This window comes from Callithrix jacchus, chromosome 8, assembly GCF_049354715.1.
Source record: "Callithrix jacchus isolate 240 chromosome 8, calJac240_pri, whole genome shotgun sequence".
Lineage (NCBI taxonomy): Eukaryota > Metazoa > Chordata > Mammalia > Primates > Cebidae > Callithrix > Callithrix jacchus.
The window spans coordinates 105,812,201-106,100,558 of NC_133509.1; the positions used below are offsets into that span (position 1 = coordinate 105,812,201).

General features: G+C 39.1%; 2 protein-coding genes, 1 non-coding gene and 2 pseudogenes across 11 annotated transcripts; 2 read left to right on the top strand and 3 right to left on the bottom strand.

The window, feature by feature from the left end:
• The first annotated feature begins 8,814 nt into the window (after nt 1–8,814).
• LOC100398753 (transgelin pseudogene) lies at nt 8,815–9,842 on the top strand (annotated as a pseudogene).
• A 585-nt stretch (nt 9,843–10,427) lies between these two features.
• Nucleotides 10,428–10,568, bottom strand: LOC118145196 (U4 spliceosomal RNA). The gene has a single exon (XR_004730327.1). It is a non-coding gene; the product is annotated as a U4 spliceosomal RNA (small nuclear RNA).
• A 20,245-nt stretch (nt 10,569–30,813) lies between these two features.
• Nucleotides 30,814–32,559, bottom strand: LOC144577436 (uncharacterized). The gene is made up of 2 exons (XM_078335277.1): nt 32,315–32,559; nt 30,814–31,315 (listed from the first exon to the last, which is right to left on the bottom strand). The coding sequence occupies exons 1-2, from the start codon at nt 32,538–32,540 to the stop codon at nt 31,236–31,238; spliced, it is 306 nt and encodes a 101-aa protein (XP_078191403.1). The 5' UTR covers nt 32,541–32,559; the 3' UTR covers nt 30,814–31,235.
• Nucleotides 31,587–233,398, top strand: PCNX1 (pecanex 1). Of its 8 annotated transcripts, none has more exons than XM_002754063.6 (36): nt 31,587–32,169; nt 63,133–63,341; nt 81,334–81,439; nt 85,796–85,841; nt 86,607–86,696; nt 94,551–96,257; nt 111,311–111,443; nt 117,940–118,124; nt 131,296–131,386; nt 133,121–133,178; nt 134,638–134,855; nt 140,887–141,040; nt 149,090–149,122; nt 151,963–152,134; nt 152,620–152,730; nt 154,540–154,631; nt 159,623–159,732; nt 160,126–160,231; nt 162,469–162,561; nt 168,969–169,119; nt 171,066–171,207; nt 171,906–172,083; nt 175,214–175,322; nt 176,436–176,565; nt 180,267–180,325; nt 182,298–182,513; nt 191,233–191,486; nt 193,908–194,138; nt 206,003–206,103; nt 207,181–207,331; nt 219,022–219,252; nt 220,442–220,716; nt 224,120–224,325; nt 226,614–227,056; nt 227,471–227,611; nt 227,810–233,398. In XM_002754063.6, exons 1-36 carry the CDS (start codon nt 32,017–32,019, stop codon nt 227,948–227,950), a joined length of 7,026 nt encoding a protein of 2,341 aa, XP_002754109.1. In that variant the 5' UTR covers nt 31,587–32,016; the 3' UTR covers nt 227,951–233,398. The 8 variants fall into 8 exon arrangements, with proteins under 8 accessions (XP_002754109.1, XP_078191401.1, XP_009004514.1 ...); XM_078335275.1 differs by having other exon boundaries at nt 134,653–134,855; XM_009006266.4 differs by having other exon boundaries at nt 111,314–111,443.
• A 48,690-nt stretch (nt 233,399–282,088) lies between these two features.
• LOC100399472 (short transient receptor potential channel 4-associated protein pseudogene) lies at nt 282,089–285,589 on the bottom strand (annotated as a pseudogene). The gene has a single exon (XR_623466.4). The product of XR_623466.4 is annotated as a short transient receptor potential channel 4-associated protein pseudogene (transcript).
• Nucleotides 285,590–288,358: the final 2,769 nt, after the last annotated feature.

The window sequence follows — 288,358 nt, forward strand, 5'->3', positions numbered from 1 at the left end:
CACCCCCATATATATGCCATGTGAGGACACAGGGGAGAGCCCTCACAAGAACCTGACCATGCTGGCACCTTGATCTCATACTCCCAGCCTCCAGACATGTCAGAACATAATTTTTTGTTGTTTAAGCCACTCAATCCATAACATAGACTGGGTATCATGGCACCCAGTGCCATAACATGTTATGTTACAGCAGTCCAAGCTGACTTAGTAACCAACATAATATGACAGAAAAGGAGCACAGTAAAGAGAGCACATAACTCTAGAAGGGGTGGGGGTTGGAGAGGAATTCAGTTGAGGAGAACCAGATGTCAGGAAAATCTTCCCGTATGAGATACTTCCAGCAATTGAGTCTAGTCTACAGGAACAGAAAGTTATTGTCCAAATGGTGTCTAAGGAGAGCTGCGGGCGTTAAAAACAAGCGATGTAGCAGTAATCTTTTTTATAGGCTGTCAATTGCTGTGGAACCTATGGCTTCAAACCTCTCGGTTTTCCATGAACTTTATAATGATGTCTTGGTCTGTGCCTTTTTCACGTACAAACATCACAACGAACCCACCCCCATGATAGTATGTACTTTTTGTTGTCGAGTTGTTTCCTAGTAAGGTGATCCATTTGCATTGTTTCAACCACATCCCTCTGATTGGTCATCTTCTGAACAATGGATGCATTTACAGATGGCTGGCCAGGTTCAGGAGAGCAGGCTGTAGCCATCAAATAGATGAAGTAGGCTCACCACTTTCTGGAATTGAAACCTTGATCTTGGTTACATCAGAAGGTGCTCTAACCAGTTGAATAAACTAGGCCTCTATGAAGCTGGAACTGTCAGCTGGGGGATGCTTGCGCAGAACAGAACATTCATGCTTCTGCTTCCATATGTATCACATATGTGTTCCTCTCAACTGCTTTTGTACATTTCCATCTTTGCCTTAAATGTATTCATATAGCACTCTTTAAATTCTCGAATTATAATGAAGAAAAGAGAAGGAACTGAAATGTTTCCATTCCATTTCTCACTAGGAAGTTGATTCTGTGCACTCTATTTCTGAATATTTTCGATCAGCCTATCACTGTGGGATGTAGGAGGGAGGAAGAGGACACAAAATGTGACACAATTAAAAAAGAATAAAGAAGAAAATTAAATACTTGGGTGGGAGACTGCCTGGGAATACCAGGTGCTGTAGGCTTTTTAAAAAACAAAATAAATAAATAAATAAAAAGAAAAGTAAAATCATTAACCATTATTAATCATTTTTAATGTGCTTCCTTTTCTAAATTCCAGAATAACCCAGGGAAGGTAGGCATAATTTTTAGGTATGAATTACCAGTGAAAAATAGAAGCTTAGAGAAATGAAGTAATGGCTGGAAAGTCACAGCTAGAACTCAAAGTGAAAATTCCCATCCAAGAAATCTGACTCCAGGTTCTACATTCCTAATCTCTGCTATGTTGCTTTCCTGAAATGAGGAAAGAATAAGAAAGGGGTAAATTAGTGACAAGAAAGGGAGAACCGAATGAGAGGGACAAAGAAAGGAGGAAGGACATCAAGCAGTTTCTACACTCTGGAAAATAATAGGGCAGAATTAACAAAAGAGGAGTACTTTCCTCAATGCTCTCTCAACTGTTAAAAAATAAGCCAGGCAGTACAGCACATGCCTGTAATCCCAGTGATTAAGGAGACTGATGTAGGAGAATTGCTTGAGCCCAGGAGTTTGAGGCCAACCTGGGCAACATAGCAAGACTGTGTCTCTAAAAAAAATATATTTTTAAGTGACTACACTGTCTTGTTTTTCTAACTTTGTACAGTGTTTAGAACAACACTATCGAAACAGCATGTGTTCCGTAAACCGTGTTGACTAACCAATGGATTTGCACAAGAAGTACCAAAAGACTCTCAGGCCAGCAGATATATTGTAAGATTCGTGACAATGAGATCTCTTGGATGACACTTTTTCCATTGCTTACTGCTTGTCTAAAGTGAGAAGGTCATCAGAGCCAACCTTTCATTGAAGTGGCCCCCATAAAACTGTCTCCTGTGTAAGGGGTGTTGTAGTGACTCTCCTTCACAGGTTCTACTGCAGCTCCAGGGTGGCGCCTGAGTGATCTGAACCCCACCCTAACCCCCTTGCTAGTAAATGGGTCTGGAGTAGGCAGACCAAGGTCAATTGGGACCAATGAGTCATAAAGAGGAGTTTTCTAAGCACTTCTGGAAAATAAGCTTTCTTACCCTTCAGAAAGAGTCACAGGAAGTTAGCAGGAGGTGAAAAGGGAAGCAATTAACCCAGCAACTACTAGAAGCCTTCCAAACCTCAGGTATCTTTCCCCAGAATGAAGTCAGCATTGGGGATAGCACAGCAGAGAGCCTGCAAGACCCACTAGATCCACCAGTCCTGAATCCCACCCAACTTTTTACATCCTGTGTTGAAGCCAATGCATTTCTTATGATAAAAGCTAGTTTGAAGTTGAGTTGGGATTTCTGTCCCACATTTTAAAGCATCCTGCTGATGCAGCCTGGTAAACATAAAACATGGTAAACACACGTGGCCTGATTTTACCCGCAGTGTGATTAACTGATTCAGTTAACCTATTGGTGATTACGATCATATGCTCACCTGAAGGTGAAGCCTTTCTCCTGTCATGGCTACCTGGCTGAAAAAGCTCAGCCAAAGTTTTCCATTCCTATAATTTCTTCCCATCCATCAGATGGATTAACAAGTTTTTATCAAGCTCTTACTGTGAACAAGACATTTTGCTAGGCACTGTAAAGCCACCAAAAAGAAAAAATATCAGAGGCTCGTTGTGCTCAGAGACCTTATACTATAAAAGGGGAGAAAAAAATCTGTACATAATTAACAATGGCAAAATGTAGAAAATTGTTAAGTGTCACTAAATACAGTGCCACAGTAGATCAATGAAAGGAAGAGACCGTTTCCAGCTGGGAGCATTAGGGCCATTTTTGTAAAGAAGATGGATTTTATGCTAGATCTTGGATGATCCTGAATTAGCACAGAGGAAATGAGCATTCCTGGTATTGAAGAGTAGGAGAAAAGGCCTAGCAGAAAATCACAGAGAAAGGATGGGAAACAATTGGCTGGAAAATAACGTTGAAACTTGAAAGGGTCAGTGAGGCTACATAGTGAAAAGATAAAATTCCAGGTCGAGGTCTTACTCTATGGGCATTAGGTTGGGTTTTGAGTCAGGTATGAGCTGGGCATGAGAATGTGGTTTTGAAAGAAAAGGAGAGTATTCAAGACAGAGCACAGCAGGAGCAGATAGAAGAACCTGGGTGGGCTGGTTTCTCTGACACAGGCAGGAAACAGTCTTTTGCAATGGTGAGCCAGACTGGATATATGGGAGACTCTACTTGTGAGGCAGGAAGGTCTAGAATAAGGGGCAGTTACCCAGAGTCTGGGAGCATCAGGTCACCCCTTCATCAGTCAGGCCCAGGAAGCACGCTTATGAGTAGTCAGATTAGAAAACCTGTGGGCAGAACCATGTGGACTGACAAGAAATAGGTGTGCACCATATGTTTCCAGGGGCCAGATCTGAGCATCTGAGCATCTGAGCAAAGACAGAAGCCAAAGCAGTGCAAACCTGGGAAGGACAGGAGCAAGGCAGCTCAGGAGCTGACTGGAAAGTAGGATCCAAGGCCCAGATACAGTGTCCAGGCAAAGGGCCAAGAGCCCAGTCAAGGACGACAGCTGTGTCGTAGAGACAAAGTGAAGAGAGCACAGGTTTCGGAGTCAAGCAGACTCAGGTTTGAATCCAAGACTATCTTATGTGCTGTGTAAACTTGGGCAAGCCACTTAACCTCTCTGAGGCTTCTGTTTCCTTGGCTAAAAAGGAATATAATAATGACTACCTCAAAGAGTTGTTATAAGGAGTATAAATAATATATGAAGAGTGACTAGTGTTTGGAGCACTCAATAAATGAGAGCTATTGTTATTATCACTGTTACCTTCATTATTTATATTGAACTATAGAGATTGCTTTGGCTCAGGCTGAGAAATAAAGCAAGTGAGAGGCTTTGCCAAGAACAGAGAAACCACCAGGAGGGGGAGTGGGCCTCTGCAGAATTGATCACAAATGCTCTCTCGCTTATGTATTAGTCAGTTGTCACTGTTGATTTATGCATTTGTTCTTATATTCAGTGATACCAACACCATTGTCACCATTGCCATCACTCCCTCCAACGAAAATAAGAAGAACCTTAGATTTCTGTTAAAACAGCTAACAGGCTGTGTTCTGCCTCTGGGATAACTCTTCATCCTTTCTGTGGAGCGAGCTGCCATAGGTATTCAGGGCTACCACCCGCCCCTAGTTGCTGACAACCATCTCTATGGTTTGGTTTCCGGCCAGATCTCATTAGCTAAGTGAGGTCAAGCCCAGTGAGGTTAAATGCTGATGGGGAGAGGGTGTGAGGGATACACAGATGATTACAGGAGTTGGGATGGCATGGCTGACCCAGCCTAGTATTAGGTAGAAAACCAAGGTCACAACCTTTTGCAGTCTCTAGGAGCCATGTGACAGCATATTTCATCAGCTGAGGATGCCGGCCACAGTGATCCTACATGTTTCCACCTGATACGATTTACCTACTCCCTCTACATTCAATTCATGCTATTAGCGCCCAATCCAACAATAACCAACAATTTATTAAGCCCTTATTGTTTGCCAGGCTGATGACAGGCCAAAATGTAAGGCTAAAGTCCTTTACATACTGCCCCATTTAATCCTCACCACAACTCTATACACTCAGTACTATTGTCTTCTCCACTCTACCTATTAATAGAAGTTCAGAGAGGTTAAGCAACCTGTCTAAATCCACATAGCTAGTAAAACCGTAAAGCCAGGTTGGGAGCATGGGTTTTGCTGATTCCGGATCTCCAGCTCTGAATTAAAAGGCTAACTGGAATTTCTCACACTTTATTGCATACAAGTCACCAGGTGATTTGTTAAAATGAAGGTTTTGATTCCGTAGATCCAGATGGGGCCCGAGACGCTGCATTTCTTAGATTACATGTATGCTGTCGGACCATGGGTCATACTTTGAGTCACAAGAGGCTTGTCTGATAGATTGGGTTCACAGTGGTTGGTAGGTTTCTCTTTAAAGGAGGTCAGGTTTTGGTCTTAGGGTTAGGCTAAGAAGCTTTGTAACCATTCAGGAAGCATGGACTTTAGTTCTATGCTGCATACCAAATTATCACAAATTTATCCCCTGAAAACAACTCCCCATGTGTTGCTTTAAAGCTTTTCCCCCAAAACTGGAAAGGGCATGATTCCACTCATCTTCTCACAGAGCTAAATCAAGATGTCAGCTGGGGCCAGGCATGGTGGCTCACACCTGTAATACAAGCACTTTGGAGGCCAAGAAGGGCGGATCACCTGAGGTCGGGAGTTCAAGACCAGCCTGACCAACATGGTGGAACCCTGTTTTTATTAAAAAGAGAAAAAAAAAAAAAAGATGTCAGCTGGGCAGTGTTCTTATCTGGAGCTCAAGGGCCTTGTCGAAGCACATTTTGGTTGTCACAGCTTCAGTTTCTTGCGGTTAGGGGACTGAGGCCCCTGTTTCCTGGCTGCCTGTCAGCCAGGGGCCACTTTCAGTTCTAGAAACTGCCACATTTCTTACCACCTGCTCCTTTTATCTTCAAAGCCAGCAGTGGAGAATCTCCCTTTTGTTGAATTCTTCTCATGCTTCAGACCTCTTTGACTTTTTCTGTCTTTGACCTCCAGACTCAGATTTAAAGGGCTCGCTTGATTAGATCAAGCCCATCCGGACAATCTCCCTATCTTGGTACCTTAATTACATCTGCAAAATCCCTTCACAGCAGAACCCAGGTTAGTGTTTGATTGAGTAAGTGGGAGAAGGCTCACAGATTGCAGGGGCAGGAAACCTTAGGGGCCAACTTAGAATTCTGCCTACCACAAAGCGTTTTGGTTTTCCTGGATGAGCTGTGTTGTTGATTGATCAATGTTTTTAGAGTCGTGGAAATTGAGACTATATAAGCTTTCTAATTTCTGCTTTCATTTCTGCTCTCTTGCTGTAAGCCTCTCCTTTGGTACAAAATTTACCAGCAATGATTTCAAAATAAAAATGGATTGCCTTAAAGTTGACAGAAAAAAAAAAAAAAGGATTGTCAACTTCCAGCAAATCGAGCTTAGCTCTTTTCTCATTTATTGTATAAACTGAAAGTGTAAAACAGAAATTGATACGTAGATCATTTGGGGTTTTTCACTGACTCATTAGGAATGTCCAGAAATAAGTCTCCAGAAGCTGAGATGTTTATAGAAGGCAGTACTTTTTACTCAAGGAACTCTAAGTGTCCATGGATGACGTGAGCTGACGAACAGTGCCCGCACTTTGAAGAAGGAGAGTTTGTGATATCTTGATGTCGAAGATCTGACTGAGATCACAGGAATCAAGCCCATCTTTTCTGATTTCTAGTCTATTTTCTTCCATGGCACTGCCCTAAGGTTGTATATCTTAGAAAATGTTTACCCAGTATTGTTTTCCTTACTTGCATGTGAGAGAAGAGAAGTTAAAGTCGAAAGCAAGCAGCTGGAAACCTCCAGGCAGAGAGGATTCCCAGGGGTTCTCTATAGAGGGGAGAGTTCTTTTCTCCCCAAGCAAAGTAGGGAGAGAAGCAGCACACATACCCTGTGGATTCTGGGTTTGGAAAGTGTGGCTGTGTTGTTCATTTGGGCTGCCATAACAGAATAACATACACTGAATTACTTATAAACCACAGAAATGTATTTCTCACAGTTCTGGTGGCTGGGAAGTCCAAAACCAAAATGCCAGCAGATTTTGTGTCTAGTGAGAGCATTTCCTGGTTCATAGATGGCTGTCTTCATGTGGCAGAAGGGTCAAAGGACCTCTCTGAGATCTCTTTTATAAGGGCGCTAATCCCATACATAAGGGCTATATCTCATCACCTCCCAAAAGTTTCACCTCCAAATACATTCATGTGGAGAATTAGGTTTCAATATATAAGTTTTATAGGACAGACATTCAGTCTATTGCAGGAGCCAACAACAGCCCCTCATAAAGAGATGGAGCTAGGGAGGCAATAAAGTTGACCCTCTATATCCACAGGTTCTGCATCCACAGACTCAGCCAACTGAGTATCAAAAACACTCAAAAGTCTGGGTGTGGTGGCTCATGCCTGTAATCCAAGCACTTTGGAGGCCAAGGCGGGTGGATCACCTGAGGTTGGGAGTTTAAGACCAGCCTGACCAACATGGTGAAACCCCGTCTTTAAAAAAAATAAAAAGAATTAATTAGAAATGTTTAAATATATATATTTTAAATAAAAATAAAAATAGGCTGGGCGCGGTGGCTCACGCCTATAATTCCAGCACTTTGGGAGGCCAAGGCGGGTAGATCACGAGGTCAAGACCAGGTGATAAAGCAAGTCAGATCACGAGGTCAAGATCGAGACCATCCTGGTCAACTAGGTGAAACCCTATCTCTACTAAAAATACAAAAATTAGCTGGGCATGGTGGTGCGTGCCTGTAATCCCAGCTACTCAGGAGGCTGAGGTAGGAGAATTGCTTGAACCCAGGAGGCGGAGGTTGCAGTGAGCCGAGATTGTGCCATTGCACTCCAGTCTGGGTAATAAGAGCGAAACTCCATTTCAAAATAAATAAAATAAATAAATAAATAAAAATTAAAGAACACAAAAAATAATAAAAGTAATACAGTGTAACAAATGTTTACATAGCATTTACATTGTATTAGTATAAATAATCTAAAGATGATTTAAAGTATGGGAGGATGTGCATAGGTTATATGCAAGTACTACACCATTTTATATCAAGGACTTGAGCATCTCCTAGATTTTGGTATCCAGGGGTCCTGGAAAGAATCTCTCCCCACTTCGCCCCCAACCAGGGCTGAAGGATGACTGTCCTCATGATTCTGTTTCTTTGAAATTCTTCTTAGTACCTCCAAAGCTCTAGCAAGATCATCACACAGGAAATAACGTCATTTTCTTAGCCCACTCACAGCATAGAGAACAATGAAGTGATGGCTGTAGGAAAATCCAAATGTCTATTGCAACCTCAGGGTGAGGAGGGAAAATTGGTAGTGGTTTTGCTTCCTTTAGAGCTTAAAAGGTACAACTGAGGTCACTGCCCTTCACTCCATTTTTGCTAGCACATAATAAGCTCTGCTTTGCATTTTTGGTCCCACGGCATCATTTTTGACATATAAATCATAAAAGCAGTGCACTTCTGCTATGCCTGCTGAGACTTGCTTTATCACCTTCCTATTTCAGCATCAATAAAATGATGCTGTCATTCCAGCTGGGAGGTATTTTGATTGTTCCAGACAGAGAGCTGGCTGATCACATTGACAGAGAGAGAGAGAGAGAGAGAGAGAGAGAGAGAGAGAGAGAGAGAGAGAGAGAGAGAGAGCACGCCTCCCTTCTGGAGCTGAGAAGGAAATTGTCTTACCTTAATAATAGAAAAATGTATTTTGATGGTAACTGATTACTAAGTTGAGACTTTCTTTCGTTCTTTTTTTTTTTTTTTGCTCATACCTGATGAGAATCCTTTGTAATGTAAGCTGGGATTTTCTATAAAATCTTCTAGGATCATGGTAATTTACTAACAGACAAAGAGACCTTCTTGATAAAGGCATCATTAGCAAAAATCCTGTGCCATTAGCTTCCAAATAGAGTAGTAGAGACTAGGAGGAAAAAAAGAAGGTTGGAGTAAATGACCACTAAGGCCCATTTTTATTTAAAGAAAATTCCCCTTTATTTAAAATAAAATAAAGAAAAATCTTTTATTTGAAGACAGCCTTGTCCTGTCTGTCCAAGCCTAGGCACAAGTCTTCACTCTTTCCTGCGAGCCCCAAGGAAGTCCTCTCTCCCCAGACATGGCCAACAAGGGTCCTTCCTATGGCATGAGCCTCAAAGCGCAGTCCAAAATTGAGAATAACTACGACGAGGAGCCAGAGGAGCAGCTGGTGGAGTGGATCATAGTGCAGCGTGGCCTTGATGTGGGCCGCCCAGACCATGGGCGCCTGGGCTTCCAGGTTTGGCTAAAGAATGGCGTGATTCTGAGCAAGCTGGTGAATAGCCTGTACCCTGATGGCTCCAAGTCTGTGAAGGTGCCTGAGAATCTGCCCTCCAGGATCTTCAAGCAGATGGAACAGGTGGCCCAGTTCCTGAAGGCAGCTGAGAGCTATGGGGTCACCAAGACTAACATGTTCCAGACTGTTGATCTCTTTGAAGGCAAAGACATGGCAGCAGTGCAGAAGACCCTGAAGGCTTTGGGCAGCTTGGTAGTAACCAAGAATGATGGACACTACTGTGGAGATCCCAATTGATTTATGAAGAAAGCACAGGAGCATAAGAGATAATTCACAGAGAGCCAGCTGCAGGAGGGAAAGTATGTCATTGGCCTTCAGATGGGCAGCAACAGAGGGGCCTCCCAGGCAGGCATGACAGGCTACGGACAACCTTGGCAGAACATCGGTTAGATGGGAGAGGGTCAGCCCCAAGCCCTGCCCTCCTCCAGCTTCTTGGCTGCAGCCATCCCACTTAGCCTGCCTCACCCACACCCATGTGGTATCTTCAGCCCTTGCCAAGCTCTAAGGCTCTGCCACTGAGCAATGGTAACTGTACATGGGCAGCTCCTTCCCCTTCCCCTAGCTCAACTTCTTGTCCCAAAGCATCACTGCCCTGGCCCCTCCCTCCCAGCTGCCTCCCTCCCACCCCTACTGTCTCACCCCTGAGCAAAGGAGGGGAGAAGTGGGCTGGGGGTATCCTGGATGTGAGTCAAGTCCACTGTCCTCCTTGGCAGCAAAAGCCTGTTGAAGAAGAACCAGCCCAGCCTCCCCCTATCTTTTCCTGGAATATTTTTGGGGGTTGAAACTCAAAAAGGAAAAAAAAATACATCAATCTTTTCTCAAAAGAAAAGAAAATTCCAAGCATAACATTGGAAGACCTAGAGACGATGATAAATGCCTGAAAAGGGAGAATATTAATTTAGGAAGGTAGTAGAAATTTTCTCAGTGATAAAGGAACTTGTGAGTATGGGTATTTGTATGTGCATTTGTCTGCTGTGTCTTTAATATTGAGGGGAATTTTTTATTAAATCTCAGAATGATGGCTCAGTTGATGGCAAAATGGAAAGGATGCAGAGACCAGCCAGGAGCCCAGGAGCAAGGCAGGCGTTTCCAGAAGATCTTGGCAGAAAGAGTCAGAACAAAGAAGCAGACTGGCCAACCAGTGCCAGGGAGGGTGTGAAATTAACTACATCTGGGTGGAGCACAACTCACACACTACAGAGGTCTGGGCAGTCATGAAATCCAACTGGGCTGCTCAGGATAGTGGGTGGCAGGGACTGTACCTCAGAGGGCGAGGTTCAGAGGCAAGATTTGGATTTTTATTTTATTTTTTCTTTTTGGTTTAATTCAGTCCCTGTAGAGACTGCCAAAAATTGCCAATGCCGACTATATTTCAAGCTGTCATGGTGGGGTATTGGGAAAAGTTTTCAATTAGCAATAATTGCGCCTCGGGTAAACCTCATTGGCTACGATACTGCCACTGCACAAAGCTGATTTGGTTTTCTTTTTTAAAGGATTAGCAAAAGAAACAGCACAATCTAGAGGAAATGGAATATCAACAAGGTCACTGAAAAGAGACCTAGGGACAGGCTGTTAGGGACTTGATGTTCAGGAATAAGGCTGGCTACTAGAATCGAGAAAAGTTTTGTGTAGGTCCAACAGCAGGGCTGATTTGATGCTATCACATTAAGAAACTCATACTCTACTTTGCATTTTTGCATTTTTAGTACCTCCAAAGCTGTTTACATTTTCCCAGACTATAGAGATACTCTAGGACCTAAGTTGGTCCCAGCTGGGCCAATCACCAAATCACAGCATTTGGCAGGTGATTTCAAGCGTAAAATGTGGCTCCCATCCTCAAGGTGTTTATAATCTATTTGGAAAGAAAAAGTTGGCACACATGAGAAAGAAATATGTCTACTGTGTCCATTTACTGTGTTATGTATAAGTTGTAGGTATTAAGGAAAAGAAAAATTAGTATGTGCTGGAGAGGTCAAGGAGGGCTTCACAGAAGAGGGATGATTTGAAGTTTTCGATTTTTATTTTCTTTTTAATTTTTGAGACAGGGTTTCACTTCATCACCCAAACTAGTGCAGTGGGTGATCACGGCTCACTGCAGGCTTGACCTGAAGAGATCAGTTGATCCTCCCACCTCAGCCTCCTGAGTGTCTGAGACTGCAGATGTACACCACCATGCCCAGTTCATTTTTTGTCTTTTTTGTAGAGATGGGGTTTTGCCATGTTGCCCAGCCTGGTCTCCAACTCCTGGGACCAAGGGTTCTGCCCACCTGAACCTCTCAAAATGTTAGGATTACAGGCGTTAGCCACTGCACCCAAACTGGTCCGAAGTTTTTTTAAGTGAAGAAAAGCAGAACTGAGGCCCTGGGAGTGGGAGATGTTCATAGGGGTGGAGAGAGGAGAGTAAGAAATATCCTGAGATATTTTTCTTACCATTTCTACCCAAACAGGAATAGTTGAGCCTCTGCAAGGGTAATGGAGCCACTAGTGAGCACTTAGAAAGTAGAAAAATAGAGGCCAGGTGTGGTGGCTTACCCCTGTAATTCCAGCACTTTGGGAGGCTGAGGTGGGTGGATCACCTGAGGTCGGGAGTTCGTGATCAGCCTGACAAACATGGAGAAACCCCATCTCTACTAAAAATACAAAATTAGCCAGGTGTGGTGGCATATGCCTGTAATTCCACCTACTCAGGAGGCTGAAGCAGGTGAATCGCTTGAACACAGGAGGTGGAAGTTGCATAGAGCCGAGACCTCACCATTGCAGTAGACTCTGGGCAAGAAGAGCAAAACTCTGTCTCAAAAAAAAAAAAAAATCCACAGTAGACGATAAAGAAAGGAAGTGGAGTTTGCTTGATAAGAGAAGAACATTATTAGAATGGTTATGTTGGTAGCTCCCAGCCTCTTTCTCTATGGCTGTCTGTTCCAGTCCCCTAGCTAATCTGGCCCTGACGTATTAGTGCCAACTTCAAGCCTTCAGGGCATTTTCTACAAGCTTCCTGTCTAAAGCTTCCCACTCTTATCATTCCCTCCCCTTGTTTTCCTTCCCTTTAGTGACTACTATTGAATCAAATTTTCCTATTAATTAAAACCCTTGGGTTCTTGGAAACTTAGTCAACTTCCCCCTCATATATGACATAATGATGTACATTATGTTTTAATGGCTCTGGATGCCACTGCTGATAGAATAGGTCACCTGGTTAGCATTGTCAGGATGAATGTCACCATCAAGATGACTACTCTGTATTGAAGAGTATTAGTCAACTCAGTATATTCATCTATCTTTGTGACATTTTCTTTTCTTTTAAGAGTTTTAATGTATTCCTTAGGTACTGGCAGTTGCTTTTCCCAGTCTGCTGCTGCTTAAGAAATTTCTAATGGTTAATGTCAGATCCCAGGATGCCAGGATAATTCTAAGAAAGGAAATAGTCTCAGAGAATCTTGTTTTTTAGCCCCTTTTTTACTCTGCAGGAGCAGAGAGAAATAGGAGCAAGGATAATTTCTTTCCTTTACCAGCTGCTGAAGTAGACCTGATATTTGGGTTGGAAAAGTGTATCAACTCACCTCAATTTAGAGAAATTATTTTTTAACCTCAAGAAAATAACATATGCATTGCATCACTGAGGAGGCTCCTCTGTGGGCTTATAGCAGGAAAAATCCAGACACTCGATAGGGCTATGCTACAGACATGGTGGCCCATGCAAGGAACTGGCAGTTGTGGGAGACAATGACAATGATTGACACTTGTCTGGCAATTTACAGCATACTGTTTCAAACCTCATTTAATTCTCTCAGTAAGCCTGAGACAAAGGGGTTATTTTATGCACTCCACAGATGAGGAAATAGACTTGCTTTCTTAAGCAACAGGCAGTGAGTTACAATCCAGAAATGAACACAGTCTCTCTGAATCCCAATCCTATACCCTTCCCAGTAAACAGGTTCTATTTCACTGTATGGCAATCAGTTGTGAGATGTTTCACACAAGAATTCATCATTAAAAAAAGAATTATATTTGATAGTGATAATTTAGAATCATAAATCAGAGTCTCTCATTTTCTTGTATTGAAGTGCTTTTATTTATTTATTTTTTTTTTTTGAGACAGATTTTCACTCTTGCCCAGGCTGGAGTGCAGTGGCATGATTTAGGCTCACTGCAACCTCTGCCTTTCAGGTTCAAGCGATCCTCCTGCCTCAGCCCCACTAGTAGCTAGGATTACAGGCAGGCACCACCATGCCAGGCTAATTTTTGTATTTTTAATAGAGACAGAGTTTTGCCATCTTGGCCAGGTTGGTCTCAAACTCCTGACCTCAGGTAATCCACCTGCCTCGACCTCCCAAAGTGCTGGGATAAGAGGCATGAGTCACTGCCCCCAGCCTGAAGTGAATTTTTTGAGCAGAAAGAGTAGGTCAAATTGCAATAAGCTATCTGGGGAATCACACACATCAGTTATATCTGTGCAATAGTACTAACAGACCATGGCTGGTGGAGATAAAAATAGTTGGCATGATTGTAAGTTATTGCCTTGCTTTCTTCCCTGGAAAACACCAGATTTCACCGAAGTTTGAATCTGAGTTCTCCTATGACTGTGTGCCTGCTTGTGTGAATATCATCCATTTTGAATATTTCTGAAAGACATCAGTGGAGAATGACTGTGGCTCATCATGCAGCCTTCCTGATCTGACTGTGGTAGTACACATACTACCTTTCAGCCCTGCTATGCATCAAAGTTGGGTATACATCCCTAACACACATCCTTTGCTTATAATCAAACTTCTAATGGACTGTTGCTGATAGGGAAAGCTTGTATAACCAACTCTCAATTCTTATTTTTATATAAGATCAAAACTGCCTGTTCTGTTAATGGCGATACTACTACAATGTCTGTAGATACAAGCAATAGAAAACTGTAACATTCTTACAACACAAATACAATGTAAACATTTTGAAAAACTGGGAATTTGCTGCAGCATCACTCCTGGCCCCTCCCCAGAAATTCAGAGGTTGGACAACCTAGTGTGATAATAGAAACACTCGAAATGTTTGGGAGCCTTTTTTTTTTTGTGAGACGAAGTCTCGCTCTTATCACTCAGGCTTGGAGTGCAGTGGTGTGATCTTGGCTCAGGGCAACCTCCGCTTCCCGGGTTCAAGCAATTCTCCTGCCTCAGCCTCCTGAGTAGCTGGGATTACAGGCACCAGCCACCACGCCCAGCTAATTTTTGGACCTTTAGTAGAGACAGGGTTTCACCATGTTGGCCAGACTGGTGGGAGCCATTTCTATGCAAACTTGTGATGTTGTGCTGTTTCTTTTCTTTAAGGTTAAAAAAGGCATGTTTTGATGCAAGAACACAGGATATGAGTGTGCACTAAATGAAGATCTACATATATGTAACAGGTTCTCATTGGCAGGAAGAAGAGATTTTTATCTTTCAGGAGATACTCAGCAGCATCCAGAGACCTTCTTGATTTTCCCAGATTAGGACTGCAGTGTTTAAGCTATTGGCATCTAGTGTGTAGAGGCCAGAGATGCTGTTGCTCGTAAACATCCTGCAATGCCCAGCCTTTATTCCTGCAGTGAAGAATTATTCACCCCTGGCCGGGTGCGGTGGCTCACGCCTATAATCCCAGCACTTTGGGAGGCCGAGGCCGAGGCCGGTGGATCACGAGGTCAAGAGATCAACACCATCCTGGTCAAAAAGGTGAAACCCTGTCTCCACTAAAAATACAAAAAATTAGCTGGGCATGGTGGTGCGTGCCTGTAGCCCCAGCTACTCGGGAGGCTGAGGCAGGAGAATTGCCTGAACCCAGGAGGCGGAGGTTGCGATGAGCCGAGATTGTGCCATTGCACTCCAGTCTGGGTAGCAACAGCGAAACTCCGTCTCAAAAAAAAAAAAAAAAAAAAAGAATTATTCACCCCAAAATGTTAACGGGGCTGAGGTGAACAAAGCCCTAATCTACACTGACACTAAAATAAAAATTGTTATCTGATGCAGCTGAGCAAACTGCAATGCGGTTCAATTATAGAAGGGAAAAAAAGAGTGTTATTATAAGCAGATATTAAGCAAAAATTAAAATAAATAAATAAAAAAAAGCAGGAGTCGCAATTCTCGCTTCTGATAAAATAGATTTTAAAAGCAACAAAGATCAAAAGAGGACATAATGGTAAAAGGATCAATGCAACATGAAAAGCTGACGATCCTAAATATATACGCACCCAATACAGGATACATAAGTCTTATAAAGAGACTTAGACTCCCACACAATAATAGTGGGAGACTTCAACATCAATATTAGATAGATCAATGAGACAGAAAATTAATAAGGATATCCAGGACTTGAACTCAGATCTGGAACAAGTAAACTTAATAAACATTTATAGAACTCTCCACTTTAAATACACAAAATATACACTCTTATCAGTACCATATCACACCTACTCACAGGTTTAAATGAAATATTGGTTGGCCATTATTAAGCACAATTATTGGCATAAAAGAGGTTTTCAATACCCATTTTTAGACTGCATTCTAGCCTGGGCAATAAAGCAACACTCCCGTTCTCTCTCCCTCCTCCTTCTTCCTTTCTTCATTCCTTTTTTCTTTCTTTCTCTCTTTCTTTCTTTTTTTTTCTTTCTAAAAAATTTTTTCTTTCTAAAAAAAAAAGAAAGAAAGAAAACCAGAACAAAAGAAAATTCACGATTAAAAAAAGACAAAATATTATACGGTTGAAAGATCTACTAATCTGTCTATATACTGCAAGAATTAATAGGTTCAAACAAAATTATTCTGGGGATAATTTTCATATTATCACATAATTTCGCTTGACCATTCAGCACTTACTTCTAGAAAACATGTGGGTACTATGGGTGAGCTCTAGACATCTACAACAGGAAATAACACTTACTTGGAATGTGCTTTATTGATTAAGAAAACTTCAAACGTTCTTTACAAAGCCCTTAACCAAAATATGGTTTCACAGTGCACAATCGACATATAGACGTAGAACATTAGAAATTTAATTCCTTGATTTTTTTAATCAACAAGCTATTTAAATATTCTTTCTCAAAATATGTTTTTCTTTCATCTCTTCCTTCATTAATTTATATATTAAGGCTGTATTGAGCACACTCTTAGTTAGAGTTTTTGTTTTATTTTTTTTTGAGACAGTCTTGCTCCGTTGCCAGGCACCAGGCTGGAGTGCTGTGGCATGATCTTGTCTCACTGCAACCTCCCCCTCCCGGGTTCAAGCAATTCTCCTGCCTCAGCCTCCTGAGTAGCTGGGACTACAAGTGCGCCCCACCACGCCCAGCTAATTTTTGTATTTTTAGTAGAGACGGGGTTTTGCCATGTTGGCCAGCATGGTCTCAATCCCTTGACCTTGTGATCCGCCTGCCTCGGCCTCCCAAAGTAGAGTTTCTTTTAATAACTGATAAAGATAACAAATGATGATGGCTTTGACCGAGGTAGTGACAGTGGTGGTTGTGATCAGCGGTTATATTCCAGATATACAGTATTTTGAAGGTAGGGTCAATAAGATTTGCTCACTGAGCAGATATAGAATATAAAAAAATAGAATAGATTACTAGATTTTTGGTCTGAGCAATAAAGAGCAGCAATCAGTATACTTTTTCTGTAAAGGGCCTCATAGTAAATATACTCAGATTTGCAGGTGTTAAAAAAAAAAAGCAGATATTGCCATGTCCTCAGATTTTGGGAGACAGTTTTTTTGGTTTGTTTGTTTTTGTTGTTGTTGGTTTCTTTTTTTTTTTGAGATGGGGCCTCACTCTGTCACCCAGGCTGGCATGCAGCAGCATGATCTTGGCTCATTGCAACCTCCGCCTCCTGGGTTCAAGCAATTCTCCTATCTCTGCCTCCCCAGTAGCTGGAATTACAGGCACACATCACCACACCTGGCTAATTTTTGTATTTTTAGTAGAGATGGGGTTTCATCATGTTGGTTAGCCAGGCTGGTCTTGAACTCCTGACCTCAGGTGATCCACTGGCCTCAGCCTCCCAAAGTTCTAGGTTACAGGCATAAGCCACTGTGCCTGGCCTGGAGACAGTTTTGTTCAAGCCCCCCAGCCCATGGTGGAAAGTTACTTACAATATTTCCTGTAGGTTTATGGGTGACTGTTTTAGTTGTGGGCTGAGAGACGCTGCTTGATTCACTGCTACTGCCTGTTCCAAACTGCTGCTTTCAGCCCCTGCCTCTGCTGCCCTCCCTCTGACTCCCAGGACGATTCTGTTTCACTTTGGGTATGATTTTTCTTTCTTCCTCCCTGAAAAATCCCTCTTACGTATGCTTATTGTGGGTTGCAAACCATTGCTGATAGGTCAGGGTTGTTTTTGAATTCCTCAAGTCTTCCTCACCAAAGGAAATTTCATGCTGCCCTTGAACTTGTGTAGGATTTAGCTGGCCCATGCTTGGCCAGAGTTCTCCACCCTCTCATGTCTCAATCTTTTTTTTCAGATCCTTAGGCTGTCTCTCTGAGTAGCCAGCTAAAACCCCACAAATTCCTATTTCTTTCTCATACAAACTAATTTAGCCTTCTTTGTTTCACTCTCTTCTTCCCCTGCCCTGGGTGGAGTGGGAGTGGGATTACTGAAATAGGAACATCAAAGCATTTTTTCTAACAAACAACAGCAATCACAAAAACAAGCCAGGAGATAAATTATGCCGCTCTTCTAGAAGGCAAAATGTAAGTACTTGTTTTACATAGGATTTATTTTCTTCCCAACACACTGGAGAGAAACAATGTAGTATAGCTGTTGTGAGCAGCAGGCACTGGAGTGAGACCACTTGGGGTTTGAGTCTTGGCTCTATCACCTATTATCTGCATGACCTTGGGTAAGTTACTTGACCTATCTGTTGTCCCTTAGTTCCCTCACTGTTACAATGGGAAAAATAGAAGTACCTACCCCAGAGAACTACTGTGAGAATTTTTAAAAGGTAGTGCATGTGAAGTGCCTTCATTCAGTGGCTGACACATGGTAACTGCTCAACAGCGAGTACTAAAGAGTGGGATGCGAAGGCAGACTGCCCACATAGAGAAAGAGCATGCAATGAGCACATTCCAACAGACAGGGGTGAGTGTACTAAGCTATAGGGGTTCAAAGAAGACAAAGAGCTTCTGCCCTTAAAGAAATCCCAGGCTCCTGGGAAAGACAGAAAAGTAAACAAATAACTATAAAGCAATGTGACAGTGCTACAGCCGAGGTCTATTTGTACTTGTCAAAAGATTTCTACTCAGCAGTGACCATGACATCCTGTTGTTGTAGATAGATATTAGTTTCTATCCACTAGAGAATCACAATGCATATTGCATTCTTCTTGCAGTGAAAGGCAGTTGAGTATTCATGAGTGTTTGGATTTGGCCAGTCCCACTGCCAAAATTCACAGCTTAAGGAACAGAGAGTTGTCTCTGTTTGTCTTTGCTGCTGCTGGGCTCCCCTATCCCGTACGGTCGTAAAGGGGGCTTTATTCCCCATGGTGGGCTGCTTCTTGATTAAGACTTTGGGGCTTCCTAGGTATTATGGCTCATGCCTGCAATCTCGGCACTTTGGGAGGCTGACACGGGCAGATCATGTGAGGCCAGGAGTTCGAGACTAGCCTGGCTAACATGGCAAAACCCCACCTCTACTAAAAATACAAAAATTAGTCAGGCATGGTGATGCATGTCCATAATCCCAGCTACTTGGGAGGCTGAGCCAGGAGAATCTCTTGAACCTGGGAGGTGGAGGTTGCAGTGAGTTGAGATTGCACCATGCACTCCAGCTTGACCTAAAGATCAGGACTCTGTCTCCAACAACAACAAACGACTTTGGGGCTCAGCAGAGTCTTAGAATGCAACCAAGAACACACTACCTCCCACAATCCTATAGGAGAGTTAAAAAGATTCATCATCCCACATCTAAAAAGAGCCTAAGTTGGTAAGTAGAACTTTTAATGGGCCAATTTTAAGTAACTTAAATCACTGAACCATACTTTATTGTTTTTAATAATTTTTATAGTGAGTAAAGGACCTGAGTAAGTACATTTCCAAATAGCAATGATTATTAAAATGCAACAAGCATTATTCTTTATATTATTTCAAGACATTTTTACCCTATCCCCTCCCAAACCTCTAAAATATATCACGACCTACAGTAACTTACAGAAACTTTGTGAGTTACTGTTTTGCTAAGTAAAGTCAATGAATACTTAGATGTTTAAAACAACTGTAGAGAATAATGGCACAAAGCAAGAAGCAGCCATCATCAGGGAACAGTATAAAATGAAAGTCAATCAAATGAGAAAAATACCAAAGTTGAATTTATTCCTTATACCTGACCTGGATAAATTCCAAATGGATAGTAATATTTAAATTCCTAAAATGATACCATTATGGTATTAGAAAAAACCAAAAGAGGGTTCTTCACCTTAAAGTGGAAAAGGCATTTCTAATGATGACATTAAATCCAGAATTACAAAAGAAAAGATTAATACATTCAATCTTTCGACATCAAAATTTTCAGCATAGAAAAAGCCCTAAACATAGTCAAAAAAAGACAAGCTCCTAAAATATGTCCAGCTCTATTACAGACCAAAGACTGATTTTCCTAACATATAATGAGCTCCTGCAAATCAGAAAGCAAAAGACCAACAATGCAATAGAAAAATGGGGAAAGACACCAACAGTGACTAGATAAAGAAAATGTGCTGTGTATGGGAGGGGGAGGTAGGGAGGGATAGCCTGAGGAGAAATGCCAAATGTGGGTGAAGGGAAGAAGGAAAGAAAAGCACACTGCCATGTGTGTTCCTACGCAACTGTCTTGCATGCTCTGCTCATGTACCCCAAAACCTAAAATCCAATAAAAAATTAAAAAAAAAAAAAAAAGAAAAGAAAAGGTGCTGTGTATACACTAGGGAATACTACATAGCCATAAAAAAGAATGAAATCAAGACCTTTCAAGGAACATGAATACAGCTGCCAACTAATACAGAAACAGAAAACCAAATACCACATGTTCTCACTTAGAGGTGGAAGCTAAACATTGGGTACATATGGGCATAAGGACGAGAATGATAGACACTGGGGACTACAAGGCGAGGAAGGCAGAAGGCGGACAAGGGTTGAAAAACCATCTACTGGGTACTATGCTCACTACCTGAGTGACAGGCTCAATCGTACACCAAACTGCAGTAACAGGCAATATATTCTTGTAACAAACCTGCACATGTACCCCTTGACTCCAAAATAAGAGTTAAAATTTTAAAAAAGAAAAATGGGCAAAGAATATGAACAGGCAGGACCTGAGGAGAAAAAGTACACATGGCTCCTAAGCACATGCAAATGACTCAGCCTCACTCACAATAAAGAAATTCGAATTAAAGCTACACTGAGATATCATTTTTCAATTACCAAATTACCAAAGATCCAAAAATCTGACAACATGAGCTGTTGATGAGGGTGTTCTGAAACAGGCACTCAGTTTCTATTCCTCCTCTCTGATTCCTAACACAATCCAGTTTTATGTAGGCATTTATCCCTCCCAGCATATCCCCTACACCTCAGTTCACATCTGGGACTGACTTGTGTAAGGGTAATTCCATTCCCCTGCGCAGTAATTAGTTCAGGAACCCAGGCCAGAATGAGTCAGTGTATGGTAGTGGCCTGAGGACAGGGGTTGATCCAAGAATAGGCAGTAGGTGCAGTGGCTTACATCTGTAATCCCAGCACTTTGGGAGGCCAAGGCAGGTGGATCATGAGGTCAGGAGTTAGAGACCAGCCTGGCTGACATGGTGAAACCCTGTCTCTACTAAAAATACAAAAATTAGCAAGGCATGGTGGTGGGCTCCTCTAATCCCAGCTATCAGGAGGCTGAGGTTGGAGAATCGCTTGAACCTGGGAAGCAGAGGTTGCAGTGAGCCGAGATCACATCACTGCACTCCAGCCTGGATGACAGAACAAGGAAGAGGAGACATGTAACTAAATGTATACTGGAAGTTCCTGGAGGGAAATTTCCTTGCTCTTATGTGAACTTCTAATTGATGGCATCACTATGTGAAATCTGTAATGACTCTAGCCATTTTGACTCCATGAGGGAAGCCCCCTAAGGCTGAAGCCAACACACATAAGAGGTCATCACAGGGCACTGCAGAGAGAGAGATCCAGAGCCACTAAATTTAGCTGCTCCTGAAGCCTGCCTGCCTCCTGGACTTCCAGTTGTATTAAGCAATCATTTTCCTTATTGTTGATGTGAGTTTGAATAGAATTTTCTGTTACTTGAAGCTGCAGGCTAGTAGCCATGTAGCACAGAGAATGTTTCCAAGAAGCTAAGTGAAACACATGGGTAAGTCAGAAGGAAAAAATGTCTCTGAAGTTTCTCAGACTTAGCAAACTGCCAAAGCACATGGCATGTGTTGATATAAAAACTTTCCAAATCAAGCTCTGAACTCCCATTAGAATAGAGTACAGCAGCAGAGGGGAGAAGGGCTGCAGGGACCAGGGCAAACGTTATCGCACATTAACACTGGTCGAGATTGGGTAGTGGGCCTATTAACTAAGCTTTCTCTCTCTTTCCTATATTTTATCGGATAAAAATACCATGAATGTGTTACTTTTAGGATGAAAAACTAAATACGAAGGACCAATTGGATGAAAAATGGTAGAGAGCCGGACCCGAGCAAACTCTCAATAAGTTGTCAGGTTTTCAAAATGCAACTCCAAAGGAAGAATGGATAGATAAATAAATAAATGTTTATAAAACCTCTACATAAATTAGAGATTAGGAAGTTTAAGAATCCCAGTAAATTTGAGGCTATCAGGACTGAGGGATTTGAAGCAAAACCCAAAAAGCAAATTTAGAATTCAGCTGTCATGATTAAAGCAGAGCTCATTTTTCTGTTCTTCAGACAATGATTTTTTTTTTTTTTTTTTTTTTTTTTTTTGAGACGGTGTTTCGCTCTTGTTACCCAGGCTGGAGTGCAATGGCACTATCTTGGCTCACTGCAACCTGGGTTCAGCCTGGGTTCAGGCAATTCTCCTGCCTCAGCCTCCTGAGTAGCTGGGATTACAGGCACACGCCACCATGCCCAGCTAATTTTTTGTATTTTTAGTAGAAACGGGGTTTCACCATGTTGACCAGGATGGTCTCGATCTCTTGACCTCATGATCCACCCTCCTTGGCCTCCCAAAGTGCTGGGATTACAGGTTTGAGCCACTGCGCCCGGCCCAGACAATGATTTTTACAAATATTTTTGAGGTGTCATATTTCTAATCACCCCTCATAAGGAATTTGTTTTCATTTCCTAGTCATTCCACAGGCTGAGAGCCACTACATAATTCAGGTTGGGAGGCTGTTGCAGCATCTTCTGGATCAAAAAGAATCCTGAAATGGATGATGGATTTTTTTCCCCCTTATTTATCTTCTGACAACTCTGAGAAGTAGAAGGAAGATGAGTATTCCATAAACGAGACTCAAGTCTAGGGTAATTAGAGAGGAGGAAGCCAGGAAGAGTGAGTAGTGACCTGGAAGCAAAGAGATTAAATAAGCCGGAGACTGAAAAATGCCTGCTGGATTTGGCAACTAGGAAATCGTTGATGACGTGGGCACAAGCAGTGATGAGAGTGAAGGTCAAGGCAGGTGAAGGGCACTGTTTTAAGAAAGTTGGCTTCAAGGGAGAGGAGGAAGTAGCCCTGAGGATAAGAGTGCCTGTTTGTGGGCTGGAGGAAAGTGCCAGTAGAAAGGGAAAGCTGGTGGTACATGAAGGACCAAGGTTAACAAACCCAGTAGGGTTTAGGTGGTGGGGTAGAGAGCATAGGTGAAGCCATTTTCTTAGACAAGAACAACACCTCAAAAGGAAAAAAAGAAAACACAGGATGACTATATATTGAATTGGAAAACTGTGAGATCTACCATGGATGAGGAAATGAGGGGAGGAGAAGAGGTGGTGGTGGTGATGGTAGGAAGCTCAGAGGAAATAAAAGAAGAAAGAAATGTTTAAAAAGGAAAGGCCAAGGACAGTGCTTCTCAATACCAGCTTGCAGAAGAATAAAGAAGCTCCTTTAAAATGCATGTCTCCAGCCGGGAGCGGTGACTCACGCCTATAATCCCAGCACTTTGGGAGGCTGAGGCGGGTGGATCACGAGGTCAAGAGATTGAGACCATCCTGGTCAATAAGGTAAAACCCCGTCTCTACTAAAAATACAAAAATTAGCTGGGCATGGTGGTGTGTGCCTGTATTCCCAGCTACTCGGGAGGCTGAGGCAGGAGAATTGCTTGAACCCAGAAGGCGGAGGTTGCAGTGAGCCAAGATCATGCCATTGCACTCCAGTCTGGGTAAAAACAGCGAAACTCCATCTCAAAAAAAATAAGTAAGTAAAAATAAAAAATAAATAAATAAATAAGTGCATGTCTCTGGGCTTCGTGTGATTTTGATTTAGCAAGTCTTGGGTACAATGTAGGAATTGGCTCCCCCCCTCCCTGGCCCAAGTTATTATTTATTTATTTATGTTTGGTTATTACTTTTTAAAAATGGGTAATACGGGCCAGGTGCAGTGGCTCCGGTCTGTAATCCCAGCACTTTAGGAGGCCAAGGCAGGGGATCACTTGAGGTCAGGAGTTCAAGACCAGGCTGGCCAACATGATGAAACCCTGACTACTAAAATTAGCCATGTGTGGTGGTGCTCACTTGTAACCTCAGCTACCTGGGAGGCTGAAGCACGAGAATGGCTTGAACCCAGGAGGCAGAGGCTGTAGTGAGCTGAGATTGTGTCACTGCACTCCAGCTTGGGTGACAGGGTGAGACTCTGTCTCAAAAAAAAAAAAAAAAAAAAGAAAGCAAAAGAAAAGGGATAACATATGTATGATGTAAAACTCATTAAGAAAAAAGATATACAATCAAAAGTAAAGTCTCTCACCCCTGTGGCAATTCCTGCTGCCCATTTTCTCACATGTTCTGCTAGGGACATTCAGTACACATATAATCACATACAATATATTCTTTTCTCTTTACACAAATACGTGTATATGACACATACTGTTCTATACTTTTTTTCACTTACATATATATATATTTTTTATTTTTATTTTTGAAACAGGGTCTCATTTTGTCACTCAGGTGGTTGGGCGCAGTGGCATGATCTCAGCTCGCTGCAGCCTTGACATCCTGGGCTCACATGATCCTTGCACCTCAGCCCCTCCCCCCAAGTAGCTGGGACTACAGACATGCACCTTGACACCCAACTAATTTTTTGTATTTTTTTTTTTTTCTGGTAGGGATGCGGTTTCACCTTGTTGCCCAGGCTGGTCTTGAACTCCTGAGCTCAAGTGATCTGGCCGTCTCAGCCTCCCAAAGTGCTAGGATTACAGGCATGAGCCACAGCACCCAGCCACTTCACCATATATTTTAAAGATCAATCCTTATTAGTTCATTAAAAGATACTTCAATGTTCTATTGGATGCTTGGAACTCTATCTTTTAATACCAAAAGATAGAAAACAATAGGTGTTTATATTAATTATTTATTTCAGGGATACCTAAACACTGAGGAAGTTTTTCAGTACCCTATGTAGAAAGCACCATAACTTAGATTATATGTTTGTTTGTTTGTTTGTTTTTAGAGATGTGGTCTCACCATGTTGCCTCAGCTACTCTCAGCTCCCTGGCTCAAGTGATCATGCCATCTCAGCCTTTCAAGCAGCTGGCATTACCAGCATGCACCATGGCACCTGGCTCTAGAAGTTTGGTGTTTTGTTTTTAAGAGACGGGGTCTCACTATGTTGCCCAGGCTGGAGTGCAGTGACTATTCACAGGTACTACTGATCCCACTACTGATCAGCATGGGAGTTTCGACCTGCTCGATTTCTGACCTGGGCTGGTTCACCCCTTCTTAGGCGACTTGGTGGTCCCCCACTCCTGGGAGGTCACCATATTGATGCTGAACTTAGTGTGGACACCCGATCGGTATAGTGCACTACAACCCAGAACTCCGGGACTCGAGCAATCCTCCAGCCTCAGCTTCCTAAGTAGCTGGGACTGCAGGCACGCGCCACCGTGCCTTGCTAGAAGTCTGTTTTTAACAGAAGATTTTGACTTGGGGTCATCCATGGACTACATACACATTGAGAAACACTTGTCATAGGACTTAAGAATATAATGAGTTTACGGGAAGGAAATAGAGAAAGGGAGCAAGAAAACTGCAAGAACAGGGAGGTTTTACTTTGTGTCATGATCTTTTCTGATTTGAGAGATTTTATATTGCTACATATCACCCTCCTATGCTGTATATACAAAATATATTATTTGTACATAATTAGAAAATAGTTGTGTATATTAACAGCTGCTGAATCCTGGTGATAGTAGGTGAGGCAAAACCAAACCAAACCCTGCTGAAAATCAAAAACCCTGAACAAATGAATAACAACAAAAAAAACTAATAAGAAATATGTTCCCAGGGACTGTCAAGGTTTCCATAAAGAAAGCAGTGAAAAAATCTCCATGGGAAAGATCTTTTTATGACGTCATTGAAATGTTCATTTTTGTCATTAGAAAAAAGCTCCAGCCATCAAAATGAAATGCAATGAGTTTGCAACCTTGAATTCCCCAGGACTCTTCAATTCTGCTTGGATTCCTTGACTTGGGTCTAGGACTAATTTAGAAAGTAGCAGAAGGTGGATTAAAACACAGGTTCATCTGATTCCAGTCCTCAGGCTCTTTCCATTATGAACATCACCTTCCCACCAAGGAATGTTCCCGGTGCTCCTTGCCAGAGGAGCCGGACATCTGGCCTCCAAAGGTGACGACTCTCATTTCTACTTAACTACAGGAAGGTGCTTTGGATGACACTGGTAGCTACTAATACATGGGGTGAACTCTTCAGAGAATCATCCAGCCACATCAGTTGGCCTAGTAGGTCCTGCTGGAATTCTGCTACCTTAGCTGAAATAGAAAGATAAACAAGGCTGGGTGGAGTGGCTCACGCATATAATCCCACCACCTTGAGAGGCTGAGGCAGGCAGATCACTTGAGGTCAGGAGTTTGAGACCAGCCTGGCCAACATGGTGAAACCCTGTCTCCACAAAAAATACAAAAATTAGCTGGATGTAGTGGTGCTCATCTGTAGTCCCAGCTACTCAGGAGGCTGAGGAACAAGAATCACTTGAACCCTGGAGGCCAAGGTTACAGAGTTGAGATCATGCCACTATACTTCAGTCTGGGCGACAGAGTGAGAACCTGTCTCAAAAAAAAAAAAAGATAAATAAGCTCTGTCATACGATATAGTTAAGCACATTAGACATCAAACTGACATAGAAGAATCTTTTAATGTCAAAAGATGAAAAACAATGCATGTGTATATTATTTTTAATTTAGGGATTCACAATATTTGGGGAGTTTTGCAATATCTTGTATGCTTCCCCTTTCCTTTCATTGCCCTGCTCCCAAAATGTGTTAAGTTTAAGAAAAGTGAATTTGTTTTTGAGACATAACAGAAGACACTCTCAGGGTGACACAAAACCACAACAAGAATTACTAAACTAGTCGGTGTCACTAAAAACGTATTTTAAATTACTCATATGGAGTTGACATTTAAAAAAAAAAAAAGAGAGAGATTGGGTTGAGATTTCCAAGAAGAATCATCTCCTAGTTAGTAAGAAAGTCTTTTATTTTCACTTGTTTAGATCCATATCCAGATGATGGTATGTTATAATTATATTATGTGAGATTTGGGAAGTTTCCATTTGATATTTATTTTCCTGATGTGATATAAAGCAGTACCCAGCAAATGGCAAAAAAGAGATCTAGGAAAGAATTCTAAGGTACTTCTCTTATTGTTTGTTTCTTCCCTTTTTTTCATTTCATTTCTTGCTTTCTTTTTCTTTTTCTTTTTTTTTTGTGACAGGGTCGAATTCTGTCACTGAAGCTGGAGTGTGCAATCACAGCTCACTGCATTCTTGACTTTCCAGGCTCAGGTGATCCTCCACTTCTGCATCCTGCGTTGCTGAGACCACAGGCACGTGCCACCATGCCCAGCTTATTTTTGTATTTTTTGTAGAGATAAGGTTTCACCCATGTTGCCCAGTCTAATCTCAAACTCCTGGGCTCAAGAGATCCTTCCAGCTAGGCCTCCCAAGATGTTGGGATTATAGGTGTGAGCCACCATGCCCAGCATTCTCTTCCAAATTCTTTTTACCTTCATTTCATACTATTTTTTCCTTCCTTGAACTGCTTTTCTAAGCTTGTAAAATGCTTTGAAATGTTGAAGAGTTATCAAATGAATGACACAAACAGATTAAAATCTCTAATTGGAAAGCTATTGGTTTCTGTGCTTTATTTCATCAATGTATATGAACTGAGTGTTAATTGATGCTAACAGCTTTCTCTGGTAGACCCTGTGGGACATGCTGAGAAATGCCTTGCCCTCAAGGAATGTACAGTTTGGATGGAGGGATATGAAGTAGCACACAATTAAGTGCTAAATGAGTGGAACATGTGAGTGCTCTAGGCTGTTCAAAAAGTAGAAGAATGGGTTTGGAGTAGTCATAGTGGATTTTAGTAGGTAGGTGAAGGGATAACGCTTTCTAAGTAAGGCAAATGGTGTCAGTAAAAGCACAGAGGCAGAAATTAATAACTGATTGGGCTGATAAACATACATAGTTATACTGATATTCACCAATAAAAAGGGTTTGTGCTGGGAAATGGCAGCAGTTAAGTTGCAGAATATAGTGATTCAGGTTGCTGGGGACTTTGCCCGGCTAAGGAGTATCCCTTTAGTCCTGAAGGGAATTAAAGGTTTTTAAGAAAAGTGGATTAGGGAGATTATTTGTTGGTGGAAGGTAGAATGGCTTAGAAGAGGAGACATTGGTGGCAATAAGAGACTGCTGGATATGAGTTGATCTTACGTTGCCAGATCAACAGAATGGTTGATCTGGCAACCTAAAGGAAGGGATGAGCAGGAGAGACTGTGGAGGATAGACAATGGGAAGGATGTATGAGGTTCCAAGTCTGAGTGAGCTGGAAATGTTTTCACTAAGAGAAAGAAAAGGGGTCAGTCTGGGGGAAGACATGGATACTTACTGCATTGGGATCATTGGCAGGACATGTGGCCCATATGTCTAAAGTAGATAACTGACACACAAAATTGATCAGAGCTGCAGTTTGCACGACTCTGCTCCAAGGTGGGCTTGGGTGGGGTTATTAGATATTGTACATTCAGCTTTGTCCTTTTCAGGCAGGAGAGAGCATCTGCTGTCAACTACTCTCAGTCCCCAGGAGGCCTATGAGCTAGTCAGAAAATATGATTTTAATAGGATTAGCTGAAGATGAGCAAATGTCAAATGGTGATTTGGTAGTATGTCATGGCTGCTAACTTTGACATGCTAAGCGTAACATTATTAATGGCTTCTATGCATGGCTAAGAGGGTTAACACTTAGCAAAATTAGTTCCCTGGATTTTTGTCCTGCTCTTTATGGGCATGATAGAGTATGCTACCTTGGACAAACCATTTGACCTCTCTGTGCCTTAGCTTCTAGTTTATAAAATACGAAGTTTGTTGTGGCAGCATTCACAAACATTTTGAGAACTACGGAGAGCACTGTAGGATTGCTTCTCTCCCCCTCACCCCAGTGACTGAGTCAGTCATTTGGAAAGGTCAGCTTTTTCACTGGATATTTTCAACTGCTACTCTCTAAGTCAGTTAATTAGCATTTTTTCTAATATGTTCCTACCAGTCCAGAGCTGAAAGATGTAGTCTCTAGGGCCGGGTGTGGTGGCTCACGCCTGTAATCCCGGCACTTTGGGAGGCCGAGGCGGGTGGATCATGAGGTCAAGAGATCGAGACCATCCTGGTCAACATGGTGAAACCCCGTCTCTACTAAAAAATACAAAAAAAAAAAAAAAATTAGCTGGGCACGGTGGTGCGTTCCCCTAATCCCAGCTACTCAGGAGGCTGAGGGAGGAGAATTGCCTGAACCCAGGAGGCTGAGTTGCGCCGTGAGCCGAGATCATGCCATTGCACTCCAGCTTGGGTAACAAGAGCAAAACTCCGTCTCAAAAAAAAAAAAAAAAGATGTGTCTCTAACTGCCTTTTCCACTCTCTGGGCCTGTCAATTCTGCTAACCCCTTTCACCCACTGGCTACTGCCATGTGACTCCCACCTCTAGGTTCTGGGATCGATCCCAGTCATTTTGGAGGGTAGAGTTTTATATTAACACTTTGGGGTGTCAGAATAACGCAACCACAGTCAGTGTGAAATTCGGTCGTAGTTCTAGGTATCAAGCTCCCGCCTTGTTTGTAAGTCTCACTCTGTCCCCCCAGATCCAGCCTTTGGATATTTGTTCTGTTGGGTCCCCAAACTTGCCTAGTAGCTCTAAGATCTGAATTCTATTTATTTTCATCAGTTCCCTGAAGAAACTAGAGGGCAGACCTAGAAAACCCCAGCGTTGAAGCTGGAGCCTTGCTATAAGCGACACATTTTCTCAAGGCTTGCCATGATTTCCCAATTTTTGCCCACTCCTGGATTTTCCAAGACTGTGTGTTCCAGCTGTCCATTGGCTTACAGCACCCACATTCTCTGTTTAACAGGCCTGATGCCGGCTGCCTTCCTGGCCTGCTGCCGGTTCCATATCCTCCAGATACCGCATTCTGGCTGAACGTTTAACACGCCAGCTGGGTTGGCCTCCAATTGCATGCATGTATCTGGTTCTAGTTTCCCTTTTTCCCCATCCACCTCACCCTCATTACAGTTAATCCTTTTATATTAAACCACAGCAGATCGTTGCTGGTGTGGAAACTGATGTGGTATTGGAATTTTATCCTTGTTTACATCTTCCTTTGTGTTAGAAAGGTTGGGATTACTTCCAAAACCTTCTCAGAGAGCTTTCCTGTCTCCTTTAAGGGGAAACAAATGAAAACTTGGCAATAGCTGGTATCCATGACACCAGCTTCAAGGCCACTATTTTAATTGTAAAATTGCATTATTTAATCATAATTTTGCTTTTAGATATACAAATACACTTTAAAGTATATTTTGTCTGGTGTTTACTCGCATCTCTCAATTTCAAGATATCTTATTGGAACTCAGTGGCTTTGTGATTATGAGATAAATCAAGGCTAGGGATGGTGTGGTGTTTTACAGTGATAGCTTCAACCTTTAAGGTACATTAGAATCCTCCAAAGGGCTTGTTAAAACAGATTGCTGGGTCACACCCCATAGAGTTTCTATGGAGCACTGCCCTAAGAATTTGCCCTTTGATGACAACTGCTCATATATTTAAGCTAGTCACAGATAACCAGAAGGTGCTGAGCAGTTCTTAATCAGTTCAGACTTTTACCTGAAATGGATAAGGTGGAGAGCCTAGAGAAATGAACTTCCAAAGTTCAGTTCATGCAGTTATGGTGACTGCTGGTTTTAGAGTTCTCAACCACTTTTTGCTTATGAGCAATAAGTGGCCATAAGCACTTGACCAATCACTTACTTGAGTTTAGGTTTTCTCATCCATAAAATAACAACAGCTGCTATGCTGCCCTCAAAGGATTGTCCTGAAGTTCTGAATGAAATGCGTGTGATAGTGTTTGATCAGCTATAAAGTGGTATGGCACTGGGAGGTATTGTGATGGTTTTTCATTACTCTTCTTAAAATATTACTAGTTTCCTTTGGCTCTCGTTTCCCTCATTAATTACAGCAACTTTAATCTGGGAATACAAAGTACTTTTATTACCATAAAAGTCAAACTTCAAACTCTTTTTAAGAAAATTTTATTCAATGAGATCAGACACGCCTTATAAACATTCTACAGAGCCAAGAATGATTCCGTTTTTACAGCTATAAAAAGAGACCTGCAAGACGCTATTGTCGTTTGAGGTAGAGTCACAGTTAATCTTTTTCAACCCTGTTTAGATTGGCCCATTGATAAAAATGGCTACCAGTTACAGCACATTTAAAAATACAATCACCGAGTACAAATGATAACCTGTCCACTCTGTACTTTCAGGTCTCGTGCCACTTCTATTAACTTCCTTTGGAAGTAGTAAATTCTCCCAATCTGGACATGGCTATTTTTTCACACACGGGCCAACACAGTTCTTGCTCAACTTGGGTGCGTTTGTGAATTTTCAACAGTGTCATCTGCCGTACCCAATTCTTCCAGGCCTTCAGTGAGTATCTCAGATGTCAGCTTCAGTTGGTCTTAGGTCTTTGATAAATATCATAAATGACAGCCAGGACACTTTTCTGGAGTCAATATCTGTTAGTTTAGGAGTAGGAAAGACCCCGTTTAGAGACTGGTAGGTGAGCTTGCCAGCGGGCCTACGGCGGCAGAATGGGGTCCCCTGTACCCCCCAGCCGCGTCTTCGCCACCTCCGCAGCGCCCCCCCGGCCTGACCCCGGGCCGCATCGGCGCGCGCTTCTCTGGGACGTCGGCAGGAGGCGCCCGCGGCGGCCCAGGCGCTGCAAGCACCGGCCGGGAGCCGGCCCAGGGGGCGGGGGAAGCGGAGAGGAGGAGCTGGAGGGGGCGCGGCTTCCTCCCCGTCGCTCCCGGGCGTCGGGCCTCCTTCTCCGCCTGGCCCAGGACTGGCGGCCGGCGGGGGTCGCGGCGGCGGCAGCGGCGGCGGGGGCGCTGGCGGGCCGCGGGTGGCGGGGGCCTGGCCGCGGCTCTGGGTGTTAGGAGACAAGATGGCGGCGGCGTTCAGGAGGCCGGTCTCCTCCTCTCCGCCGTCCTCCTCCCCGCCGCTCGCCGCCTCCTCCTCCCGGGTCTCCTCCTCCTCTTTCGCTGCCTCCTCCTCCTCCTGCAGCAGCACCAGCGACCGCCGAGGCGCCGGCTCGCCCTCCCGGAGCTCCGGAGGGGGATAGACGGGGCAGCTGCAGGCTCCGGCGACCGAGGCCGAGCTGGGGCCGGGGCGGGGACGGCGGCGGCGGCGGAGGCGGCGGCGGCGGCGCCGGGTGGGGATGGGGTCGCAGACGCTGCAGATCCTCCGACAGGGGGTGTGGGCCGCGCTCAGCGGGGGCTGGTATTACGACCCGCACCAGGCCACCTTCGTGAACGCGCTGCACCTCTACCTGTGGCTGTTTCTGCTGGGCCTGCCCTTCACCCTCTACATGGTGAGTGTGGGGGCGGGGAGCGGGTGGCTCCTTCCCCCCGGGCCGGCGGGGCGGCGCTGGGGTCGCGCCCTCTTCCTCTTTTTCCCGGGTCTCTCGTCCCCTCGGGGCCGCCACCCGCTTGGCGTGAGCACCCCAGCGCCCACACCTCCGTTCGGGGAGTGCTCCCCACTCCTCTCTTCGGGGCTTCCCGGGTTTCGGCGATGAAGCAAGCAACGAGCCCACGGCAGCCCCCGCCCGCTCACTGGGAAACGGCAGCGTCCTAGGCTCCTCCTCGTGGGGTCCCTCACGAGGCCACCCGGCGGGGCCCCCCGCCCGTGGGGCTGTGTGGCAGGCGCCGAGCGTTCTGCGCGTTTAGGGGACGCCGCTTCCATCCTTGGCACGCTAGGTCCCGGGAGCGCCCAGCACTGCCCGCCCCCGCCGCGGCCCTAGCCCCGGGCTCCCCAGACACCCCGGAGAGGCCGCCCGCGGTCTCGCCGCTAATCCGCGTGCGGAGCCCCGGGAGCGCGGGGGACCGTGCGGCTCTGCTTTGAGTGTGTGTGTGGAGGGGGTCGTCCGGGCTCGTTCTTGGTCCTGGGTGGTGGTGGAAAACCCGGCTTGGAACCTTCCTGCCTCTACAAAACCGTTGTGCTTCGTCCCCAGCGGTTCTTTTTTTTTGTTCAGTCCCGTCTCCGGTGGCCGTGGTGCTTCCTGGTCTCCCTGGGGGAGGGAGCGGGGAGATACGGGGAATCTGGCTGGCATTTCAGCGGATTTGTTTGGGTTGGTTCAAGGTCTTCGGCGGATAGGAGTAGGGATAGTACTGCCTGTTGCTGAATTCGGTGCGATCAGCTCCTCTGAATCATCTGTGTTTTTAAAGCGACATTGAAAGTTGTTAATTGCAGTTTTTAAACCGTTTTAGGTTAGGTGGGGCGTTAGGGAAACTCATGTGGACAGAAATGATACTTAAAGCTTTATATAAAATTTTAAAGTAATCGTAGGGGTGGAAAGGATCTGAACTTTTTATTTTAGGAGAATTCCTTTGAATATATTTCTGCTAACTTTGGGGTTCTTCGTGGAGCTAGACACTGGGTGTTGAGTTGGAAAATTCAGGAATACCACTATGAGAAGTGCAAAAGGTGAGGACACCCAATTCTTTCCTAAGCAACGCTTAGTTTCACTAATTGGCAGGAAAGGTGTCTGCTTGGGGGAAGATGTGCTGCATTTCACATTCTCAAACAGATTCACATTTTTCATTGAAATTGTTTTGAAGGGACTTATTGTTTGAGGTTTAAAAAAAGCCATTAAGAAATGCTGATGTCTTGTGGCTTATTTTATTAGGGGGACTTGTTCAGTCTTGTTGCATTCTGAAAATGTATGGTGAAGTGTTATAATTTTCAATTAATTCTGGCCTAGGGAGTTCCATTTGCACTACTATACCTTCCAGGAATACGACATCATTAGTGAACAGGTTAATTACTTTGGGTGTAAGAATCCTCAGGCTGTCACAAAACTTTCAAAATGGATTTCTTTTATGTCCAGAAGAATCGTAGATTTAAATCTGAAAATGACTTTTGAGAGGTAAGGATTAGTTGCTGGGTCCAGTATAGGATTTCTTTGTTAACACTCACAGTAAACTGTATGGTCGTGGTTAAGTCTCTTTGTGTAACTAGCAAATGTTACTCAAAGAATATTAGAGCAAATAGAAACCAATACATTGAGATTACTTGCTTTATTTTGGGAGTTAAGTTAAACTGAATTCTCATATATTTGAGTGTCTACTATGTACTAGACACTTTCTGAGATTGCTTCTGACTTCCTTATCCTAATGGGAATCCCACGCTTCCCAAACCTTTTAAAAACCTCTCATTGATTCTTTTCTTTCTCTTTCTTCACATACAGTTCATCAGCAAATGTTGTGGGCTCTATCTTCAAAACCTAACCAGACTCCAGCTGCTGCTGCTGCTGCTGCTGCTGCTGCTGCTGCTGCTGCTGCTGCTGCTGCTGCTCCTCCTCCTCCTCCTCCTCCTCCTCCTCCTCCTCTTCCTCCTTCTCCACCTCCTTCTTCATCACCACCACTACCACCGTCATCATCACTGCCATCATCATTCTCTTGGTTCGTCATCACTCTCTCTCCTGGATTACTGCAGTGCTCTAATGAGGCACACTGCTTTTGTTCTTTATTCTTCACACAGAAGCCTCTGTGATGCTTTCAGATCATGTCATTCTTCTGCTCTCAGAGCCTGCCCTCTCATGGGTCTCTGTCCTCAGAACCACACACACATTTGCCTAAAACTCTTCTTGCCACACAAGAAGTATGTTCCCGCCTCATCGCCTTTGCGCTTGCTTTTCCCTCTGTCTGGATGACTCCTCTCTTCCAGATACCTGTGTGGCTGCTCCACTTATTGCAGGTTCTAATATACGTGAGGCTTTCTCTATGTAAAATAGCAACTTGTCCAGCTTTCACAAGACTCGGTAACCCACCTACTCCCCTTTTAAAATAGTATGGCATTTATTCCTAACTGATATCTATTTATTTGTTTTTCTGTCTGTCTTATCTTATTCGAGTATAAGCTCTGAGAGGGCAGGAACTTGGTTTTGTTCACTGCTGTATTCCTAGGACCTAGATTAGTGTAAAGCACATGGTAGTACTCAGATGAATGAATGAGAATTTTTTTTTTTGAGACCGAGTTTCGCTCCGGTTACCCAGGCTGGAATGCAATGGTACGATCTCGGCTCACCGCAACCTCTGCCTCCTGGGTTCAGGCAATTCTTCTGCCTCAGCCTCCTGAGTAGCTGGGATTACAGGCACGCGCCACCATGCCCAGCTAATTTTTTGTATATATATATTTTTAGTAGAGACGGGGTTTCCCCATGTTGACCAGGATGGTCTCGATCTCTTGATCTTGTGATCCACCCGCCTCAGCCTCCAAAGTGCTGGGATTACAGGTTTGAGCCACCGTGCCCGGCCTGAATGAATGAGAATTGAACGAGACACAGCTTCTGCTTTCAAGGAACTTAACCCCCACCCCCGGGGTAACGAGTTGTTACAAGCTTTAGAACTGTTAGGAAAGGGTAAGTAAAGAGGACTCTGATCTTGTAGTTGAGGGATGAATTCTAGACCAGGGGTGGTCAGCAAAGAGGATTCGTAAACATTGTAGGAAACACACTAGTAGCACAGTATTAAGGTAGATAGTTTGAAGTATATACCTAAAATAAAGCAAAATCCAACATTTTGTGTTAAAATCTCAGACAGCCATAGGTTACTATTTGCATGCTCTTACAATAACTGTAAGTGATAATGACTATTTTAAAAGTATATGTATAGGTCTTTAACCTCGTGTCCTCACAAATTTTTGCTGTTAGTGGGCGGATTGTGAGCTGGGGCCTACACAGAGCTTTCTGAAGCCAAAGTCACTGTACAGGCTCCCTTTTATTTATATCCTCGAAAAGTGCCTAAATATGTGGAGAGATTGTACAGTGAATTAGGAAACAGTCCACGACTTTTTGTATATGATTCAAACACTTATGCTGTCTATTTAGGAGCGTTTGTGGATGAGTGGTGGAGTATATAGTTTCTGCAGTTAAAAAAGTTTTAAGTAGTGGAAATGAAGAAATAATTTTTGCTTAATTCTGATTGTCCTGTTTCCCTTAAGGTACTCCTTTTTTTTTTTTTTGAGACAGTCTTGCTCTGTCGCTAGGCGCCAGGCTGGAGTGCAGTGGTGTGATCACCGCTCACTGCAACCTCCGCCTCCCAGGTTCAAGCAATTCTCCTGCCTCAGCCTCCCAAATAGCTGGGACTGTAGACTCTCAGTAGCACGCCCGGCTAATTTTTGTATTTTAGTAGAGATGGGGTTTCACCAAGTTGGCCAGGATGGTCTCTATCTCTTGACCTTGTGATCCGCTCACCTCAGACTTCCAAAGTGCTGGAATTACGGGCGTGAGCCACTGCGCCCGGCCTCATTCTTTTTTTATCTAGTTAAAATTATTTTTGTACGTGTCACAGATGATGAACTTTTTGGGGATGGGTGGCATTTTTGTATGGTGGAAAGCAGATTGGAATTAGGGTCTTGATTTTTGAATCTTGGCTTTGTTATTGATTGTGTGTACTTTGGACAAGACTCCACCTTTCTGAACCTTGATGTACTAATTTGTAAGATATTTCATGGGTGTTTTGCAAGAAAATATTTGTAAAATAGAAGAAATTATTCACCTTCAGAATGGCCTTCAGTAAACGTCATTTGAAAAAATGGCTAATTAGAAGTGTTTCCTCTATAATATTGTATGACTGGAGGAGCCTAAATAGCTCTGGGATTATTAAGTCAAATCATTTTCATAATATATTGCTCAATATATTGCTTTCCTTTATAAAGTGGTATATCCCTAGGTGATGAAATAGAACATTAAAATTTATTACATAAGTGGTTCCCAGACCCCAGTTGACATCAGAATCACTTGACAATGTTAATGATGTGCAAACCCTTTCTTATTCAGTAGATCTAGAGTGTGGCCTATTGATTTATATTTTATAAACACTTTAGGTAAGTTTAAATAACTTGGTCAGTATTTCTAACTTCCAGCCCCTGACTTACATCCAGCTGCTACTCAGCATAACTCTTGGCTGTCTCACAGGCATCTCAAAGGTATCATGCCTAAAAGCTTCTGAATTCCCCTCTAAATACTGCCACAAAACGTTTTTCCTCACTCTGTCATGTTAGTTAATGTTAGTCTTGTATTAGTTGCTTATCCCCCACCCCTCTCTTTTGAGCAAATCTTAACAGTTTTTGCTCAAAGTAAAAGACATAAATCTGTTTGTGTCATTCTTTTTTTTTCTTTTTTACTTTTTTTCCCTAAAAGCCAGTCAAATTTAGCAGTGGGGGGTTGTATACCAACTTTAGTGACACCAATGTTAATAAGTTCTGATGACCCACTACCGTCGGACCAGCCGTCATTCTTTTAAATATTCTTTAAAGATTTTCTTCTGAAATCCAGCATCTCTATTAATCCCTCTCCAAAACTTACTCTGCCTTTGTTTACAGTTAGTGCAGTTTTCCCACTGTGCTGCAGTCATGCTGGCCTTCTTTATGTTACTTTAGCCCACTGAGCATTTTCCTCTTGTGAGAACCTTTGCACATGTTGTGCCTGCTGAAAGGGTATTTTCCCTCTTGCTCTTTGCGAGGCTGGTTGCTACTTCATTTTGAGGGCTGGACTTCAGTATTATCTCCTCACAGAGGCCGAGCCTGATAATCATAAATAGGTTCCCTTTGTGATTTCATAATTCCATCCCATAACTTTCTTCCATAGCACTTGCCACAAGCATATATATATTTTGTGTTTACTTGTTTACCCTCTCTAACACCCTTCACTGCCATACCTTGTGAGTTCCATGAGGGCAGGGGCCAGGTCTGATTTACTCAGCAGTGTATATCAAGTGTCTGCATTACTGTTTAGCTCATATTAGGCTCTGAATAAGTACTTGTTGAATGAATTTTTTATTATACATGTGAAGCTCTTTTAGATTTGTCAACTGGTACAGAACAACTGGAGGTGGAGGGAGTATTTTGGTAGGCTGTATTATATGGTAGAGCTACTTACTTAGGGGTTAGGTTCAGTGTCAGTCTCTCAGACAAAAACAAATATAAAATTACCGAAAAATGCAAAATGACCCTTGAAAAACACTTAAATCACTACAAGTGCAGCACATATGGCTTTTTGTGCATGCAGCTGTGCAGTTATACGTACATACATGATATGTACAGTGTTATATACCATTTAAATCTGTGGAGAGATTATATTCAGACTAAATCATGAACTAAATTTATAAAGGTTTCAACTTTTTCTTCCTGGTTATCTTCTTTGTTTTCTGTAACTGATCTTTATCATCTTTAGAATGATACATCTTTTATTATCTTTATCATCTTTGGAATGATACATTTTTTATTAGTGAGGATTACTCTAAAGCCCTCAGGTCATTTTCTTTCCCCCAATTTAAAAGTATTTAAAGATCATTTTAAACAAGATTTAGTAAACAGGAATTTTCGTATTTTAAAATTTATATTTCTCTAAAAGCTTAAATCAAGCTAGAAAAGTTATGGTACTATAAATTAGCCATTGTACATATGATTTTTAAGTATTAGAGTATTTTCTGCATCCTAGGGAAAGGTTAATGGGTAGTGGATGGCCTGTTTAGATCTATAGCCTGTGCCTTTTACCAGTGTTTTCAATATTTAGGGTCAAGGTGAATCTAATTATTTCCATAATTCATCATGGCACAGATAATAGCTCTTATCTATTATATTACCTATGATAAATTAAGAGTACACTGTCCAAAGATAGTTAACAAAGAAAACCATATACCACATGTTCTCCCTTATAAGTGGGAGTTAAACATTTGGGTACCCACAGACACAAAGAAGGCACCAATAAATACTGGGGGATTCTAAAAGTGGATGGGGAGCAAGGGCTCAAAAACTGTTGTCTACTGTGTTCACTACTTGGGTGACAGTATCATTAGAAACCAAACCTCAGCATCACTTAATATGCCTGTGTGACAACCTGCACATATACCTGCTGAATCTCAAAGAAAAAAGACAAATGAGGTCTCCAAGAAAGCTGCCATATTTGTCAATTTGTAGAAAAGTGTATTAATTTACAAAAAAAACCACGCAGTTGATTTCTAAAATGTTCTACTGTCTTTTGTTACATAAAGGTGGAGTGTTTTCTGCCACTAGAAAATTACTCCAAATCATTTGGTAATTGGAAAACTAGGAACGTTTCGATTTTTTTTTTTCCAGCCTTTGAATACACAGATTCAATTAGGTAGTTTGCTTTCTCTAACTGACCTTACTGAGAGTTAAAATTTTTAATATTTTATTAAAGAACTTTCAAACATAAAGGAAAGTTGAGAAAATTGTACCTACCACCTGGATTCTGTGTTTTTAAATATTATGTCTCCATATGTTTTATCCCTCTATCTGTCCACCCTTTTTTAGGGAGATGCATGTAAAGTAAGTTACACATCTATATGAATCACCCTTACACTCTTGCAGGTTCATTGTCAGGTAGAGTTTTAAAGGCATGGATCTTAAGCGAATTATTTGATAAGTTTTGATAAATGCACACATAAAAAAAAAAGATAAATGCACACATCTGTGTAGTGTAAACTCAGCGTGTGTAGAATATCAGCATCACTCCAGATAGTTTCTGCTTGCCCTTGTGAGTCAGTCCTCATCCTTGTTCTGACTTTTTTTCATCATAAATTGGTTTATCCTGTTCTAGAGTTTCATGTAAGTGGAATCATGTAGCATGTGCTTTGTGTAATTCGCCTTCACTCAGCATAATGTGGTTGAGATTAATCCATGGTGTTGTACTGGTAGCTTTGTTCGTTTTTATTGCTGAGTAATATTCCTTTGTATGTCTGTACTACAGTTTGCTCACCTTTATCCATTCTTGTGTAGATAAGCAGCTAGGCTTTTCCCAGTTTTTGGCTAGCATATATAAAGATGTCAACATGAGGATAGATTTTATCAGAACTCAAAGGCATTGGAAAACCACTGAATCTCAAAACTCTTTTCTCTTTCCAAATAAGACCATGTTTTAATGAAAAATATTTTTGTTCAACTTTTCTGGTTTATTTGTCTACATCAGAAATTATAGATAAGTAAAAAGAAGAAAATAAAACTATTGGTAATTCCATCACCCCTGTCTGTAGAACATTTTTGTAACCAAAAAGATATTTGGAGCTTTAAATACTTATTTGCTTACAAAAATGGGCTCATAGAATTCATACTGTTTACACGTCTCCTATTTTCACTTTAAATTGTTAATGTTTCCATGGGGGCAGGGGAAGTGGCTTTTTAATAGATCATAGTAGGGATGTGTTACAGTTTAATCATTTCCCACTAACTGGTTGTGTAAGTCATTTCCAGGTTTTAGCTATTTAGAAAATAGTAGGGTGAATATTCTTGTAGTTTAATCTTTGTACTGGTATTTTGTATAAATTCCTAAAAACAGACTTGTTGGATTAAAGGTTATGCATATGTTCTTTGATAAATACTCATTTTACAAATATTGAGTGAATCTTTATATTGAGAGAGAATATAAATGAGAGAATGAGAAATTGCTAGGTAACTCAGGTTCCTAAGAACACAAAATAGGATTGTGGTCCATAAAGCACATTTGGTAAAGGATTAACCTCAAAAGAGGATGGAGGGAGGCAAGGATGAATGCTCATGGAGGAAGGGATAAACAGTCCGTGATAAAAGTTGAGGTTCGTCTTTTGTGATTTAGGTAATCTCCTTAAAGGACAAAGTGAGTGTGTTCTGTTGAGAGTGAAGTAGGAGGTGAGGAGGATATTTAAGGTTTGAGGAAGATCCCCCAAGTGTAACATGCTGTTCTTACTTTTGGTGAGTGGGAAAGTGAACTATCGAGGGATGGTAGGATTGTTGAACAGTTTTGAAGGTATTTTTGACATTGGAGAGCATTAGTTCAGAGTGTCAAAGAGGAATTTTCAGGAGAGAAATTTGGGGTAAAAGTTACTTGGAAGTTATCAGCATATAGATAAGATCTTCTGGGAAGAAAGTATAACTCATTAAAAAAAAATGGCCTTGGAGAGAATTCAAAGGCCTAAATAGCATTTAGAAATCAGCAAAGGAGAAAGAGTTGTAAAATGAAGATGAAGATGAAAAAAGAACCAGGGAATGAGCATTCAGGCATACCTTGGAGATATTGCAAGTTTGGTTTCAGTTCACTGCAATAATGCATATATTGCGTAAAATGAGTCACAAATTTTGTGGTTTTCCAGTGCATATAAAAATTATAGTTAGACTATGCTATTGACTCTTAAATGTGCGGTACCATTGTGTCTGAAAAAGCAAGGTATAAACCTTAATTTAAAAATACATTATTGCTTAAAAATATGCTGAAGATCATCTAAACTTTAAGTGAGTTGTCATCTTTTTGCCAGTGAAGGGTCTTGCCGAAGTGTTGCTGACTGATGGGGGTAACTGTTGAAGGTTGCAGTGGCTGTGGCAATTTCTTAAAATAAGACAACAATGAAGTTTGCTACATCAATTGACTCTTCATGAAAGATTTCTCTGTACATGTAATGCTTCTTGATACCATTTTACCCACAGTAAAACTTCTTTCAAAATTGGAGTCAACCCTCTCAATTCCTGTCACTGCTTTATCAGCTAAGTGGATGTAATATTCTAGATCTTTTATTGTCATTTCAACAGTGTTCACAGTATGTTCACTAGGAGCAAGTTGCATTTCAGGAAATCACTTTCTCTGCTTATCCATAAGAAGCAACTCCTCATCCGTTCAAGTTGTATCATGAGGTTACAGCAATTCAGTCACATCTTTAGGCTCTACTTCCAATTCTAGTTCTCTTTATATTTTCACCACATCTGTGGGACTTCCTCCACTGAAGTCTTAAAAGTCATCCATGAGGGTTGGAATAAAATTCTTTCAGACACCTTGTCAGTGTTGACATTTTGACCTCTCAGGAATCATAAATGTTCTTAATGGCATGTAGAATGGTGAATCCTTTCCAGAAGGTTCTTAATTTACTTCATTCAGATCCATCAGAGTAATCACTGTCTGACAGCTATAGCCTTATGAAATGTATTTCTTAAATACTAAGACTTGATAGTCAAAATTATTCCTTAATCTATGGGGCTGGAGAATAGTTGTGTTAGCAGCCATGAAAACAACATTAATTTTCTTATATATCTCTATGAGAGCTCTTAGGTAACTAGGTACCTTGTCAAGGAGCCACAGTATTTTGAAAGGAATCTTTTTCAGACCAGTAGGTCTCAAAGGTGGCGTTAAAATATTCAGTAAGCCATGCTGTAAACAGATGTGCTGTTTTCTGGGCTTTATTCCATGTATAGAACACAGATAGAGTAAATTTGGAATAATTCTTAAGGGGTCTTGGATTTTTGGAATGGCCAATGAGCACTGACTTTAACTTACAGTCGCCAGTTAGTTGCATTAGACCCTAACAAAAGAGTCAGCCTGTCCTTTGAAGCTTTAAGCGAGATACTGACTTTTCTTCTCTAGCTATGAAAATCCTAGATGGCATCTTCTTCCAGAAGGCTGCTTTATCTACACCAAAAACCTGTTGTCTGGTGTAGTCACCTTCATCAGTGATCTTTGCTAGATCTGGATAACTTGTTGCAGCTTCTACATCAGCACTTGCTGCCTCATGTAAACTTTTATGTTACGGCGACAATTTTCGTTAACCTCATGAACCAACTTCTTCTAGTGTCAAACTTTTCTTCTTCAGCTTCCTCACCTCTTAGCCTTCATAGAATTGAAGAGAATTAGGGCTTTGCTGTGGATTAGACCTTTGGAGTGAGGGAATATTGTGGCTGGTTTGATCTTCTAGTCAGACCACTTAAACTTTCTCTGTATCAGCAGCAAGGCTGTTTTGCTTTGTTATTTATTTGTGTGTTCACTGGAGTAGAACTTGTAAACTTCTTCAATAACTTTTCCTTTGCATTCAGAACTTGACTGTTTGGTGCACGAGGCTTAGCTTTCTACCTGTCTTGGCTTTTGATGTGCCTTTCTCACTAAGTTTAATCATTTCCAGCTTTTGATTTAAAGTGAGAGACATGTGACTTCCTTTCACCTGAACACTCTTTACCATCGTCTGTAGGCAAGGTTGATGGTTCCTCCATCAACAAATCTTTGATTTCACTATTTTATTTTAGAATTTATACTATTTTCATTCTAAAATAAAATAGTAAAATCAAAGTTTACTGATTACAGATCACCATAACAGATATGATGAAAAAGTATGAAATACTGAGAGAGTTACCAGAATGTGACACAGAGACAAAATGAGCACATGCTGTTGGAAAAATGTTGCTGATAGAGACATACTCCACAGAGTTGTCACAACTTTCCAATTTGTACAAAATGCTGTATCTGTGAAGCACCATAAAGCAAAGCACAACAAAATGAGATCTGCCTGCATTTTGCAAAGAGGAGAATCGTTAAAAATGCCAAATAGCCTTCTAGGAAGGTAATGCTAATTTGTATCTCTGTCAACAGTATTGAGAGTACTTGTTTTCCCACTTTCACATAACACTTTTCCAAAACAGGGTTTTATTGTTGTCAATTTCTTATTCAATGTAGTGTTTGTTTTTTGGTAGTCTTTTTTTTGTTTGTTTTGTTTTGTTTTGAGACAAAGTCTTGTTCATTGCCCAGACTGGAGTACGGTGGTGTCATCTTAACTCACTTCAGCTTCAAACTCCTAGGCTCAGTGGATCCTCCTATCTTAGTTTCCTGAGTAGCTGGGATTACAGGCAGGTGCCACCATACCCAGCTATGTTTTTAAAATTTTTTGTTGAGGCTGGGGTTCTTGGTATGTTACCCAGGCTGGTCTCAAACTCATGGCCTTAAGTGATCATTCTGCCTCAGCCTCCAGAGTCACTGGGATTACAGGCATGAGCCACTGCACCCGACTCAATGGACTATTTGATAAAACATTCAGTAATAAGTATCAGTAATATTTGTCCTTGACAGTAGACCAAGTTTTTCTTAAAGTATTTTTAAAATTTCAACTTTTTTAGTCCAAATTAAGGATATTTACTTCACTAACATATATTGCATAAGAAATTTGATCTGATTTTTTTCTATTCTTTGGAATTAATTTTCACAGCAAGCCACTGACAAGCAGAAATGTTTCTTTGAGAGAGACCGAGTGCCTCCTTCTGTTACTTAATCTGAGTTAAATCAAATGATTTTCCTGTGTCTCTGAGGAAAGCTGGAGGGGGTAAGAATTTTTTGGCAGGTGAGTTGAGAGTAGTAATGCTAGAATAGCACAGACTAATTATATGGAAAAGAGAAGATTACAAAGAACATTCTATAGAGTTGATTGCTGTTGACTTCTTTAGCATATAGATGAACTTTACTAAATCACAGTGAAATAAGTAGCTACTGATTCTGGTTCCTCTGGCTTCTCTGCTTGTCCCCCCAAATAGCAGATGCTTCATTTGGTAGAATTGTCAAACAGTTCCAAGTTCTACTTTTATCATTGGAACCTGAGCAGTTGCATCTTTTATAACTTGCACTGTCAGGGCTAGTTGCTTTGTGTTACAAGAAAGAAAAGAAAACCTAGGTAAAAGCAAGTCATTTCCTTTGAGGTTTTAAGGGGGAAAAAAGTTGCATTCTAAAGAGCTTAGAACAAGCCAAATAGAACCCCGAGCGCCAACTGCCCTGAGAACAGGCAGGAAGATTAGTCACATATTTGAGAAGCTTGAATCACTTATCTGGATGTTTTCCTTTTCCTACCCCTCCTCCTTGCTTGAGTGTTGTCGACATATACTGAACAGATCTGATTATCGCAGTTGTGATCTTTAAAACTTTATCTTTTTTTATAACTTTAGAGTTATATGCAAGTTGCAAAGAAAGTAGAGTTCCTGTTTACTATTTTACCCTTCACCCAGTGTCCTCTAATATTAAAATGTTACATAATCATGGTTTCAAAAATCAGAAATTAACATTAGTGCAGTACTATTAGTGGACTACAGACTTTATTTGGATTTCATTGGTTGTACTTTTTCTGTTTCAAGATCCAATCCAGGATATTGTGTTACATTTATTCTCATCTTTACTATGGTTTTCTTCTTTTCCCTAAACAGGCTGGGATTTTGTTAATTGAGGATTTATACAGTGTATAACAATTTGTCAGATGTATCTTATGAGAAAAATTTGTAAAAGGTTTTACATCTGTGGTAGATACATTTTAGATGGACAAAAGAGGGAGAGTATTCTGAATATTTTTGAATAACCTTATATAGGTTAAACATTAACCTATATTAGGCTATTTTTCAACTGAGGTTATTTCATATATGACAAATTTCATAAAATGAAATAATTCTAAGATGAAAAAGACTAAACCTCATTTGTAGCAGTATGGTCACCTGTCTCTTGGCTCCCTGTATCATGCCGTTTTTCCTAATTTATGTATTGAGGGTATGAGACAAGTACACAGCCATATTGTAAGGTAGAATATGACTAATCTCTTATGTGTCATAAAGTGCTCAGGAATTGGAAGGAGGATGTAATTATTTCCTAGAATGCTTTATGCAGAGAATATTCATATGTTCAGAACCTTTACTGTGTGCCGGGCATTGTGGTAGGTCTTATGGTAGAACCTTTATGAGATTATTTGTGCTGGAATAGCGTTTCCATAATTTTCCCACTGGGCAAATGAATCTTTGTTCTAGGGAAAAGATTGTTAGAAGAATGGGATGTAGCGTTTTGCTTTGCTATCAAATATTTTATTCTAATTTGTTTAACACATTAAGGGTTTCTCAGTGAATTATTTTTTAACTTCTGGGAATACTACTTATAACATCATTCCTGGTATGTATCTGGAATGATTAAAAGAAAGGATGTGAAAAGAATTCAGAAAACCTGAATAAACCAATTTCATTTTCACTCACTCAGCAGCATTTTTTTTGTACATTACACATAATTTCCACAAGCATCACAGACCCTTATGACAAAACTGAAATGAACTTGGATGGGGAATAAAGTGGAATTTTGGTTTGTGGCATTTTAGTACCGAAATCCTCAATTTCATCTTTATTTGATTTATATATCAAGTGATCCTACCATCTTAGCCTCCTGAGTAGCTAGAACTACAGGTGTGAGCCAACATGCCTGGCTAATTTTTGAATTTTTGTAGAGACAGGATCTGCCTATGTTACCCTGGCTGCTAAAGATATTTTTAAAGTGAGAATAAAGATAGCTAATCTTAACAAAATATGCTTTATTATAAAAAAAAAACCTTATTTTAGTCCCTTCATGTCACAGGAATATTGAAGAATACCAGGATGTGTTATTGAAAAATACCCTTAAAATACTTAAAAATACACTTGAAGTGATCTTTTTTCAATTTGTGGATATGATGATTTTCAAATATACAAGAAAATAGAATGCTCCACCTAGATTCCACTATTATGAACCTTTTTGAAAAAGCCCATTTGTTTCAACTATATACAGATGTATATTATTTATCTGTACATACTCTGTCTCTCCCACACACGTATCTTGACTCAGTTGACAGTATGTTACAAACATTATGAAACATCACCCCTAAACGCCTCGGGCAATATTTATAATTTGTCTCTTGGTACATTTGGAGCAGGAGTAGTTTTTCGAAATACAGGTTGGAATAGGTGATTCTCATGGCTATTCCAAGTTAACGGTCACTGTGCTGGGAGGTCTGTTATTTGTGAATACCTGAAAACACCGTTTTTCCTACTTAGATTCTGGTTTAACTTGTCTCCTTTTTTCAGTAGTGAAGCAATTGCTGAGTAACTTGAATCTTGGAATAATGTATACTTTTATGATAATAGTACAACTTATATAGTGCTTTTTACCAGTATAGTATATTTCTTGGGCATTTCACCTGTAAGTTAAAAATCCTTGTTAGGTTTTGTTAGTGGTAGAAATTGTTCCAGACAGTAGTCAATTATATATACGTCAAAATTAAAGTCCCCTATTCTGTATCCTTCACTCCTCAGAGATAATGGTTGTTACCTCTTGGTGGTGTATGTATACAAACATATATTCATATATGTATGTACTCGAAATAGCCATTGGGAGTGTATTGTGTTGCAGGTTCCACTGAAGTACATGCAACTCTTCATTTTTTGAACCATTTGTAGAGTAACCCATGTGTAAATGTATTATAACTTATTAGTTCCCTAGTGGGGACATTTAGATTGTTACTTAAACATTTTTTTTTTATTTGCTAGTGCAAACAATGCCTTGGCAATACATTAGTGACATAAGACTTGTGGGATTGATTTGTAGCATTAGCTTCTAAAAATTACTGTGTCAAAGAGTATTCACATTTAAAATCAAACTAGATGTTGCCAAATAATAGCTCAAAAAAATCTGCCAATTTATATTCTCTCTAATATGTGAAAGGATCTGTTTCCTTTTGTTTGTACCAACATTGGTTATTATGAATCTTTCTCAATGCGATAGTGAAAAATGGCATCTTGTTTTAATCTGTTTCCTTAATCATGAATTCTTTCAGTATCTTTTCATATGCTTAGTAGACATACATGCATCTGTATATATGTCTTTTTTCTTTTAACTGTCTTTTGTATATTTTGTCTTTTTTGGAAACATGTTGTTTCTCTAAGTGATTTGTGAGCGTTCTTTGTATATATGAAGATTAGTTATTTGTGGTTTATTAAAGATTTCCCCATTTGTCTTTTAATTTTATGATAGAGTTTTTTGAGTATATAACCTTAAAATACATAGTATTCACATTTACCAGGCTTTTCCCATGCTATAAAATTCTTCCCTATTAAAGATTTGTAAAAAAAATTCATGTTTTCGTCTAACACCTATTAAAGGTTTGTAAGAAAATATTCATGTTTTTGTCTAATATCTATTAAAGATTGTTTTAAACAAAATTCATGTTTACTTCCAATACTTTTAAAATATAGTAATTCATTTGCATGATTAAAAAAACAACAAAACTTCAAAAGATGGGGAAAGGTTGCCCTTCTCTACCTGCCTGTTGTCTACTTGTGTACCACTTCCCACAAGAAACCACTATGAACAGTTTCTTGTGAATCCCACTATAGCATAAAGATGAAAATTCAGAGATATCTGTCTCTCTTCCCTACCACACTAGTGTATATACTGCTTCCCCCACCCTCAACTTAATATTCCTTAAACATCAACCTGTTGGTAGCTAAGGGCTTCTTATTTTAATACTGAATAGTATTTCATTGCCTTGATGTATTATTTAACCTGTCACCAGCTGACACCCTTTTTTTTTTTTTAACAGCCTTTTGATAACACAAAACATGCTGCAGTAAATAATTTGCACAAAGTCATTTCACATGTGTCCAGGTACATTATTAAGATAAATTCCTATAAATAGTATTGCTCTGTCAAAGGTTTAATGCTGTTTCAGTTTTGAAAAATACTGCCTAGTGCTGTGGCTCATGCTTGTCATCACTTTGGGAGGCTGAGGCAGGCAGATTGCTTGAGTCCAGGTGTTTGAGACTAGCCTGGGCACTATGGGGAAATCCTGTCTCTAAATAAAATTACCTGGGCATGTTGGTGTGTGCCTGTAGTCCCAGCTATGTGGGAGGCTGAGGTGGTAGGATCAATTTGAGCCTGGGAGGTCAAGACTACAGTGAGCCAAGATTGTGCCACTGCACTCCAACCTGGGTGACAGAGTGTCTCAGAAACAAAAACTACCATATTGCCCTCCAGATATTTAGAAATAAACCTTATTTTAGAGTGCATAGAAAAATCTCAAAGATAGTGCAGAGAGATCCCATGTACATTGCATCCAGTTTCTTCTCTCGTTAACATCTTAGATTACTGTGGTGTATTTGTCACAACCAGTGAGCCAATACTGATATATCATTAACTTAAAGCCATACTTTATTCAGATTTCTTTGGTTTTCACTTATTAATATCCTTTTTCTGTTAGGTTGCAGCTAAAACTATTGATTTTAGTTTATTAATTTTGAACTAGTCACCTTATATAACTAGGTTATTCCTTTTTATTTTTTATTTTTTAGGCACAGCGTCTAATTCTCTCACCCAGGCTGGAGTGCAGTGGCATGATCATGGTTCACCACAGCCTCTGCTTTCCCAGGCTCACGTGACCCTCCCACCTCAACCTCCTGAGTAGCTGGGCTGTAGGCACACACCACCACACCTGGATAATTTTTGTATTTTTTGTAAAGACAGGGTTTTGCTATGTTGCCCAGGCTGGTCTTGAGCCCCTGGGCTTAAGCAGTCCACCTACGTCAGCCTCCCAAACTGCTTGCTGGGATTACAGGCATGAGCCACTACACCTGGCCTGAGCTAGCTTATTCTTACATTGTTATGTTGATTTTAAAGAGATTTTCAGATATGCAATTGTATTTGTAAATAGCAGTTTTCACTTGTTTGTGCTTATTTATTTATTTATTTTTTAAATTGAGACAGAGTCTCACTCTGCTGTCCAGGCAGGAGTGCAGTGGTGCAATCTCAGCTCACTGCAACCTGTGCTTCCCCGCTTCAAGTGATTCTCCTGCCTCAGCCACCTGAGTAGCTGGGATTACAGGCGTGTGCCACAATGCCCAGCTAATTTTTGTATTTTTAGTAGAAATGAGGTTTTGCTATGTTGGCCAGGCTGGTCTTGAACTCCTGACCTCAAGTGATCTGCCTGCGGCCTCTCAAAGGGCTGGGATTACAAGTGTGAGCCACCAAGCCCAGCCTGCTTTTTTATGTTATGTATTTGCTCTGCATGGTACTTTTACATCTTTATGTCTGTATTAAATAATGTTGAAAACGTTAACAGCCTTGTCTAGTTCCTTACTTTAATGGAAATTCTAGTGTTTTACTGTCAAGCATACTATTTTTTTTGGGAAAATAGATTCCTTTTTTCTTTCCCATTTTACAGAAAGATTTCTCTATTAATTTTCCAGTGACTTCTGATCATTCACTATCAGACATCTCTGTGTATTCTGAGGGCTCAGTAAATCTCACCTACCTCATCTTTTTTTTTTTTTTTTTTAAATGTAGCTCATCTTTGGTTGCTCTGAACTGTATCTGCTCAGGTCTTTATTTGCTTGTTTTAATCTCGTCAATACAGTTTAAACATTATTAATATATCAGATATTGTGCTGTCCTATACCCATGCATTATATGCTTTCAAACGTTCTTATTTAATCCTCTTCATAGCCTTGTGAGATGAGGCTGTTAATTCCCTTTTACAGATGAGGAAACAGAGCCTCCTGGAGGTTAAATCACCGGCTTACGTTTACACAGATTGCCCTGCCATTTTTTCCCTTGGACCTCAGGACTACTGCCATAGTCATTCTATCACCCGCCACCATCATACAAATGCTTCTTTCTGATTAGTCTGCATTTGAAAGCCTACCTGTGATTGATTTGAGATGAACTGAGCATCTCCTTATCATTTTCTTTCTTTTGTTTTTTCCTATTTGTGTTTTCTCCTGATCGTTTTCAATGTGTTTTGGATCCAAAACTCTCAGAGCTGTCCTTCCCATCTCCGTGTCATTATAGCCTTAATCTTGGCTCTCCTTCTTGACCAACATATTATGTGAATATAGTGGAACCCCATTTAGTACAGTGTTCTCCCAGGGATTTAGTTAAGGTTCTCACATATACTTAAAGTGAGATAATTTGTCTCACTGATAATTTGGGGCCAGGGTTAGCCTTGTTCTATGGTATGCACTGTAAATGGATTTCATTAAACTTCCATGTGCTTTCATTTACTGGTCTAATGTGGGGTTCTTTCCCTGCTTTGCTTATATCAGATACTCTCTTGCCATTGCTCCTGCTATCATACGTGCTCCTTCACTCTTGCTACAGAGATGCAGCATTTACAGTCTGTGTATTATCTTGTCCATTCCAGTTCATTATGAGCAAAATCTGTACTATAGTCCTTATGAATATGTAAATGGCAAGAGAAGCAATTGCTGCCACTCAGCTGCATGTTTCAAGGAATGTAAACCTCTTTTGGGAGATTTTAACCTAGCCTCGAAACAGCAATGCTGTGGGCTTCTGGTGGGTAGAAACCAAGGGTGGTGTTAAACCTCCTACAATGCACTTGACAGTCCCGCATATCAAAAGATTGTCTGGCTTAAAGTGTCAACTGTGCCCACAGCGAGGAACATTGCCCCAGAGTTTACATTCTCGGTGTGGTGTTACCCTCAGGTGGACAAAAATTAGCTCTTGAGGGATGCATGTGTGAAAAAAAAAAATCTTACTCTTTTTACAGATAAAGTACAGATGTACATGGGCACATACAAGTAAGTAGTGTATCTGTTAAAATTTCACAGCATGATTAGGAAAAGAATGTCTAAAAAGGCAACTGAGGGGTACTAATTAAAAAAATGGGTGAGAAACCCTGCATTGGAAGGAGACAGTACAGTGTAGTGCTTAAAAATACAGGCTATGGAGTCAGACTGGGTATCGCTTCACTTTCTGCCATTTACCAGCTGTGGGCATATGACTTTATAGCCTCAGTTTTCTCATCTTTAAAATTTGAGATAACAATACTTTTCTTCAAAGGAAATTGTTGCAGTATAACCCAGTGTATGTAGTACTTGGAAAAACACTAAATTTGTCTTTTTCCTGAGTAGCTCAGAGAGAGGATCATGTTTATTGCTGTATTATCATTTCTTAGAAAAATATCTGGGACTTAATAGGTGTTCAGTAAATTGTTACATGAATGGATCAAGCTCTGTTCTTTAAGTGTGTCTTACTTAGTTGCCTTTATGGTGGCAGGATACACTTTTCTACATTTTTAAATTTTTTTCTATTAGGCATCTTTCACATTTGCTTCACGCTAAATATAGTGTGTTAAACCTGCCTAATTGTAGTGCTTTCCTTTAAAGTTAGAAATGGATTATACACCATGTAATACCATCATTCTGTTTCAAGCAAATTGTGATGGAAGTGATCTATCGGTTCTGGTAATGCTCTTATGAGAGCTAATATACTTTTTAAAGTTTATGTATCTTACTGATTTTCATTCTTTTTTTTTTTTTTTAAGATAGCATCTCACTCTGTCACCCAGGCTGGAGTGCAGTGGTGTGATCTTGGCTCACTGCAACCTCTGCCTCCTGGGTTCAAGCAGTTCTCCTGCCTTAGCCTCCTGAGTAGTTGGGATTACAAGCATGCATCACCAAGTCTCACTAATTTTTGTAGTTGTAATAGAGACAGGGTTCCACCACATTGGCCAGGCTGGTCTCAAACTCCTAATCTCAAGTGATCTGCCCATGTTGGCCTCCTAAAGTGCTGGGATTATAGGCGTGAGCCACCATGCCCAGCCTGATTTTAATTCTTGTGTTAGGAATTCAGCTTGCTGTTTATTCCAATAAATGTTAGTGAAACAGAAAAGAATATAAGCCAAATTTTTGATCTAATTTTTGTGTGTATTAAATTTTATTTTAATATATTTATTTTTACTTAATCCTCACAGTTTGACTCTTCGAATGTGAGGATTGGCCTAATGCTTTTGTTATTAAATTATTTTGATTCTTTTTTTTTTTTTCGAGATGGCCTTTTGCTGTGTTGCCCAGGCTAGAGTGCAATGGCATGATCTCAGTTCACTGCAACCTCCACCTCCTGGGTTCAAGTGATTCTCCTGCCTCAGCCTCAGGCTGAAGTGCATTGGCTGTTCACAGGCACAGTCATAGGACACTGCAGCCTTGAACTCTTGCTTAAGCAGTCCTCCCACCTCTGCCTTCCAAAGAGCTGGAACTACAGGTCACTACCTGGCTTCATATGGATCAAACTGCTCATCTCTAGCTTTTGGTATAGTGACTAATGCCCCGAGTAATAGAGTCAATACCTGTTGACGATGAGTTGCATGTACTATATTATTTTAGTCCTTTTCCAGCTGTGTGATGTGGCATAAATTTTGACTGTTACCTCCCTAAGAAGAGCATTCTGTTGTAGCTTAAAATATTAATGCAACTGTAGGTTATGAAGTAACAAACAAATTTTAAAAAAAGATGTCTATTATTTTAAATTATTTTATTTGGTTAAAATATGTAGCAGACATTTGCAGAAATATGGATAGGCTCAAGTTCCAATAGCTCATTTGTAAACCAGTTGGCTTTGGCGAAAATGCACTGTGAGTTTGTTACACAGGTTCCCAGCTGGCCCTTTGAAATTAGTTTGGCCCTGTGTAGTTAGCTCAATAGAATATCACGTTGGTTTTTTCTTCCTGTGGGACAGTATGCCTGCATTTCAACATTGAGAGTACTTTTCTCCTTTTCCTCTGCAGCTCCATTTCCTGAAAGGAGACTTCTAGCTGGAATGCTTTACCTCAGTCCCCAAAGTAGAGTGTGGCAAGAGGGCTAACTCATTAGGGCCATGGCTGTTGCTATCAGGGCCTTTTTTGAGTGCTTTGGGGGCAGCTTGTATATGGAAAACTGTAAGCCTTACTAAAAACCTTCACTTTCTTTCTGATCCTGCTTAATTAACATTTTCTAAATTTATAGGCAATATTTGAATACTAAGCCCTTCTTTCTCCCTTCTCCCCAACATTTCTCTCCATCCACCAAAAATGAAAGGTGGGACAGCTATGGAACTGAATCACAAACATTGCAGGAATTCACTTAACCATTTTATCTGGGAAAAAGCCAAAGGTTTTTTTTCTGTCATGCTAAAACTTGAGGCCAATTGGCCATCTCAGAGCTTGTTTGACAAAATAATGTTTAATTCTTTTTCCCATTAGTCATTTGCCCACGGTGTAAACAGCCATAGGATGAACTGATTTTTGAGCAGACAGTAGAAAGAAGGCAGCACTCTTGTTATAAATGTTTAGTTTTCATCTCCTGAAAGAATGTTAAGAAAAATTAGGCCAGATATATTGGTGGATGGAACTTAAACTAGTGTGGGTGTGGGAGTGCAAGCGCGCATGTGCGTGCATGTCCCCATCCCCCCCCCTTGGTCTAGGGTATAAGGCATACTGCTTTCAGATTCTACTAATTTTGGTTTTCATCTGCCAGATTTTTTTGTTATTACTTAATTTTTAGTTCCTTTTCTACAAGAGATTAGCAGAACAGACAGGCCTTTTTTTTTTTTTTTTTTTTTTTTTTTTAAAGAGATGGGTTTTCGGCCGGGCGCCAGCACTTTGGGGGACTGAGGTGGGTGGATCACGAGGTCAAGAGATCTAGACCATCCTGGTCAACAAGGTGAAACCCCGTCTCTACTAAAAATACAAAAATTAGCTGGGCATGGTGGCGCACGCCTGTAATCCCAGCTACTCGGAAGGCTGAGGGAGGAGAATTGCTTGAACCCAGGAGGCGGAGGTTGCGGTGAGCCGAGATCGCGCCATTGCACTCCAGCCTGGGTAACAACAGCGAAACTCCATCTCAAAAAAAAAAAAGAAAAATGTGATGGGTCTTCACCATGTTGGTCAGGCTGGTCTGGAACTCCTCACCTCGTGATCTACCTGCCTTGGTCTCCCAGAGTGCTGGGATTACAGGCGTGAGTCACCGCGGCTGGCCCAGACAGAACTTTAAAGCTAAAAAGTTTAAGTTTTTCTCTCTAAATATACTAGTGATTGTTTCTGTCATAGCTCACTAGGAGCACCATTTTCTCACTTTGGTAGTTGGGAACATTCAGAGATTCCAAACCACACAAAGAGAAACATGGACTTAAGAATAATCTAAATAAATTTAGTGTTTTCAATTTGGAAAGAAAACTTATTCAACCTTTTCTAACAGTTGGGTGTGAAACTATAGTGTATTATAAGGCAGTACAACTTCTGGGGAGGAAGAATTATTTATTTGTTATAAATTTATAGTTAAACATTTTGAGGAAAAACATCTAGTATAAGGAGATGTGAAGAAATGTAAACTTTGGGGTATCTTTGTATTTTCAAAGGGTGACTTAGATTGTTCTATTTTAGCTTTCTATGATTTTTCCTACAATTAATCTATCTTTTTAGAGAGACAGTAAGACACAGGTTTTATGTTTGTATCTTTTTTGTTTTTGTTTTTGAGACAGAGTCTCACTTGGCCACCAGGCTGGAGTATAGTGGTGTGATCTCAGGTCGTTGCAGCCTCTGCCTCCTGGGTTCAAGTGATTCTCCTGCCTCAGCCTCCCAAGTAACTGGAACTACAGGCGTGCGCCACCATGCCCAGCTAATTTTTGTGTTTTTAGTAGAGATGTGGATTCACCATGTTGGCCAGGATGGTCTCAATCTCCTGACCTCGTGATCTGCCCTCCTTGGCCTCCCAAAGTGCTGGGATTACAATTTTTCCTTTTTTGTGCTGACAGTCTCTCTGTTCCTGCTCCCTAGTCAGTTATCTTTTATGTTAAACAGTAACATGTCTGTTGAAGTTTTTTTTATGGTTCTAGGGATTTTTATGGAACCAACTATATTTTTTACAATAATCCTGAATAGTGTTTTGTAGTGTAAACTGATAACATTTTCTCACTGAGGGAAGACACCAAAAAAACATACAGGTATGATCCAAAATTGTAAAACACTTTAAAAAATTAATTATAATTATTTTGCTTGGAGAGCAAGCTAGGGGAACTGTTTTCAGAATTTTGTTACTAAGTGTCACTGTTTAATGTGCCTTGATTTAGTACATTATGAAAGAGCAATTACTGGCTTGTGTTTATTAGCAGCTATTTTGCTTTACTGTTGGAAGAAACTGGTGTTGGAGGTGATAGATTTGTACATGGCGTGTATGAGGGAGAAGAGCTTGATGACCTTTTGTTTGGGTTATTGGTTAGAGAAGAAAATAATTTTTCATTTAGAGTAGATCTCAGCAAACTATGGCCCTAGGTTTTTGTATGCCCCATGAGCTAAGAATGATTTTTACATTTTTAATGCTTGAAAAAAAATCGAAGTAATATTTTGTGATGTGTGAGAATTATATGAAAATCAGATCTCTGTCTATAAGGTTTCATTGGAACATAGCATGTTCATTTGTTTATATATCTATGACTTCTTTTACGCTGTAACAGCACAGTTGAGTAGTTACAATAGATTGTCTACAAACTGAAATATATGTTGTTTGTCCCTAAGAAAAAAGTTTGCTGACTCCTGTTAGCCAAAGTGCCCTCTAATGTCTCATTTTATGCCTTAGTTTCCCTATCTTGAAAATGGGAAGAATAATAGAGTCATGAGGTGATTGAATCCTAAATGAGTTAGTATATTTAAAGCACTTAAAAATGTGCCTTGCATATCATAATCACTAAGTATTAGAAGCTAGTTGGCATTTAAGTATTAGATTTAGTTGATAATCACTTTGTTACATAGACTGGAAAAGATGCATTGAAATCCATTCTGATGGAGAACAGGTACAAGTATATTAAGAAGACAATCTCTGGCTACAGTGTACTTCCAGATCATGGTGAAGGAGATAGTGAAAATTATGAATCCAAAACAAAGCCATTACATTGCTGCAGGAGGAAAGTAGTGTTATGTAAAAGGTTGCATTTTTACCATGCAGAGTGCTAGTCATCGGGAGAAATTACTCACTTGAGTTTATATATTTTTTATTTTTTATATTTATTTTTATTTATATGTTTTTTGAGATGGAGTTTTGCTCTTGTTACCCAGGCTGGAGTGCAGTGGCGTGATCTCGGCTCACCACAACCTCCGCCTCCTGGGTTCAGGCCATTCTCCTGCCTCAGCCTCCTGAGTAGCTGGGACTACAGGCATGTGCCACCATGCCCAGCTAATTTTTTGTATTTTTAGTAGAGATGGGGTTTCACCATGTTGACCAGGATGGTCTTGATCTCTTGACCTCGTGATCCACCCACCTCAGCCTCCCAAAGTGCTGGGATTACAGGCGTGAGCCACCACGGCTGGCCTTCACTTGAGTTTTTAAATGAAATAATAAGGTTACCTCATGACTGTGATAATTCTTATATGACCATTTCCATGATGCCAAGTGACCTTTTTCAAGAGTCCTATTAGAATTGTATTTGGTGTCTTGAATAGCTTGAACCTATCACTCCTGGATGAAATTGCACAATCTTTAGTGTTAAGGATGAGCTGTCAGAATTTAAGATGACTAAACTGTGGAGTAAATGGCTCGGTCTCCCAGCTTGTTTCTCAACATTATGTTTTCTTTCCTTATTGGAGAGAAAACAAAGTGAAATATTTATCCATCCAGCTTTAAAAAAAAATTGTGGCAAAAACATATAACATAAAGTTTACCTTAATCATTAAAAAAAATTTTTTTTTTTTCAGAGACAGGGTCTCACTATGTTGCCTAGGCTGGACTTGAACTCCTGGGCTTAATTGATTCTCCCCCCTCAGCCTCCTGAATAGCTGGGATTACAGTCATACCCACTGGGTACAGCCATCTTAACCATTTTTAAGTGTACTTTTCAGTAATGTCAGTATTAAGAATATTCACATTGAAATTATACAAGTCTCTAGGAAGTTCCAAACTTTATCACATCTTCCTGCTTCCTCGGACTTGAAAAAGAAAAACAACAACATTAAAGTAGTCATATTTATAGAAACACAAAATAAGTGGTGGTTGCTGGGGTATAGGAGAAAGGAAGTTGTTTAATAGATACAGAGTTCAATTTTGCACAATGAAAAAGTTCTGCAGATACGTTGCATGACAGTGTGAATCACAACTACAGGAAGGCTTTATTATCCATTATTATATGCTGGTAATACTGTCTGCTGCTCTGGAGTCAGTTGTTAGCCCGCTGAAGTAATGCAAGTAGAGTAGAGAATAAGTTTAAGTCACCAGACAGACCAGTGTGTCTATGCACTTTTATCCCCTTTAGGAAAAGTAAAACTTACAGCACAGTTGTCCTTTGTCACCCAGAAACCTCAAGAGTAACCACTGATAGGGCTTTTGCATTTAAATCAGATAGTAGAAAATAAATGGGTAACTTTTGTAATTTGAATAGAAAATACAAGTATTATTCATCAGGTATTGGTTTCTAGTATGTAATCGTCACTTAAATTTTTATTTTAAGTCTTTTTACTGTTCACTGCTCTTAAAAAAGAAATTTGGGCTGAGCATAGTGTCAAATGCCTGTAATCCCAGCACTTTGTGAGGTTGAGGTAGGAGAATCACTTGAGGCCAAGAGTTTGGGAACAGCCTGGGCAGCATCGACACTGTCCCTATTTTTAAAAGAACGTTCTTTACTTAATATGTAAATCTTGCACATTTCAGTGTGTTTTTGGCATCCAGTTGGCCACTGCTCTTAGTAATATAATAGTAGGGGGGAGAGAGTTTATTTAGATCTGTTTTAAGCATTCCCAATCTTTGACTCTTTCTGTAGAGGCAGATCCTATAAACCATTCACTGTTTTATCTTTTCCCATTTGGAAGAGCCATTCATATTTTCAATGAATTTGTCTAACACTCAGTAATAATGTTGGGGTTGTTGCCTTTCTGTCCACTTAATATCAATATATTTTATCTTAATGTGGACTACAGTGAATTACAATGGAACTCGTATATTTCATTGACATTTTACATTTGAAAATGGCATTGGCAATGTGGTACATAGCAAAATGGGCACTGAAATAGGCATAAGAAACCTCATTTAATATTGGTATTAAATGGGTGATCTTGGCTAAGTCATTCAAATTTCTGTCTGGAAATGAGGGTATTAAACTAAATAATTTCCAAGAATTCTGGTTTTTATGGCACATATTTCAGATGGAAGCCGGTGTCACACAGAATTTTTGTAAATCCTCTGAGATGTGTATGTGTTTATATGTATGAAAACAATTTGTGTTGTGTGTTTGGGAGTGGCCATTTTGCTTAGAAAAGGTTATTCAGAGCACTTTTGTTTTTCATAATGAATATTAGATTTCTTGAATTTTAAACTCAACTCTTTACATATCTAACATAGTTTAACAATAATTTAAAAGGTTTTTTTTTTTAGTAGCTTAAGACCCCATCAAATTTCATTTGTAAATTTAGTATTCATTTTTAAGGATTTAAATTATCTGACAAATGTTTGCAAGTTTAGAGGCTACAGAAAAAACAAACTGAGTTCTCCTACTGTACTATCACAGCACGGAATACTTCTGACAGCAGATGTGTGGGGGTGTCCTTAAACACTAAGCAGTCAACCACTTCTACTCAGCAGACACCAGCTGGGTATCCTTCAATTCAATTCTGACACTGTCTACCTGGAGTTATTATTAATACAAAGGATACAAATGCAAAATTGAATGAGGCAAGGCATGTGGGAAGGGCCCTGGAGCATGGGCTTACCACACTCCAGAAACCTCCATATGTTAGGTATCAAGAAGCTCCTGAACCCAAGCCTTTTGTTTTTTATAGAAACTTCATTATGTAGTCATGATTGATTATATAATTTCTTGACTATTGGTGATTGATATGATTTGATTTTGTGTCCCCACCCAAATCTCACCTTGAATTGTGATAATCCCCACATGTCAACTGCAGGACCAGGTGGAGATAATTGAATCATGGGGGTGGTCTCCCCCATGCTGTTCTTGAGATAGTGAGTTCTCACCAGATCTGATGGTTTTATAAGGGGCTTCCCCCTTCACTGGGTACTCATTTCTCTCTCCTGCTGCCCTGTGAAGAGGTGCCTTTCACCATGATTGTAAGTTTCCTGAGGCCTCCCTCTTAGGCAGAACTGTGAGCCAATTAAACCTCTTTTCTTTATAAATTACCCAGTCTCAGGTATTTTTCATAGCAGCATGAGAACGGACTAATACAGTAAATTGGTACCAGGTCGCTGCTGTCAAGATACACTAAAATGTGGAAGTGACTCTGAAACTGGGTGACAGGCAGAGGTTGGAACAGTTTGGAGGGCTCCGAAGAAGACAGGAAGATATGGAAAAGTTTAGAACTTCCTAGAGACTTGTTGAATGGCTTTGACCAAACTGCTTGGTAGTGATATGGACAATAAAGGCTAGGCTGAGGTGGTCTTAGATGGACATGAGGGATTTGTTAGGTACTGGAATAAAGGTGACTTTTGCTATGCTTTATTAGCAAAGAGACTGGTGGCATTTTGCCCTTGCCCTAGTGATCTGTGGAACTTTGAACTTGAGAAAGATGATGTAGAGTATCTGGTGGAAGAAATTTCTAAGCAGCAGACTGTTCAAGAGGTTACACTGTGTAAAAGTTTGGAAATTTTACATCTTGATGATGCAATAGAAAACCCCCATTTTCTGGGGAAGAATTAAAGAAGGCTGCAGAAATTTGCCTAAGTAACAAGGAGCCAAATGTTAATCACCAAGACAATGAAGAAAATGTCTCCAGGGCATAACAGAGGTCTTCATCACAAGCCCAGAAGCCTAGGAGGAAAAACTGGTTTCTTGGGTGGGGCCCAGCACCTTGCTACTTTGTGTAGTCTCTAGACTGGGTACCCTGCATCCCAGCTGTGGTCATAAGGGTCCAATGTACAGCTCAGGCTGTTGCTTCAAAGGATGCAAGCATCAAGCCTTGGTGTTGGGGTGTTGGGCCTGTGGATGTACAGAAGTCAAGAATTGAGGTTTCGGAACCTTTGCCTAGATTTCAGAGAATGTATGGAAATGCCTGGATGTCCAGGCAGAAGTCTGCTGCAGTGGTGTAGCCCTCATGGAGAACCTGTGCTAGGGTACTGTGGAAGGGAAATGTGGGGTTGGACACCCCTTCCCCTGCAGAGTCCCCATTGGGCACTGCCTAATGGAGCTGTGAGAAGAGGGCCACTGTCCTCCAGACCCCAGAATGGTAACTCTGATAGCTTGCACTGTGCCTGGAAAAGCCACAGACACTCAATGCCAGTTAATGAACCAGGCAGGAGGGGAGCAGTACCCTGCAAAGCCACGGGGCGGAGCTACCCAAGGCCGTGGGAGCCCATCTATTTGCATCAGTGACCTGGATGTGAGACATAGAGTCAAAGAGATCATTTTGGAGCTTTAAAATTTGACTGCCCTGCTGGATTTTGGACTTATATGGGGCCTGTAGTCCCTTCGTTTTGGCCAATTTCTCCCATTTGGAATGGGTGTATTTACCCAATGCCTTTACCCGCATTGTAGCTAGGAAGTAACTAACTTGCTTTTGATTTTACAGGGTCATAGGTGGAAGGAACTTGCCTTGTCTCAGATGAGACTTTGGACTTAGACTTTTGAGTTAATGCTGGAATGGGTTAAGACTTTGGGGAACTGTTTGAAGGGCATGATTGTGTTTTGAAATGTGAGGACATGAGATTTGGGAGGGGCCAGGATGGAATGAAGTGGCTTGGCTCTGTGTTCCCACCCAAATCTCACCTTGAATTGTGATAATCCCCATGTGTCCAGGTTAGGACCAGGTGGAGATAATTGAATCATGGGGCATTTCTCCCATTCAGTTCTTGTGATAATCAGTGAGTTCTCATGAGCTCTGATGGTTTTATAAGGGGGTTCCCCCTTCACTTGGTATTCATTTCTCTTCCCTGCTGCCCTGTGAAAGAGGTACCTTCTGCCATGATTGTAAGTTTCCTCAGGCCTCCCCAGCCATGTGGAACTGTGAGTCAGTTAGACCTCTTTATAAATTACCCAGTCTTGGGTATTTCTTCATAGCAGCATGAGAAAGGACTAATACAGTGATCAACTCATCCTATAGCCCATTTTCCCTTCCTGGAGGTTGAGGGTTGGCTCCCCTGGAAACCAGTCCTGCTCCTCAGGCTATCCAGGAGCCTCCAGGCACCAAACAACCTAATATTGAACAAAAATTGCCAGTTTGGAGATTCCAGGGATTTTAAGAGTATTATGCCAGAAAACTGGGATGAAGACCAAATATATATTACACAGTATCATACAAGTACTCAACTCTTCCAAATCTGATAATTATGGATTTTGTAAACTTATAAATATATTTCTCAACTTAAAATTTTAAGCCCAAACCAGTTATTCAGTAATATTTTAAATTGGAATCACAAGTTTAGTTTTTTTTAGATACGTTAATATGCAGGACTTCTTAATCCAAGTATTTGAAAATATCAGATATTTAATATATATCTATTATACCCACACTCAACACAGAAGTATTAATTTGTGGATTGTATGTTTTCTCCTCTCAGTTACAACTCACCATCTTTCTGTCTCAAGAACTTTTTTTTTCTTTTTTTAAAGAAACTTAGATCATATCTGTATTCTAAACCTGCCTGGCTCAACAAGATCTTTTTATTTTTATCTCACGTGATTTGAGGTTACTCCTTTTTTTTGAGACAGAGTCTCACTGTGTCACCTAGGCTGGAGTAGAGTGGCACGATCTGGGCTCACTAGAATCTTCACCTCCCAGGTTCAGGCAATTCTCAGGTTCAAGTGGTTCTTCTACCTCAGCCTCCCGAGTAGCTGGGATTACAGGTGTCTGCTACCATGCCCAGCCAGAAGTTACTTTTTTAAAGCCAATTTGGAGTCATGTTCTCAGATAACTGAAATTGAATCTTATGAAAACATGTGGGGGCTAGCGCTATAGGTGTCAGGGTGATTTTCCTAATGAAAGTGGGATAAGTTGAGCCTAGTTGTATTACCTCTGCTAACAGTGACTCTAGGCCTTGCCTTCCCAGTGAGCTGGTCTCCAAGCTTGCCACCCATGGACTCAAGTTCCCCATCACCGAATTGAAAGCCACTGTATGATTGGCTTTCAGTCCCACACCCAGGATGTTTGGCTGACTTATTTTATTTGTTACTTGATTCTGTTCTGTGTTCTTTTATTCTTTTTGTTTGACAGGCTACAATTTTTAAGTATTTAAATGTTTGTTTTAAAATAAAACCCACTTTGATTTCGCATGTCTTCCATATCTTACTTGGTTTTATGGTCACAGTTCTAAGGCCATTCTCATGACAGTTTTAACTTCCAAGTTTCTGGTATACAAAGAATGTATCCTAAAAATTGGTTACACAGAGCCCATAAACAGGGATTATATTTGGATCACAATGTTGATTTTTGTCACATATACTGTAATGTGATACCTTTGTTCTCCAGTTGTATGATAAGGCTTTTGGTATGGACTGTATACCCATGCTTTCCAGTGGAAATGTAATGCAGGCAAGCCACATAAATAATTTAACATTTTCTAGTAGCCACATTTTTTTTTTAACCTGGCAACTTTCATTTAACCTAGTAGCCACATTAAGTAAAAAGAAGCATGTGAAATTAATTTTAATAATGTTTTATTTGACCCAACATAATCTAAGTGTTATTTCAACATGTAATCAACATAAAATTGAGATATTTGACATTCTATTTTAAAATATTGAATCTTTGAAATGCAGTGTTAGTTTAGTCTCACTTCATATCTCAGTGCAGTCTAGCCATATTTGTAGTACTCAGTAGCCACACGTAGCTAATGTCTTTTGCATTGGGTAGCGCAGTTATATAAGTACTTGTGTAGCTTAGTGCTAGTAACATAGTTGTTGCTTTATGTGTAAATGTGTTTATTATTTTAGATACAGATTTCTCTAATTGAATACAATAGAAAATATTTTAAAATGTATTTCCTTATTTTCTTTCTTTTAAAGGCCCTTCCTTCTTCCATGATTATAGTAGCAGTTTATTGTCCTGTGATAGCTGCTGTTTTCGTTGTTCTGAAGATGGTCAACTATCGACTACACAGAGCACTTGATGCTGGAGAAATTGTAGATAGGACTGCAAATGAGTTCACGGATCAGCGAGCCAAAGCTGAACAAGGCAACTGTTCTAGCAGGAGAAAAGACAGCAATGGACCGAGGTAAGGAAACCTGTATCACTCAGATTGTAATGATTTAGATCATGGTATCTGTATAATGATGTGATTATTATGTTGTACTTTTTTTTTTTTAATATGGTTTTAAGTCAGTGTTAAATCTTAACACTGTGGATACAATGACGGGTACAGACTGTAATAGAACAGAGCTAAGCTAACTGGCATTTTCGGGTGATTAAATCAATACAATATTTTTGGCCTCATTGCTAGACAGGTTAGAACAATACACTACTATATGATAGTTCACACTGAAGACCAAAACCAACAGCCTAAAGAAATTATTGAGCATGGATAATAAATATCAGTATTTATTTATGCATATAAATAAAAGTATGTGTGTATATACATATACACACATATCTTAAGCAGATTGTGATATTTTATTTGACATTTGTAAGTTGTGTGCTTAATTTATTGTAAATTTCTTTCAATTATATATTCTTACCTTAGAAACTTAGCTCTTTCTCTCCTAGATCTTTGCAAGACTGACTTCTTTAGGATTCAACTGTGATTAGATGTCAACTCCTCCTGGTGGCTTTCCTTTTCCATCCCAGCTGAAGTGATCCCTGTTGCTCACTCACATTCTGTAGCATGACCTTGGCCTTGCCACTTTCCACTTTCTCTTTTTGACAGAAGTATGTGCTTTATTCATAGTCAAAAGTTTGTGACCTTACACAAATAATAGGTACCCCTAATATAACTCTAGAAAAAGTTTTTTGGTGAACACTTGATATACCTCAAAACAATTGTAGCAGGTAGATGCTGTTACATCCCTGATTTACAAATGTGGAAACCAAGGTGAGAAAGAGCATTAATCTAAGTAGTTGTTTCCACTGAGCATAATAAGAAATAGTTCAGATATCAAGGCATAAATAATATAACAAAAAGTGGGCACTCCTCTGTTAAAATAGGTAGTATCCAGGGCATTGAAAGCCTTTGTTTATTCTTTTTCAATCATATTTTTTCCCTTATTCTTAACATGAGTACCCTGTTTGTTAATTACACACATATTTTACCCTTGTAATTTTTGTTTATTGCCTAAATCACTCTCTGAAAGTATCTTAACATTTATTTGCATTTATAAAACTTCTTGAACCAAGGACCTTGTTTTTCTTATAAACTATTATATTCCCAGGTCCAAAATCAGTGTCTGGCACTGATAGGTACTCAGCAAATATTTGAAGTAGTGAAAACAATTATTCTGTGATATTACGTTTAATGATGCACAGTATCTCATTGTGTGGATGTATTATAATTTATCCCATTTTTAATTATAGCAGTTATTTTGGAATTTTAATATTAGATAACTGTGATATTTAAATATTAAATGATTCAATTTTTTTTTTTTTTTTTTTTTTTGAGACAGAGCCTTGCTCTGTCATCCAGACTGGAGTGGAGTGGCCCAGTACCCCAGGTTTATGCAATTCTCTGCCTTAGCCTCCCAAATAGCTGGGATTACAGGTTTGTGCTACCACACCCGGCTGATTTTTGGTATTTTTACTGGAGATGGGGTTTCACCATCTAGGCCAGGCTGGTTTTGAACTCCTGACCTCATGATCCATCCCCCTCTTGACCTCCCAAAATTCCGGGATTACAAGCGTGAGCCACCACTCCTGGCCTGAATGTTTTACCATAGTTTTTCAGAGGTAGAATTATTAGAAATGCCATACACATTTTGAAGTTTTCGAATATTTATTGCCAAATTCCCAAGATTTTACCATTTAATGACTATGACCAGAAATTCAGCTGCCCCTTTTTTTTGCACTTTTGACAACTCAAGTATTTAGTATTCTGAAAAACTTTGATGTCTTATTGTTTAATATTAACGTTTAAACAATTAAGTTATTGTTTAATATTTCCATTTTTGAAATACTAGTGAAATGGAGGTATTTTTCTTGTTATTGCCATTTATATTTGTTCTGTTAATTGCATATTATTCTGCTGGTGGATTTTTGTTTTTGCCATTGACGTTGGGATTTTTTTTTAAACAAAGGATATTAGCCCTTTTGTGTCAAATACTGTTCCTCGGCTTATAGGATTTTATTTGTCAGTCTCTTTATATCCTGTAATTTATTTTTCTGCAGTCCAATTTTGTGTTTTATTATTTCTGCTTTTGATAACATCTTTTTTAAGATTTTCCTTCCCTCAAATTATATAAATAAACAATAAATTAATATCTTTGTATCTATATTCGGTATTTTTATCATTTTATTTTTTACTCTTAAATTGAAGTCAGTTTGATGACTCTTAAATTGAAGTCAGTTTGATGACAAGAACAGAAAATGACATACTGCATGTTCTCACTCATAGGCAGGTGTTGAACAATGAGAACACATGGACACTGGGAGGGGAGTACTACACACGGGGGCCAGTTGGGGGGAATTAGGGAGGGACAGCAGGGGATGGGGTGTTGGGGACAGATAGCATGGGGAGAAATGCCAGATATAGGTGAAGGGGAGGAAGGCAGCAAATCACACTGCCATGTGTGTACCTATGCAACTATCTTGCATGTTCTTCACATGTACCCCAAAACCTAAAATGCAATTAAAAAAAAAAATTGAAGTCAGTTTGAAAACATTAAACGTAGTTTGTTTAGGTTTGTTTGTCCCAACACCATTCATTATGATTTTTTTCCCTGTAAATTTAAATGCTTTCTTTTTTATGTGGTATATTGTGTATACATATGCTAGTTTCTGAACTTGGTTTTCTGCTTCATCTTTCTGCCTGTTTTTGTTTATACCATGTTGTTTTTATCATAGTAGCTTTATAATATGCTTAATACTTAGCACTGTGAGTGACTACAGTATTTTTCTTTTCTGTTATTATTTTGGATTTTTTTTGTGTTTTTTTGAGACAGAGTCTTGCTCTGTCAACCAGACTGAGTGCAGTGGTATAATCTCAGCTCACTGCAACCTCCACCTCCTGGGTTCCAGCAATTCTTCTGCCTCAGCCTCCAGAGTAGCTGGGATTACAGGCATGCACTACCATGCCTGGCTAACCTTTGTATTTTTAGTAGAGATGGGGTTTCATCATGTTCACCAGCCTGGTCTTGAACTCCTGATCTCAGGTAATCCACCGGCCTCAGTCCCCTGAAGTGCTAGGTTTACAGGCATGAGCCACCACACCTGACTCTTTTTGTTATTAATTTGATTATTCTCATGCATATACTTACTTTTGTGAGATATCTTCATGTGTGTTCATCCTCCAAAAAATTCCATTAGAATTTTATTTTATTTTTTTCTTAAATATATATATATATATTTTATTGCATTTTAGGTTCTGGGGTACATGTAAAGAACATGCAGGATTGTTGCATAGGTACATACATGGCAATGTGGTTTGCTGCCTCCATCCCCATCACCTATATCTGGCATTTCTCCCCATGTTATCCCTCCCTAACTCCCTACCCACCCGCACTGTCCCTCCCTTAGTCCCCCGCCACAGACTTCAGTGTGTGATGCTCCCCTCCCTGTGTCCATGTGTTCTCATTGTTCAACACCTACCTATGAATGAGAACATGTGGTGTTTGGTTTTCTGTTCTTGTGTCAATTTGCTGAGAATGATGGTCTCCAGGTTCATCCATGTCCCTACAAAGGACATGAATTCATCGTTTTTTGTGGCTGAATAGTATTCCATGGTGTATATGTGCCACATTTTCCCTATCCAGTCTATCATCAATGGGCATTTGGGTTGGTTCCAAGTCTTTGCTATTGTAAACAGTGCTACAATGAACATACGTGTGCATGTGTATAATCCTTTGGATATATACCCAGTAATGGGATTGCTGGGTCAAATGGAATTTCTATTTCTAGGTCCTTGAGGAATCGCCACACTGTCTTCCATAATGGTTGAACTAATTTACACTCCCACCAAGAGTGAAAAAGTGTTCCTATTTCTCCACATCCTCTCCAGTGTCTGTTGTCTCCAGATTTTTTAATGATCGCCATTCTAACTGGCATGAGATGGTATCTCAGTGGGGTTTTGATTTGCGTTTCTTTAATGACCAGTGATGATTAGCATTTTTTTATATGTTTTTTGGCCTCATAGATGTCTTCTTTTGAAATGTGTCTGTTCATATCCTTTGCCGACTTTTAAATGGGTTTGTTTGTTTGTTTTTCTTGTAAATCTGTTTTAGTTCTTTGTAGATTTTGGATATCAGTCCTTTGTCAGATGAGTAGATTGCAAAACTTTTCCCATTCTGTTGGTTGCTGGTTCACTCTAATGATTTTTTCTTTTGCTATGCAGAAGCTCTGGAGTTTAATTATATCCCATTTGTCTATTTTGGCTTTTGTTGCCAATGCTTTTGGTGTTTTAGTGATGAAGTCCTTGCCTATGTCTGTGTCCAGAATGCTTTTGCCTAGGTTTTCTTCTAGGGTTTTTATGGTGTTAGGTCTTATGTTTAACTCTTTAATCCATCTGGAGTTAATTTTAGTGTAAGATGTCAGGAAGGGGTCCAGTTTCTGCTTTCCACACATGGCTAGCCATTTTTCCCAGCACCATTTATTAAACAGAGAAATCCTTTCCCCATTGCTTGTTTTTATGAGGTTTGTCAAAGATCAGATGCTTGTAGATGTGTGGCATTGCCTCTGAGGCCTCTGTTCTGTTCCATTGGTCTATATCTCTGTTTTGGTACCAGTACCATGCTGTTTTGGTTATTGTAGCCTTGTAGAATAGTTTGAAGTCAGGTAGTGTGATGCCTCCAGCTTTGTTCTTTTTGCTTAGGATTGTCTTGGTTATGCGCGTTCTCTTTTGGTTTCATATGAAGTTTAAGGTAGTTTTTTTCCAGTTCTGTGAAGAAGGTCATTGGTAGCTTGTTGGAGATAGTGTTGAATCTATAAATTACTTTGGGCAGTATGGCCATTTTTGCGATATTGATTCTTCCTAACCATGAGCATGGAATCTTTCTCCATTTGTTTGTTTCCTCTCTTATTTTGTTGAGCAGTGGTTTGTAGTTCTCCTTGAAGAGGTCTTTTACATTTTTTGTTAGTTGTACTCCTAGGTATTATCTTTGTAGCAGTTGTGAATGGCAGTTCGTTCGTGATTTGGCTCTCTGTAGCTCTGTTATTGGTGTATAGGAATGCTTGTGATTTTTGCACATTGATTTTGTATCCTGAGACTTTGCTGAAGTTGCATATCAGTTTCAGGAGATTTTGGGCTGAGATGATGGGGTCTTCTAGATATACTATCATGTTGTCTGCAAATAGAGACAATTTGAGTTCCTCCTTTCCTATTTGAATACCCTTTATTTCTTTTTCTTGCCTGACTGCTCTGGCTAGAAATTGCAATACTATATTGAATAGGAGTGGGGAGAGAGGGCATCCTTGTCTAGTGTCAGATTTCAAAGGGGATGCTTCCAGTTTTTGCCCATTCAGTATGATATTGGCTGTGGGTTTGTTGTAAATAGCTTTTATTATCTTGAGATACGTTCCTTCTATACCTAGATTATTGAGGGTTTTTAGCATAAAGGGTTGTTGAATTTTGTTGAAGGCCTTCTCGGCATCTATTGAGATAACCATGTGGTTTTTGTCTTTGGTTCAGTTTATGTGGTGAATTACGTTTATAGACTTGCGTATGTTGAACCAACCTTGCATCCCTGGGATGAAGCCTACTTAATCGTCATGGATAAGCTTTTTGATGTGCTGTTGCCATCAGTTTGCCAGTATTTTATTGAAGACTTGCATCTATGTTCATCATGGATATTGGCCTGAAATTTTCTTGTTGAGTCTCTGCTGGGTTTTGGTATCAGGATGATGTTGGTCTCATAAAATGATTTGGGGAGGATTCCCTCTTTTTGGATTGTTTGGAATAGTTTCGGAAGGAGTGGCACCAGTTGCTTTTTGTATGTCTGGTAGAACTTGGCTGTGAATCCATATGGACCTGGGCTTTTTTTGGTTGGTAAGCTATTAATTGCTGCCTCAACTTCAGCCCTTGTTATTAGTTCATTCAGAGTTTCGACTTCTTCCTGGTTTAGCTTTGGGAGGGTGCAAGTGTCCAGGAATTTATCCATTTCTTCCAGGTTTACTAATTTATGTGCATAGAGTTGTTTGTAGTATTCGCTGATGGTGGTTTGTATTTCTGTGGACTCTGTGGTGATATCCCCTTTATCTTTTTTTATTGCACCTATTTGATTCTTCTCTCTTTTGTTTTTGATTAATCTGTCTAGTGGTCTATTTCTTGATCTTTTCAAACAACCAGCTTCTGGATTTATTGATTTTTTTTGAAGGTTTTTTTTTTTGTATCTCTATCTTCTTCGGTTCTGCTCTGATCTTATTTATTTGTCTTCTTCTAGTCTTTGAGTTTTTTTTTTTTTTATCTTGCTCCTCCAGCTCTTTCAATTTTGATATAGGGTGTCGATTTTAGATCTTTCCTTTCTTGTCAAGTGGACATTTATTGCTACAAATTTTCCTCTAGACACTGCTTTAAATGTGTCCCAGAGATTCTGGTGCATTGTGTCTTCATTCTCGTTGGTTTTGAAAAACATCTTTATTTTTGCCTTCATTTCATTGTTTATCCAGTCAACATTCAAGAGCCAGTGGTTCAGTTTCCATGAAGCTACGCAGTTCTGAGTTAATTTCTGAATTCTGAGTTATAATTTAATTGCACCGTGGTCTGAGAGACTGTTATGATTTCCGTTCTTTTGCATTTGCTGAGGAGTGATTTACTTCAAACTATGTGGTCAATTTTAGACTAGGTGTGATGTGGTGCCGAGAAGAATGTATATTCTGTGGATTTAGGGTGGAGAGTTCTGTAGATGTCTATCAGGTTTGCTTGGTCCAGTTCTGAGTTCAAGTCCTGGATATCCTTGTTAATTTTCTGTCTTGTTGATCTGTCTATTATTGACAATGGAGTGTTAAAGTCTCCCACTATTACTGTGTGGTGGTCTAGTCTCTTTGTAGGTCATTAAGAACTTGCTTTATGTATCTGGGTGCTCCTGTATTGGGCACACATATACTTAGGATCGTTAGCTCTTCTTGTTGCGTTGATCCTTTTACCATTATGTAATGCCCTTCTTTGTCTCTTTTGATCTTTGTTGGTTTAAAGTCTATTTGATCAGAGACTAGGATTGCAACTCCTGCTTTTTTTTGCTCTCCATTTGCTTGGTAGATTTTCCTCCATCCCTTTATTTTGAGCCTGTGTGTATTCTTGCATGTGAAATGGGTTTCCTGGATACAGCACACCAATGGGTTTTGACTTTTTATCCAATTTGCCAGTCTAGTTCTTTTAACTGGGGCATTTAGCCCATTTACATTTAAGGTTAATATTGTCATGTGTGAATTTGATCCTGCCATTTTTTTAGCCATGCTAGCTGTTTGTTTTGCCCATTAGTTGATGCAGTTTCTTCATTTTGTCAATGCTCTTTACCATTTGGTATGTTTTTGGAGTGGTTGGTACTGATTGTTCCTTTCTGTGTTTAGTGCTTCTTTCAGGAGCTCTTGTAAAGCAGGCCTGGGGGAGATGAAATCGCTGAGCAATTCCTTGTTCATAAAGGATTTTTGTTGTTGTTGTTGTTGTTTTGAGACGGAGTTTCGCTCTTGTTACCCAGGCTGGAGTGCAATGGTGTGATCTCAGCTCACCACAACCTCTGCCTCCTGGGTTCAGGCAATTCTCCTGCCCCCTGAGAATCTCCTGAGTAGCTGGGATTACAGGCATGCACCACCATGCCTAGCTAATTTTTTTTTTTTTTGTATTTTTAGTAGAGACAGGGTTTCACCATGTTGACCAAGATGGTCTTGATCTCTTGACCTCGTGGTCCGCCCGCCTCAGCCTCCCAAAGTGCTGGGATTACAGGCGTGAGCCACCGTGCCTGGCCTCATAAAGGATTTTATTTCTCCTTCTCTTATGAAGCTCAGTTTGGCTGGATATGAAATTCTAGGTTGAAAGTTCTTTTCTTTAAGGATGTTCAATATTGGCCCCCACGCTCTTCTGGCTTGTAGGGTTTCTGTTGAGAGATCAGCTGTGAGTCTGATGGACTTCCCTTTGTGGGTAACCTGACCTTGCTCTCTGGCTGCCCTTAGTGTTTTCTCCTTCATTTCAACCCTGGTGAATGTGATGATTATGTGCCTTGGGGTTGCTTTTCTGGAGGAATATCTTTTTGGTCTTCTCTGTATTTCCTGGAGTTGAATATTGGCCTGCCTTGCTAGGTTGGGGAAGTTCTCCTGGATAATATCCTGAAGAGTGTTTTAGAACATGATTTTTTAGCTAGAGAGGTTTGTTATTACCCACCTTCTGAAGCCTGTTTCTCTCAATTCATCAGACTCTTTCTCCATCCAGCCTTGCTCCCTTGCTGGTGAGGAGTTTAATCCCTTGGAGGAGGAGTGATGTTCTGATTTTGAGTATTTTCATCCTTTTTGTTCTGGTTTTTTCCCATCTTTGTGGATTTATGTACCTGTGGTCTTTGTGGTTGGTGACTTTCAGATGGGGTCTCTGAGTGGACATCCTTTTTGTTGCTGATGAAGTTATTTCTTTCTGTTTTTCAGTTTTCCTTCTAACAGTCAGGCACCCCTGCTGTAGGACTACTGGAGGTCCACTCCAGACCCTGCTTGCCTGGGGATTTCCTGCAGCAGCTGCAGAACAGTAAGGGTTGCTGCCAGTTTCTTCTTCTGTTACATTTGTCCCAGAAGGATACCTGCCAGATGTCAGCTTGAGCTCTCCTTTTTGAGGTGTCTCTTTGGTTATACAGGGGTTGGTGAGCTGCTTGAGGAGACAGTCTGTTCCTTATAGGAGCTCAAGTGCTGAGCTGTGAGCTTTGTTGTTCTGTTCAGAGCTGCTGGGCGGGTATGTTTAAGTCTGCTGCAGCGGAACTGATAACTTCCTTTTATCCCAGGTGCTCTGTCCCAGGAAGGTGTGGTTTTATTTATAAGTTCCTGTCATTCTGCTGCCTTTTTTCAGAGATGCCCTGCCCAGTGAGGAGGTATCCTAGTCACAGTCTGTCAGCAGAGGTGTTGCTGAGCTGCCGTGGGCTCTACCCAGCTGCTGTGTGAACTTCCTTGCAGTTTTGTATATAGGGGTATAGTTAGAACTGCCTCGGTAATGCGGATTGCCTCGGTAATGCGGATTGCCTCGGTAATGGCGGACTGCCTCAGCCATTACAGCCTGCCTTGGTAGTTGTGGACCGCCTCGGTAATGGTGTCGCCTTTCCTCCCACAGAGCTGGACTGCCCTGGGTCCAGCTGTGCTTGCTGTGAAACTCTCAATCCAGACTATTTCAGATTGCTGGTCTTTGTGGAGGTGGGACCTGCCAGGCAAATCACCTGGCTCCCTGTTTCAGCCCCCTTTTTTTCAGTTGAACAGGTGACTCTGTCTCCCAGGTGTTCCAGCCACCAGTTGAATCGGCACCTGGATTTGTATGAGTTTTTGTGTGGAGACCCACTATGCTAGCTGAAAGAGCTGCGTTGGAGACTCATGGCGCTTTTCTGCCTTGGAATCTCCTGGTCTGTGGGCAGTAAAAATTCGTTTGGAAATGCGGTGATCTCTCACCCTCTGCATTTTCACTGGGAACTGCAATCCAGAGCTGTTCCTATTTGGCCATCCTCTATTTATTTATTTATTTATTTATTGGAGGCAGAGTCTCACTCTGTCACCCAGGCTGGCATGATCTTGGCTCACTGCAATCTCCACCTCCTGGGTTCATGTAATTAATTCTCCTGCCTCAGCCTCCCAAGTAGCTGGGACTACAGGCATGTGCCACCATGCTCGGCTATTGTTTTCATTTTAGAGACAGAATCTCACCCTGTCACCCCGGCTGGAGTGCAGTAGCAAGATCACAGCTCATTGCCTCCATTAGAATTTTTATGACAATTCTATTACATTCGTAGAAACTCAATTTTTAAAATAGGGATATAGATGAGATTTCCATTTTTTCATATGGTTTTATTTATCCTCTCTTTTTTGATGTATCTTTTATGTTTTATAACATTTCAGATTTTTAAAATGGTTTTTGTATATTCCTTAAGCCTATTCGATTTCTGTTAAGAAATGCATACTCTTGGCCAGGTGTGGTGGCTCACGCCTGTAATCCCAGCACTTTGGGAGGCCGAGGCGGGTGGATCACAAGGTCAAAAGATCGAGACCATCCTGGTCAACATGGTGAAACCCCGTCTCTACTAAAAATACAAAAAATTAGCTGGGCATGGTGGCATGTGCCTGTAATCCCAGCTACTCAGGAGGCGGAGGCAGGAGAATTGCCTGAACCCAGGAGGCGGAGGTTGTGGTGAGCCAAGAACGCGCCATTGCACTTCAGCCTGGGTAACTAGCGAAACTCCGTCTCAAAAAAAAAAAAAAAGAAATGCATCCTCTTACATTGTGGATAAGCAAACAGAATGTAGACTTCGCACTCAGTCAGCCAAGGCTTCTTAATGGTAGGACATGGGAGAAGTTACTTAAGCTTTTTATGCGTTGGCTTTCTTGTTGGAATGATGAGGGAAATAATGGAACTATCTCATAGGATTGTTACAATGAATAAATGAAATAATATATATATATAAAGCTCTTAGAATAATTCTTGACACATAGTAATGACTTGATAATTTTTCTAATTTTTTTAGATATTAGATATTAGATTTAGATATTAGATTTGGATATTATTTGTATTTGTCATTGCTTCTGAATTGTTTTTTTCATTTTCTTTTAGTTAAAAATTTTTTTATTGTGAAATGTATATTCCAAACACTGTGTTAGTAATAATCAAGTGAATACTTCATTACCTACCACAGCGTAAGAAATAAAATACTGTACAAATACCATAAAAGTTTCATGACATTCCTCTCCCATTTGATTCCACTTTTCCCTCTAGGAGTAACCATTATGTTGAATTTCTTGCTTTTCTTTATTGTTACACACTCTTTGAAGATATCCCTGAATATATTTATTATTATTTTTTGTCTGCTTTAGGACAGTCTAAGAGAATCATACTATATGCATTTCTCGGTGAGAGATTTTGTTTTTGCACCGTATATCATATTTTCTTGACTCACTCATGCTGATGTTTGTAGCTAGAGTTTATTCATATTCACTGACATGTAGTGTGCCACTTTAAGAACAGACTAGAATCTATTCATTCTTCTATTTATAGCCATTCACGTTATTTCTAGTTTTTTTTGTCTTATGGTACATGTGTATATCTTGTTTATGTAAGCTGGTTTATAAGGCATTTTCATGGTCACTTTTAGGCAATTCCAAGGTGTATGCCAAAATGACTTTACCAATTTATGTTCTCACCGGTAGTGTATGAAAGTCCTTATTGTTCCAATCCTCATCAACATGTGATATTGGTAAACTTTGAAAATTTGTCGCTCACTTAGCTATTGATTGGGGTTAAAAAGAAACAAACAAACAGAAAATTGGCTGGGCACTGTGGCTTCTGCCTGTAATCCCAACACTTTGGGAAGCAGAGATGGGAGGACAGCTTGAAGCCAGGAGTTTTAGATCATTTTGGGCAACATAGTGAAATCTTGTCTCTACAAAAATTGAAAAACTCTAGCTGGGCATGGTGGTGCTAGATACTTGGGAGTGTCGGGAGGGAGGATCACTTGAGCCCAGGAATTCAGGAGTTCAGTGAGCTTTGATCGCATCACTGCACTCTAGCCTGGGTGACAGAACAAGACCCTGTCTTGAAAAAATTTGCCATTCATGAAGTATAAAATGCATCTCATTGTGACTTTCAGTTAATCTTTCTGATTACTAATGAGGTTTAGCATCTTATGTTTTTATATATGGTCCATTTAGGTTTTTTCTTTTCTCCAATGCTCATTTATGTTTTGTTTCATTTTTCCTTGGAGTTGTCTTTTTCTTAATGATTACTAGGAACTTTTTAAAATATATTCATGCTTCTCCTTTATTAGTTATGTATATATTCCAGTCATCTCCCAGGTGTGGCTTGCCATTTTGCTTTCCTTGAAGGTTTTTATGATTATCATGTATTCTTAAATTTAGAACAATGAAATTTACCACTTTTTAGTAATTAGGTTTGTTTGTTTGTTTTTTGAGGCGGGAGTTTTGCTCTTGTTGCCCAGTGGAGGGCAGTGGCGCAATCTCAGCTCACTGCAACCTCTGCCTCCCAGGTTGAAACAATTCTCTCACCTTGCTAATTTTGTAATTAGCACTACACCCTGCTAATTTTGTATTTTTAGTAGAGACAGGGTCTTACCGTGTTGGCTGGGCTGGTCTCAAACTGGGCTGGATGTTAGGTGATCCACCTGCATCAGCTTCCCAAAGTATTGGGATTACAGGCATGAGCCACGTGCCTGGCTAGCATTTTTGTGTCTTAATTATTTTCTACACAAGGATCAGAAAGGTATTCTGTATTGTCTTTTTTAAGTTTCATGTTTCTTTTGTTTTCACATTTCATTTCTACCCAAAGTTATTTTAGTCTGTAGTCTCAGGTGGGTTCTTAAGCCTTATTACTATTTTTTTAAATTAATCTCTGATTTACACAGTATTTGTTAAATGGAGTATCTTTTCCTTAGTAATTTGCAGCACTCTGACTGGCAAAAGCTAAATTTTCATTTCTGGTGGCGTATCTCTGGGTTGTCTGTTCTGATCTGTTGATCTACTTGCCTATGCCATTACCACACTATTCTTATCAGCTTTAAACCATGACTCTTGATAGCTAGTGGGGTAGACCTCCCACCATATTCTTTTTAGAAGAGACTTTGCTATTCTTTGCTCTTGGACTTTGGATGTAAACTTTAAAGTCTGCAGGAACTTGGTATTTTTATTGGAGTTTCACTGAATTTGTAGATCCTGCTGCTGAGAATTTGTGTCTTTACAATATTGAATTTCTCCATTTATTTAGTCTTTTTAAATGTCTTTCAGTAATGGTTTTTCATTTTCTCCATTAAAAGGAAATTTATTTTATAGTGTTTATGCTATTATAAAATTTTTTATAATTTTGTTTTCCCCCTAAAATGTAGCAGTATTTTGTGTCTAGCAATGTTATTAAACTCCCTTATTAATGATGTTCCTTTGTCTATATGATCACAATTTTGTTTATTTCTTTCTAGTCCTTATACTTCTTGTGTAATTTTTTTTCCCTGGCTATGATTTCTAGCACATGGTTAGTTCAAAATATTATTTTTGTCTTTTTTTATTACCTTTAAAGAGAACGTTTTTAAGTTTCACTATTAAGATCTTTGTTGTAGGTTTTTGTTTTTGACATCTCCTTTCCTCACCCTCCCACTTATGAATCTTATCTTCTGTTCGGAGGAAAAGAAATGAATAGGAAAATAAATACTTGTATCTCTAGAGCCTATCATGGTGTGTGGTACGTTGTGCCTCTCAATTTATTGTGTAAATGAATAAGTATAACAGAACTACTTAAGCTTTATGATTTTCATTAGTATTATTCATACTAATAATCAACAAATTAGTTTGTGAAGACTTCTCTGTAATTCAGATTAGATCCCTTCTGCTTTTCTGCCTGTCCCAGGTTTATTTTTTTTCTTAACAGATGGGGAAGTTAAGGCATAAAGGTAGATAGTACCTGAATTTGGTGTATTGCTTACTGCAGTAGACCACTTTGCTTCTGTGGGAGTTATAAACTACTGTGCTTTCCAGGTATGTGCTGAAATCTCTGCAAACCTGCAAGTCTTGCCAATAAAGAAAACTCTTACTCAGTTATTTTATATGTTTATATTTAGAACACCTACAGCTTGGCTAGGAGTTTTACTTCTGAATTTATAGAGAAGAAAGAAGTGCAGAAATATTACTAGAGGGTTTTTAAATAAAAGTAGCTGTCCATTTTTTCCTTCATCTTTCTTGTTCCTTTGATGTCTCCTTTCTTCCCATGCAATATTGATCTTTGACCATTAGTTCTAAATCATTTCTCAGTGGGGCGGGGGGTGGGTAGTGGTGGTGAGTGGGTAATTTTGCCCCCACCCCCACCCCCCAGGGACATTTAGCAATGTCTGGAGCTTTTTTTTTTGGTTGTCACACTGAGGGGGTTGCTACTGGCATCTAGTGGGTAAAGGCCAGAGATGCTACTAGCCATCCTACAATGCAGTCAAGAATTATGTGACCTGAAAATGTCAACAGTACTGAGTTTAAAAATCCCTGCTCTAAATAGTGGTGTTTATTTTCGGTTTTGAACTGGAAAGAGAACTTCAGTGCCTATTTGGTGTAAGGCAGTATGCTTTCTTGGAAAGAATGAGGGCCGCGCACAGTGGCTCACACCTGTAGTCCCAGCATTTTGGGAGGCCAAGGTGGGAGGATCCCTTGAGGCCAGGATTTTGAGAGCAGCCTGGGTAATACAGTGAGACTCTGTCTCTACAAAAAATAAAAAATTAGCCGGGTGTGGCGTCATGTGCATGTAGTCCCAGCTATTCAGGAGACTGAGGTGGGAGGATCACTTGAGCCCAGCAGTTTGAGGCTGCAATGAGCTATGATTGCACCACCGCACCCCAGCCGGGGTGACAGAGCGAGACCCTGTCTCTTAAAAACAACAGCAACAAAAAGTGAGAATGTGGGCTTTAGAGTTTCACAGACCTGGTTTTTGAGCCTTATCTTAGGCCATGCTGGTTATGAGTACCTATATTCAAGTGTGTGGGAAATAAAGAAAGAACAGATATGATAACTTTTTTGTAGAGTGCTGAGGAGGTATTATTTCTGTCCTTCACTTTCACCTGAACTCCATTTACCAGTGACTTGTTTATGTTTCATTCCTCCTCTGAGACCTTGGGCAAGTTTCATCAGAAAATACAAATAAAGCACATACTCCTATGACTGGAATATAGTAAGTACTTGGTAAATATTTATTATTATTATTATTTTGAGACAGTGTCTTGCTGTATTGCCCAGGCTAGAATATAGTGGTGCAATCACAGCTTACTGCAGCCTTGACCTCCCAGGCCAAATCTGTCTGCCCACCTCAGCTTCTTGAGTTGCTGGGAGAACAGGCACATACCACCACGTCTGGATAATTTTTGTTGTAGAGATGGGGTTCTGTCATGTTGCCCAGTGTGATTTCAAACTCCTGGGCTCAAATGATCTGCCTGCCTTGGCCTCCCAAAGTGCTGGGATTAAAGGCATGAACCACACACCCAGCCTGTTTTTATTTATTATTAATAATAACTGTATCTTCAGATTGCAATAATTTGGACTTGCTGTCGGAAGTGATGTATAAAACTAGGCAAGATTATCCATCCGTTGATGGCTGGATAAACAAATAGGTTTATCCATACAGTGGAATATTATTTGGCTATAAAAAGGAATGAAATACATGATTCATGTTACAGCATGGATGAACCCTGTAAACTTGCTAAGCGAAACAAGCCAGACACAAAAGATAAAATATAATTCCATTTATATAGAATGTCCAGAACAGGCAAATCTATAGAGACAGAATGTAGATTAATGGTTGTCTAGGGCTAAGGAGGATGGAAAGGAAGGGTAGTAATGGTTAAAGGGGTTTGAGGGTTTTATGTTTTGATAACATAAAAATGCTCTAAAATTGGCTTTGGTGGTGGTTTCATAATTTAATGATAGGCTAAAAACCATTGAATTATACAGCTTAAAAGGGTGAATTGTGTGATATGTGAATCATATTTCAATAAAGTTGATGCATATATGTATCTGTATTATATAATACGTATATATGTTTGTGTGTGTGTGTGTGTGTGTGTGTGTGTGTGTGTGTGTGTATAGACTAGGCAAGATGAGGGCTCTCTCTCCTTTCTGTGTTGTTGAGTATTTTATTTCTTAATCTGTACCTTGCTTTCCATCTTCTGATTTCTTTGGATCTCACTTAGTGGATGCATTCTAGTGGAGAAACAGTAATATTGCTGAATATTCATTACTAATGCAGTGTGGTGATAGTGCCTCTATATACACACTTAAGGTTTTTCCAGTTTAGAAAAATTTCTACTTTTGGCTTACATAGCTTATATAAGTTAATACCAGACAGCTTATAAACTTGAGCTATGTTCTACATTTCTCTCACATGAGTGTTTGTATACTGAACTGACCATTACATGTGTTCCTGAGTTCTAATCTATTTTATTTTCATAAACGGATAGTAAGTTAGGAAGCTAGCTTCCTTTATTGAATCTTAGTTAGCTGACTGTAGTCAATGGCTTAGAGTTAGGAACCTGTTAAGCAAACAGGGACATTTTAATTGTGAGATCATAGATAATAAAAACACTAGAATTCAAACTACTAAATGTTAAATACTTATTAAATGGAAAATTATATTTTGCTTATATCTTTTGATTGTAGCTGTCAGAATACTATACCCAAAAAGGCTTAAGGGAATTTACTGCTCACATGACTGAAAAATCTGCATGTGAGGGATGTCTTCAGATGTGTCAGGATGCAATGTTTCAAACTGTCACTTCATGTCCCCGCCTCTCTTCTTCTAGCCAGACTCTGTTCTTTTCCATTAGTTGGCTTCTTAGAACAGGCTCTTCCTTATGGTTGTAAGATGGCTGCAGCAGCTCCAGGCCTGAAGTGTCAACATTAAGAGTAGTAGATACAGAGAAATTTCCTCTCACCTGGATTGTTTCCTGTGCTTATTATAGAGCTAATTTCAATGACCAGAAGAATGGGATATGCTTATGACTTTGGACAGTAGAGCCTACTCCCAAACCTGAGGGTGGGGTCAACATTACCCAAAAGCCTATGAGAGTTTGGGATAAGGTGGTTTACCTGAAGAATTTGGGGTTGCTTTTTTTCTTTTTTTTTGCTAATCAGGAGGTTGAATTGGATGCCAGATAGCAAGGTATTTCCTCTGTAATATTCAACACATGTACTGTAACTTTTATCCTGATAATAACAGCTAAAAACTTACGGCATACTTACTCTGTTTATACCAGGTAGAATGAGAAAAACTCTGGGCAACAAGTAGGATTTATTTTATTTTTTTAAATTAAATTTAATTAATTAATTTATTTGAGATGGAGTCTTGCACTGTCACCCAGGCTGTAGTGCAGTGGTGCGATCTCAGCTCACTGCAGTCTCTGCCTCCTGGGTTCTAGCAATTCTCCTGCCTCAGCCTCCTGAGTAGTTGGGACTACAGGCGTATGCCACCACGCCCACCTAAGTTTTTTGTATTTTTAGTAGAGACAGGGTTTCGCCATGTCGGCCAGGATGGTCTTGATTTCCTGACCTCGTGATCTGCCTGCCCCGGCCTCCCAAAGTTCTGGGATTACAGGCCTGAGCCACTGCGCACAGCAAAAAGTAGGATTATAACTTAGGTTCTAAGAGTTGTCTCCCTGAGGAGACATGTAGCATTTCCTAAGTTTTGTGAAATTTGGTTTGTGGTTTTTTTCCTGGAAGTCTGGGTTCTTGTTATCTTTACATACTGTGTTTGTGCTTCTCCAGTGCTTTGATTTTACTACTTTTCTCTTTTGTCTTTCTACGTTGTTACTACAGAGTATCACTTACCTTTTTTAACTTTGGCCTTCTGAACACGTACATATCTAAAATCTTAGGCTTCCAGTTCTATAAAACAAGTTAGTATTCTAGATACATTCTGTTTACTGAAAAAATACAGATACAAATAGCTTTTGGCCAGGGTGACTGTTCTCTTGTGTGTACATCACTGTATCGTGCAGCTCATTCGGACTGATCTCACGGGGATTCGTTAATATAGTATCTGATTACATTCTGTGTTTACAATTGAACAATTTCTCTTTGCTCTTGGGAAGCAAAAGGCAATCATTTCTTTGTACGAGTGGTTTGATGGCACATATCATAACATTTAGTTTGCTATGATTGTAATTAAGGCCTATTTCTAATGTTGGATTGGATGTAGAGACCATTTGGAATAAGAAAGTTTTACATATTTTCAAATAGTGATGTTATTATAAAATAGTTCCAATTATCAGACTTATAAATGAAGAATGATCATTGTTTACCTTTTCTGCTGTTTGCTTGATTAAAAATCAGAACCTCTTAGTTTTACAGGAAAAAAGTATAACTTAAAAAATTAACAAAAGAAAAGCAAAATAGTGACAGTTCTCTTTTTCTCATTTTTATCTCCACAGTGATCCTGGTGGAGGGATTGAGATGTCTGAGTTCATCCGAGAGGCCACACCCCCAGTTGGTTGCAGTTCCAGAAACTCTTATGCTGGTCTAGATCCTAGCAACCAGGTAGGAACCTGTACTGTTTTATTTTGCCTTTTTTCCCTCCTCCTGATGGTGGTCTCAGTTATTCTCATGTCTTTAAATCAGCCGATATTTTGTCTTATCTTTCTGATTATTAATTTTTAATTGTTTATTAATAATGTATTTTATTGATGTTCTTTTAAAGTTACTTTTCACATTAGTTAATTACATACTCATTAAGCATTACCACAGACTCAACTTTGGGTATATAGTTTTGATCATGACAGTTGTGAGTACCCTTAGGAAATTGAGCTTTTGGCTTGCACTGTCTTATCTACCTTCACGTCATCTGTATTGGAGAGATGTAGAAGTCTGTGGTTACCTCTGGTTTAAATGTGACCAAAAAATAAAAACAAATGCCAAACAAATGCTGAAAATCTCTCAGTGTTCAAGATGTTTAATGGTAAGGCTAAAAGTAAAATACAAATATGCTTTTACTAATTTTAATGTCTTTCTACAGTGTAACTTTAAATTAAAATGGTAACCCTTAAAGTATTATTTCAGAACTTAGCTGGACCTTTGCTGCTCTAGTTCTCTTATTCATCCTAAATACCTGTTCGCTAATCAAAGTCCCAGTTATTCCTGGGACTATATATCTGCTGTCCTTCTCAGCAGATTATTTCACTGCATAGAGTGAAATTCTATGAACTTTGTGAGAAACATTCATGGTCTTCTCATAGCAGACCTTTACATAACTATAGGTTTTAGTGGTCATTATGTAAGTCCTTTCATTATCCAGAAGAAGAAATAGCTGATTTATATCATGGTCTAGACTAGACCTTACTTCCCACTCTAGTCTTCCTGTTACCGTACGACACTGCTTGTGGATTGAAACCATTCTTCTCTTCTCTCTCCTTTCTGTTCTAGAGAGAGACTTAGTCCTCCTTATTTTCTGGTCTAACTAAACTCTTCTTGTAACTATCCTACATCTCTCAAGATTTTCAAACGCCATATGGTTTTGACCCTTTCTCTTGCAGATGGAGTGCTTATTTATGTGGCAGTTTATAAGGCTCTACAGAGTAGATTTCTTTTTTTCTTCTGTTTTATATACTGCCTTGTGTACAGTTGACTTTAATGATTGCTAATTATCTTTATGTGTCTAGATAACAAAACATTACAGGTAGATCAGAACTAGCTTCTCATTTAACAAATGAATAAATAGCAGACATAACTCTGCCGACTCTGTCCTGTAGTATTCTACTCTTCTGCATTGGTAGCCCTAAGAACAATGTTATGAAAAACACTGTATGAATCAAATCTTGAAAAGGGTCTTGTTTTCTAATATATTTTGATAGAAGATTTGCCGCTATTTGAATAGCATGTTCATGATTTAAAGTAAAAGTGAATGACTTTTGGTTGTGATTTATTATAGTACAGAACATGTAGGTTCTTAAATTTGTCTTCCTTCCATAACAGCTGATGGAATGGGAGGTGTGAAGAGTATTTTTGTTTGTTTGTTTAAAGAATGTAAAAAGAGCTATGACATATTAATTAGATTAATACTTTTTTTTTCTGAGCTAGAACCTTGCTCTGTCATCCAGGCTGGAGTGCACTGCTGCAATCTTGCCTCACTGCAACGTCCGCCTCCTGGGTTCAAGCCATTCTCATGCCTCAGACTCCCGAGTAGCTGGGATTACAGGTGCCTGCCACCACGCCTGGCTAATTTATTTGTATTTTTAGTAGAGACAGGGTTCACAGTGTTGGCCAGGCTGGCCTTGAAATCCTGACCTCAGGTGATCTTGTCCGTCTCAGCCTCCCAAAGTCCAGGGATTACAGATACCAGCCACCATGCCCAGCCTTAGATGGATACTTTTTAAGTTTCAAATTTTACAATGCCTGTTTGAAGACAGGCATTGGGTTACTATCCTCGATCCTGTTCTTTTTACGGCCTTGGGCTTCTCTCAGTCTCTTTTTATAGAATGAAATAATTCAATTTTTTTTTTTTTTGAGACAGAGTCTCACTCTGTCACCAAGGCTGGAGTTTAGTGGCGTGATCTCAGCTCACTGCAACCTCCACCTTCCAGGTTCAAGCAATTGTCCTGCCTCAGCCTCCCGAGTAGCTGGGATTATAAGGATGCACCACCATGCCCAACTAATTTTTGTATTTTAGTAGAGACAGGGTTTCACCATGTTAGTCAGCCTGGCCTCAAACTCCTGACCTCATGATCTGCCAGCGTTGGCCTCCCAAAGTGCTGGGATTACAGGCGTGAGCCACCATGCCCATCCTCAATTCTTGAATATGGCTGTGTGTTTTGTATTCTTAATTAACCCTGGGCTTTCTTCTTGACAAATGTAGGTAGTATCACACCCTCAGAGAGTAAGCCTACATTTCTCCAGTTGTCTTTTGGAGACCTTTTTTCCTTTTTGCAGAGGAGAATACTACATAATGTCATAATTGGTTGTATCATGAGCATTAATAACATTAAGTGTTTTTCTGCAGTGACACTTCGGGGAATGCATCACATTTGGGTGTACTATAGTTTATATTCTGGATGCCATGTTATTTCACATGTAAATAGTCATAATTCTTAGATATTTTGAGGGGAGGCATAATACAGAAAAGTATAAAGAATAAAAATAACCACTCTGTTATATCTGTTAAGAAGGTTTTTGTCAGCAGGTAATAGAATACTCAACTAGTAGTGACTTAAAGAAATAGGAGGTGGGCCAGGCGTGGTGGCTCACGCCTGTAATCCTAGCACTGTGGGAGGCCAACGCAGGCGGATCACAAGGTCAAGAGATTGAGACCATCCTGGTCAACATGATGAAACCCCATCTCTATAAAAAGAAGGAAAAAAAGAGAGAGAGAGAAAAAAGAAATAGGAGTTGTTTTTCACCTAAATCTGGAGGTGATAGTGTTCGGGAGTGGGCATACTTCTCATAGATCAGAAGGTGTATGACCGATTTTGGAACAAAATAAGGAGATTGTTAAGAAAGGAGAAAGGGAATACTTTGAGCTTCTGAGCAAATGACTGCTATATACATACTAATTTTTTTTTAAAGTTTAAATTCCTAGAATGATATGCATAAAATGACGTTTTTGTTTTCTTGTTTTTAAATTTCTGTCTAGGAAGTTATGTTTAATTCTAGTAGAAAAAGAGCATTTGTTAATTTTATAACTTATGTAACAGGTGTTGTAAGAATGAAACTTTCTTCTGCAATGAAATGCTTTTTGTTTTTTTTCTTCCTGGCAAATTGTAATGTCTTTTGTAGCTAATTGAAAGCAGAAATTAGGAAAAACTAGAAGAACCAAGCTTAATAAAATAGTTCAAAATTATTACAAAGCTTATTTTTTATTGGCTATCTCAAGAGTTTATTTGTATTTTCAACCTATATATGTATGCTTATTTTTATTTACTTTTTCACTGGCATATAACTGGTACAGCATGGTGCACACCTTACGTGTACAGCTAAGTGAATTTTTACATCTGTGTGCACCCATTCCGTTGCCATCCAGATGAAGAAAGGCCCTCATGCCCCTTCAAAGTCAACATTAACCTATATTTTGAGTGTATTTCTTTTGATATACACCCGCTAAATCAAATCAATGAAGAGGAAGACTGTGTAAAATATAAAGTATTATATGAATGTTCTTAATTTTATTTTACAGTGTTAACTTTGCTTGACTGTTTTCTTCTTTGAATCCATGAAAACAAGTTATAGGAAGAATTGCTAAGACTTGTTGATTTAGTAACTGTTATGTTATCTTTGGTTTTCTTAATGTGTTTGTGAAATTTGTGGTATTTATTTATATGATTTTCATGGTAGTATAATGAATAATGGCTGTGAAATTTTTGGGAAGTGTTAAACTGTCTTGAACATAAGCTCTAAAAGCTCAACAGGTTTTAGTTCTCTATTTATAGTTTGTGCTAAAAATTCATTTTTCATGGATGCCTTAGACTTTTATTGATTTATTTTTTCAAGTTCTATAAAGAAGTACTTACTTTTTGCCTGTAACTAAAGAAGGTACATAATGATACACTAACGATTTGATGGTATAACTTGTGTTGCACTTTGTAGCATATGTTAATACATTTGTCCTGCAAACCTTCCTTTTATACCCTAAGAAGTCTAAATTTATTTCAGATAGACATAATGCCTGGTTTTGCTTTTGTTTATACCATGAGCATGTCATGATGCAGTATAAAAAACGACGATAATTGTGTGATGTGAGTTGTTTGAGATTGGAGGATCTGGCCGTGGGTGGGCCGCATGAGTCCTGAGCACACAGAGGGATTGGGTAAATCAGTAAGACATGCACAGCGTGTGCCACAGCAGACAGGTTGCATGGCTCCAGTAGAACTTGTCCAACAAGTACCTTACTTCATGTCATGTTTTCAGATCGGATCTGGTTCCTCGCGTCTCGGAACAGCAGCAACTATTAAAGGTAGGTGTGATCTAAATTGAAAGTTGCCCCGGACTTTCCCTTTCATTTTGGTTGTAATGAAGATAACAGTACTGTACATTCAAATGTAATGAAAAAAATCATTCTTGAAATTATTTTATAGATAAAAGTATTTATCTTATTAAAGGTTGCTTGACTTACATCATGTTCTCTTTCATCATCCAAATTTCACAAAAGTGTTTGACCACTTACATTACCTTGCATGAATTATATAAGTTTTGATTTATAAGAAATTTCCTTGCCTTTGAGGGAAAACACTTCCGTGGATTTTAGTGGAGTTCATGGCAAACTAAGTAATTTGATGTGAACCGTTGAATATGGGCAACAAGGAGACACAAAAAAGAGCGAGTTATTTTCTGCTATTTGTTCTATTCAGATAATTTCATATTGTTTCTACCCTACAGTTTTTTAGGTTACTAATTTTCCCTGGGAAGGAAATTCATGTTGGTTCAAGTTGTTATATAATTTGCATTCCTTTTAAAAATCCACTTGTTTTTAAAGAAATAGTTTTATTAGTTTACACTTTGAAGCTTTCCATATTGTTTGGGTTTTAGTTCTGTGAGAATAATTAAGTGCTCTTATAGTCCATGATACTTCCTGTTAGTTCAGTGCATCTTCCATTATTGTAAACTTTGATACACAAAACTGCTTTAGTTGATAGACACCAGTACTCCTTGCTGTATTAATACTTCCTGCACACTGCAGCCTTGCTGTTAATATAATGTCCTCATTTGTTTCTCTCTGTAGGAGATACTGACACTGCTAAGACTTCTGATGATATCAGTTTAAGTCTGGGCCAAAGTTCTAGTCTTTGTAAGGAAGGAAGTGAAGAACAAGGTAAGAACATTATTCTTTACCATGATGTCATATACTGTGGTGATCAGAGTGAATTTGTAGAATATGCTGCGTAGAATTTGGCAGAAGTTTGTAACAATTTAATATGGTTTTTAAGGAAACAAACATAAAATGTTACTGGAATGGTAGTTATACAGAGTTATATATGCTTTTAGCTTACTGGAACTCAGTTATACATATTCTGTCAGATAAACATGGACAGAGAAGTTCTGTGAGCATGTGCCCCAGAGTGAATATGAGATGGGAGATAAGAATCTGCTATTACTTTAGTTGGTCAGACCAACTAGCCCAGCTTAGGGATAACCTAGTATGTGAAACTATTATTTTCCATGCAGTATGATCTCTAAATGCCAGCTGCTTCATCTCTTGCCAACTGCAAAAACAGTAATAAGTTTTGACATAGTGTCTTAGTCCATGTGCATTGCTATAAAGAAATACCTCAGACTGGGTGACTTATAAAGAAAGGAGGTATAATTGGCTCATGGTTCAGGCTGTACAAGAAGCATGGTGCCAGCATCTGCTTCTGGTGAGAACCTCAGGAAGCTTCCAATCATGATGGAAAGGGAAGAGGAACTGGTGCGTCACATGGTGAAAGAGAAAGAGAGAGAGAGGAGAGGGGTGCCATATATGCTCTCTTTAACAGCCAGCTCTTGTGTGAACTAACAGACTGAGAATTCACTCCTTACTGCAGAGATGGCACCAAGCCATTCATTAAGGATCCACCTTTGTGACTCAAACCTCTCCCACCAGGTCCCATGTCTAACACTGAGGATCAACATGAAATTTGGAGGGAGACCAATACCTAAACCATATCATAGAGAAATAACTTGCTGTTGGACTTACTGAGAAACTGTGCATCTGTTACCAGCATGGATGTTGTAGATTGTTAATAGAAATTTTGGCTATTTGTGATTTTTTTTTTCTTCTTCAACTCCGTTGTAAATCATATTTTGAATTTTACTGATTGATTTTAACTACCACATTTTCATGTTTGATTTCTAATTTTCAAAAATACAGCAACAGATATGTCATCCTCATTTTCGAATGGAGATTATCCAAGGTTCTATAATTAACGAGCCAGAAATAGATTAGAAACCTGTCTCACTATTGCCACCCTGTTATAACCCTGTTATTTTCATTAACCTATAGGTGATGTTTGGTGGGCAGACAGGCTGACAAATTTTTTATTTTTAATTATGAAACTTGTTTATGAGGCTACAAACAGATAACTAAATTGGGACATTTGCCCATTAATATTTTACCCAAGTTCATTTCTTACAAGCATATTTTGTTACTGTTAGTTGGAATTTTAAGTTTATTATTGTAACTCTCTGCTTCTTTGGAATTACAGTACCCTGTCATTCTTTCCTTGCTTCTGTGGACTGCCCTATTTAACCCTATACCCCATTCCTAAAACTGAAGAGACCTTTAAATGTACTGTGTGGGCTGGGCACAGTGGCTCATGCCTGTAATCCCAGTACTTTGGGAGACTGAGGTGGGTGGATCACTTGAGGCCAGATGAGACCAGCCTGGCAACATGGTGAAACCTTTTCTCTCCTAAAAACACAAAAATTATCCAGGGTGGTGATCCACGCCTGTAATCCTGGCTACTCAGGAGTTGAGACATGAGAATCACTTGAACCTGGGAGGCGTAGGTCGTAGTGAGCCGAGATTGCGTGACTACAGTTCTTCCTGAACAGAGTGAGACTCTGTCTCAAATAAATAAATAAATAATAAATAAATGTATGTGTGTACGTATGTATGTAATGTACTTTGTGTTATGGAAACTTTTAAAAACATCCAGCATGGGTAACATAGTAAGATGCCTATCTCCACAAAAAATAATAAAAAACATTATCCAGGCATGATGGTGTGTGCCTATAGTCTCAGCTGTGTGGGAGGCTGAGAGGTGAGAGGATTACATGAGTCCAGGATGTTGAGGTAGCACTAAGCTGTGATAGTGCCACTGCATGTGATAGTGCCACTGCACTCCAGCCTGGGCAACAGAGGGAGACCCTTTCTCTCTCTCTCTCTCTCTCTCTCTCTCTCTCTCTCTCTCTCTCTCTCAAGCAATCAGTATCAATTTCTTTGAGAATACCAATATCCGTTTCTACAATATGAGACCATCACAGTGTCTCAACAACTAGATAATAACCTTAGAGGGGTTGGTGCCCTTGTGTTTAGGGATTCTATGTCTTATTTTATAATCTGGAAAGTACCATATGTAAATAAGATTTTTATAGTCTGGCAGGTTGGGAATTATATACACACAAATCTACCCTTGCAGCTATGCATTAACATAGACAATGATGTCTACCATTCACTGGGTGCTTACTGTTGGCCAAGTTTGGGGTCAGGATACTTTTCTGTAAAGGACCAAATAGCTTGGTGTAGGACATGTGGTTTCTCTTGCTACTCAGCTGCTCAACTCTGCTATTGTAAAGTGAAAAAAGTCATAAACAATACAAAAATAGTGGGCATGGCTGTGCTCTCCTAAAATTTGGTTTACAAAAACAAGTTTGAGGGCTGGATTTGGCTTCATTGGCCTTAAGTTTGTCAACCCTTGGTTTAAGTCCTCTTCTAAGCATTTTATGTGCATTCATCCAGTTATTCTTCACTATAAACATTTGAAGTTGGTACTGTTATTATTCTCACTTTACAGATGAGCATGTTATTGCTTAGAGAGAAGCTATAAGAAACTTGTTCAAAGTCATACAGCTACAGAGTGGCAGTCCTGTAATTCAAATCTAGTTTTGAATTATGCTTTTTAAAATTTATAATACTTTCATTTAGTTTTAAAACTTGCTTTTATCATGTAACATTTTTCCATATGTTTAACATTTAACAAATATTGTCGAGTACTCTTGGCACTCTTTTAAGTACTGGAAATAAATCAGTGAATAAAAGGACAAAATGTTCCACCCTCATGTGGCTTCCATACTATTAATATGGAATCATACTGGTATAAATCAACATATATGTAGTAAGTAGAGACAGAAGATAGGGATTGGTGGGGACTGGGGAAATTTTAATTTTAAGTAGAGTAGTTGAAGGCAAACCTTTCTGAGAGCTAAGACCTGAAGAAGGAGTGAGCGCTCAGGATATCTGAGGGGAGGGCCCTCCTCCACACAGAGGAAACAGCAAGGACAAAGCCCTACACCACGAGTGTGCCTGTCAGGTTTGAGAAATATTGTGGCTGGCTCAAAGTAAGTGAAGGGCCAAACCGTATGGAGTTTTGTAAGCCATTTTAAAGGTGCATTTTAATTCAGAGTGAGATAAGGAACTGCTAAAGGATTGTATTTCATTTCATTGGAATCACTCTGGCATCTATTTTGAGGACTATATTAAAAGGGGCAAAAGTTGAAGCAGAGAGCTCACTTAGCAGATTAGTGCAGCAATCCAGAGCACAGATCAGAGTAATGAGAAGTAGTTTGACTGTATAGAAGATACTAAGAAGATAGGTTATGGATTTGGATATACTCTGTGAGAGAAGTATTGGTCATGGATGACTTAAAGGCTTTTGAGTTAAGCATTAGGGAGGACAAGGCCCCGCTAACTGAAAGGAGGAAGACTAAGAAGTAGATTCGAGGTGGAGAGAGCGTGGGGGGTTCAGTTCAAGGCATATCAGTGCTGTACGCAGCAATGAGCAGATAGAGAGGTCCAGATTTCAGGTAAGAGGTTGGGGGTTTGAGATTCAGTAGTTGTCAGTGAATAAATAACAACAACACAGGTGGCATACATGTGGCCCAGCTACTTGTGAGGCTGAGGCAGGAAGATTGCTTGAGCCTGGGAGATCCAGGCTGCAGTGAGCCATGTTTGCACCACTACACTCCATCTTAAATCTGCTCCTCCTCAGTCAACAAAATCAGTCATGTCAGTTAAGGGGTTGGGTATTATGAAGTTGATAAACTATCAGGGCAAGCCTTCTGGTTAGCTGCTTGGGGTTTATGTGGCCTGACTTCTTGATTCAAATCCCTTTTCCTGGCTAGGGTTTGGCGCCACCTAGTGGCAAATGTTCATACTGGCTTAAATATCATTTGGGACTCTTGCCATTCTCCTCTGGTTTGGATTTACAGGATTTACAGGACAATGATTTTTAGTTAGTTTGTTAATAGTTGATTAGTTGGCATTTTGTCACATCATTCAGGATGACTGGGAGAAAACAGGATATTGGGGTGTATCCTCAACTTTTTCACTTCTAAGATAATCTAGTTTCCTTACCTCTCACTCTTGTCTTCCCTATCCAAGATCAGAACTTCAGACCATCCCCATATGAGTATGAGGACTGGGTAGAAAACGGAGGAACTAGTTACAAATATTTCTGAATTTTAGTTTGTCAGGGGGATAGAAAACTGGAGGAGATTTACAAAGAGGGAGTATAGGTAGAAAAATGAAAAGTTCTAGCCAGGTGTGGTGGCTTACACCTGTAATACTAGCACTTTAAGAGGCCAAGGTGGGAGGATTGCTTGAGACCAGGAGTTTAATACCAGCCTGGGCAACATGGTGAAACCTTGTCTCTAAGAAAAATACAAAAAATTATCTGGGTGTGGTGGCATACACCTGTGGCCCGGCTACTTGTGAGGCTGAGGCAGGAAGATTGCTTGAGCCTGGGAGAGCAAGGCTGCAGTGAGCTATTATTGCACTACTGTGCTCCAGCCTGAATGACAGCAAGACAAAGTAAAAAGTTTTAAGATCTGAATTCTGAGCCTCTTTAGTTTAAGAAGTCCAGGAGACTGAGTAGGAACAACTGGTGAGATCAAAGGAAAACCAAGACTGTTATATGCCTGTATTCAAGGAGAACGGATTGACCAGCTTTGTCAAGTGCTGCTGACAGGTCAGGTGACACAAAGACTGAGACTTGACCATTGGATTGAACAAGGTAGAGGATGGTGGTGACCTTGATAAACAGAGTCTTAGGGGAGTTAAACTGGAATCCAAAGAGAGAATTTGAGGAGAATAATCAAAGTGAATATAGACCACTTTTTTCGTGAATTTTTTAAAGGTGATAGTGAGCAGGGGAAGTAAAGATAAGGAGGGATTTTGATTTTGTAAGATGTTTTAAGAGAAATAACAGCATGTTTCTATAATTGATTACTATCCATAATCAATTGATGAGGGAGATCAGAAGAGAGAAAGTGTGATTTACACTTCTGCCACTGAGAAACTAATTTTTCTTGGCATATTTTTTTATTTTTATATAGTTCAGTGGTTTTTAGAATATTGTGCATCCATCACCACAGTCTAAATCAAGAGCATTTTCATGACCCCAGAAAGAAATCTGCACCTATTACACTCCCCATTTCTTCTTCAAGCAGCTCCTGACAACCTCTAGTTTACTTTCTGTTTCTATAAATTTGCCTATTCTGGACATTTCCTATAAATGCAATCATATGTGTTTTTTTAATGTGCCTGGCTTCTTTCACTTACCTTATTCTGGCATGTATTAGGATGTTGTTTCTTCTTATGACTATCTGTGGCATATCACTTTTTACATTTATAAAAATATACACATATATGCCATTAGCATTCGTTTAAACTTACAGAACTGGAATTATACTTTTTATATAGTGCCACCTTTTTCACTTAAGTATTTTCTCATGTTATTACATAGTCTTTGAAAATGTTTTTAGTACTTGTATGAAATTATTAGTAAACTTCATAACTTATTTAGCCATTATTTATAGGACATTGTTATACTTCTGTTCTTTAAGAACTTTTATAATAATGTGACATAAACAATTTTGTGCTAAAAACCTTGTACACATATTTGACTCTTGTCTTTTAGCAAGTTTCCTACCTTGAAGGTAAGAATACCTTTTCAAGTTTCTTGGCCTTATTGCCAGATTGCTTTACAGAAGGTTATACCAGTTGGTACCACTATGAGCAGTATGCCTTTCTTATTCTAAATGCCACTAATAACAATTACGAAAAACAAAAAAAAGTTTGAGTTAATGAAAAATAGTATCTCTTTGTGTTGATTTGGGCCTCTTAAACTTTGATATAATCTTTTTTCATATGGGTAACAGTAAGAAAAAATGTATTTACTTGAAAATTTCCTGAAACTACCTAAATTCTTTCTGACAAAATTAAACCTTTTATGGTATATTTGTTTAGCAGTATAGAAAAAAAGTGCATGTATTAAAGTAAGTTTGGCTGTGTCTTTTAAAATGAAATACTTTCATTTCTGTTTTATTAATTTCCCAGAAGGAAGTTGGTTTTGATCATTAGCATTTAAAAAAATCTTTTGTTATCTTAGATTTAGGGATTTTCAGTTACTTGCTCAGAGTCGTTAAGTTTTCTGTAAAATTCATATCCTTGAAATGTGTGAATATCACACCAACCCATAATTGCTTATTCGAGATACAGAGTTTTTAAAAAATAACTATGATTTAGTACTACAAAAAGTACAAAGCTAACTTTTAAATTTTGATATTTAGAAGGTATAAGAACCCAACTACAGTAGCAGCTGTGGTAGTAAAATAATAAAGAACATGGGTTTTACTTATCTTGAAAACTTTAAAATGTAAGAAAGAGTATGATTGGACATTTATAAGCTACAATTTTATGGTATACTCCAGAGGTTATCTGTGAGTTTTTAATTAATTAATCATAGCTAAATCTACGTTTAGATTTTTTAAAAGTCTATAAACATTTTTTTTAATTGCATTTTAGGTTTTGGGGTACATGTGAAGAACATGCAAGATTGTTGCATAGGTACACACATGGCAGCATGATTTATGTATATAAACATTTTTAGTAACTCATGTATTTTAATTTTAGGGGGAAATGTCTGCTTTGATCATTGAGATTCTACTAGGAATACTCAGACTTACTATAGAATCTGTTATTGTACTTTGTCTATGCAGCTATGACAAATAAGCCAATAATTTTTCTTCTTATTGAACTAATAGCAGGTTCAAATCTCCTTGTCTGTCAAAACGTATATTAAAAAATCAGCTGTTGTGCAGCTTGGTTGTCAAGCTATATTCCAAGACAATGTAGGTAGGTAGGTGTAGATGCATTTATTTATATCTATATTTTCATTTATATATATAGTATGTATGATAAGTTACTAATCACTGGTCTAGAGGGAGGGTTACAGCAGTGATCTTAGAGATACAAGAGAAGTATTTTTTTCATGAAGTATTTTATAATCGCTATACCAATAATGAAAGATAAAATGCAGTATTTTGCTCTGTAATTATTGCTGTTTTAACCATTCTGGACAGCAAGATGTCTTATATCATTATATCTTGTTTGGGCAATGGTCAGCCTGTTTTTGTTTGTTTCTGATTAGGTTTTCTTGATTTGTAAAATAATCGCATTAGCTTTTTGAAAGGACTTTAGTATTATGTTAGTAAGGTAAAATAATGACAGCTACCTTTGATGGTGACGGCATGGTGTCAAGCAGTATATGTCATTAACTCAGTTATTCCTTGCTTGTGACTCAGTGAAGTTGGTGTCACGTTTTACAGATGAGGAAATAGAGACTTAGAGGGGTAACCCAGAGTTACCTAGTTAGTAAGTTGGAGACAGAGCTTGCATAGCCAGGCCTGTTTTAACTATAATCCTTTGTTGCCTCTTATTTTATTGTTGATAGTCTATAGAACTCTTTCTGGGCCCAACTGAAGACCCAAAGATTTGGAAGTTCAGTTCATTTCAAGAGTAGAATGCTTTCTTTGTGCAGCTGTGAAACAGAAGCCAGCTCTTTGGCGAACTACTTGAGAAATTGTTTATACTTTATTTACTGTATGCAGTGAATTCTTTCCATTGTTAAACAGTAGAAAAGCAGATCATACATTTATTTTAACGTTTCCAAATATGTGTTTGAAACAGATTTGGCAACTGATCGGAAGCTCTTTCGTCTTGTTTCCAATGACTCCTTCATCTCCATTCAGCCTTCCTTATCCTCTTGTGGACAGGACTTACCAAGAGACTTCAGTGACAAAGTGAGCCTGCCAAGTCATAGCCACCACCACCATGTTGATCAGTCTCTGTCCAGTGCCTGTGACACAGAAGTAGCTTCTCTTGTACCTTTACACTCACACTCTTATAGAAAAGACCACCGGCCGCGAGGTGTACCACGGACTTCTAGCTCTGCTGTGGCTTTTCCAGACACGTCACTGAATGATTTTCCCCTTTATCAGCAAAGACGTGGGTTAGATCCAGTTAGTGAGTTAGAATCTTCCAAGCCTCTTTCTGGATCCAAAGAATCCTTGGTGGAAAATTCTGGTTTATCTGGGGAAGTTCAGCTGGCTGGTGACTTGAAAATCAATACTTCTCAGCCACCCACAAAAAGTGGGAAGAGCAAACCTTTGAAAGCAGACAAAAGCATGGACAGCTTGAGGAGCCTGAGCACACGGAGTAGTGGGTCAACTGAGAGCTACTGCAGTGGAACAGACCGGGACACTAACAGTACTGTCAGCAGCTATAAAAGCGAGCATACCAGCTCAACTCACATAGAGAGCATTTTGTCAGAGCATGAGGAATCTCCTAAAGCAGGAACAAAAAGTGGGAGGAAAAAAGAGTGCTGTGCAGGCCTAGAGGAAAAGAGTAGCTATGCTGGTGTCAAAAGGACTAGCAGTGAAAAGATTGCCATGGAAGCGAGTACTAACGGTGGGGTTCACGAGGCCAAGGACTCTACCCCCTCTGATGAGATGCACAACCAGAGAGGTCTCAGCACCTCTGCATCTGAAGAAGCCAATAAAAATCCCCATGCAAATGAATTTACTTCCCAAGGGGACAGACCACCTGGGAACACTGCAGAAAACAAAGAAGAGCAGAGTGATAAGTCAGCTGTTTCTGTGGATTCCAAAGTGTGTAAAGATGTTGGTGGAAAGCAAAAGGAAGAGGATGTTCGACCGAAATCTTCTAGCGTAATCCATCGGACAGGTTCTGCCCACAAGTCGGGCAGGAGGCGGACAGGAAAAAAACGGGCTAGCAGTTTTGATTCAAGTCGGCATAGGGACTATGTTTGCTTTCGAGGTGTTTCTGGTACCAAGCCACGCAGTGCTATATTTTGTCATGACGAGGACTCTAGCGATCAAAGCGACTTGAGTAGAGCATCAAGTGTTCAGTCTGCTCACCAGTTCAGCAGTGATAGCTCGTCTAGCACCACTTCTCATTCCTGTCAGTCTCCTGAAGGTAGATACAGTGCTCTAAAGACAAAACACACTCATAAAGAAAGGGGCACAGACTCTGAACATACACACAAAGCTCATTTGGGTCCTGAAGGAACTGGCAAAAAGCGTGCAACACGACGGACTTCTAGCACAAATAGTGCCAAGACTCGTGCCCGAGTGTTGAGCCTGGACAGTGGCACAGTAGCATGTTTGAATGACTCAAACAGGTTAATGGCACCTGAAAGTATAAAGCCCTTAACCACTTCAAAATCAGATCTTGAGGCCAAAGAGGGAGAGGTGCTAGATGAGCTGTCTTTATTAGGACGGGCTTCCCAGTTAGAGACAGTCACTCGATCTAGGAATAGCTTGCCAAACCAGGTTGCATTTCCTGAAGGGGAAGAGCAAGATGCAGTCAGCGGAGGTAAGTAAACTGTAAGAAGAGATTTCTCTAAGAGTCACTGCCTTTTCTTACTGTTAATTGGAGTAGTACTTACTAAAATATGCTTCTATTAATATTTCTCCTTCCACTGTGTTATTAAAATGTCCTTTCTTGAATGGAGAGGTAGGTTAGAAAAGGTTTTGGTATGAACATGAAGAAAATATTTTTTTGGTTGCAATATTTGAGTATGTCGATTTGTTCTTGATGGTGTCAAAAACACATTTCTTTTTTTTTTTTGTTTAAGATGCGGTCTCACCATGATGGCCAGGCTGGTCTTGAACTCCTGACCTCAGGTGATCCACCCACCTCGGCCTCCCAAAGTACTAGGATTACAGGCGTGAGCCACCGCGCCCGGCCAAAAACACCAGTTTCTAAGCCAGTTTCCACCTGTAAATGTTTTGCCAGAAATAACAAAAATTAGCCCCCTTCTTTTTTCTAACAGTAGCAACAGTAAAATATATAATTATGTAAGGGCACCAAACCAGTTTTAGTCATCTCTTATACAGTATATGACACTAACCTTTCAGAATTAGATCAGTCTGTTATATAAGAGTTTTCCAAATATTACTTTGACTCTATGTACTTTGAAAACTATGACTCTTTTTAAAAATCTGTATCATTGGTCTTATTTCTTGCTTACTCAAGTTTTCAGGCATTACAAAAATATTATTTTTTTCTATAATTTCACATTATTCTTAAAGTTTATTATCGAGATTTGTAGGTTATATTGACATTTGGTGTCCATTAATTGATGTAAGATGCCCCCATAATAACAGTGATGGTGTTCCAGTTAAAGTCATAGTTTATTTCAGGTTTATGGAGAATTGTGCAAAATTGGATATTCTGTCAGTGTGTGTTGGCCTCTTTATTTCAGAGTTGTTATTTCTCGCTATTTTCTTCTGCCCAAGATCGTTTGTTTATTTGGTTCTGGTAATTATGGAATCTGCTTCAGAATCAGAAGAATCAGGTCTTTTGTTGTTAGTACCTTAGCTCTTTTAGCCTCTACCGCAATTCCCTTTATTTGTGCTTATATCTTTAGTTTTAAAGTTTATAGTCTGTTTAATATAGTAGTGTTCAGTCACTTACTAAAAGTTAAGCTGGATTTTGTTTGTACAAACATTCTGAAACATATGAATATATGCTTTTTCTCTCAAAGATGTTAATTTCATCTGGAGTATTTAAAAAGTCTATATTGTGGTAAACATTTTCTTAGATTTTTTTTTTGGGGGGGGGTGAAGTTTTTAGCCAGCTTAATTTCTAATGGGAATGTAAAGAAATTATCTCGTACCTAAAGAAGAATGTAGTTGATCAAACCTAAATATTGACAGCTAATTATATCTGAAGTGGTTATAACCATTTGGTGACAATGGAGTAATTAAATTCCCTTGAGTCTTTGACCTGGATATAGTTCTCTTTTTTTGTAAACAATCTGAAATGCTTGTAGTGATTTCTCACACAAATCATATCAAGTATGTTCACGGTATGCAAGAAGCCATTAGATTTTAAAATATAGCTTAATTTTTAAAATTATCAAAATGAATTTTAAGTAAACATGCTATAATAGAAAAATATTGCTATTCTGAATATTGTTGAAATGTCAATACTGCAAAAATATGTACAAAAGTATGTAGTAAATTCAGGTCTTTATATTTAATATGTCATTTCCTTTTCACGGGGAGTGTGGGGTGTTCTGTTTTTTAAGAAAATTTACTTGAAAGACGTTATTTGCCTCTTGATGCTGTTCTTTCAGTTACAGTAGTCCTCATTTTTTCCAGGCCCTAGATTTTGTTTTCTTTGTTTGTACTCTTTTTTAAAAAAAACTCCATTAAATGTTAAGAAAAAATGAAATAAAAATTTCTATCTACTTTGCTGGAAGAAATGTAATAGTCTGTGGGCTGTTTAAAGACATTTTTTGGGGCCGGGCACGGTGGCTCACGCTTGTAATCCCAGCACTTTGGGAGGCAGAGGCAGGTGGATCACGAGGTCAAAAGATCAAGACCATCCTGATCAACATGGTGAAACCCCGTCTCTACTGAAAATAAAAAAAATTAGCAGGGCATGGTGGCGCACACCTGTAATCCCAGCTACTCGGGAGGCTGAGGCAGGAGAATTGCCTGAACTCAGGAGGTGGAGGTTGCGGTGAGCTGAGATCGCACCATTGCACTCCAGCCTGGGTAACAAGAGCGAAACTGTCTCAAAAAAACAAAAACAAAAGACATTTTTTTGCCTAAGGATTTTTTGCTTAAGCATTGCAAAGGCTACTTTTATTTGAGCTTCTTTGGGTTTAAAATGCAAGTGAGAGCAAAAGTAAAGCACTTTAATGTGTTGGGGGATTTTAAATTGGTTTTTATCATAACTAAATATAGGGGTTTTGTTGGGAGTTTACTTGAGCTTTTTGGAAGGTTGGAGGTAGTGGAAGGGGATTTGTTTTGATTCTCATTTAAAAATTACATAGACACTCAAATACTGGTTTAAGATATTGTTTATGTTAGCATTACTTGTTAAAATTTAGAGGAAATGTATGACAATTTAGAAGAAATGTTTTTGGGCTGTCCTTTCTTACATACTGTACTACTGAGACCTGTCAACAAATCATGTTACTACTTGGCCATTCGTATACCTTTGCATAGATAGATTTTATCTTAAAGAATTTGAAGGTGTTGGTAAGTTCTCCAATGGTTTCTTTTTGTTTTATTTTAAGGTAGGTGGTGGTGGTGGTGGTGGTGGTGGTGGTGTGGAGAGATGGAACTTAGGAAATATAAAGTACTAAAAGTACTGTAAAATAGGAGGTAATCTAGTTTAGTGACAGGAAGTCAAATACCTTTGTTAGTATGTGGACTTCACTGTTGTGACTCTAGGAAAGCTACTTATAAACCTCAGCTTCCTCACCTGTAAATGAGATGATTGTAGTATTTATCTCATAGGGTTGTTGTGAGGACTAAGGAGTTAATACAGGAAAATGCTTCTAACAGTGCCTAGCACATGGTAAATTCTTACTAGTGCTGCTGTGACTATTCAAGGCCAGTTAGTTATGCTATACAATGTAGCCTGTTCTTTAACCCTATTAATTCAGTGGTGTAAGATTAAAATAGAAGAAAATGATTAAATGTAGAAATAAATCAGTGATATTCTAAGTGTGCTATTGTGAAACTCAATAGTAAAAATAAAAACATCTGATTCCCCAGTTTCTTACATAATGCCAATAGGAAAAACATTTTTTATTAACATCAATTTAGTGGCATAGATTTTAACCTCATTTTGGCAGTAGTATGTCATGTAACTTACCTTTTTTAGTCACATAACAAGGGATTGTTTTCATAGGCCTTGTCATCATTAATCAAATTCTTTGGTTAAAACTGGATTTCATCAATAATGGTTTGTGATTATTGAGACAGGAAATATGTTTTAAGTTCAAACTAAGTCATTTTCTGTTGATCTCTTGTTTTTTACTTAATTTTTCTTTTTAAATTATAAGGTATATTTTAAATTTATGACTAATATTTTAAGAAATGAAAACTATACACAGGCTATATGTTAGAAAAATGTCCTGTGTTTTCTAGCTTGTATTACTTTCAATAAAGTCCTTTTCTTTTGAGCCATTTAAACTTATTTCCTGTGTGATTCAATGCTGTTATTATAGCATATTTTGTGTATCACTTATTGGATTACAAAGAATTGCTTTAGTGGAAAGATTCGTGTTTACTTATTCTTTGCGCTTTTTTCTGAATTATTTAACCTGTATTTCTCTGTGAAATTTTTTTAAGTGTAATGTTTGGGTCATTATTCTGTATTCATGAAATAGGATCCTAATATTGTGTTGGGAAACAAAGATAACCTTTAAAGAAACAATTATTTAAAGAAAAGTCAGATCTTTTCAATAAACAATTTATCAGGGTTTGTGCTATACACATAAATTGAAGGTGTGTTATTTTGTACTCAAGTATCATTGAGCATTACATGGAAGATAAAGACCATAAACAGACAAGAAAATGCAAATTATAGCTTTTGTACTTTACTAAATAGAAAGACTCTCAAGCCTAATAAACTTAATTTTCTGATATCCCAGTCTACATTGAAAGTTAGAAGGAGCAAATTGGTGGAAGGGATGGGTACTTATAGAGGCTGAAGTTATGACAGCAGAAGAAATACACAGCTGACTCTAAAAGAGGAGCTATAATAACTATACAAGCCAAAGTAGGAAACCCAGTGGTGTGTGGTTATTCAAGGCAGGGGCAGACTATCTTTCTTATTTTAACAGTGTTCAATGACATCATAATAGCATAACTTATACTGTATTAAAGTATAATGCTGTACTCATTGTATATGTGGCTGACCTTGATTTATTAAGGAAAGGTTCTTTATTGTGAAAAAAGCTTAGACATGTAAAACCGCATAGAAGAATGCTCATTAAATACAGCATAATAGGTTTGGCAAAATTATCTTCCTGTACAACAGTATCAAGAAAAGAGGTGTTTATTGGTGAAGCAAATAAATGTTTACATATAGAATTCCCAAAACCAGCCCATGCATGATTTTGTTAAGTAGGAACAAACATTATTGTGTTTTTCTTTCTCTCCATAGTGAAGTTCTGGGTAAGGAATCAAACGGTTACATTTTCATACCACCTCTAACTACTGTCTGAATATTCTGGCAAGCCATCAAATCTGTGCCTCAATTTCCTCAATTGTAAAACAGGAATAACAACTGTCTAGGCCTGTCTCACAGTTAACTCTCAGACTCCAGTGAGCTTAAACCTAATGAGTGTAGAAATGTGAAAATGCTTTATGTATTGTAGGTTCATTATATAAACAAAGACACTTATGTCTTTCATTTGTAAGGATGTTTCCCCTCTCAAAAACGTCGCTTCAAATATATATGTTCATCACAAATGAGCCTTTATTAAAGGACTGTCCTGAAAGTAGATGCAAAATAGTATCTTAAGGGTTGGTATCTTTCATCTCATTCACAAAGGATTAAAAAGGATATGAAATCACCTATAAAAGTAAGTAATACTGAAGCTATATTTGGCTTCTGAGCTTGTGGAAAATATCAGTAAGGATATGCAAATTCTCTTTAACTCAAAGCTCAGCTAATAATTTTTTTTTCTTTTCTTGAGATGCAATCTCACTCTGTTGCCCCAGCTGGAGAGCAATGGTGTGATCTTGGCATACTACAGCCTCCACCTCCCAGGTTGAAGCAATTCTCCTGCCTCAGCCTGGCGAGTAGCTGGGACTAAGGTGCCTGTCACCATGCCCAGCTGATATTTTATTTTTAGTAGATAATGGGTTCCACCATATTGGCAAAGCTGGTCTCAAACTCCTGACCTTGTGATCCGCCCACCTCAGCCTTCCAAAGTGCTGGGATTATAGGCGTGAGCCAACGAGCCTGGCCACAGCTAATAATTTTGTTATTGTTTACTCCTGTTCCTTGGCTTGTCAAAAAGTAGGCCAGTCCTTTAAAATGTTTTCACAGATGGAAATTATTTTAATTCAGAATTAATGCTTAGAAATTGGGCAGTGTTCTTTGGCACTTAAATGACACTCCTACCAACAGTGTAAAAGTGTTCCTATTTCTCCACATCCTCTCCAGCATCTGTTGTCTGCAGATTGTTTAATGACCGCCATTCTAACTGGCGTGAGATGGTATCTCAATGTAGTTTTGATTTGCATTTCTCTAATGACCAGTGATGATGAACATTTTTTTCTTTTTTCTTTTTCTTTTTAAAATTTATTTATTTTACTTTAGATGCACACTATATCTGGCATTTTCCCCCATGTTATCCTTCCCCACCCTCCTGATGAGCATTTTTTCATATGTTTGTTGGCCTCATGTATGTCTTCTTTTGAAAAGTGTCTGTTCATATCCTTTGCCCACTTTTGAATGGGTTTGTTTGTTTTTTTTTCTTGTAAATCTGTTTTAGTTCTTTATAGATTTTGGACATAAGTCCTTTGTCAGATGGGTAGATTGCAAAAATTTTTTTCCATTCTGTTGGTTGCCGGTTCACTCTAATGATTTTTTCTTTTGCTGTGCAGAAGCTCTGGAGTTTAATTAGATCCCATTTGTCTGTTTTGGCTTTTGTTGCCAATGCTTTTGGTTTTTAGTCATGAAGTCCTTGCCTATCCCTTTGTCCTGAATGGTTTTGCCTAGGTTTTCTTCTAAGGTTTTTATGGTGTTAGTTCTTATGTTTAATTCTTAGATCCATCTGGAGTTAATTTTAGTGTAAGGTGTCAGGAAGGGTTTCTGCTTTCTGTACATGGCTAGCCAGTTTTCCCAACGTCGTTTATTAAACAGGGAATCCTTTCCCCATTGCTTGTTTTGTCAGGTTTGTCAATGATCAGATGGTTGTAGATGTGTGGCATTGCCTCTCAGGCCTCTGTTCTGTTCCATTGGTCTATATCTCTGTTTTGGTACCAGTACCATGCTGTTTTGATTACTGTAGCCTTGCAGTATAGTTTGAAGTCAGATAGCATGATGCCTCCAGCTTTGTTCTTTTTGCTTAGAATTCACTTGGTTATGCAGGCTCTCTTTTGGTTCTATATGAAGTTTAAGGTGGTTTTTTTCCAGTTCTGTGAAGAAGGTCATTGATAGCTTGATGGGGATAGCATTGAATCTATAAATTACTTGGGGCAGTAAGGCCATTTTTACAATATTGATTCTTCCTAACCATGAGCATGGAATGTTTCTACATCTGTTTGTGTCCTCTCTTATTTTGTTGAGCAGTGGTTTGTAGTTCTCCTTGAAGAGGTCCTTTACTTCCTTTGTTAGTTGTATTCCTAGGTATTTATTTTTATCTTTGTCGCAGTTGTGAATGGCAGTTGGTTCTAGATTTGGCTCTCTTTAAGTCTGTTATTGGTGTATAGGAATACTTGTGATTTTTGCACATTGATTTTGTATCCTGATACTTTGCTGAAGATGCTTATCAGTTTAAGATTTTGGGCTGAGATGATGGGGTCTTCTAAATATACAATCATGTTGTCTCCAAATAGATAGAGACAATTTGACTTCCTCCTTTCCTAATTGAATACCCTTTATTTCTTTTTCTTGCCTGATTGCTCTGGCTAGAACTTGCAATACTATATTGAATAGGAGTGGTGGGAGAGTTAGAACTCAGAATTCAGAAACTAACTCAGAATTGCACAGTTTCATGGATACTTGTTTAGTATCAGATTTCAAAGGGAATGCTTCCAGTTTTGTTTTTTTTTTTTCCCATAAAGACGGGGTTTCGCCATGTTGGTTAGGCTGGTCTTGAACTCCTGACCTCAGGTGATCTGCCCACCTCAGCCTCCCAGAGTGCTGGGATTACAGGTGTGAGCCACCGTGCCCGGCCTGCTTCCAGTTTTTGTCCATTCGGTATGATATTGGCTGTTGGTTTGTCATAAACAGCTTTTATTATTTTGAGATATGTTCCATCGATACCTAGTTTATTGAGTTTTTAGCATAAAGCGCTGTTGAATTTCGTCAAAGGCTTTCTCTGTATCTATTGAGATAATCATGTGGTTTCTGTCTTTCGTTCAGTTTATGTGGTGAATTACGTTTATAGACTTGCATATGTTGAACCAGCCTTGCATCCCCGGGATGAAGCCTACTTGATCGTGATGGATGAGCTTTTTGATGTGCTGTTGCAATCAATTTGCCAGTATTTTATTGAAGATTGTTGCTTCTATGTTCATCATGGATATTGGCCTGAAGTTTTCTTTTCTTGTTAAGTCTCTGCTGGGTTTTAGTATCAGGATGATGTTGATCTCATCAAATGATTTGAGGGGATTCCTTTTTTTTGGATTGTTTGGAATAGTTCAGGAGTAACACCAGCTCCACTTTGTGTGTCTGGTAGAATTCGGGCTGTGAATCCATCTGGACCTGGGCTTTTTTTGGTTGGTAGGCTATCAGTTGCTGCCTCAACTTCAACCCTTGTTATTGGTCTATTCAGGGTTTCACCTTCTTCCTGGTTTAGGCTTGGGAGGGTGTAAGTGTCCAGGAATTTATCCATTTCTTCCAGGTTTACTGGTTTATGTGCATAGAGTTGTTCGTAATAATCTCTGACAGTGGTTTGTATATCTGTGGAATCTGGTGATATCCCCTTTATCTTTTTTTATTGCATCTATTTGATTCTTTTCTCTCTTTTTGATTAATCTGGCTAGTGGTCTATTTTGTTGATCTTTTCAAAAAAACAGCTCCTAGATTTATTGATTTTTTTGAAGGTTTTTTTGTGTCTATCTCCTTCAGTTCTGCTCTGATCTTAGTTATTTCTTGTCTTCTCCTAGCTTTTGAGTTTTTTTGATTTTGTTCCTCTAGCTCTTTCAATTTTGTTGATAAGGTGTCTATTTTAGATCTTTCCTTGCTTCTCATATGGGCATTTATTGCTATAAATTTTCCTCTAGACACTGCTTTAAATGTGTCCCAGAGATTCTGGTACATTGTATCTTCATTCTCCTTGGTTTCGAAGAACATCTTTATTTCTGCCTTTATTTCATTGTTTATCCAGTCAACATTGAAGAGCCAGTTGTCCGTTTCCATGAAACTGTGCAATTCTGAGTTAGTTTCTGAATTCTGAGTTCTAACTTGATTGCACTATGGTCTGAGAGACTGTTTGTTATGATTTCCATTCTTTTGCATTTGCTGAGGAGTGATTTACTTCCAATTATATGGTCAATTTTAGAGTAAGTGTGATGTGGTGCTTAGAAGAATGTATATTCTTTGGATTTGGGGTGGAGAGTTCTGTAAATGTCTATTAGGTTTGCTTGTTCCAGTTCTGAGTTCAAGTCCTGGACATCCTTGTTAATTTTCTGTCTCGTTGATCTGTCTATTATTGACAGTGGAGTGTTAAAGTCTCGCACTATTATTGTGTGATAGTCTAAGTCTCTTTGTAGGTCATTAAGAACTTGCTTTATGTATCTGGGCGCTGCTGTATTGGGCACATATATATTTAGGATCATTAGCTCTTCTTGTTGCATTGATCCTTTTACCATTATGTAATGACCTTCTTTGTCTCTTTTGATCTTTGTTGGTTTAAAGTCTATTTGATCAGAGACTAGGATTGCAACTCCTGCTTTTTTTTGCTCTCTGTTTGCTTGGTAGATCTTCCTCCATCCCTTTATTTTGAGCCTATATGTATCCTTGCATGTGAGATGTGTTTCCTGGATACAGCACACCAATGGGTTTTGACTTTTTATCCAGTCTGCCAGTCTAGTTCTTTTGACTGGGGCATTTAGCCCATTTACATTTAAGGTTAATATTGTCATATGCGAATTTGATCCTGCCATTTTGATGCTAGCTGTTTGTTTTGCCCATTAGTTGATACAGTTTCTTCATTGTGTCGATGCTCTCTAGCATTTGGTACGTTTTTGGAGTGGCTGGTACTGGTTGTTCCTTTCTGTGTTTAGTGCTTCTTTCAGGAGCTCTTGTAAAGCAGGCCTAGTGGAGATGAAATCTCTGAGCAATTGCTTGTTCATAAAGGATTTTATTTCTCCTTCTCTTATGAAGCTCAGTTTGGCTGGATATGAAATTCTAGGTTGAAAGTTCTTGTCTTTAAGGATGTTAAATATTGACCCCCCACTCTCTTCTGGCTTGTAGGGTTTCTGCTGAGAGATCAGCTGTGAGTCGGATGGGCTTCCCTTTGTGGGTAACCTGACCTTTCTCTCTGGCTGCCCTTAGTGTTTTTTCCTTCATTTCAACCCTGGTGAATGTGATGATTATGTGCCTTGGGGTTGCTTTTCTGGAGGAATATCTTTTTGGTCTTCTCTGTATTTCCTGGAGTTGAATATTGGCCTGCCTTGCTAGGTTGGGGAAGTTCTCCTGGATAATATCCTGAAGAGTGTTTTCTATCTTGGATTCATTCTCTCTGTCACATTCAGGTAAACCTATCAAACGTGGTTTAGATCTTTTCACATAATCCCATATTTCTTGGAGGCTTGTTAATTTCTTTTCACTCTTTTTTCTCTACTCTTGGCTTCTTGTTTTATTTCATTGAGTTGATACTCAATCACTGATACCCTCTCTTCTGCTTGGGGGATTCGGCTATTGAAACTTGTGTATGCTTCACGATGTTCTCGTGTTGTGTTTTTCAGCTCCATCAATTCATTTGTATTCCTCTCTAAGCTGTTTATTCTTGTTAGCATTTTGTCAAACCTTTTTTCAAGGTTCTTTGTTTCTTTGCATTGAGTTAGAACATGATATTTTAGCTCAGAGAATTTTGTTATTACCCACTTTCTGAAGCCTGTTTCTGTCAATTCATCAGACTCATTCTCCATCCAGCCTTGTTCCCTTGCTGGTGAGTTGTGATCCCTTGGAGGAGGAGAGGCGTTCTGGTTTTGGTATTTTCATCCTTTTTGTGCTGGTTTCTTCCCATCTTTGTGGATTTATGTACCTGTGGTCTTTGTGGTTGGTGACTTTCAGATGGGGTCTCTGAGTGGACGTCCTTTTTGTTGCTGATGAAGTTATTTCTTTCTGTTTTTCAGTTTTGCTTCTAACAGTCAGGCACCCCTCCTGTAGAACTACTGGAGGTCCACTCCAGACCCTGCTTCCCTGGGGATTACCTGCAGCAGCTGCAGAACAGTAAGGGTTGCTGCCAGTTTCTTCTTCTGTTACTTTTGTCCCAGAAGAATACCTCCCACATGTCAGCCTGAGCTCTCTCCTTTATGAGGTGTCTCTTTGATTATGCAGGGGTTGGGGAGTTGCTTGAGGAGACAGTCTGTTCGTTATAGGAGCTCAAGTGCTGAGCTGTGAGCTCCATTGTTCTGTTCAGAGCGGCTATGCAGGTACGTTTAAGTCTGCTGCAGTGGAACTCATAACCCCCTTTTTTCCCCAGGTTCTCTGTCCCAGGAAGATGGGGCTTTGTTTATAAGTTCCTGTCATTCTGCTGCCTTTTTTGAGTGATGCCCTGCCCAGTGAGGAGGTAGCCTAAGTCTGCCAGCCAAGGCATTGCTGAGCTGCCGTGGACTCTGCCCAGCTGTTGTGTGAACTTCCTTGCAGTTTTGTTTATGGGGTATAGTTAGAACTGCCTCGGTAATGGCAGTTTGCCTCAGTAATGGTGTACCGTCTCTGTAATGGTGGACTGCCTCGGTAATGGTGGACACCCTCCCCCCAGTGGAGCTGGACCTTTGCAGGTCCAGCTGTGCTTGCTGTGAAACTCAATCCAGAGCATTTCAGATTGCTGGTCTTTGTGAATGTGGGACCAGCCGAGCCAGATCACCTGGCTCCCTATTTCAGCTCCATTTTTTTCAGTTGAATGGGCAACTCTGTCTCCCAGGCATTCCAGTCGCCAGTTGAAAGGGCGTCCGGATTTGTGTGAGTTTTTGTGTGGAGACTCACTGTGCTGGCTGAAACAGCAGCACTGGGGATTCGTGACACTTTTTCACCCAGGAATCTCCTGGTCTGTGGGCAGTAAAAATTTATATGGAAATGCGGTGGTCACTTACCCTCTCTGTTTTCACTGGAAACTGCAGTCCAGGGCTGTTCCTGTTTGGCCATCTTGGATCTCGGTAAAATAGTTTTTATCTTGAACATTTCAGTGTATTTTAGAATGTTTGCAGATGTCTTTTATTTTACTGAGACATACATATATACTTACTTGTTTCATACTTTTGTCATCTTTCTTAAGAATTTAATTTCCTAATAGCATGTTTTCTGATCTTTTTGAAGTACTAAATGCATATTTTTATTTTCATGATCTTTCCAGATTTATACCTTTTTTTCTCTCACAATAAACATTTCTCACTGAAAAGAACACTTGAGCAGTTTCCTCTGTCTAAATTTTTATTAATTTAATTAAAATTGAGCTATTGCAAGATGCCAGTCATAGCAGTACATGACAACTAGAAAGTAACTTATTACATATGAATTATTTCACAAATTAATCAGGTATATTATTGACATCATTTTTAAGTAGCATCTTTATCTGTGCATATTTATACTCACAACTTCGAATTTTTGAGATAGAATTTGGATAGCCATTCCCTAATACCTCATTAAATTTTCCTCTTTGGGGCATCCCAGCCATTCTAGCAGTATATTAATGCCTTTAATGCTTTCTCTGCTTTCATTCAGAGAGGAAACCCAGCTGATAGTCTGTAATTATAATACCACCATAAAAAAATTAATAGTTGCACTAAAATAATTTGGCTTGAACATGTAGAATTTTCTTATCTCAATGAGGTAAATGGGAAGTAACTCCTGAGGTGGGAGGTGTTTATTATGGATTTTACTTTCTTTATCTTCAGGGATGGACCAGATCACAGCTGTCTAAAATATCAGAGGTTATTTTTGATATACTCATGAATTGAACTTGGGCATTTAGTAAATGCTTAAACCTAATTGAGTGATTCCATCAGAATAACAAAAATAAAAAGCTAAATTATCTGAAGGTTCCTATTATTTTCATATTTATTTATTTATTTTTGACATGGAGTTTCGTTCCTGTTGCCCAGGTTGGAGTACAGTGGCACAGTCTCGGCTCACCGCATCCTCCGTCTCCTGTGTTCAAGTGATTTTCCTGCCTCAGCCTCCTGAGTAGTTGGGATTACAGGTGCCTGCCACCACGCCTGCTAATTTTTGTATTTTTAGTAGAAACAGGGTTTCGCCATGTTGGCCAGGCTGGTCTTGAACTCCTGACCTCCAGTGATCCACCCACCTCAGCCTCCCAAAGTGCTGAGATTACAGGTGTGAGCCACTGTGCCCAGCCTGAAGGTTCTTCTTAAACTTATTATGATTGTGAAATCAGTCTTTTTAACACAAATAAATGCTTAGAAAGTCAAGGCTTGTAATTTTGAAAAAATACATTTAAAAATATACAACTCTCTGGATATATATCCTCAGAAGTATTTTATGTCTTGTCATTCGGGTTTTTGAATTGCTTAAATGTTTTTTTCTGTTTTACCTATACATTCATAATGTTTGGTTGTACTAGAGTGCTAATTTTTCACTATCTGTATTTTATGCTGTTACTGTTGAATTAGTTAATTGGGTTTTAAGCAGTGTCAAAATGTCAACTCCAAAACCAGTTTTTAAAATATTTTCTTCCTCCTCTCTGGTTCTGTTGTTAAAAAATTAAATTTTTTTTTGTTACTGTTTTTCTTCTGTAACGTTAAATGATTCAAGAAGAGCTTTTTTTTTTTTTTTGAGACAGGGTCTCACTCGGTTGCCATGTGCTAGGCTGGAGTGCAGTGGCGCGATCTCGGCTTACTGCAACCTCCACCTCCCGAGTTCAAGCAATTCTCCTGCTTCAGCCTCCTGAGTAGCTGGGACTACAGGCACACACCATCATGCCCAGCTAATTTTTGTATTTTTTTTTAGTAGAGACAGGGTTTCACCGTGTTGGCCAGGCTGGTCTTGAACTCCTGACCTTGTGATCCACCTGCCTCTGCCTCCTGAAGTGTTGGAATTACAGGTGTGAGCTACCGCGCCCGGCCAGAAATCTTAATATTTCACAAAATGATTCTTGAATTGAGTTTTTAAATAGTGATTTAAATTCCATAACCTGAGGAATTTAAATTAAGCCTTATAGATGTCTAAGAACTGTTAGCAGGTATACCAATTGCTCACCTAATTTTTTATTTCTTCCCTAAATTGGCTTGTTTTCTTCTCTGCTTTATTTTATCCTTCCTTCATTGATTGCCCTGCCCTAATACATGTTTTCTCCTTTGTGGCAATGCTGATTGCATTTTCATTTCATTGAAGTCACGGTTGTCAGGAATTGGCAAAGTATGTAATATGCCTTGTAGCTGTGGTAGCAAAAAGACAACCTTATCTTTCTAGATAAGCACTGTTCAGTACTACTTTGATCACGGAAGTTTTCTGTATCTGCACTGTCCAGTAATGGTAACCACTGGCTACACGTAGCTGCTGAGCACTTGACGTATGGTTCATGAACTTCAGGAACTTTTTATTTTTATTTAATTTTAAGTATAAATAGCCACATATGGCTAATGGCTACCACATTGTACAGAAATTGTAGATGATCAGATTTAATCGCATCATTTGTTCTTATAGGCCATATATAATTTTTGTATACATGGAGTTTTATCCTACAAGTAAAGGAATTTAAAGGAAATTTCATGTTTAGAAAGAATGTTTCTGTACTAACTTGTGTTTTTATTCATATATAGCATCAAAATGCCCTTTCTCAAAAGCAAAATGATTCCCGAATTATTTAGATCACACTGTTTTGTCTTATATTCACATGGATGAAAATCATTTTACATTTTGTTTTAGAAACCCAAATCAGTCAATTGGTGTGGTTTTGTAAGATATATGTAGTTCTGTTAAGCCATTGTTGTGGTATTCTCATGTTGTATGCTTGGCTTTAGTTTGTACTTTATTGCTTCCAGATGAAGCTGGTAAGTTGCTATACTTGCCGTTTAGCCAATATTTGCTTCCTAAAGTTGAGAGGACCAGAGCCAGGGCGTGGAGTTGAATAAAGTTTGATGGTAAAAAAGCATCTTACAGTAAGATATGTTCATGCTTGTTGAATTAACACACTGGTTTTGCAACTTTACAGCCAGAGGTCTCATTTAATGCTGCCAAAGTTATGGCACAGGGTACTGTGAGGTAAACTTACTGCCTTACTCCTTGTTATCAACAGCAAAATATACTGTCTTTGCTGCTTTTACTTTACTCATGAATGTAAGAAAGCAATTCCTTATTCCCATTAGGAAACTAATAAATACTGTACTTTTAAGGTTGATATAATTAACGGGGGAAGAGAGGAATATGGGACCAAAATAAATGAGACTTTCAGGAAAAGATTTAAAACAACAGTGATCTTAAAAAGTAGGAAACCGAGGTTGAAAAGAAAATGGAGAGGCTAGATAATAGGTGAAAAACATTACTTTTAAAGAAGAAATTTTCTTTAAATAAATGCCAGAAACCTTTTGTGTATTGCCTGATATGATAGATTGACAGTATTCATATGAAACCAGTTTGGATTAATTAGACAAGTCCACTTTACCCATGAGGGTGGGAAGTCAAGGGAAAGCCAGGCTCAGCTGCTATTTACATCTCTGACCTAGGCTCCTGTTTGACCTAAGTCTGTCTTGATGCAGCAGCACAAGCCAGCGAGGAGGCAGTGTCATTTCGTCGTGAACGCAGCACATTTAGGCGCCAGGCAGTACGGCGCCGGCACAATGCAGGGAGTAACCCTACCCCTCCTACATTGCTCATCGGATCACCCCTAAGGTATGGTATTTTCAATTCCACCAAGTTTAGCATGCATATAACAGCCTTACTAATCTGTTCGGTCAGTTCCAAGAAAGCATTTGAAGAGCTTTGTTTTTCTTTTCCTTTCTGTTTCTTTCCTATACATTTAAGCTCTTTTCAGCTTTTTCTGCATGTGACCGTGAGCCTGTTGCATTATGCATGCTTTGTGTTGCACTATTTAAACAAAGTGATCAGATTGGTTTAGTCAATTTTAAGTTGCAAAATCACTTGAGGGCAGTTATAGGATGTATATAGTGGGCCTTAGTCAGCTTTCCTTTTTTCTTCTCCCACTCCAAATTAATAATAATATTGCAACATTTTCCTCAATATTTCAACAGTATTTAATACAGTATAAAAAAATACAAACTGAGTGGTGAGCTTGTTGAGGAATAACCGATAACTGACTTCAACTTGATGAGCCAGTTTGATTATTTTATTTCACTAAAATATTATATATTTTATTTTATATTGATTAAAACTTGTGCCTTTTATAATCACCAGGATCTGGTAAATGACAGAACTAACATATATAACTTCTGTGAAGTGTGGTCAATTGGAGAGGTCAATACATATTTATATGTATGTCTTTGTTTTTCAAGCTCTGTAGTGTAGTAAACAAAAACATTATTACTTTTTCCAGTAGTCCTAAGAAAGCATCCATTCATAACATTGTGGATAATTTTTCATTAAAATTGTAGTAACTACTTTATTCTTAATTACATGAAATCTGATGAATCCATGCCCTGAATTAGAAATATAAAAATCCATCCAAAGACTTGAACTTTATTTTAAGAATACAAAAATGGTCATAAATACTTTTTTTTTTTTTGAGATACTCTGTTGCCCAGGCAGGAGTGCAGTGGTTTGATCTCAGCTCACTGTAACCTCTGCCTCCTAGGTTCATGTGATTGTATTGGCTCAGCCTCCTGAGTAGCTTGGGATTACAGGCGCATACCACCACGCCCGGCTAATTTTTGTAGGGATGGGGTTTCATCATGTTGGCCAGGCTGGTCTTGAACTCTTGACCTCAAGTGATATGCCCGCTTTGGCCTCACAAAGTGCTGGAATTACAGGCGTGAGCCACTGTGCTCTGCCTATAAAATGGATATAAATACTTTATATATGCTTGCTTAAGCAGTGCATATATTATACGAAATATTTTATTAGCCTCTGTGTCCCAGAGTATGATTTTACAAATTATTTTCTGGGTACATTTTAATTTTAAATTCAAAAGGAAGAGCATTTGATGAAATAACTGCTGTTGAGTGCTTGGTGGGTTGGAAGAGATAACCTCCTTCTCTTGTTAGAACCTTGTTCTTGAAACAAGTAAAAATCTTTGTTTCTTTAAAATATTTTATTTCATACTCCCCTGAGATTTAAGACTTGCTTGTTTTCCTAGATTTAACATTACAGTCAAGAACTTTGTCTTTAACGAGGTACCCCTGGAATCTCTCTAAATGTGCTGTGATTCTGGGGGCTGCCCAATCCACAAATTGTTCATTGCTCAATTAAAACTCCTTAAAATTTTTTTTTTAAAAGGCCCAGTATGGTGGTTCACATCTGTAATTCCAGCATTTTGGGAGGCTGATGGGCCGATCACCTAAGGTCAGGAGTTCGAGACCAGCCTGGTCAACATGGCGAAACCTCGACCCTACTAAAAATACAAAAAAAAGTAGCTGGGCATGGTGGCATGTGCCTGTAGTTCCAGCTACTTGAGGAGGCTGGGGCTAGAGAATCGCTTGAACCCAGGAGGCAAAGGTGGCAGTGTGCCAAGATCGCGCCACTGTACTCCAGCCTGGGTGACAGCGGGAGACTTCATCTCAGAAAAAAAAAATGAACTTTGTCTTTCATAGATCATGTTCCTAATTAATTCTTCAATAAGACAAAATTCTATAAAAAGTATATGGATTAATTAAGCTGATATTTAAAATATAAAAATGAGAAGACCATCAATTTAAAAGAAACACTTGTTCTAGAAACCTTTTCTAAGCCCTTTGCTCTTTGTGAGCCCTCTTGTTCTTTTTCCTTTCTGCCTTGCCTTTTCCTGCCTCTTTTTTTCCTTTCTAGCTTGTCTTTTCCTGCCTGAAATAACTTTTCTTTCTGCTGATGGATTTGGGGCATAGTTTCAACATGCAGAAAGAGCTTAGCATTTTATTTTACTTGTTCTATTTTGTTTCTAACCTCTTCTTTTTGCCCCTTGAATAATACTTGCCAAATACAACTTTGCTTTCTTACTCCATGTTTATATATCTTAATCTTTTTTTTAAACTTTCACTTTTTAGTCTTTAAAAATTATTTTATTCTTTGCCACTAATGAGCCTGCTGGATACCACTCAGCAAACATATGTAGACAAATTATTTTTGTCCTCTACCAGGTGGAATATTATAGAGCGGTGTTCTAACTCTAGTGAATCATACACACTTTTCCCATGTTTTTCTGGTGTTTTAAATCCATCACCATTCAAATGAGGATGTTGTGTACTACTTATTTTTAAAGAGTTCACATTATAGTTTTTGAAAAGTAGTCTTTTAGTAATCAGCTTGTAATTTTTATGGAGGGTCCAGGATATTCCTCATACAAAGCTTGCATATATCTTAAATAAGCTGACTTTATCATGGGTAAAGTAAAAATTTAGCCGTGGGGAATTAGGGAGAAACACCAATTTGTTAAAATCATGTTTTGTAATTATAATATTCAGGTAAAGTATATTGGTATTATTCCTCAGTGTGAGTTACGGAATAGTAATCTCATCTTTATTTTTTTAATTTTTTTTTTTGAGATGGAGTTTTGCTGTTGTTACCCAGACTGGAGTGCAATGGCACCATCTTGGCTCACTGCAACCTCCACCTTCTGGGTTCAAGCAATTCTCCTGCCTCAGCCTCCCGAGTAGCTGGGACTACAGGCACGCACCACCATGCCCAGCTAATTTTTGTATTTTTAGTAGAGACGGGGTTTCACCTTGTTGACCAGGACGGTCTCGATCTCTTGACCTCGTGATCCACCTGCCTCGGCCTCCCAAAGTGCTGGGATTATAGGCGTGAGCCACTGCACCTGGCCAATCTCATCTTTAAATAAATATAAGATGATATGTCATTTAAAATTTGGAAAAATTGTCAAAAAGAAATGGAATAGATGTGGCTACACTTTCATTACAAGTACCATATAAATACTAGTAAATATACTAATTTATTTTAAACTTTAATTAATAAGTAAGTGACCATCTGAAGGGCCACTTGGAAAAATATATGTCCCCAAGGATTGGGAGTGAATTATCAGTTTTCTTACAAAGAGAATTTGCATTTATTTTATAACGCTTATAAGAATATACTGTTTCAGAATTATTTTCTGAATTTTATTTTATTTAAAAAATTGTTAACTTTATAGGTAGGTTTTGTAGGCCTTTGCTAATTCTTCCCAGTTAGTTGGCCTAAAAAAGACAAATATTTATAATACAAATATTAAGAGTTCTACATTTATCATGCTAAATATGATATCTTTAATTATAGTTAATGGAATGGAATGGAATCATTAGTGCGTTTCACAGAAGGGGGGAAAAAGCTTTATCAATAGAAAAAAGCTTTATAAATCTAAATTCTTAGATTTATTTTTTAAAATACAAGATTGAAAAATCTGTAATAAAATAAGATTATAGTAATAACTGAGAGCTCATGATTAGGAGTTCATGGGGTCCCTTTGTGGTGCTCAGAAATGAATCCACCAACTATTATTTTTTGTACTTTATTCAAAACACTCTTTTTGGTTTTTCAGAATCTAGAGATACATAAGAATAATGTAATCATACTCTTAAACTTTACATTTTAGTTGGGGAGACACATAGAAAGATAACTAGCAGTATAAGCAGAATGTGTCAGGTGCCAATTAAGTGATACAGAAGAAGGAAAGACCAAGACCACCTATTTTTCACTCATTCGTATGAGAAATGTTAACAATTAAGATTGCATGTCAGCGATGCTAATGATAGCTGATAGTTTTAGTCCTAAATTCCTACCTTTTCTTTTGCAGTGTTATAGAATAGTTGCTACCCTTCCTCAAACTGGCAGTTTTGATATAGAGTTGAAAGTGTATAAAAAGATTTATTTGTACCAGTTATCAGTTTAGGATAAAGTGCAGTCCTCCAGGAATATGTTTTGTGACAAGTTACGTGAAAATAATGGACTTTTTTGCTTTCATTAAAGGATTGTGAAAATAGGAATTCAAGAGACATTAACATTTTATTACTGGCCTTTGATAGTTAAAAACCTGATGTTTATAATCACATGGATTCTGGCTAATTTTCTTTATTTATTTTAATTCTGGAGTTGATTTTTATGCATTGTCTAATATCTTAAAAACATTTTCGTGTATTAGATATCCATTGTGCATCTCCATGTCGACAATGAGCATATACTCTAATACCTTCATGCTAAAATATGTCTAGCTGCCATATGGCAACTTGGCTTATGATGTCAAGTGAAAAAATTGATAGAAAAATTCGTTGAGTACATATTTTCTAAAATTCTCTGTCTTCTGAATCTGAAAGGACACAGAGACATGGTACTTGAACTACTTAAACATTTTTTTTCCTCAGTATTTTCTTCCTCGTGAAATTTGTCCTTTTTGGTAAGGTTTGTGGATAAGTTTAGATAGATTCTGAGGAAGAGTAACATAAATTATGTACATATGGAAGATAAAAAACCTATCTGATTATATTAGTTCCCAAGACTATCTCTTGATTTATATCTATTCTACAAATATTCCAGTTTGAATAAATAATTAAATAAATACTGTTATCATTATGGCTTAAAATACTGCCAGTAAGGACTGACAAGTTCACATTGTGTAGGCTTAGTTTTTTCATATGTTGTGTGCATTCCTAGCCTCTGCCTAGAATGTGTACTTTTCAATGGCTGTAAAAGAAACCTGAAAAATCTTTCAAGTAGTGCAGGTTAATAGGACTTCCTGGGATGATGGAAATATTCTATAATCTGCCCTGATTAACATGGTAGACACTAACTACTCACTACTGCCTACTTTGGTAGCTGTTAGCTGTGGTAGCACTAGCTATATTATGTAGTTACTGAGCATTTGAAATATTAGCAGGACCAAGGAACTAAAATTTTAATTAATTTGGATAGTCACAGGCTACTGTATCAGACAGTGTAGTTCCAGAATGTATTCTGTTACCATAACCACAGGCTTAAGATATATATATAAGTTTCAACATAGCCTTTTATTTCATGGTCATTTATGTAGAATTAAAAGGATTAGAAAGATGTTGATACTCATGAAAAATGATAAAGTAACTGAGTAAGGCCATCCTAAGTAGGATTCTTCTGTTCGTTCTAGAGGTCTAATAATTTTAGTTGCAAACTCTGGGATTGTTCAAGTTAAACTTCAATCGACGGAATGCAGAGTTGCATTGAACATCATGTAGAGAATAATAATTATACTCAAAACATTTTTTCATGAGTTTTGTCAGTTTAAATTTGACTAAATATTATACTATGAATATTAAAATTTATAGTATCAAAAATATGAAAGTATAAAATGAATTAAGAATATAGTCTCTTAATTTACATTATTTTTAAAATTCTTAAAAAATAAATTTTTAATCTCAAAATACCAAGTATTTAAAAGTTTTTATAAAACTTAGAAAGGCCTAATATCATTTGAGAAATTACTAGTTTCCAAATTATTTTAAAGATTTTCTAAAATGATGGATCCATGTAAGTGAGACTGGAATATGGTTTGGAAGAGGAAATAACAAAATTTGTTAAGGGAATATAACTGTTGAATACTTTGTACATAAATCATGTGGCCTTATTTCAGAAAGATGTAAGCTTGTTATAGATAACGCTTTATATTAATTCTACTTCTGACTATATCCCATGGCCATTTGTATTTTACTGGGTTGAGTCAGTTATTCTGGTTTTCTTGCACTAGCTTGTGATTTTATTTTTATTCAAGATTGTTATTTTGGTTGCATTTGATAAAGATTCTTTGGTTCTCAAGTGCATGTAAACTTGTTTTATTGTGAATTTGAGATCTCAGAATATATGAAAGCACAATTCCAGGGTCATTACAAGGCTATAAATGAAAATGCATATTTAACTGAAACGTAGGGCTTATCCATCGGGGACCACCTGCAGCACACATATATTGAATGTACTTATGATTCTTTTTTTGCTGCTTTCTTTTCCTTACACTAGAATTTAGTTGGCTTGATGTGGTAAAAGACCAATTAACATGTACGTTTAATGTTGACTGCATTTGTAATTTCAAATCAAATTTGCAAGGGCCAGAAGATTTAAGTTGTCAGTGTAATCTGTATATTTTACGAAGTTTGTTGGCTCTTTCTTAGGTCATATTGAAAAAAGTGCCTTTTTGAAATCAGTTTTCTATATTGACTTCATTCCAGGTATTGTTTTCTCTTTTCTCCCCTGTAATGGCTCTCCAATCCATGTTTTTTCCTAGCCTTCAAGATGGTCAGCAAGGCCAGCAGTCCACAACCCAGGTCAAAGTCCAGTCCCGCCCCCCTTCCCAGGCTGCAGTGCTCAGTGCTAGTGCCTCCTTGCTGGTGAGAAATGGGAGTGTCCACTTAGAAGCATCACATGACAATGCATCTGCTGTAGGCGGTAGCAGTTTGCAGGATGAACTTGGTATGCAGGCCTTATGTAATCTTGATGATACAAAATCTATAATGCAGCAGATAACGGGCAACAAGCAGTTCTTTTTTGAGATAGCTTCAGTTTGGAACTATGCCTAGCAGCATTTTTTTGTATAGGATTTGCCCAATGTGATAGGAAAATGTGACTTTTGCTTTTTCCTTTTCTGTTTCTTTCTACTCTTATTCTATATTTCCTTTTGGGCATGTCCATTTTTAATAGATAAAGTGTTACTATATGTTCCTACTCAATTCTGTTTTCCCCAGGCATTTATACCATGTAGGAGAAAATGTTGACTTAAAAAAAGATTCTTACTAAACTTTAATTTCTTTGAATATTTTGAATGTGCTATAGGAAAGGGAAAAATATTTTCTAATTGTCTGTCACTATAGAGTCTTTCTTTAAGGTATTCTATATTTCACAATATGTTCATCATCTGTGGTAGGATTTACCATAATTCAAAATGCAGTACTTTGAGGACATCATGATCCATACTAATGTCACATAATAATGTTAAAAAGTTTATTTCTGGTCTTGTTAATACAGCTATAAACATACATATAAATTATTGAATAACTAATTCTCAGAGATGCGGTATCATTAAACATCAGTGATACATATCCACTCAAATATCTGCCTTATGCATTATTTAAGGATGATACTTCATGTTACTTTGGTTTCTATGTCTCTGTACAGTCTGGCTTTCTTGTTCTCAGAATGCAGGTTAGTAATGGTTTAAGTAAATATTATGAAGAAAATTTAGTTATTCAAAAATATTCACTTGAAAGTGTTTACTCATTGTGATTTTTGTTTATTTGTTACAATTGCTTTTTACCTACGAAGATGATAATCCAGTTACTGCTTTGACTGGAAGGATATGAGGTATAAGTTGCCAAAATTAGGATTTAATAAAACTTTATATGCTACCAGTTCGACTCTTTTCCTCTTTTGTAAAAATGTTCAGTTGTAGAGAGATATTAGTAAGTATGTATGCATATTGATGAAAGGTGCCATCTTCAGTGGATCTCACAGACACTTGAAAATAGTAATCTAAGATATTTATAACATTAGAATGTATGGTGAGTTCTAAATAAAATGAGAAAACAATAGAACATTTTAAATTTGGTATGCTTTTGCTTTTGAGTTTGTAATTTGGAGAGGCAAGAAAATTTATAAGGAGGCTGCTCGAGGGAGAATGAGGCAGACACCAATTTAGCTACTTGTTTTAGTTGTAAGTGATAGTTCTTTGGTTGCAAATATATTCAGTTATGTAATAATTTTATATTGCTATATCTCTTTGCTTAACCCAAAGGATTTGTGAATCTGTGAATATAAAATTACAGTCACCATCTCATTCCTCATTGGCTTTATAGTAGCATATCAGCTAAAATAAAAGGCTTCCTTTTAATCTCTTTCAGAGTTTTAGACTTTTATCAGCTCAAGCATAAAAGGAAATATTAGATGATTTTCTTCCATAAGAATTCTTAGTTTGCACAAAAAACTTGTTAAGCAAGTTTTAATGATAAAGTCTCATTCTAAATTACATGCCAGTTATTGAAAATATTTATCTATGAACTGCCTTGCCAGTTCTGAAGATTAAAAACCCTCTTACTTTAGCATCTGCTGGGGGATATTCAAGATATTCTCTTGAAATTTGGATTTTATCTTTTGTGTTAACTGCCACCTTAAGCTAGGTCTTGCCCTGTCCTATTTGAATGCTACCAAATTGAATGCTTAGTAATAATGAGCACAAAACAATTAATGGAGTGTATATCTGTTTTAAAGCCTATAAAGTTGGCCAAAAAAGATTCTGAAAATGAACTACAACTGAACTTAAAGCAGTTATTAGAGAAGCTAGAATATTTTTGTTGTGTGGTTTAATTTTCTACATGATTTTAATTAGCAGTGAATTATGTGAATGAAAATATGTGAATGAATTTGGGTAATTTATACTCAAATACGTTAAAGTTAGCTATGATATTCCCTAAAAGTAGGATATTTAGAAAGGATTGCTTCTTTCCAAATTTAGCTTCTTCTATTAAAAATTTTAACCAGTTTTAACATGTGAAGATACATGCATATGCATAATTAATTTATATAAAACATACCTATATGCATACTCCTCATATATGTTGGAGTGCATATGTTTGTGTATGTACATGTCCATATGCTGTTTTGGATTAAAGAAAACTCTGAATCAGACATTGTTTAATTCCAAGCCTACATAGTTTTCCTAAACTGTGTTTTCTACATCTTTATTTTATAGTGTCACAGTAGATAACCATGTCCATTTCCTATACTAAACCCTGAGAGTCCTTATTTCTCTGTTTCATTTTAAGGTTACCAGACATCATGGAAAAAGGTTACATTAGACATCGTGGAAAAATTCACTTAAGATAGCATTACTAGGATTTTAATAGTAGCTTATTCAGCAGAGGAGAAGGTGCTTGTATCATCTGTATTTAGTAAGCAAAATTGTTAGTGATGGTTAATTTTAGAATTTGAATATAAGTGGAATAATTTAAAAGGAAAAACTCACACCTGTAATCCCAGCAGTTTGGGAGGCTGAGATGGGCGGATCACTTGAGGTCAGGAGTTTGAGAGCAGCCTGGCCAACATGGTGAAACCCCATGTCTTCTAAAAATAGAAAAAATAGTCAGGTGTGGTGGCGCAACCTGTAATCCCAGTTACTCAGGAAGCTAAATCACGAGAATTGTTTGAACCTGGGAGGCAGAGTTTGCAGTGAACCAAGGTCGCACCACTGCAGTCCAGCCTGGGTGACAGAGTGAGACCCTGTATCAAAAAAAAAAAAAAAAAAAAAAAGGAAAAAGGAAAAACTTATGTGTTTTCCTTTCTTATTTATAGCTTTCATTTCCATGTGAACCTAGTTAAAAAATAATTGAGTTCAAATGGCTTAAGTGGTAGATGAGTTTTGGAAGTTAACATCTTGGAAAAGGATATTTCTATCAGAATTTCTCAAATTCTTCAGTTTAATATGTTGTTCTTTATTTTAAAGACCACATATTAAGGGTTTATTTTCTTCTGATAGGTCTTTTGTTGGAATTGCTATTTTTTGTTGGTTTTTTTGCTGTTTTCTGAATTAAATGAAAAAAATTCTAAATAAAAAAAGCTGTGAGTTAGTAATGCCCGGATTAAGTCACACCAGAGTCTCTGAACTTAGGTAGCCTTAAAGTTCCATTTTATATCTGCTGATCTTTTCTATAGAATTTGGGAATTCTCTGTTACTAATCTTAGCTTCCTCTCATAAATTAAGACTAATAAGTTGATGCAGTGATGAAACATGCCATTTTAGTTGGTAGTTACGTACACTTTTAATATGTAACACAGCATCTCAAAATGTTCTAGTGAGATCAGATAGAACAGGAAACATTGACTGTGGTTTTATCCTGTGGATGAAATTAGTGGTCAGGGGTGAGGAAATGCTTTGAAACTATATATGAAATTATTATTATTTTTATTTTATGTGAAAAATTTAAAAATTACCGTTACAAAGTTGACAAGAGATGAGGATGAGGGTTTTATATTTATCAAGATGTAATTATAAAGCACGTTACATCATGAGTAGTATTTCTCTGATTAAGATTTTCTTAATGTATCTGATTTTTAAAAAGCGATGTTTGAATTGATTTTCCTTAGGTTTTTTGTTTGTTTTATAACTGTGTACAGATTGACAAAGGAGGTATTCTTTGAGGTAATCTGCTTTATTCTAGAGCTTGTGAACTTGAAAATGTAGTTGGCTGGAGAATTATTGAAGGAAACTTGGCAACATTGCCTTTATTATTGAGCAATTTATAGCAGAAACATAATTTGGAAGCTTTTAAATTTTCTACTTTAAAAAGCAGAGACTCGGGTGATCTACAGTACTTTCAGCGATTTTTATTGGAGTTAGTCTTGGTGTTTTAAAAAGATTGTATATGCTACTATGTAGCATTTTGAGCTATAAGTTGTTACTATTAATATAGAGTAAGAGGACTGTAAGGGACCTTAGAGTTTATACCTCAGTTCCTTATGTTATGGTAGATTATTTTTATTCATTTGAACAGAAAAGTTATGTCCTTTTGCAACAACCTTGATATTGTCCTTTATTATTGTTTTGAGCACAAAAAAATACCAAATTCTATTCTTTGATTTTTTTTGGCGGGGGGGGGGGGGGGTGAGGGGCAACAAAGTATATATAAATGAATGTAAAATGTTTATTTTTGTTGAAACAATAAAAAGCCATCATTATATTTCAAAGAAAGAAGTATTAAAAGGTTTAAGGACTATATTCTACTTTCTTTTGGTAAAATTAGAATGTACTTTTCCCATCCTTACAATAGAAATACAAGTTGATAAATACTGGAAAATATCATGAAGAAAATTAAGTCATCTGCAATCTCATCACTCAGAGATATCTACTATTAGTATTTTGTAATTTATTCCTTCCAGTCTTTTAAAATGTATATATGTATATGCACTTAAAAAAATAGAGTTAGGATCATGTTACGTGACTTTTGTGCTACTGTTTGAGTTTTGTATCTTGCTTTTTTCACTTAGTCTGAACATTTACTCATGTTATTAGCTGTTCTTTGACTTTATTTATTTATTTATTTTTTGGGATAATCTCATTCTGTTGCCCAGGCTGAAGTACAATGATGCAATCTTAGCTGACTGCAACCTCCGGCCTCCTGCGTTCAAGCGATTCTCTTGCCTCAGCCTCCTGAGTTGCTGGGATTAGAGGCGCACACCACCATGCCTGGCTAATTTTGTATTTTTAGTAGAGACAGGGTTTCACCATGTTGGCCAGGCTGATCTTGAACTCCTGACCTCAGATGATCCACCCTCCTTGCCCTCTCAAATGTTGGGATTACAGGCGTGAGCCACCTCCCTCACCTGCCCTCTTTGACTTGTTTTTAAGTGGCTGCATAGTTTTTTGTCACTTAGATGTGCATGAAGGCAGTACAATATAGTGGACTCTTGAGTCAGACTTCTTGCCTTCAAATCTGTGCTCTACCACTTATTCACTATGTGATCTTGGGAAAGTTATTGTCTTGTCTTGTGCCTCAGTTTCCTCATTTATCAAAGGATGGCAAAAATAATGCCTACTTCATAGGTTTATTGTGAGGATTATATGCATTAAGCATACAATTACAACAGTGCTTGGCAATTGTAAGCTTGATAATCATCTCTGTCATTGTTGATAAAATATTATATCATTTAACCAGTTAACTAATCCCATTGTTAGTCTTCACATTGTTTCCTGATATTTCCTATTGTAATGAACACTGTGCTGAATGTCCATTATGTAAGTTTTTGTGAGCAGTTGCTGTGATTATTTTCTTAGGATAAATAATGTTGAAATGGAATTATCAGTCAAGGGGAATATACATTATTAGGGCTTTGACACATATTATTAATTGCTTTATGGAAAGATGTAGTTTATGCAGAATTTGGAAGGATGACCACAAATATTATAAGTTAAAAATAAACCTGGGTGAATTTGCTCTACGCTTATCTTCATCCCCTGGATAATGCTCAGAAGTTTATCATTGTTATTGTGGGAAGAGTACTAGAATATTATTTCAAATAGTTTTGGGTATCTGAACAGCTCTAGGAGTTTTATAGAAACTTACAGGGACAGGTTCAGATATTTAATTTGTCTCTTGCTAGTATGTTGTAAATAATTCACTGAATGAGTAGACTAGATCATCTGCTTTCTATCGTTAACCATTCTTAAGATTATAAATTAAAGCTGTTACTATATGCATTAGTTGGAATATATGTTAGATTCTTTCAAGGAGAGACCCTCCCCAAGTCATTGAAATAAAAGAGAAATTTCTGTTTCTCTCATGAGGACCATTGAGAGTCTAATGGGAGCCATTTCTGTCAGATGAATGGATTACATTATCTTTCACATGTGGCTTTCTTGCCTGATCCAGAGTACCTGCTATAGTTGGCATTTTCCAGCAAACAGGAGTGAGGAGGGAGTAGAAAAGGTCAAGGACATCTAGCCTTTATCTTCCTGAGTGAGATTTGGAAAATGTGCCTTTCATTTTCCTCCCACCTTTCATTGGTCGTACATAATCACGTAGTAACTTCTCGCTGCAGGAGAGGCTGAAAAATGTCTCTAGGTGGACAAAAGCTTAGAATTCAGTGGGGGGAGATTCTGTTCAGAGGAACACAGAAAATGCTCTTGGCAGTGGCTATCTTTGGGTAGTGAGGAACTTTCTTTTTATATACTACTTTTTAATTTTTGGATGAGTAATATTTTTTAAATGAAACCATGAAACAGAACAGCAAATACCAGTGTAATTCCCCCAAATCTTAGCATCTGGTGGCAATTTCACTGACTGCATGCTGTTATTTGCTCATTAGACTCTTACCTGGTCAATCTTATTTTCTTGTTTCATCAATTTTATGGATATATAATTTAGGTGCAATAAATGGCATCTGTTAAATGTGTACAATTCAAGAGTTTTAACAAATGTGTATACCTTCGAATACATTAATCAAGATGCTAGCGTTTCCATCACCTTCACAAGATTCTCTGTGCCCTGTTGCAGTACATCTCTCCTCTGTCTCTGGTCATAGGCAACCACTAATCTGCTTTCTGTCATTACAATTTGCCTCTTCTATCAGTTGATATAAGTGCAGTCATATAGTATACAGCCTTTTGTGTGTACTTTTCCTGTAGTGTTTGTAATGCTTTCTGAGATTCATCATGCTGTTTGAATGTGTGAGTAGTTTGTCCTTTCTTACTGCTGAGAATTCTGTTTTATAAGCGGGCTGTATATTGCTTATCTGTTCACCTGGCAATGGTGGTGTCGTTTCCCGTTTTTGGCTGTTGTGATTCTAAACTGTCTTTCTGAAAACAGTTCTACATCCCCACCAGCAAGTTCCAGTAGTTCCCTTTCTTGCCAACATTTGCTTTCATTGGCCTATAGAATTGTAGACATAATGGGTATATTGGTAACTCATTGTGGTTTAAATTTAAATTTATGACTAAAGATAATCATCTTTTTATGTGTTTATTGGCCAGATACATATATATATATCTTCTTTTGTAAAGTGTGTCCAAAACTTTATTCGTTTTAAAAATTAACTGAGGTAGGCAGATCATAAGGTCAAGAGATCAAGACCATTCCAGTCAAGATGGACCTTCCCTACTAAAAATACAAAAATTAGCTGGGCATGGTGGTGTAATGCCTGTAGTCCCAGCTACTCGAGAGGCTGAGGTAGGAGAATCACTTAAACCCGGGAGGTGGAGGTTGCAGTGAGCCAAGATCGTGCCACTGCGCTCCAGCCTGGCGACAGAGCGAGACTCTTGTGTTGTTGATCTTCTAACTATTGAGGTATGAGTTCTTTTGATATTTTAAATACAACTTATTTGTCAGATAGAAATATTTTCTCCCATTCTGTGGCTTGTCTTTTTGTTTACCTGTCATCCGTATTGTTATTATGGATTATTTTACCCAAGTAAGAAGCACTTGTCTTTTTGAAATAACATGTGAGTGGATAATGAAATAACAGCAAAATATGAACTTGTACATTCACTTTTGGAAACTTCAGCTGATTTGGAGAGTAGCAAGCAGGAGTGGAGCTTTAACAATTAACTAAGGCATACTTTATTAATGCAGAACTAGATAATCAGATGGCCATGTCAGTAAAATATATCAGTATGTAAATCTTTCTTATAGTTGCCAAGCAGTAGAGATATCTGTCTTTCCTTACCAGTTCCCCAGAGTTGTCTTCTAAACCAGACTTTCTTCTTATACCTATCATTTTCCTTATTCTTCTGATATAAAATGCTGGCACAGCATTGCAAATACTAAGAAAAAGACTTGTTCTAAATATTGAAACTTGAAGTTACAAGTACATAGTGACTTGATTTCCATTGTATCACAAGAATTAAAGAAGTTTTTGGAGCCTAAGATTCTTGGTGTAGGACAGGTGTTGACAAACCAACGCCTGTGGGCTAAGTCCAGCTCTATACCTGCCTGTTTTTGTAAATAAATAAAATTTATGTTTATGTTCTATGTTGTCAATGCCTGCTTTCATATTACAGTTGTAGACTTGGAATTGCTGCAACAGAGGTTATCTGGCCCATGAAGACCAAAATATGTATTATCTGGCCCTTCACAGGAAAAGTTTTCTGACCCCTTTATTTCTCCCCTAATCTAGGGAGAAACAAGTCTATTAACCCAGGGGTCCCCAACCCCCAGGCCATGAACTGGCATGGATCCGTGGCCTGTTAGGAAGCGGGCTGCACAGCAGGAGGTGAGCGAGGTGTGGGGAGCGAGCATTTCCACCTGAGCTCCACTTCCTGTCAGATAAGTGGCAGCATTCCATTCTCATAGGAGCATGAACCCTATTGTAAACTGCACATATGAGGGATCTAGGTTACCTGCTCCTTATGAGAATCTAATGCCTGCTGATCTGAGGTAGAACAGTTTCATCCTGAAACCATCCTTCAGTCCCCTTGATCCATAGAAAAGTTGTCTTCCATGAAACTGGTCCCTTGTGCCAGAAAGGTTGGGGACTGCTACATTAACCAGTAAGCAGAAATATAGTGAGTAATTTCTGTCTGGGTGAAAACTGAGTCCACTTAGGGTAGTAAGGGAGGTGCTATCCAAGAAATTAGAATCAATCTTAAAGGCCTTCTCTTTAAAAGTATAATAGTATATTCATTGAGATTGCATTATGAACACAATGCTTTCTCCATCAGAAATAAGCATTGTTTGTACTTACTGAATACTTAAGTCATGTAGATTGTATGTGGTCCCCCAAACGTCTTTTAAAAACTCACTTTATACGTTTATTGCCCATGTATCTCTTTGTTCTTGTAGTCCCTCTCTGCCCTATGAGTAATATTAAAAAAATGAGAAGTCGGTTTAGACAGTGCATCAGGCTTAAAGCACACAGAATGAAGGGAAGGTGGGGGAGATAGGAGGTTAAAGAAGAAAATTATTCAAGAAATTTAAGAGACATCCTTTGTTGTTGATACTTGGAGGATTAGAAAAACCCTATAGATAATTTGTTCTAGCAACCACCTCTTTCTAAGATACATGTAGGTATCTTTAGAAAAACGAGTGATCTCAAGAATGCAACAGACTGGGCTCAGTGGCCAACACCTGTAATTCCAGCACTTTGGGAAGCTAAGACAGAAGGATCACTTAAGCCCAAGAATTCAAGACTAGCCTGGGCAATATAGAGAGACCACCATTTCTACAGAAGATTTTTAAAAAGTAAGCCCGGCACGGTGGTGTGTGCCTGTAGCCCCAGCTACTCAGGAAGCTGAGGTGGGAGGATCCCTGGAACCTAGGAGTTTGAGATTGCAGTGAGCTATGATTGTGCCATTGCACTCCAGCCTGGGTAACAGAGTGAGGCCCTATCTAAAAAAAAAAAAAGTACAGTGGGAGTTTCTTAGGTGAGCACTGTTCTTAAAATTCTTGATGTGCTCAACTTTCTGATGTGTGGTGAGGACTTTTACTGATAGGACAAGTTAGAGGATCCCATTAATTTCCCATGTCGTCTTCAGTATCTTGTGAATGTTTATCAGAATTTGCTATCTGCACCATTCATGGCTGTAGGCAAATTCTTCAAGTATCCTTTGTCTTAAATCAGTATCCAGTTTTATTCATCTTCCTGTTTGTTGCTCATCACTTACTTATTGACCTATAGTTGTTACTTTGAAATATTACTTCAAAAAATGGTGCTGTGTAATTAACAGATTTTATGGACAATAACAGTCACTATTGAGTATTCAAAACTAAGAAATGCTAGGTATCTTAACTTTTTTTTTTTTTTGAGACAGGGTCTCGCTCTCTTGCCCAGGCTGGAGGGTAGTGGCATGAACACAGCTCACTGCAGCTTCAACCTCCTGGGTTTAAGTGATCCTTCTACTTTAAACTCCCAAGTAGCTAGGCCCATGGGTGCATGCCGCCACACCCAGCTGGTGGGTGTGTGTGTGTGTGTGTGTGTGTGTGTGTGTGTGTGTGTGTCTATTTTGTGTGTGTATGTGTAGAGACAAGGTCTCACCATGTTGCCTGGGCTTGTCTTGAACTCCTGGGCTCAAGCAGTCCTCCCGCCTTGCCTCCCAAAATGCTGGGATTACTGACATGAGCTACTACGCCTAGCATATCAGCTTTTTGTGTATGTGTCTTTTAGAGATGCAGTCTCTTGGCCAGTATAATTTTTACAAGTCTGAAATTCCAGTTTCTAATCTTGTTTATTTTGTTGGAAATTGATTTTTTTCTCCTTAAGTTATGACAGAGGCATTCTGTCAGATATAATTAATTGGTCACAGTTGAATCACGATGAGATGCCCAAGTTTGTAATCCAAATTCATGTGAGGAGGACATACTTCTTTGATCTGATTTCTTTTCTGTTTATTAGGAAAAAATAGTATTGAAGTATTTTTCTTAATGCAGAATAATATTAAAATAGGGGTATTGTAATGGCACATTTTTACTCTGGATCTAAAGTTTAAATATGATGGTTTTAATCGCAAAAGAAATAGTAAAATTGCTATGTATGCCAAGAAAACGTATACAAATTTAACATAATCTTTATAAACCAATAATAATATATACTTATTTCTGATTGGTTATTTTTTAAGCTGCCTTTAGTAGGTTACATTAGCCCATTAAAATACATCTTTAGTGTAATTTTTTTCTGATGTGTTTATCTTCAAAGTATAAGTTGGTACTTCTAAAGTGCTGTAAGATGCCAAACTCAAAGATAAAAGAGGGACATAGAATTGTGCTTTTGGAGTCAAGTTGGGACTACACCATGAAGCCTTATTAAAATGTTAGTTTGTTCTGACAAGTGCCATGAGTATTTTTAAGAACCTGAACATGCTTCTAAAGTTTAATAGACAGACAAAAGCCCCTTAAGGAAAAAGAAAAGCACCGTTGAAGTAATGTACTTCTGTTAAAATAATAGCCTCCCTTTTAGACATATTTTATGCCTCTGCTTAAATTTTTAAATTTTTTTACTTGTTAGCAATTTGCATAGAATCATTCAGAGTTGTAAATTTAGGTAGTAATAGAACTACTCAATTTTTTCAACTCTGTCTAGAAAAGCTTTTTTTTGCATTCTTTATGTTTATTTAAAATGCAACTATTTCTATATAAGTTTAATACTAGATATTTATACATAAAACACAACATGGTACTATAATGACATCATATTCTTTTACTGTTCCATATGAAAATTACAAAGATAATATCTTGTTTGTTTTGTTACAGGTACATATTATTTTTAATGTACCAAGAACAGAACTTATATGTTAATAAAAATCCTTTGGAAAGCTTACATGCTGAGAAATACTGTAACAATTTAAGTTCTATTGAATACAGAATTAACATTTCTAAAATATGTATAAATTACATTATGACAATACATTTATGCAGTCTGTTTTTACTGAGTTTCACACGTAGTAACCAAGTCCTCCCTGTTCTTTGTTAATCTATGATTTAGTCATTTAATGTAGATTAATAATAATTCTGCATTTATGCAATTCATGATTTTGAGCAGGTAGTTCTTTTTTCTCTTAATGTAAGTTTATTATAATAGCACAGCTAATCATTGATTATCCAATAAATGAATACAGAAAAGAGCATTAAGAAGTATAATTTAAAAATTTTTAATTTTAATTGAGTCAGTATTTTTAATGTTTTTTCAGTAGCAACTTCTGTAATTACTCTACCACTTTAAAAAAAGCTTTCAGTGACACATCTAAAAAGTAGACAAGTTGACAGCTTGTATAATTTCATTTTAGCTCATTAATTTAGTTTCTATTAGAGGTGCTAAGGATGAATGACTTATGATTAAAAGACGGGGGTAGGGGAGTCTTAAAAATTTACATACTCAATCACCTTGGAAAAAGACAGCACATGAACTCAGCATTTCACAGAAAACCTTTTTTCCCCCCTAACTTATCTCAAGAGTATATTATTCTGATTTTAAAAAAATGGCTACAGAAAACACCATAACTTTCATGATTCATAGAATGTACTCAAATAATTCAAATTGTTAAAGTATTTTATCTTCTGGTTCTAGTCCTTTTAAAGAATGAAGTAATGCTTGAGATGTTCTATAAACCCTTAGTCATATTAGTACATTATGGGTTCCTTTTATTAGCATTTTTTTTTCAAGTAATAAAAAATCTCGATTGCACACTCTGCATTCTAGTCATGGGAAAATCTTGACTTTTAGCCTAGCCATCAAGTCAACATTGTCCTTTAAGATTCCTATTGTTAACCTCATTAATTCCAACTAATAAAATAAAAACCTCATATATACTCGGATAATACTTTGGACTAGACAAAATGGTTGCAGAGTTGTGTACCTCATTTCATTGCCTTCATGGAAATTTACATTAATTAATTTATGCTCCCTCTTCATCACTGATATGGCTACCTTAAATCCTCAAAGGGGAAGAATACATCTCAGGAAGTATGTGGAGTTAAAAATTTCATTATCAGAAATCATTTTATATTATAAAGTTAATCTTAAGAGAATTTAAAAAACTATTCATTTGCAGCCAATATGATTTCTAAACCTTTTACTAGTTTCATAGTGATATTTGGCTGTAGCAATTGCTGTTCCTAAATTTTTCATAGAGCTCTTATGGTAGAAACATACAAGAAGTAATGTTCATTAAATAATATAATTATCACCAACAATACTAGCTCTTTGAATTCATTGACCTTTATTAGCTACTTTGGAAAACACAGCTCAAGAGGCAGTCACACAACTTTGTAGGCTTGTAGTTTAGTGATCCCACACTTAAGCTTTGCAAATGGCTGCTCACCCCCTTCAAGTAGTTGTCAGGTGACTTTTAACATTATATTCCTTCATATGATCACTTGAATAGAGAATGTGCTGTGGGAAAAAGAAAAAAGAGATTGGTATTGCAAAGCTGACTTGAGTCCCTTCTTTAATACCTGATTGTGTATGTTGACATTTTACCCTACTGTCCAGCATTCCTTTTTAACTCACATTATGCTGAATTACATGTAGATTATTGTTTTAAAAATATTTTTGAAAAAATGTTATAGTGTATTTTCTTAAGATGTAAAAATTTAGGAAATTTAGCATATCTTGAAGGGAAAATTCTAAGTATACTAATGGCTTTTTAAAATAATCATTTATTTGCTAGGTAAGTTCTCTTCTACGCTGTATGAGACTGGTGGCTGTGATATGTCACTTGTGAATTTTGAACCAGCAGCAAGAAGAGCATCCAATATCTGGTATGTATGAAGTCACATTAGGAGCATGTGTACTTTCATATGTTTGCCATGTTTAATGTTAAGCCTAGAACTATAAAAGTTAAGTTTTTTGTTTTTATAATTTTTTTAATGTTTCTAATTGACAAATAAAAATTATAAATATTTATGGCATGCAACAGGTTTTGAAATATCGTATACGTTGTAGAATGGCTAAATTGAGCTAAAATTAACATGTATTACTTCACATACTTATAATTTTGTTTGTGGTGAGGACACTTAAATCTACTCTTTTAGTAATTTTCAAGTATTTAGTACATTGTTAACTGTAGTCACCAGGTCAGATATAAAATTTATTTTGATAGCATCTTTATAATGACTATAATATTTTGTCACAATGCATTTGTTTCTAAAAACTTAAGGTAGAATTTTTTTGCTGTGGAGAAAAGAAGGCATTATTTTTAAAATAAAAGCTATTCTGTATTTTAAAGCTAAATCAAAATATTCCGAAGATCTTATAGTGGCACAGTGTTTTCCCACAGTGTCAAATTCAGTTGTAAATTTCATGTTCTCTGTGTATTGTATAATGTATTAAAGCTAATCAGGGCTTAACTCTTCTTGTAAGTTCTTATATAACTAAGTTCAAGTCCATCAGTTAGTTCTCTTCCTTTATGTAATTTTAAAATTTTACTTCCTTGTGTTTGGTCAAGTACCTTTTTAAATAATCAGCTTTCATTTTGTTTAAAATTTACTAGCTTTAAGGAAGAATTTCTTAAAGCATATGTCATATGTTACCTTTAGCTTCTTTTCTTTTCCCCCTTCTGAAGAAAGTTGTAAGATAATGAAGTCAGGAGAGCAAATAAATTAGAAATCTTGATCATAAAACATAATTACAGTTTTAGAAGGTATTAAAATTTTTGTTTTCTAAAATTTTAATCTTATTGCTTATCTATTCAAATTGCACTTTGAAGCCTATTCTTGATTAATTGGCTTTCTTTTCCCTCAAGAGTTATTGATTCTTATTTTAGGACTTGTTTAATAATACATCACGTCTATTTACATGTTACACATCTATGGGCAGTTTACTTATTTTTTTGTTTTGAGGGACCTTGTAAAGCTGAGAAAGTAGAACATATAGATAACTGCTCTTTAAGCTCCTTTGGTACAGTTTCAGAATTCACTCTCTCAAAAAATTATTAAATTGGACTCTTACCATGATTCTATAACAGTGGAAACAGTAGGAGGATGGAGGGATAGAAAAGCTGTTGCCGTGTTTAATTTAATTCAAGAGAACAATTTCTTACACCATAAATGTGGTAAAGTTTCAGGTTTTAAAATCCAAACATTACTGAACTGTGGAAACTGAATTATGTTGTAGGTTATTAGATTATACCTTAAATTTATTGTGTCTTTATTGGTTAGCAATATGTTAATTGTTTTCTTTGGATTATCTCATTTAAACACTTTCACAAGAACGTTGTGATACAGATGCTCTTGTTACGTGTTACTGAAGAGGAAATGGAAGTATAAAGTGGGGAGGTAACTAGTCCAAGATCTTACTCATTCGAAGAGATTTGAATGTAGACACTGACCCAGAGGCTATGCTCTTATCATAACTGTAGGAAAATGCTATTTTACATTTTGAAGTTAACATGGAAAAGTGAAGATACGTGAATCTCATCTGATTGTTAAAGGATATATTTTTCTTTCTGTTTCACAAACTGTTTGTTCCCTAAAGTCTTTTTTATTTTATTTTAGTGACACAGATTCTCATGTATCCAGTTCTACCTCAGTTCGATTTTATCCACATGATGTGGTACGTTTTTCCTTCTTTTTACAAGATGATATGTTTTCAGATTAAATCTGAAATATGTATTTATATAGATAGCTATAAAAGCCATAAAAAGTGAAGTTACAAAAAGATTTTTTGCAAACTATGGTAAAATCACCTTTGCTGTCTTTGTCCTCCAGTGGCTCTCTTTTTCTAAGTCCTTTAATAAGAAACAAAAGTACAAGGTTAAGAAGCCCTGGGATAGAGTATTTTAAAAGGTATTTTGGAAAGTATTTGTCAATGCCTAGAGATAGAAATGGCTGTGTTATACATAGAAAGTAAATTTTCTCAACTGTACCCAGAAATGTGTTTGAAAAGTAAAAACCCTCCCTAATTTTTGGCTATAGTGTATTCCTGGAAACGCCATAGGAAAGCAACATGGGAAGATTATTGTTTTATTGTTTTGTACTTTTAAATGATAGGGGAGCCTTGGGGTAGCGAAATGCTGCCTAGTACTGTGCCAGATACAGTTAACTTTTGATGCTTTCAGGGGAAAAGGAAACTGGTAAACTCGTGCATGGATGAGTTGAAGTTAAAACAAATGTAGTATGGTAATTTCTTGTATAACCTCAAGTGAGCAGCCTACCAAAACAAGCAAACAAAAAAACAACAAAAAAACAGGGGCAGGGATTTGGAAATATAGTTAACAATTATAAGAGACTATGGGAAGAAGTAAGAGTTGCTGCCATCAGCTCCAATGCAGTGGAGCTCAGATTTGACACTGATAAATGAGGTTCAAAGCTTAAGGAGAAAAGATTATAAATGTACCAGGGAGAAGAGAAGCCACTAATGATCCACAATAAGTGGTTTTCATGGATTCACTAGCTATACAGTTATAAAATCTTAAGATTTTTTTAAAGTATTCTCTGAGAAAATCTTAAAATTTCAAATACCTTTCTAGTCAATGATTTACAAAAGGTTTATTGATTAATTTATTTTGTTTTAGTTCACTTCCTGTTGTCACCTTCTTATGGTTTCTGGTAGTCATATTCATAAAGAGTAGCCTGGGTGCAGTGGTTCATGCTTGTAATCCTAGCACTTTGGGAGGCTGAGGCGGATGGATCACGAGGTCAGTAGTTCAAGACCAGCCTGGCCAAGATGGGAAACCCTGTCTCTATTTAAAATAGAAAAAAAAAATTAGCTGAGTATGGTGGCAGGCACCTGTAATCCCAGCTACTTAGGAGGCTGAAGCAGAGAATGAATTGGTTGATCCCAGGAGGCAGCGGTTACAGTGAGCCGAGATTGTGCCACTGCACTCCATCATGGGTGACAGAGCAAGACTCTGTCTCCAAAAAAAAAGAGTGTACTAGAGAAGAAAATTAAGAGGCTTAGATAACTGATAAGCTAATTGAGTAACTCTTGAATCTTGAAGTTTTTTTTTGAATAAACATATTTAATAAATATCAAAGATATTTTAAGCCTTTCAATGCTGACTTTCTTTTAGCTCTCTCTCCCACAGATTCGATTGAATAGACTATTGACCATTGATACAGATTTGTTGGAGCAACAGGACATTGATCTAAGCCCTGACTTGGCAGCTACTTATGGCCCAACAGAAGAAGCTGCCCAAAAGGTTAAACACTATTATCGTTTTTGGATCCTACCCCAGCTGTGGATTGGCATTAACTTTGACAGACTCACACTTTTGGCCCTGTTTGATAGGTGAGATTATATTATGATATTAACGATATATATAGATTTTAAGTTGAAGTGTCCTTAATTACCCACTGAGGTTTTTAACTGGTTATCATGTTGGGAAATGTTTTCTGCTTTTGTCCTCTTGAGATCAAACTTAAGGTAGCCGGGTGCGGTGGCTCACGCCTGTAATCCCAGCACTTTGGGAGGCCAAGGCAGGTGGATCACAAGATCAAGAGATCGAGACCATCCTGGTCAACATGGTGAAACCCCATCTCTACTAAAAATACAAAAAATTAGCTGGGCATGGTGGTGTATGTCTGTAGTCCCAGCTACTCAGGAGGCTGAGGCGGGAGAATTGCTTGAACCCAGGAGACGGAGGTTGCAGTGAGCTGAGATTGTGCCATTGCACTCCAGCCTGGGTAACAAGAGTGAAACTCTGTCTAAAAAAAAACAGAAAAATTAAGGTGATAGGGCTTCTAAACATTGCCTGTTTTAAATCCATTAAAAATGTTTTTGTTGCAATTTTAGTACTTTATACAAAGAAATTATTTTTGTTATCAATGAGACTCATACAACTGCTACTCAAAAGCCAAAGAATATGAGATGTTAATGATCTTAAGGTTATAGGTAATATAATCCAAAATACTATACAACAGTTATAAGAGGGAGATTCTGTTTCTGTGTTTCTTAACACTACTATATTAATGGCAAACACATGAGTCTACTATATTACAAACTTGGTGACCAACAGCTGCTTCCAGTCAACATGGAGTAATAGGACTGGATTTATATCCCATGTGAAACAACCAAAATAGACAAAGTACATGAAACAGTGGTTTTCAAGACATTGGAGATGAGAAGGAAAAGGACAGTGATCCCTGAGAGATGACAACAAATAACATGAACCCTACAATTGCCCCAGCTTAACGCTTTGAGAGAGTTTCTAGGCTGCAAGACAAGAAGGGAGAACAGAAATAGAGTCCAGCTGACTTCCTGAGTTAAGGAGATAGAGCTAAGAGTCCAGGGAGACTATGGCAGTTAGAGCCCATAGGACAGACTGACAGGAGAGAGCTGCTTAGAGAGAGAACCTTAGAGATCTGCATTGAGTCACCTTGACTGTTTGACAGAGTATGGATAAGTTCCTATATGCGAGGAAACTATTTGAGGCCAGGGAAAGAGCCATGTGAAAAGGAATAGAGGAACGGTTCCAGGCAATCACACAGCACTGGGAATAGTACGTTTCCCTACCAGCCAGATTGGAGATGTTTATGATTCATATTTTATGGTGCCTTATATAGAATACTCAGGAAAATCTTTCAAAGTGGGGAATAATTAGCCCTAGCAGGAGCACTACTTCAGACCCACCTAACAAGTCATAAAACACAGACCTGAAGGGATCAAACTGTTTCCAAGTAACATAAAGTCTAAGAAGATTTAAGGAAATCCAGAAATACGCAGCCCCCAACAAGTTAAGACTCACCATGTCTAGCATTCAGTCAAAGATGACCAGATGTGCAAAGAAGTGAGAAAACATGACCTATAACAAGAATAATAAATCAGTTGAGACCAAACTGTAGCTTGCATAGATATTAGAATTAGCAGACAAAGACATTAAAACAGTTACAATTGCTTTCCAAATGTTTAAAAAGTTAACTATAAAGAAAAATATAAAAAGTTAACTACATAGAAGATACTTTCAAAAGTCCCAAATCAAACTTACAGAGTTGAAAACTATAATCCTTGAGATTAAAAATATACTGAACGTGGTTAATGGTAGATTGAACCTTGTAGAAGAAAAGATTAGTGAACTCGAAGACATAGCAATGGAAACTATCCAGAATGAAACAGAAAGAAGAGTCTTCTCCCCACTGTCCCCGATGAAAAGAGTATAAAAACAAAATGAGAGAAAGCTATGGGACAACTACAAGAGGAAATAGACAAAAGATTTTGAAGAAATAAGGGTGGAGAACTTTCCAATTTTGATGAAAACTATGAACACATTCAAGAAGCCCAGTGAACCTTAAGCATAACGTACTTGAATAAAACTACACCAAGACACACGACTACTCAAAACCAGTGATAACATTTTTTAAATTGCAAGAGAAAAAAAGAGGAGCAAGGATAAGGAAGACATACTTTTTATTGTTAGAAATAATGAAATGAAAAGACAGTAGAGGAGCATCTTTAAAGCATTGAAAAGAAAAAACCCTGTCAACCTACAGTTCTATACATAGAAAAAATATCTTTTAAAAACCAAAGTGAAATAAAGACATTTTCGGATCAGAATAAATGGGAAGACTTCTTTATGAGCAGACCCACACTACACAGAATGTTGAAAGATGTCTTTCAGGCAGAATGAAAGTTATCTCAAATGGAAATATGAGTCTACCCAAAGGAACAAAGATAAATGGAAATGGGAAGTCATTACATGGGTAAATATAAAAGATTTTTTCTTATTAATTAAATCTCTTTAAGAGTTAACTGACTATTTAAACGAAAATAATGCTTTGTGTGGTTTATAACATGTAAAAGTAAAATTTATGATCATAATAGCGTAAAGGCAGAGAAGGGAGAAATAAAAGCATACTATTGTAAGTTTCTTATATGTGAAGTGCTGTATCATTGAATGTAGACTGTCATAAATGTGTATTGTAAACCCTAGGCTGCCTGGGATTATAGGCTTATACCTGTAATCCCAGCTCTTTGGGAGGCTGAGGCAGGAAGATCACTTGTGAGCCCAGGAGTTTGAGGCGCCAGCCTTGGCAACCTAGCGAGACTGTCTCTACAAACATATTTTTAAAAATTCTTACCAAAACCTACCCTAAGGCAACCATTAAAATAACAAAAGACTTGTAGCTAATATGTCAAAATGAGATAAGATGGATTATAGAAATTACTCTGTTAATCAAGAAAATGGAAAAAGATAAAAGTTGAGACAAATAGGAAACAAATGACTTGGCAGATTAGATAAAAAAGAACAAGACTCAACTCCAAGCTGCCTACAAGTAATGTACTTTTACTGTAAAAATGGAGGCCATTGTGGTGGCTTATGCCTATAATCCCAGCACTTTGGGAGGCTGAAGTGGGAGGATCTCTTGAGGCCCAGTTTTCAAAACCAGCCTTGGCAATATACACCCAGTTTCTACCAAAACAAAATACAAACAAATAGGTTAAAAGATAGAGAAAGTTATACCATGCTAACGTTAAGGAAAGGCTTATTGTAGTGGCTGTATTAAAGTCAGATAAAGTAGATTTCAGAACAAAGACTATTACCAAGGATAAAGAAGGCCATTTCATAATGATAAAGAGTCAGTCCACAGGATTTAACAGTCCTAAGTGTTTGTATACCTAAAAACAGAGCTTTGGAATTTATAAAGCAAAAGCTAATAGATTTCAGCACTTCTTTTTAAATAATTGATAGACTATTTAGAAACTCAGTGAGGATATGTACTGAACTTTAACAGTATTATTAACCAACCTAAATTGGTTGACATTTACAGAACACTTCACCCATAACAAGAGAATATACATTTTCCTAACTGCTCACAGAACATGTACTAAGATAGATAATGTTTTTAGCCATAATACAAGAGTCAGTAAATTTTAAAAGATCCACTGTCCAATTATACATAGTGGGATTAAATGGTAAATTAAATCAAATAGAACCTTGGAAAAATCCCCAAATATTTGGAAACTAAATAACACTTCTAAATAACCCATGGATTCGAGAAAATGTCAAGAGAGAAATTAGTAGATGCCACTAACCTGCAGTTCTTAGGAATATTTTTAGCACTAAACACCTAGATTAGAAAAGAAGGGTCTCCAATCAATGACTTAACCTTCCACTTACTAAAAGAACAAGAGCACATAAGCCCAACTAAACAAAAGAAACGTAATAGTAAGGAACAAAACAATTCAGTGAGGACACAGAGAAACAATAAAGAAAATCAAGGAAATGAAAAGTTTGAGAACATCAATTGATAAACTTTTAGCCTGCCTGACCAGAAAAAAAAAGAAAGACATAGATTACCAATATGAAGAATATGAGTTATGATATCACTACAGACTGTACAGGTATTAAAAGGATAATTAGAGAACAGTATGAGCAGCTGTCTGCAAATAAATTCAGCATTGGACAAATGAACAAAATTCTTGAAAGACAAATTACGAAATTTCATTCTGAAAGAAGTACTTGACCTTAATTGTCTTACATGTATTAAGTAAGTGGAAATTGTAGTTTAGAAACTAAACCACAAAGAAAACTCTAGGCCCAGGTGGCATCAAAATAATATTTAGATGAATGAAATGGAGAAAGGATAACCTTTTCAACAAATGGTGGTGGAACAATTGGATTTACATATGTAGAAAAATAGAGATGGACGCAGAGGTGTGTGCAGGAGGCTGAGGTGAGAGGATTGTTTGAGACCAGCCTGGGCAAGGTAGCAAAACCTCATCTCAAGCAAATAAAAATAAGAAACTTATAGCCTTACCTTGTGCCACATTATGAAAATGTCTCATTGGCTTAAATGTGAAACTTAAAACTTCTGGGAAAATAAAAAGACATAGGAGAAAATTTTTATGAACTTGGATTAGACAAAATTACTTAGCTATGATGCCAAAAACAAGATCAATAAAAAAAATTGATACACTGGACTCATCAAAATTGAAAAATTTTTAAAAGCTAAAGACAAGATGTGTTCAATGACAAGGGAGGCACAATTCAGGCAGGCAAAGGATTGAAAAGAGGTCGTTGGATTTAGCAAATCTGAAATTGCATAACTACCACCTAAAATCAAATAGAAATGCCAGTAACGCATTGATTTGGAAATTCTATTGAACTTTTTTATCTGGTAGAACCATTAAAGGAAATAGTACAAAGATGTTAATGTTTTATTTTTGGGCCCAATTGATTGTGATAAATACAGAATTGGGTTAATAAAAAACTTTTTTTAATGATTATAAAAGTAATTCCTTGTTGAAAATTTAAATATGTACAAAGTTTTGAAGACAGAGGCAAACAGTGATTCTTCCATGGAAAGAAGCATCATTATTAATACTATTTTTGATATATTGTCCTTTTTAACCTATATGCTTAATTTTTTAATAGCAGAACTTATATCCTTCTATGCTCATGGTTTTGTGTCCTGCTTTCTTTATGTAGCAGATATGCTGAGCATTTTTTCCTTTTTTAATAGTCCTTAATTTTTAATTTTTAAAAAATTTAATATTTTAATTTTTCCTTTAAAAATATGACTTAAAAGTATTTTAGGGAAATACTAAAGGATGTATTTGTATAACATTTTGTGATTAAAATTTTCCAGGAAGTAATGAGATAGATTCTTTTGTGTGTGTGACATAAAAATAATCTTCATTTATATAGATATATATACACACATATATATGTAAATCTTGAGCATGATACTGTTTCTCTTACAATGTCAGTTTAATATAGAATTGTCTTAGCAACTTTGATAGAAGCAGATATAGGTTTTTGTCCCTACCTTTATTCTCAAGACATGTAACAGCCCATATTTAAGTAATTCTAATAAGTGAGTTTCTATTTCTTTCAGATGATTCAGAGATGGGGGAAGTGAAATCATGTAGTGCCAGAATTTTGCTACAACTTTGTCATATAACAAATGTTTTAAATTTAATTTTCTAGAAACTATTTTGAGATTTTGTTTTTTAAACATAACTTGATTTTTTGTATGCATATTTGATTTACCATCCAAGTTGGTTAGATGTTTGCAACCAATGAAACAGAAAAGCAGATAATAAGGAGAGTAATATTTTTAAAATAGAAATTAAAACTATGTTATGTAATTGGAACTCCACAATTCACTGTAATGTGTTTTATTTGTACATAAGAATTCATGTTATGTCCATATGAAACTAGTTTGTTTTAAGTATGATCTAAAACCTTGTTCAAACTCAGTACCAGAAAGACATCTCAGCATATAATGAACTTTATATTTATATCTTCCCTTCCCTTTTTAACATTCAGTTAATTTCTTATATTTATGATATACTTACTCATAAGTTTTTCTATCTGTAGAAATCGTGAGATCCTAGAAAATGTGTTAGCTGTCATCCTGGCTATTCTCGTGGCTTTTTTGGGATCTATTCTTCTTATACAAGGCTTCTTCAGAGATATCTGGGTCTTCCAGTTCTGCCTGGTCATAGCCAGTTGTCAATACTCACTACTTAAGGTACCAGCATCTTTTCTTTTCATGCTATGGAATTATATTTGTGTTAAAGGCAGAAGATTTTGTATCATTTACTGAATTAGAGTAAGATAATTATTTTAGGCTTACATTTCTTGGATGTTTACATAAGATTGTGTAGAGAACAAAAGGGGGGATATAAATCTTAAAAATAATTAAGATTATGTTTTAATATGTAAATTTATGGAAGTTCTAATTATATAAATTAGAGCTTCGTAAAAACTATTTTTTCTATTAAAAGAAAATTGTATTTGTTAAAATAAGATTTTGCTTTTTTTTTTTTTTAACAGTAGTAGATATTATTTTTTATTATACTTTAAGTTCTAGGTTAGTTCTAGGTTGTTGAGAATGTGCAGGTTTGTTGTACATAGGTATACACATGTCATGGTGGTTTGCCTTACCTATCAACCTGTCATCTACATTAGGTATTTCTCCTAATGTTATCCTTCCCCTAGTACCTCTCCCCCTGACAGGCCCTGGTGTGTGATGTTCCCCTCCTTATGTCCATGTGTTCTCACTGCCTAACACCCACTGAAGAGTGAGAATATGCAGTGTTTGGTTTTCTGTTCCTGTGTTAGTTTGCTAAGAATAATGGTTTCCAGCTTCATCCATGTCCCCGCAAAGGACATAAACTCATCCTTTTTTATAGCTGCATAGTATTCCATGGTGTGTATGTGGCACATTTTCTTTGTCCAGTCTATCATTGATGGGCATTTGGGTTGGTTCCAAGTCTTTGTTATTGTGAGCAGTGCTGCAGTAAACATACATGTGCATGTGTCTTTATAGTAGAATGATTTATAATCCTTTGGGTATATACCTAGTAATGGGATTACTGGGTCAAGTGGTATTTCTAGTTTTAGATCCTTGAGGAATCACCACACTGTCTTCCACAATGGTTGAACTAATTTATGCTCCCAACAACAATGTAAAAACATTTCTATTTCTCCACATCCTCTCTAGTATCTGTTGTTTCCTGACTTTTTAATGATCGCCATGCTAATTGACATGAGATGGTATCTCATTGTAGTTTTGATTTGCATTTCTCTAATGACCAGGGATGATGAGTTTTTTTTCATAGGTTTGTTGGCTGCATAAATGTCTTCTTTTGAGAAGTGTCTGTTCATATCCTTTGCTCACTTTTTGATGGAGTTGTTTTTTTCTTTTAAATTTGTTTAAATTTCTTGTAGATTCTGGATATTAGTTAGCCCTTTGTCAGATAGGTACATTGCAAAAATTTTCTCCTATTCTGTAGGTTGCCTGTTCACTCTCGTGATAGTTTCTTTTACTGTACAGAAGCTCTTTAGTTTAATTAGATCCCATTTTTCAATATTGGCTTTTGTTGCCATTGCTTTTGGTGTTTAGTCATGAAGTTTTTGCTCATGCCTATGTCCTGAATGGTATTGGCTAGGTTTTCTTCTGTGGTTTTTATGGTGTTAGATCTTATATTTGTGTCTTTAATCCATCTGGAGTTAATTTTTGTATAAGGTGTAAGGAAGGGGTCCAGTTTTAGTTTTCTGCATATGGCTAGCCGGTTTTCCTAACACCATTTATTAAATAGAGAATTATTTTCCCATTGCTTATTTTTGTCAGGGTTTCAAAGATCAGAGGACTGTAGATATAGCATAATTTCTGAGGCCTCTGTTTTGTTCCATTGGTCTATAAATCTGCTTTGGTCCCAGTACCATGCTGATTTAGTTACTGTAGCCTTGTGGTATAGTTTGAAGTCAGGTAGCATGCTGCCATCAGCTTTGTTCTTTTTGCTTAGGATTGTCTTGGCTATACAGGTTCTTTTTTGGTTCCATATGAAATTTAAAATAGTTTTTTCTAATTCTGTGAAGAAAGCCAATGGTATCTTGATGAGGATAGCATTGAATCTATAAATTACTTTGGGCAGTATGGCTCTTTTCATGATATTGATTATTCCCATCCATGAATATGGAATGTTTTTCTATTGATTTGTGTCCTCTCTTATTTTCTTGAGCAGTGGTTTGTAGTTCTCCTTGAAGAGGTCCTTCACATCCCTTGTAAGTTGTATTCCTAGGTATTTTATTCTCTTTGTAGCATTTGTGAATGGGAGTTCACTCATAATTTGGCTCTCTGTCTGTTACTGTTGTATAAGAATGCTTGTGATTTTTGCACATTGATTTTGTATCCTGAGACTTTGCTGAAGGTTGCTTATCAGCTTAAGGAGATTTTGGGCTGATACGATAAGGTTTTCTAAACATACAATGATGTCATCTACAAACAGAAACAATTTGACTTCCTGTCTTCCTATTTGAATACCCTTTATTCTTTCTCTTGCCAGAGTATCCTAGCCAGAACTTCCAATAGTATGTTGAATAGGAGTGGTGAGTGAGGGTATCCTTGTCTTGTGTTGGTTTTCAAAGGGAATGCTTCCAACTTTTGCCCATTCAGTATGATATTGGCTATGGGTTTGTCATAAATAACTCTTATTATTTTGAGATAAGTTCCATCAGTCCCTAGTTTCTTGAGAGTTTTTAGCATGAAGGGGTGTTGAATTTTATCGAAGGCCTTTTCTGCATCTTTTGAGATAATCATGTGGTTTTTGTTATTGGTTCTGTTTATGTGATGGACTGCATTTATTGATTTGCATATGTTGAACCAGCCTTGCATCCCAGGGTGAAGCTGACTTGATCATGGTGGATAAGCTTTTTGATGCGTTGCTGGATTTGGTTTGCCAGTATTTTATTGAGGATTTTCACATTGATGTTCATCAGGGATATTGGCCTGAAATTTTGTTGTTGTTGTTGTTGTTTCTCTGCCAGGTTTTGATATCAGGATGACGCTGACCTCATAAAATGAGTTAGGGAGGACTCCCTCTTTTTGTATTGTTTGGAATAGTTTCAGAACGTATGGTACCAGCTCCTCTTTGTACCTCTGGTAGAATTTGGCTGTGAATCCATCTGGTCCTGGGCTTTTTTTTTTTTTTTGCTTGGTAGGCTATTAATTACTGCCTCAATTTCAGAACTTGTTATTGGTCTATTCAGGGATTCGACTTCTTCCTGGTTTAGTCTTGGAAGGGTGTATATGTCCGGGAATTTATCCTTTATTTCTTCTAGGTTTTCTAGTTTGTTTGCATAGAGGTGTTTATAGTATTCTCTGTTGGTATAGTATTTTCTCTTGGTTGGTAGGCTATTAATTACTACCTAAATTTCAGAACTTGTTATTGGTCTCTTCAGAGATTCGGTTTCTTCCTGATTTAGTCTTGGAAGGGTGTATATGTCCAGGAATTTATCCATTTCTTGTAGGTTTTCTAGTTTATTTGTGTAGAGGTGTTTATAGTATTATTTAGTTTATTTGTGTAGAGGTATTTATACTATTTTCTAGTTTATTTGTGGAGAGGTGTTTATAGTATTCTCTGATGGTGAAATCCCCTTTATCATTTTTTACTGTATCTATTTGATTCTTCTCTCTCTTCTTCTTTATTAGTCTGGCTAGTGGTCTATATATTTTGTTAATGTTTTCAAAAAAAACCAGCCCCAGGATTCATTGCTTTTTTTTCTTTTTTGTAAGGTGTATTATGTATCTCCTTTAGCTCTGCTGTGATTTTAGTTATTTCTTGTCTTCTGCTAGCTTTTGAATTTGTTTGCTCTTGCTCTCTAGTTCTATTAATTGTGATGTTAGGGTGTCGATTTTAGATCTTCCCACTTTCTCCTGTGGACATTTAGTGCTATAAATTTCCCTCTAAACACTTCTTTAGCTGTGTCCCAGAAATTCTGTGACATTGTGTCTTTGTTCTCATTGGTTTCAAGGAATTTATTTATTTCTGCTGTTATTTCGTTATTTACCTAGTAGTCATTCAGGGGCAGGTTGTTGAGTTTCCATATAACTGTGCGGTTTTGACTGAGTTTCCTAATCCTGAATTCTGATTTGATTGCACTGTGGTCTGAGAGACTGTTTGTTATGATTTCCATTCTTTTTCATTTGCTGAGGAGTGCTTCACTTCTAATTATGTGGTTAATTTCAGAATAAGTGCTGTGTGGTGCTGAGAAGAATGTATATTCTGACAATTTGGGGTGGAGAGTTCTGTAGATGTCTATTAGGTACACTTGGTCCAGATCTGAATTCAAGTCCTGAATATTCTTGTTACTTTTCTGTCTTGTTGATCTGACTAATATTGACAGTAGGGTGTTAAAGTCTCCCACTATTATTGTATGGGAGTCTAAGTCTTTTTGCAGGTCTCTAATAACTTGATTATGAATCTGAGTGCTCCTGTATTGGATGCATATATATTTAGGATAGTTAGCTCTTCTTGTTATATTGATCCCTTTACCATTATGTAATGCCCTTCTTTGTCTTTTTTGATTTTGTTGGTTTAAAGTCTGTTTTATCAGAAACTAGGATTGCACCCCCTGTTTTTTTACTTTGCGTTTGCTTGGGAAATATTCCTGCATCCCTTTATTTTGAGCCTATATGTGTCTTTGCACATGAGATATATCTTCTGAATACAGCATACCAATGGTTCTTGACTCTTTATCCAATTTGCCAGTCTGTGTCTTCTATTTGGGGCATTAAGCCTGTTTATATTTCAGGTTAATATTGCTATGTGTGAATTTGAAATTGCGATTATTATGCTAGCTGGTTATTTTGCCCATTAGTTGCTATAGTTTCTTCATAGTGTCAATGGTCTTTACAATTTTGTATGTTTTTGCAGTGGCTGCTATCAGTTTATTCTTTCAATATTTAGTGCTTCCTTCAGGAGCTCTTGTAAGGCAGGTCTGGTAGTAACAAAAGCTTTCAGCATTTGCTTGACTGTAAAGGATTTTATTTCTCCTTCACTTATGAAGCTTAGTTTGGCTGGATATGCAATTGTGGGTTGAAAATTCTTTTTTTTAAGGGTGTTGAATATTGGCCCCTACTCGATTCTGGCTTGCAAGGTTACTGCAGAGAGATCTGCTTTTAGTCTGAAGGGCTAACCTTTATGGGTAACCTGACCTTTCTCTCTGGCTGCCCTTAACATTTTTTCCTTCATTTCAACCTTGGCGAATCTGACGTTTACATGTCTTGGGGTTGCTCTTCTTGAGGAATATCTTTGTGGTGGTCTCTGTATTTTCTGAATTTGAATTTTGGCCTGTCTTGCTAGGTTGGGAAGTTCTTGATAATATTCTGTAGAATGTTTTTCAACTTGGTTCTATTCTCCCCATCACTTTCAGGAACACCAGTCAAACATAGGTTTGGTCTTTTCACCTAATCCCATATTTTTTGGAGGCTTTGTTTGTTCCTTTTCATTATTTCTCTAACGTTATCCTCATGCTTTATTTTATTAAGTTGATCTTCCATCTCTGATATCCTTTTTTGTGCTTGATCAATTTGGCTATTGAAACTTGTGTATGCTTCACAAAGTTCTTGTGCTATGTTTTTCAGCTTCATCAAGTCATTTATGTTTTTCTCTAAACTAGTTATTATAGTTAGCAATTCCTTTAACCTTTTTTCAAAGTTCTTAACTTACTTGCACTGGGTTAGAACATGCTCCTTTAGCTTGGAGAAGTTTGTTATTACCACCTTCTAAAGCCTACTTCTGTCAATTCGTCAAACTTGTTCTCTGTCCAGTTTTGTTCCCTTGTTGGTGAGGAGTTGTGATCCTTTGGAGAAGAAGAGGTGTCCTGGTTTTTGGAATTTTCAGCCTTTTTGCACTGGTTTTTCCTCATCTTCATGGAATTATCTACCTTTGGTCTTTGATGTTGGTATCTTTCTGATAGGGTTTCTGTGTGTATGTCCTTTTTGTTGATGTTGATGATATTGCTTTCTGTTAGTTTTCCTTCTTACAGTTGGGCCCCTCTGCTGCAGGTCTGCTGTAGTTTCTTGGAGGTCTACTCCAGACCCTATCTGCCTGGGTATCACCAGCGGAGGCCACAGAACAGCAAAGATTGCTGTCTGTTCCTTCCTCTGGAAGCTTTGTCCCAGAGGGGCACCCACTAGATGCCAACCAGATCTCACCTGTATGAGGTGTCTATTGACCCCTGCTCAGAGGTGTCTCCCAGTCAGGAGGCATGGGAGTCAGGCACCCACTTGAGGAGGCAGTCTGTCCCTTTGCAGAGCTCAATCACTGTGCTAGGTGATCCACTGCTCTCTTCAGAGCCAGCCAGCAGGAATATTTAAATCTGCTGAAGCTGCGCCTACAGCTGCCCCTTCCCCCAGGTAATCTGTCTTAGGGAGATGGGAGTTTTATCAATAAGCCCCTGACTGGAGCTGCCTTTCTTTCAGAGATGCCCTGCCCAGAGAGGAGGGAATCTAGAAGGGCAGTCTGGCTACAGCAGCTTTAGGGATCTCCAGTGAGCTCCGCCCAGTTCGACCTTTCTGTTGGTTTTGTTTGCACTGTGAAGGGGAAACTGCCTACTCAAGCTTCAGTAATGGTAGATGCCCTTCCCCCACCAGGCTCGAGTGTCCCTGGTCGACTTCAGACTGCTGTGCTAGCAGCGAGAATTTCAAGCCGGTGGATCTTAGCTTGCTGGGCTCCATGGGGGTGGGATCCACTGAGCTAGACCACTTGGCTTCCTGGCTTCAGCCCCATTTTTAGGGGAGTGAATGGTTCTGTCTCACTGGCGTTCCAGTCACCACTGGGGCATGAAAGAAAAACTCCTGCAGCTAGCTCAGGAGTTTCTTAAACTTTTCAGATGACTCTTTTTTTTTGTTTTTGTTGATGCCTCTTTCTTCTTTCCACTACGTAATTTATGAGAATTCCCTAGGATTTTATGTGATTATCTTCTTGGTTTACAGTTCCTTGCCAGTGAAGTCATCCTCGTTTGTTACTTTATTTGTTGCCTTCGTATATGAGTCATGTTCAGATTTATATCTCAGAGTCTTCACCTCTTTTGCCAGCTTTAGTCCTATAAATCTAACAGACATTTTAAAAATAGCAAATTAATCATCTTCTGGTTAATATTTCTTTCCCAATTTCTTTGCTTTCGGCAGTGATATACCAACTAAAAATCTTAGAGTCTCTGCTCCTTCCTCCTTGTTCCCTAATAACGAGTAATCCAGTCCCTTTGATGACATTTAATGAATCTCTGTTAAAATTACTGGTTGTTGTTCTTGCACATATACCTTTAGTGCCTTAAATCATTTAAATTCGTTTTCTGGCTCTAATGTCTCCGTTGTCCAATTAATTTTGCCCACTGCTTTCAGGTTAATGTGGTTAAATATGGAAAAGGTTAAAGGTGACAGATTTTTGCAGTTAGTTGCCTAGAAGAAGAATAATGTCATAAACAGGAATAAGAAAGATAAGAACAGAAGCTTTTAGAGGATAGGTGTTGTGGTTAAAAGAGTTTAAAGATTATCTGAACTCAGATCTGGCCAAGGGCCAAATGCCAAACTCAGTGAGCTCAGTCCAGTGTCAAATGGTAGGCTGGTGCTAGACCATCCTAGTGAAATTGTAAGGTATGCCACTGGAAATGAACTGAAACTTGGGAGAAAAGTCGTGACTAGGGAAGTAGCTGCATAATACCTTCTAAACATTTTTATGGGAAGTCAATAAAGTCTCTTAAAAGGATACAGCTTAACTTACTTGATTATTTTGATATGAAAATGCAGATAATATATTTATTACAAATACTGTTGAATTACTTAGTAAGCTTGTACTTTATGGGAAGAACAAAAATCCTTGTTATAAGCTAACCACTGTTATTGTATATTTCCTGAATGGAATGATGTCCTGTGAGAAATACTATACTTGTATATAGTATACCTAAACTATACTTGTACATAGCAATAAGCCAAACAGTAAGATGGATCTATCTATCATATGCTATTGCAGAAACTTTAAGATAGTTACAAATAAATAAATAATAAGTAATCTTTTTTTCTGGCTCTTGTCAGGAAAGATTTGAGATGTTTTTAATATCACAGTGACACTGTTATCTGGAGCTGATATTTCATCTCTGGAATAGAATTATTAATATAGGTCCTTTTGTGGTTGTGGAATATTTACTTAAAATCATTTCAGGCATTTTGAAAGTTTGTTGTAAGATTAGCAGGACTTCAGGAGTGTAATCTGTCTTTCTGTTTCATTTTTAGAGTGTTCAACCAGATTCTTCTTCTCCCAGACATGTAAGTCATTTTAATATGACTGTGCATTGTAGTTCCTTAAACTACAAAGCATTTGTGGTTTGTTTTTTTGTTTGTTTTGTGTTGTTTGGAATGCATCAGACTGAACTAAAATTTATGTTTTATTTTCCTCATTTACGTTTTGACATACCGCTAGAAATACGGGTGTTTTGTTTGCTTGAAATAAAATGATAATGTACTTGTGGACTCTAAATCTTGGTTGAAATTGAGCATAATAATTTATTTTTTGACAGCCTGTTTTAGGGAGTAGACATGGTTCTTATAAACTCATCATTATTTGTGTTTAATAAGTTTTGAATAATAGCTTATGAATAGGTATTGAAAATATAATTTTGAAGTAGGAAAACCTTTATATTATTTCACTTGAGTAACCATTAGGAGCAAGAATAAAGAAATAATATATTAGTTTGGTGTTAAGGCCATTGAATAAAAACTGTTACTCACTTTGTGACTTTAGATAAAAATATTATCTGCCTAGCAGTATTTATTGTGAAGTGTGATTCATTTTAGATCTAAATTGAGTGTTTAATAGAACAAAGGATATTCTGTTTCAAGTATTTCAACAATAGACTTCAAGAATAGTTTATGATTTTTTTTCTTGAATATAATTTTTTAAATCCATTCACTGGAATAATGAATAATGAGAATGGATGAGCAAAATAAAACGAGGAGGCAAGTGTGGGTTTTATTTTTTGACTGATTATGTTTATTATTTTGTGAGAATATTTTTGAAGTGTAATTATATATGGAAACATTGCTTTTTAACTTTTTATTTTGATGTTATTTCAAACTTAAAGTTGCAAGGGTAGTACAAAGAATTTCAAATACATTTCATCCAGATCCCCGTGTTAACATTTACCATATTTGCTTAATCCCTTTCTAGCATGTGATTTTTTTTCACGTTTCTCCCTTCTAGCTGACATGATGCCCCTTTACCTCTAAATGTCTCAGTGTATGTTTCTTAGAAACAAAGTATATCAATTCAATGCAATTAACAAAATGAGAACATTAACACTGATAAAATGCTGTCTTTTAATGTACAGATCTTATTCAGATTTTGCCCATTGTCTTCATTGGCAGTAGAAAGTCCCTGATTATGTTTGGTCTCTTAAATCTCCTTTAATCTGAAGCAATTCTTCAGCAGCTGTCTTTCATGATATTGAAATTTTTGATGGATAAAGTCCAGTTATTTTATAGACCATCCCTCAATTTGAGTTTGTCTGATATTTTTTCTTTAAAAAAATTTTTAAATTTTTTTATATTTTCACCCTGTCTTATGATGCTGATGATGTTTCTTTCTGATTTGATAAGGCCATGCTTTTTTTAAGTAGGAATACTACAAAAGTGCATAACATTAGGAAGCATGTATTGATTTATCCTGTCACTAGTGATGCTAATTTTGATCTTCTGGTTAAGGGTAGTGTCTCCAGGGTGTCTGAAATCTCTACAGTATTAACATTTTGGCTAGCTAATTCTTTGTTTGAGGGTGGGGGATGCTGTCCATTGCATTGTAGGATATTTAGCATTCTCTCTAGTGCTACCCACTAGATGCTGGTGGCACCACTTCCCCAATTGTGACAGCAGAAATGTGTGCAGATATTCCCATATGTGCACTGGGGAGCAAAACCCCCTCCCAACTCCTTAAGAACCACTACTTTACTGGAATGTTACTGTTTTTCTCTTGCAGATAATAAATACTTCAAATAAAAAAATAAATACCTCATAGGGAGATGCCTCGAGACTGTATATATGTCCTCCTACTCCATAAATTTCTATGTAGTAGTCACTTTAGTATCTATTGATGTTTCTTGCCTGATTCATTTATCATTTGATGGTTGCCAAGTGGTGATTTTTCTCATCCCATCATTTCTTCTACGTTTATTAGTTGACCTTTTATTAATACTATAAGGAAGAGCTTTCCCTTCTATTGGTGTGGATACATGGATTATTTTATTCAATGGACTATAATGTTACTAGTAGTATTTGTTTTGATGCTCAGATTGTCCCTGATTTAGCCTTTGGGAGTCCATCACACTGCTTTCTGTGTCCTTTTGACATATCTCTATCATTCTTTAAGTACTTTCTACCTTTTTGTCACAACAATATGTTCCAGGGTCATCTTATACTTTCCCTGTCATAGCCAGAAACCAGTCTTTTCTCTGTGGAGCCCCCCCCCCCATCTTTTTTGGTAGGTAATGGTATTTATAAAGTAAGATCTGGTTGTTAGTAATATTTATTGCTAGAATCTCATTGCATCTAGGTCCTCTTAGTGGATAAAGCTAGGAAGTGTATATATACATAGGTATTACCTATTCCTTTATCTATTTATATACATATTAAAAATAATGAGACTTTGGGAGCCTAACGTGGGCAGATCACTTAAGTCCAGGAGTTTGAGACCAGCCTGGGCAACATGGTGAAACCCCATCTCTAAAAAAAGTAAACAGACATGGTGATATGTGCCTGTAGTCCCAGCTAGTTGGAAGGCTGAAGTGGCAAGATCACTTGAGCTCAGGATGCTGAGGCTGCCATGAGCTGTGATCACACCACTGCATTTCAGTCTGGGCAACAGAGTGAGATCCTGTCTAAAAAAAAAAAAAAAAAAATTCACACTGATACTTCTGTTTCAGTCCAGTATCTCAGAGTTCATTCTCTTATTCTGCCTTCTTTCTACATTTGTTAAACCCTTCTGTGACTGTCAGACATTAGGCTTCCATATGGAAAAATTTTGAACCCTTAGAATAAAGCCATCAATGATCTCAGTAGTTGTTTGTGACTTTTAAAATTAACTATAAACTGACTTTTAAAAATATCATTTTCAGGGTCATAATCGTATCATTGCCTACAGTAGACCAGTTTATTTCTGCTTATGTTGTGGTCTTATTTGGCTCTTGGATTATGGTAGCAGAAACCTGACTGCAACCAAGTTCAAATTATATGGAATAACTTTCACCAATCCACTGGTGTTTATATCAGCCAGGGATTTAGTTATAGGTAAGTCATCTTTAAAGTATCTCTAACCTTAAAATTAATATATTTGTATATCAACATTTACTGATAAATATATCAGTTATACAGCTGAAAATGTTTTTAATAAGCTTATTTTACTGTTTATTATAATCCTCTCTGAGCAACAAAAGTGATAGGACTATTATGAGTGAATAAAGCTAATGATGAACAACTATAATAATTCTTTTGTTTTTGGAGATGTAATGGAAAATTTTTTTTATTTGTTATTTAAGTTTCTATTATATGAAAATGATTGAAAAAACTTTAAAAAGTATTGTTAATGATTGAAAAGATGTTATTTACTACCCAAGCAATTATGTTGAGATGTATCATTTAAAATGCTATCTTTTAAAAATTGCTTAGTAGTGTATATTAATTTGGGTTTTTAAAAAATTAATTATGACCTCTCAGTGGACACAAGAATGGATACAGTACAATATTTTTAAATATACTTTTCTTTCTTTTTATAGTGTTTACACTCTGTTTCCCAATAGTGTTTTTCATTGGTCTCCTGCCTCAGGTGAATACATTTGTAATGTACCTTTGTGAGCAGTTGGATATTCATATCTTTGGTGGTAATGGTAAGTACTTCTCTATAAACATTATAGTATTACATTTACATTTATAGATCATGAAGTAATAAACTGACCATTGAAATGCTTTTCTGGTTTTTGCTTCAGGCTTGACATTAGGGGAAAAAAAGACATTAAATCATTTAAGACTGAGAAGTAATTGATGTGGATAGGAAAAAATAGTCAAGTCTGCTACTGTAGAGAAAGAGCCAGGTATAATGAAGCAGATGTGTAAGAAGTGACAAAATAATGTCTGCAACTTAAAGTTATAGTGAGTTTATATGGCACCTGTGTGAACTTAAGAGGTATTTATAAAAGATCATCTATCCTGAAGAGATTGAAGTTTGATACATAGCATTATATTTGGATTTTAAACCAGTATGTACATTTAGTAGGTGTTTGTATTTGGTTTCAGAGTTTTGTTTTATCCTTAGAATGCTAACACCAAAACCAGAATCTAAAAGCATTTTACTAATAAATAAGCTTTTAAAAACTATCTCTGTTCACTGAGTAGGCTATGTGGTTATGAACTGATATACTTAGAAAATCTATTTCCATATATCATATGTATATTTTATTTAAAAAATAAGACTATAGCTATATTACTCTGGAATAGATAATGGTTTGTAGAACCTGAAAATAATTATTTGGCACACACCATGGTTAAAATATACCATTATTTAGTTTAAACCATTGAAAATTTTACTGAAAGATGAGTGTGCAACTAGAGAAAATGAAAGGGAAAGAAATTATTATAACTTTATAGTTCATTCTCTACATATTTCACATTTTCAGGCCTCATTTATTTTCCAGTCATATGCATTGAAATCCTCTCTGGTGATAAAATGTCGATATGGCTTGAATTTTAAGTACAAACTGAGCTTTTTCTATGTTGCTGTGTATTATACTAGAGAATTTTTAATGTTTTGAAAATTTTTTGAAGGGATTAAATTAAGACAGAACTGGTTTCATCAATCAGCATAGCTTAATGGGTAGAAGACGATTCTAATATTTAGGGACCATTCTTGGTATTATATTACCCTAAATACTGCGGGGAGGGCTTAATGGGTATTATATTATATTCTTGGTATTATATTACCCTAAGTACTATGGGGAGGGTAATTTGTGATAATGGGCTTTTGTCATACTATAATTTACAATCTTGTGCAAGGTATTAGGTTTCTAATATCTCATAAGGAATTTTTATACAGATTTATTTCATGATTATTATTAAATTACTATTGAAAGAAACCTGTTACCCATGTTTTAAAACTAAAGTCTAAATATCTTAGCCATTCCCTATTCCTTATTACTCATATTTCCATTGAATCTATTTTGTTGTTGTTGTTATTGCTATCAATTAGATCTACACCTTTTTCTGAAAATTTATGCATAGGAATACAGATTTACTTCTATGGGTAACATAGGTTCTGTTTACATAGATAAATACCTTTCAGTGAACATACATCTCCAGTTCCTTTTCAGGCTCTGAAACCTTCATTTTTCCACATTTTTTGTTAATATAAGATCTATTCTTAAAGCATATTATAGGTATAATTTTTTCTTGCTACATATAAATGTTCATTCCTTCCAAGATGAATATATTTTATCTAGTAGCAAAGAGTCAGGATAGCAAATCTTTGTCATGTCAGAATCTTTCTGAAAGAACAAAATGAAGTAACTGAATTTTTAAAATTCAAATTAGTAGATATTTAATGATTATTGACATTATAATATTTTAAATGCTTTTCTGTGACCTTTAAATTTTTTCCATATATTTTTATAACATATTTCTTTCCTTTTTCTTTTCCTGTCTAGCCACTACAAGCCTGCTTGCAGCACTTTACAGTTTTATCTGTAGCATTGTGGCAGTAGCCTTATTGTATGGATTATGTTATGGAGCTTTAAAGGTGAGCAATACATGTAGTATGTTTTGTCTTTAAGGCTATATTTCTATATGAAGGTTGTTTTAAAATCAACTAATAATGATTTTTTCCCCTGTTGTCACTTAGCATTAATTTTCATGGTGTTCATATGTTAAACGTTATTCTCATTCTCAACTACTTTGAATTTGAAAGTAGTTTAATAGTTAGTTAACCGTGACTAAAAAAAAATTCTTTTTTCTGCAGTAGTCATAGGTTAATATTAGGAACAGATTATGGAAAACTAGGCTTATCTGCTCTAAGGGTAGGCATAATTACAGGATATGAAATTAATTTTAAAATTCTAGTTAAGAATTTAACTGCTTTTCATATCAGTTTTTTTAAACTTATAAAAACAAGCTCAAGGACTACAGTTTAAGATACATGCCAATAAAAAGTAATACACTGAAATTTAATGTCATTATTGGATTAGAAGATCTGGATGAGCCTTATGAACTTCTCTTTAAAAGACTGTCAACAAGTTATAATCATAAACATTTAAAAATTTTCATACTTAGTGATTCAATAGAGGTAGTAGTTAACTATCTTAGTTAAGGCTCACAGTTCAGGCTGTTTTAACAAAGTACCCATAGACGAAGTGGCTTATAAACAATAGAAATTTATTTCTCACAGTTCTGGGGCCTGGAAGTCTGAGATTGGGGTGCTGGATGGTCAGGTTCTGGTGAGGTCTCTCTTCCCAGTTGCAGACAGCTAACTTCTTTATATCCTTGGTGGCAGAAACAGGACTTGTCCTCTGGGGTTCCTTTTATATGGACTCTGATCCTAGTCATGAGGCCTCTACTTTCAGGACCTTCTGACCTCCCAAAGGTGCCACCTCCTAATACCATCACACTGTGGGTAGGGATTTCAACAAACAAATTAGTGGGGACACAGACAACAGGTAGTGTTTATGAATTGCTTTCAGTACATGATATTTCTAAATTTTTAATCTAAATGAACAGGTCATTTTGAGATAAGAATGCTCTTCTTTTGTCTGAGGGTGGTAAGTAGTGTCAAGTATTTGTCAAATAAATACAGGCATCTTTTATTTAGGTTTTTTCTTAAATACTCATTTTGTTTTATTTTAGTTGAGGCAAAATTTACATACAGTGAAATCCAGCTATCTGAAGTATACAATCTGATAAGTTTTGACAAATACATACACCTGTGTAATTTATAACCTTATCAAGATATAAGAGAGTTCCATTACCTCAGAAAGTTTCCTCATATTTCTTCCTCTCTCTCCTAATACTTTGTTGTTATTTCTTTCACTGTACACTAGGTTTGCAGTTCTTGAACTTCATATAAATGAAATCGTCCCATATGTATTCTTTTATATCTGACTTAATTGCTCAGTGTAATACTGTTGAGATTCATCCACATTGTGTGTATCAAGAGTTTGTTTCTTTTTATTGTAGATAAGTATTCGATTTAGTTTTAATTCCTTTTTACCCACATTGTATGCCTATATCACAGTTTACATATGTCTACAGTTTACTGTGATATAGGCATACAATGTAAGTAAGTAAACTGTACCATCTTAGAGATGCTCATTTGAGTTGTTTCTAGTTGAGGAATATTATGAATAAGCCTGCTAAGTCCTTTTGTGGACATGTGTATTCATTTCTCTTGGATAAATACCTAGAAATGGAATTAACAGTTTTCCAAAGTGGCTGTACTGGGCATATATATAGATTTTTTAGTTTTAATTTTTATTAAAGTTATACATTCTATATCACAGTGTCAAATAGTTCTACAGGACTTAGAGCAAGAACAGCAATCTCCTAACCCCTTTTACCTTTCTCAGACTTACTATTTTTAACTGATTCTTTTTGGCATTACCTCCATATGTCTACTTTTTATTTCTACTTCTTGTATTTTCTGACATCTTCAGGAGAACCCATGGACTGCCCTTTAGGAAAGTTGGAGGCTTGACTGACTCTCTCTCTCTCTCTCTCTCTCTCTTTTTTTTTTGGAGATTGTTTAGAATGCATGTGGTTCATTTATTCCTGAACGTATTCTAGTTTATATCCCTAGATTAGGTTAAACCATTGAGAGCTGCATTTGGACCAGGCTGTCTGGTCACCTCTAAGGTTTCCTTGCCCACGTTTCTCTTCAGATTATGCCTGCTCTTTGCATGGAGGCACCTTCCAAGAGTGTGTGTAAGAAAACAGTGGTCCCTTTATCACAGGGCTGTCATGTTGATGTCCTTCGGTGCTTTGTTTAGTGTCCCTCCTGTAAAGACTCAATCAAGAGGTTTCTTTTAAATCGTGATGACAGCCAGTTCTTATTTGTTTCCCTAAGAAATCTAGAATGCGTTTTTGTATTGTTTTGTTTTTTCCCCATATAACCAGTGTCAATTTTAAAATTTGCCTTGTCTGTTAAGTAGCTCAAAGCCAGATTCTCTGCTTATGTCTAGGAAGTTATGGCTTTTGTCTCTCATATTCCTTTGCTCATCATCATAAATGAGGTCCTGAGCAGGGTCATGGTTACAAGGATATTTTGCCTTATACTAATTCAAATTCATTAAGTTATCCATTTGTTTCTGAGATTTCTTTTTTTTACATTTTTGTTATATTTAACAACATGATTAAAGAATCGTAATAGTTCAGAAAAAGATGGTTAATTTAAACTTTCTGCAAACATCACTGAAAACTTCATTAAGTATGCAAGACTTTTTTCTTAGCCAGAAGCCCTTCCACCAAAACTCTAAGCACATCCAAAATCACTGCACGCAAGAGCCCTGGGTGTCTTTTGAGCAGCTGCACTGCACATGTACATATCTGTCAGTTAAAATGTGCAAATGGAAAAGAGGCATTTCCTGACCAGTCAAGGGAAGCTTCCTGGAGGTGTCTGTTCCTGACTCTTTTACATTCTTATACCTCATATCCAACATCTCTTCACAAGGGGCAGCCCAGGCCAAGGGCTGGGACAGGGACAGGTGCAAGGCTGAGTGGGCAAATCATCCCTCAAAGCCCAGTGAAGTGCCCAGTGCACCACTAGCATAATGCACCTGAAAACAAGGTCCAGGAGCCCTGGCACAGGACCCTCCTTCTGGCCCTCCTATTCTGTCAGAACAAGCAAAGAGGACAGCAGCACAGGGGCCCCACAGGACAGCACACAAGAATGCTCCAACCTCTATACCCTCCTGGGGTAGAAAGGGACTATGGGAATCCTGCAGAGTAGAGTTAGGCAGCCCAGCGCTGCAGCTCAACAGCTCTGTGGGTGGGACATCTCTCACTGTAGGGTCTGCTCACATCTGTACATGAGTCCCGGAGCTAAGTGGCCTTTGGCCTTGAACTCTGAGTTTTCTCTCTCACATCAGTGACGTTTTTGGAAAACTTTTCAGCCTCTTCCAGCCAGTGCAGGGAGCTTCTGCATAACTTGTCAGTGAGGAGAGGGATGGTGGCATTGTCTGGCTTTAGGTAGATACACTGTTTCACACCTTCACAGCACGAGCAGATTTTCCAGCAGCCATCAGAGACAGAGCAAACAAGCACCAGAGGTGGAGCTCCCCAATGGCAAACTTCATAGCTCTTTCTAGGCACCATGGTTCGTTGTCTCACACCAAGAAATAATTCAAGACAGACACACAAGGAGTGGGTTTAGGAGTGGAAAGACAGAGAAGAAGAGAGAGAAAGCTTCCTCATGTTGAGAAAGCGGATCGCTCATGACAGGGTCTCCCAGAGGCTTGACTTAACTTTCTCTCACCCCAGCCTGACTACACATGTAGCCTCTCTTATCTCCCTTATATACCTGATGTGTTTACCTTATTATCACTGGGTAAATGCTCTTCCTCCATATCTTTTGTTTTCTCCTATACTTGGCTTTCTTATGTATTTATCTCCCTTTTATTCTCAAGCTCTTAAGATATTATTTAACTTTCTTTTCAGTACATTCAAACATAACAAGGGTTCACTTTCTGGCTCTACTGCTTAACTGGACAAATTACTTAAACCCTCTTCTGTGCCTTAGTTTTCTTATCTATAAATTGGGGGGTAATAATGCATATTTTCAAGGTTATTGTAAAAATTATTTGGGAAATACAAAGATCCAAGGATGTGGCTCTACACAGTGTTCACTATAAGATTTTGATGTAGCCATTAAAAAAATAAAATGTCTGTGTTATGATGTGAAACAATTTTCAAGTCTACTTTTAAGTGGGAAAAAAGGCAAGTCGTATTAAAAACTGTCATTTGGGTCCCCACTCCTACCATGTTTCCTTTCCAAATCTCCAGAGAACAATGAAGGATTAGAATAGTGTCCACCTCATAGGACATACTTAAAAACTGTTACCTGTTCCAGTTAGCGTATTGCCCACTCTCTGCCAGGTATCATGCTCATAGACTCCAGAGATGCTGCAATGAGCAGAGCTCACATTGGAGTGACCACATGTGTGGTGGCCTTGAAAGTTAGCCTTTGTAGTATTTCCTTCTAGGGTTGCACAGTCATCATTCAGAAAACAGTTACTGAATGCCTGCTCAGTGCTGTGGAGGACATATATATTATATGAGCAAAGGCATCAAGAAAGCAACACACCAAATGTCAGCCTTTTCTTTTGCCTAATGCATCATATATTGTCTTTTTCTGCTCTATTATTGTATATAAAATTTACTGTATCAAGGTATCTTATTCTTCAAAAAGGAACACAGTTTACTACAAACTTAACAGCACTTAAAATGTGAAAGAATTGATTGCCACATGCATCAAAAGCAAATTATTACTAGTGTATGAATAGAGCTCTCATGCCCCTTTGCCCAAAAAATCTGTAGCTTTAGTCCCAACGACATCTAGTGTCTAGATTCTAGCTCATCAGAAAATAATAAACCTAAATTTTTCTGGAACAAAATGCAATTAACGTGGCTAAAAATTTTGTTGAATTTAAGTTCATTGTCTTTTCCAAAATACTGACATAAAAGGATTATGTGCTATATTGTAAATTAGAAACTTATAATTCTGTTAAATTCATATTTCCGCAGGATTCTTGGGATGGCCAGCATATTCCAGTACTATTTTCCATTTTTTGTGGTTTGTTAGTGGCAGTGTCTTATCATCTCAGCCGACAAAGCAGTGATCCATCTGTACTTTTGTAAGTCAACTCAGTTGTTACTGAATTAAAGAAATTTAAGTAAGTTGGTGATTTTTTCAAATAACTTTCAAAATTTCTTTTCCCAATGCCTTTCCAAAGTGCTATTGGCCTAATCTATATTAAGTTTCAAAATATGTTAACTTTGGGTCATTCTAATCAGATTGGCTGAGAATGTTAGTGTTTTCCTTCCCAATTATTGAAACTATGTTTTAATAAAAATATTTTCACCGTATGCTTATTTATGGTCTCCTAAACATTTTAGAATTTCTCATTTAGTAATGATTAAATATACTCGAATCACTTGGTTTTCTATCATAAACTTTATTGTCTGTTTGAATTACTGGTTTTCAGATTATATGTGTTTTCATTTTTTCTCTCTTTTTTACCACAAAGCTCTTTAGTGCAATCCAGGATTTTTCCAAAAATGGAAGAGAAAAATCCAGAAGACCCTCTAGCTGAAGTAAAAGATCCACTTCCTGAAAAACTTAGAAATTCTGTTGTAAGTTTTAACATTTAGAATCACCTAAAAGACTTAAATCTTAGACAGTTGATTATGTTATATCATGACACTTTTTGAAAGTCTTTAGTAATTGGAGAAAAATGTATAGTTATAGTTATAGGATTAGTTGCACATTGTTGATTGTCTTTATTCCAGATATTAACATGTAAGAAATGCTCATTCCTCAGATTTGGTTTCTGTAGAACAGAGCACTAACCATTTATTTTTAGGTCAGTTGAAATTAAGTAATTTCATTGGTCATAGAACTTTTATTCCTATTCAATTTAGACTAGGATCTGAAACATTAGTATTAACATAAATTCAGTTCATTTTGTTGTTATTGTTCATCTTGTTGAAAAAAAAACTATGTCTTAGTAAGTCATTCATTAGACTTTAGGTTGTTTTATTTCTCAAGGGCAGTCTGAAAACTGTGTGTATTTCAGGCTGAAGGAGAGAACAATAACCTTTATTAATTTAATATACTTAAGTAAATGCAGTAATTTTAAAAATTTCTAATTTAGTGAATTATAATGTTGCTTATATTCTTTCAGTAATTATTTGAAAAATGAATTCTGTAAATTCATGTCTGTTTATGGAGTAAAACAAAATCTTTTTCTCAGATTTAGGTAATTTTTCTTTGCAAAAGACTGAATTTATATAGATGTTGAATTAGACACATTTACTTTTAGTGAGCTTGACCTGTTCACATATTCTTTCAGAAACTTTAGAAATATAAAACTCTCAAGATATTAGAATAACCTTTTTCTAACTTTAGTTTCCATATTGGCAGAGGATATTTCATGTTAAGTATATTAGGATATTCTGAATATGCTCATAAGCATAAGTCTAAGAGGTGAGTTGATGACCAAAGATATCAAGAAGTTTCTGGTTTTTCTATAACCACTGATAGAACCAAAATGTAGTAAGTAAAATGGGACTTAAGCACATGGTTTTCGCATGTCGAAAGACCAATGAACATATAAGTTATCCAAAGGGATATACCCCTATAAATGGCACTATGGTCAGGAGTGTTGGCACATGCCTTTAGTCCCAGGTACTTGGGCGACTAAAGCTGGAGGATCCCTTGAGCCCAGGGTTCTGAGCTGTAGTGTGAAATGACTGTACCTGTGAATAGACAGTGTACTCCAGCCTGGGCAACATAGTGAGACCCTGTCTCAAAAACAAACAAACAAAAAATTATAGTAACTTAATGTACCTTATTTTGTTTCCCCATATGTAAAAGTAAAACTTACAGGCCAGGCGCAGTGGCTCATACCTGTAATCCCAGCACTTTGGGAGGCCAAGGTGGGTAGATCACGAGGTCAGGGGATCAATACCATCCTGGCCAGCATGATGAAACCCTGTCTCTACTAAAAATACAAAAAAATTAGCTGGGCATGGTGATACATGTCTATAATCCCAGCTGCTCAGGAGGCTGAAGCAGGGAAATCGCTTGAACCTAGGAGACAGAGATTGCAATGAGCCGAGATTGTGCCACTGCACTACAGCCTGGGTGATGGAGCAAAAAAAAAAAAAAAAAGAAACATACAGACCAATGGGGAATAAACTCTTCATTCTAAAAGACTGTATTGTAATATGTTATATGGCATGCGGAACTATATAAGTTATTCAATTTCCTTGGCATTGCAGTGTCAAAATCAAAATATGAGGAAATTGAGGAAGAAAATAAGATTTACTGTGGTTAATTATTATGTATAGAAAATATGTAGAAGTGTGGCCAGGTGTGGTGGCTCATGCCTGCAATCCCAGCACTTTGGGAGGCCAAGGTGGGCGTATCACTTGAGATCAGGAGTTCAAGATCAGCCTGGCCAACATAGTGAAACCCTGTCTCTACTAAAAATACAAAAAATTAGCTGGGTGTGGTGGGGTGTGGTGGCACATGCCTTTAGTCCCAGCTTCTTGGGAGGCTGAAGCAGGAGAATTGTTTGAACCCAGGAGGTGGAGAGTGCAATGAGCCGAGATCGTGCTGCTGCACTCCAGCCTGGGCAACAGAGTAAAAACTCCAGAGAGAGAGAAAAAAGAGGTGCAGGGGCGGGGGAGAATGAGATCTAGAAGTGTTAGAGTATAAATGAAAAATTATTGTTTTTTTTTTCTTTAATACCAACCAAGCTAGCCAGGCAAAAAGTTATTTCTTAAACTTTGCCAATTGGGAATAAAGGAAAAAGACTTTTTAAATTCTTATGTAATTGTTTAATAATCCTTTTTTACCCCTACAGAGTGAACGATTACAGTCTGACCTAGTAGTATGCATTGTAATTGGTGTGCTGTATTTTGCTATTCATGTAAGCACCGTCTTCACAGTATTGCAGGTAAGGAATCATTTTCTTCTTTTATTTATTTGTTTGTTTGAGATAGAGTCTCACTGTGTCACCCAGGCTGGAGTGCAGTGTTATGATCACAGTTCATTGTAACCTTGAAACCCTGGGATCAAGCGATCTTCCCAGCCAGCCTCCTAAGTAACTAGGACTACAGATGTGCACCACCACACCAGGCTAATTTAAAGAATTTTGTTTGTTTGTTTGTTTTTAGTAGAAACTGAGTCTTCTTGTGTTGTCCAGGCTGGTCTCAAACACCTGGGCTCAAGCAATTCTCCTGCCCCAGTCTCCCAAAGTGCTGGAATTATAGACATGAGCTACTGCACCCAGCCCGTGTATGTTTAGATACACAAATACTTGCCATTGTGTTACAGTTGCCTACAGTATTCAGTACAGTAACATGCTATACATTTTTGTAGTTTAGGAGCGGTAGACTCTACCACATAGTCTCAGTGTGTAGTAGGCTATACTGTCTTATCTATGTGAGTACACTCTGATGTTTGTACAGTGATGACATTGCCTAACAACACATTTCTCATAATACATGCTGTTGTTAAGCAGCACATGACTATAACTTTGTTTGGACTAATTTCTGATTTGATGTTCATGTTTGTCCATAGTACTGAAATACATGACTTTTTATGTGTTTTTTATCAACAAATACTTATTTTCTCATGATTTCTCCATGTTATGAATCTGGGAGTGGCTTTACTGGATGATTCTAGCTCAAGATCTTTCATCGTGCTACAGTCATCTGAGTTCACTGTTTACAGGCCTCAGTTTCTTCTGACTATTGGCCGGAGACCTCAGTTCCCCTCCATGTGGTCCTCACCATAGGCTGCATGACAATACTCACAAATGGCAACTAGTTTCCCCCAGAGCAAGTGATCCTTGAGATACAAAGCCTAAGATAGGAGCTGTACTCTTTTACAACCTGATATTGGAAATGATATGCCACCAGTTTTTTCATATTCTGTTGTGTACGTAGACCAACCCTGGTACATGTGGGAAGAGAATATACTGAAGTATAAAAGCAAGAGGCAAGGATCATGGGAACCATTTCAGAAGCTGGACTACCACTGTCCATTAGTAGACCTCCATGATCGACATCCCTTCTGTATGCAAAGTGTACATACCCTCTCCTGAAACCCTCGAAAGTCTCATTCCAGTAAAGTTGAAAGTCTAGAACATTATTATCTAAATCAGGTTCAGGTATGGGTAAGGCTTCTTGGGTGTTGTTCCTTAAGTACAGCTCATCAAGGCTATTCCTTTCATCTGTAGGGCATGTAATTATCATTTTAGTCCCCTGCATTCTTTTGTGCTTATCCATGTTTCCATTTGGTATCATTTTCCTCCTACTTGAAAGATTTCCTAGGACATTTCTTTTTTATTTAGGGGCAAAGTCTCACTGTGTTGCCCAGGCTGGTCTCAAACCCCTGAGCTGCAGTGATCCTCCTGCCCTGGTCAACCCACAGGTTCACACCTATGCTAGGATGACAGGTGTGAACCACCACACCTGGCTGTCCTAGGACATTTCTTGTGGTGAAAATCTGCACGTTTTCTTGGCTTTTCTAGCTCTGAATAAGTCCTTATTTCACCATTGGTATTGAAAGATACTTCCTTGGGTATAAAATTCTAAGATGACCGTTTTTTTTTCTCTTTTAGTGCATGAAGATATTGCTCCACTGTCTTCTCCCTTTTATTGCTTCTGACTGAATTTATTCCTATGTAGATAACTTATCTGTTTTCTTAAACTATCTTTTTATCACTAGTTTTTACAAATTTGATTGTGATGTACCTTCACATGGTTCATGTTTCTGTGCTTGGGGTTTATTGAATCTGTGGTTTATAGTTTTCATTAAATTTGGAGAATCTCCGGCATTATTCCTCTAGACATTCTTCGTTTTTTTTCATAATGGGTGTATATCTTTATGGGGTACATGAGATACTTTGATACAGGCATGCAATGTGTAATAATCACATGGTAAATCGGGTATTCATCTCCTCAAGCGTTTGTCCTTTGTGTTATGATGCAGTTATACGCTTAGTTATCTTTAAATGTACAATTAAATAATTACTGACTATAGTTACCCTGTTGTGGTATCAAATACTAGGTCTTATGCATTCTTTCTACTACTTTTTGTACCCATTAACCATCGCTACCTCCCCTCACCACCCCTCCTACCCTTCCCAGTCTCTGATAATAATCCTTCCACTCTCTATTTCTGTGAGTTCAATTGTTTTAATTTTTAGCTCCCACAAATAAATGAGAACATGTGAAGTTTCTCTTTCTGTACGAGGCTTATTTCACTTAACACAGTGACCTATAGTTCCATCCATGGTATAGCAAATGACAGAATCTCATTCTTTTTTTGGCTGAATAGTACTCCATTGTATATGTGTACCACATTTTCTTTATTCATTCATCTGTTGATGGACACTTAGGTTGCCTCCAAGTCACCTCCAAGTCTTGGCTAATATGAACAGTGCTGCAACAAACATTGAATGCAGATATCCCTTCAATAAATTGACTTCCTTTATTTTGAGTATATATGTAGCATTGGGATTGCTGGATAATATGGTAACTCTATTTTCAGTTTTCTCAGGAACTTCTAAACTGTCCTCCATAGTGGTTGTACTAACTTACATTCCCACCAACAGTGGAAGAATTCAGCAGTGAAGCCATCTGATCCTGGGCTTTTTTTTACTGGGCGACTTTTTATTATGGCTTCAGTCTTGTTACATGGTATGATCTGTTCAGCTTTTGGATCTCTTCATTGTTCAATCTTGCTAGGTTGTATGTGTCTAGGAATTAATCCATTTCCTCTAGATTTTCCAATTTATTGGCATATAGTTGCTCATAGTAGCCACTAATGATACTCTGAATTTTTGCAGTATTAGTTGTAATATATCCTTTTTCATCTCTCATTTTATTTATTTGGGTCTTCTCTCCTTCATTTTCTGGTCAAAGATATGTCAATATTATTTATCTTTTTTAAAAAAAAACCCACTTTTCAGTTCTTTGATCTTTTGTATTGTTTCTTCATTTCAATTTCATTTATTTCTGCTCTTATCTTTCTTAGGTCCTAGTTCCTTGAGGTACATCATGACGTTGTTTGTACTCTTTTTTTTGATGGAGGCATTTATTACTATAAATTTCCCTTTAGCACTGCTTTTGCTGTATTCAATAGGTTTTAGTACATTGTATTTTCATTTGTTTTAGAGATTTTAAAATTTTATTTTCAGTTTCTTCATTGACCCAGTGTTCATTCAGGAGCACATTGTTTAATGTCCATTTAATTGTACAGTTTCCAAAGTTCCTCTTATTTATTTTTAGTTTTATTTCTTCATGGTCTAAGAAGATACTTCATATGATTTCAATTTTTAAAAATTTGTTGAGACTTGTTTTGTGGCATAACATGTAGTCTGTCCTGGAGAATGTCCCGTGTGTTGATGAGAAGAATGTGTATTCTGCAGCTGTTAGATGAGATGAATGTTCTGTAAATGTCTGCTATGTTCATTTGTTCTATAGTGCAGACTAAGTCTGATATTTCTTTGTTGATTTTCTTTCTAGGTGATATGTCCAATATTGAAATTGGGTTGTTGATGTTCCCAAGTATTATTATATTGGGGTCTGTCTCATTAGCTTTATAATAATATTTGCCTTATGTATCTGCATGCTCTGGTGTAGGGTGCATATATTTACAGTTGTTATACCCTTTTCTGTGGACTGATCCCTTTATTATATGATGACCTTCGTTGTCTCTTTTCATGTCTTTTGACTTATAGTTTATTTTGTCTGATAAAAGTATAGCTCTGCCACCATGCTTTTGGTTTATATTTGCCTGGAATATATTTTTAAATTTCTTCTCTTTCAATCTTTGTGTGTGTTTATAGGTGAAGTTAGTTTCCTGTAGGCAGCATATAGTTGGCTCTTTAAAAAAAAAAAATTCAAGCAGACTATATTTTTACTTATATTTATGTTGGCATCAGGATATACATCTGGACGTTCTACATCTTTTAACTGGGGAATTTAAGTCATTTACATTCAAGGTTTTTTGCGAGATGAAGGCATACTCCCATCATTTTATTCATTGTTTGCTGAATGTTCTCTATATCCTTTGTTTTTTTTTTTTTTTTGCTTTTATTGTTTACCCTTCAATTTGATTGCTTTTTTTGTAGTAATAATTTTTGACTTTAAAAAAAAATTATTTATCTTCTTTACCAATGATTTTTATCCTCTCATGTGTTTCATGATGGTAGATATCATCCTTCTGCTACTTATTATAGGACTCAATAATTTCTTGTAGAGCCAGTCTACTCATAATGAATTCTTAGTCTTTGCTTTTTTGGTGAAGATATTATTTCTCCTTCATTTTTGAAGGATAAAGCTTTTCTGGGTATACTGTTTTTAGCTGAAGAGTGTTTTTCTTTCAGTTCTTTGAATATATCACCCCATTGTCTTCTGGCTTGTGAGGCTTCTACTGAGAAATTAGATGTTAGTCTGATGGGGATTTCCTTGTATATAACTTAACTCTTTCCTCTTGCTGTTTTCAGAATTCTCTTTTTGTCTTTGACTTTTGACAGTTTGACTAAAATGTGCCTTGGAAAATACCTTATTGAGTGAATTGTATTTGGGAACCCTGTGCTTCCCATATCTAGATGTCTGTATTTCCTCTAAGACTTGGGAAATTTTCATCTATTATTTTCTTAAATAGGCTTCTGGAAACTCCAAAATTCATGTGTTTGGTCATTTTTACAGTGTCACATATATCATATGAGGTTTCTTAATTCTTTTTTTTCTTTCTTTCTTTTTCTTGGTCTGAGGGTTTTTTTTTAACCCATCTTAAAGTTCAGAAATTCTTTCTTCTGCTAGATCTAATCTGTTGTTGAACCTCTTGCTTAAATTTTTTATTTTATGTGTGGAATTCTTCAGTTCCAGAATTTCTGTTTGGTTCCTTTTTATGATATATCTCTTTGTTGAGTTTTTCATTTAGATCATGAGTTGATATTCTGATTTCTTGGTATTATTCCTATGTGTTCTCTTGTATCTCACTGAGTTTCCTTCATATCATTATTTTGAATTCTTTTTCAGACATTTCATAGATTTCCTTTTCTTTGGTATCTGTTACTGGAAAATTATTATGTTCCTTTGGAGATACTGTATTTTCTTGCATTTTTATGTTTCTTATATCCTTACATTGACATCTGCACATCTGATACAACAGTGTTTTCAAATTGTATGGATTGGCGTTTGGAGAGAAAGACTGTTTCCTGTAGCTGTATCTATGCTGTTGGTTGGACAGGATACTTCGGCTTTGATTCTGGGTGTATATGGTAGTGTACTCTCCATATGATTTCTTTGGCTATAATTGGTGTCAGTGATGTCTACAAATTCCTCAGTGGCTTAGACTGCATATGTTAATAGCGGCTGTGATGAGGCATTGCTAGGGATACAGAGCTAGGCAGGCTAGTCCTCAGGCACCATTAGTGACTGCAGTAGGTTGGGTTTGCTAGTCCTATGGGTTGGCATACATGGGTGCTTGTGGTGTGGTTGTCAAGTCTTTAGTCGGCATACTTGACTGTTGGTTGTAGCAGGGAACAGAAGTTTTAAGATGCATACATCTTTCTAACAAATGGCTTTTCTCCAGTATGAACCAGGATATGGCACCTCAGATGATGATCCCTGTTAAAGGCCTTGCCACAGCCTTCATAGTCATAAATGGTCTCCGTCCTGTGCTCTTGCACAGGTATGCATCAAGCTTTTAGGCCTTGTTGTAATTGGTGATGCAGTCTAGGAAGGAACAGATGACCCTCCTGTGAAGCATGAGGGGTAGCAGTGGAAAGCCTGGGCTCTTGCTGGCTGTGATGAACAGGTCAGTGATGGTTATAGATGAGAACACCACAGTGAACAAGGCCAGTGTTTACAAGACACCTGGACCTCCATGCCGTGGGACAGGCACACAGCCATGCACTAAGCCATTTACTATGAATTAGTGCATGCAGCCAACTGCTCCAGGTGGACCCTGCCTTACCCCATTATCTCTGTTACTGAAAACAATTTAATACATTGCTCTAAACATCTCATAGAACATTCATGTAATAGGCAATACACCATAGGCCACTCTCTCATACAGTAGTGTAAGACACCAGAGAAAGTAGTTAACACATTTCAAAATATCTATGATAAATGAATAGTCACTAACTTTCAAGACTGATTACAGCAAACTACATAATTTAGAAATGTTAACTATAGAAAATACTTTGTTCTTAGATTCTTAAAATGGATGTTGTCCATTATCAAATGGAAAATTGAATTGACAAATTAGAATTTCTGCAGTGAGTCTCAAAATCACTCCTAATTTTATCACTTTTATTGTTGTTTTTTTTTTTTTTTTTAGCCTGCTCTCAAGTATGTGTTGTATACATTGGTTGGCTTTGTGGGTTTTGTAACACATTATGTGCTGCCTCAAGTTAGAAAACAGCTACCATGGCACTGTTTCTCTCATCCTCTGCTAAAGACAGTAGAGTATAATCAATATGAAGTTCGAAGTAAGTATTTCAATAGCACTTTTCCCTTTACTATATTGATAGATGACTGAGTTAAATGAATATCATCAAGGAATATTTTGGCTTGTGTTTCTTTTGCTTAAGTTTGAAGCTGCTAATGAATCTAATATCTTTCAGGATGCTTTATTTTAGCTGAAATATGAGTGTGAGTGCTACAGTGCCAAATTTCCACAGAAGAAACTTACTTCTCCCCTCTCTATATTATTCTTCACAGACTTTTCATTGATGAACCCTCCTGTGTATGTCCATTACTTCTCTTTCCTGACCCTACTGTTCCCCCTAATTAGTTTTCAATGCCATATACAGGCAATCCAATCTTCTTTAAGGTCTCTCTATTTGAAATAGTTTTAACTTAATGCCCAGGGAGGAAGAAAGATACTTGTTCCTTTTTCTGCCAGAGACACTGTGTCCTACCAGAGAGGAGTGTAAAAGAAATTAAAAACATTTTTAATTGCTGTTATTAGTTCAGATTTGCAATTAAGTATTAAATGATGAAAAAGAGATAGAAGGCTAGTTCACTTGCTAAGCTTCTTCCTTGCCACTGTAAACCCTGACATTTCTTTCCTGTTGTAAGTATTCAATTCTTGTTCATTGACCCTGTTATCTGTAATATATTGTACTTCCTCACTTTAGAGAAATAATAAATGTTAAAGCTATGTCATAATTACTAGTGATTAAATCAGCCAACTTTTTTCTCACAGTATTTTTTCAGTTAGCAAATTATTATAGAGTAAATCATTCAGCTGCTTGAATATAACTTTTTTAAAGAACCCTGAAGCCTTTGAAAGCTTCCTAATAAAGAAAAATGACATGAAACTGCATAAGAATCTTCTTTTTTTTGAGACAGAGTTTTGCTCTTGTTATCCAGGCTGGAGTGCAATGGCACAATTTCAGCTCACCGCAACCTCTGCCTCCTGGATTCAAGTCATTCTCCTGCCTCAGTCTCCCAAGTAGCTGGGATTACAGGCATGTGCCACCACACCCAGCTAATTTTGTATTTTTAGTAGAGACGGGGTTTCTCCATGTTGGTCAGGCTGGCCTTGTACTCCTGACATCAGGTGATCTGCCTGCCTTGGCCTCCCAAAGTGCTGGGATTACAGGCGTAATCTGAAACTGCTTAAGAATCTTTATTGGCTCATTTATACTCAGAAAAATAATTCAGAATGAGATGTGTTTTTAATGGCGAACTATTACTGCTTTCATATATAAATGATGCCACATCTAGTTTGTTTTAAAGACCACCACTTTTCATTAAAATAAATTATTGATCTTTAAAAAATTTTTTAAATCTTAGAACATTTAATTTAAATACAAATTTTGAATCTGTATAACATTTGACTAATTTATAGTACTAACAGCAAAGTTGTTGTTTTTTCTGTACTGTTTTTAGCAACTCAAAGAAAAAATACTATTTCTTAGAGAACTTCCTAAAGCCAGATGATACTGTTTTCAGATAGCCAAAGAACCATGTTTTAAATCTTTTAGTTTATTCTAGACACTTTCTCCAATGAAATAATTTATAGCATTGGAAAAAAATATTATTGCCAATGAAAATGACTCTTATGAAGTATGTGAATTCAAATCATATCATATTTTTATTTATTTTGGGTAAAAGAACCAATGTAATAATCTTCTGTAATCTTTTTCCATAAGTTGTAAGCATAAATGAGAAAAGTTATGGTTAAAATATGAGGTTTCAAGAATTAAAGTTTAAAATGAAACTTATCTAAATGTTAAATCATGTCTAAGTTACAAATTTGTATCTCAGAGCTCATAGAAGTTGACAGTTGATTAAAGTACTGGCTTTTTAAAAACATTTTATATGTAGTTTGGTACTAAATTTGAGTTGTAAAATTTTCTTTCTCATCACATTGACAAACTATATGTTAGATAACATACAGTTTTCTTGATTTATTTTGCCTTGTTAGATGCAGCCACTATGATGTGGTTTGAGAAACTTCATGTGTGGCTTCTTTTTGTGGAGAAGAATATAATCTATCCATTGATTGTTCTCAATGAACTTAGCAGCAGTGCAGAGGCAATTGCTAGTCCAAAGAAACTAGATACAGAGTAAGTATAGTAGTCTTCTAATCTTGTCTGACTTTTAGGGGCTGTTATAAACAATGTCTTAAGTTGTTGGTAAAATGTTGAATAATAATTGAGTGTTTGCTTCATGCAAGGCACTGTGAGATTAAAAGTTTAGGTGACATTTTGTCCTTGACTTCCCTTTTTTTAACATCTGTTTCTGCTGCTGTCATATTCTCTACTCCAGACATCTCATTGTCGATTAATATTTTGTGGGAGGACATTTTCAAAATAAGGTTAATTTTTAATATTAGATGGCTATTTTCATGAGCGATGTAACTTACACCATTTAGATGGTCAGCCATGGTGGTCTGATAGGCCTGCCCCATAGGAGAGGTACCTATTATTGAGTAAGCAATAATATGTTTCTCATTTGCTAAATGCAGTTGATGTTAAAGCAATAGAAATATTGAGAAACTAGAGAACCAGATATGAGAATTACAATATGATTTTTTTAAAACATGGTCGTTCATATAAAGGATAAGAATCATAATGAATAGTAATAAAAGGAAGTCTATACTTTCCGGATGTGATTTACCTAGCTATAGACATCATTTTTTGGAAGCTTCCATTTAATGTATACATTGTAAGCTTAGTAAAGTAAATGGTGAATTTTATTTTAAGTTACTGTCTCTTCTAATGTTTTCAGTCATGAGTTGATTTGTGTTTTTTTTGTGTCACAGATTAGGTGCTTTAATGATCACCGTTGCTGGTTTGAAGTTGCTACGATCCTCTTTTAGCAGCCCTACATATCAGTATGTCACAGTCATCTTTACCGTGCTCTTTTTCAAATTTGACTATGAAGCTTTTTCAGAGACTATGCTGTTGGATCTCTTCTTTATGTCCATACTCTTCAACAAGGTAATTTATCACAGAAAGGAATATCCTTATAAAAACTGTCTCCCTAAGTTATGTGGTATTTAGTCAGGGTTTTTCTTATATTTAATTTGATTTATTATTGTTTAAGTAAGTAGTATCTCTCTTCAACTGGTTATTCAGAAGCACATTAGAATCCCTAAACAAAGATAGTCACTGTGATTTATAAAAGATATATTTCTTTCTATAGCTAGGACAATAAGATTAAGTTGTATAAAACAATTAGAGAAACATTAATAAGTATGTGTTTTGGCTGGGCATGGTGGCTCACGCCTGTAATCCCAGCAATTTGGGAGGCTGAGGCAGGTAGATCACGAGGTCAAGAGATCAAGACCATCCTGGCCAACATAGTGAAACCCCCATCTCTACCAAAATACAAAAATTAGCTGGGCATGGTGGCATGCACCTGTAGTCTCAGCTACTTGGGAGGCTGAGGCAGGAGAATTGCTTGAAGCTGGGAAGTGGAGGTTGCAGTGAGCCGAGATTGCGCCACTGCACTCCAGCCTGGGGCCTGGCGAAAGAGTGAGACTCTGTCTCAAAAAAAAAAAAAAAAAAAAAAAGTATGTATTTTTAAATATATAGAATCTCTCAAAAGGTATATAGTTTTGAATATTAGAAACCAGAAGTGATAATAATTGAATTGGGCTCTGGCATGGCCCAGTGAAGGGGGTAGATGCTGAGGAGACTGAGGCCTGGTGGGAGCAGTCAGAAATTAGCTTGATGTGACATTTGCAGAATACTCTGAACTTTGAGGCTGCTGCTAAAATTCATTATCTACCCATAAGATATATGTTCTTAGGCCTTTTATGAATTCGATGGTAAAAGCTTGGTCTTCTGCCTCCTCCAAGGATCTTTTTGCTAAATCACTCTACCTTTCGCAGTGAAATAGGCTGTACGGTCAGATTGTCAGTGAAATTTCAGATTGTCATGAAATTAAATTTCATGGTAACACTGACTACATATAAGGGACTTTGACACATATTATCCCATTTGATAGGTAACAGAGACCTGAAGCAAATGAACAGCTACAAAATATAATGAAATTCCAATATTAGGAAAGTTAGCCTGGTGAGCCACATTTGGCTTCAGTTGGGGAAGAGAGAACCTAAAGGTATGGAGAACAGTTCAAGAGATCATGACAGTAATTCAGATGTGATAGTAGTCTGACCTAGGATGGGAACAGAAAAAATGGAAAGCCATTAATCTGAACAAAATTTCATTGATAGTTTCAATATTGTGATAAATAGCTTCTAAAATATTTCAGTATTTGTTCAGTCATTAATTGGCATTTTTATCATTTATTTCCTCTTCTAGTGAGTATGGTTGTTAAACACCAAAGGAGGAAGCCAGAAAGTTAATCAGAGAATTGTGTAAAGAAGCATGTGGTTTCTCACAAGCTCAAATATTTAGATTGAGAATTGTATTTCATCTTATACTGGTTGGAAAAAAGTGAAAGTTGCAGTAAAATATAAAGTAACTAATCTTTGAAATACAGTTGCTACACTTAACTCTCCATTAATTTGGATTTTCTTAATATTTTCATTTGTTAATTTTTTTAAAACAAAAAACTGTTTTAGGACTGTTCTAGATGCTTAGGCTACACCAATGAACAAAACAGAGAAAGCTTTCCCCTTAGGTTTTTATTTAAATTGTCAGTAGGTAGAATTTAACAGTGATAGTAATATTCAAGGGATTTCTTCAGATAAATTTTTTGTGTTAAGATATCATTGCAAGCTATATCATGGATTTAATAACCTTTCAAGAAAATAAGTGTATACACAAATTCCTTTTCCTACCAATCCTTACCCATGTAATTACCGATTGTTTTTTCTTTAATATTACAGTCAAAATTGGAATACAGTTTGTTTCACACTTAGAATCTGAAGAGGTTTCTGAGTCACTGCTTTTAAGTCATTGTAATGGCATCACGATGATATACATGCTGCTTTTACTTACCGTGATCCTGATTACGTTAATGTCGAGGATTGCTAGTATAATTTTGAGTCATGGCAAAAATACTGCAGTTTATATATATTTTTTAATTGGTTGAATTTGTGATTTCTTTTTTAAATTGGAAGTTAAGGGGGTTCATTTATAAATCAGTTAAAGTATTTCAAAAGATGAAGTGATTGTTGCCTAATCATGCAGAGGCAATCTTGAACAAGTACAACAACTCTGTTTCAGCATTGAAGAAGTATTCAACTGTAACATGTCCAACCTTAAATAAAATTAAAATGTGTATCCTGTTTCTACTGACAACCATTAAGGTTATGAACAGATGCCTAGTATACACAACTAAGTTTCTATGGAAACAGGCAGTGACAACTATATTACAACTGCTGTTTTCACATTCCTTCTGACGTAACATTTAAAACATACTCAGTTTCCAAACTAAAATTTGGGAAAAATATGTCTTAGAATAAAATAAATATATGTATTTCTTAAGCTTTACAGACATCTTGATTTTTTTTTTTTTTTTGAGATGGAGTTTCGCTCTTGTTACCCAGGCTGGAGTGCAATGGTGCGATCTCAGCTCGCCACAACCTCCGCCTCCTGGGCCCAGGCAATTCTCCTGCCTCAGCCTCCCGAGTAGCTGGGATTACAGGCACGCACCACCATGCCCAGCTAATTTTTTGTATTTTTAGTAGAGACGGGGTTTCACCATGTTGACCAAGATGGTCTCGATCTCTTGACCTCGTGATCCACCCGCCTCGGCCTCCCAAAGTGCTGGGATTACAGGCTTGAGCCACCGTGCCTGGCCCGATTTTTTTTTTTTTCAGGAACAATTATTTGGCTGCTTTCTACCTTACTTAGTTTTGCTTGTAGTAGCAGTAATATGGCCAGTAGAGGGCATAGAATATTTTAAACAGATGAAACACAAATCCATATATAGCTACCTATTTCTGCTTAGAAAGTGTCTTTATTCAGAAATAAGTGCAATGTTTAGGCAGTCGATAATATCTTTTCATGTTATGCAAATGGCAAATAATTTCAGTGCCATTTCCCTATTAGGAAGAAAATATATTTTACAGGTTTTTCATTTTCTAATTCAAGTATCTGATGATTTTTTTTTTTTTTTTTTTTTTAACTGACAGCTATTCTTTTCCTCCTGCAGCTTTGGGAACTCCTTTATAAATTGCAGTTCGTGTATACCTATATTGCCCCATGGCAGATCACATGGGGTTCTGCTTTCCATGCTTTTGCTCAGCCTTTTGCAGTGCCCCGTATCCTTCTAATTAAAGTTTAATAAGAATGGATAGTCATATCCTTGATAAGAATGTTGGTTTATAGGCTTAACCTTTCACAGGCATAGATAAGAGTTTACTGTGTAATAAATCATCAAAAATTCATAATCTTGGCCAGGTGCGGTGGCTCACACCTGTAATCCCAGCACTTTGGGAGGCCGAGGTGGGTGGATCACCTGAGGTTGGGGAGACGAGCCTGACCAACATGGAGAAACCCGGTGTCTACTAAAAATACAAAATTAGCCGGGCATGGTGGCACATGCCTGTAATCCCAGCTACATGGGAGGCTGAGGCAGGAGAATTGCTTGAACCCATGAGGTGGAGGTTGCGGTGAGTTGAGATAGCGCCATTGCACTCCAGCCTGGGCAGCAAGAGCGAAACTCCATCTCAAACAAAAAAAAAATTCATTGTCTTTTGCATCCACACTTAACTGATTTTGATTGTTTAACTTGTGTTAGTATCTGTGGCCTGCAGATCATCTGAACATAAGAAAAGTATTCAGATTTTGTAAGAAAGTAATGCTGATTTAAAATCTTAAATTTGCATATGTGGCTATTAAAGTCCAGGAATTTTTAATACATACAAGAAGTGTTTAGCATTATTTTTTAATAAATGAAGGTATAAAACGTTTTTTCATGATGTGATTATGAAATGGATAGAATTAAACTTCTGTCCACAATTTTCCATTCTCACCATTTTTTAGAAGTATTTTCTAAGTAACAGTAGGGTTAGTGACCACATTGATATGGAAAGGCATACTTAATGATATGTACAAGTTTTAGTTTTAACTTTATGGAAAATTGAACTTTAACGTCTCTTCCCAAGATTAATATATGAACTTTTACCAAATACATATTAGCAAATATTGATTTGGCCCCCTTGAAAGCATCATACCAGGTTTTACTTCCATATGTTTTTCTATTGGTGACCCTTTAATGGCTGCCCTGTGATACTTTCTTTTGTATTCTTCTGGTGGACCTCATGTCTCTAATTGATGTAATCTAAATGTGTCTGCTAGGTTTTTGTGAGGGGTTTTTTTTTTGGCATCTGTGCTTAGATGAATGTCAGTTTCCTTAACTAGTTTTCCCATAGACTCAGCCATGCTGTTCATTCAGGCTGCTGTCTCCGCCTTCTTCTCTACTCCACTGAATCCCTTTCTGGGAAGTGCAATATTCATCACTTCATATGTCCGACCTGTGAAATTCTGGGAGAGAGACTATAAGTGAGTAAAGTAAAACACTTGAAAGACAATTTTTATCTTTTCTACTGGGAAAAACTATTGACAGCATTATTATTAAAATTGATGGTTCATAATTTATTGTATTGAAATATTTATTTTTGCTAAAACTTTATATTTTTAAAATTTGAAAAGTATGTAAAAGAAGAGACCAGAGAATATTACTTTTTTTTCTTTTTTTCTTTTATTATTATTATTTTTTGAAACAAGGTTTCATTCTGTCGCCTAGATGAATTCAGTGGTACTTCTTGGCTCACTGCAACCTCCACCTCCTGGGCTCAAGTGATCTTCCTGCCTCAGCCTCCCAAGTAGTGGGTACTACAGGCATGAGACACTACACCAGCTAATTTTGGAAGTTTTTGTAGAGATGGAGTTTCACCATGTTGCCCAGACTGCTCTCGAACTCCTGAGCTCAAGCAACCCACCTGCCTCTGCCTCCCAAAGTGTTAGGATTACAGACATGAGCCACTGGGCTCAGCCATTTTTTTCTACTTAAAAGATATTTTTAAACATTCTGATTGAGTATGTTCATTTTTATATCTTTTTTCTTTCAGTGATATTAGAATTATTTCACATTAATAATAGTCTGCAACTTTATGCTGTGTAATATCATTATAGAGTCATAATGGGTTATAGTTTTCTTAGAAATACCTATTTCTAAAGCTAAATTTTTATAGGTTATTTCTGCTATTTTGAGAAGATAAATTTTTAATGACCATCTTTGTGCATTACATATTTTCTCAATTTAGTCTTAGTTCCTTAGACTAGCTTTTTAATCTAAAGCTTAGTAACTATCCTCATATGTAATCTCTCCACATTTCATTTTATTTCAGAAAGCATTCCTAAAAGGGAACACTTTCAGGAGTTATGAGTTACGGAGCGTAAACATTTTAAAGGCTTTTTTCTTTTTTTTTTTTGAGACAGAGTTTCGCTCTTGTTGCCGAGGCTGAAGTGCAATGGCATATCTTGACTCACTGCAACCTCTGCCTCCTGGGTTCAAGCGATTCTTCTGCCTCAGCCTCCCAAGTAGCTGGGATTACACACCCAGCTAATTCTGTAATTTTTTTAGTAGAGATGGGGTTTCTCCATGTTGGTCAGGCTGGTCTCGAACTCCAGACCTCGGATGATCCACTCACCTCAGCCTCCCAAAGTGCTGGGATTACAGGCGTTAGCCACCATGCCTGGCTAAAGGCTTTTAATATATATTGACACATTGGTTTAGAAAGAGCTTGTGCTAATTTATAATTCTACTGACCATCTCCATGACAGCCTTTCTCTCCATACTGTCACAAATTGGAATATTTAATAGGTGAAAATCGTAATCTCACCTTTTAAACAATGGACTAGTTTGTAGGTTTGAAACTTTTACTCTGGTCCTTTGTCTAAAACCACACATAAGTAGTTCCCATTTTGTTGAATTTCGGTGTTATTTATTATTGTTATTCTGGACTAATTAACCCAAAGTAATATTCAGTGGCAGCAGTTCTTTTTGGTTTTAGAACCCCTTTATACTTTGAGACAGAGTTTCACTCTTGCACCCAGGCTGAAGTGCAGTGGTATGATCTCAACTCACTGCGACCTCCCCCTCCTGGGTTCAAGCAATTCTCCTGCTTCAGCCTCCCAAGTAGCTGAGATTACAGGTGCCCACTACCAGTCCTGGCTAATTTTTGTATTTTTTAGTAGAGACAGAGTTTCACCATGTTGGTCAGCTGGTCTTGAACTCCTGATCTCAGGTGATCCACCAGCCTTGGCCTCCCAGAGTGCTGGGATTATAGTTGTGAGCCTCTGCACCCAGCCTTATGCTCTTAAAAATTATTGGAAACACTAGAGCTAGAGTTTTAAAAATATGAATTTTATCCACTAATATTTACTGGAGTGGAAAGAAAAACTAAAAAATTTCAAATCTTATTAATTAATTTAAAAATAATACCATATCTATTGTGTATTAGCATAAATAACATTTTAAAGTTAAGAATAACTATATTTCCACCCCTCCCAAAAAAAAATTAAGGAGAAGAGTGGCATTGTTATATCGTTTTGCAAATCTCTTAATGTCTGGCTTATTAAAAGACAACTGGATTCTCATATCTACCTATTTATTCAGTCAGTTGCAGTATATTGTTTTGACTGAAGTATGTGAAAAACAATTTTATCCTCACACTCACTGTGTTGGCCAGGCTGGTCTCGAAATCCTGACCTGAAATGATCCACCTGCCTTGGTCTCCCCAAGTGCTGGGATTACAGGCATGAGCCACCGTGCCCAGCCGAAAAAGATGTATTCTAATAGTCTTTTAAGACAATCACGGATAGTTTTCTTTGATCTTTCAATGAAACCTGAGAAATGGAGCTTCTTAAAAGCTACTTGCAATATGGAATCTAAAACCACATCTGTGATCTTTTAGAACTAACTATACTATATCAATATAGTTACTGATGGATAAGTATACTTTGAATGGATCTTTTACCCATGCATAATTTTGTAATATTTCATATTGGATATTTGGAAATTACTAGCTCATTGAGTAATAGATTTTCTAAATGTTGATACATTTTATTATTTAGTGATTTAAAAAATATGTTCATTGATACCACCACCAGTTGGAAAGAAATTTTAATTGTTGGAAAGCTGTCAAGCTCATGGTTGTAGATATGAGTTTCCTAAAATTTTAATTTTTGTTTGAAAATTTGGAATTTTTATTATTGTCAACAGGTATTTCCAGTTGTTTTCCTTGAAATAACAGGCTCAGTTTCTTTATTTTTGAGAAATATCTGTTAAATGCCCACATCTAAGTAGTCTCATAATTTTTTCATCAGTGTTAAGTAAAAATGGTGTTCCAAGAAAAAAAACATAGCTAGTTCAGCTCAGAGTTGAAGCAGTTGCACAAATGCTTTCCCTCATGACAGCCATTGTACTTCGGAAGGCAGCAGAAGTGCTTCATATGTATTTTCTCATTTTGCCATACAGAATATTAAAAGCCGTACTGTAGGGTGAGATTTAATAAAGCTAATACGTTTTACTTCTTCATTAGGGACATTTTTATGTGAAATTTTGATTTTTTTGTTTGCTTTATTGTGTAAGTGTGGCAGCAAAGGGTAGTATGGTTTGGTGCTGCAGCCTTGATTCATGCCCAGGCACCACAGGCTTACCCACCATTGCTTTAGTACCACCAGTGCAGTTGTCAACACGATGAAAAAAGCAAATAACCGCTCAGTGTTACTTTGAAAACAGTTTTGATCTGGAAAACTGCCTGAAAGAGCCTTGAGTTCTGTGGACCACATTTTGGGAACTACTGTTCCAAAGAACACTGCATCACTGAGCATTAATAGATACACCTTCCTTCGGCAAAGAATGTTCTAAGCTCTTTGAATTTTGGAGAACCATATATAGTATACATTTTTTCATCCTGGTCAGCTTTTTTTTTTTCACAGTGCATGTATAAATGTCTTTCCATACACTGTAGAATAAAAAAAAATCTGCTATGTTGATGTGTGGTGAAGGAGGGAGGATTTTTTTAAATTACCAAAAGTGCTAAAGGTGTTTTGTCATTACACTAATCACAGATTTTTTCTAGAGATTTCCATAAAGTGGTAACCTTTATTCATTTTCTATGGTTTCTCCCTCACTCTTAGTTGTTAAATATTTTTTAATATAAAGAAAGTTACTAAAAATGTTTTATTTTCTTTAGCACAAAACGAGTGGATCATTCAAATACCAGATTGGCTTCTCAGCTTGATAGAAATCCAGGTAATAGCTCTATTTGTGAATAAGGAGGCGAGTCTAAGGATTTGTTTTATATATATATATATATATATATATATATATATATATATATATATATATATGTATGTATGTTTATATTCACTCCTAACTTGATGGGAATCCTCCATGAAATCCAAATATTCACTTTTAAAAACTAAATACTATTTTTTTTACTTTAGCAAAGTATATGTGAATTACAGTATCTACAATTTCTATACCCATCCTTTATAAAATGCATCTTAAGAATGCTTATAAGAATGAAAAATTCCATTCAAAGATTATTCTTACATAGGTTAAAATGTAGAAAAATGGTTAAAATAAAACTGGTCAGATGTGTTGTTGAAGAGTATGCAATCAGACTGACACATGTCTCACTAGTATGTTTGCTTCCACCCTTCCCTCAATGTTTAGGTCAATATTAATTTAATTTGATTCTGTTTATTGTATACAGAGAAGTCATCAAGTTGGGGCATATAGCCAGTCAGGATAGAGCTTCAATCCTTGCTGGTGTTAGTTACCATTATTTGAAGTCTGGTTCTTAGTTTTGTCATTTGAGAAACATCGTTTTATTGGCCCACCCAGTAGTAGTCTGTCACAAACAATCAGAGATTAGCATATCAACCAGGACTTCAGTGTATTAATTTACTAAAAAAAATATTATTCCCAAGTGTACTGGAATATTTGTATCTATTTGACTCATAAATTCCCTCAAATCCGATAGATTCTCAGTGATAAAATTGGACTAAGGAAAACTAGTTATTTGATATGAATGACCATCTATCGTCATGTTCTGGTAGAGAAAATAAGCATTTCAGCTTAGTGTATGCTTGTAAGGGGCTAGATTTCTCATGTTGCTCATGCCATCTTGCATAACAAAGGTCATGTCCTGAATCAGTATATGCACTTTTGTGTTGTGCTGACATAGAATTGATACAGCCATTTGTTGACATTAGAATCTGGGATTTCCCTTTCATTATTATTTAATTAGACTGAGTTTAAAATAATTATTAAACTTTGAATATTTTACCATTCACCAGTACTGTACTTGGGACATGCATTTATAGATTATTGCTTTGGATGAGTTACTTCTAGAGATGGTCATATCATTTATTAAGTGATGTTTATTTTAATGTCTCTTTTCTTTTCTTTTTTTATTTTCTTTCTTTTTGAGACAGAGTCTTGCTCTGTCACCCAGGCTGGACACAGTCACGGCTCACCGCAACCCCCACCTCCCAGGTTCAAGCGATTCTCCTGCCTCAGCCTCCCAAGTAGCTGGGATTACAGGCATGCACTGCAACACCCAGCTAATTTTTGTATTTTTAGTAGTGACAGTTTCGCCATGTTGGCCAAGTTAGTCTCCTGGCCTGAAGTAACCTGCCTATCTCAGCCTTAAAGTGCTGAGATTCCATGCGTGAGCCATGGCGCCCAGCCTATCTTAATGTTTTTTTTAAGGTTCTCTGTGCTATATACTGTTTATTTCTGCTTAATATTAGTCATCTCAATATGGCTAGTACTGACTAACCAACTTCTTTTCGATTGTCTTATTTGTTCAAATCTTGTATTATTTTATCTACTTCCTTTACCATATAATCTTTTTGTTCCTCTTCTGAATTATTATTTTTTATTTCTCTCTTACATGGTTTTAATTATAAGCCATATTTCATTGAATAATTATGAACTGTTGAATAGGTCAAAAGTCCTTAGATTGCTCCAAATCAAATTCCCACATTTTGTGAATGGAAACTGTAGATTCTGAGGGTTATGTGACTTCTAAATCTAAATTCAGAAACCTTTTTTGTTTTCCTATGTGTTACTTTTACATGGAAACTGTAAGAGTATGAATATTATTTTCCTTGTCAAATAAACTCTTACTAGAAGTTTTTAATATTTTTAACAATCTTGTATGTAAAGGGGACTTAAGGTGAAATTTAACTTTTTTTAAAATTCTTTTTTACAGGATCAGATGACAACAATCTGAATTCCATCTTTTATGAACATTTAACTAGATCCCTACAACATAGCCTCTGTGGTGATTTGCTACTAGGACGGTGGGGAAACTACAGTACAGGGGACTGTTTCATCCTTGCCTCTGACTATCTCAATGCATTAGTACACCTTATAGAGATAGGCAATGGTCTGGTCACTTTTCAGCTGCGGGGACTTGAATTCAGAGGTAAGACATTCATTCACCTTTTATTTCTATAGTATACTTTAGTAGCACCTAAGTTTTACATGTTTCTGTCTCAAACCTTCTGGTTCTCATAGAATTATTAGATATCTGTGCTTGTGGAATGAGAAAAGTTGTTAAAAAGTAAGTATTAGATTTTTTCACCCCACATTCCATGTTCCAAGAAGAATCGTTTGCAGTATGGCTTCATATGTAAAGGTAGTAGCATTAGTGTATAATTGATTTGTTTTCCTGGATAGGTTGAATTTCTCTTGTTTTGTGCTTGGTCTATTGCTGGTCCCTTTTGTGACCAGTTGCATAAATTTGTTAGATAGCTAGCAACAAGTAATGCTGAATTTTTGTTTGAGACAAAATAATTACCTGAGTTATGTTTATATAGATACCATGGCTTTGTCCTCAACAATTCTTTTTAATTGAAGTGAAATGCATGTAAAATGAAATTATTTAGAGCGAAGAAATCAAGAGCGTTTAGTACATTCACGGTGTTGGGCAGTCACCACCTCTGTCTCATTCCAAAGTGTTTTCATCACTCCAAAATAAAACTCTGTACCCATTAAGTAGTTACTGGCCTTTCTCCCTTTCATCAGCCTGATAAAGTTATTTACAGAAAATCATGCATTCAGAAACATCAGCTTGATGTTATCAACTCCTGTAAAACTGAATAACATGTAAGCACCAGTAGAAACTGGTTTCATAGGATGTTTAAGTCCTTTTACTGAATATCTTTCCTGTCTAGGAAACATTTAGACTTAAGAGTAGTTTTTTATCTAGTCTAAGAAGTGCTTTGGATATTTTTAGTCTGGAATAGAAATAAGAAAGCATTTGACTACAAAGAGGATGAAGCCAGATCTGTAACCCCATAGCTTTATTTTCACCCTGGTGTTGCTTAAGAAGGCTTGCAAGTTCGCTGTGGAGTGTCTATGTTAGTGGAGCAAGTATTAGTCTAGAAGTTACATTGTTCACTAGAAATAAGTCTTTAGCTATGCAGCACTCAAATTAATGGAGTAAATGGTGATGTTTACTTGTGATCTGTTTATAATCCATTCATATTCTCTTGCCCTTCAAAATATCTTATGAATATTTGTTTCTGCCTCTCCATCAGGAGCCTAGGACCTTAATTCTGTCTCTTCTAGAGTCTTAACCCCAGGCTGTTCAAACCTAATTCAACTAGGCTCATCCAAAAGTTAGCATACCCTTACCACCATTCCTACTACTGCTGTGACTTTTAGCTTCCTTTTTAAGTTTTTGCACCTGAAGACTTCATCCTTGTTTTTAAATTTTAATTTAATTTTTTAAAACAAATCTATGTGGGAGGCTGTTTTATCTAACATTTCTATGTATGTGAAATGAAAGGGGGTTCTTCTTACCATCTGCTCACTCCATCATGTTGATCAGTAGTTCTCCAAATCAGAAAAATTATCTAGCTTTTCACTCTCTGGTATTGAGTAGATTCAAATAAACTTTTGGATAAGTCTTTTGCTGTCTAAATGCTAAGTATTTGCCTATTGAAACTCAAATTTGGAAATAGAGTAACACTATTTGAACTCCTACAGGTTTGGGTAACAAGGGATACCTATAATTCTTAACTCGGACATAAGCTTTTTTTTTTTTTTAAGAGACGGGGTCTCACTCTATCACCCAGGCTGGAGTGCAGTGGCATCATCACAGCTCACTGTATCTTCAAACTTCTGGGCTCAAGGGATCCTCTTGCCCCAGTCTCCTGCATAGTTGGGACTACAGGTGCCAACTCCTGCCAATTTTTTTTTTTTTTTTGTAGAGATGGTTGTCTCACCATCTTGCCAAGGCTGGTCTTGAACTCCTGAGCTCAAGTGAGACCCCCCCCCCCGCCCACCCGCCTTGACCTCCCAAAGTGCTAGAATTGTAGGTGTGAGCCACCACACCAGCCAGAATTTTTTAAAAGACACGTTTGATCATGGCATTCCCATGCTTATAATTTTTCAGTGACTTCTCATTGCATTTAAGATAGAATTCAACTGACAGAACATATCCTACAGTACTCTATGATCTGGCCTCTGCCACTTTCTCCATCCTCACTTTACAGCACTATCTGCACTCACTGGAGCCATACTGGCCTTCTTGCAGTTTCTTAGATGTGCTAAAGTCTTTACTAAGACCTCCTTTTTGCCCTTCATTTGCCAGAAGGTACCAGCTGTCTCTCTTCCTCCCCTAATCCTCCATCTGGCTGATTCCTTTGCCTGAATGTCCTTTTCTCAGAGAAGCCTTTTCTAGCCACCTGTCCCATGTGATGATCTCGTTTTACTCTGTGTTTGTCGTTAGACTCTTACGCAGTCATGGACTGTAGCAGTGGACTACATGTATCACAATGATCCCTTAAGATTATAATGGAGCTGAAAAATTCCTATTAGTGACATCGTAACCATTCTGTCCTAGCACCTAGCATTACTTGTGTTTATGGTGATGCTGGTATAAACAAAACTATGCTACTGGTCATATAAAAATCTAGCACATACAATTATGTACAGTACGTAGTACTAGATAATGATAATAACTGTGTTTACCGTATTATACTTCTTGTGGTTAGAATGTGCTTTTTTATTAAAAAAAAAAAGTTTACTTTAGAACAGTATGTCTTGTTATGCCAGTGGCAGACTCATATATCTCACATTTACCATGTCTCTTGATTGCATCGTTTTCTCTGTGTTTCATTTGATCTTGTGTCATTTTGTTTTATGGCCCCTCTGTGTACAAAATTCACAGATAATGTTGCCAAGAAGAGGCCACTTCGAGTAGATTGACCAGTGAGCTAAATTAAAAGTGGTTAAGGACTATGAAGGTGGCAAATCACCAATGGTTATTGCGTGCCAGGTAATTATGTCTCATTTCACTGTAGCTATGATCTTGAAGAATAAGAACAAAGTGATGAAAGCTGTTAAAGGACCTACTCCATTGAAGACAAAAAGATGAACAAAAATTTGAAAAGGGCCTAAATCAGACATGGAGAAACTACTGAAGACCAGACACAGAAGCATATACCTCTCAGCAGCGTGACAATCTCAGACAAAACAGAAAATTTGTTTGCAATATTGAAAGAAAAGGTTGAACACAACTATGGTGTTGAATTTTCTGATAGCTTTGGGTGATTTTATTCAAGAATTGTTATTTGTTGTATAATGTGAAAGCTGGTAAGTGCTAAGTCTGTAAATGCTGATGTGAAAGCAGCTGAAGAATTTTTGGAAACTCTAGATAAGCTGACTGTGAGGAAAATTACTTGACAAGGCAAATATTCAGTATGGATGAAAGCTTGCTGTTCTGAAAACAGATACTGGAAAGGACTTTTCATCCATAAAGAGGCCAAGTCAATGCCAGGTTTCAAGGCATTAAGGACAGGAAAACAGTCTTGCCTGGGGAAATGTTGCAGGTTACAAATGGAAGCCCTTTGTGACCTTGCCCAGTGAGAACCCCAGGGCCTTCAAGCTTATCACTAAACATACACTGCCAGGGTATTGCAGGAGCAATAAGAAGTCTTGAATGACCCAGCTTTTCTTCCAAGATGCCCTCCTGAATTGCTCTTCTAGAGCAATGGAGAAGTACTGTTTGGAGAATAACATACCATTCGAGATTGTGCTTATTGTTAATAATGTTCCACACATCCTCCTTTTATTGGTGATCTTTATCCCAGTATCAAACTGGTATTTCTGCCACCAATTACCATCTCTCTGATCAACCAATGGATCAAGGAGTTAGAGCAGCTTTTCAGGCCAACTACCTGAGAAGGATGTTTACCTAGGCTATTTCTGCAACTGAGGAAGACACTGATAGAATTCTGGAAGGATTACATCTATGACTGCATCAAGAACCTTGCTTAGGGTGAGGTCACCAATGTGGGTATGAGTGGCATCTGGAAGAAGGCACTCAACAGGTTCGTCTGTGACTTTAAAGGATTTTCCAAGGATGAAGAGGTTGCAAAAATCAACATGGCTGTGTTTGAAGATGGCAAACAATTTTAATCAATGTGTGGATGAGGATGACATTGATAAGCTCCTAGAGGTGGTTTCTGAGGAACTGACTAATGAGAGGATGTTGGAACTGGAACAGGAATGCATAGCTGAAGAACAGGCAAGAGAAAGGGAAACTGCAGAGAAGAAAAACAAGAAACCCCAAGAAAACTGATGGTGAAGGGTTTGGCAGAAGCTTTTGCAGACCTCAACAAACTCCTTAAAAAGTTTGAAAACATGGACCCTAACACCAAAAGATTTTCATTAATAGAGAGGAGTGTTCTTGCTGCATTTTCTGCATACAAGCAAATCTCTGGTGAATGAAAGAAACAAACCAAGCAAACTATTGTGAACATATTTCTTCCAAAAGTGATACTTCCTCAAGAAGAGCATCAGGCAGGTCCTTTAGGAAGTGTCCAGAAGAAAGCATTGTTGTCACAGGAGATGGCAGCTCCATGCCTGTCATTCATTGCTTCTGAAGTCCTTCCAGTGGGACAAGATGTGGAGGTGCAAGACAGTGATATTGATGACCCTGACCCTTTGTAGGCTTTGGCTTATGTGTGTGTTTGTGTCTTAGTTTTTAGCAAAAAAGTTTAAAAAGTAAAAAAATTTAAAATTTTAAAATAGAAAAAAGCTTACAGAATAAGGATATAAAGAAAAAATATTTTTATGCAGTTATACAATGTGTTTGTGTTTTAAGCTAAGCATTATTACAAAAGAGACGAAAGATTTTTGAAAGTTAAAAGTTTATTAAGAAAGTTACAGTAAACAGTTAAATTTATTGGTAAATAAAATAATTCAATTAATTTCATGTAGCCTAAGTTATAGTATTTATAAAGTTTATAGTAGTGTACAGTAACATCCTAGGCCTTTTCATTCACTCACTACTCACTCTGTAACTCACCCAAAGGAACTTCCAGTCCTGCAATCTCCATGTGTGTTAAGTGCCATATATAGATGTACCATTTTTTATCTTTTCACCATATTTATGCTGTACCATTTCTCTGTTTAGATATGTTCAGATACACAGATACTTACCTTTGTGTTACTGTTAGTGACATTATTTACTACCATAACATGCCGTACAGGTTTGTAGCCTAGGAGTAATAGGCTATATTCTATAGCCAAAATGTGCAATAGGCTCTACCATCTAGGTTTGTGTAGGTACATTCTATGATGGTTGCACAATGAAATTTTTTAACAGCACTTCTCAGAATGTATCCCCATAGTTATGCATCACGTGACTGTGTTGGTTTATTGTTTAAAGTTTATTTTTTCTCTAGCCAAAGGCATACTTTTTCTATTAGGAGCCAGACAGTAAATATTTTAGGGTTTGAGAGCCATACACATTCTCTGTTGCATATTCTTCTTTGCTGTTTTTTCTTTCTTCTAAATGACCCCTTAAAAATATTGAAACTATTCTAAGCATGGATTTCGCCCAGGGCTGAAGTTGATCAATCTTTGTTCCAGAATATAGGCAGATTCCAAAGGGCAGGAATCACATGTGCTTCATTTGTCATTATGTATCCGTACCTATCACACACAGCAATTAGTATATAATACATATTTTGTTAATTTCATAGAATGGTTAAATAATGTAAGTATATAGCCTTTTCTTCTTTCAGTTCATTCCAGAGCTCTCATAAGGGATGAGTATATTCTTGCTCACATGTTGATGTAACCTTTAGTTACTTTCAAATTCCTGTAAGTGTTGACATTTTGACCTCCTCCCATGAATCACAGAATGTCCTTACTGGCATCTAAAATGGTGAATCCTTTCCAGGAGGTTGTCAGTTTACTTTGCCCAGAGTCATCAGAGGAATCCCTCTGTGCCAGCTATAGCCTTCCAAAATTTATTTCTTAAGTAATAAGACTTGACAGGTGAAATTATTTCTTGATGTACAGAATGCAGAATGGGTTGTGTTAGCAGGCATGAAAACAACACTAATGTCCTTGTACATTTCCATCAGAGCTCTTAGGTGATCAGGTGCATCGTCAATAAGCAGTAGTATTTGGAAAGGAATCTTTTTTTCTGAGCAGAAGGTCTCAACAGTAGGCTTAAAATATCCAGGAAACCATGCTATAAACAGATGTGCTGTCATCCATGCTTTGTTATTCCATTTATAGTGCACAGTTAGAGGAGATTTAGCATAATTCTTAAAGGTTCTAGCATTTTTGGAATGGTAAATGAGCATTTCAGCTTAAACTTAGCAGCTGTATTAACCCCTTTTAAGAGAATCAGACTCTCCTTTGAAGATTTGAAGCCAGGGATTGACTTCTCTCTAGCTGTGAAAGTCCTAGATGGCATCTTCTTCTGGCATAAAGCTGTTTAATCTGTTTTGAAACTCCGTTATGTAGTGTAGCCACCTTCATCAGTGATCTTAGATAGATGTGGATAACTTGCTACAGCTTCAGCGTCTGCACTTGGAGCTTCACCTTGCACTTGTCTCTTACGAAGACAGCTTCCTTAAATCTCGCTTCCAGCTTTTCTTCTGCAGCTTGGTTGCTTCTCAGCCTTCATAGAATTGTAGACAGAACTTTGCACTGGATTAGGCTTTGGCTTAGGGCAATATTATAGTTGGTTTGATCTTCTCTCCAGACCATTCAAACATTCTCCATATCAGCAATAAGGCTTTTTTGCTTTCTTTTATGTGTTCACTGGAGTAGTACTTTTAATTTTCTTCAAGAATGTTTCCTTTCCATTCACAACTTGGCTATTTGGTGCATGAGGCCTAACTTTTGGCCTATCCTGGTTATATAGTTTGGATTTGTGTCCCTGCCCAAATTTCACGTCGAATTGTAATCCCCAATGTTGGAGGAAGGGCTTGAAAGGGGGTGACTGGATCATGGGGGTGGATTTTTCCCCTTGCTGTTCTCGTGATAGTGAGTTATCACGTGATCTGGTTGTTTAAAAGTGTGTAGCACCTCCCCCTTAGCCCTTTTTCTCCTGTTCCAGCATGTAAAACATGCCTCTTTCCCCTTCTACCATGATTATGTTTCCTGAGACCTCCCCAGCCATGCTTCCTGTACAGCCTGTGGAACCATGAGCCAATTAAACCTCTTTTCTTTATAAATTACCCTGTGGGGAGGGATAGCCTGGGGAGAAATGCCAAATGTGGGTGAAGGGGAGAAAGGAAGCAAAACACACTGCCATGTGTGTACCTATGCAACTGTCTTGCATGTTCTGCTCATGTACCCCAAAACCTAAAATGCAATAAAAAATAAAAATAAAAAAAATTAATTACCCTGTCTCAGGTAGTTTTTTTTTTTTTTTTTTTGAGACGGAGTCTGGCTCTGTAGCTCTGTAGCCCAGGCTGGAGTGCAGTGGCACTATTTCAGCTCACTGCAACGTCTACCTCCCAGTCCAGATTCAAGCAATTCTCCTGCCTCAGCCTCCCATATGGCTGGGATTATGGGAATGCGCCACTATGCCCAGCGAATTTTTGTGTTTTTTAGTAGAGATGGTGTTTCAGCATGTTGGCCAGGCTGGTCTTGAACCCCTGACCTTGTGATTCACCCATCTCGGCCTCCCAAAATACTGGAACTACAGGCATCAGCCACCGCACCTGGCCTCAGGTAGTTCTTAATAGTAATGCAACAACAGACTAATGCACTTGGCTTTTGACATGCCTTCCTCACTAAGCTTACTTATTTCTAGCATTTGATTTGAAGTGACACATGTGACTGTTTCTTTCACTTAAACACTTAGAGGCCATTATCATGTTATAAATTAGCTAGATTTCAATATCCCCATTGTTGTGTCTTAGGGAATAGGAAGACCTGAGAAGAGGGAGAGATAGGGGAATGACTTGTCAGTGGAGTAACCAGAGTTTATACACCGTTTGTCAATTTAAATTTGCCGTCTTATATGGGCATAACTTATGGTATCCCAGAGTACTTAAAACAATAATATTAAAGATCACTGATCACAAGTCATCATTATAGATACAATAGTAACAAAATGTTTGAAATATTGAGAGAATTACCAAAATGTGATCCAGAAAAAAAGGAAGTAAGCACATGCTGTTGGAAAAATGGTACCAACAGACTTTCTTGACACAGAGTTGTCACAAATCTTCAATTTGTAGATATCACAATGCCTTCAAAGAACAATAAAGCAAAGCACAATTAAACAAAATGTATGCCTGTATATTTTTAGGGAGTATCTTATAAAATAGTCACCCACAGCATGTATTTATATCAATGTCAGGTTCAAGTCAAGGGTTTTTCTTGTCAACACTATGTAACATTATTATGGAAATGTTGGTGATAGTAATTAAATTTTTGTATTTTTACTTAAATAACATCCCACTGATTTTTGTATTTTTAAAATAAACTGAGACCTTCAGGAAACATGCCTTTACTCTTTGGTTCTTTATTTGATAAAAACACAATTGTAAATCCATTTGAAACATTTAGAAATAAGTCAAAATTAAAGTTACTTTACCACACAAATTTTCAGAACCCATAGTGTGCTAATGCACATTGTGTTTTTGCAGAATATGAATATAGACTATGCCTGATTTCTGGAGTTTGCTACAATTCATTAATGAATATTCTAAGGCAAATCCATTACATACTTTCAATTGCTATAAAATATGTATTTTTTCTAAATCTCAGGTGTCCTTGCATTCATTTTTCCCATTTTCTGGCTTTCCCCCTTTTTAATGGTCTCTCTCTCTCTCTCTCTCTCTCTCTCTCTCTCTCTCTCTCTCTCTCTCTCTCAGGTACCTACTGTCAACAACGGGAAGTGGAGGCCATTACTGAAGGTGTAGAGGAAGATGAAGGATTTTGCTGTTGTGAACCTGGCCATATTCCTCACATGCTTTCATTTAATGCTGCATTTAGCCAGCGATGGCTAGCTTGGGAAGTGATAGTCACAAAGTATATTCTAGAGGGTTATAGCATCACTGATAATAGCGCTGCTTCTATGCTTCAAGTCTTTGATCTTCGGAAAGTACTCACCACTTACTATGTCAAGGTAAGAGTATGTGCCTACTTAGTTAGATCTTCAGATAATCAGAGTTTCTTCTTGGGAATGACGTGTGTGTGTGTGTGTGTGTGCGCGTGCGCACACGCACATGTACAACTTTGTTTTAAAGTTGTGCTTTGCTTCTAAGTACTTATTTAAATTCTCTAGGATCCAGAAAAGTCCATAAAAATAAACCTACTAAGATCTTGCTTTTTCTATGTTTACTGGAATTCATTCCATTCATTCTTTAATAATAATAACTAGACATTTGAGGCTTGTGTTTTAGGCATTTTGCTAAGGAATATGTATACACAAATATGCATACACACATATGTGTATCTTAATTCTGTAGAGAAGTATTTCCCTATTTTACAAATAAACAACTTAAGGATCAGAAGCGAACTTGCCCAAGGTTCTCTAACAAGTAGAATTTGGGATTTAAAACCCAGGCATGTCTGAAACTTAAGACCTTGCTGTTGACCACAGCTTTGCACTGCTTTTATTCAATAAACTGAATAAAAGTATTGCAAAATTCAAGAGGTCCCCAAGACCACCCTCACTTTTGACATCAATTGTAATTTCAGGGTCCCCAAGACCACTCATAGGTACATTAAGTTGCTAGAAAGACTGCAGAACTCAGCAAAGTTGTCATACATTACACTCATGTCATTACAGTGGAAGGACACAGGTTAAAATAAGCCAAAGGAAGAGGTACATAGGATATTGTCCAGAGACACCGAGTCAAGGGGCTTCCAATTGTCCTCTCACAGCAGAGTTGCGCAGATGCCTGTTTCTCCCAGCAGTGAAGCATGGCAGTACTCATAGGGTGTTGTCCATCAAGGAAGCTTGCCCGCACTTGGTGTCCTGTCATGTAGGCAAGGTTGACCATCCGCATGGCCAGCTTAAGTCTCCAGGATGTCCAGAGGTCTTGGTGATACTGTATGGCTCTAGGCTCCCAGCTGAACAAGGACTCTTTAACAGGCAGGGCATCCCAAGGCTTAGAGGTTACTCTCTAGAACCTAAGGGTAAAGGCCAAACCTCTGGTTGGGCAAGGTTCATCCTTTACTGCATCAGATATTCTATTTTTGCTAAAGAGTTTACAGAAATACAGTATGGTTGTGATTTAGAGGCTTCTAGATGAGGCCACTATTTTTAAGAAGAAAATGTGTGCTAAGCTTTAATGACCAACATCTGAATTTTTCATACGTTTTTTTTTTTTTTGAGACAGTGTTTCATTCTGCTGCCCAGGCTGGAATACAGTGCCACAGTTGTAGCTCACCACTGCCTTGACCTCCAAGGCTTAAGCAATACATCCACCTTAACCTCCTGAATAATTGGGACTACAGGTGTATGCTACCAGCTAATTTTTTATTTTTATTTTTGTAGAGGTGAGGTTTTGGTATGTTGCTCAGGCTCTTAAACTCCTGGGCTCCAACAGTTCTCCCACCTTGGCCTCCCAAAGTGCTGGGGTTATAGGTATGAGTCACCATGCCCAGCCTGAAATTTTCATATCTTATATTGTTACCTCTCCCCACCACCTTATTTGCTGATTGGGATGAATGTTGAGCCTTCCATTTAATGTTTGGTTAAACCTAACCTCAGGAAGCTAGAGATTGACTTCACAATATTTTTTTACTCTCGTGTGCGTGTGGCATTTTCTGTCTCTAGTTCTAAATATATATCTCTGTAACTTGACCTAGGACCACCAGATGGCTTTAATAACTCTCTATAAGGAAATTATTCAACATAAATGCACCAAAGTAAAGTGTTTTTGGTTTTTTTGTGTGTGTGTTTTTTTGTTCGTTTGTTTTTTAACCTCTTTTGAAATATCTTAAGTTCAAAAGCTCTAAAATCAATAGATTAGGGCCAGGCATGGTGGCTCACACCTATAATCCCAGCATTTCGGGAGGCAGAGGCAGGCAGATCACTTGAGGTCAGCAGTTTGAGACCAGCCTGGCCAACATACTGAAACCCCATCTCTACTGAAAATTTTAAAATTAGTCAGATGTGGTGGTGGATACCTATAATCCCAGCTACTTAGGAGGCTGAGGTAAAAGAATCCCTTGAACCCAGGAGGTAGAGGTTGCAGTGAGCCAAGATTGCACCACTGCACTCCAGCGTGGATAACAGAGTGAGACTCTGTCTCAAGAAGTAAATAAAATAAAATAAATAAATGGATTGTTTTGAAGTTGCTTTGCTGAATTTATGATTGTGATTTTAAAGTATTAAATGTTTTTTCATCCAGTAAGGCTTGGGATATATTATTATAGTGTTCTTAAAATATATATGTAGAATATTGAGGGGAATAAAATACTTTTTAGTCATACTATCATTATAAATAATTGGAATTTATTTCACTGAGGAATATTAGTTCATTGAAATTGTGATTTAATCTGAATTGTTTTTTTTTTTTTCTCTTGTTCATATTAGGGTATCATTTATTATGTTACGACCTCTTCTAAGCTGGAGGAGTGGCTAGCTAATGAGACAATGCAAGAAGGACTTCGTCTGTGTGCAGATCGCAATTATGTCGATGTGGACCCGACCTTTAATCCAAACATTGATGAAGACTATGACCACCGACTGGCAGGCATATCTAGGGAGAGTTTCTGTGTGATTTACCTCAACTGGATAGAGTACTGCTCTTCCCGAAGAGCAAAGGTAGAGTTTGTGTATTTCGTTTACAACTCTTTGAATCCAGGTTTTTCCAAAGTTACAAACAATGTCCCTGTCCGTTCTTATGAGGTCAGTTTTTCCAGACCTTCCTCTTTTTGATCTTCTGGTTAAGATAACCTTCTGGTTCATTATGGTTGGGCCAAACCAACTCTGCCAAACCAGGTTAAAAGAAGTGGTCTCCCTCCTCATTTCATTTGCAGTGTCCCAGTCTTGCTGCCCAGGTAGCACCCCCTCCACCCTGGGCATGCACATGCGATCACATACATTCAAATTCCATGCATTACCCTCCCAAATCTAGTCCTTAAGAAATTCTACCTCTGTCTGCCACACTTGAGGATAATTAAATGTCTTTGTCCCAAATACAAAGTCTATACCTGTGCTGGCTAATAGACTTTCTGCAGTGTTGGAAATGTGCTATCACTACCACATGCAGCTGTGAACGTGAAATGTGCCTAGTACAACTAAAGAGCTGAATTGTAAATTTTATTTAATTTGAACTGGTTTAAATTTAATAGCCCATAGAGCTAGTGATTACCATATTGGACAGTGTGCATCTAGACCACTGATTTTCAAATATTAATGTGAGTAAAAAAGACATAGGAACCTGTAAAAATACATATTCCTGAAGCCCACTTGCAAGATCCTGATCTAGGTCTAGGCTGGAGACATAAAAGTCTGTATCACCCTAGGTGATTTTAATTCTGATTGTTCCCACATGTTTGGATAACGTGTCTTATCCTAAAAGTAAGATGAGTTAGGGACTTCAGCAACTGCAGCTTCTTTCTAGGTCTCGTGATTCTTGTGGTAGTATCACACCCCGGGTCAGACTCCATGTAACATAACCGCGGTGCCAAGACCAGTGATTGCAAAGCTGATTCCTACCACCACTACTGCTTTTTAAGCAAAACCCTTGTGTAGTCGGACCACCAGTGTCCTATGTACAGATTTACCCACGATCATGGAACATAGTGAGCTACCTTGACAACTGGTTCCTTCATCATGGTCTAGGAGATGCCTACTGACCATCTTCAGATTAGCACCTGGTTTAGTCCTTCCTTTGCTACCACTTAGAGTAAAACAGCCATCATATCAGCTTCATTTTACTCCATCAGTAAGAAGAGGAGCATCTTGTACTTCCTCTCTGAGCAGTGGCCTTTGAGCTTTTATACTAGATGTGCAGTATATACTGAGCGAAGTAGTACATCTTAAAAGAAAGGATAATGAGTTGGATAAAATAACCTCAGAAAAGGCTTAGAAGACCTGTATGCAACAGCTGGAAATAGAGGACCTCAAAGCTAAACTTCTTTCTTCCAAACAAATAATAAGCAGTTTTATTTTTTCATAAATAAAACTTACTTCAAATGCTTTGCGTACCGTTCATTCTCAAATCCTGGTACTGACTTTTGTTGAAGGGAGTAGTGGGAAGGGTCATATTATTCTATGGCTCTTCTTTGACTTGGATGATATTGGTTATTTTGTTGTTACTTAATCAGGATCTTGTGGGCTAGGGGTTAATAGTCTACCCACTCAGGAACAGGGACCCATCCTACCTTCAGGACCTTTCTCTTAGAGATTATTGCTGAGGTCATAAACATGGCTCAAGGAAATCCTCCTCATTGGTAATAAATTATATATTCAGAAGGTTTACCTCTAAACTTGGGTAACCCCCGTCTCTTCGGGTAGCTTATTTCACTAATCCTACTCTGTTTTATTTTCTACTCTTATAATCTGTTTGGAAGAAAATTATCAGTTGTATTTTTTTCCAGCTATATACTCTCCCTTCTGCTCTAGTTTTTCTTTTAAGTTGAACAAGATTATCTTCATCTCCTTAAGATCTTGCACATTATTCTCTGAATCAACATTCCCAGAATAACCTCTTCCTGGGGACGTTAATCAAGCCAGACTTGCTGACTCCAAGCTGTAGTGTCCTCATCTGAATGTTTAAAAGCTGCCTCAGACCCTTCTTCCATAGTTTCTTTTCAAGGTAGTATAAGATTGATACTGAATTAACTGTATTACCGTTACCTTCAATGCGAACGTGAAAGGATTCATCTCAGTTTCTTTCTTAACTACTTTTCAAATAATAAGAATTTCTTTCACTTTTGTTGTTAGTGTTAGCAAGAATTCTTGGTGAGAATTTCTAATGCTATTTAGGGAATAGGGCACACACCTTCTCCAGCAGTAACAAAATAGTACTGCCAGGCTTGAACTAATTTTTTTCTTTCAGCAAATTAAAGATGTTGCTATATTGTCTTCTGGCTTGCATTGTTTCTGATGGGAAGTCTGCTGTCATTCTTTTCTTTGTTCCTCTGAAAAAATGATAAGTCCAATAAAATATCTTTTTTCACTGGCTGCTTTTAAGATTTTCTCTTTATTACTGGTTTTAAGCAATTAAATATTATGTGCCTTAATGTAGATTTCTCATGTTTCTTTTTTTATTATTATACTTTAAGTTCTGGGATACATGTGCAGAACGTGCAGGTTTGTTAACATAGGTATACACATGCCATGTTGGTTTGCTGCACCCATCAACCCGTCATCTATATTAGGTATTTCTCCTAATGCCCTATCCCTCCCCTATCTCCCCCGCACGCTCCAACAGGCCCTGGTGTGTGATGTTTCCCCACTCTGTCCATGTGTTCTCATTGTTCAACTCCCACTTATGAGTGAGAACATGCAATGTTTGGTTTTCTGTTCCTGTATTGGTTTGCTGAGAATGACCATTTCCAGCTTCATCCATATCCCTGCAAAGGACATCCCAGCTTCATCCGTTTTAATGGCTGCATATTCCATGGTGTATATGTGCTACATTTTCTTTATCCAGTCTATCATTGATGGGCATTTGGGTTGATTTCAAGTCTTTACTGTTGTGAACAGTGGCACAATAAGCATAAATGTGCATCTATCTTTATAGTAGGGTGATTTATAATCCTTTGGGTGTATATCCAGTAATGGGATTGCTGGGTCAAATGATATTTCTGGTTCTAGATCCTTGAGGTATCGCCACACTTTCTTCCACGATGGTTGAACTAATTTACACTCCCACCAACAGTGTGAAAGCATTCCTGTTTCTCCACATCCTCTCTAGCATCTGTTGTTTCCTGACTTTTTAAAGATTACCATTCTAACTGGCATGAGATGGTATCTCAGTGTGGTTTTGATTTGCATTTCTCTAATGACCAGTGACGATGAGCTTTTTTTCATGTTTGTTGGCCACATAAATGTCTTCTTTTGAGAAATGTCTGTTCATCGCCTTCTACTTTTTGATGGGGTTGCTTTTTTCTTGTAAATTTAAATTTTTTTGTAGATTCTGGATATTAGCCCTTTGTCAGATGGATAGATTGCAAAAATTTTCTCCCATTCTGTAGGTTGCTTGTTCACACTGATGCTAGTTTCTTTTGCTGTGCAGAAGCTGTTTAGTTTAATTAGATCTCATTTGTCAGTTTTTGCTTTTGTTGTCATTGCTTTTGGTGTTTTAGTCATGAAGTCTTTACCCATGCCTATGTCCTGAATGGTACTTATGCCTAGATTATCTTCTAGGGTTATATAGTTTTAGGTCTTAATTTTAAGTCTTTAATCCATCTTAATTTTTGTATAAGGTTGTAAGGAAGGGGTTCAGTTTTAGTTTTCTGCACATAGCTAGCCAATTTTCCCAACACCGTTTATTAAGTAGGGAATCCTTTCCCCACTCCTTGTTTTTGTCAGGGTTGTCAAAGATCAGTTGGTGGTAGATGTGCGACATTATTTCTGAGGCCTCTATTCTATTCCATTGGTTTATATCCCTGTTTTGGTACCAGTACCATGCTGTTTTGATTACTGTAGCCTTGTAGTATAGTTTGAAGTCAGGTAGCATGATACCTTCAGCTTTACTTTTTTTTTTTTGCTTAGGATTGTCTTGGTTATATGGCCTTTTTTTGGTTCCATATGAAATTTAAAGTAGTTTTTTCTAATCCTGTGAAGAAAGTCAGTGGTATCTTGATGAGGATAGCATTGAATCTATAAATTACTTTGGGCAGTATGGCCATTTTAACGATATTGATTCTTCCTATTCACAAGCATGGAATATTTTTCCATTCGTTTGTGTCCTCACGTATTTCCTTGAGCAGTGGTTTGTAGTTCTCCTTGAAGAGGCCCTTCACATCCCTTGTAAGTTGTATTCCTAGGTATTTTATTCTCTTTGTAGCATTTGTGAATGGGATTCATGATTTGGCTCTCTGTCTGTTATTGGTGTATAGGAACGCTTGTGATTTTTGCACATTGATTGTATCCTGAGACTTTGCTGAAGGTTGCTTATCAGCTTACAGAGATTTTGGGGTGAGGTGATGGAGTTTTCTAAATATACAATTATGTCATCTGCAAATAGAGACAACTTGACTTCCTCTCTTCCTGTTTGAATACCCTTTATTTCTCTTGCCTGATTGCACTGGCCAGAATTTCCAGTACTGTGTTAAATAGGAGTGGTAAGAGAGGATATCCTTGTCTTGTGCCAGTTTCAAAGGGAATGTGCTTCCAGCTTTGGCCCATTGAATATGATATTGGCTGTGGGTTCGTCATAAATAGCTCTTATTATTTTGAGATAGGTTCCATTGATACCTAGTTTATTGAGAGTTTTTAGCATGAAGTGCTGTTGAATTTTATCAAAGGCCTTTTCTGCATCTATTGAGATGATTATCTGTAGTTTTTATCATTGGTTCTGTTTATGTGATGGATTACGTTTATTGATTTCTGTCTGTTGAACCAGCCTTGTATCTCAGGGATGAAGCTGACTTGATTGTGGTGGATGAGCTTTTTGATGTACTGCTGGATTCAGTTTGCCAGTATTTTCAGTATTTTATTGAGGATTTTTGCGTCGGTGTTCATCAGGGATATTGGCCTGAAATTGCCTTTTTTTTTTTTTCGTTGTGTCTCTGCCAGGTTTTGGTATCAGGATGATGCTAGCCTCATAAAATGAGTTAAAGAGGACTCCCCCTTTTTCTGTTGTTTGGAATAGTATCAGAAGGAATGGCAGCAGCTCCTCTTTGTAACTCTGGTAGAATTTGGCTGTGAATCCTTCTGGTCCTGGGCTTTTTTTTTTTTTTTTTTTTGGTTGGTAGGCTATTAATTACTGCCTCAATTTCAGAACTTGTTATTAGTCTATTCAGGGATTTGACCTCTTCCTGGTTTAGTCTCGGGAGTGTGTGTGTGTCCAGAAATTTATCTATTTCTTCTAGATTTTCTAGTTTATTTGCATAGCTATGTTTATAGTAGTCTCTAATGATAGTTTGTATTTCTGCGAGATAGATAGTGAAATCTCCTTTATCATTGTTTATGTGTCTCTTTGATTATTTTCTCTTCTTTATTAGTCTGACTAGCAGTCTGTTTTATTAATCTTTTCAAAAGACCAGCTCCTGGATTCATAGATTTTTTTTTTTGAAAGGTTTTTCCTGTCTCTGTCTCCTTCAGTTCTGCTCTGATCTTAGTTATTGTCTTTGGCTAGCTTTTGAATTTGTTTGCTCTTTCTTCTCTAATTCTTTTAATTGTGATGTTAGGGTGTCAGTTTTAGATCTTTCCCACTTTCTCCTGTGGGCATTTAGTACTATAAATTTTTCTCTAAACACTGCTTTAGCTGTGTCACTGAAATTCTGGTATGTTGTGTCATCATTCTTATTGGTTTCAAAGAACTTATTTACTTCTGCCTTTATTTTGTTATTTACCCAGTAGTAATTCAGGAGAAGGTTGTTCAGTTTCCATGTAGTCATTCAGTTTTGAGTGAATTTCTTAATCTTGAGTTCTAATTTGATTGCACTGTGGTCTGAGAGACTGTCATGGTTTCCGTTCTTTTGGATTTGCTGAGGAGTGTTTTACTTCCAATTATGTGGTCAATTTTAGAATAAGTGCTATGTAGTGCTGAGAAGAATGTATATGCTGTTGATTTGGGGTGGAGAATTCTGTAGATGTCTATTAGGTCCACTTGGTCCAGAGCTGAGCTCAAGTCCTAACTATCGTTGTTAATTTTCTGTCTCATTTATCTGTCTAATATTAACATTGGGGTGTTAAAGTCTCCCACTATTGTTGTGTGGGAGTCTAGGTCTCTTTGTAAGTCTCTAATAACTTGCTTTATGAATCTTGATGCTCCCGTATCGGGTGTGTATATAGTTATTATAGTTAGCTCTGCTTGTTGCATTGATCTCTTTACCATTATGTAATGCCCTTCTTTGTCTCTTTTGATCTTTCTTGGTTTAAAGTCTGTTTTATCAGAGATTAGGATTGCAACTCCTGCCTTTTTTTTGTTTCCATTTGTTTGGGAAATATTCCTGCATCCCTTTATTTTGAGCCTATCTGTGTCTTTGCACATGAGATGGATCTCCTGAATACACCACACTGATTATCCAGTTTGCCAGTCTGTGTTTTTTAATTGGGGCATTTATCCTGTTTACATTTAAGGTTAATATTGTTATGTGTGAATTTCATCCTTTTATTATGATGCTAGCTTTTTGTGTGTGGGGTGGGGAGGGGGTTATTTTGCCCCTTAGTTGATGCAGTTTTTTCATAGTGTGGATGGTCTTTACAGTTTGTTATACAGTGGCTGGTATTGGTTTTTCCTTTCCATATTTAGTGCTTCCTTCAGGAGCTCTTGTAAGGCAAGCCTAGTGGTGACAAAATCTCTCAGCATTTGCTTGTCTGTAAAGGATTTTATTTCTCATTTGCTTCGTGGAGAAGCATAATGCTTAGTTTGGCTGGTTATGCAATTGTGGGTTGAAAATTCTTTTCTTTAAGAATGTTGAATATTGGCCCCACTCTCTTCTGGCTTGCAGGATTTCCACAGAGAGATCCACTGTTAGTCTGTTGGGCTTCCATTTGTGGATAACCTGACCTTTCTCTCTGGCTGCCCTTAACATTTTTTACTTCATTTCAACTTTGTGAATTTGATGATTATGTGTCTTGGGGTTGCTCTTCTCAAGGAATATCTTTGTGGTGTTCTCTGTATTTCCTAGATTTGAATGTTAGCCTATCTTGCTAGGTTGGGGGAGTTCTCCTGGATAATATCCTCAAGAGTGTTTTCCAACTTGGTTTCATTCTCCCCATCACTTTTAAGTTCACCAATCAAACATAGGTTTAGTTTTTTCACATAGTCGCATATTTCTTGGAGACTTTGTTCCTTATCGTTCTTTTTTCTCTAAACTTGTCTTCACACTTTATTTCATTAAGTTGATCTTTAATCTCTGATATCCTTTCTTTTGCTTTATCAATTCAGCTATTGATACTTGTGTATGCTTCACGAAGTTCTTGTGTTGTGTCATTTATGTTCTTCTTTAAACTATTCTAGTTAGCAATTTCTCTAGCCTTTTTTCAAGGTTCTTAGCTTCCTTACATTGGGTTAGAACATGCACCTTTAGCTCAGAGGAGTTTGTTATTACTGCCTTCTGAAGCCTACTTCTGCAGTTCATCAAACTCATTCTCCATCCAGTTTTGTTCCCTTGCTGGCGAGGAGTTGTGATCCCTTGGAGGAGAATAGGTGTTCTGATTTTTGGAATTTTCAGCCTTTTTGTGCTGGTTTTTCCTCCTCTTTGTGGATTTATCTACCTTTGTTCTTTGATGCTGGTGACCTTCGGATGGGGTTTTTGTGTGGACATTCATTTTGTTGATGTTGATGCTATTCTTCTTTGTTTGTTAGTTTTCCTTCTAATAGTCAGATCCCTCTGCTGGAGTTTGCTGGAGGTCTCCTCTAGACCCCGTTTGCCTGGGTATCACCAGTGGAAGCTGCAGAACCACAAAGATTGCTGCCTGTCCCTTCCTCTGGAAGCTTTGTCCCAGAGAGGCACCCGCCAGATGCCAGTGGAGCTTTCCTGTATGTGGTGTCTGTCGAACCCTGCTGAGAGGTGTTTCTCAGTCAGGAGGTACAGCAGTCAGGCACCCACTTGAGGAGGCAGTCTGTCCCTTAGCAGAGCTTGAGTGCTATATTGGGAGATCCACTGCTTTCTTCAGAACCAGCCAGTAGGAATGTTTAAGTCTGCTGAAGCTGCGCCCCCAGCTCCCCTTTCCCCTAGGTGCTCTGTCCCAGGGAGATGGGACTTTTATCTGTAAGCCCCTGACTGGGGCTGCTTTCTTTCAGAGATGTAATGCCCAGAGAAGAGGAATGTAGAGAGGCAGTCTGGCTACAGTGGCTTTGTGGCATTGCTTTGGGGCTCTGCTAAGGGACAGGCAGTCCTAACTTACCATTGGCTTTGTTTACACATTGAGGGGAAAACCGCCTACTCAAGCCTCTGTAATAGTGGATGCCCCTCCCCCCACCAAGCTCGAGCTGTCCCAGGTCGACTTCAGACTGCTGTGCTGGCAACGAGAATTTCAAGCCAGTGCATCTTAGCTTGCTGGGCTCCGTGGCAGTGGGATCTGCTGCGCTAGACCACTTGGCTCCGTGGCTTCAGCCTCCTTTCCAGGGGAGTGAACGGTTAGTCTCACTGGTACTCCAGGCTCTGCTGGGGTATGATTAAAAGCTCCTGCAGCTACTTCGCTATCTGCCCAAATGACTACCCAGTTTTGTGCTTGAAACCCAGGGCACTGCTGGTGTAGGCACCTGAGGGAATCTCCAGGTCTGTGGGTTGTGAAAACCCTGGGATGAGCGTAGTATCAGGGCATTGTTCCTCATGGCACAGTCCCTCACGTCTTCCCTTCGCTATGGGAGGGAGTTCTCTGACCCCTTGCGCTTTCCAGGTGAGGCAACGCCCTGCTTCAGCTAGCTCTCCGTGGGCTGCACCTACTGTCTAACCAGTCCCTGATGAGCCAGGTGCCTCAGTTGGGTGCAGAAATCACCCACCTTCTGTGTTGATCTCGCTGAGAGCTGCAGACCGGAGATGTTCCTATTTGGCCATCTTGCCAGCCACCTGTTTCTTCTTCTTGAAGTTCATTGAGATTCTCGAATCTGTAGATACATCATTTTCTTCAGATTTGGGGACTTTTCATCATTTTAAAAAATTTATTAAAGAAATGCTTTATTAATACAAACAAAGTATAAAGTACTAAGAAATATAAATATCTGTGTCATAAGCAAACATCCATGACCGACAGAATGATTGAAGGAGACTGCAACAAACTGGATTCCTGTGGTAGGGAGAGCATCTTCCCTGGTGAAGGGGGGACCCCAGTGGTAACATCTTTTCCCGTTCTCTGTCCCATCCAGAACCACCAGAGTCACTCCATTCGAGGGGAAGTATGCAATCTGATGCTCCTCAGCCAGGTCAAAATTCTTCAAAATCTATAGGATTAAAAGGGGACCAATTTTCTACTTCTGAATACGTGTCATCGAGACAGGAATAGAGGTTTTTGCTTTAACAGTCTTCTCAGTCATAAGGCCCAGACCCCAGCTTCAGCCTATCCTTAGTAGCCATACAGGTGCCTGGTTCTCTGTTCTCCTTATCAACAAGGATTGGAGTTGGATTACTCTGAGATGCTCCCTCCATCATTATTAAAAATAGTTTTTTCTGTTTTCCTCTTCCCCTTTTGCAAGAACTCCAATTATATTTATATTAGGCTGCTGGATTATCCTACAGCTCCCTGACACCCTGTTCATTTATTTTCAGTCTTTTTTCTCTATTTTATTTTGCATAGTTTCTGTTGCTAAGGTTTTGAGATCATTTATCTTTTCTTCTGAATTAGTATGCCAGTGATCCTACCCAGTATACTTTTTATCTCAGACATTGCTTCATTTTCTATCTCTAGAAGTTTGATTAGGTCCTTTCTACAAATCTTGCCATATTTAACTTGCTCAGTTATTCCTCTGCCTTCTTGAGCTTATGGAATATAGTTAAAATAGTTGTTTTAATATCCATGTGGGTTATGCCTAACATTTGTGTCAGTTGTGGGTCAGTTTTGATTGAGTGGTTAATTGTTATTCTTATTATGGGTCCTGTTTACCTGCTACTTGCATGCTTGTCAATTTTTTTATTAGATGCCAGACATGATTAATTTTATCCTTAAGGGTAGTGGATATTTATGTATTTCTGTAAATAATCCTTGAACTTCGTTTCGTGACACAGTTAAATTCTTTGTAGACAGTTTGATTCTTTCAGGGCTTGCTTTGCAGGGACCAGAGCAGCTGTTAGTCTGGGGCTTATTCTTCCCCATGACCAAGACAATACATCCTGAGTGTTCTAGCCAAGGTTTTCCATTGTTCCTTTCTGTTCTTTTCAGATGATTCTTTTCTCAGTCTTGGGTCCTCTTTGCGGGTGCTTATCAGCACTCTGTTGCAGATCTCCAGGTTCCCTCGCCTAGCTCTCTCCTCTCTAGCGTTCTGCCCTGTGAGCTCCAGCTGACTCCCAGGCCTCTGGCTCGATCTGTGCTCCCCTTCCCTTTCTTGTCCTATGGTCTGGAAACTCTCTAGGGTAAGCTCAGTCAATTGTAAGGCTACCTCATTTTTCTCCTGTCTCTCAGGGACTAGTGTCCAGTGGCTGAAAACTGTTGTTTCATGTATTCTGCCCAGTTCTTTGGCTGTTTCAAGTAGGGGGGTAAATGTGGTCTCTATTGCATCATCTTGGCAGAGATAAACCTGAACTGAATTAAAAAAACAATTCTCATCACAGAAACAATACTTTTTTAGCCCATAAAGTTGACAGGGGAAGGGAGATAGGGAAGAAGAAAAAAAGAATGAAAATCACCCATTGTAACTACCATTAGTATTTTTTCTTTATAAAGCTTCAAGTCTACACCCATTCTCTTATTTTTCTTTTGTATTTCTTCAAAGTAGTGCTCTCATACTCTTTATTTACTGTTTTATATCCTGGACCTCAAATTTTTTTTCAAAATGCGTACTTGATGAAACTAGAGTAGGTGCTATGCAAGGTAATACGTCTTTAGAAACAATCTAACTGGCAAGCAACTAGGACATTTCTAACACAGTTGCCATGAATTAAATTATTGAGTTAATGATAATTAACCAATCAGTAGTAAGTTAATATCTTAGACTGCTCCCCTATTGTGTTTATAAGTTAATGGTTTATAAAGCAAAAAATAAATACCATCGGCAAAGTTAGAATAATTAAGCTAATTATTAGCCTGTATCATTGATTCTTCACCTTTAGCATGCATTAGAATCACCTGAAGAGTGATTGCTGAACTCCACTTCCAGAATTTGATTTCAGAGATCTGGAGAGGCCAGAGATTTGCATTTCTAATTAGTTTCCAGGTGATGTTAATGCTGCTTGTCTTAGGACTATACTTTGAGCAGCACTGCCCTCTATTGTTTTTTTTTGTAACTGAGATAATACCAAGATTTTCTTTAGTATTATATAAGGTGATCAGTGATTATTATTTGGGCTTTCTTAGAGGGAGAAACAGAGGAGAGTTACTAGCTTCTTTCAGTTGTAAGGTATGCAATTGTTAAAAAATGAAAAGGTTGAGGGGAAACATTATTTTATGAATATCAACTTGACTTTCTTTACTATGTTTATGGTCACTAATAGGCAAACACAGCTGCCACTAATAGTCTGCTTTTCAAGTTATGGTCAGAAATGAGTAGTTGAGAAAAAAAATAAGTAGCTAATAGATAGAAATATTGTATTTTCAGAAGAGGGTAATATCAATAATCTCAGTAAGTACTTTGAAATCTTTAGCTAAAATCCTAATATTTTATAATATTGTCATTTTTTTGTTTTAATTATGTTTCATTATTATGAAATTTTAGATTTTATTAAGGATATGTGTATCCCCATACACATTCATGCTTCATTTCATATTGTTTTATTACTAAGCTTATTTTGAGGGATAGAAATTATGTACTTTTTGAATTTTTTATGATTTGTCTATGTTAATTAGATTTATGATTTGTTTAATACTTATATACCTTTCTGATAACTAATGTTCTTTGTTTTTTAAAGCCACTGGATGTGGACAAAGATTCTTCCCTGGTGACTCTCTGTTATGGACTCTGTGTACTCGGACGGAGAGCTTTGGGGACTGCATCCCATCATATGTCCAGGTAAAGAAGGCATTTCTGTTCTGAGGAAGAGAGTATGGGAAGCTGAATAACCTAAATCTAAAATCATTTTTCATGGAAGCATGTATTCTATGCTAATTTATTATAAAGTCTTTTTAGATTTTATATTTCTATATATCATCTTCTTAGACATAGTTAAGTTGTCCTAACTGGTTAACAGAACTGGTTTTTAAAATTCACACATGTGACTGGGCATCGTGACTCATGCCTGTAATCCCAGCACTTTGGGAGGCCGAGGCGAGTGGATCACCTGGTCAGGATTTTGAGACCAGCCTGGCCAACATGGTGAAACCTCATCTCTACTAAAATAGAAAAATTAGCTGGGCGTGGTGACGGGTGAGTGCCTGTACTCCTAGCTACTCTGGAGGCTGAGGCAGAAGAAGTACTTGAACCCAGGAAGCAGAGGTTGTAGTGAGCCAAGATCACACCACTGCACTCCACCCTGGGCAATAAGAGCAAAAAAAAAAAAAAAAAAAAAAAAATCACACATGTGTGGATAGCCACTGGTAATGAGAATATGATGAATTTAAGACATTTTAAAATATAACCACCCCATGAATTTTGATTGGTCTCCTCCTGTTTACATCTATTTTTAAAATATATTCATTTATTTCTATTTTTTCATATTTCTTTGCAGCCTTTGTCCAGGGTATTTATACTTTTGACATAGTCATGTATTAGATTTGGAAATTCTAAATCTAAACTGGATTTCCTAACATATACATCCAAATGAATCAGAATTAAGAAATACCATATTTTGAATTTCTTCTTTAATAAATACATGTTTTCCCTTAAGCTTTTCTTAATTTATTTTAACTTACAGGCTCTTTGCCTATTGTTTATTTTCATAGACTCACTATTACAGTGGTTCATAAATAAGGGTCCCAGGTTGAACAGGCCCTGTCTCCTATGATTCTGGTTCAGGGTTCTGATGTTAGTTCCTGGAATCTGTATTTTCAAAACAGTCCCAGGTGATTCTGATGCACACCCAGATGTAAGAATCAGTGTCATGGAAGACCTTTGTCAAAACATGTGAACTTTTATCTTCAATCTTAACAGTAATTTAGAGTCATTCCTCTATGGATTGCATGCCCTATTTAAAGGAGATTTCCGTATTTCTTCAATTCGAGATGAATGGATCTTTGCTGACATGGAATTGCTAAGGAAAGTGGTAGTCCCTGGGATACGTATGTCCATTAAACTTCATCAGGTAAGAAGATGAGATTTTTCTAATTAATTACTGGTGTTTACTGATCCTTCTTCAAGTGACTTCGGTATTAGTTCATTCTCACACTGCTATAAGGATTACCTGAGATTGGGTAATTTATAAAAGAAAGGGGTTTAATTGACTCACAGTTTCACAGGGGTAGGGAGGCTTTAGGAAACTTACAGTCATTCGGAAGGGGAAGCAAACACATCCTACTTCACATGTCAGCAGCAAGAAAAAGTGCTGGGTAAAAAGGGGGGGAACCCCTTATAAAACCATCAGTTCTCATGAGAACTCACTATCATGAGAACAGCAGCATGGGGTAACTGCTCCCATGATTCAATTACCTCCCACCAGGCCTCTTTCAGGACACATGGGGATTATGGGAACTACAATTCAAGATGAGATTTGGGTAAGGACACAACCAAACCATATCAACTTCCAAGTTATGTATTTTAGGAACATTTTGAGAAATATTCTGATCTGAATAAAAGAAAAATGTGATTTCATGACAAGATATTTTAAATCTTTAAAACCTGAACCTATGTTTCTAATAGTAAATTTGAATATTAACATTAGAGAGTGACTGATACAGGTATGAAATGTGAAGAAAAAGAAAAATTACGTATAAGCTGTAAGTAAAGGTACTTGGCCCCCATAATACTTGTTTTGACTTCAAATGATTGTAATTCCTGTCTGTTTCTTGTATGAATATTAGCCAACTCTAAATGTAGTATAGGAACACTTCAGGAGTCTTACAAGTGCTGCTGTTACTGAATGATGAATTTAATTCTGCGTGTTATATTGAATAATAGATGGTTAAGACAGACTTAGGCTTAGCTAAATATCTTAGTAGGGTAATGACATTAAAAGTGAGCTCCACAATGCATTGTAAAGCCCTAGATCGTTGCGAGAATATATTGTGAAATTAAGTACTGGCACTTGTTCCTCTAATTATTCCACAGCACAATGGTTATCAAATCTGATGACAGAGACCCCATAATAAGACTCATTAAAGTGTATCTGCAGTGCTGAAATCTAATTGAATCTTTTGCTCCCAAATTGTGGCTTACTCTTCAAGTCATTTTAGTACAATCTAAAGTGTGAGAATTAAGTTAACAACCTCACTTTCTTTAGGAACATTACTTGTAAGGAATACGTTATTTGAAAATCTCTGCGAAAAATGGAACACTATTTGAGGATGATGGGGGAAATACTGATTTGTGATCAAATAGAATTGTCCATCTTCAGACTAGCTTTAGAGTTTTGATACAAAATTTAATGCATTTTCAAAAAGATGATTACTTCAGATTAAAATGTTTTTAAAACTTAGATATTTCTGGAAAGGTACCAGGTATATATCTGCTTTATAAGGAACACTCTCTTTTTTATAGCATAATTTTCTAATAGCTTCTGACAAACTTCTTTAATAATAAGTGTTATGAAATCCAATCTGAATTTGAGATTAAACTGAGCACAGAATTTAAAGCCTCTGATGCCTTGGGTGCCTGCCCCTAGTCGCTTCTTACAAGCACTCTCTTGCCTATTGCTGCCAGGTCTCTTTCCTTAAATATTCCTTTGGCTGTGGCATTATTGCCAATATCAGTGATTCTCTACTTTATATTCTGGCCCAACACACTTGGATATAGCACTCTCCCATCATAGCCAGGACTGACAACAGTTATAAACAGGGAGGTGAGGATGTGGAATTGGAACCCAGGAACCATGGAGGGCTGAGGGGAGGAGTAGAGGTGGAGAATGTAATGCAACCGGGAGAGGTTCCTTAATTCTGATATACCTTTTAGGAAGATGGAGATTGACCTATGAAGTCATAAACAACAGCCATTTATTGATCATCACTTAGAGAAATCCTCATAGACAACCCAATGTCGTGCTCAGGCAGGAAATTACAGATGTGTAAATCAGTACTGGTCATTGCCAAAATTCACAGGCTCATGAAAATCCATAAAAGTGAACAGTAGGCTTATATACTAAAATAAAGGATATATGCATCTACCTTACAACCCAACAGTTCTACTTCTAGATGTTTACACAAGAGAATGGAAGTACAGTTGACCCTTGAACAACACAGGTTTGAATTGCATAGGTACATTTATACACAGATTTTTTTTCAGTAAATGTATTGGAAATTTTTTTGGAGATTTGCAACAATTTGAAAAACGTGAACTACAAAGCCTAGAAAGAGCAATAAAATAAGACAAACTTAGATATGTCATGAATGCATAAAAATACATAGTTACTAGTTTGTTTTATTATTTGCTACCATAAAACATAGAAATCTATTATAAAAAGTTAAAATTTATCAAAACTTAACAAAAACACTTATAGACTGTACATGGTACCATCTACAGTTGAGAGAAATGTAAACAAACATAAAGATGCAGTATTAAATTGTAACTGCATAAAGTTAACTGTGGTACATATTAATATTATACCACTACAGTAATTTCATAGTCAGTTTCTGTTGCTACTGCAGTGAGCTCAAATGTTGGGAGTATGATTAAAATGCCATGTGACACTAATCATCTCTGTGTGAGCAGTTCTCCTTTCCAGTAAATTGTATATTTCAATTAAAAAGTGATCTCTTGCAATTCTCATGTATTTCTCATTGTGTTTAGTGTAGTACCATAAACCTTGAATAACACCATGAGACCTATACAAAGTGCCACTAGTGATGTTGAAAGGGCTCCCAAGAAGCAGAGAAAAGTTGTAACATTAAAAAGAAAGGTTGAATTGCTTGATACATGCCATACATTGAGGTCTGCAACTGTGGTTGCCCACCATTCCAAGATAAGTGAATCCATCCTAGGGACCAGTGTGGAAAAAAAATTTGTGAAGCTTCCACCATTACTACACCAGCAGGTGGAAAACCTTGCACATTTTACATAATACCTTTTCATCTTGTGTTGAAAATACAGCTTTTATATTGGATGCAGGATTGCTGTTCAAAAGGCATGCCTTAAACACTAATATGATTCAAGAAAAAGTGAAGTCATTATATGGCAAATTAAAGCAAAAGGGAGGTGAAGAATCTAAAGCTGGAGTTTAATGCCAGCAAAGGATAGCTTGATAATTTTAGAAAGAGCTTTGGCTTTAAAAATGTCAAGATAACAGGTGAAGCAACTTTTGCCAAGGAAGAGGCAGCAAATGAATTCCTAGGTGCCATTAAGAAAATCATTGAAGAGAAAGGATAATTGCCTGTACAGCTCTTAAATGCAGGTGAAAGTGCCCTATTATGTGGCGGGAATGGGGTTGGGGGAGCCATAAAGGACATTTTTTAGTAAGGAAGAGAAGCAAGCACCAGAATTTAAGGCAGGAATGCGTAAACTAAGTTTACTGTTTTGTGCAAATGCAGTGAGGTTTATGATCAGGACTGTCTTTACCTGTAAAGCCACTGACTCCTAAATCTTGAAGGGAAAAGTTAAATATTACCTGCTATTTTGATTGCACAAGAAGGCCTAGACAAAGAGAATTTTTTTCCTGGATTGGTTCTACCGATGCCTTGTCCCTGAAGTCGGGAAGTACCTTGCCAGTAAAGGACCTTCTTTTAAAGTTCTTTTGATATTGGACAGTACCTTTGGCCACCCAGAACCTCATGAGTTCAACACTGAAGGTGTGGAAGTGGTCTCCTTGCCTCCAGCAGCATCTTTAATTCGGCCTCCAGATCAAGGTATGATAAAGACTTTTAAGGCTCATTGCACATGGTACTCAATGGAAAGGATTGTCAGTGCTATGGAAGAGAACCCTGAAAGAACATCATGAAAGTCTAGAAAGATTACACCATTGAAGATGCCATTTTTGTTGTAGAAAAAGCCATGAAAGCCATCAAACCCAAAATAATAAATTTCTGCTAAAGAAAACTGTGTCCAGATGTTGTAAATGACTTCACAGGATTTATGACAGAGCCAATCAAGGAAATCATGAAAGAGATTGTGGATACGGGAAAAAAAAAAAGTAGGGGATAAAGGGTTCCAAGGTGTGACTCTTGGAGAAATTCAAAAGCTATTAAACATCCCACCAGGAGTATTAACAGAAGATGACTTGATGGAGATGAGGGCTTCCAAACCAGTGCCAGATAGTGAGGAAGACGAAGAAGCAGTGCCAGAAAACAAGTTGACTTTACACAGTCTGGCAGAATGATTCTGATTATTCAAGACTGCTTTTGACTTATTTTACAGCATGGACCCTTCTGTGATATGGGCACTAAAAGTAAAGCAAAAGGTAGAAGAAGAATTGGTCCTATATGGAAACATTCTTAAAGAAATGAAAAAGGAAAAATGTCAGAAAAGTGTCATGTTTTTGGTAAAGTTACACTAAGTGTGCCTGCTTCTCTTTCCTCTCCTTCACCTCCTCCACCTCTGCCGCCTCTGAGATGAGACTGCAAGACCAATCCCTCCTTTTCCTCTTTCTCAGCCTAGTCCAAATGTGAAGATGACAAAGTTGAAGAACTTTATGATGATCCACTTCCACTTGATGAATAGTAAATGTGTTTTCCTTATGATTGTCTTAATATTTTCTATTCTCTAGCTTACATTATTATAAGAATATAGTATATAATATGTATAAAATACAAGATATGTGTTAATTGACTATATTATTGGAAAGGCTTCCAGTCAACAGTAAGGTGTTTGTAGTTAACATTTTTGGGGAGTCAAAGGCGATACATGGATTTTAGAGTGCATAGGGAGTAGGCACCCCAACCCCTGCATTGTTCCAGGGTCAACTGCATATGTCTACACAAAGACTTAAACAAATGTTTATAGAGTTTTTATTCATAATAACCTCCAACTGGAAACTACTCAAATGTCCATCAGCAGACAGGCATACCAATTATGGTATATTCACAAAACAATATTACTCAGGAATAAAATGAACTGATAACAAACAGCCGATCAGTGGTTGCTTAGAGTTTAGAGAGTAAATGCAAGAGGCAGGATGGAAATGCTATCTAGATTGCAACAGTGGTTACCTGGGTATGCACATTTGTCAAGATGCATCTAACTGTACACTTCAAATGGGTGAATTTTATTGTAAATTGTATTCCAAACTTGACTTTTAAAAAGATTCTGTTCCCAGAAAGCTGAAATGTAAAATTTCTATTAACCTTTGCCTTTCAGACATGGTCTTTGATGATATACTTTTAGTACTTCATAGGTGTTTTTGCACTTTTTTCTTTCTAGTTCTTTCCCCACCCGCCTCCAACCTTATGTATTACGTGTCCTTACTTTCTGTTAATTAAAACTGGTATGATCTGCTGGACATGGTGCCTAATGCCTGTAATCCCAACATGTTGGGAGGCCAGTGTGGGAGGATCTCTTGAGGCCAGGAGTTTGAGACCAGCCTGGTCAACATAGTGAGACCACATCTCTGCAAAAAAGAAACATAAATATTAGCTAGGCAGGGTATCGCATGCCTTTATCCAAGCTACTTGGGAAGCTGAGATGGGAGATTGCTTGAGTCCAAGAGTTTGAGGTTAGTGATTGTGTTGCATTCCAGCCTGAGCAACAGAGCAAGACCTGGTTTCTAAAAAAAACCCCAATAAGAAATTGTTATAATCTGTGTAGTATTTACTATTGCATAGTGCCCTACATGTACACAGCACTTTCATATGCATTAGATCACCACACCCAGAAAGTTATTTTCATCCCAGTTTTGTAGAAGATTAATCAAAACTCAGATTAAACAAATTGCTTTTTTCTTCTGTTCTCTTTCTCATCCTCTAATTTTGTAAAATATCTTTCCTCCTTATTTATTTTCCTTTGTTATTAGTACTCTTTGAGGATTACATAATTGTTAGAGCTAAAATAAACCAATCAAAATCCAAATGAGTTTACATATGATAATGTGCTGAAAATTTTACAGTCTGTGATATCCTTGAGGACAAAAATAATTTCTAATTAATCTTTATACTCCTTGCTTGGTACAGTGGCCTGTAAATGTTTGTTTAATGAATGAGTTTCATTGTTCTAAAAAAGTAGTATATCCTGTGTATCTGCTTATAACGTTTCAAGTATATTCCTAAAATTCTTCTGAAAACTTTTACCAGTAAAACTGATAACATTATCTCTTTAATATTCTTAAAAAGTAAACACTACCCAATAATAAACATCTTTTCATCACTCCATATTCTTGTACGGTACCCCCAAGAAGCAATCACTTCCAGTAATTTGATATGTATTTTCTGATTTCTTCTAAGCACATGTAATTCCATCTACATGTGATATGTTCCTTTTTAAAAATGCAGTTTTGCTAGAGAAATTAATTGTAACATGCTATTTTTTTCATTTAATATGACATGGACATCTTACCAAATTACCACATACTGAGGCATCGCAGTTTTCAGTATACATAGAACTTTACATTCATTCAACCATTGTAAAGCCAGTGAAATGAGATATTTAAACAAGATTCAACATTTTCCACTTTGGGAATGCCTGATAATTTCAAACTTTTGTTTATTTTCTTAAGAATATGGTTATTGACCAGGTATAGTGGGTTTCACCTGTAACCCCAGCATTTTGAGAGGCCAAGGCAGGAGGAGGATCGCTTCAGCCTGGGTGTTTGAGATCACCCTGGCAACATAGCAAGACCCTGTCTCTACAAATAGTTTTTTTAAAAGTTAACTGGCATGGGGGTGTGTGCCTGTACTCAGGAGACTAAAGTGAGAGGATTGCTTGAGCAAAGGCAGTCAGGGTTGCAGTGAGCTACGATCATGCCATTGCACTCCAGCCTGGTTGACAAAGCGAGATCCTGTCTCAAAAAAAAGGTAGAAAAAAATAATAAAAATATTATTGCCTATGTCTGGATTTTTTTTCACTCAATTGTAAAAATACTACTCTGTAAAATAATTGTAATTGTAAAAATAGTACTCTACAAAGATGGCATTCCTTTCCTAATAGAACTATTTGCTAAAAGACAGCACAACATATGACATCTTGGCTATCTGCATGTATAGGAAAATGTGAACTCAATCGCTATATTATGAATGCTGTCTTAGATCAAGCGGTGTAGAAACAGGTTAGAGTCCAGGATTCTTGTGCAAGAGATTAATTGAGGGACTCACTCAAGAAGTGTTTGTAAAGAAGTGTTAGAAGTGGGATGGAAAAGGGAAGTAGCTAAGCAAAATGTGTTTTAGCTGAATTCTAGCCTTCCCAGCCCCAGCATTTCCTACACAGGCAGTTCCATTAGTTAAAGGCAATTCCTAGAATGGGTAGGGTAATCCCATTGTAGATGGGATTGCATTATTGATTTGGTTCTCAGCTTGAATGTTACTGGTTTGTAGAAATGCTACTGATTTTTGTACACTGATTTTGTATCCTGAAACTTGATTGAAGTCATTTATCAGTTTTAGGAGCCTTTTGGTAGAGTTTTCTAGGTTCTCTAGTTATAGAATCATATTAGCAGCAAAGAGAGATACTTTGACTTATTTTCCTATTTGGATGCCTTTTTTTCTTTCTCCTGCCTGATTGCTGTGGCTAGGACTTCAGTACTGTGTTTAATAAGAGTGGTGAGAGTGGACATCCTTGTTTTGTTCTGGTTCTCAAGGGGGGGGTCCTTCCAGCTTTTGCCCATTCAGTATGATGGCTATGGGTTTGTCATAGATGGTTATTTTGAGGTTTGTTCCTCCAATGCCTAATTTGTTGAGGGTTTTTAACATGAAGGTGTTGGGTTTTATTAAAAGCTTTCTCTTCATCTGTTGAGCTGATTATATAGTTTTTGTTTTTAATTTTGTTTATGTGGCGAATCACATTTATTGACTTGTATATTGTTGAACTACCCTTGCATCCCAGGAATGAAGCCTACTTGATTGTGGTAAGGTAACTTTCAAGTGCTGCTGGATTTAGTTCACTAGTATTTTGTTGAGGATTTTTGTATGTATGTTCCTCAGAATTATTGGCCTGTAGTTTTCTTTTTTCACTGTGTTTTTGACAAGTTTTTGGTATCAGGATGATGCTGGCTTCATAGAATGAGTTGGGGAGGATTCCTTCCTTGTTTTGTTTTGTGTTTTTGGTTTTGTTTGTTTGTTTTTTTGTAGCGGGGTAGGGTGATAGTTTCCTTAGAATTGGTACCAACTCTTCTTTATACATTTAATAAATTCAACTGTGAATGCATCTCATCTGGGGCTTTTTGGTTGGTAGATTTTTTTTTTTAATGGATTCCATTTCAGAACTCAGTATTGTCTGTTTAGGGTTTTGATTTCTTCTTGATTTGATCTTGGGAGACTGTGTCCTTCTAGGAATTTACCCATTTCTTCTAGATTTTCTAGCTTTCTAGTGTGCATAGAGCTGTTCGTAATAGTTTCTGATGATCTTTTGTATTTCTGTAGAATCAGTTGTAATGTCACCTTTGTCATTTTTGATTGTGCTTATTTGCATCTTCTCTCTTTTCTTTGTTTAGCTAATGGTCTGTTCTTGTTTATCCTCTCAAAGAACCAACTTTTGGTTTCGTTAATTCTTTGTATGGGTCTTTGTGTCTCAATTTTATTGAGTTCTGCTCTCATTTCTTTTCTTCCGCTACATTTGGAATTAGTTTGTTCTTGTTTTTCTAGTTCCTTCAGGTATGGTGTGGTGTTAGATTGTTAATTTGAGATCTTTCTAACTTTTTGATAAGGGCAATTAGCACTGTAAACTTTCCTCTCAACTCTGCCTTTGCTGCATCCTAGAGGTTTTGGCATGTTGTGTCTCTTTTCGTTTATTTCAAAGAAGTTTTTAAATTTCTGTTTTACTTTCATTTCTTTACACAAAAGTCATTCACAAGGAAGTAGTTTAATTTCCATGTAGTTGTGTGGTTTTGAAAGACCTTCTTGGTATTGATTTCTGTTTTTATTCCACTGTGGCCCCAGAGTATGGTTACTATGATTTTGATTTTTTTACTTTATTGAAACTTGCTTTTTGGCCAAGCATGTGGTCGATCATAGGGTATGTTCTATATGCAGATGAAAATAATGTATATTCTGTGGTTGATGGGTGGAGTATTCTGTAGACGTCTATTAGATCCAGTTGGCCAAGTGTCAGATTTAAGTCCAGAATTTCTTTGTTAGTTTTTTGTCTCAATGATCTAACACTATCAGTGGGGTATTGAAGCCTCCTACCATAACTATGTGGCTAATTATTTTTGTAGGCCAAGAAAACCTTGTTTTATGAATTTGGGTGCAGCAATATTGGTTGCATATGTATGTAGGATAGTTATGTCTTCTTGTTAAATTGAACCCTCTATCATTATGTAATGACCTTTTGTGTCCATTTTTACTGTTAAAGTCTATTTTGTCTGATATAGGAATAGTGACCCCTGCCCTTTTTTGTTTTCTATTTGCATCATGAATCTTTCTCCGATGGCCAGGTGCGGTGGCTCACACCTGTAGTCCCAACACTTTGGGAGGCCGAGGTGGAGAGATCATGAGGTCAGGAGATCAAGACCATCCTGGCCAACATGGTGAAACCCCATCTCTACTAAACATACAAAAAGTAGCCAGGCGTGGCAGCATGCACCTATAATCCCAGCTATTCAGGAGACTGAGGCAGGAGAGTTCCTTGAACCTGGGAGGTTGTTGTTGCGGTAAGCTAAGATGGTACCATTGCACTCCAGCCTGGGCAACAATAAGCAAAACTCTGTCTTAAAAAAAAAATATTTCTCCAGCTATTTACTTTGTGCCTGTCAGTGTCATTGCATGTGAGATGGGTCTCCTGAAGACACCAATCAAATGAATCTTTTTTTTTTTTAATCTACCTTGCAACTCTGTGTCTTTTAAGTGGGGTGTTTAGACCATTTACCTTCAAGGTTAATATTGATATGTGAGACTTTGATCATATCATGAAGTAGTTAGCTGGTTGCTTCATAGTTCTACTGTGTGGTTGCTTTATAGGGTCTGTGGGCTATGTACTTAAGTAAGTGTGTTTTTGTGGTAGCAGGTATTATTTTTATGTTTCTATGTTTAGAACTGCCTTAAGGATCTCTTGTAAGGCTGGTCAAGTGGTAACAAATATCCTTAGCACTTGCTTGTCTGGAAAAGATTTTATTTTTCCTTCACTTATGAAACTGAGTTTGGCAGGATATAAAATTCTTGGTGGGAATTTCTTTCAGAATGCTAAAAACAGGCCCCAATCTCTCCTGGCTTATAAAGTTTCTTCTGAGAAGTCTACTATTAACTTGATGGGATTCCCTTTGTGTGTGATCTGACCTTTTTTCTAGCTGCCTTGAAGATTTTTTCTTTAGTGTTGACCTTAGACACCCTGGTGACTGTATGCCTGGTGATGTTCAGTTTTTATAATACCTCACAGCTGTTCTCAGATTTCTCGTACCTGGATGTCTACCTTTCTAGCAAGATTAGGGAAATACTCTTGAGTTATTCCCTCAAATGTGTTTGTCAGGTTGTTTACTTTTCTACCTCCTCTCTCAGGAATGTCATTAATCGGTAAATTTGGTTGCTTTACATAATCCCATATTCCTCAAAGACTCTGTTAATTTCTTTTATTCTTTTTTCTTTATTTTATCTAACTGAGTTATTTCAGAATACCAGTCTCCAAGGTCCAAAATCTTCTGCCTGGCATTTACTAACTTCCTAAACTTAGGAAGCAACTATGCCTCTGTAAGCTTGTTTTTAAACATGCAAAATGCAGGTATTATCTACTCAACCTACTTGACAAGATTGTTGTAAGATTCCAATGAAATAATGTTTTGTAGAACATTTTACATGTTGAAGCATTTTTTATGGGTACAGTATTATCTCACATATTTCAACCCCCCCAGCTAACAGGCTGTATCCTTTAGGGTACTCCCCTCTCACTGTCATTCTTCTCCTTTCATATAGCACAAATTCTGGTCAGTTGACTTGAGTGCAAATGGGTTACTTTGCCTGAATACAGAAATTTGACCTCCCAACTATAAATATGAAAGCAGCTTATAATATTTACATTTCTTTAATGTACCATTTCAAAACTGCAGATTTGTGTTATCAGTATTTCAGTATATGTCCTGTCCCTGTTAATGTGTAGGTTTATAATAGGGAGATACATTTTATATACTTCTTTGTTTCATCCATGCTACCTGCCATAGAGTCTTGTACATCGTAGATACTGAATAACTGTCAAATGAATGAGGAGTTATTAAGACCAAGAGGCTTTTCAGAGAAAACTTTACCAAACTCTCTAGGACTAGGACCCCAAATCTGTGCTCAAAGCCCATGGCTTTGAGCCATATCTTAACTAGGTAAGAGACAGGATAAAGTGGTATATTAGAACCCATTTTAGAGATATGGCTTTATATGAAAAGTATCTAGTTAAAAGGAAACACAATCTAGAGACCTGATACAGTTTTAGCCTTACTTACTTAATAGTGAAATAATCCTTCAACAGAAAAAAATAATGATCAAAGACAGGAAAACCCAACTTGAAAGAGAAAAACAAAGAAAACATAAAAACCAGAAATGATATTTATTCATCTAGAACTTAGAGGAGAGGGTTAAATTAAGGAATTTATAAAAATAGTTTAGCAGTAATGAGCTAATTCTTAACCTGATTATGATTAAGAATCTATAATTTATCTCTAATAATATTAACATGCATGGAAGTATTCATATTAAACCAGTTTTTAAGAACTTTCACTTAGTAACTGTAGAAGTTATCATCAATTCTCTTATTTTCCTTTAAAAATTTATATATTATTTTTGTGTTTAGGATCATTTTACTTCTCCAGATGAATATGATGACCCTACTGTGCTCTATGAAGCCATTGTATCTCATGAGAAAAACCTCGTAATAGCCCACGAAGGGGACCCTGCATGGCGGAGTGCAGTACTTGCCAACTCTCCCTCCTTGCTTGCTCTGCGGCATGTCATGGATGATGGCACCAATGAATATAAAATCATCATGCTCAACAGACGCTACCTGAGCTTCAGAGTCATTAAAGTAAGTGAGGTATTATTTGTGGCCAAAAAATAGAAGTTTAATAACTTGATCTAAACTTTTTTTTTTTTTTGAGGCAGAGTCCCACTTTGTGGCCCAGGCTGGAGTGCTGTGGCATGATCACGACTCACTGCAGACTCTCAACCTCCCTCGGCCCAGGTGATCCTCCACCTCACCCTTTCAAGAAGCTGGGATTACAGGCATGCACCACCATGCCTGGCTAATTTTTGTGTTTTTTGTAGAGACGGGGTTTTGCTGTGTTGCCTAGGCTGCTGGTCTCGAATTCCTGGGCTCAAGTGATCCACCTGACTCAGCCTCCCAAAGTGGTACAATTACAGGTGTGAGCCACTGCACCCAGCCTTGATCTAAACTTTTAAAAAGTGACTGAAAGTTTTTTCACAGAAAAAATGTAATGCCCATACTACATTAGTTGTTGTTGTTTATGAGCACTTAATTTGACTTCCTTTTTTCAGTACTTTATTCTGTCCTCTGAAAGTTTCTCATGTGCCTTATAGCCTTAAAATTTTTGGTTATTTCAGTTTTGACAGTTTTTTATCCATTAAATGGCAGATCTTATATCTTTTATATATGCAATTTGGGCAGCATCTCTTTGTAAAAAGTCAGCACCATATTGCTAATATGATATGATTCCTAGGTTGCAAAATGATAGCCTACTATGTACTGAATAGACATCAGAAGTTAAATAGTTCATTCTAACTTTTCCTTGTTTTTTTAAACATCTCAGGGCTTTAAGAGGTTTAATTTCTGAAATTTTATTTTGATAGTTTGTAGTTATTTATTTTTTAAATTTACATTATTTAGTCGACTGATACATGTTATAAACATTTTTGCAACCCTAAATACTTATCTCTCATTTCTATAAAAAATATCTATTGTCTTATTTATAAAATTGAGTGCTTTGCCAGTTTAAAAAACTAAATTGGCTTCATTTACTTGAAACTTTTAAAGACAGAGCATGAAGAAAGAGCTCTGTGGATGCTTATTATTTAGCAACCTGCTAATGACAAACGGAAATTGGTTACCTCTTAAACGTGTCCTGCTTATATTTGTTTCCTGCTTTTCACAACTAGTTATTGTAATATCTTTTGTATTCCTCCCATTTCTGCTCTTCTGTTTCTGTAAATTTTATTCTTGGCCCCTTGACCTAATTCCCTCGTGTTCTGGTTTTCAGGTGAATAAGGAATGTGTCCGAGGTCTTTGGGCGGGTCAACAGCAGGAGCTTGTTTTTCTACGTAACCGTAACCCAGAGAGAGGTAGCATCCAAAATGCAAAGCAAGCCCTGAGAAACATGATAAACTCATCTTGTGATCAACCTATTGGCTACCCAATCTTTGTCTCACCCCTGACAACTTCTTACTCTGACAGCCACGAACAGCTTAAAGACATTCTTGGGGGTCCTATCAGCTTGGGAAATATCAGGAACTTCATAGTGTCAACCTGGCACAGGTGAGCCAAGGGGTTGCATTATTCAGTGCTGGTGTATTCCTGACCTTCTTAATCTAGGCATGTACAGTAACGTCACCTGGGAATCTTGTAGAAAAAAACTACAGGTGCCATGGTACATTATGAACCCATTATTTCTGAACTTCAAGAAGTAGAATCTGAGCATTCTTATCAAAATCTTGTTAGATAAATCTGATGTATAATTGTGGTTCAAAACCATTGCTCTGTTACTTGATAGAATCTTGGAAAATTCCCTTTATTTGTCTAATTTTTTTTTTTAACTTTCTATTGTACATTGCCACTATTAGAATGTGTGGGTATTTGTTCTATGCAGATGGGGAATTAAGAGAAAAACGTAAGTGGATTACTTTTTCTAGTTTACCGTTCTGTTTCAACACTAGGGGGAGCACTCTGTACGTTGAGACTTGATGGCAATGCAGAGAGATACTGCTGCCTTTTTAACAATACATTCTCACTCAGATCTGAAATCTAGAGTGTTTTCAAGTATTCACATGAATTTTTTCTCTGTCTTTTGTCTAGTAAATGATGATGTCTGGAGTAGGAACATCATAGTTTGGATGGTGAAGAAACTTTGCAGAACATTATTTTTCTTTTCTTAAGGGTTGTTCAGATTCTTATATGTAGCTTAAGGAAAACCAAATCTGGCGACTAAAGTGGCAGACTCTCAAATGTTTAATCTCTGCCCAAAACAGAAGGCACAATATAAGCCAGTAGAGTGTTCAAAGAAATTTTCTTTCCAAAAAATATTTAATATGTTGTAATTACCTCAAATTCTTTCCCTCTAAGAAAAATGGCATAGAGTGCCCAATTGTCCTTGTTTGCTTAGTCACTCTCCATTTTTAAAAAATAGGAAAAATGATTTCAGCACCTCTTTTCAAGTACACCATATTAACAGTATAAATAAATTAGGTTTTCAGGGGTTACATACTTCAGAGTAACTGAACAGACATTGGCACTGGTAAGAATGCTGTTTTCAGGCTGGGCAGGGTGGCTCACACCTGTAATCCCAGCACTTTGGCAGGCCGAGGTGGGCAGATCGCAAGGGTAACATGGTGAAACCCCATCTCTACTAAAAATATAAAAATTAGCTGGGTGTGATGGCAGGTGCCTGTAGTCCCAGCTACTTGAGAGGTTGAGGCAAGAGAATCGCTTGAATCAGGAGGCAGAGGGTACAGTGAGCTGAGATCACACCACTGCACTCCAGCCTGGCAACAGAGTAAGACTCTGTCTCAAAAAAAAAAGGAACAACAACAATTCTGTTTCCACTGTGATTTTTTTTTTGAAATTTAATTAAAATAAATGAAAAAGTTACAAAAATTTCCAAAGTTGGCTGATTATACAAAATGCATTCAGCTGTGAGAAACTTTTTTTTTTTTTTTTTTTTGAGACGGAGTTTCGCTCTTGCTACCCAGGCTAGAGTGCAATGGCGCGATCTCAGCTCACTGCAACCTCTGCCTCCTGGGTTCAGGCAATTCTCCTGTCTCAGCCTCCCGAGTAGCTGGGACTACAGGCATGCGCCACCATGCCCAGCTAATTTTTTTGTATTTTTAGTAGAGACGGGGTTTCACCATGTTGACCAGGATGGTCTCGATCTCTTGACCCCGTGATCCACCCGCCTCGGCCTCCCAAAGTGCTGGGATTACAGGCCCGAGCCACCACGCCCGGCTGAGAAACTTTTTTTTTATTGTACTTTAAGTTCAGGGATACATGTGCAGATCTTGCAGGATTGTTGCATAGGTACACACATGCCATGGTGGTTTGCTGCCTCCATCCCCCATCACCTACATCAGGCATTTCTCCCAGTGTTATCCCTCCCCAACCTCCCCGCACTCCTCACCATTCCTCCCCTAGTGCCCCAACCCCCAACATACCCCAGTGTGTGATGTTCCCCTCCTTGTGCCCACGTGTTCTCATTGTTCAACACCCACCTATGAGTGAAAAAGTGCGGTGTTTGGTTTTCTTTTCTTGTGTCAGTTTGCTGAGAATGATGGTTTCCAGATTCATCCACCTCCCTGCAAAGGACATGAACTCCTTGTTTTTTATGGCTGCATAGTATTCCATGGTGCATATGTGCCACATTTTCTTTGTCTAGTCTGTCATTGATGGGCATTTGGGTTGGTTCCAGGTCTTTGCTGTTGTAAACTGTGCTGCAGTGAACATATGTGTGCATGTGTCTTTATAATAGAACAGTTTATAATCCTTTGTGTATATACCCAGTAATGGGATTGCTGGGTCAAATGGAATTTCTGTTTCTAGGTCCTTGAGGAATTGCCACACTGTCTTCCACAATGGTTGAACGAATTTACACTCCCACCAACAGTGTAAAAGCGTTCCTATGTCTCCACATCCTCTCCAGCATCTGTTGTCTCCAGATTTTTTAATGATCGCCATTCTAACTGGCGTGACATGGTATCTCAATGTGGTTTTGATTTGCATTTCTCTAATGACCAGTGATGATGAGCATTTTTTTTGTATGTTTGTTGGCCTCATGTATGTCTTCTTTTGAAAAGTGTCTGTTCATATCCTTTGCCCACTTTAATAGGTTTGTTTGTTTCTTGTAAATCTGTTTTAGTTTCTTGTAGATTCAGGATATTAGCCCTTTGTCAGATGGGTAGATTGCAAAAAAATTTTTTTTCCCATTCTGTTGGTTGCCAGTTTACTCTAATGATTGTTTCTTTTGCTGTACAGAAGCTCTTAAGTTTAATTAGATCCCATTTGTCTATTTTGGCTTTTGTTGCCAATGCTTTTGGTGTTTAATCCTGAAGTCCTTGCCTTACACCTATGTCCTGAATGGTTTTGCCTAGGTTTTCTTTTAGGGTTTTTATGGTGTTAGGTCTCATGTTTAAGTCTTTAATCCATCTGGAGTTAATTTTAGTGTAAGGTGTAAGGAAGGGGTCCAGTTTCTGTTTTCCGCACATGGCTAGCCAGTTATGCCAACACTATTTGTTAAAGAGGGAATCCTTTCCCCATGGCTTGTTTTTGTTAGATTTGTCAAAGATCAGATAGTTGTAGATGTGTGGCGTTGCTTCTGAGGCCTCTGTTCTGTTCCATTGGTCTATATCTCCGTTTTGGTACCAGTACCATGCTGTTTTGATGTTAATGGTACAACTGAGTTATATACAGTTCTTTATCGTGGTGCAGGACCAATAATAGAGTATATAAAAGTGAAGTAAATTGGAAAGATTTGAGACAGTGAATATGAGGGTTATAGTTCTTAAGCCATTCTTTGAAAACGTATGAGTGTTTTTGTTCCTGATATTGATTGCACCATAAAGACTTAAAAGGTAAACATTAGTAGCATTAGCAGTTCAGAATAGCTGGAAAAAGAATACCCATTTTGAAGTGATCTTGGGATAATGCTTTTTACTCTGATATTTGTTCCTAGGCTTAGGAAAGGTTGCGGAGCTGGATGTAACAGTGGTGGCAATATTGAAGATTCTGATACTGGAGGTGGGACTTCCTGCACTGGTAACAATACAACAACTGCCAACGATCCCCACAGCAACCTATCCCAGGGAAGCACTGGAAATCCTGGGCAGGGATCAGGAACCGGGCTCCATCCACCTGTCACATCTTATCCTCCACCACTAGGTAATGTGAAACAAAGTTATATGTCTAATGTTAGCTTCATAGCATAGAGGCTGGTTTGTATATGTGTATAGAGGACTACATGTGAGCTACTTGAAAATACAGTAATAGAATTTTTTAAAATTCCAGGTTGTACTTGTATTATCCCATTCATTCATACTTTTTTATATATGTAATTTTAAACTTGATAATTCAACATAAACATTTTGATATATTAAGGATTATTTGAAAATATAATTTTTAAAGGTTAATAACTTAACTATTATAATTAATACTTAAATATTAATTATAATTAACTTCTCCCCTGTTGGACAATGACTTGGTTTTTCTTCTAACATAATGTTGTAATAATATTTGTATATAAGTCTTTGTAACTGTTTATTATTTCCATAGACCAGAAATTTTAGGAATGAACTAGGCCAAAGCTTATGAGAATAATACTCTTGATGTATAATGCCAAAAATCTTCCAGAAAAAAAAAGTTTTTTTTAAATTTTAATTGTTTTAATTTGCATTACTTTGATACCTAAGATGGAAGTTTTTAATGAATTTATCAGCAGCTCTCTTTCTAATGTGCTTATTTACATCTTTTGCCTATTTTTTTATTTGGTTATCTTTTTCTTATTGATTTGTGTTTTATAGTCTGGATTTGAGCTCTTTCAGTTTTCTATACTACAAATATCTTTTCCCATTCTGTCCATTGGCTTTTCATTCTCTTACTATGAAGAGTTACTTGCCTTCTTTTGATGAGAAGTCCTTAATTTTATTGAGAATGATTTACTAATCATTTATTTTATCATTATGTCCTAATTAAGAAAATTTTCCCTATCCCTAGGCCCTCAAGGTAGCTTTTATTAATTTCCCTTTGATATGAGATCAACAGTCCATTCAGTTTACAGAAGGAATCAGATCTCAACTGTCTTCATATGGATGATCAGTTGGTCCAGCCATATGGAGAGTTGATCCTCTCCCCGACTGCCCCCCTGACTGCTTCACATGGATCAGATAAAGTTTTCAGACATTTATTTAAATTGAAAGACATTTATTAAATTTTAATATGGGATTCAAGTGAAGAGACATGATAGATCAACATTTTAGATGTTCTTTTTTTGCTTCTGAGTGAAAACATAAAACTTTCAGTGTTCTTTAAATGTACTTTTTGCTCTTACATTGATTAGTTCTTTTTATTTTCAGGTAAAAAGTACATGTAGCTATGTTTTCACTGTAATTAATTTTACATTACTGTTACAAGTCAAGAAAAAGACAAGTCTAAAGAATCAAATCAAGGCACTTGAAAAAGGATGCAGAAGAACCTGCTTTTCAGTACCACTGATATTTCTATTTAGCAGTGATCCCCGAATGTGTATGAAAATTAAAGCATGGTATTCACTGTCACCCTCTAGGCAGTGTAGCTTTTCCTTGGAAGAGGTTGAAAGGGCAGTAATAACCATACTTTGAGAAATAGTAGTTATAGAGCATGCCACTTAGTAGGACCTTAATAAATGTTTTTCTTTTTTAACTGGCAAAAATTATATATTTTTATGGTGTATATCATCATGTTTTAATATGTGAATATATTGCAAAATGATTAAATTAAGCTAGTTAACATATCCATTACCTCATATACCTATTTTTTTGTGGTAAGAACATTTTAGAGCTACTCAGCAATTTTTAAGCATATAACACATTATTATTAATTGTAGTCCCCAGGCTGTACAGTAGACCTCCAGAGCTTATTCCTCCTGACTCACTGGAACTTTGTACCCTGTGACCAACACCTCCCCCTCCCCAGCCCCTGGCAGCCACCTTTCTACTCTCTGCTTCTGTGAGTTTGGATTTTTCAGATTCCATGAGTGAGAGAGATATGTAGTATTTCTCAGTAAATCTCTGAGCATCTCATTTCCATGAGATAGTTCATTTCTGATGTGTTACAGAAGTATTCTTATTATTTTGAAATATTTCTGTGAAACATATTTTAGGATTTATCCTAACCTTAAGTCCTGATGTTTCCTGTCAGATATTTAATTATTAATTAGGTCTTTCATATGCCTCAGAATTTTAACTCTAAAAAACGTTAGCAAATAAAAATTATGTTACAAAAACTGCATATGAAAAAAGATCTCAGATACATGTTTCTTTTTCTTAACTTTAAAAGTTTTAGGCATAAACATTGATAAGTTCTATCAATTCATCAATTAATTGCCTAGGGGAAAAAGTCTTAGAAACTGTAAAACAGAAGTATCATGTCTGAGTCATTCTACTTTGAGTGAATGCTGTTGTTTCTCCTCCTAGGCACTAGCCACAGCTCTCACTCTGTGCAGTCGGGCCTGGTCAGACAGTCTCCTGCCCGGGCCTCAGTAGCCAGCCAGTCTTCCTACTGCTACAGCAGCCGGCATTCGTCTCTCCGGATGTCCGCCACGGGGTTTGTGCCTTGTCGGCGCTCCTCCACCAGTCAGATATCGCTTCGAAACTTGCCATCCTCCATCCAGTCCCGCCTGTCGATGGTGAACCAGATGGAACCCTCCAGTCAGAGTGGCCTGGCCTGTGTGCAACACGGCCTCCCTTCCTCCAGCAGCTCCAGCCAAAGCATCCCAGCCTGCAAACATCACACTTTAGTGGGCTTTCTTGCGACAGAGGGAGGTCAAGGCAGTGCCACTGATGCACAGCCAGGCAATACCTTAAGTCCTGCCAATAATTCACACGCCAGAAAGGGAGAAGTGATTTACAGAGTCCAAGTGAGTAAGCCAGAGGTGGTCTTGTGCTGTTTTTATTACTTATTTGTTTTATTTCTTATTTGTTGAATGAAGGACTCTTGTGTAAACACATCTTATCTTAGTCTCAAGACTAGAATATTTTTGAATGTTGGGGAAAAGTTTCTTCGAACTTAAAAATTGAAAGCAAACAGTTTTTGTGGTGGTGATATTTGTTCCTTGTTCTGCCATTGTCACGTGGCCATTGCAGTGAGGTCTACCAGAAGGCTGAAAATAATTCAAGAGGTAGTTCTTAAGATTTTTTTTTAAATTCCATTAGAAGAATTTAAAAAGTAACTTGAGACACAAAGAGTCCTGTGAAAAACATTTTGTTTGAGATTACATAATTTTTCATCATTAAGAAAAAAATTAATTGGAATGTTTTTATTTATTATATAGATTGTGGATCCCGGTCAAATTCTGGAAGGGATCAACCTGTCTAAAAGAAAAGAGCTACAGTGGCCTGATGAGGGAATTCGGTTGAAAGCTGGGAGAAATAGCTGGAAAGACTGGAGTCCGCAGGAGGGCATGGAAGGCCATGTAAGTTCTTTTACAAGCTTGTGGTCTGGGGGTCTGCATTTTTTGAAGTCTCCCTCACTCAGATGCATGGTTTTAGCTGATTTATACATATGTATAATTTTCAGACAAAATTGCTACTACTAATTCTGGGTGGGGATAAGAGTTTGTGTATATTCCAGGTCTCCAGCACTAACTTCTACTTTTATTATGAATCGTTAGGTGATTCACCGATGGGTGCCTTGCAGCAGAGATCCAGGTACTAGATCCCACATCGACAAGGCAGTGCTTCTGGTCCAGATTGATGATAAATATGTGACTGTAATTGAAACTGGGGTACTAGAACTTGGCGCTGAAGTGTGAGCCAATGTTTTATAAAGACGTTTATTTTTCCCTCTTAATTCCAAGACACTGGAAAAAGAGAGGAGCAAGCAGAAGATGCCTGCAGGTATCACATCAATCCTGTATGGGAGAGACTGAAAGCAGAATGAGCTTGGCTAAGCGCCTCTCCCTTGCCCTTCACCCTGACTCCTGTCACTGTCTCCATCCCCAAATAAAGCCAAAATATTTTTTTAAGTTAGTTGCCAAGAAAACATTTTGCATGAAAGATAAAGTTCTGTTAAAATACATCCTTAAAAAAAGTTTTTCCTATGCATTGCCTATGCTTTAAATCAACAAACTCTTCATTTCTAAACTATGATCTCGTATTTTTCTAATTTCTTTGCCAAAAATAATTGCCATGTTTTGTCATAGAACATGAAATTCATTTACCTTGATTTTTAAAAACAGACCAGTATAGAAATGTTCTGTATGACTTATAGCAGTATAAAAGTTTAATGTACAGTGAAAGAGACTATGAACAGACATAGATTTATCTTATTCCTTGAGCGCTAAAAACTTTAATGAAAAAAAAAACTGCACTAATTTTTTACAGCAATGCACTAAAGTCTGAGATTTCTCAGAACATTTATTTATATATAAAAATAAAATACCATTATTTAAATTGCCTTTGGGATTAACCCCTTCCCTTATAAATATAGGTAGCAGGAATTGTGCTGCTAATTTTTCTGTTAGTAGTCTGTACTTCATGCCAGGACATTGGATGTTTTCTTTAAAATGAATATGTAATCTCAAGGTATACATAGCTTCCTCATTGACATTTCCCAGAGCCAATAGTCAGCGGATCAGTCATGTGAACACTACTGCCAGCTCCTGTGTCCACATCTCAGAGGAGCCCATGTGCTCTGCTTCTCTCCAGCAGGGCAGGCTCTGCTGGGCTCGCTTCTGGGAAGAAAATGCTTTTCTTTAAGAAGAAGGTGAATATCCAGGAATTTAAAGAGAGGATCGATTGCCTTTTATTTATTTTATGAGTTTCTAGCTCTTGAAGTTATTCAAATGCAGTTTAGTTAATCAAGTAAAATTTTTTCAAATAAAAATATCCAAATGGTGCAGTTATTATTATATCCCTCTTTAATAATTTTGCTTTTTATTTTTCCCTCTTCTTTTTCTATTACTTGAATTTTATTTCCTGTAATTTATAGTGTGTAGCTGTAAATTGAAATATTTATAACTGTGAAATTGACTAAATTCATATGTTGTCTCATAACTTAAATTTTATTGGTTTTTTTAAAAAAATGTATATTCAGGGAAATATATTACTCATATTTACAATTGGGCGATATGGGAATTTCAATTTAAATTTAATTTGCAACTTTTAGCATTTTTAAAATCCTTAAGAAAATTTTCCCTTTTGTTGTGAAACTCCAAAGAAAATTGTACATCTCCTCTGAGCATTTAGGAGCAGCCATCTTTGTACCCCTTGTGAATAGAACATTGAAAGAAACAGGTAAAAGTAATTTTAATAATGCATTTTATTTAATCCAGTACATTCGAAGTATTACTATTTCATCATGTCTCACTAGCCATATTTCAAGTACTCAATAGCTACATGTACCTAGTGGCTACTGTATTAGACAGTACAGATTTAAAGTATCTTTTACTGAGGTGGCAGAAGAGAGAAGCTGTTTTTCCTACTAATTCTGATGTAGATCTCACGTTATAACATAACATTACAGTAGAAGGAATGAAAACTAAGAAAGCAAATAGTGAACATACCAATCTTCCTGCATTTCTACTTTGAAACCTATTTATTTTTCCTTTTTCTAATTTTAAACTTCTGTGGTCATTCAGAACCTAATGTGCCTTGTGTTGACATTTCCATAGACTTCACACTTTACAAAATTTACTGTTTAAAAATACTTGTCAAATGATTTACTGAACCTTTATACAAAGATACCCTTTCGAAATTGACCATTTAAAAATGTATTTTTCTGATAGTCATTATATTCTGCATTTGCCTCATTTTGGCAGATCTACAGTATGCCATTAAAGTTTAGTGGTTTTGGTTTTAGAGGGTTTTTTTTTTCCTGAAACTGAATTTATAATAAATTTCTCTATGTACATATATTTTTTAAATCTTCTCAAAGTAACTGTGTTCCCTTTGGCTTGTTCCCTTTGTGAAGTGAGTATGATCTTTTCATGGTCATTGCCTAGATAAGAGATAAGTAGAGCCTTTTCAGTCTTAGACGGAAGGTAATTCGTTTTCCCACGCAGAAAAAAAAAATCTGACCTTCACATGATTTAATCAGAAAGGGCTGGAATTTTTTGATTTCTAGCCCCTGCTCCATAAAAATTTTTAACGCATCACATACTCTGAAAAGTCAGATTTCAAATGCAAGACTAGATTTTATATGGAACATATATGTTGGGTTTTGATTTTGGGTAGCAATTGATATACATTTTTCTCAAAACAGGTTGAATTTTGTTAACATATAATTCTTTAGTGAGTTTATAAATTAGGAACCCTGAGAGAAACCCTGTTGTTTTTCTTAAGAGTCTAAAACTGACAGTCTTTTAAAAATCATAGTACTTTTCTAGTAATTGCATCAGGGGAAATGGTGATAATTGAAGAAACATTTATTTCTTAAGAATAATTTGATCTAAATTATATGGGCATATAACACTTGCGTTAACTTAATTGATCATAAATTTTTGTTCCTGCCTCACCTGTCACCCCCCGCTCCGAGAATCATGAATGACTTGTTTAGATTCTCTGCTTCACCTTTTTCAGTTATGTACAAGACTTCAGCCTACATTAATGTCTTTAGTTTATAAATTGCCAATGCTTCGATTTTCATAATTTGAAAGTAAAAAGATATAACTAAAACACTAGCTTTTTAAAATTCATTTCCTTTTTATAATGTTGTATGATTGAAATCTTTCTGTTTTTTCTTGTTTAATTCTTCCCCACCCCGACCCCCCCTTATAAGAGAAAGATAATCATGGAATGAGTTATATATTGTTGCCTTTTTTTTCTTTCATTCGGTGACAAAAAACATTTTATAGCTCCTAACTAAGCTTTTGGTTAATCTTCCAATTTATACCTTGGTGTGAACTCTCTTTTTACACCATTTTCAACACTGGATAAAACTTTAATGTTGACTTTTTTGCTAAAGAACTTTAATTTTTCCAAGAATCTAGATTAACATAAGATGTTGATGTTTAAGGAACTTGGAAGAGTAAGTGGTAAGGCTGTATGTATATTTTTTAAGAGATTGCCTTTTAGGAAATTAGTGAACAAACTTAACCAGTGTTCTGCCTTCTTTGACTTTGTTACTGGAGGATGATGATCTAATTCTATTAGGTTTGAAGTCGTTTGGAAAATATTTCAAGTATATCTGAAATACTTCTAATTTTTGAAACAGAAGTAGACAGACAGTATTTGTATCCCAAGTGAGATATGGAATATTACTCTGTGTACTAAATGTCAGGCAATGAAAATACAAGTTTTTGTGTAGGAAACCCAGTAAGAAGATGTGTTTCTCTTTCTGAATTAGTTTATTTTTCCATCACATACCAAAATACAAAACTCAGCCTCATATTTTTCAGCAGGGGCAGCTTAGCCTTGATAAATTCCTCTGTGCTTCTGAGCATCATCCTTCTGCCTCTGCCTAGCAGCTCTGCTTTTGGTGAATTGCTGTTGTGAGCCATTCATCCAGCACTGGGCCTTTTAAGCTGAAGATTCACCCATTGTCTAGAATTGTCCTTTTCTTTTAGCTAGCTTTCAAGCATCTTTCCTCCTAAATAAATATGTGACTTGAGAAAAAGGTGATAATGATTTTGTCAGAATCCTTTGACTTTATATTTACTAGCTACTTAAACATAAACTGTTGTCCATATTGTTAATTTCTTTTATATTTATTTTAATTAATTTTTCATGAATATGAACAAAGCCTTTTCTGGGGTGTGTGTTTGTTTTTTAAGTCCTCATTATTCATTCATATTCTTTTAATGTGTAAGGTAATCATATAAAGTTATTTTGGACACAGACCCAGTTAATTTTTTCTTTTGATAGAGGATACATTGTTCAGATAAGGTATAAAATGTCCCTTTTTATTCTAGAGGCTTTTCCTTTAATTCCAAGATTAGTGGAGAGAATAATGTCAGTCAAGGTAAGATGGCACATGGAACTTGCTAACAGACTTAGGACATTTTGTTTCATTCTTACCTGGATATTGTTTTACTGGTGTTGAGAAAGAAGAAAAATTAGATACTACCATGCATTGGGGCAGCATAATTTTAATATTACATTGAATATAGCTTTTTAAAAATAAGTATTAAAAAGCCTTTTCTTCATTTATTTTTTTTTTAATTTGGTTAATATGCATCCAGACTGTCTTATTTTTACTTGTTAAATGTCTAGGAAGAATTGTGATTGGAAAGGAATTAATTATAAATCTGGTAGGATATAGGTGGAGTGAGTTTGCTTGAAACAGAAGTATATTTTCTACTTTGAATCACCTCACCAGAGTCATCTGTCAAGAATTATGTATGAAAACAATTTCTCTTTATTGCCTACAAGCCACATACTCTTTCTGGATTAAGATAAATAACTTATGTTTGTGAATTGAACTTCATTATCTGCCATTTTGTGGAATCAACCTCACATTTCAACTAGAGCTGATTGTCACCACAAGGTTATATGACAACTCTGTTCTAAGACTTATGCCTATTATATAGGGTTATACCTTTTTTCTTATGCCTCAGCGCTGTACCTGACAATTTATAATTCGGTGGAGCCAAGCTAGAGCTAGAAGGAACGAAGGTCATCCTAACACTGTGACGGGGATGAATTCCTGGGTATTACCTGCACAATGAGGTGGTGCCCTGGAATTCACAACAGAGTAGTAATAGAGCATAAGATGGCTGCTCCAGATGACTCTTGGGTTTAGTGTACTTGTGATTGAACAATATTTTTTATATACGAAGCTTGATTCTACAACCAAAATAATAGAAGTTTTTTGGGGGAGGGGATCATATCTGCTTATGCTTTTTAAAAGCTTAAAGTTTAAGTAAAAGTAAATTGTAAAAACTGATTAACCCTGCACAAGTCTGGCAATGAGCTCTGCATGAGGAAATGGAAGGAGGAATATTGAACATGATTCTTGGAAAGTGGACGTAAGGAGGAAAATGGGTTTTCCTTTTCTGATCATGGGCTCTGGAAAGTATTCATGGCCTTTACCAGCATTCAGTATAAACCAGAGATAAGGACATATGTACTTACGTGTGTCTGTGAGTGTGTGTGTGTGTGTGTGTGTGTGTGTGTCTGAGTGTTATTCTGAGCAGCTTGTAAATATTGTAGTTGTTTAAAATGGAAAATAAAGGCTGAGTTTTTTTGGCAAATATATTGCATCAAAAATACAGTATTGATGGTGGATAAACACTGAGGAAATAAATTTTTTTTTCATTTTGCCTTCTGTCCATTTTTTGTCAAATTGAGAAAAATTACAGTACACTATATTCAGTTCTGTATGGCATGTTCTTAAAACATGTACTTGGTTCTGAAATCATTTTAAATAAGCTTTGGCCTGTAATCATGCTTCAACTTAAAATAGATCAAAAGCCTACATCATACTTCATGTTCAAAGATGGTCTTTCTCACACTTTTCTTAGTGCAGGGGTTGTAGTTTGTATCTTCTGAATTGATCCGATATTACATATTAACAATATTAGATGGAACATGTAGGATGATAGAAATGTATATGTTCAATCACACACTAAATTACAGCACAGCAAATGGAAAGAACATTTGGATTATGGTCATCAATCAGGTGGGTACAAACTTGTTTGGTATATTTGCAGTGTGTACTAACCCAGTGATTTTACAAATAATACTTAAAATACAAGCTGATTTACAATGAGAATAGACGTATTCTTGATTAAATCGCTTATAATCCTTTAATGCATCATTTTAACTATTACTTAGTAAGAACCAGAACCAGCAGGATACAGATTATATACCTTTTGTATCAGAATCCAAATAGTTTGCTATCTTTCTTCTGGAGTCACAGTGGCATAAAACACATCTTCAAAGAAAGAAATTCCCTGGATGAGTTGCATTTATCTTAGAGCCAGAGATTCAAAGAGCTGTTGACTTGAAATTTAGGTCCCATAAAACTTCTTCCTTTTTAAATCCAGATCTTGCACCGCTTTATTTTTAAAATGCAGTTTATGTAAGATTTTTTCCTCCTAAAGGATCCAAAATGTTTTGCTGACTGTGGCCAATGAATCTTGCCATGTTAGGTGTGCTTTCCCCTGGGGTAGGGTGGAAAGCAACACTTTGTTAAGTAAGGGCATGACAGAATGGTGGCTTTCTGGGTATTTAATCAGCACTTACATGAAATATTTATTCTCAGCCTGGACAAGAGACCCCGTCCCTACAGAAACATTTAAAAATTAGCCGAGCATGGTGGTGTGTGCCTGTATTCCCAGCTACTTGGGAGGCTGAGATGGGAAGATCACTCTACCAGGATTCGGAGGTTCAGTGAGCTGAGATTGCACCACTGCACGCCAGCCTCGGTGACAAAGTGAAACTCTGTCTTAGAAAAAATTATTCTTCCTCCTTCATATGTGGTTATCAAAGGAAACTAGATAGAATTAAACTTCACCCTTTGGAAAATGTAATTTAATTCCAGAGGATCCCTAGGTTGCTTAGCAATTTCTCAAGCATTAACAGCAAGTGGCTGGAGATGAATCTACCTTGTCTGTGAAACTTTAAAGAGGCCATTCAGTTTCAGCGCCCAGTGAACCATGCCAAAAGGGAAAAGTCATCTTTCAGTCCGAGTTTCCCTTTTACTTCTGAGAGCACTGTTTATGGTTACAGAAGCAACTGGCCCATGTAAAAATACTCCAGATCTCTGTCCTCATCTTAAAGCAAATATTCTTAACCTGTCTTTATCATATAAAGTCAACATTCCAGGATAACGCTGAACTTAAGCAGATACCCGGTAGTGCCTCTGTGTGTTTGTAATACAGTTGACCCTTGCACAGTGCAGGGGTGAGGGGTGCCAACAGCCCACGCAGTTGAAAATCTGCATGTAACTTTTGACTCCTCCAAATCAACTCCTATGAACAAAGAAATTTGGAGGAAAGATACTTTATTTCAGTGAACAGTTTGTAAAACTGGAGAGATGCAGTATTTGGTGTAAAATGGAGGTACGTTTCAGAGAACAAAGGGAAGATTGGGGTTTTATTTGTTTGTTTTTGAGACAGAGTCTTGCACTGTCACCAAGGCTGTAGCTCCGTGGTGCAATCTTGGCTCACTGCAATCTCTGCCTCCTGGGTTCAAGCAATTCTTCTGCCTCAGCTTCCCAAGTAGCTGGGACTACACACGTGTGACACCATGCCCAGCTAATCTTTTTTTTTATTTTTAGCAGAGACAGGGTCTCACCATGTTGGCCAGGATGGTCTTGATCTCCTGACCTCATGATCCGCCCACCTGGGCCTCCCAAAGTGAAGCCTGGGGTTTTATAGCAAAAGTTCCTGCCCAAGCTTCCCAATCAGGTCCTTTTATGCAAATGAAGGATTGAAACTTGCTTAGTTCTGATTGGTCAATACAGTGGAACCGTGTTTGCTTGGCTTACCTGAGCTCTGATAGTTCCAAAGATAAAAAGCTATGGGTTTTCAGGGAACTCAAGAGTGTGTGTGTGATTCCAGTCAGCAAATGGCTGCTTGGCTCCATTTTAAATTCAGGGCCAGTTAGCCACTTGGGATTCATCTTGAAGAATGGGCTCTTTCAGATTCATATTTTTCACACTAATAGCCTACTGTTGATTGGAACTCTTACCAATAAACGATTGATTGTATGTTACATGTATTATATATTGTATTCTTACAATAATGTAAGCTAGAGAAAAGAATATGTTATTAAGGAAACATATTTACTATTCATTAAGTGGAAGTGGATCATCATAAAAGTCATCATCGCCTTCACACTGAATAGGCTGAGGAAGAGGAAGAGTTGGTCTTACTGTCTCAAGGATGGCAGAGACAAGGAAATTCGCATATAAATTGACCCATGCAATTTTTTTAAAGGGTCAGCTGTACTGTTAATGAACGTACTCAATAATGCCCCACACACCACTTCTCAGTTGTATACCAGTTGATAATACAATATTCCACAAATGTCTCAGTGGGAACCCTACCGGGTAGTACAGATGTTTAAGGTGCACCTTTGTATAGAGAAAAATTTGTCTAGCTTGTGAATTTGAGAGACCCCTTTTGTGCATTGCACTGTGAAACAGCATTTATTTAAGCAGTTAATTCTATAATGTTAATTAGGTTGTTTACAGTTTCAATAAAGCAAAAACTTAAAGTTGCTGGAACAGAAATTTGGCTCACTACAAAATGAAACTGAGCTTTCAGGATTGGGTTATTCATGTTACTCCAGTTCTGTGTATCTGTAATTTTCTCAACTCCGCTCTGTTTTGTGTGCTGGCTCCCTTTTCAGGTAAGAGACAGTTGCCTGCAGTTCTGGGCTGCATTCCACATACATCCTCATCCAGAAGGAGAAAAATTACTTCCTATTACCTTTCTTGAAAGGAAAAACTTCTCTGAAGCCACAGCATGTTTCTTCTTGTATCTCATTGATAACATTTGACATACACAAGATTCTCAACGTTTTTCTGTGCCCTGGTTTTCTAAACCAGTCACTGGCAAGAGACATAGACTTGCCATGATTGGCTCTGACAAATCACGCAGGTTTACCGCTGCTTTTGCACAATTATTACAAATGTAATACAGTTAATTAAAGGGAATATGATATGTTAGAATCATGAAAATAATTTTACCACCTCGGTTATCTAAGACAGTCTTGAACACTCCCAGAGGGTTATAAACTGTGCTGTGAGAGTCACTGTTACAAGAATATCTCCATCTCATTTTCGTTTTCAAATTTACTGACATAAAGTGACTCAGTATTTCTGTAACAGCTGTAGATATACCCTTTTCATTCCTGATACTGGTTATTTTTGCCTTCTCTTGTCTTTTCAAATAACCAGTTTTTGGTTATGTTGATCATTTTTTTGTTTTGTTTCACTTTATTCATTTTTGCATTTGTATTTATTCCTTCTCTTATTTAGTTATTTTTCTAGCTTCTTGAGATGGACACTCAGTTCTTTGGTTTTCAGCCTTTGTTCTTTTCTATTTATACATTTTAAAGTTATAAATTTCTCTTTAAGCATTGACTTTAGCTTTGTTAGACAAGTTTTGATATATCTTTTTTAAAGACAATCAGTTCAACTATTATTTAATTTTCATTATGAATTCTTCTTTGACCCATGGGTAACTAGACCCCTGTTAGTTTCCAAATATTGGGTGATCTTCCAGATATTGTTTTCTAGATATTACTTAAGTGTAGTCAGAGGAACTGTATGATATTAATTCTTTGGAACTTGTTAGCCTTCTTTGTGGCTCCATATATTGTCCATTTCAGTAAATGTTGCAGTGGCAATTGAGGAAAAAAATGCATATTCTGCAATGATAGCCTTCTATATTATTTATATATACATATATATACAGTTTTTTATTCAGATTCTGTATATTATAGACTTTTAAGTCTATAATACACAATACATTTATGCCTATAATAAAGTACATTTGTTACTCATCAATTTATGATTTATATATTTGAGGCTATGTTATTAGATACATATAAATTTGAAGGATTTTTTTATGGATTGTCCCCTTTAATATGAAATGCCCTCTTCTTCTCTAGTAATACTTCTTGCCCTAAAGTTACTTTATCTGATGTTAGTATAGCTGTATCAGATTTATATAGTATACATTTGTCATTTTACTTTCAACTTTTGTATGCTTTATAGGTAAGGTATACTCTTATAAACCACCATATAGTAAGGATTTTTAATCTTGTTGACAATCTTTTTTCCCACCCTCAGCTCACTGCAACCTCCTCCTCCCAGGTTCAAGTGATCCTCCTGACTCAGCCTCCTGAGTAGCTGGGATTACAGGTGTGCGCCACCACACCCAGCTAATTTTTGTATTTTTGGTAGAGACGGGGTTTCACCATGTTGGCCAGGCTGGTCTCAAACTCCTGACCTCAGGTGCTCTGTCCATGTAGGCCTCCCAAAGTGCTGGGATTACAGGCATGAGCCACCATGCCCTGCCTATTCTTTCCATTGTTATTTATTCATTTCCATTGTTATTTATTTCGTTTCCAACGAAACCACAAAGGTAAAGGAATATTTCTTCTACCTACAGAACTCCCTTTACCATTTCTTGGTCTGCTAATGACAAATTCCTTGTGTTTTTCTTCTTACAGTGAAAATGTCTTTTTGTTTTCATTTTTGAAGATTTTTGTGAGATACAGAGATTTGGCTTGGCAATTACTTTCTTTCTGATTGTCTTCTGCCTTTCATGGTTTTTTTAGTCTTGTTGCTCTTTTAAGGGCAACGTATTTTTAATCCTCCAATTATATTTGTCTTTGATTTTTAATAGCTTTCCATATAGTGCCTGTGTGTAGTTTTCTTTGTATTGTCTTGCCAAAGTGTTTTTTATTATCTCTTAAATCCTGGTCATTATCTCCTCAAATATTCCTTCTGCCACAATATTTTCTCTCCTCCTCTCACACCAGTTATACACATATATTAAACCTTTTTATTATGTCCCTTATGTTCTTTTTTGACTTTTCTATCTTTAGTCTCTTCATATTTAAATATTCTACGTATCTTCCAGTTTTTATTTTTCTTTCATCATCTATATTTAATATTCTGCTAAACTGATCTATTGAGTTCATTTTAATTTTTGTATTTTTCAGTTCCAGAATTTGCATTTGATTTTTGAATATGTTTTCAGTTACCTGCTGATATTCTTGTTTGCTATTTAATTTCTTAAACATATTAACTACAGTTAAAGCTCATATATGATAATTCCAACATCTGGGTCTCCTGTAATTCTGTTTCTGTTGTCTTTTTTTTTTTCTCTTGGTTCTCTGTTTTGTCTTTTGTTTGCCTGTTTATTTCTGATTGAATGCAAGACATTGCATGAAAATCTGTACATAATTGAGGCTCTAGATATTATAATCTTCCTCAAGATTATTTACTTTTTCTTTTGGCAAACAAGGTAGGAAATCAGGGAATGAGCTGTTTGGAAGATGGACTTCAGCCTTCTGAGAGCTGATCGGTTTCGCCTTTACTCCTAGGTCATAGCCCTTTAGATATCCAAACTTAAAGACTGGGTTTCATCTTTGGTGGGCCCTAAATTGTAATTACAAATACCAGCCTTGTGAGAGTCCAAAAGCACTGCTCAGTTTCTCCACTAATGCTTTCTTTTCTTTTTTTTTTTTTTTTTGAGACGGAGTTTGCTTTTGTTGCCCAGGCTGGAGTGCAATGGCACAATCTTGGCTCACTGCAACATCTGCCTCCTGGGTTCAAGAAATTCTCCTGTCTCAGCTTCCCAAGTAGCTGGGATTACAGGCACATACCACCATGCCCAGCTAATTTTTGTATTTTTAGTAGAGACAGGGTTTCACCATATTGGCTAGGCTGGTCTCAAACTCCTGACCTCAGGTCATTTACCCACCTCGGCCTCCCACAGTGCTAGGATTACAAGTGTGAGCCACTGCACCCGGCCTTCAGCCACTGCTTTCAAAGTGGCAGATGTGGCACTGAAACCATCCCCAAGAAAACTATAAAATTGATGAAGGGAGAAAATAAAATTCCACTAGATTTGCAGCACAATGAGCAGTGATCATTAGGCCAGCTTGCCCTTTGGCCCACTTCCTTGTAGCTGGTCACTGTTAGCTACCCCAGGATAATGTAGGCCTTGTCACAAGACTTTGTTCTATAGATAAAAGAGTTTCTCCTTTAGGTTTTGCATACCAACGAAACCAACAACACTAGCTGGTCTGAAGGATCCAGGAAGAAGCTGACTTATGGAAGAACAGTTTCCACGTCCTGATGATTTCAACTCTTTACCAGGACCAGTCAACAACTCCAATTTTCCAGCCTGTCGTCCTCCACCACCTCCTTAAAGATCCTTTGCCCAGAACCCCTCAAGGGAATAGATGTGCGGCTTGAGAATTCCCCTTATCCTCCTCACCCCCGTTCTCTCATTCAGGGGCCTTGCGATTATTAAACGCCAATGTTGCTGCTGACCCCATTGTCAGTGTAGTGTTTATCTGTTGTCACGGGGGGGACATATAAACCTAGCAGTCCTGTTACAACAGCAAATACCAATCCTCTCTCTGGGCTTCCCTTCTCTCTGGGGTCTTGGCCCCTGAAGTCTTAGTTACTGTGGTAACACTCCAATGCCTTCAAGTATATTTTTATCCTTTGTACAGCTTTCCTCATTATCTCTGATTCAAGGGTTGATCTGAAACAAGCTAACATCTTGTCAATTCTTAATGTCAATTGGCATTCTCACCCGTCTATTACAGTATCTTGGTACTTAAGCTTTGCCTTGACTTTACCTGTTATATTCTTTCATTTCAGGTTCAGCCATGCCTTGGTTGCTAGCTAGCCTATGGTTGTACCCAGCCACTAATGGAGGGTTAGAGGTAGTGAGAGGAGTGTACAGGGTTTTGTGGTACAAACCAATCCATTTGAATACTAGGAGCTGAGGGAAAACAAGATCAGTGGCCTCAGTGGGCGTGGCAGCTATCTGACGTTTGTGTCCTATCCAACCCAAGATGTATCATAGAGGTAAGCCAGACGCCTCAGGTAAAGCAGCAATGTCTAGACCAGTGACACATACACAGGATCTGACCAACATTTTGTACTCCTGCAGGCTCTGGTTACATGACAGAGTCACAGTATCTGTGATTTCAAAAATCTGTTTTTCATTACAGCGCAGTGAGGTTTTTTCTGTTCTCCTTTCTAGGCAGAGACTTGCCTGGCCTGAGGTCCTAATGACTCTCCTCCATTTCAGACCTGCCCCCTGAGGTGTTACAGCGGCAGCAGTAGCGGAGACAGGGCTTAGCCAATGCAGGGTGCTTTTCCAGCCCTGAGCTTAACCTTTCCATTCATTCCAAATGAAATAAAGTCTCCATAGGTAACCCAAGTACTGAAATAGGCTTCAGGTAAGAAGTGAGTGAACTTCGTGTTGTTCCTGAGCTTGGTGGGATGAGTCTTTGGAAAAGTTAAATGGCTTAACTACTGTAAACCACCCAGTCCAGGCATATGATTCATTTTGTGTGACCTTAGACTTTTTCTTGGTAGATTCGGGGCCAAAAAATAGGAAGCAAAAAATAGCTTCACTTGGATCAAGTATTTTCCTTTCTGGAAACCGGAAAAGTATTCAGTTCTACAAGTTCCAACATGTTCCTCATTCACATCTCTGTTTCTCTACCTATATTCACCTTAAAATTCAGGTCACAAAGACAGCCTACAGGAAATCTGCGTCATGGATGAGAGGGCCAAAGAAAAACTTGAGGGTGGCTGGGCACAGTGGCTCACACCTGTAATCCCAGCACTTTGAAAGTCCGAGGCGGGTGGATCACTGGAGGTTAGGAGTTCCACACCAGCCTCATCAACATGGTGAAACCCTGTCTCTACTAAAAGTACAAAAATTAGCTGGGCATGGTGGCACAGGCCTGTAATTCCAGCTACTTGGGAGGCTGAGGAGGGAGAATTGCTTGAACCTGGGAGGCGGAGGTTGCAGTGAGCCAAGATCGTGCCATTGGACTCCAGCCTGGGCGACAAACGCAAAACTCCATCTCAAAAATTAAAAAGAAAAAAAAATGATGGCTAGCGAGACATAGGAGAGGCATTGGTGTCTCCAATAGTTAGATGGCTTGGCATAACACCAAGACAAGTCCTGGCTCACCTGCCCATGGCCACACAGCAAGCCTCATGGAAACTGGACATGGGGCCTTTAAAAATCCAAGATCCTTGGTCTCTGCTCTTCTAGATAACATGGAAAATAAAATCGAATTTAGGATGCATTTTTTCATGATGAAATTTTCATTAACATTACTTCCTCCAGCTAAAGTACAAGGTGTTTTTTAGATAAAGGAGAAGGCTGACATAAGAGCTAGAATTAACATGGGGGGGAGAGGGAGGAGAGGGACAGATAGATTATTGAAATATGGTTGGCTTTAGGCTTTGTTAGGAGTTAGTACTTAAACTTGATTTTTTGAGAACCTAAAGGTTTTATAAACTTAATTTTTTCTAAGAACCTACATTAGCCTCAGAACCGACTAATGATAATAAAAGTAGTAGATCAATATGTTGATCAGAATGCCAGTTTATTAGTTTACAGTTCCAGAGATTTAGGGCACTCCCAGCTTTCTGTCAGAAGGTAACTGAGAGGCCACATTGGCATCAGAAGTTAATGAACACAGAGCACAAGGAAGTGTATTTTTTCTTCCTGGGTTGGGAAAAACATGCTTTATTTATTTATTTATTTTTTTCCTGTTCTGGTGATAGAGGCAAGAGGCAGAGAAATTCTTGGCAGATGGGCAGGTCCCAGTGAAAACCCACCTTCAAGTCAAATTAGCCTGAAACTCACAGCCGAAAGTGAGAACTTCTGTTCCTCTTCGCCTACGGTCTCCTGATTGTTTCTTTCTGAGCAATGTCTTTTTACCAATCGAATGTTGCCGTTTCCAAAAGTACCTACACCCCCTACATCCCCACCATCCTGTGCCTATAAAGACCCCAGACTCAACTGGTAGAGAGGAGAGACGCCAGACTTTGGAGAAGAGAGATGGCCTGACTTCAGGAAAGACTAATTGTCCTTTCCATCCCCCCAGCTCCCCCTCCGCTGAGAGCCATTTCCATCACTTAATAAAATTATCCACCTTCGCTATCCTTCTAGTGTCTGTGCAACCTCATTCTTCTTAGGCAAGAGCTTGAGACCCACTGAGTGTAAGCACTCAAAAAGACTGTCACACTGGCTCTTTGCCCTTGCTGTCGGAAAGCAGCCGCCCCACCTGAAAAGGCAAGGGGCCAACTGACCTGTTAACACATAGTGGTCTACAGATTGCTTAGCTAAGAGAACACTGTGACATTCCCTCTGGGGATTTGGGGTCACAGGCACCCTCACATGGAGCTTGCTCCTGCTGGCACCCAGAGTGGCCATTCAGATCCCACACTCATTCACTCACACCTGGTCTGGCCAAGGCCCTGCATGGAGCTTGCTCCTGCTGGTACTGGTAGTGGCTAGCTGGATCTCACACTCACTCACATGTTCCCTCCCACAAGGGGTTGAGTGTGGCAGGCGAGTAAACGGGGCACCCCTATTGCAAGTCCAATGAAGGGGCTGAAAAAAATTCTGACTCACTAGTAATAAAACATTTATTTTCATTTTTTTCCTTACTCTAGCAAACACAAAAGTTTTGGTCAACTTCCTTTTCCACCTGCCTCAGCCTCCCAAAGTGCCAGGATTACAGGCATGAGCCTCAGCGCCCAGCCTGACTTCCTTTCGTAAGACTCCAAGCGGAGCAACCCCATTTCTTCCATTGCCAAATTCTTGCTTTGGTTATGCTCCTACACTGAGTTAGACTCCAGCTTTCACAGCTAGCTCCTACCTCTGGCTAGCCACTCTAATTGGGTTACTGCAGCCCTCGTCTTTCCTGCTTTGTCTGGGGAGAATAGATCTTAACCATAGGTGTCAAATTTACTAATGTTAAGCCTTGGAAATTCCCTTCATCTTACAATTCAAAGGACATCACTTTACAAGACCTCCTACTCTATTACATTTCTAAGAAAAATTGAATTACTTTTCCCAAATACACCATCAGTTTGGAGCAGGTGGAGACTTAAAGTACTTTTCTTATATCTTTTAAAATAAGAGCAAACAAATACTTAAAAGACATTAAAAGTCTAATTTTTAAAAGAAAGTTCAGGCCAGATGCAGTGGCTCACACCTATAATCCCAGTACTTTGGGAGGCCAAGGTGGGAAGATTAGTTGGGCTCAGGAGTTTACCAGCTTGGGAGACCTCATCTCTACAAAAAATTTAAAATTAGCTGAGCATGGTGGCATATGCCTGTAGTCCCAGCTACTCAGGTGGTGAGTTAGGAGGATCACTTGAGCCCAGACCAGCCTGAGCAAAATAAAAAGACCCTGTCTCTACAAAAAAAAAAAGTTAGCTGGGTATGGTCACGTGTACCTGTAGTACCAGCTTCTCAGGAAGCTAAGGTGGGAAGATCACCTGGGCCTGGAAGGTCAAGGCTGCAATGAGCTATGATTATGCCATAGACTCTAGCCTGGCTGACAGAGCGAGACCCCATCTCAAGGGAAAAAATGAATGAAGAAGAAAAAGGGAATAAAGAAAGGATAGATTATGCAGACATCTTTAGGTAGTGGAGGAATGATTGATCTCATCTGTCTTTATTCTGCACCTGGGAAGATAAGCTTCTAATTGACATTATCAGTGCTAAATTGAACAGACTTTGGTTTTAGGAGCTAGACTGCAGACCTAAAGGGCATTTGCATTGAAAGGGAATCCCTAAGGAAATCATTGAAGGCTAAAACTGAGGTTCCTCCAGGCAATGTTGGCCTGGACTAAGATGTTGACTGCAGTGGGTCAGGTTCTGTGGAAGCAGACTCAGCCTGACGTTTTTGCAGAGGAAGTTTACTGGGGCAGAGTGCTTTTAGGAACAATGGCTGTGAAGGAGTAAAAGAAGCAAATAGGGCAGAGAAAGAAATTGGACTGCAATGCAGTTACAACAAAGCCTTTGTCAAAATCCACCGGGAGGCCTGAAGCTAGATGGCCCGTCTAAGACGTCCTGAATTGTAAAAAGATAGCTGAGGGCGGTTCCTGGGAAGGGATCACTTCCGGAATCTAGGGGAACAGATGACCTCCCTCCTGAAGTGGAATCTGGGCAGAACACCACAACATCCCCTTTAATTCTTGCACTGTTCATCTCTGCATGTCTCTCTCCCCTGCCACCCTTTTGAGAGTTCCCCTTAGCCAGCGCTGCTGCTAGTCAAGGTGGCTTACCTCCTGGTGTGACCCAAGCTCCCTCATCCTTGAGCGTTCTGGACCTCTAGTCCCCATGCCCTTCTCAGGCAGTGTCTGCTCTACATGGCTATTTTCTATTTAAATTGGGCAAGGGATTGCCATGAGACACACATGAGCTGGGTGCCAGCTGTGTGCCTTCCTGCCCCCACTGTGTGGCACCCCCACCTCCTCCTCGTGATCCAGGTCAGTCACCCTGCCATGGTGGTAGCTTCTTTCCTTGTCTGCTTGTCTTGCACAAAAAGCTCAAGTGACTAGGTGACAATGCGAACGGACCCAGGTTCAGCTGCTCACCATTGCAAAAGCCTGACACAAGAGGAGAGGGTTGGTGGGAGGAAAAGCAGGTTTAATTGGAGAGCCAGCAAACCAAGAAGATGGTGATCTATCGTTCTAAAGTACCATTTAAAATGTTAAATGTTACCATAGGGCTTTTACAGGGAGACTTGGTATGGGAGACAGGCAGGAGTAGTGCAGGGAGCAGAATCTGTGTGTCATGTTCCAATGGCTTTCTTAGATCACTTTTCTGAGGTCTGGTTGGCATTATCTTAACCCACCTGCCCTCCACCTTGGTGGTAGTGGTGGACTAATTGTTTCTGGCTCCGCTTAAGCAGAAGAATTCCACAATGGAAGCTCCACGCTGGTTTGTTTCAAGATTAGCCTCTGGGATTTCTTAAGCAAAAGCATAATTAGATAAGCATGCATTGTCAGAGGGGAGTGCCTAGAGAGGGAAGGAATGAAGAGGTGAGAGGGGAGGGAAGGTGTGCGACCCCCTTGTAGACCCCTGCCCGGTACCCGACCCCAAATAACAGCTCGAGAGTTGGAAGCCGAGTTCAGGTTTATTGGGACCAGCGGGCAGGCCAGGAAAGGAAGGAGATTGGGGCTGGCTGCGACTGCGCAGTTGGGGTAGGAGGGTTTTATAGGGGGGTGGACGGGGCGTGGACACAGGGCTGGCGGAGTGTCGTAGGAGCTTAGGATAGGCTGTCCGTCTCTGGGCAGACTGCTGAGGTGGCTCAGAGGGTTACGTGTCGGTTCAGGATAGGCCGAGGCTTGGCGGGCTTTCCTGCTGCGATGATTGGCTGCTTGTTGTTGCTGGGCAGAACAGAGCAGGCTTGGCGGGCTTTTCTCAGGGCAGCAGGAAGCCTGAGGGGAGGGTGGGGGCAAGAAACCTGGGGGAAAGATGGCGGGACTTTCTACCAAACAGAAGGAAGAAGAAAGTGGTACTTTTTAAAACTGAGGTTCCTGGTTACAAACTCTCCCACTGTCAAATTGTATTCCATCTCTATGGAATAGGAATGGCATATTTATTCTGGCCACTTCCTGCTGAAAAACGGCATAGTTTAGGGGCCATGAAATGGAACCTGTCTTCCTGGAGTTAAATGTATTCCTGAGTCCCTGGGCTTACAAAAGAGATCTGCTGGAGCACCAGAGTGAGTGTGTAATAGCAACACAGCCCACAGCAGAAGAATAAACTTATCCCTACAATCATGGCTGAAGTTGTCAGAGGTGTTTGAGCCAGAGTAAGTCCATCTTGAATAAGGGCTGCATATGATAAGGTTGGGACCCACCGGGCTGCATTCCCAGGAAGTAAGGTATTCTTAGTCACAGGATGAGATAGGACGTCAGCACAAGATACAGGTCATAAAGACCGTGCGGATAAAACAGGATGTGGTAAAGAAGCTGGCCAAAACCCACCAAAACCAAGATGGCAGTGAAAGTGGCCTCTAGACGTCCTCACTGCTCATTATATGCTAATTATAATGTATTAGCATGCTAAAAGACACTCCCGCTAGCCATGACACTTTACAAATGCCATGGGAACCTTTGGACATTATTCTACATAGTGTAAAAAGGGGAGGGACCCTCAGTTTCAGAAAATCTCCGCCCCTTTCCCAGAAAACATAGGAATAATCCATACTTTGTTTAGCACATAATCAAGAAATAACTGTAAGCATGCTCAGTAGCAGCCCATGCTGCCCCTCTGCCTATGGAGTGGCCATTCTTTATTCCTTTGCTTTCTTGATAAACTTGCTTTCACTTTATGGACTCACCCTGAATTCTTTCTTGTGCAAGGTCCAAGAACTCTCTTTTGGGGTCTCGATCAAGACCCCTTTCTGGTAGCAAAATTATGAGCAACATTTTTGTTTTCTTTACCAGGAGGGGCCTGTTCGAGATCATGAAGAGAGCCATTGATTTAAGGACATTGTGGAATCAGGCATAGCATGAATTTGCTTGTGCGTGTCCCATGGGGTTCAGGATATATTTCCAGAGTTATCTGGAATGTACACGCAGCATTCAGTTTTAGCTGTAGTGCACATTCCCCACCGTCAGTTGTACCCAGGGCTCTTGTGGGGATAAGATGACAGGTTAGCTACACACACATACACACACACACACACACACACACACATATATAGATATAGATATTTGACAGGTTTTAGGAGGAGCTATTAATATTCATGAAGGTATATTTGTGATGTGTATTAAACATGCACATAACATGACCTATGTTTCATTGGGGTGGAGACTTAACATTTAAATCTATTATAATTAAGCCCTATATGTCAAAAGTTCTTTTCAGGACACAGGCACACAAGTGCACAAGTTCTCTAAACGGGCCAGAACTAGTGCATAGTCATGATCTCTTATCAGGAGAAAGTGACTAAAATCAGTCTCTTGTCTAATTAAAGCTGTACTTATGGCTAGTGGAGCAGGCGCTGGGGGCCAGTTCAAATCTAATAGGGTGCTAAATTTGTAACCAGACCCAGGTTTGGCTGCTCACCACTTGAAAGCCAAACACGAGAAGTGAGGGTTGGTGGAAGGAAAAATAATCAAGTTGTAAAGACCAACTCCACAAGCCTGCTAGCACTTAATTAAAGCCGACTTTTCCTCCCACCAACTCTCACCTCTCATGTCTGGCTTTCTAGCAGTGAGCAGCTGAACTTAGGTCCCGTTACAGCAGCAATAGCTTAAAGTTGAATGGGACTCTTGCTGTCTCTCCTGATGGAAGTTTTCTCCTGCCACTACCTGCTGGCTAGGCCCTAGAGCTTCTTTGATGTATAGTCTCCTTCTCCCTCATGGGACCCAGTACATTCCTGGCCTGGTTATGCTGTGGCTTGACTATGGTTATTAGCCAGGCAGGGAGATGGGAGTAGATTACGAGGAGGATGAGGAGTCTTTGTCCTTAAGCAGAGGGGTGTGGGCCACATCTATAGGCCAGTGTTTGGTGGACCTGGGGTTTCCAGAACCTCAGGTTGAACTGTAGAGTGGTTACGGCAGAGGTTTCAGCCATTCTCACAGAAAGCTCTAGAGCCTCCATGATTCCCATCTCAAGTCTCCTTCCGAGCTCGGGCCTTGGCACAGTGGACTTGCCTAAATTGAGAGTTCAGTCTTCTCTGGAGCTCCACTCCCTTCTGAGCTCAGCCATTTCTGCCAGCTGATTGAAGGAGGTGAGGCTCTCTTAAATGACTTTGACACCCTGCCCTCAGCATAGAGTAACTGCCCTCGGCCTTTTGCTGTCTTTCTCCAGTGCGAGCATAACCCTCAACCTGTGAGGAGTGAAGGACCCACTTTGGGCAGAGGGAGAAGCTGAACTGCAATGCAGTCACCACAGAGGCCTCAGCCAACGCCACAGGACGTTCTTGGTCTCTGATGGTCCTTCAGAGTTGTCTTGATTTGAGGTACAGGGTCTGAGGCCACCCCTGGCAGCACTGATTAGTTATGGGATGTGGGCTGCCCCCAGAAGGATATTTAACTTTGGGTGAATCAGTTTCCTTTGGATGGAGGGCAGTCCCTGGGGAGGGACTTAACTTTGTGCAGTCAAGGGGAATGAGCATCTCATCATAAAGGAAAATCTGAATGGCAAGTGGCATCCATTACGTTGCCACTGGGAGTAAAGAGAGGGGGCTATAGATAGGAAAACGATTTCTGGAAGAATTGACAGGAGATGCTGACCACATAGCATCTGAATGAAAATAAGGTTCTTTCATTCAAGAAACATATAATACCTTCCCTAGGCTCAGCCCTGTGTGAGATGCAGGTTGTGGACTTGAAAGGTTCTTCACCTCAAAGAGCTCAAATTGGAAGCCGTACGCCAACATGGAGACAACATGGAAGCCATATGCCAATTGGGGACAGTGCTGAGATCTCAGCATGCTGCCATGTGAATGGGGGAATGCAGCTAAAAAGACATGACCATCCTTTGTTGTGATGGAGCTTTTCATGAGCTTTGGAGCTCACGTTTTTCCTCTCTCAAGAGACGCCTAAATCCTTGGCTCAAAACGAGACTTCTTCCTTGAGGACTCTGAAGTACAGTACTAGCATCAGTGCCTGCTCTGCGTCTTGTACCTGCTCCTTATCAGTAATCACACACACACACACACACAGTGAATTGCGCTTCTAGAGATGCAAATTATGAATAGTTGAGAGGATCTCATGGTAGGGAGTGCTTCCAGCCTCACACATGACAGCAATGTGCCCAGGAGTGGCTTTTCTTTCTGTTCGTAAAGGAAATGAGAACCCCAGAGCCAGGAAGCCTCCCAAATCTCTGCAAATGAAGTACTAGGACAAGGAAGGACAGCAGAGGCTCCGCCTCTCTGGTGCGACTTGCGTGAACGGCCACAAGATGGCAGCAGGAGTTCATTCCACGCTGGCGAGAGACTGAGGGTGGGGTGCTGGGGTCAGGGGAATGGAAAAGGGACCCCCAAGACATGCACGCATCCCTAAAGAGAGGTGAGGAAGGAAAAAAATCAATGGATGAAAGGCCCTTGGGACTCGTTTAAGCCAGGAGTTTGCACACTACAGGTCCCTCCCCTGGCGACTCGCCGTGTCTCCTTACACACGTATTGCGTGGCTCCTATACTTCTGCGCATTTGCCACATGTAAGTTCTTTCTCCTGGTTAAATATGAGCCGTGGTACCCTAAACCTCACCATCACAATTCCCGGTGGAAAGATCCTGCGTCTTGCAGAACGGGTGTACAAAGTGCACTGACTCTCACAAGAGGCTGCACGCAGGGCTGTAAGTATGGTTCTGGATGTGCCTTTAGCCACCAGCTCGGGCTGAGTGCAGCCTCTAGAGGACAAAGGGCAAGCTGCTCTGCTTCCATCCGCACCGAGGGCGACCGCTGACTGCGACTAGGTGACTGCACTGCGGGGAAGGTCGCTTGGCGTCTGGTGTTCTAATACACCACAACGATAGTTTGTGTCCTGGGCTACCAGGACATCGCAGGCAGCCGGCCTCTCGGTGCAGGGGCCTCAGTGCTGCCGACACACCTCAGGTGAGCGATGTGTGCACACACCCAATCTTAGTGAGGACAACAGACAGAAATTATGAGGAAGACTTTTTAAAATCTTTTTTTGGAGACAGAACCTCACTCTGTCACCCAGGCTGGAGTGCAGTAGTGCAGTCTCGGCTCACTGCAGCCTCTGCCTCCCGGGTTCCAGCGATTCTCCTGCCTCAGCCTTCGGAGTAGCTGGGACTATAGGCCTGTGCCACCACACTGGGCTAATTTTTGTATTTTTAGTAGAGACGGGGTTCTGCCATTTTGGCCAGGCTGGTCTTGAACCCCTGACCTCAGGTGATCCACCAGCCTTGGCCTCCCAAAGTGTTGGAATTACAGGCGTGAGCCACTGCCTCGGGCCTCTGCGACAGGTACTTTGCACTGGAGCTTCTCAGCCTCAGCATCCTGGGTGGGACAGGTCTTCAATGTGTTGATGTGGAGTGCTGTCCCGGGCATTTCCCTCCCTGACATCCACCCTCCAGATGCCAGGAGCACCAACCAGCTTTCTACAGTTGTGGTATTCGACTTTTGTCAAATTGTGGCAGACCAGGTCTCACCAATGCAGGCCTCCATAACAACTGTTTCAGTACCGACTGAGTGGTTATATCAAACATTAAAAGCTAAACACAGCCAGTGTCCTTATACAAAGGATGGAATGTAACACAAGCCCACCAAGAGTTGTTTTGCCTAGGTCTTTTCTGGGCCTTAAAGCATGACACAATAATGAAGGAATTCTTAACAGGGCCCATTTAGGATTAAATGAGTTTTATTGGGGGGTCTGAAGAGACTCCCCAGGTCCCCACAAACAAGGTTATTGGGGATCTAAAGGAACTCCCCAAACCTCTGTGATCTAACAGGAGACAAAATAAGGGTAATCACCCAGCAGCTGGACCCATTTAGATTAAGTAAATTTACTGAGGCTCCAGAGGAAAGTCTTCGGGACTCAGACTTTAGTTAGAGATTAAAAGAAGTTAATCACTTGTCTTTAAATGAATGCACACTTACATGTAGACATATAGCTTGAAAGGTATATAAGCTTTGGAAAGCTTTGTAATTTTGAGTTGGTCTGGTGATAATTTCCAGGCTTTCTCCCTGTAACCAGTTGCAGAGAAGAAAACCTCTCTTCCTCCACAGTTCATCTGCATCTTGTTATTGGGCCGAGAGAAATAGCAGGCTGACCCTTGTTTGGTCTGGGAACAAAATGTCCCCTGGGGGGCAGGGTGGAGGGGATAAAAGCTCCCTGGTAGAGAACCAGCAAATGAACTCAGTTAACTCGTTTAATCCCAGAACAACCCTGAGGTGGGTACTATTACTATTTCTCCTTACTTACTTATTTTTAAAAATTGTGGTGAAATACACATATACAAACCTTACCATCATGACCATTTTTAAATGTACTGTTCAGTGGCATCAAGTACATTCATATTGTTTTGCAACCAGCACCACTATCCATTTCCAGAACTCTTCCTCTTGCAAAACTGAAACTGTACTCATTAAGCAAGAACTTCCCATTCCCCTCTTCCTTCAGCCCTGGCAACCACCATGCTACTTTCCCTTTTCTTTGTTTTTTTTTTTTTTTTTTTGGCTCTTGTTGCCCAGGCTGGACTGCAGTGGTGTGATCTCAGCTCACTGTAGCCTCTGCCTCCCAGGTTCAAGTGATTCCCATGCCTCAGCCTCCCAAGTGTCTGGGATTACAGGTGCACGCCACCATACTTGGCTAATTTTTGTATTTTTTAATGGAGACAGGGTTTGGCCATGCTGGCCAGGCTGGTCTTGAACTCCTGACCTCAACAATTCTACTTTCAATCTCTCCAAATTTGATGGCTCTAAGTACCTCATCTAAGTGGAATCGTCAGTGTTCACCCTTGGACTCAGCATGATGTCTTTCATGTTGCAGTATGTGTCCAAATTCTCTTCCTTTTGGAGGCTGAGTAATATTCCACGTATGTCTAGCCACATTTGGTTTATGGATTTCTCAGTGGACGGGCACTTGGGTTGCTTCCCCCTTCCGGCTTTTGTGAATGATGCTACGATTAGTACTCCTTTTTGGCAGAAGAGAAAACTGAGGCACAAGAGGTGACATAACTTGCTGAGAACTCCCCAGCTAGTGAGTGGCACAGCTAGATTGCAGCCAGGCGGTCAGCTTCAGAGGCTGCTGCTGAGACCTCCTCACCGCACACAGCCAGGCACCCACTCCCTTCTGATGCCATCTGACCAGCAGGGACCTGTTACTGCTCTTCTGGGAGCTGAGTCCGAGATGGGGGATTTTGGGGGTTGGGGAATAATTACTTCTTTGTTTCCTCCCCTCTTATTTTATCCCTGGAAAACCTGGATCAAACCAGGAAGTAGAGAGATTCCTTCAGTAGTAGACCATCCACAGGAAACTCCCCACCATCCCTGTTCTCCCACTATTAGTAACCACACCATTCCCACTCCACGGCCTGACTGGGGATGAGGTCTGGGGCTCATGTACTTCTGCATCCCAAAAGAATAGCTAAAGTGCATTTCTGTAAGGCCTCTGGTTGAGAATCTGTAAATAGACTCATTGGTAAAGTCTTTCTTGGAAGCTGACCACATGACCTCAGTCACCGTGAGGAGGGGAAAGAGCCCAGTCATCCCATTGTTTTATGCAGGGCTTAACAAACATGTCTATATAACAAAGCCTGCAAAATTTAGAAGTGAAACATTTGTGGTTTGAGTTTTTGCGTCAAGGTCCTCCACGCTTCCTGACTAGTCAGCTCCTTGTCTGGGTAGCACTTGTGTATCAGATCTTCATGAGAAGCTACTGCCTCTTCAGGTCTGCACGTTTCCAAACGCCACATTTCTAGAATATAGAATGCCCACAGTTTTACCACTTCCTTTGATGTCAATGCATTTCATTTTGAGCAAAGGCAAGCAAAGGCCCCTGTGAAATCTTCCCACCACCACCAACAGGAAATATACCAATCTGTAGCTACAGTCTCTCCTCTGGAGAGTGGCCTGGGTAGGCTCACTTCATGCCTTCCTTGCTGGATTTTGGAAGATGTTGCAATTAACACAAGGAAAGAAGGCAAGCTCTCAGCCCTCCCTCCCCTTCACTCAGTATTAGCATGGTGGTTGCAGATATAAAGCACTCAGTTGTTCTTTCTGCTTGCAATTGTTCAGTTGCAAGGGGAAAAAGTAAAAACTGAAGCTTGCTATGACCTCTGTCTTAATCCATTTTGTGCAGCTATAAAAATTACTGGGTAATTCAAAAAGGACCGAAATTTATTTCTCACAGTTCTGGAGGCTGAGAAGTCCAAGATCAAGGTGCCAACAGGCTTGGTGTCTGGAGAGGGGCACCTCCAGGATGGTACTTTACACACTGCCTCACTCTGGAGGACAATCACTGTTCCTTACAGGGCAGAAATGCAGAAGAGAGGGAACCCACATCCACAAGCCCTTTTTAGACTTGCCTTAATCCACTCATGAGGGCTCCATCCTCGTGACCCGAACATCCCCCAGTAAGCCCCACCATCCAGTGCTGTTGCATTGGGAATTAAGTTTCTAACACCTGAGTTTTGGAGAGAACAAAAACATTCTGACCACAGCACCCTCTCCTCAACTTTTACAAAAAGGCTGGCATCTGACACATTGGATAGCCTGAGTATAGGATGAGGAGACGGGGATCCGACATCACTTACACGTCGTAAAGCCTGAAGCCACCAACCGCACAGGAGAGTGTGAACACTGAGGACACTCCCACTGTTGTTCTCTCGTCTCCTGACCCAAACAACCCCTCCCTTTCAGCCCAAGACACTGAGCCATCCAGGGCTTGCTGTGGTATGATACAAAATAAATATTTGCTCTTTGTCCCTGGTTCCTGACACAGCGCCTCAAAACCCTTGGAATTGATTATCCTGTATGCTAATGAGATGACTCATGGAGAGGCTCTACTAGACAGCATCAGAGTGGGCGCTGGTCCTAAAAAACTCGGCCATGTGATTAGAGGGTTAGAACTTTCAGCCCCACCCCCACACTCCTGGCCTTCAAGGAGAGGAAAGAGATTGGCGATTAACTCCAATCGCCAAATGGCCAATGATTTCATCAATCATGTCTACATAATTCAAGCCTTGACAGATCAAGAAAGAGATCAAAGCCTGAGTTACTACCTTGAATGGGCTTAATTTTTACCAAGGAAGGTAAGACAAGCGCAGCAGCATAGCTGTGTTTAAAATCTCCCCACTAAGAAAAACCTCCTAAAAGAAGTCAGATAAAAATCTCCCAAAAAACTCCTAAGTGAAGTCAGACTCGGTGCCTTAAACCTGTAATCCCAGCTGCCAGGAGACTGAAGTGGGAGGAATGCGTAAGCCCAGGAATTTGAGGCCAGCCAGGGAAACAGAGAGAGACCCTACCTCTTAAAAAAATGTGTTTGAGGCCGGGCGCGGTGTCTCAAGCCTGTAATCCCAGCACTTTGGGAGGCCAAGGCAGGTGGATCACGAGGTCAAGAGATCGAGACCATCCTGTTTGGGTCAGGAGACGAGAGAACAACAGTGGGAGTGTCCTCAGTGTTCACACTCTCCTGTGCAGTTGGTGGCTTCAGGCTTTACGACGTGTAAGTGATGTCGGATCCCCGTCTCCTCATCCTATACTCAGGCTATCCAATGTGTCAGATGCCAGCCTTTTTGTAAAAGTTGAGGAGAGGGTGCTGTGGTCAGAATGTTTTTGTCTTGCACAGACAGACAAAAACAAAAAATAAAACCCAGAAAACAAAGCAAAACAGAACACAAAACCACAAAAGAAAGTTTACTACACAAAACCAGTTTCTGATAAAGATTCTCCTCCCCCTCCTCGTTACTCCACAGTGAGGATGATGAGGCGAGGAATCTCGCCCCGAGAGTCAGAAAACATTCCAGACACCAAATTCTCATGCAGAATGGGGCTTTAGATGGGAACTGGGTATTACTGGGAGTGAGATGGTAAACCTGGTTAGCTTGTCTAGGGCGCAAGAATGAGTGACAGTTCAAACACTGGAATGTTGCAGCTGCCTGAATGCAGAGCTCAAACACACAAACTGGGTAAAGGTGGTAGGAAAAAGGCTTGGGACAAGGAGAGAAACGTGGACACAGGGAAGAGGCTGAAGAGAAGCACAAAAGGTTTCATATTGCCATTGGGTGGGGGGCTTCACCTTTTCAGACCTTTCAAAAAAACTAAACAAAACCCAAACACCATGTCAAACTAAAAGAGCAATAATGTAAGCATACTGGGGGGAGGGGGCTCTAACCACTCTCTCTGAAGAGCAATGAGCATTATCTCACCCCTTTTCTTTGCTGGGGTTGCCCAGACTCCAGTGACAACCGGGGCTCCTGGATGTGCTTTGCTCTACAGCTGTGTTCCAGCTCTTAAGTTCCACACTAACTCCATACACTCACACACACAACCCCTCCCCTTTGGGACAGCAGATGGGCATGTGTGTGTACACAAACATACTCACAGACACACAAAGGAGACACCTCCCAGAAAATAAACCCTACCACTAGCACAGCAATTGAACATTTAGATTGTTTCCATAATTTCCCCTTAAAATATTACTCTTCCAGGAAATGACTAACAGAAATGCTGTCCTTCTGTTTCTACCCAAGAACATTTTCAGTCCTCTTTCCTCCTAATAAATATCAAATAAAGAGTTTATTTTCCTTTCTTTCGCCTTATCCAAAATGGACGACGTCGTTTTCTTCTGTGCGTCATGTGCACATGTCCATGTTGCCTTGAATTTCACTCAATTTCAACGTAGTGAAACCCCATCTCTACTAAAAATACAAAAAATTAGCTGGGCATGGTGGCGCGTGCCTGTAATCCCAGCTACTCAGGAGACTGAGGCAGGAGAATTGCCTGAACCCAGGAGGTGGAGGTTGCGGTGAGCCGAGATCGCGCCATTGCACTCCAGCCTGGGTAACAAGAGCGAAACTCCGTCTCAAAAAAAAAAATGTGTTTGAATAAAACAAGAACAAAAGCTAAATGACAAGGATTCAGAGAACTTCTGGGTTGAGAAAAATGTTACTTTAAGAGGCCAAGGTGAGAGAATCCCTTGAGGCCAGGAGTTCAGGACCAGCCTCTAAGAGACAGGGATCTCCCTCTGTTGCCCAGGCTGAAGTGCAGTGGTGCGATCTTAGCTCACTGCAGCCTTGACCTCCTGGGCTCAAGTGATCCTCCTACCTCAGCCTCCTGAGTAGCTGAGACCACAGGCATGGGCCACCATGCCCACCTAACTTTTTAATTTCTAGTAGAGGTGAGGTTTCACTATGTTGCCCAGACTAATCTCAAACTCTTGGTCTTAAGCAATCCTCCCACCTAAGCCTTCCAAAGTGCGGGGATTACAGGTGTGAGCCACTGTGCCTGGCCTCTCAAAAAACTTTTTAAAATTAGTTGGGGATAGTGGTATGTGCCTATAGTCTCAGCTACTTGGAAGGCTGAGGCAGGTCAGGAGGACTGCTTGAGCCCAGGACGTCAAGGCTACAGTGAGCTATGATTTCACCACTACACTCCAGCCTGGTGACAGTGTGAGACCCTGTTTGAAAAATGAAATACATTGATGTACTTCAAGGTGGTGCATCTGGAGAGGGCATGGAACCCTTCCCTCCCCATGCAGCTCTTCCATTGGGTTATTCTTGAGTTGTGTCCTTTACACTTAATGGGTAAATGTTAATTACAGTGTTTTCCTGGGTTTTATGAGCTGTGAATTATCAAAACTGAGGAACGGCTTGTAGAAACTCCCAAATGTATAGTCAGTCAGGTATGGGCGGCTTCTTTGACATGTGGCTGGCATCTGAAGCAGGGCAGTCTGGGAGGCAGCCTTGTGCCACGTGCGGTGGCTCTAACTCCAGGAGTTAGTGTCAGAACCGAATTGATGTTTGGATTCCTGTTCATGTCAGAGAATAGGTCACGGGTGTGGAACACACGCCACGCACTTGGTATCAGAAGTGTCAGAAAAAAGACGCTACACCTGTTTTCTCACCAAGCAGTGGAAATGCTAAACTACAAGCTATTCCCACTACATTTTTCCCCTCTTGCAGTTCCACTCTTCCAGGAAGCTGGTGATCAGCCTGGAGTGTGCCTCCACTCACTGACAGGGCCAGCTGAGTTGGCACTCTGGGCATGACAGTGCTTTATTGTGGAGCTGTCATGCGTGCACCGTTTTCAGTGGCATCTCTGACCTCTACCCGCTAGATGCCAGTGGCAACAACTCCCGGGCTGCCTCCACAAAGTGTGGCCATTCCCTTATGACAAAAACTAGGCCTTACAAAAATGTATGGTCGAGCATGAGGCCTGAGACCTGGGTCTAGTCTGGCTCAGCCCAAGCTCTCTCTGTGGCTTCGGGCAGTGCTCCCGAGCCTCTTGGTGTCCTCAAGTGAACGGTGAAAAAGCCAGACCAGATCAACCCGAGTTCCGTTCAGCAACAATGTGCTGTGCTGCTGTGTTTGTCTTACCTTCCTATGTGGAAACTAAGCCCAGTAAAGGTAGTAACTCAGGCTTTGACCTCTTTCTTACTCTGCCAAGGACTGAACTCCTGTCTTTCCAAATGATTTGACCCTGAGTCTCCCATTTCATTTCACAGAATGAGGACTGCAGGAGCTGACAGGGGATCTGTGTTGCGCATAGATGCTGCTGACAACCTGAAAAAGAATCCACCCTATGACTCTGAAATTAACAGCGTTCTGCAGTCTTGCTGGAAGAACAAGAGCACCTTCTCCTTGGCGCTGTCCTGGGAAGCCCCAGCCCAGAGGAGCGAGGGGTGCCCTCCCTTGCAGGTGGGGGTGGCAGGACTGGAGTGTGGAGATCCAGAGTGATCACCAGGCCATTGTTCCACCTAGTGACTGTTCAGTCCCTCGGAGCTGGGAGCCTTCACAGTCCAGCCTGCTCTGGGGAGACTACGCTCCAGAGGCAGCAGCCACCATCCTCTTGGGGCTCTGTCTTTTAAAGAGAGACCTCTGTCCTTTTCAAAGACAGAACACCTGTGCTTGGCAGGCAAGAACAACGTTAAGGGTGGGAAATTCCATTCTCTAAAATATTATGAAAGTCCATTGAAAAAGTATCCCAAGGCTGGGTGCAGTGTTGATCCCTGCAATTCCAGCACCTGGGGGGGCTGAGATAGGAGGATTGCTTGAGGTCATAAGTTTGAGACCAGCCTGGGCAACAAAAACAAGACCCAGTCTACAAAAAATTTTAAAAATTAGCCAAGGATGGTAGCTCATGCTTGTAGTCCCTGCTACTCAGGAGGCTGAGGCGGGAGGATTGCTTGAGCCCAGGAGTTCAAGGGTTACAGTGAGCTATCGTGCACTGTATTCCAGCCTGGGGAACCCTGGACTACAGGAATGACAGTAAGAAGGAGGCTAGCATTTGTTACGAACTTACTAGATGCCCTGAACTCAGCTCAGTGCTTTACATGAATGATCTCATTTAATTCTGAGATAATTGGAGATAGTTATGATTTTTACCCCCATTTTACAGATTGGGAAACTGAAGTTACAGTGTTCTTCAAAGTCTTTCAACTAATAAGGTCTAATGATTTTATCCTGAAGCACTTGCCCTGGACAGACCAGAAAGTCTACCTGAGAAACCACCTCACAGGTAAAATTTGGGACATGTTAGCAGGTGTGACCTGTTATCATAAAGCATGTCTAAATATTGTAAAAGAAAATGACGTTAGTTGCTGGGTGGTGATGGAAGGGGTCTGACTAATGACTGGCATTTTTAACTTTAATCGTTTAGATCCATTGTTGATCTTAATTTCATCCATTTTCATCTATTTTTCCTTTTATTCATTAATTCAATCAATGAAAACGTATTGATAACTCTGTGTATGTCATGTATTGTGCTAATGGCTAGGGGTGCAAAAAGAGTCATACTCCATCCCCATCCTCGAGGCATTCCTGGTTCAGTGCTGCCGGCAATAGGCAGAGGCCAAAGTCCCATAAGAAAGTGCCCTTCTGGCCCACTCACTTCTTCCCTAGGTCTGCCTAGAAATCTAGCTGGGTTCAAGTCAGGCAAAATATGTACAACTTCATGAGTTCTTGTCCAGTGGAAATCCCCTGGACTTTTCCCTTTTTGTATTGCATGGGTGTTAGTTCTCCTGGACATGCCCAAGAGGGAACATGGCACCCCATGGCCATGAAGCCTTGGGCCCCTGCACCCAGTGCTTAGGTTCAGGGAGCCTCAGGAATTCTTTCTCCTGACTGGACTCTCTTGTCTTAGGACATAATCTATGGGAAACTTCTCCCAGAATACTAAGACCAAACACAAGAGAAGGGGCCAGCCTAAACCTAGCCTGGAGACATCAGTTTAGGAATCCACTGGGTGCTTCCTGTCCTTGAGGTTTGGCTGCCTGGCAACATGCTGGGCTGCTGCTGTCCTCCCCTTCTACCCAGCCAGCCCTCACCAGGATCTACAGGAGTGGTTGCTCCCACAGGCTGTGTGAGCAGATGTGCTGTGAGTGCTTCTCTCTGTCTCAGAAAGGGGAGTCGGAGTGAGGGATGTTCCTGCTATGCCTTCCCCTGTTTCAATGAGGTCTCATGGCTCCCTGGATGCCAGCTCTTCTCTCCTGTACTCTAAGAAGTACAGAGCTGGGCCATTACTCTAAGGATCCAGACACTATTGCAAAATTCTCCCTAGTTCCATTCAACCAGGGAGCTCCAGGCCTGTTCCCTTGAACTCTTTTTCCCTTGATTCTTCTCTGGAAAGGCTGCCTCTGCTGGCTAGACCAGGCCCAAGATGCACAGAGGAATCAGACACATCCCTGCCCTTGAGGGCTGTCATAGGTCTCAGTGAAGACCTACAATAGAGCAGAGAATTGAGAAGGCTTGAGGGGAGGCAGGAGCAGGGTAGGAAACAATGCAAAGGGAAGGAGAAGAAGGTGACGCTGGAGGCTCACCAGGAAGGAAATGGCCGTGATATGGTTTGGATCTGTGTCCCCACCCAAAACTCATGTTCAGTTGTAATCCCCAACATGGGGCTTGATGGGAAGTGACTGGATCATGGGGGCAGAATTCGCACGAATGGTTTAGCACCATCCCCGCCTTGGTATTGTATAGTAAGTAAGTTCTCATGAGATGTGGTTGTTTAAAAGTGTGCACCTGTTTCCCCTTCACCTTCCATGTGATTCTAACTTTCCTGAGGCCACCCCAGAAGCAGAAGCCACTATGCTTCCTGTACAGCCTATAGAACTGTGAGCCAATTAAACCTCTTTTCTTTACAAATTACCAGTCTCAGGTATTTCTTTATAGCCATTCGAGAACAGACTAACATGGAAAATTGGTACTGAGGAGTGGGACATTGCTATAAAAATGCCTGAAAATGTGGAAGCAGATTTGGAACTGGATAATGGGCAGAGGCTGGAAAAGTGCGGAGGGCTCTTGGGAATAACTAACTTGTGTTTTTATTTTACAGGCTCAGAAGTGGAAGGGACTGGCTTTATCTTAGATAAGACTTGGACTTCGGACTTTTGAGTTAATGCTGGAATCAATTAAGACTTTGGGAACTGTTGAGAAGGGATGATTCTATTTTGGAATGTGAAAATAGGAGATTTGGGAGGGGTCAGGGATGGAATCATATGGTTTGGATCTGTGTCCCCACCCAAATCTCATATTGAATTGTAATCCCTGTGTTGGAAGTGGAGCCTGGTGGGAGGTGATTGGATCATGAGGGCAAAGTTCTCATGAATGGCTTAGTACCATCCCCATTCCTTGGTACTGTATAGTGAGTGAGTTCTCATGAGATCTGGTTGTTTAAAAGTGTATAACAACTCCCTATTCCCTCTCTTCTTTCTTCTTAATCCACGTAAGACATGCCTGCTTCCTTTCATCTTCTGCCATGATTCTAAGTTTTCTGAGGCTTCCCCAGAAGCAGAAGCTGCTTTGTTTCTTGTTTAATTGGGCAATTTCTAAAGAAAAGAGGTTTAATTGGCTCACAGTTCTGCCAATCAAACCTCTTTTCTTTAGAAATTACCCAGTCTCAGGAATTTCCTTATGGCAGTGTGAGAACAGACTAATACAGGCAGCTAGGATGTTCTCCAAGGGGAGGAACACCTGGGAACAGCAGCTGAGAATGGTGAGAAGCCTGATGTGGCTACAGGAGGTGTAAGAAATTCACCCAGGCTGCTGGGGTTAACTCTGAGAGGTGGGGCTCATTGACCCCTCTCAACTCAGACTCTCCTATCTGTAAGATGGGGATTCTCCAGCTTAGGGTTATGGTTGTGATGATTAAGTGGGTTCACGACATGAAAAAGACAGAACAGTGCCTGGATTGGTGTAAGCACTATCTATGTGTTAATTAGTGTTATGACTCGAATCCTCATGTCATGCCCAAAGATGTCAAGACTGAGCAATACATGTTTTCTGAATGAGTTTATAAATGAAGCCTAGTTATATCAGTAGAAATGTGTGTGCTTCACAAACCTGTGACTGCAGGCGTCTGGGAAAGAAGTCCTAACAACTAAAAAGTAATAGGCATCATTTATGGAGTTTCTACTATATACAAAGCATACATTTACATTTACTTCTTCTCTCTCACCAAAGATAAGAAGCTAATGATTATTCTCAGTAAATGATGAGGAAATTGAAGCTCAAAGCCCTCTTCTTTTGGTCAGGATGCTGTTCTCTGCCTGGAATGTAGGGTATCAGCGATCATGCTACAACCTTTATTCTGAAAGGCAATTTTCTCTGCTGGTTTGAGACACAATACAACTAAAGGAAAAAAGTGTTTCTGAAGATGCTTACAAATTGGTCAGTCTTGGTGGCCTTTCCCATTCAATGAGAAAAGCAGAAAAAGACCTCACAGCAACCTGTCTTAAGCAGGAGTTCATGAGTCCAACTACCTGAGGTCAGAGCTGATGATGGTAATTTTCTGATGCTTCAGTGGGCCCAGGTGGACATGGCCATGGTGACCAATCTGCCTGTCTGGGCCCTCATGTTCCTGTTCAGTACACATACAGGTGAATACAGGGAGGTGGAAATCCTGGCAAGGCAGATAACAGAGCTCTGGTTTTAGAGTGACTCAGACCTGAATTCAGAGCTGGCTCCATCACTTACGCACTGTGCCATCTGACACAGTTCACATTTTAGAGGTAAACTAAATGATGATGATAATAGCATGCCATAGAATTGGCATAAGGATGGAAGACAGTGTATGCAAAAAATAATAACCACAGGCTTAGGCTCTGCTTTTCATCATAATTACATTAATATAACATTTTAAATTATTAGCTATTTTTCAACTATGGGCAAACATTTGAAGCTTGCTAATGTGCAGTGTTGGCAAGGCTCTGGTGAAACAGGCGCCATCACGTACTGTTGGTGGGAGTATAAATTAGGGCGGCAGCTGTAGAAGGCAATTTGGCATTAGAAATCACATTTTTAATGCATATAGTTTTTGATGTAGCAATTCCACTGCTCAGAATTTATCCTATGAAGATATTAATTTCGATTAGAGTATTGGATTGATTGCCATAATTGAGAACCCAAATAGCAGTGGCTTAAACACAACAGAGGTATATTTCTTTCTGGGTATAGTAGCCCAGCTTAATCAATCTACAGCTGTTAGCGTGGAATTGGGGGATTCCATGGTGTTAGGGGTCCAACGTTTGTATTTTGTTGCTCTGCTATCCTACTCGCATCTGCGTAATAGAAAAGACCTCCCTGCCACATCCACATTGCAAGGCCAGTGAGGAAAGGTTCGCAGCCACACTTCTTCCCTTTAAAGCCGCAATCCCAGAGTTTCACGCATTGCTTCTGCTACGTCCCATTGACTAGCACTTAGTCACGTGGCCATACCAGAATGCAGGAGTGTGGAGAAATGCAGTCTGTATTCCGGGAGCCACGTGCCTACAGCTTGAGCATCTCAAATCCGAAAATCTGAAATCTCCCAAATTTGAAACTTTTTTTTTGAGCACTCACATTACACCCAAAAGAAATGCTCATTGGAGAATTTCAGATTTTCAGATTGGTGATACCCAACCAGTGTGCAAGTATTCCAAAATCCAAAGAAGATGGAAATTCAGAACATTTCTGGTTTCACGCATTTTGAAGAAATGTACTACAGTTCAGAGATGTACAACTAAAGAAAGCAGAGGAGACTCATTAACAGAGACCACTGAGCAGGCTCTTACACAACCTTCATCTGTGTAGGCGAAGATGTAGGCATGAGGATATTCGCTGCAGCATTGTCGTAACTGACAAAACCCTAGTAACAGTCTGGATGACAGCTACGCCTAGGGGACTGATTACAGAAAGAGGGACACGGTTGTTCAGTGGAACACTATGCAGCAGTTGAAAATGAATGTGGTAAATGTTTATTTGTACTAAGGAGAGATGTCTAGATTATATGAAGTGAGAAAATGGAGTTGCAAAGCCATTAAGTAAAAAAGTAAAAATACAAAAAATACGTATACACAGTGAGGCGCCTAGACAACTAAGCAAAGTGAAACGGGTGGACAGGAAACTCTTACCTTCTGTTTCTCGTTCTTCGCACTGAAATTCTTACCATATACATGCACTACTTTTTAAAAGATAAAGTAACTTTAAAAAAAGGAGTCCGTTTCATGAGTACTAACATGGAGTGATTTCAAAAAAGTATTAAGCAAAAAGCAAGTTCAAGAAATAGATGGAATGTAATCCCACTTACATGTTTAAAAGAAATATATGTCTCTGGTCTGTGTGTACACTCGGAATAGTATCTGGTGCCTAGTAAGCTCTCCTATACGCTGTCTGTTATTATTTTACAAATATGACTGTCTGAACAGGTCTAGAAGCCACACCAAGCTGTCAAATGTGGGAGAAAGGCCACCTATGAGGAGGAGTGGGATCTTTGCCAGGGGTAAGAGGAAGAGGGGACATGTCAAAGGCAATTCACTTTTTGTTCTACATTCAGTTGTGTTGTTTGAATCTTTCCAAACGTATGTTCATTTTTATGTTTTAAATTTCAATGATAAAACCTGGTAACATATGTAAAAGCCACGACACCTACCACATATCCGGGATGCAGTGCATGCAGTCTAGGTTTCTAGTTTCCCTTTTCCCCAACCCTTCAAAGCCAACTGTTCCTTAGAGATTTAGATAACTGTCATTTAAACCTGCATCCTGGGAGCTTCAGGAAGCCCTGTTCTTCAAGCACATTTGAGCCTCCTCAGAGATCCTCTGAGTATCCGTTGTCACCTGGCACTGAACTATGCCTCCAGCCAGCTCATCTGCCCTGCTCCAGGCTGCTTTCTCTCCCCAGCCCACTGCCCTGCTCCATCCATGCCCAGGACTGACCGGCGCTTGCTGGATGAAAATGGGTCTAACCTCAGAGCATTAGAACAAAGAAAAGAAGGACTGAAAAATCCTTATAGGATCAAAGAAATCAGACTTGGGTAATTTAACCCCTCTAAACCTGATTCCTCATGTGTAAAATGGGAATGATAGTAATAATATCTATTTCCCAAGGTTCTGAAGGAGTAGAGAGAATATGTGTACAACTGTTATGTTCTTTGTCTCCAGCGTGCAGTATTTGTGAGGACACATTTCATCTACTATTCAGAATAAATGGCTTGGGGATCTGTGTCACTATCACGACCTTCGCCTTCTGCTCCCCGGTCCTTCCCTGATAAAAATAGACTACTCCCGGGGGCAGAATCGGCTGAAGGCATCAGGTCCTGATTGCAATTTCCTTGTGGAGAGGGACTTGGAGACTCTCAGAGGCCTGCCATAGAGTAGGAATCTGGGTGGTTGCTGGCACTCGGGTGGCACTGGAACTCTGGGCTGCTCCTGCACTGTCCTCTGCTCCTGCCTTGTGGACCAGTGGGGAGCTAGGTAGGCACCTCACTGCAGCCAGAGTTCCTGCTGGCTGCTGCAAGTCCTGTCCACCATAGTCTCAGTTTCCACTGGCTAATGAGGATGGGGGTGGTGTGGCCAGGAATGACTGCAGAGTGTGTGCAATTCACCTTCCTGCGCTCCACCTCCCCCATCTGCATGACCTTGGAGGGAGACCGCTGGTTATAAGTGCCAGGGCTTGAGTGTGTCCTCTAATTACTCAGCTCTTTGACCACTTTCTCTCTCTCCGCTCTCTCTCCTCTTTTTTTTTTTTTTTTTTGAGACAGAGTCTTGCTCTGTCACCCAGGCTGGAGTGTAGTGGCACTATCTCGGCTTACTGCAACTTCCGTCTCCTGAGTTCAAACAATTCTCCCGACTCAGCCTCCCCAGTAACTGGGATTACAGGTGCCCGCCACCATATCTGGCTGATTTTTGTACTTTTTTTTAGTAGAGACAGGTTTTCACCATGTTGGCCAGCCTGGTCTTGAACTTCTGACCTCAAGTGATCCACCCACCTCAGCCTCCCAAAGTGCTGGGATTACAGGCATGAGCCACCCCACCCAGCTTCTCTCCTCTTTTTCTTTCTTACACACATACACCCAGGTGCGAGCACACACACACAGTTCTTTTCTACAGTGCCAGTAAATTTGATATGAAATGGTTTCCGACCTCAGTCACATCCAGAAATTCCTCTAGCTCCCTGAATTCTGGCCCATGACCCCCACACAACTACGTATCCCCCAGGGCTCAGCACGGAACCGGAACTGGGTAACACCCAATAAATAGTAACTGCGGTTGTTTAATTCCCCGATTATCTGTCTGTGTCCTGAGGCCCCAACTCTCAGTCCACAGTCTAGTCATTGCAATTCTTCTCCATCCTCACAAGGGAGGGCAGCAGGAGCTGCAAGGAATGTTATTGATAATTGTAGACGCCATCACAGTAAACACAAGGCCTCCATTAGAATCCAATTGACATGTCGTGTTGTCCCTGGATGCCAACACAGTAATTAAACTGATTTGAAACTTCCACTGCACAATGAGGTGGAACAAGAACCAATTTAGTGGGCTGTAGGAATCAGCTCATTTGAAATGATGAAATTTTCAACAGAGGAAGGAAGAGAAAGAAGAAAAAAAAAAAGTGAGGTGAGTATGACTATTTTTTCAAAGGCCCAGTGTCATTCAGTTGTGTGTCTTAGCCCTGGTTCCCCTGGAGACTGGCTGGGTATGTGGAGGTGCGGCTAAGAGGTGGCCCAGCCCTGCCTGCTGTGCCAGCAGGAGGCAAGCATGCAGGAGGTCGGGGCTTCCATGGGCCATTAGGGCGTTTCACGTGAACCCTTCCTCTCCTATAAATGATGACCCCAATCCTGCACTTCTCCTTGCACCCAAATCCTTGCCATTGCCTAATTATAGGCAAAGATTTGACCTTGACCTTGGCTGTATGGCTTGCTTTAGCCAATGACACTAAAGGTAATGGTGTCTGGTTCTGAGCCTAAGAGGCCTCATGTTCTTCCATTTGCCCTCTTGTAAGGGAGCAGAGCAACCCCTGACAACCCATAGGCCTGCAGCGAGGAGCAGAACCACCCAGCAGAGTCCAGCCTAGACAGGTGGAGGCGTCCAGCCAATGCACAGATTCATGGTAATGAAGTTTGTTACGTTAGGCCACTAATGTGGGATGATTTGTTATATAGCAAAACTGATACATAACCCCAACCTGGCTGCCATGGTCTGCCCCACAGAATGATCCAGGTGACCACTGAAGGACGCTCATTCTCTCTGGGTTTTTTTTTCCTCCTTCATGCGGTTGGTCATTTATTCCATGCTTGCCTACAGATCCAGAGTAGACTTTTCCAAATTTTTCCTTTTTAGCTGAGGAAGTCTTCTTTAATTTTATTTTATTTTTGAGATGGAGTCTTGCTCTGTCACCCAGGCTGGAGTACAGTTGCACAATCTCAGCTCACTGCAACCTCCGTCTCCTGGGTTCAAGCAATTCTCCCTGCCTGAGCCTCCTGAGTGACTGGGATTATAGGCACCCACCACCATGTACAGCTAATTTTTGTATTTTTAGTAAAGACGGGTTTTCACCATGTTGGCCAGGCTGGTCTCAAACTCCTGACCTCGTGATCCACCAGCCTCCAGCCTCCCAAAGTGCTGGGATTATAGGAGTGGGCCACCACACCCCGCCAAGAATTCTTATTTGAAAGGAAATCTCTTACATGCCCTCATGTATATATAATGGGTGTGGCCCAGTTTACCAGTTTGGAGAAGAAGTATCAGGTGGAAAGGGACTGGGGTGGGAATATCTGATCAGGCATGCAGGAGATCTAAGTCTCTGTTGTCATTGCTGCCAATGGTGCCTTGATGAGAACTGGTCCTACACAGACCAATGTGACCGGTGCCCCGACTTGCTGGGATGATGCTCAACCACCTGGTCCAGATGCCTGCACATGAGGGCACCAAGACGAATGCCCTTTAAATGTTACACTCACACGTTTTGCTGTTGTTTACTAAGGTTTCCATGTCTGGGGAGTACTTACAACTTGAGCCACACATCATGAGCAAAGCAATCTCAAACTCACCTGTGAACATACTAAATTAGTCTATGTGAGCTCTTCCTTCTGAAAGATGAGCAATGACTCTCGTAGTCTGTCATAAAATTCTAATGTCAATTCACATTTTTTTCTCTCATAATACTTAGAACCTCCAATTTCTGACTGGGTAAGCATAATGTTCAAAAGTTAAAAAAATCCTTTTTTTTTTGAGACGGAGTCTTGCTCTGTCACCAGGCTGGAGTACAATGGCAAGATCTCAGCTCACTGCAACCTCCACCTCCCAGGTTCAAGCGATTCTCCTGCCTCAGCCTCCCGAGTAGCTGGGACTACAGACATGTGCCACCATGCCCGGCTAATTTTTTGTATTTTTAGTAGAGACGGGGTTTCACCATGTTGGTCAGAATGGTCTCGATCTCTTGACCTTGCGATCTGCCCACCTTTCCCTCCCAAAGTGCTGGGATTACAGCTGTGAGCCACCACGCCTGGCCCTTTTGTTTTGTTTTGAAACAGAGTTTCACTCTTGTTGCCCAGGATGAAGTGCAATGGCAAGGTCTCAGGTCACTTCAACCTCTGGGTTGAACTCCTGGGTTCAAGCAATTCTCCTGCCTTAGCCTCCCAAGTAGCTGGGATTACAGGTCTGTACCACCACACTTGGCTAATTTTTGTATTTTTAGTAGAGAAGGGGTTTCACCATGTTGGCTAGGCTGGTCTTGAACTCCTGACCTCAGGTGATCTGCCCGCCTTGGCTTCCCAAAGTGCTGGGATTACAGGTGTGAGCCACCATGCCTGGCCAAAAGCATGACTTTTGTACTGAACACAGGTTGAGAACTTTATTTGATTCATTCATTAATGAGGGAAACACAGTGAAATGGTAAGGCTGGTTCAAAGAGCATTTGAAGATGCAACAAAAAAAAACTACGGGCCAATATTCCTGATGAACATCGATGCAAAAATTATCAACAAAATACTAGCAAATTCAGTAACATATTGAGAAGATCATTCACCATGATCAAGCGAGATTGATCCCAGGGATGCAAGGATAGTTCAACATATGTAAATCAAAAAACATGACCCATCACATCAATAGAATCAAAGACAAAAGCCATATGATCATTTCAGTAGGTACTAAAAAAGCATTTGATAAAATCCAAATTCCTTCATGATGGATATCCTTAACAAGCCAGGCACAGTGACTTGCACCTGTAAGACCAGCTACACCAGAGGCTGAGGTGAAAGAATTGCTTGAGCCCAGGAGTTTGAGGCTGCAGTGAGCTATGATTTTACTGCTGTACTCTTTCTGTCAGTCAGGCTGGAGTGCGGTGGTGTGATCACAGCTCACTATAGCCTCAAACTCCAAACTCCCTGGCGCAGGAGATCCTTCCATCTCAGCCTCCTGAGTAGCTGGGGTTACAGGCACATGCCACCATATCCAGCTAATTTTTGTAGAGATGAGATTTTGCCATGTTGCCCGGGCTGGTCTTAAACCCCTGAGCTCAAGTGGTCCACCTGCCTTGACCTCCCAAAATGCAAGGATTACAGATGTAAGCCACCATGCCTGGCCTAATTTTTTTTTTAATCCTCAACATGGTAATGACTACATATGATGAGCTCACAGCTAATATACTAAATGGGGAAAATTGAAAGCCTTTCTGCTAAGCTCTGGAACAAGACACAATGCTCACTTTTAGCACTTTTATTCAACAAAGTACCAGAAGCCCTAGTCTAAGCAATAAGGTAAGAGAAAGATATAAAAGGTTAGGAGTCTAGAGTGTTCTAGTGGGGCAGGATGTATGCAATGGGGGATGTATTTCCAAACAAGGTCAATTGCCCAAAAGACCTCAGAATAGAGGAAGCTCAATGTCCAGCACACTCAGGTGTTGCGATTTCTTTTCTCATTCAAAATAAATATTCACTTTTGTGCCTAATTTTTGATTTGTAATTTTTCTTCCTTTTTTTTTCTTTTGAGAAAGGGTCTCACTCTGTCACCCAGGCTGGAGTGCAGTGGCACCATCACAGCTCACTGTAGCCTCAAGCTCCCAGGCTCAAGCTATCCTCCTGCCTCAGTCTTCTGAGTAGCTGGGACCACAGGCACATGCCAGCACACCAAGCTAATTTTTATTTTTATTTTTTGCTTTTTTTTTTTGAGTCAGAGTCTCTCTGTTGCCCAGGCTGGAATGCACTGGGGTGATCTCTGCTCCCTGGAACCTCTGCCTCCTGGGTTCCAGCAATTCTCCTGCCTCAGCCTCCCGAGTAGCTGGGACTGCAGGCACACACCGCTACACTTGGCTAATTTTTGCATTTTTAGTAGAGACAGGGTTTCACCCTGTTGGCCGGGCTGATCTCAAACTCCTGACCTCATGTGATCCACCCCTTTGGCCTCCCAAAGTGCTGGGATTACAGCTGCAAGCCACTGTGCCCAGGCAAAACTAGTTTCAAAGCTACATAGTTGCAAAGAAAATTTTAAAAACTGTAAACAAACAAAAAAATGTGAAGAACTGGAGTTTATACAGTCTTATTAAAGAATGAATATTGGATACATAGGTTAGATACACAACTGGCTAACATGCTACAGGGCAATTAACCCTAATCTTTGAGGTTATCTTTTTGTTGGTACTCAAAGGGTGCTCTCACTAGCCATCTTGTCACAAGAGAACAACAAACAAAGGAAACCACACAAATTTATCCCTTACACATTTGGGGTCATCCTTACTGCTGTGTCTGATCTCCGTTGGCTGGAGCCAGACCTCACAATCTAAACTAAAACACGATTGGCTAACAACTTAAAACTTTTCTAAACAGGTAAAAGCAATGGAGAGCTGGGACATGCCTGTGAGCACATCCAGCACAGATATCTTGGTTAAAGTACAAGGACATAGAATGTACTACGTGCCTGTAAGAATGGCGTGTCTAACAGCTACACAGGATAGGGCTTAACAAAGAGTTATTAGCACACTTACTCTTTAACAAGAAAGGAACCTTTTAAAAGGAACTTTTCCACTTCCCACACTTTTCTACTGGACAAGAATCATTTGCATCTACACAACTCTGCAGGCTAACTTGCAACTTAAGAGTTTGAGCCCTCAGTTAATAGTAAACAGGATAGTCAAACAATACAGTACATTTGCCTAGAAAATTAATAATTGTGAGGCAAGCCTGTTAATATTTCAGCACAACATTGAAAGGACGTACAAATATCTTCTTGGCCTTATTTCCAGGCTTTGGATAGTTTTCCTTATTACTCGTCAGGTCATCCTTACAGCCATAGCAGCTTGCTCCGGGATACTGAACAGATCCTTCAGTGTCAGGCAGGTGGGGAGAAGTTGCTAAACGTGGAGGTGGAACACCAATGAAAAGGGGCCACACTTTCTAGTTCTATATATAGGAAGGCCAGTTCCTGGTTAATCGGATCATCTGCCTGCCTTCCTGTCTGCTTTCTAGGTACTCACAGTTCTCCAAAGACAGGCCTCAAGGAATATGACCCCTTCTCTGAACTCCTCTATTGCTCTCTCTTTTGCTCATGGCCCTGTCTGCCTGTGACCTCTGGATATTTTAGAATGCGCAAATATGTTGTCATTTTAAGAGTACTTCCTGTTCTTTCACTTCCTGTAGCCACTACGATGTCCACAAAGTGTCTAGCACATAGCAGATGCTAATGGGCACGGTGAGCTGCACATCTCTCTCCTTATCAGAGGCACACAGACCCTCCATTCCACAGCTGTGTGCTCAACATCCCCCTTCCACATTTCCCCCACGTAGACAGTGATCTCTCTCTTTCTCTCTCATCTCCACCCGCTACAATCCTAGCCACATTCTGAGATGTAGCTCTGATGCTACCCTCTCCAAGGGAGTTTCTTCTCCCTACTGGCATGTGTCTCTGTATTCCCCAGCACTTTTTCTCTGTATTGGGGCCTTCTTTTCACCCTGACATGGCCCACGGGTCAATGGCACTTCACATTGCCCAGGGAAGCGGGCTCCCAAGACAAGAACCTGGTCTTCATCATCTCTGTCTCTGTCCATGGCACCTAGTGATGCTAAGCACATGCTCTTTGGATCAGGCAATGGCCACATGAGCTCAGGGGTGGCTGTTTCTGCCTTTGGCAGCAAATTCTGTCTTGTTTGCTGTTGGCAGCACTTCAGGGCCCATCACCTGCAGGAGTCAGACCTCAAAGGTGCTGAGCGGGGGACAGATGGCGCTTGTCCTCTCCCAACTAAGGGAGTCCTTGGTGAACGGCTGATCTCAGCTAGAGCACGTCGCTTTCTGCTTAATCAGCTGCTCCTTACATTCTCTGCTGGTGGGGGTGGGGCGGGGTGGTAAGTGAGGCAGCTGCTGCCTTTGCTATGGCTATGATTCGGACCTGCAGCCACTGCAGGATGTGGAGCCAAGATCCGATGTAGAGACCTAGAGTCCCTCAGTGTACACACATGAGCTTCTGCTGGGAAAAGGCCTGGCCTTTCCTGTGCAGGTGGCTGCTCCAGGAGAAGCAGCAGAAGCTTCATAGCCTGGGCAGAGAAACTAGATGCAAGCTGCTCAACTTGTGGTCCACGAACACCAGCAGGGACACCAACACAGGGAGTGTACTAGACACAGAATCCAGGGTGACACCCCAACCTCCAAATCAGAACCTGCATTTTAGGGAGACCCTCTAAGTCTTGTGAATGCACATTAAAGTGTAAGAAGCACTGGTCAGTTAAGAGCCAGGCTCATCTGTAAGTGTTCAGCCCTACTGCTGCAACCCAGCATCTGAATTTGCTACAGCTGTAATCAAGCATGTCGTTAATTCAACCTGGAATGCTCTAGGGCAATATAGCTGAGAGTTGGATGGTGTTTGAGTGTTTCATAGCAAGAGACCAGAAATGCTCAAATGCTGCCTTATTTTTCACACACACACACACACACACACACACACACACGACAAGTGCAGAATAGGAATGAATATGCCATTTTATTAATAGCTGAGCCAGAACCCAGTAACCTCTGGGTGGGCGTCCACAGCCCTAGACCCTCATCCTACTCCTGAATCTCAGTCTCAGGCTGCATGGAAAAAGGAAGCTGAGGGCAGAGTTCCCTGCCAGGGCCTGCCCAAGGGCTGACTGTCAGCCCCGTCCCTCACAGGCACAGCGATAGTGGGGAGAGACGGAGGCAGGAATGTGGAACTGAGCATGCGATGATCCTGCTCACCAGTAAAGGGAGAAGATGAATGCCTGGAAGCTCTGACCAATCTGATGAGCAATGCCTTCTCCCGCAGGGCCACCAGGAAGGCCCAGGCAGGGGCAGCCCCAGCACAGCTGCAGCAGGGAGGGCGTGGCGGCGGCAATCAGCTTCACAGACCTTCATGGCCGCAGCCCCTGTGCTGGCTGAGTGCTGAGTCCTCAGTGGACTCTTGTCCTTATCTACTCAAGTGCCCATACACACTTACTTTTGAGATACTTTTCTTTTTTTAAATGGTTGTATTGAGGTGTAATACACATACTATAAAATTCACCCATTTTAAGTGCACAGTTCAGCGGACTGTATCTGTGATTGTTGACAGTTTATTGGCAGAGTTGTGCAACATCCCCACCATCTAATCTCAAAACATTCCCATTGCCCCAGGAAGGAACCTTGTGCCCACTTGCTGTCACTGTCCCCAGAGCCCCAACTCCCGGCAACTACAGATCCAATTCCTGTCTCTCTGGGCTGGCCTTTCCTGAGTGTCCAGAAGCTTTTGCGTTCAGAAACTTCCCTTCTCTTGATTTCCTCATCCCTCTCATCCGCTGGTGTTGTCTCCTATGAGGGGAAGGAGTGATTTAGAAATGGCCAGAGGTAGAACAGTGCCTGGCACATGGGAGTCATGAGGTACATACTTCAGACTGAAAAAACCTGGGCTGCCATTTTAAGAGTATTTGCATTTTGTAAGGGCGGAAAGCGGTGATCTCAGATGAAGGAGCCCTTTAACCGGAGTATTTCAAACCTAGTAGCTCTCACGACCCACAGTACTGGGAAGAGTTCCCCCCACCGTGGGCGAGACTGGCATGCCCCTTCACTCTGAGGATATGATGCCTTCTGGAACAAGGCATTCCCTGTCTGCAAAGTCTGTAGGTACAGAACCGTTTCACCTCATCCCTGGTGCCCTGCTTATCAGCACCCGCACTCTCCTTTGACTCCAGGGGTACCAGAGTCTCTCTCGCTCTCTCCAGGGTTTCAAGTCTGCATTCCTACGCATTTCCCCTAGCTTCCCAGGCCCTCTGCTTTGGAGCCTCGTTGTTCAGATTGCCTAGCAAATCTTCCAGCCCTTTTCCAGGAACTCTTCTTCCTTTGAGTAGCACTCACCTTCCTGCAACAGTTATTAACTGTCTTTCTGCTCTAAATTCACCTGCTCTATCCTACTCTGCGAGGCGGAGGCTGGAACTTCGGGAACATCTTTCTGCTTTGCCAGCTGCAAAGCTCTTCCTGCTGAGGCTCTGCACATAGGGGCATGAGAGAGACGCAGAAAGGCAAGAGAAGGTGAAGGAATTTGCTGCTGCTTATGGTTTTCTATCTACTGCTGTTTTGAATTTTATTTTAAGCTCTATTGAGGTATAATTTACATACTGTAAATTCACTCCTTCTAAGTGTGCCATTTAATAATTGTTATTCTGCTGACAGAGCTGTGTGACCATGGCTACAATCACATCTTACACTATTTTCATCACTCCCTAAAGTAATTCTGTGCCAGCATCACCCCCACCCTAGGCGACCACCAATCTCCTTTATGTCTCTGCAGATTCGATTTTTCTGGACACTTCATTTAAGTGGAAGCATACACTCCATGCAGTGTCCTGTTGCATCTGGATTCTTAGTGTGGTATCTGTGAGGTCTATCCATGTCTTAGCATCAGTCCTCGGTTCCTTTTTTTTTTTGAGACAGGGTCTGACTCTCTCACACAGACTGGAGTGCAGTGGCACCACCTTAGCTCACCGCAATCTCCACCTCCCCGGCTCAAGCTATTCTGCCTCAGCCTCCTGAGTAGCTGGGATCACAGGTGCGTGCCACTACCACCCAGCTAATTTTGTATTTTTAGTAGAGATGGGGTTTCACCATGTTGGAGGCTGGTCTTGAACTCCTGACCTTAAGATCCACCCACTTCAGCCTCCCAAAGTGCTGGGATTACAGGCTGGCCCCTTTTGGTTGTTGAATCGTGGTCCATTGCATGGATATTCCAAGTTTGTTTGTCCCGCAGAGACAATGCAGCTGAATCCAATTTGCAGTTTTCCCACCTCAGGTTGAATCAATCAGCTTTATTGCATCCTCCTCAGAGATACCAACCAGCTGGTGCCTCTGGCAGCTCCTCCTCAAAAGCTGAGGTCCCTCCTTTAAATTTCTAAATTTTAACTATTCCAATCTCTTCCCTTTTTTCCTCCAGCCCTGGGGTTAGTAGCTGTCTCAGGCAGCTGTTAACTCTTTTCAGTCACTCGATTCACTATTTTACTTATAATTCGAAATTCTTTATATGAGGCTCTCTGTGTTTAAATCACTGCAGGGAGGGGAACATCACACACCAGGACCTGTTGAGGGGGTGGGAGGGCTAAGGGAGGAATAGCAGGGGGTGGAGGGTTTGGGGAGGGATAACATTAAGAAAAACATCTAATGTAGATGATATTGGGGGGGATGGATGCCGCAAACCACCATGGCACGTGTATACCTATGTAACAATCCTGTACGATCTGCACATGTACCCCAAACTTAAAATATAATAAAAAATAAAATAAAAGGGAAGCAGAATTTAAAAATAAATAAACAAATAACTGCAGTGGTTTCTGTGCCTGGACTGTTGTAATTAATGCTGGCCTGCGTTCTGAACTGAGCAAACTTCCATGACACTGACTCCTTGAGCCTGATTGGTGTAGAAGAGAGCATGTGAGTCAAGGTGGACCAATCAGTGTCCTTCCTGGATTTTTTTTTTTTTTAAATGAAGCTTGGCAAGAGGAGGGAGGTGCGGAGTGCCTTTTCTCTCTCTGTTGGTGAAGCTGGGGTAATAGTGGTCTGGGAGCCATCTGTGCCACCGTTCCAGCTGCCTAGGGGAAGGGACCCTGAGAATAAGGAGGGCAGATACAAGAAACCCACACAGTACTTCTCCACAGTACTGGAGTGCAGGTTCCAGCGGGTGGCCCTGGAGCAGCCCCAACTCTGCCTTCCTGAGGTCTGGATGTATGAGCTAATCTCTCTGTCTTCCTAATAAATGTCACTTCCCTCCCCAAACCCCATCCCAACTTAGCTGAGTTGGGTTTCTATTCTTGCAACTCGAAATATGCAAAATAACATACTGACTATTGGATTTCTTACCTCTGGATTTGTTTCTCCATAACTTAGATTTCTCCAAAGCCAATTGACTGCCCACTGGGATCTTCACTGCCCTTTCTGCTCTATGTCCAGATGATAGCGCCCCACTGGGGCAAGGACTGAGTCAATGTCACAGGTATTTGAGTCCTAGAGTAAACCATGTGACCTGGCAGATAGGGGTGGTCTCTCATCCTGGCAGGTGTCAGGTACAAAGGCGGTGGCTGGCATGAGGAATCTCATCATTGACTGGTGCAAGAGATCAAGTTGGCGCACAAGATGCAGTTTAACCAGAGAGGCAGCGTGCAGCCCTGCAGGGGAGCCAGCGCCATCGCCATCCAGCTAGGAAAGCTCGGTGGGAGGAACTCCTTTCCCCTGGGGGCTGTTGCTGTGCACATTCTGCTCTGATTGGCTCTGCACAAATCAGCAAGCCCTAATATGTCAATTTTTGCTATGATCAGCTGGCACTGCTACTGCCACCCCCCCCCCATTGATCTGTTGGTTTTTACAGAGATGCAAATTAGGCAACCCGATGTGGTGGACCCTCCCCAGGAGGTGAGTGGCTCTTGTGTGTTGTTTGTTGACAAGAGGCTGTGGCCAGAACTGGGAATTAGAGTCATCATTCATATATTTACGCACTCTCCGGCGCATGGCTCACTGCAGCGTCTCTCCTCTCTGGTGCCTAATAATAACTGAGTTGCCATGAGCACTCACCACCTGCCAGGCTCTGCGCTAAGCATTTTCCTTGCATGTAAATCTTCGCAACCCTGTGAGAGAGATAACCTTTTTAAAAATAAACTTTTAAATTTTAGAACAGTTTTAGATTTATAGAGATATCACAGAGACAGTGCAGAGCACTCCTCTATACCTCCCACTCAGTTTCCTCTGCTATTACCATGTTAGGATGGTACATTTTTCACAGCTGATGATTCAATATTGATACTTTATTGGGCTGTTTTTTTTTTTTTTTTTTGAGACAGAGTCTCGCTCTGTCACCCAGATTGTAGTGAAGTGGTGAGATCTCAGCTCACTACAACCTTGCCTCCTGAACTCAAGCGATTCACTTGCCTCAGCCTCCCAAGTAACAGATTACATGCAAGCGTCACCAGGCCTGGCTAATTTTTGTATTTTTAGTAGAGACAGGTTTTAACCATGTTGGCCAGGCTGGTCTCGAACTCCAGACCTCCTCCACCTGCCTTATCCTCCCAGAGTGCTGCGATTACACGCGTGAGCCACCCTGCCTGGCCTTATTTATTTTGTTTTGTTTGAGACATCTCACTCTGTCACCCAGGCTGGAGTGCAGTGGCACAATCATAGCTTACTCAGTCTCCCAGGCTCAAGCGATCCTCCTGCCTTAGCCTTCTGAGTAGCTGAGACTACAGGCACATACCACCATGCTCGGATAACTTTTTTTTTTTTTTTTTTTTTTTGTAGAAGTTGGGTCCCACTATGTTGCCCAGGATGGTCTCGAATTCCTGGGCTCAACCAATCCTCCCACCTCAGCTTCCCAAAGTGTTGGGATTATAGGCGTGAGCCACCGTGCCTGGCCAATATCTTGTTAACTAAAGTCCATACTTTATTCAGATTTCCACCGTTTTTATATAATGTCCTTTTTCTGCTCCAAGATCCCATCTAGGATATCGCATTAGACTCCTCTTGGCTGTGACAGCTTCTCATACTTTCCTTGTTTTGGGTGACTGTGACAGTTTGGAGGAGTACTGATCAGGATATTTTGTAGAATATTCATTCATTGTAATTTGACTGATATTTTTCTTGTGACTAGACTGGGTTCGTGTATTTTTTGGGAAAGGACCACAGAGGCGGAGTGCCATTTCCATCACGTCCTAAGAGTATGTACTCTTAAAACAGTGTGTCACTGTCGATGTTGACCTTGACCACCTGGCTGATTGGGTGGTTGTCAGATTTCTTCACTGCAGTGTTTCTTTCTAAATCCCCTTTCCACACTGTATGGATTGGAAGAAGGTGATTGTGTGCAGCCCACACTTAAGAAGCAGAGTATCAGCACCTCTTTAAGAGCAGAGTATCGCCCCTTCCCCCAGGTGCTCTGGGTGGTGGGGCAAGGAGAGCATTGGGACAAATACCTAAAGCATGCAGGGCTTAAAATCTAGATGACAGGTTGATGGGCTCAGCAAACCACCATGTACACCTATGTATACCTCTGTAACAAACCTGCACGTTCTGCACATGTATCCCAGAACTTGAAATACAATAATAATAATTTTAAAAGAGCAGAGTATCTATAGAAAATACTTGGAATTGTTATGCGTGGAAGATTTGTCCTTTCTCTCCCATGAGAGAGGAAGGACATTCTCCAATCACTTATTTATGTCAGTCTGGGCTTATGGATATTTATTGTGTATTTTGGGTTGAAATCAAATTATTAATTATTTTGTTGGTTAACTCTTTTCCTGTTTGCCCCGGGAATACTCGCTGGTGGTGCCTGCAGCTGCAGCGTTTACCTGGAGATAACTTTGCCACGAAATAGCTCACTTGTATTATTATTTTCGGATCCCTCTGGTATATGGAATTCGGAAACAAAAGACATCATTCTATTGATAGCATCCTGTTTTTAGTAGTGGTATTTCCATTTAAAAATATAGTGATTCTCAATCACGGAAAATGTCAAATCCTAGAAAATATAGGATTCCTACACGTGATGTTAATTAACATCATTCTCAAACAGTTGTTGGCGGAAGATTCATTTGATGAATCCGATTTTTCTGAAATAGACGATTTTGATGATTCAGATAATTCTGATGTTAGTTCTGTTTAGAAATAACTCCAAGAACAGTTTTTCTGTTTTATTTTCACATTGAAAACCAGTCAGATTTTCTTCAGCCTCAAAGAGCGTGTTTATTTAAAATTAAATGAGCGCTGGCAGCAAGCTGCACTTTTTTTTCCTAGATGGGAAAAGGATTAAATTGTTCTAACTTTGGCCATTGCCCTTTCAGCACTCCCCTGTGTGCCTTTGGTAGATTCATGCCCCCCTCCTACCACCACCACCACCATCGCCACCTTTATTGTGGGTTAGGTGTTTTGTTTTGTTTTTTAGTACTTTCTTACTTTCTGATACTCCAAGATGCACCAGGCTCATCTTCGATTGATTGATTGATTTGTATATTTATTATTATTATTATTATTATTTTGAGACAGTCTCACTCTGTCACTCAGGCTGGCATGTAGTGCCTTGATCTCGACCCACTGCAACTTCTGCTGCCTGGGTTCAAGTGATTCTTCTGCCTCAGCCACTCAAGTAGCTGGGATACAGGCTCCTGCCACTGTGTCCGGCTAACTTTTGTATTTTTAGTACAGGCCAGGCGGGTCTCGAACTCCCGGCTTTGTGATCCACCTGCCTTGGCCTCCCAAGGTGCTGGGATTACAGGCATGAACCATTGTGCCAGGCCTGTCTATTATTTTTAATTGACACATAATCATTATACATATTTATGGGGCACAGTGTGATATTTCGGTACATGCGTAAAATGTGTAATGATCAAATCAGAGTAATTAGCAAATCCATCACCTCAAATACTTATCATTACTTTGTGTTGGGAACATTCAAAGTCATCTCTTCTGGCTATCTGAAAATATACAATAAATTATTTTTTATTATAGTCACACTAGTGCTATAGAAAACTACAACTTAGTCCTATCTAGGGTAATTTTGTGTCCTTTAACCAACTTCTCTCTCCCCCTCCTCTCTCATCCTTATCAGCTTTTAGTAACTACTTTTTAACTCTTCACTTCTATGAGACCAACTTTTTTTTTTTCTTAGCTTTCCAGGCTCATCCATTCTGCCCCAGCCCCAGAATCAGCTGTTTCTCCCTGGGAACCTAGTTCATTTTACTGGAGAATAGCACTAGGAACCGAGATCTGGGTGCTAGATGTGTTCAAGTAGATAATATATTATCCCTGGCTTACAGAGAAGAAAGCTGCAGCTTGGAGAGGTTAAATAACTTGCCCAAAGTCACGTGGCCATTTTACTTCTAACTCTGCTCTTTTCACTAGAAAGCATCACCTGTCTGCCTCTCTCTTCCTATCTTTTAATCTCAAACTAAGCAAAATATATTCAGGCTGCAGGAAGAGAGAAGATGCTGTGCCCACACAATTCCTGCTTCTTGTAAACTGTAAAGCATTATAACCATATGACATCTATGTCTATATCCAGATATGCATATATATATAGCCATGTAGCTTTATATTATTCTTTTACAAAAGAGAGAGAGAGAGAGAGAGAGAGAGAGAGAGAGAGAGAGAGTGTGTGTGTGTGTTCCAGATACATATGCCATGTGCAGTGAGCAACTACATCAAATGGGAATTTGTCCAGGTTCCCTTGCTTTCATCCCCAAGTAGGATGATGGCACACACCTAAGTGGAGTCGGGAGTTCCCTGAGCGTCTCTGCCAGGTCTCCAGCAGCCCTGGAGCAAGAGAGCAGGTCAGCACTGCTAACAGCACCAGCGCCTGCCACCCGGCCCCTTCCTCTTCCTGGGCATGCCATCAGCAACCACGACCGAAGTATCAGAGGGAGACTAACTTCTGGAAATTGCCAGGACTTGGCCCTGAATGAAAGAAGATGGGAGACCTGAGAAGTAAGATGCAGACCTGGCCAGAGGAAGTGGGAGAACCACAGGCCTGCAGGTAAGGTTTAAGTCTCTCCTTCCTATACCGACGCTGATGATCATCCAAGGTGGGCTGCCACCTGTGTGCAATTTTGGGGTCCTGGGGCAATCTGCCCCTCATCTCTAGGCCTTCAGGCCAGGCCTGGCCCTCTCCCAGTAGTCAGCTCCCTTCCATACAGTATTTCCCTTTTCTTCTGATGTTTCTGGTGAATAAGGCCTGCAGTCTTTTCAGTAATGCTCAGACCTGGAGCAGCTTTCCGTCCACCCCAGCCTGGCTCTGCCCTTGCCATGTTTTGGGTACTGCAGTGGAAGACCTGAGGGTGGGCAGTGATGGCTCATGCACAGGTGGACACTTGGAGCCGAGGGCCCTGGGCTGCCTGCTGTGAACAATGACTGAGACCAAACATGCCAACAACAAGGAGGGATCCGGTTGGTAGCACTGCAGATGGTTTTGTCCTTTGCGTAGTCCTCAGACTTTCTTACAGTCTCATTGAGGAGAAAGCCCAACAAAAGTGCCAGGAATGCATCAGTCATGGGGGAGATAGACTAATTCTCAAGGAAGTCTTGGCAAGAATGGAACTGCCTTTGCAAAAAATATAACTGAGGAAATCATGACAGTGAAAGAGATCAGACCTAATCAACTCCATCTTGATTCCAACTTTTAACCTGTCCTTGTTCATTCCTGGGTATAGGACGAACTAATATTGGGAAGGAATTTAGCTTATGGTTTGAAACAACATTGATAATAGCCCTTTCCCTAAAAGACCCCCTTCTTGTCTGGGGACCAGTCTGCCTTTGCAGGACTAACAAACCAGCTGCAGATTAGAAATTATGATTTAGGGGTCATGCAGCCTCTGGATCCAAGAGTCTGAACTTCCCCAAGTTGCTCCTGGGGCTAATATCACTATTGTAAAATCTAAGATCAGTACTTGAGATATTTTGCAGACCCTGCACTGGATGGATCAGCTGACATCACCCAGACAGGTAATCAGGCTCAACCATTTCCGCCATCCCACCCGGAACAGAAACCAGCAAGAAAAACTCACTTTGACCCCTATGATTCCATCTCCAGCCTGACCAATCAGCACTCCCCACTTCCGAGGCTCTACCAGCCAGATTATCTTTAAGAACTCTGATCCCTGAGTGCTGAGGGAGACTGATTTGAGTAATAGTAAAACTCCAGGCCAGGTGCAGTGGCTCATGCCTGTAATCCCAGCATTCTGGGAGAACCTCTGCAACTTTCTGCTTTCTGCTTCCCCTACCGAATGGCTTGAAGACCCTCTTCTGCAAGCCTGAGGTTGGGATGCATTCGCAGAACAGAGATCCTGCAGGAAACACACCTCCACCCACTCCTTGTCCCTTTTCATTCCCTGAGGAAGACTGAGCAGGACATGCATCCTATCTTCCATTAATGCATTCCTTCCACAAACATTTGCCAGCAGCCTGCTAGTGCCAAGTGCTGAGCTAGGTGCCAATGCATCTTCCTTTCCCAGTTACCCAGAAATGAAGCATGCAACTAAAGTTAGTGCTTCCCAGGGCTTCCTGGAATGGCTTGTATGGTGGTCCCTGTCCCTCCCACCCCAACCCCAGCCCCACACTCTGTTCCTCAGCCCTAAATAAATAAATAAAGTTTTTTAATAGTCTCCATTTAATTGGTTTATTTGCTGTTAATAAATTGGCAACACAAGGAAGAGCCCCATGTTCAGGCTCAGGCAGGAGCTGCTGTCCTGTGCCCCAGGGGATGCAGGTAAAGGCCCCTCCACTTCTGTGAGAGCCCCCTGGGATGAACACAGCGGCCAATGAGCAAACAAGCAGAGGAGCTAAAGGAAAATGAGGCAGGAAGGGCAGAGGGGCAGGCTTGGGGGAAGGCAGCATTCTCTGGTAACCCCCACCCCTGCCCAGGGCTCAGAAGCCTTTGCCTGGGTCTAAAGGCCAGGGATAAGGGAGGCTTGGCTCACAGATGAGGGGGGTCACCCATATCTTCCTCCCCATCCTGGGACTGACAGCCAAGTAACCAGGCAGGAGCTCAGACAGAGCTAATGTTAAAAGTCCTCTTACAACTGGGTGGGCCTGGGCCCCACAGTTCTGACGGAAAGGTGGGCATGGTACCCCATCCTCATTATGGGGACTGAGGCTCTCCAATGACCTGGGGCCCTGAGACCCAGGGGAACCAAGGGCTTCTAGGACTTCCCTCCCACCAAGCCTGTTCTCAAAGACCTGGGGCAGGCAGAGAGCAGCAGGGAGGCACGGGAACAGGGCAGGGTGTGTGGCATTGTACCCACGCTCACCCACACTGGCCCAAGCTCACTCCTCAGTGAAATCCCTGTCTATGTCCATGTAGGCTCCTCGATGTAGCTAACAAGGGCAGAGTGTGACTGGCGGTCTGGCTTCAACAGGATGGACACTGTCTCCTTCCAATATAAGAAGCTGATGCAGGAGCTATTCTCGAGGCAGGTGCCGTCCTTGTCCTTGTGCAGGTAGTGCTGCTGCCAGAAGCGCAGCAGGTTGTGGAAGTTGTTGAGCAGGAAGCCGGGGTAGTTCTTGCTGTGCTCCATCCGCTGCAGCAGCCGCAGGTACAAAGGCAGCCGCTCTTTCCGTCGGGCCAACATCAGGATCACTAGGCTGGTGTTGAGGCAGCTGACATTCTCCTGGGTCAGCGTCTGCACATGGATGATATTGATGAGGCGGAAGAGGAAGGACATCTGCGTGGGTACCTGGGCTATGTAGGCGAGCAGGCAGCACTTGGACAGGACCTCGGCAACTTTCATATCCACCTGGTTTTCAAATCGGTCCAGGGACAGAGTGACACAGCACACCAGCATGTTGGAGTCCACCAGGGAACTGTTGATCTGCTTAAGGAACACCTGGAACTTTGCATCGGTGTTGATGTATTTATTGAATCTCTTGAATGCATCAACGTTGACCTTCATCAGCTCCCCCAGGAGGTCAAAGTAACTCTGGAGGACATCCCTTGACTTGCACTCGCTGTCCACAATGCAGTAAAGGATGTGCTCCAGGAGGTCTCGCTTCAGCAGGAACATCTGGTCTGCATAGGAAGTGGTCCCTCGGAGGAAAGTCTCCACAGCCCGAGCTTGCCAAAACCTGAAAGATGACTCTGCTGGCTCCTTCTTCATGACCTGCAGCAGACGAGTTAATAAGCCCCTCTTCCCAACACACACCAAACTCCTGTCGGTGTTGAGGACAGCTTCTACCTCAGGGAGCATTATTGCTCCGGGGACTCTTCAGGTCTTGGTGTTTGAGCAGTGGTGGAAGAGAGTCCACTGTGGCCAGCATCTGTGAAGTTGGGAATTGCAGAGGCCGAGGCGGGTGGATCATGAGGTCAAGAGATCGAGACCATCCTGGTCAACATGGTGAAACCCTGTCTCTACTAAAAATACAAAAATTAGCTGGGCATGGTGGTGCACACCTGTAGTCCCAGCTATTCGGGAGGCTGAGGCAGGAGAATTGCTTGAACCCAGGAGGCAGAGGTTGTGGTGAGCCGAGATCACTCCATTGCACTCCAGCCTGGGTAACAAGAGTGAAACTCTGTCTCAAAAAAAAAAAACTGCGATACAGTTTTCCAAACATTTCCATCAGCATGTGTGGGAGTGCCAGTTGCTCCACATCCTTGCCAACACAAATCCTTTTCAATTTTAGCCATTCGATGCATCAGCAGAGAGCCATCGCGTTTTTAGGACTTCGTTTTTTGAGACAGTGTCTCGCTCTGTCAACCGGTATGAAGTGCAGTGATCATGGCTCACTGTAATCTTGAACTTCAAGGCTCAAGACATCCTCCCATTTCAGCCTCCAGGGCAGCTAGGACTGCAAGCATGTGCCACTGCACCCAGCTAACTTAAGAAAAAAAATTTTTTTTTGTAGAGACGGAGTCTTGATATGTTATCCAGGCTGGTCTTGAACTCCTAGCTTCAAGCAATCCTGTCGCCTTGACCTCCCAAAGTGCTGGGATTACAGGCATGATTCACCACACCTGGCCCATCTTTAGGGCTTTTTTTAAACAGCAGTTTCATTGTTATCCTAACACACGCAAGGTAAACTCAGGAAGAAGGAGGAATGGTATGTCCTTGAGGGTCAGTGGTCATGTTTGTGCCTATGCAGCCTGGCTGTGGGCCTCATGAGGAAGCCCTGGCAGGTAATACTGGGTAATTATATGATAAAGCAAAGGCGATGGGGTCAGACAGACCTCAGTATAGGTTCCAGATCTCCAAAGCCACTAGACCGTGACAAGTCACCTATCCCCTCTGCTTTGGGTTCCCTCCATGTAAAAGCAAGATAATAATGAACCTACCTCGTGGTGTTATTCCAAAGCGTTAGTAACATGCTGCACAGGGGCACTTGGCATACCGGAGGCTGGGTGCCAGTCACAGCTCAGATTCCAGAGCAGGACTCCTGCTCCTGGAGGGTGAGCAAGGGCGATGCAGAGACCCAACCTCTGGACCCTCATTCTAGACCTTTCAATGGGTTTGGGTTAAGAGAAGCTTGTTTACCAGCACAGGACTGCATCCTTGGGACTGACTTTTCAAACAAAGCTGGTAGAATTTCATGAGGTAAGGGCTGGAGAATTGGAAGTCGACCCAACACCAGCTGTGGCACCAGAAGTTCTGATACAAGTGAGGTTGGGAGTGACCAAAAGAAGTTCCCATTGAAGTTGGGCTGGTGGCAGAGAGCAAAGGGGGACCACCCATGAAGGAGGGCCAGGAATCCTAGTAGGAGACAGCAAGTGGTTTATTTGGGTGGTCTGGTGATGTTGGTTTAGGGAACACCATGCTTTTTGGAGACATGGGAAGGATCTAGATGTCTAACACTAGGAGTTCGGTTAAATAAGTGATTTGTGTGTGGATCATGAAAATGATGCTGAAGGTGGGTGTTTATATATTGGAAAAGATAACCGCCATTTTTTTACACCATTAAGGGATAAATGTGTATACCTTACAATTTGCTTTGTTTCTTAACAAGGGGTGGTCCTTTTTTAGTTAAAACTCAGACACACACACACACATACACACACACACACACACACACACACACACACACACACGGCTGGAAGAATATACTCCACGGCCCCTGTGGCTATCTCTGGATAATAAGATAATATAAATGATTTTCCTTTTTTTTCTTTGTGATTATATATATTTTCTCAATTCTAACATGCATGGATTTTGCAATTAGAATTTGGAGTTGGCATTTCACACTACCGGGTGCATAGACCTGATCATGGCACAGGAGGCAGTTTTTAAAGGAAAAGAAATGCATAATGAAATGGAATTACCTGCCCAAATAATTTCTTTTCATTATTAGAGGTGAATGTGTTTGCCACTGCTAAGCTGTTAAAGATGACACCCACTTCAGACTGTGAAGAACACAAATGAATAACCTGGAAGTGATCCAGGGATCCCTTTTCTTGGGATGGTGTGAGGTTGGCACTCAGTAAGGCTCAAGCAGGCCCAGCGTAGACATCAGGGCCTTATATGCCAGCCTGCAAGTGACGTTAAAGTCTGTGGGGTTAGTTGTCCATTTTCTCTTCATGTGAGGATTCTGTGGCTGAAAGGATGGAACCGATTCTCCGACAGCCCCGGAACACAGGAGAGGCCGGGAAGGCTCGCAGACAGGCAGAAAGGTAGTGCAGGAACGACTTCCAGCATGCCTTGGTACCCAGAGGCAACTCCAGGGAAATAGCAGAGCTGAAAATCTGGTCAATATGTGCTTGCTTTTGTTTTAAATCAAGGCAAGTGGATTTTTTTTTTTTTTGAAATGGAGTCTCACTGTGTTCCAGCCTAGAGCGCAGTGGGGCAATCTCGGCTCACTGTAACCTCCGCCTTCCGGTTCAAGCCATTCTCCTGCCTCATCCTCTCGAGTAGCTGGGATTACAGGCAGGTGCCACCACGCCAGGCTGATTTTTGTGTTTTTAGTAGAGACAGGTTTCACCATATTGGCCAAGATGGTCTCGATCTCTTTACCTCATGATCTGCCTTCCTCTGCCTCCCAAAGTGCTGGGATTACAGGCGTGAGCCACTGTGCCCAGCCGCAAGTGGATTTTGTATGCTCTTTGTACAAGGAGGTTGTTTTTGGTGAAGAAATTAGAACATTTTGATAAGTTGCTGTTTTAGAGCTGAAGAGTCATGGAACCTTTGCACTGAAAGGAACCTGGGACAGCATCTAACCTCAGACACTCCCATTTCACAGATGACTCAACTGAGGCTCAGAGATGTTGAGCGATTTCTTAAAGTCATGGCAGTTGGTGGCAGATCAGGGCTAGAATCCAATTCCATGACTTCAAGTCTGTCATTCTCCTGGCTTCCCTACTGGTAACAGTTAAGAAGTTTAAAATAGAAATTATGTTAGTGAGAAAAGCGACATTCCTAACCCAACTGAAAGTCCACAGGATGGTGGCCCCTAAGTGCTGTTAAGATGGCAACTCAGTGAGACCACCGAGATCCCAGTTTGTTCACCCCTCACTGTGCCGTATTTTCATCCTCAGGCTGGTCCCCCATGTGGCCACAGGTGCATCACTGACTTCCCCTTCGGCCTCCATTTAGGTCACATGCTTACCCCTGGACCAATAACCAGGGAAGACCGAGCTCCGATGCGCTTACCCTGATCGCTTCCACCTCCTGAGCTGAGGCTGGGTCTGCAGGGGAGAAGATACCTGAACGAAACTGGAGTTTCAATAACAACAAACAAAATACAATTTTACTTAAAGTGAGCCAAGGGGACACTGAGTCAGCCATTCATGAAACTGGACATCATTTCAAGGGACGTTGGCTCCGCTATCATGGTGAACGCCAAGGTGAAGAGCAGCCACATGAGATATCAAAGGAAGGCCCCGGGGAAGGGGGGCATGCAAGCGTAGTACAACGGCAGGCAACCCCCCTCCACCACCTGCCCTCGGGTTTGATCTTGCCAGGGAACAGTTGATGCTGACGAGATGATGCTGCCGGGAAGCAAATATCCTGTCTGCTCCTTGTTCTGTGCAGTCAGTGTGTCCTAGCTTGCCACCCCAAATCAAGGCATCCCTTAAAGGCCCCTGGGTCCAAGCATCCAGTTGCTCAGTGAACGCCATGCTCTAACTCCATCTTCCACCTTCCATTAAGAAGTCAATAACTCTCATTCAGTACAACTCCACCTTCCGCTAACCCCTAAAACGAATTTACATACTGCTCCTTTCACTTCCCATTACATTGTATTAATTTTCCCGTCATTAAACCTTTTTAAACCCAATATTTTCAATATTTCATGATATTCCATTCAGTTAATAATAGATCTAGTCTTACAAAAAGCATTTCTACATATCAAGGCATTTATTTAGACTGCTTCCAAATTTTCCTTTTCATAAACAAGCACTGCCACTGATACTCCTTTATCTAAATTTTGTCCTACAGATCTGACTATATCATTGAGCCGTGTTTCTAGAAGTGTCTTTCTAGTATGAAGTATAGGAACATTTTCACCAATACGTTAAGTTCCTTTCCACATTTTGGAAGAGCATCATTAGAAGGATCCCTGTTACCTGCACTCTTACCAACACTGCAAACCACTGGTCTTTGATCATTGATGCTTTCGTGGGTCCCAAATTCTTTTTTTCCAAAATGCCATTTTAGTGAAAGCTCTTAGAATTGGCTTATGCCTTTTGTTTTGTTATTCCTGGTGATACATGATACTCTCTGAAGGCTCTCCCCTTTGATTTTCCAACACCCTTTCCCTTCTTCCCGCAAGCACACCCTATTTAAGTTGGAGGTGGTAGAAACCCTGGAAGCCTGCACTCGGAAATCAGCCCAACATATTTCTAGGGAGCGAGTTTTCTGAGAACGGCAATTCCAGCCAGCTGAAATATATTGAGCATCCTCCGCCTGAAGAAGGCATACTTATCCAGTTGA

Bases quoted from the DNA above. Each gene is read 5' to 3' on its own strand.
- PCNX1 (XM_002754063.6), top strand. From the start codon at position 32,017: ATGGGGTCGCAGACGCTGCAGATCCTCCGACAGGGGGTGTGGGCCGCG. The intron at 180,326-182,297 runs GTAATAGCTCTA...TCTTTTTTACAG, and splicing joins TCAGCTTGATAGAAATCCAG to GATCAGATGACAACAATCTG. The intron at 227,612-227,809 runs GTAAGTTCTTTT...ATGAATCGTTAG, and splicing joins AGGAGGGCATGGAAGGCCAT to GTGATTCACCGATGGGTGCC.
- LOC144577436 (XM_078335277.1), bottom strand. From the start codon at position 32,540: ATGGAAGCGGCGTCCCCTAAACGCGCAGAACGCTCGGCGCCTGCCACA. The intron at 31,316-32,314 runs GTGTGGGCGCTG...CTAAACTAACAG, and splicing joins GGAGCACTCCCCGAACGGAG to ATATTGACTCCAGAAAAGTG.